The sequence below is a fragment of the Diachasmimorpha longicaudata genome, chromosome 15 (assembly GCF_034640455.1).
Source record: "Diachasmimorpha longicaudata isolate KC_UGA_2023 chromosome 15, iyDiaLong2, whole genome shotgun sequence".
NCBI lineage: Eukaryota > Metazoa > Arthropoda > Insecta > Hymenoptera > Braconidae > Diachasmimorpha > Diachasmimorpha longicaudata.
The window spans coordinates 976,392-1,264,749 of record NC_087239.1 but is presented as its reverse complement, the minus strand read 5'-3'; the positions used below and the strand labels follow the sequence as shown (position 1 = coordinate 1,264,749).

Below are 288,358 nucleotides of genomic sequence, written 5' to 3'. Positions count from 1 at the left end.
GTGGTCATTCCGTTTTAATGACCTGGCGCCTAACGGATTTTTCTGATTTGGTTGAGGGGTGTTCCGGTGCCAGAGGGCGGGCGGATGGACGAAGGGTTCCGCGAGCCTTCGAAAATACGTCACAATACATATGCGTTTTTACGACATCGTGGGAATCACTTTTTTTTGGCTGCACCTAGACAAAATCTGGCATCAGATTCGGTTTCAGCACGTTTAATAACCAAGGAAACTGATGCAACATCGTTTTCTTTGCGACCACAGCTCACGAAAAACTCAATCATAGAAGTTGATATTCGTGTTCGATATGATGGCATATAACTTGAGTACACATTGTCGTAGGCCGATGAAACCGCGTGCAATAGCTTCGTCTCGTCGAACTACACGAGTGCAATGCGCGAAGTTTGCGTGTGAACAATTTGTCTTCGAGAAAAAGTCGATTATACATTAGCGTTTTTACGACATCGTGGGAATCACTTTTTTTTGGCTGCACCTAGACAAAATCTGGCATCATATTCGGTTTCAGCACGTCGAATAACCAAGGAAACTGATGCGACATCGTTTCCTTTGCGACCACAGCTCACGAAAAACTCAATCAGAGAAGTTGATATTCGTGTTCGATATGATGGCATATAACTTGAGTACACATTGTCGTAGGCCGATAAAACCGCGTGCAATAGTTTCGTCTCGTCGAACTACACGAGTGCAATTCGCGAAGTTTGCGTGTGAACAATTTGTCTTCAAGAAAAATCCGATTATACATATGCGTTTTTACGACATCGTTGGAATCACTTTTTTTTGGCTGCACCTAGACAAAATCTGGCATCAGATTCGGTTTCAGCACGTCGAATAACCAAGGAAACAGATGCAACATCTTTTCTTCGTGTCCACAGCTCGCGAAAAACTCAATCAAAGAAGTTGATATTCGTGTTCGATATGATGGCATAAAACTTGAGTACACATTGTCGTAGGCCGATGAAACCGCGTGCAATAGTTTTGTCTTGTCGAACTACACGAGTGCAATGCGCGAAGTTTGCGTGTGAACTATTTGTCTTCGAAAAAAAGTCGATTCTACATATGCGTTTTTACGACATCGTGGGAATCACTTTTTTTGACTGCACCTAGACAAAATCTGACATCAAATTCAGTTTCAGCACGTCGAATAACCAAGGAAACTGATGCAACATCGTTTTCTTTGCGACCACAGCTCACGAAAAACTCAATCATAGAAGTTGATATTCGTGTTCGATATATAGTTTTCGGACTTCCGGGGTCAGCTCGGGGGTCTAGTGACCCGAGGTTTCGCTGCTGACCTTTTGGTTTCGACTGGGGGGCTTAACGACTAATTGGCGCCAAATCTTTACATTTCAAACATCGCGGGGGCAATTTAACCTCAGGAATGTTGAATTATTCTAAGCCAGCTGATCCTCTGGAAGTCGTTGAATGTCGTGCTGGGTGTTGTTGTCTATGCTGTTGGGCTGCTGGTTTCTTGAGGGAGGCGTAAATTCCCTCGAGCTGTGACTTCCTCTTTGTTGATGGTTGTTGGTTGTCTGTAAGGGGAAGGACAGGGTGAGAGACGTATCATTTGTTAAGTAATTTAAATAATTAGGCAACATGATACTTAGCTCTCAGTCCTGTGATTCCTGGAAGTCCCCTTGTTGCTCCTCTGGAGGTTCTTCTGGAGGTTCTGCTGGTGGTGAATCTGATGGTATAAGACAGAGTTTGGCGATTGGTCTGTCATACTCTGCGTAAGTTACCCTCATATTTTGAGGGTCTGGTGATCCGTCTACGTGTCGTGCCACTTGGGATCTTGCTGTTCTAACTGTGACGAACCTGGTGAGTCCATCTGCTCCTGGTCGCGTTGCGATGACTCTGGCGATTGGCCACGTTGCTGGTGGATCTGGTGGCTAGCATCCATCATCACGACCAGGTCGCCGACCTTGATATTCTCGTGTGGATTCTTTCCTTTGTAGATTGCCTGGTATGTTTGTAGGCACTCCTTAGACCATCTGGACCAGAATTGCTGGGTGATCTGGGTGACGAGATTCCATCTCTGTAACTTGCTGCTGGGTTTTTGAAGAAGAGATGGTTCTGATACGCGGTGAAGGGGCTCTCCTACCAGGAAGTGTCCTGGAGTGAGCACTTGTAGATCTTCTGGATCATCTGACATGGGACCGATTGCTCTGGAGTTGAGGCACGTTTCTATTTGGATGATCACGCTGTTGAGTTCTTCGTATGTAAGCGTCGATGGTCCGAGTATCCTCTTCAAGTAATGTTTCACTGATTTGACGGCTACCTCCCATTTACCACCAAAGTGTAGTGCTCTTGGTGGGATGAAGTTCCACTGAGTTCCATGGGTTGCGAGGACAGCCTGGCATTGCTGGTTCTCTCTCGACTCCTGGTGAAAGACCTGTTCTAGGACCTTTGCTGCTCCTGTGAAGGTGGTGGCATTGTCACTATACATGACGGCTGGGATGCCACGTCTTCCTGTGAACCTTTTGTAGGCGCCGATGAAAGCCTCTGTTGTTTGCCTGTTGACGAACTCTAGATGAACTGCTGACGTGGTGAAGCACACAAATACTGCTATATGCACTGTTCCTGGTTGTGCATTTATTGGCCTCCACTTCAGGATGGGGAATGGACCTGCATAACCCACTCCTGTGTGGAGAAATGCCCTTGCTGGTGAAATTCTTGTTGACGGCAGTTGACCCATCTGCTGTTGAGCCTGTCTTCCTCGATGACGGGTGCAGATGGCGCAGCGAAAGATGTACGCTCTTACTGTACCTCTGCCTCCTACGATCCACTATCTTTGTCTCGTGTAGGGTAAGGTAAGTTGAGTACCTCTATGTTGTGTTCTCTGGGGAGCTTCGGCCATGACCAATGTGGTGAACCTGGACTGTCTGGGTAGGATTATAGGATGTATTTCCTCTGGACTGAGTTGAGAGTTCTTCAGACGACTTCCTAGTCTCATGATGACTCGGTCGTCTAGTGTTGGTGTTAGCTTAGCTAGCTGATGACTTCTTGGTAACTGATGGTCTCTCTGCAAAAGTCTCATAGCTGATTCAAAATATTGTGCTTGTGTTACCTTAACCCAGAATACTCTTGCTTCGTTTAGTTCTCTAGTTGTCAGGACAGGTCCCGGGGGTGTTGGGCGACGGCTGAATCTGTCTATCGCTCTGTTGATAGTCGCTGTTACTGCTAACAGTTTGGCCATTGAGCTGTATCTGTTGAGGAGTTCTGCTACTTTGCTGATTTTCATCCTTGCTGGATGAGCTGGTACTGGTTTTGCTTCCTTGGCCACCTCTGGAGTATCCATTTTGGATACGTCTATAGTTGATTGAGGCCAGTCTTCTGGATCCTGATTGATCCAGCTTAGTGCTGACCACCAGAGTGGATGATCTGCTAACTCGTTGGGTGAGATTCCTCTTGAAGCACAGTCAGCTGGGTTTTCCTGACCACTGACGTGTCTCCATATGGCCCTTGGCAGCGTTTCCTGTATTTTGGTGACCCTGTTATGGACGAAATCCTTCCATCTTGAGGCTGGGCTTCTGATCCAGGCTAGTGTGACTGATGAGTCTGACGAGAGATAAGTTTCCATCTGATTCCGGTCTAGTTGAAGCATCTCATATGTTGATTCCACTAGCTGGGTTAAAAGTAGAGCTGCTGTGAGCTCTAGCCTGGGTATGGTCATCCTTTTGATTGGTGCGACCTTGGTTTTCGCACACACTAGGGTTGTTGATGGATTCTCGTTGATGGTTCTCGTTCTAATGTAGACCACTGCACTCATGGCTACCGTTGATGCATCTGCGAATCCATGGATTTGGATGTTAGCAGTGTCTGATGATAACTGTATCCACCTGGGTACAGTAACTCTGTCTAAGTTGGTGAGGTCTCCTCGGAATGTCCTCCAACGATTTTTGTACTCATCTGGAAGAGGATCATCCCAGTTGACCTTGAGCTTCCATAGCTCCTGTAGGAGAACTTTCCCTTGTACTACCACTGAGGCGATGAATCCCAATGGATCGAAGATCTGAGCTATCTCCGATGACACTGTTCTTTTGGTGATGATGGCTGCGGTGAATTTCCTCGATTTGTACCTGAATGTGTCGGTTGACTGGTGCCAACACAAACCAAGTACCTTTGTCACTGATTCCTCGAACTGAATCAGGCTGCTCTCTGTTGTAAGGCCTAGTTGATGAAGAGCTTCTGGGCAATTACTGCTCCACTTTTGTAGATCGAAACCGCCTGCTTTGCATAGTCCTTGAAGCTGCACTGCTATTTCCTTGAAGCCTTCTTCTGAGTCGGACCCTCCGTATATGTCGTCGACGTAACGACCTCTCGTGATCGCTTCGACTGCTGCTGGGAAACGGTGTCCCTCATCTTCTACTAATTGTTGAAGTACTCTGAGCGATAACCAGGGCGAACAATTGAGACCGTGGGTTACTGTGGTTAACTGGAAGGTGAGCTGCTGTTGATTGTCATCGATCCACAAGATCCTCTGAAGGTCCCAGTCGTCCTGATGCACTTCACTTTGTCTGAACATCTTGATGATCTCCGTCCTAAAGACGAGTTTGTGTTTTCTCATCCAGGTTAAGACGTTCATCACGTTGATTTGCAGCTTGACACCAGGATATAGAATGTTGTTGAGTGACATTCCTGATGAACTGGCGCTGGAGCCGTTGAATACAACTCTAAATTTTGTTGTGATGGCGTCCTCTCTTAAAACTCCGTGATGCGGCAGATAGTAGGCTGTTGATGGTTCTGGAATTTCTAACGCCCCTTTCATATGTCCTAATTCTTCATATTCCTTGATGAATTCCTTGTAAAGTTGGGAATATGCTTGATCCTTGTTCAGCCTGCTGATGACTGATCTTAACTGACGTGAGGCCTTGTTTTTTGAATTGCCGAGCGCTGCTGATGACGTCCTCAATGGAAGTCTCACTATGTAGCGTCCGGATTCATCTCTGCGGTGGGTTTCTTGAAAGTGCTTCTCGCACTCGAGTTCCTCTGTTGACAGCTCTGAATGTTGATGTTGAATTGACAATTCTTCCTGAACCCAAAATTTCTGGAGAAGCTCTAGTAGTTGTTCGTTCGAGGATTCCCGTACTGCAGATAAAGAAATCTTCGTTGAACAACTTGTGCATTTGAATGGTCCTGATAATATCCAACCAAATGCTGTGCATTGGCCAACTACTGCTGTTCGTCTAGACTTGATGATCTGATTCTCGATGATCCGCCCAGAATAATTCGCTCCTTTGATGAGGTCGATCGGTCCAGGTCTGAGATATTGGGGATTGGCTAGTTGAAGATTCTTTAGTGAGCCGATGTCTGCTAGTGTACGTGAGAATGATGGCAATGTAGTAGTCAGCTTCGTCAGGACGTGGGCGCTGATGGTGATTTGCTTCTGCCCCTGAATTGATTGAAGACTGACATTTACTATGCCCTGGGTGATGCCTGAATTGATTCCGCTAATTCCTATTAATTCTGTTAATGATGGCCTTGTCTTGAGTTGCAGTTGATGTGCAATTTGATCAGTGATGAAGGATAGCTCTGATCCTTGATCAATTAGCGCTCTTGCTTTCACCATGAAGCCTCTAGTTGAGTGTGCTCTGAGTCTAGCGGTGGCTAGTAATACCGCTTGCTGGTCTTCTTCTGGATGATGTACTGTGTAGATTTCTGTTGACCTCTCATTGATCCTCTGATTGTTGATCTCTGATGATGCTGATGATGTACTAAGTCTTGTGAATGTAGAGGACCAATGAGAGAGTGAATGATTCTGTTTATTATATTAAATCATTCACTCACTGGTTGATGTGCCTGGCTTTGGTCTGTCATCTGCTGTCTCCGTTGCTCTGAATCCAGCTCCAACCGGTGGCGCCGTTGTCCATGAGCTACCATTGTGGATGAGTGTGCGATGGTCTCTGTTACACTCATGACACGTCTTCGTTGATTTGCACTTCGGCTTACGATGAGGACCCTGACACCTGAAGCACAATTCTTTGTTGACTACGAACTCATTCCTTTTTACTGGAATGAGCGTTTTGAAAAGTGGACACAATGTTATAAAGTGCCTGCCCTTGCAGTATGCACAGTTCCTCTTAGGGAGTAATTTCTCCGTTGAGTGGCTCTCTGGTTGTTGGGTAATCGTCTATCCACTCTTTATTTTGGTGATGAGCTTCTTATTTGCTGGAGCGCTCTCCTGATGGTCCTTGAGGCTAGCCCCGGTGTTGAGGGATCTCCCATAAGCCTCGAGGAAGTCTACAAACTCTTGTAGACTAGGAAAGTCCTTGGAAGTTCCCAGTTTAACTTCCCACTGTTTGAGCGTATCCACATCGAGTGATCGTCTCAGGATGTGGGCGAAGAATTGCTCGGTGATCTTCTCTGCGTCTAGTCCTGGCACATCATTTAGTTGGTCGAGGGTCTCGACCACTGTTGAGGCTCTGGATCCGAGGCTTTCGGCAGTGGGCTTGTTGATCTGCTGTAAATCCAGGACTTTTGTTCCGTCGCGGATAGGGTTTATTATTCCTAAAACTAGTCTCATTTTTGGGGACTATAAAATCAGTAATTTGAAAAAACATCTGCCTGTCCGCTAAATTATTTTATTGTACACTCTTCGAAATTTTCCCTCTAATCCCTTCAGCAGACACGGATGGGGAATGAGAAATATTTTTATTGTAACTCCCAAGATTTTAGCCTGCTTTGGGGTCTTGAAGAGTCCCTAATAACTCAGGGTTGTCTTTGAATTTTATTGCCTTTGAGATTCTTGGGAAAAGGTCAGTTAGGGCGACCTTCGTCATGGTCCGTGCTTTCTGCCAAGAGGGCATGGATTTTTCACGACTCTCTCTCTTGTTTTTGGTTTTTTAGTTTTTCTTCCAAGATACGATCCGCAGTTATCACGTCACTGATCAGATATAATTCCTACATTATTTCTATCGGTAACATATTCGATTGTTACAAGTTACACCGCGTTCCGGTTAAACTCCTTTCGAATAAAAAACAGTTTTTCCCTCCTCGCGATGTATTAAATATCAATAGACTTCCCCGTCGATAAACAAATATTTAGTTTTGTATGTTTGATATCCTTAAGCAAATTTTTAATTTTGGAACATTCTTTCTTTTTTTTGTGTAATAAAGTGAAAGTGACATTATAATAATTAAACTCATTTTGTAATTAACAATTCGCAAATATTTAACCTTCCAACAATCACCTCCCCAGTATCAAGACACTGTGCGAGTGAACATATTTTTTGGTCCTTCGAGCCGGATATCAAACGCGTTTAGTCTGTGGTGTGAAAAACTGAAGTGTCGCCAGTTACGTGATCATATCCGCAACGTACAACAATGCCAGACCTTGACAGGAGCCCTACCCGACCAAGAACGGCAGGCGTCAACACTGAAGAAATGTCCAACCTCCGGAGAAGACGAGGCTCTATCTAGGCAGCCATCACAAACGTCGCCGCCATCGTAGAAACATTCTCTACAACGAGCACAGAGGATAGAAAACCCTATCAACTCCGAGCAGCCCTCAATAGACTCAAGGACAGATTCAACGCATTTGCAGACATCCAAGATCGTTTGGAAGAACTGGACGAGGGTGAAATAACAAGGCGATTCACTCTTGAAGAATTCTACGATACGGTAATGGGAAAGGCACTTGATCTACTCGATCAACATGAGCCGCGGAGATCCGGGATATCTTCGCGATCACACTCTCCAACTCCAAACGCCGCGCCAACGATTATCACCAATCTACCTCGACGCCCACGATTACCAGAGATCAAAATTGCCGAATTTGACGGGTCCATTGAGAATTTTCCTCCATTTTGGGACACTTTTAAAACCGTGATCCATGACAACCCTGATTTACAGACCATCCAAAGATTCCAGTATCTACGTGGATTACTGAAAGGTAGCGCCGCTGCTGCAATTAGATCTCTAGCGACAACCGAAGAAAATTATACAGCTGCAGTTGAAATCCTCAAAAGGAAATTCGACTGTAAGAAGAAAATCCTCCGACGGCACTGGTGTATCATGCGAGAATACCCTCCTCTACAACGAGATGATCCAGCAGCATTAGGACAACTGGCAGACATCATGAACCAGAATATCCAGGCATTGGAAACTCTCGGCCAAGATGTCACCAGTTGGGATTTGCCTTGATTGATCTCATCACACAGAAGTTGGCACCAGAAACAGTTTGGCAGTGGGAGCTGAGAACTCAAGGTACAGAATTACCCACATATAAACAATTACTCGAATTTATTGAAGCTAGGGCAACATGTCACGAGGTCAGAACGGCACCCACAAGAAGCTATCCAGCAACTTCCTCAGAAATATCAACCTCTGATAAAAGAAAGGACAGAAGGGTACGAAGACAAGCCTCCGTGACATCATCAGCAGGTCCAACGACATCATCAGCAGGTTCAACAACATCAACAGCATCAGCAACGGTGGGGTCATCCTGTTCTCTTCATTGTGGTACAGTTCACCGTCACATCAGCAAGTGCCCCATATTTAAAGGTTTGACTCCAGAGCAAAGATACTCCAAAGCTAAGACTGCCGGCCTCTGTATCAACTGTCTGAAGCCAGGGCATGAGCGCTCAGTATGTATCTCTTCAGTTGACTGCTCCATTTGCAAGGGGAGACATCACACTTCGCTCCATTTCAACACTGGAGAAAAACCAGTCCCCGCTCAATCCTGACTAGCTCAAACGCAGAATCCTTGGACACGGCGGGCAGCACTAATTGTCAACGCTTCTACATGCGATCTGATGGTCACAGCTAGGATCAACGTGCTCAACCATCATCGAGAACCTGTCAACTGTCGAGTCCTTCTAGACACAGGATCGACTACCAATTTTATGCAGGAAAGTCTGGCCATCGCACTGAATTTGCCGTTGAAACCATTCGCTGTACCCATTGGATCTTTGAACAACGTAAACACCACCACAAGGTATCTAGTAACCGCCACAATTCGTTCCAGAACAGCTGAGTATGAAAGAACACTGGAGTTCTTGACAGTGCCCAATATCACTCAGGATGTTCCTGATCAATCTCTTGATCGCCAAGCCATCAGGATCCCAGACAACATCAAGCTTGCAGATCCTGAATTTCATCGTCCTGCATCCGTGGACATGCTCCTCGGATCGGGTCCAACCCTCTCACTTCTTTGCCAGGGTAAGAAGAAACTCACGCCAGCAGATCAGCCAGAGCTCTACCTGCAACAGACTCTGCTCGGCTGGGTAATCGGAGGGAGCGCACCAGCTATGCAACCAACCCGCCAGCGCACATGCAATATACTTAGCACCTCCAACCTGGATTTTGACATCTCCAAATTTTGGGAGATCGAAGACGCGGACACCTATTCATCTTCAATCAACAAGGATTCGGAATGCGAACGTCACTTCCTACAGAACGTCAAACGTGACAATTGCGGTAGATACATTGTCGCTTTGCCGTTTAATGGGAAGGAATCTCTGATCGGGGAGTCACGATCACGAGCGTTCCGCCGATTAAAATGCTTGGAACGGAGACTGGATGGCGACGCCGAACTCAGCACTCAATATCGTGCTGTTATTCAAGAATACCTTGACCTGGGTCATCTTACGGAAGTGACTGGAGCAGATTTATCTAATTTCGGATACTACCTGCCTCATCACGCGGTGATCAAGGAAAGCAGCTTGACGACCAAGGTCCGTGTTGTCTTTGATGGATCAGCAAAGACCAGCACCGGAATATCGCTCAACGAGACGTTGCATGTCGGACCGACAATCCAGGACGACATATTCTCACTCCTCCTTCGATTCCGTCTTTACCCTTACGTCCTCACTGGAGACATTGAAAAAATGTACAGGCAAGTCCTCGTACGCCCTGAGGATCGACAATATCAGCGAATCCTGTGGCGCGATAGTAAGGAACCAGTGAGAACGTTTGAACTGAACACAGTAACATTCGGATTATCTGCAGCTCCATACTTGGCAATTCGGTGTCTCCATCAGCTTGCAAAGGACGAGGGCCATCGACATCCAGCAGCAGCACGAGTACTCCAGCGTGACCTCTACGTCGATGATTTACTCACCGGGACACAGACCAGAGAAGAGGCCCTTCAGCTACGTAAAGAGTTGGAAGGATTAGTGAAACTCGGTGGCTTCAACCTACGACAATGGGCCTCCAATGATCCCTCAATTTTGAGTGAAGTCATGCCAGACAACATCAATCATCACCTACAAATTGGAGACTCTACAACGCTGAAGACACTGGGCGTTCTTTGGAATTCCACAGCTGATACGATCAACTACACAGCCAAGGTATCTATGCCAGAGACAGCCACCAAGCGCATCATACTGTCTGAAACTGCCAAAATATTTGATCCCCTTGGCCTATTATCACCAATAGTCATCGTCGCAAAAATGGTCATGCAGAAGCTCTGGACCCTAAAGATTGACTGGGACACACCACTGCCTTCTGACATTCAGAAAGAGTGGTCCCAGTTCTATCTAGAGCTTGAACAAATTAATCAGGTAACTTTCCCACGATTCGTGCTCCAGAAGAACGCCAAGAAAATCCAACTCCACGGATTTAGTGATGCTAGCCAACATGCCTACGGAGCTTGCGTGTATCTTCGGTCGGTTGGAGACAATGGACAAGTCAACACTGTACTGCTGTGTGCTAAATCTCGAGTAGCTCCCCTCAAACAAATCACCATTCCAAGACTCGAACTGTGTGGAGCACAGCTACTCGTCAAACTTATTGAAGGCATCAAGAGGGCTACCACCATCAACATTGATAGCACTGTATTCTGGACAGATTCAACCATTGTCCTCCATTGGATCCACACGCCTGCCCATCAGCTGCAAACCTTTGTCTCAAACCGAGTCGCCGATATTCAGTCCAAGACTCAAGCGCACGAGTGGAGACATGTGAGGACACATGATAACCCAGCAGATTTAATATCTCGTGGTCAGCCCCTCAAGGATTTTATCAAATCGAACATCTGGTTTGAAGGCCCTTCATGGCTACGAGCAGAGGAAACCAACTGGCCAGTCCTGGATCTTCAGTTTTCATCACCGCCTTCTGAGATCAAGGGGAAATATTGTCACGTAGCCCATAATAGACGAGAGCAACACCCACTAGAATGGTACTCTTCAATCTCCAAACTAAGGCGAGTTATTGCACTCTGTCTACGTTTCAAGAGTAAGAAACAGGGTCCTCTCATAGCAGTAGAGCTGACTACGGCCCAACACGCTATTATCCATTGGCTACAAGCAGAGACGTTACGCCCTTTGAAACGTGCACTTCAAGACCCCGAGAGCAAGCGAGCTAAAAACCCAGCATTGGCCCAGGTGTCCAAATTGACTCCATTCCTGGATAAGGATGGACTCATCAGAGTAGGAGGCAGACTACGCAACGCGATGATTCCGTTTTCTCAACGTCACCCGATCATCATCCCCAAGTCTCATCCTGTCACCAAGCTCATCATCGAGGAAGCCCACGTGTCCCAGCTACATGCTGGCCCTCAGGCAGTGCTATACCATATCAGGCAACAGTATTGGCCACTGGACGGCCGCAACTCTGTGCGCCGAATCATTCATCAATGCATACGATGCACTAGATTGAAGCCGCCATCGGTCAATTACATAATGGGTAATTTACCATCAGCAAGAGTTACGGAGTCCCGCCCGTTCACGAACGTGGGCATTGATTACTGTGGTCCGTTCTTCGTAAAGGAGAAGAAATTTCGCAATCGCGGACGAGTCAAAGTCTACGTAGCAGTTTTTACGTGCCTAGCGATAAAGGCTGCTCATTTAGAAGTCGTGAGTGATCTGACAACCGAAGCCTTTCTCGCAGCTTTGCGGAGATTCATCGCCAGACGAGGATGCTGCCGAAAAATCTACTCGGACAATGGCACAAACTTTGTTGGAGCCAACAATGAGTTGCGAGCCATTTATGAACATCTCCAATCCGCAGATCTTCAGAACGCAGTGCAATCAATGCTCACCAATCGACAAATTCATTGGCACTTCATCCCTCCTCAATCCCCTCACTTCGGTGGCTTGTGGGAAGCAGCGGTGAAGTCCTTCAAGCATCACTTCTATCGGATAGTCACGGACGAGCTCCTCACCTTCGAACAATTCAATACGTTGACAATCGAGATCGAAGCTGTGTTGAATTCTCGACCCATGATGCCGATGTCTTCTGATCCTAACGATCTGATGGCTCTCACTCCTGGTCACTTTTTGATTGGGGAGTCGCTGACTTGTCCAAGAGATCACGACTTCACTGATACTCCAAGCAGCCGATTATCATCATGGCAACACATTCAGAAGCTAAAGCAGCACTTCTGGACTCGCTGGCATCGCGAGTATATTAGTGAGCTTAGCTTTCGATCCAAGTGGAGCCAGGGACAGCATCAGATTAAGGAAGGCACCGTGGTGCTTTTGAAGGAGGACAACCTGCCTGCACTTCAATGGGCCTTGGGACGTGTCATCAAGGTACGGCCTGGAGCCGATGGTATCATCCGTGTTGTCACGGTCAAAACAGCCAAGGGACTTTTCGATCGCAACGTTAAAAGGCTTGCCCCGTTGCCAATCAATGAGGACGACACAGAAGTTATATAAAATATGTCTATCGTTTATCTTATTAATCCAATGTAATTCGAATCTTATTCGTTGATTAAATAGTTATTCAACGGGGGAGTCTGTTCCGTCGCGGATAGGGTTTATTATTCCTAAAACTAGTCTCATTTTTGGGGACTATAAAATCAGTAATTTGAAAAAAACATCTGCCTGTCCGCTAAATTATTTTAGTGTACACTCTTCGAAATTTTCCCTCTAATCCCTTCAGCAGACACGGATGGGGAATGAGAAATATTTTTATTGTAACTCCCAAGATTTTAGCCTGCTTTGGGGTCTTGAAGAGTCCCTAATAACTCAGGGTTGTCTTTGAATTTTATTGCCTTTGAGATTCTTGGGAAAAGGTCAGTTAGGGCGACCTTCGTCATGGTCCGTGCTTTCTGCCAAGAGGGCATGGATTTTTCACGACTCTCTCTCTTGTTTTTGGTTTTTTAGTTTTTCTTCCAAGATACGATCCGCAGTTATCACGTCACTGATCAGATATAATTCCTACATTATTTCTATCGGTAACATATTCGATTGTTACAAGTTACACCGCGTTCCGGTTAAACTCCTTTCGAATAAAAAACAGTTTTTCCATCCTCGCGATGTATTAAATATCAATAGACTTCCCCGTCGATAAACAAATATTTAGTTTTGTATGTTTGATATCCTTAAGCAAATTTTTAATTTTGGAACATTCTTCCTTTTTTTTGTGTAATAAAGTGAAAGTGACATTATAATAATTAAACTCATTTTGTAATTAACAATTCGCAAATATTTAACCTTCCAACAATCACCTCCCCAGTATCAAGACACTGTGCGAGTGAACAACTTTATTGAATAATGTTTGAGCCACTAACCTTGGGTCCTCGTATCTCCTAACAAGTTTCTGCCACGCCTTTTCGTAACTCGCTGGCTGAGTGTTGAATGTAGCGAGGAGCTCGGCTGGCAGTCCTTTCAGAAATCTTTTCAGCCACATGAGTTTTTTGACTGGGGGAATGCTGTCGTCATTCCCTACCATCGTCAGGAATGACTCGCTGAACTCCCTCCACTCCTCTCTCTTCCCGTCAAAGGGCTTGATTTTTAAAGTCCCTAATTGATGGGCGTATGTGGACTCTTGAACTCGTGCTGCATCCCTGGTGTTGATAATACCGCCTCTGATTTGGCCCATCAGGGTTAAGCAGCCTCTCTTAAGACGAGATGCCTCCTCATATTCTTTGCCCTCATGATGTTCATGATCTCCGGGCAACGAATCGATTAATTGCTCATTGGTTTTGTTGAGTTCTGCCCACTCAGACTCAACAATTTCACGTTGGCTTTCCAACTCTTCGATGGTGTACGGAGCCTGCGCCTCTTGTATTCGGTATAGCTCCTGGTATACCTCTCTGATCATCTGAGCCTTAAACTTCAGCATCCTGAGTTTGCTGCGTTAAGGTGCGGTGGTTTCCTGATCGGAGGCTCCTATTTCCGAATGTCTCACTTTAATTGACCTTGTCGGGGCTGTTTCTACGTTGAGGGACTCATTAATTCCCGTTAATTTGATTTCCTCAGCTGCGTCCGCCCAGGAACACGACTCCTGTTGATTATCCTTAGGTGTGAGGGTTGAGCTGTCAGTGGGTTCGTTGCTATCACTCATGTTGATAACTCTTCTTCGCCGGTCCGTTGGTAAGTCTCGGTGATTACCGACTGTTGAAAATTTGGTGTCGGTTGGTTATCGACAGCGTGGCTACGATCGCCACCTGTTGCTGGACCAGTTCGGCCCACTCGTTGAGTCTCGCGAAGGTACCCGATCACTCCGGAATATTCTCGAACACTTGAGGAATTTATGTGTTGAATTGACTGACCTTGTTCTTTGTTTGTAATGTAAACAAAGTATTCAACTGCTAATCCCTCGTTGATTGTCTTGCGCTAGAGTCCTTGCTGGCACTTGTGTCAACCTCGAACTTTCCAGAACCACGAGGCGTCCAATTTTCCCACACGCGGCACTTCACTTTTATGTCACACTCACTATCCGGCTCGAAGGACCAATGTTTGAGGAGTTTCGGAATTTAGGGTGGATGTGGGAGGAAATTCTGGTGAAGGATCCAATGGTTGAGGATTAACCCGGGTGGAAAAATGTACTTCACTGTTGAATGTCTTATAAAAGTTTATTGGGGCCACGTGCCACCAAAGTCGAGGTTTTTTACACTGTTTTTAAATTTAACCGTTGATGTACACTTGGTTAGGATTTTTAATAATTAACACACTTCTTAACACTGTTGAATCACTATCAGTTTGACTAATTAGACCTGCTATCTCTGAAGGAGATGTACTTGGTGAATTTCTGAATATAAAGGGGAGATTTTATGAATGTTGAAAAACGTTACCGCTCTCGATGAATATCTACGATAGACTGGGGTGAGTTTTCAGACTTCCGGGGTCAGCTCGGGGGTCTCGTGACCCGAGGTGTAGCTGCTGACCTTTTGGTTTCGACTGGGGGGCTTAACGACTAATTGGCGCTCAATCTTGACATTTCAAACAGATCTTTTTTATTGCAAAGTAAATTTACAACAAGAAAGGTCTCTTGACAAAATCTTGTAAAAGAGCCTCTTATCAGGATAATTAATAATAAACAATGCATCTCTACATTCCCAGGGGATGGCTCGCGATTTTCGCGGAATCCGGCGCAATAAACGCGTTTTCTTGATTATCATCTAAACAAATGGATTTATGGCCTTTTGTTACAAGAAATTTGTTGCAGAGAATCAAATCGTCTACAACAAATGTCCTATGGCGGGTCCCGTAAATCCATTTGTTTATTTAATAATTGGATTTGAAATTTAAACAAAAATCCGCGATTAATTAATATACGAAGACGATTTTGCGATTTTTACCTGAGACAATTAATATTTATAATTGAATTCCTGGCAAAAAAAACCGTCTTGACAAAATGTTGTAAACCCATTTGTTTACAAGATAATTGTACAAAAAAGACGTTTTGATAATTATCTTGTAACACTATAGTAAATGTAGTAACACTACAGTAAATATAAAATATAGTAACACTATAGTAAATATAGTAACAGTATAGTAAAGCACTACAACACTGTTTTTATTAATTGTATTAACACTTTAGATTTGTTTTTTTTTTTAACACAATACCATAGCACTCAGCCCCGGACCTCTCTATAAACGAGACGAAGGGGAGGGTTTGAGTCACCTACTGAGCGCGTCTCCAGGTGGCGGATAGGAGGGGACCGGAGTATGAGTGGCACCTTGGGACCGGAGACAGGAGGCTGGAAAGAGCACCTGAATCTGGATTTCCGGGGTACACTTCGGATACCGGTCTGCGATGACTATAACGTCGACCTACGGAAGTAAAAACCCGTTAGGAAGACCCAAAGCATCGCCGCGGACCAGACTCCCCAAGCTAAGGTGGAAGTTATCGTGCCGAGGGCTGAATGACACTGGGGAACAGTGTCTCAAACGATACCCTTGGGGAACCAGGCAGCACCCCATTGTATGCATGCCTTACCTCCGCATCCAGGCTCTGCGGGGGTGGACCTTCTTTTCCTGGTTACTCGTGGGATTAACATGGACCCATCAAATAATAATAAAAATTTTAACGCCGATGACGGTGCCCTCTCTGAGGGAACGGCAGAGGCTTACAGGTCGGAGGAGAGTACGATCTGCGCTAGGGCTCCGGAAGGGGAACAAGCGCAGATACAAATGGGAGTGGAAGGGGAGCCAGCCTCAGAGGGGCCTACCAGTGGTGGGCCCGCTGTCGCTGACCCTACCCTGGTGAAGAGGAGGAAGGGTAGGACGGGTGCGGAGAAGCGCCGGGCCCGCCAGGCTAGGCTGAAAGCCGAGGCCTCGCGGGATCAGCAATCTCCGCAGAAAGGGACCGCGACGGAGGAGAAGGAGGAACAGGGGACAGGGCCCAAGAGGCCCAGGTCCTCAGGATCCACTCCCCCCGACGTGGCCATGCCCAAGAAGAAGGCACGGGCAATGGAAGGACTGGGGGCAACCTCTTTCAGAGAGGCGGCGAAGGGTGGAGGCAGGGTGGCCGTAGTGCCAACTGGCCATCCGGAGCTGTCCCTGACAAGGGAACAGGCCAACCTAGTCCAGGAGGCGCTAGTGGCGGCGTTGTTCGGGACTGACCAAGATGGTCAGCTCCCGAGCTTCGACGGCCACTGGTATGACGATGGCGTGCTGTGGGTGGCATGCGCGGACAGTCGATCGAGAGAGTGGTTGACTACCGTGGTGCCCACCCTGGCACCCTGGGAAGGGGCCTCCCTTATCCTGGTGGATAAGGAAGCGCTCCAGAAGCTGATCAGGGTTACGGCCTTCCTTCCGGGAAAACCCGTGGGAGCGGCTATGGCTCTTGAGAGGCTGAGGATGCAGAACCGGGCCCTCACCACAGGCAAGTGGAGGGTGTGGGACTGCCGGAGCGGGGAGGAGGGGCTCAACATGGTGTTGGGAGTAGACCCCAAGTCCCTAGAGGCCCTGAAGGGTTTGGGGATGGCCCCATTCTACTGCCTCGGCCGGGCTCGTTTTTACGAGACCCAGCGGAGAGCGGCGGGGGGAAAGGCGCCCCAGACGCAGCCAGGCCCAGGGAAAGTGGTCGCTGACCAAGGGGGGTCAGTGACCGCAGGGGAGGGGAGAGGGCAGGAGGGAGCGCCAAAGGGTCCGGGTGGACAGGAGAGTGCCCCAGTAACTGCCAGGGAAGGCGCCCGCGAGGGAGGAGGAAAGGAGTGCGAGGAAGGCTCTCTCTTACAGAGGGACCCCCTTGCCCCTGCAAGGCCTCCGCTGAGCGGACGGACCAAGGGCCGAAGAGGAAGGCCGCCTCTGGTGAGAGGGGGCGCGGCGGGAACTGGGAGAGGGTCTCAAGGGACCCTCAACTGGGCCCTGCCGGGCTCATCCCACTCAGGGCAGGGTAGGGCGCCACCAGGCGACCCTGCCTAATGGCCCACCAATGGCCAGGGGGATAAGGGGGGAAAGAGCAGAGGGCAATAGGCAGGGAGACGGCATAGGCTCTCTGCTAGTCCACTGCTCCCAGATTAACTTGCAGCACTGCAAGGCTGCGACTGCCCTGCTGAGTCGCAGCCTAGCAGTAGAGCATACAGACATATGCCTTATACAAGAGCCCTGGCAACACGGAGGCTCGGTAAAAGGCCTATCTGGAGGCGAGGTGGAGCTATTCTATGCTCAGGGCGACCTGGGCCCCAGGGCCTGCATTGCTGTCAAAAGAGCGTGCGGAGCCAGGGGAATGGCCAACTTCTGCCACAGAGACTTGGTGGCGGTTGTCGTGAGACTTCGGGGGGAGGCCGGTGCGGAGGACATAGTTTTCTGCTCGGCTTACTTCCCACATGACTCGCCGACACCACCACCTACCAATGAGCTGCGTGATCTGGTGAATCACTGCAGAGCTAGAAAGTTGCCACTCATCATAGGTTGTGACGCAAACGCGCAGAACGTGGTGTGGGGCAGTGAAAGATGTAATGACAGGGGCACTGCTCTCCTGGAATTTATGGCAGACGTGGACCTAGAGATCCTAAACAGGGGCTCGAGGCCCACGTTCGTCACTTCTCGCTGTCAATGTATCATTGACGTAACCATGTGCACCCGCCGGCTGGCGAGGCGATGCAGGGACTGGAGGGTGGACCGGGAGGACACACTCTCTGACCATCGACGCATCAGATTTAGCATAGAGGGCTGTGCCCAACCGCAGCAGGACCGCCTGCGCAGAAACCCAAGGGCCACCGACTGGGACTCCTTCGAGAGGAACCTGGAGGAAAGGCTCGGGGTTGGACGCGTTAGGCCCTGCAGGGAGGACCGGTTAGAGGACGAGGTGGAAAGAATCCACGTTGCCCTAACTGAGTCTTTCGAGACGGCATGCCCGGCTAGACGTTGCAGGAAGGGTAATAAAGTGCCTTGGTGGAGCCGTGAGTTGGACAGGCTGAGAAGCCAGTCCAGGAGGCTCGGAAACCGAGCGCACAAATCGAAGAGGGCCGAAGACTGGACTCTGTACAGAAATGTGCAGAGAGAGTACAAGAGGCTCATAAAACGATCAAAGGAGCTCACCTGGAGGACATACTGTGAGGAACTGGAGGCGCTTTCAGGCATCTCCAGGCTTCGCAGGGTCTTCTCGGGGGGCCCTTCACAACGGCTGGGTGGAATCACGCTGGAAAGCGGAGAGACCATCACAGAACCGCGAGAGGTCCTTGAGCATCTGGTTCGCGCGCATTTCCCGGACTCTATTATAGAGCTTCCAGGAGAGTGTCTGGAAGTGGACTGGAGGCGAACAGGAAGCGGCGATCCCGACTGGGAGCTAGCCGCACGAATAGTCACGCTGGACATGCTGCAATGGGCGGTGGACTCCTTCGAAATGTACAAGAGTCCAGGTCCGGATGGGATACATCCGGCCCTCTTGCGAAGAGGGGGGCCATTGCTCCTGCGCAGACTGATACCGGCATTCAGGGCCTGCCTAGCATTGGGCTATGTGCCAGGCAGGTGGCGGGAAGTCAGGGTTGTCTTTATCCCCAAACCGGGTAAATGCAGCTACGACAACGCGAAAGCCTACAGACCGATCAGCCTGAGCTCCTTCTTGCTGAAGACGCTGGAAAGGCTGGTCGATAGGCACATTAAGGAGGGGGCACTGAGGATTAATCAGATATGCCCCTCACAACATGCTTACCAAGCTGGCAGATCGACTGAGACTGCGCTGCACCACTTGGTAGGCACAATAGAAAATGCGAAGGAAAGGGGGGAGGACACCCTTGGCGTCTTTATAGACATCGAAGGGGCCTTCGACAATACCGCCTTTGATACAATGGAGAAAGCTGCGGCAGCGTTTGGGATCGAGAATTCGATCATCAAATGGATAGCCGCCATGTTCCGAACAAGAGTTGTCCACTCCACCCTTGGGGACAGTGAGGTAAGGGCTGCGGCAGGGAGGGGCTGCCCGCAGGGGGGGGTTATCTCTCCTCTGCTATGGCTCCTCGTAGTTGACGGCCTCCTCACTGGACTCGAGGAACTGGGGGTAAGGACAGTCGCATACGCAGATGATGTGGCACTGCTGGTAACTAGCAGGAATACGAGCACGCTACACAGCAAGATTCAAAAGGCGCTGGACTATGTTCAGCAGTGGTGCACATCGAAGGGCCTAAGGGTAAACCCAGGCAAAACGGAGATGGTGCACTTCACACGTAGAAGGAGGGGTGCTGTTAAAGCTCCCTCCATTTATAACACAATGCTGGAATTCTCGAGTGAGGTCAAATACCTAGGTATTTGGCTCGACGAGAAGCTCAGCTGGAAAAAGCACATCGCCATGCAGACTAGCAAGGTCACCATGACATACTGGGCATGCAGGCGAATGTTTGGAAGCACATGGGGTCTAAGGCCGAAGATGGTCAAATGGATCTACACGGCCATTATGACCCCACAGCTAACATACGCAGCCGCAGTGTGGTGGACAGCCTTGAACAAGGCCTGCCACAGGAAAGCGGTGGACAAAATAGGCAGGCTTGCGATGCTGGGCATAACAGGGGCCCTCAGAACGACCCCCAGCTCAGCGTTGGAGGCTCTGCTCTTTATGCAACCTCCACACCTAATTTTAAGGGAAGAGGCAACAAGAGCGGCCGCAAGACTGCGGCTACAGGGAACATGGAAAGGAGCTAGGAATGGGCATGCTAGTGTCCTCCACGCGGACAGAGAGCTGGAAGGGCTACTGTCGCGCGGTGCTGACGCCTGCAGACCCCGATGGCACTTTCGCAGAAAGTTCTCGGTCAATCTTGGATGGGGGGAAACCCCGTCAGGAAAGGATGCGGACTGGGTGCCGCCCCGGGGACTAGTCTGGTGTACGGACGGATCACGGGTGAGCGGACGGGCAGGTGCGGGGGTCTGGTCAGAGGGGCCCGCAATAGCGAGGACCATTGGGCTGGACTCACACGCAACCGTGCTCCAGACTGAGCTAGCTGCCCTAAGAGCCTGCGCCAGGATGATCCTGGAGAGAGGGGACAAGTGCAAAAAGATCTTCATCTACTCAGATAGCAAGCGCGCGCTGAGGGCAATACTCAGGTATGAGTGTTGTTCTAAGCTGGTGAGTGAATGCGTCGAGCTGATGGAGGAAATTGCCGTAAATAATCGGCTCGAGGTGGCCTGGATCCCGGGCCACGCTGGCATCAAAGGCAACGAAAAAGCCGATGAGCTAGCAAAGAACGGTAGTTGCAGGGGCTTTCAGGGGGAGGTGGAGCACGTAGGCGTGCACACCGATTTTGTGAAGGACCTGGTCAAGGAACGTGCGGATAGGAGGATCGTGGAGAGATGGGACTCGGAGACGGGTGCCAAGCACACGAAATCCCTCCTAGGAGAACCCACTAGGAAGTTGGCAGAGACCCTGTTGGGCCTAAACAGGGTTAAGCTCCGTACTATGGTGGGGCTTATCACTGGACACTGGCCCCTGGCTCTGTACTTATCAAGGATAGGCAAGGGGACTGACCCCCTATGCAAAAGATCCGGGCTGACAGAGGAGGATCCTCTTCACCTATGCACAAGATGCAGCGGACTCGATGAAGCCAGATGGCTTGTCTTCGGGTCTACTTGCATAGATATACGTGTCGACAGGGACGGGATCAAGGGGCTCTATGAGTTAGCTCGTAGGGCACAAATACTCGATACCAGCGACTAGACGGCTGCCTGAGGGCAGGGTGTAAAATGGCCGAGAGGCTGATTGCACCTCCGGACAGGACCGTCTAAATATGATAAGTGATAAGTGATAATACCATAGCAGCAACACCAGTCAAATGGAATATTTAAATAAATATAGTTTGCGTTTGATATACATTTATAAAATAAATATAAAAAAAACTCGGAATCTTGTCTGTCACGAGGGCACGAACGAATGCCCATGCAAAGGATGCGTATACAGTGATGTCAGACGGGGGCAAAAATCCCACGCGTGGGCGTTTCATGCGCAACTACTGCTGCGGAGTGGGGCAGCGGGAGACATGTGAGTCCCGCATCTGGCATCACTGTATAATCTCATCTGTCGCGAGTTCACGAAAAAATGCTCACCCACAAAAGTGCCCAACGCGCCAAAAGAAGTTTTCACATCAAAAAGTCTATTAGGCTTAAGATTATTATTTAACATAATGTAGTTTAGTTTCAAGTTTTTTTTTTAAACATTTTTAAAATAATTATTTGTGGTCCTTCTTTTTAAACATTTACTTCTTTTAATTTTAAATTATTATTAAATATGAATTGGGTGGGAAATAAACTTATAGGGAATCTTCAATTTTTATTATTTATTTATTTTCCTTATATTAATTACATTTTTCTTACAGCTAATTTTCGTTTTCGCGGGCCGCGGATTTTTGAAAATTCGTTTTTCAATTCGAAATACGAACGGCGAAAAACCCGCCAGTCAAAGTTGACGGTGGCGCCCCCGAGAATCGGTAACCCCTTCCAGAACCCCCCCCCCCCCGGTAGCGCCGCGCTACATCAACACACGCACACAGCGAGACGACTGGCCATCGGTGACATCACTCACCTGCCCAGTTAATATCGGGACCGAACTGTACCTGTATTAGGGTACCCCCCGAATTCTCACCTATATAAAATATCAAGAGTCAGTCGAGTCTTAACAGCTCACTTAGCAACTCGTGCCTTCGTATGTATTGTTAATGCGATCAGCATTAAGTGCGTATAATTGTTACTTTATTAAATATTAAATATTAGAAGTTAATTATACATTGTGTTGGAATTGTGATTTCCCTAAAAAGTGAACAATAACTACGATTCCCACATTGGTGACCCCGACGTGATCTCATTAGGGAATACCGCGTTTAATAAAAATAAAATACCGCGTTTAATAATAATAAATTTATTTTTTTTTGGTGACACAGAAACCTGAGTGCGAGTGCGAAAAGTAATGCGTTCGGAAATTATTTTCGACGCGCAAATTTTCTTCCATCGAAAATTTTCGAAACTGCGTCTCGAAGCTTCTCGAACGTTCGAAAATATTCAGTGTTTCACAGTGTCCTTGCTAAAACGAAAACATTATGAGTGATTCTCGCACATTCCTGAGCGCCCAAGGACGTCGAGCAGTGCTGTTGACGACGCGTCAATACTTTCCCCCGCGCGGTCAAAACTTTAACGGGAGGACATTATTTATCCGACGCGTTAATACTTCCTCCGCGCGGTCAGTTTTTTTGAATAGTTTAAACGGTTTAGACATTTAAAACTAGAAATTTTCCAAATAATAACTCGTCAAGTGTAAAAAACTGACATTTTTGTTTTATTTTTCGATCCTGAAATAAGTGAATAAGTAGTGAAAAGCCGAAATGCCGGAGACAACGCAGAGCGGAACTCCAACAGTGACCACTTCAGGGACGGCAATTCACCCCGATGTCAGGGCACCACCGTTCAGCGCCGAGAAACCCGCGCTGTGGTTCGCCCAGTTGGAGGCTCAGTTCCGGAATCGGGGGATTGTAACGGAACAGGATAAATATAATAGGACTATCCCGTTAATTGACACCAGGTCAGCTGCCGAAGCGGAGGACATAATTATTAACCCCCCCGCGGACATCCCGTACCAGACCCTCAAGAGAACGCTTATCACGCGTTTCTCTAAGTCCAGAGAGGCGAATCTTCTCCAACTGCTCGATAGGGAGAGCATTGGAGATCGTTCGCCTTCACACTACCTGAGGTATCTAAGGAGTCTGGTTCCAGACATCGACGACGAGGTATTGAAAGCGCGTTGGTTGTCACACCTGCCTGAACAGACAAGGGCATGCCTAGTCATACAAAAGGATGCCACTATCACGCAGTTAGGGGAGCTCGCAGACAAGCTGCATGAGGTTTATCACCCGACAGTCGCTGCCGTATCGACGTCAACCGTGAGCATGGACGTAGCACAGCTGACGAAGCAGGTTGCCGCGCTCACTGCGTCTGTCGCTGCCCTTCACAAGCGAGACTCACGTCCTCGCTCATCTACACGCTCTGGGGATTCGCGAGGCCAACGCAGCAAATCGCGTAGACGCTCGAGCTCCAGGAAAGTACCCAACAAATTTAATACCTGCTGGTACCATTTTAAATTCGGCAGGGACGCACGAACGTGTCAACCTGGTTGTAAGTTTCAGGAAAACGCCGGAGAGAGGCGCTCACTCCAAATGCCGCCGCTTATTCATAACCGACAGGACGACAGGGACCCGACATTTGGTAGACACGGGATCTGATGTCTCTGTCACTCCCCGCAGGCGGCCGGCAACCAAGAGAGACACGAGTGGCTACCACCTCCACGCAGCCAACGGCACCCTGATAAACACCTACGGCTACGTGTCGATTTCGCCAGATTTGGGGCTGCGCAGAGATTTTTCGTGGCGTTTCATCGAGGCGGATGTCAGCAGGCCAATAATCGGAGCTGATTTTCTGCACAGCTTCAACCTGCTACCGGACCTGAGAAACGAGCGCATCATCGACGGCTCAACAGGTTTCAAGTCGACTGGTCAGTTCACGCAGTTTCGTGCGCTGTCGGTAAAACTCCTTGAGATCAGCGATGACTCACCGTTCGCATCGGTATTAAAGGAGTTCCCGGCAATAACGAAACCGGAGGGACTACTCAAAAACTCACGACACTCCACTCGGCACCACATAAGAACTACGCCTGGACCACCTATCTGCTGCCGAGCCCGTCGTCTGGTGCCTGAAAAACTTAAGATCGCCCAGGACGAGTTCTCCAGCATGTTGAAGCTGGGAACTGCGCGGAGATCTGACAGTCCGTGGGCGTCAGCACTCCATCTGGCGACTAAGAAGAACAATGGGTGGAGGCCATGCGGTGATTACCGCGCACTCAACGACAGGACAATACCAGATAAGTATCCTGTTCGTTACTTGGACGATTGTGCTGCCAATCTACACGGTAAAACAGTATTTTCAACAGTAGATTTGGTGAAAGCATTAAACCAGATCCCTGTCGCGCCGGCGGACATCCAAAAGACTGCGATAATAACGCCTTTTGGACTTTTTGAATTCCCGTACATGACTTTCGGACTAAAGAATGCAGCTCAAACGTTCCAACGCCTGATAGACGAAGTCACACGTGATCTACCGTTTTTGTTTCCGTATATAGATCACATCCTGGTAGCATCAGAAGACGAAGGACAGCACCACGAGCACCTGCGAATCCTCTTTCAGCGCCTTCAGGACTACGGACTGATAATCAACGACGCCAAGTCAGTCCTAGGGCAGCCGGAGGTCCTGTTCCTCGGGCACACCATCAACGCCGAGGGCATTAAGCCTCCCACGGATCGGGTGGAGGCGATTCTGGAGTTCACGAGGCCTACAACGGTGAAGGCTCTGCGAAGATACCTCGGAACGCTGAACTTCTATCGCACGTTCATTAAAGGAGCAGCGGAAATCCTTGCCTCGTTGAACGAAGCGACTCACGGTCCGAACGTCAAGGGGAAACATCCAGTTGCCTGGACACCAGCCCTGGAAGAGTCCTTCAAGCGCAGCAAGCGGGCTCTGGCAGAGGCCACTCTACTATCTCACCCAAACATAGAAGCACAGTGGGCCATTTTCACGGACGCGTCAGATCATGCGAACGGAGCAGTCCTACAGCAGAGGCATGGAAATTCCTGGCAGCCGTTGGCATTTTTCAGCAGGAAACTGTCACTTTCCTCGCAGAAACACGCGGCTTACGACAGGGAACTCCAGGCGATCTATGAGGCGGTACTCCACTTCCGACACATTTTTGAAGGACGTCACGTGGTTATTTACACTGATCACAAACCACTGACTCACGCGTTCAAGCAAAGGCCGGAAAGAGCTGCACCCTGGCAATTTTGCAGACTAGAGTATATAGCCCAATTTACAACGGACATACGCTACGTCGCAGGCCCAGATAACGCCGTGGCAGATGCCTTGTCGCGGGTGGAGGCGATCACCACCGCAGTCACTACGCAACAGCTAATAGACGCCCAGCGAGGCGATCAAGAATTGGAACATCTCCTCACACGACCAGATGCGAACCTGCATCTGGAACATCTCCAACTTCCAGGCATGGACGAACGTCTGTACTGTGATGTGACATCAAGTACAGTCCGTCCTTACGTACCTACGCAGCTGAGACGCCAAGTTTTCAACTCGCTGCACTCAATGGCTCACCCCGGATGCAGGACTTCAAGGAAATTGGTCGCGGAGCGCTACGTCTGGCCCAGCATGAACAAAGACTGTTCTGAATGGACCAGACACTGTCTGGAGTGCCAGAAAAATAAAGTGACGCGTCACACGGCCACACCAATTGAACAGATCGAGACACCATCGCGGCGTTTCGAACACATCCACGTCGATCTCATCTCTCTTTCCCCTTCCAAAGGGCACAGTTGGTGTTTGACCATCGTCGATCGTTTTACACGGTACCCAGAAGCCGTTCCACTGGCGGATGCGAAAATGCCTACGGTCATCAACGCGATTCTCTACCACTGGATCGCACGTTTCGGAATTCCTCTGAGAATTACATCCGACCAAGGAGGCCAATTTTTCTCAGATACATTCAAGGAAATCCGGGGGGCTGGCGATATACAAGGACACACCAATTTCCCTGGACAGGCTTAAACCAGCGTACGTTCTGCCGGAGGACATGGACCAAGTTCTTGGTGAACCTCCGCGTCAGGAGGACCCTCAACAGCATCAGGACCAGCCACAGCCCAGCACAAGTACTGCAACTGCTCCTGGGAGACAGAGCAGACACGTGAAGTTCACGGGAAGGACCCAAACTTATGTCTACCACACGTGAATTAATCACCACATAAAATTTTTTCGCACGATGATTTTTGGCCAACAATAATAGTTTTTTGTTACAGCCTCAAGAAAACCCCGTTTTCTTTCTCAAGCAGGGGAGTCATGTAGCGCCTCGCTACATCAACACACGCACACAGCGAGACGACTGGACATCGGTGACATCACTCACCTGCCCAGTTAATATCAGGACCGAACTGTACCTGTATTAGGGCACCCCTCGAATTCTCACCTATATAAAATATCAAGAGTCAGTCGAGTCTTAACTGCTCACTTAGCAACTCGTGCCTTCGTATGTATTGTTAACGCGATCAGCATTAAGTGCGTATAATTGTTACTTTATTAAATATTAAATATTAGAAGTTAATTATACATTGTGTTGGAATTGTGGTTTCCCTAAAAAGTGAACAATAACTACGATTCCCCCCCCCCGAGAAACGTAGATTCCCAGAATTCCACAGTGTCGGCCAAAACCTAGGGGAGCCTCCTGCCACCAGGAGGCTCTGCGTAAATGTAAAGACTGTAGGGCCGATTTTTTTAATAATTAATATCTACTGAACAAATAAACGTAAAATTATCAAACCCGGTTATTAATCATCTACAAACGATTCCCTATCCATGAGTAAAAACTATTCGACTCTACAAATAAGTATTAATCGAGTGTCGGGATAACCCCAACTCACTATATTGTTTAATGAATTATTAAGTAAAAAAGGCCTACAAACGTTTTTCATGCATAACAATATTATACAAAACTACAACAATCGATCTAAATGGTTAAAATACTTAGCTTCCAAATATACAGTGCGCGCCAACTAGCTGCGGTTAAATCGCGGTTTTTTAAAACCATAGGGAAGCGTCGCAAAACCATCAAGCCTCCTTTTTGGGCCTGTCACACGTATAATCTTGCTCTCAGGTTTCGTGATGACGTCATGATACACTGTCCGTAGAATACCCTGATAGTCGATCTCGTAGGGGTCTGCTTTATCGACAACGAGCGCGCAAATCGAATCGTAAGGAATTTGTTTACGCGATTCATAATTCAGTCTAACCCCTTTTATTTTACTAACTTCCGCGATACTGCCGTCCGGTTTTTTTACGCGATAAGTGTAAGATTTAGGGCCCCCAGAGACAAAAGAAGTAATGAAACTTCCTTCTCCGTAGCCCTCTACTTCGTCCATCAAATCCCCTAGAAAATTCCCTAGCGGTAATTCATTTGATCCATCGCTGACGTAAATTACCGAATCTGCATCATAATATAAAACCCGTTCGTGTTGTTGTTCTAGATAAGAATATAACTTTAGACGTGCGTGAGCGGTTTTATAAGCCGCAATAACGACATTAGCCTGAGTGTACATTTCCGCTGCTCCGTTTCAATGTTTCCAGGACATGAAGAGAGTGTTGTTATCGACAGGAACAAGTCCTGTTACTTCAATTTCAGGATTAAACATTATATTTGCAAATTCCTCGTGTGTTCGAATAATAGCTTTTTTTGTCAAGTTTTCTCTCTCCCCAAATTTACCCCAGAGACAGTTTCAACAGAGTTTTGCTACTGCCCTTAATCCGGCATTCTTTTGAATTTTATCCTTGTCAAGTTTTATACCTTCTCGCGCCTCATATTCAGCAATATATCTATCCTTTGATTCATCATCCACACACTCAGCAGGCCAATCCAAAGCCTCTTGTTTTATTTTTTAAAAAAGTGTTAATGTATTCGGCAAATAATCCACCTGCTCGCGTCACAGGATTATAACGCGTAGTTCTCTTATACTCCCAAAGCTCGCTGATCTCTAATATTTTATACCCCATTTGTATGGCTTTACGAAGTTCTGGAGCGACCCAAGTTCCCAAAAATTCGCGATCTGCGGGATCATCATGAGGGAAATTTTCTTGTACAAGATCATCGCAGCATGATCGACAGAGAGGGAACAGTAATTTGCCATGGGCTTTTACTGGTAAAACAGTGTGAAAGAATTGACGAGGAGGTAAAACGCGACATTTCACAAGACCTTCTATCCGCGAAATATTATTAATAGGGCATATAAGATGACAATCACGCCCCACATGGACAGTGGGATGTTCAATCGGGAAAATCCCTGTATTTAAAACGTATGGGTATAAAGAACAAACATCAACATGGCGAATTTTTTCATTATCTTTTACGTCATAATGTGTTACGGTATTTCCTGTTCGTCCCCCGAAAAAAGCATCGCGTGGATTTAGGGCTATAAACATCTGCTGATCAACGTTTTCTGCAAAATTCCCCAACGCACAATCTGTCTTTTTTTGACGAATAAAATCGCATTCCCACATTTCAACGACTTCATAACCCGAGTTTCGCAATTCTCGTGTAATCGCCCCTGTTCTCTCATATCGACTCTCTAGTGTATCCTTGTGTGTGTAACGCTTTATCTCTATTGAATTTGAAACAACGTGGGCATCCGTGCCAATAACATCCGTGGAACTGATATGCAGATTTCTTATTATTATTCGCGGTATCCTCCCAAAAACCATCTAGACGCAGGCCTGATGTTGTTCTGTGCTCACGAGTTCGTCCGGCATGTATTATTCGATGATTCTCGCAATGTTCGCCTCACAAGAGCCATTCAATTGCGATTTTCGACTGCGCTTTCCCTAACCGATATCCTCCCTGAGCTATAATGCCTATCTGCTTGTCCTTTAAGAAATTTGTTTAAAAAATACGCATGCATGTAGACGCAATCGTTACCCACTCTGTAAAAGGACAGACATTTCCAGCATTCATAATCAGTTTTCGAAATTCAACACAGGCTCGTCTCAAAATTGTAACATCAAGTCTGCAATAATGAAGAATTTCTTTACGAAAATCAAATTCATAATTTTCTTCGACGCGGTCGATATACCACGATAAGAATTTTTCACGATCTTGTACACCCATAAACTCAGCACCGTAATATTTTCTATCAGGTATAGGCCCTACGTAGTTTTGATTGTCTTTTGTATTGAAAAAATGTAGAAAATTGCCTTTCACTATATTCCCCAATCCAAAGGAGTTCGGTAAACTTGCAAGAGCCATGTGAAAATATTTTAAACTATCTATAAATTTATTATCCCCAAAATCCATAAAGATAATGTTTGTTCCGTTAGTTATTGCTTTAATTTCACTGTTAATGCGTTTCATGACGTCTCCCAAAACGAATTGTGAATCATAGCCTTTCGCGTTATGTGCAATACAAACTACTTTTTTATACGTCTTACCCATCGACGTGATATAATCAACAAATCTTCGCACAGGACCCTCACCATCGAAAACATTTTCCCGATGTTTCCAAACACCACATGCATTTCCATGATTATCGTTGGCGTTCACAATGTTATCGTCATTCATATCTGTACAGCGGTCACACACAGTTTGTGCAACGCAGAGATTAGGAACGTGTACGTTGACGTCAGTAGTTCCTTGCAGCAGCTCATCCTGTCGGGTTTCAAAGTCGTAGAAAACAAACGCCATGCGTCTCAAAATCAATTTTTTCTTGCTCTTTAAGGTAGGCATGTAGCAGAGATGAGAAATATCTTGGTCCTTTTGACATACGTTGCAATAATATCTATGACACACATGATTCTGAGTTTTGCAATGATCAACTTCCGTATTACATTGTCTACACAGTTTTATGTGGATACAGACGATGGGGTTATTCCCGCTGAATGATCCTGGCTTCTTATGTTGATCGAAGCACAATTGACCGTGAAACTCTCGATTACTATCGTCACACACTATTTCATCAACAATCGTAGAGTCGCACGGAGGACTCTTCCTACACCTATCACAAGTTTTATCACAAACATGTCCTTTCGTAGAGTCAGGTTTGTTACAATGCTCGCAATAATACTTCACGCCAACGAATCCTTATATAAAAAAGACATGAAACACCTGAAATCGATTAATCGAAAATCGCCGACATAATCGAAACATGGCAGCTGACATATTGCAACAAATGTAGCAAAAATAGGCGGCCGCGAATGGAACTTGAAGAAGTTTACCGACAGATGACATTACGTCGGGCTGCCACAATGCGCGGAATTCAAATCACATTTGAATCGAAATAGAATACGGGTGCATTATGCCGCGAATTATGACAGAATGAAAAGGGAATATATAACAAGCGAATGAGATGTGGTGACTACGTCGCCACTACACCCTGGCATTGCAGTGGAAATTCCCCAATCCTGTCTAGACCTCCTAGACAAAAATCCAAGAACCATTAGGTTAATCACCTACCCGACTGACGCCATCCCTACCATAAAAATCTGGAGAATAACCCAGAACTGTCCCAGCAAAGAACCCAGCCTTCCTGTGCACTTGGCCGGCACCACGACATCACGTGTCGAGAATACGCTGCCGAGCCAATCCCAGACGAGATTCCTAGCATCCCTTCTCCTGTTCCCAAAATTCACACGTCTACATTTTTCCGCATTTTTCAAAACTCCTTAGTGGTTTCCCAACCTACCTTGGACACACTTGCTCTCCGATCTACCTTGCATGGACGCCGCCCAAGAGAGGACAAGTCAACTCCCTGTATAGTGTAGAAGCCAATAAATATTCAATACATACACCGGCGTGAATCTTTTTCCACCACTTGCTCAACCCCACAGAGATATTACTGTAAAAGTATTGAATCTTTAATTCGTGAGGGTCCTCCTATATATTTTTTTTTTATAATAAAAGATATGACACTCGATTCGAACATGGCGGCTGAATGATCGATTCACATGAACGACGACAGTCTCCACGAACGACAGCCGATGAATGGAAATGCGTCGGCATTTCATTTTGCTTTTGCGCATGCGTTGAGATCTCAATGGTCTTTCCGGTTGAACGAGGAAACCCATAAAAAATGGTGAAGAATAAAATTCATTTATTCCTATTTGAGATTACACCACTCACTGAAAATTGTGCATTCATTACAAAAATAAAATCAAATATAATGAAATATTTACATTATTTCTATTATTCATTCCTTTCGTCTTTTTAGATTAAGTTAGAAATATAAGAAATGAGTTTGATAAGTACAATGATTCATATAATTATATCTCACTTATGGAAAAACGTTTAGAAACAGAAATTCATTGAATCTCCATTATATATCGTGAAAGGTCTAATATAACCTAGCCACAAAGTGTTTCAGAAGTAATAATTAAGTGAATAGAATATGCTCATTGTCACTCTGAGACAGGAGATATTATTTTCCCTTCGCGCCTGTGAACTTTTCCCTGTTCTCGGGAATCTTATTAAAACTATAAAACATAAAATATGTAGTATCGGAAAATTTTGATAGTTTTATTTTATAGTAGTACTCAGACCAACCAGATTAAGATATTTTAAGTGTAGCCATAATATTATATTGTAGGCATAGTAATAAGTACAATTTACGGGGAAAACCCCATAAATTGTACTAGTTAATAGACAGCTATATTTTTCGAGAGAGTAAATGAGAGAGGCCCACAGACGTGAATGGGGAAAATCCTTTGCCATTAGTGTGGCCTAGAGACGCCTAGACCAGGTAACGCCGCTAGAGCCTGACCAAGAGTGGGGCAGGACCCAGCGTTGGAGGTAAAAGCCTGACTCGAGAGGACAAGGGTCAGAGTAGAGGAAGAATCTCAGAGAGAGAGCTGAGACAAGGGTGGAAAGAGTGCCACCAAGCGATCGGGAAGAGTCTCGCGCTTTAGAGTAAAAGAGTTAAGAAAATCATTGTAAAGTCTGTTTTTATAAATAAACGTGTAGTCTTAATATCGAATTTGTTTCTGTCAATCCTTTGTCCGATATATCCCACAAATATTATAATTTATTAAATTCTAACGGCAATGCGGTCGATATTAATGCGCATGCGCATGCGAAGGGGGGCAACAAGTTGCTTGAGGCCCACCGGACACTCTTCGCCCGACAGCGATAATATTCGCACCCTAATCTGTTGTTGTGTGTTAAATTGCGTTATTTGTAATACTTTGTAACTGTGGAAAGAGTCGATCCCCGAGGACTTTGTTAATAAAACGGACAAGATATTGTCAACATATTTACTGAGTAAAATAATTATTAATATTGTTGCCTTTGGTTTTTTCTTTCTCTCTCTCTCTGTCTATTTTCTTTAATTCAAAGGGTCTACCAACTACCACGCTCTGAGTATTGTCGATCGTTGTTGGTTTCCGTTAAACCAACTGGCGCCCAAATAAACGAATTGTTTAATTGATTTAATTAATAATTCGACAATTAAGTTGTCGAACCCTTGAGCCCTGGCAGCCGCTGACTCAGGCCGCGCCAGGTGAAGGCCTTCAGCCAATTTATAACAATCCCCGAGCATTTATTAATTAATATTTATCGACATTTATAAAAAAGAAAGGCCTTGTCTCAACTCATGCAAAAATTTTTTGATAACGAATACTTGAAATTCATTTAAATAGAGGCGCTAGTGAAGGTAAATTTTAGATTGGCTCATAGTGGTTATCTTCTGGATAATACACAATCGGTAAGGTATATCGGACGGGTATCTTTGTGCTAATCTATTCAGGTGTACCATCGTAGAGTACAGGGCGATCTTTTCCGTTTCTCATAAGGGAATAAACCTTGATAAGGCACCTTCTTCAGCCAAGTATCGCTGATATTGAGCAACTTCCTGTAGACCACAACCCTCATCAGGAGCAATGACTCCTGCCCTTTGAGTTAGTCTTTTGGCCTCCTCACGCTGCATTCTTCCCTTGCATTGTCGTATGGCTTGCCATACCTCCTGGATCTTGTCCTTATCCGCTCTGGTTTTCAATTTTTTGGCATGTGCTTTGGCCACAACAAGTGATCGGGCAAGACACAAGCCATCTTCATTCGAAATATGAAGGATACATTTTCTACTAAGCCCTCTTTTCATGTCGTTTTCAAGAAAACCTTGACCTACCGGGGTTTCAGCCACGTGAAGTTTGATCCAAAACGTATCGGCACATCCGAAACCGTTTGCGCTCTGCGCGATAGAGCTGACAAGATTCCATAGATATTGAAACTCATATCCTTTGATAGCACGTGGACTTATCCAGGCATTGTCTCTTTGCATATTTGCAAAATTGAATGTAACGCACATTCGATTCATCCACGTCCTCCAGCCTCAATAATTTTATTGTAGATATCCCGTAAAGCTTCTTCAACCCAGTCGGCAGGGTCACGACTTTCAGGTAAAGGGTTAATTGCAAACTCCATCACATGTGTGTCGAGTGTGAAACGTGGAAGTCTCTGGCGTGATCGTCGTATTGTCCTTAAGGCCGGCAATAGATTTTCAATCTCTTCTTCGCGGCCATTTTGTTGATCTGAAATTGAGTTTAGTATTTTTCAATAAAAAAAAAATATGCCTAAAATTTTTTTCTCGGTGTTATAAGCGGTATGAAGCTAGATACTTACCATTCTGTTGATCCAGTAAATCTAGATTAAACTCTTCAACAGCTTCCAAAGCCTTAGGGTCACTCACCACATTTTCACCACCACCACATTGAATATCAAAGAGCTCAGAATTGAAATTATCGAATAAATCTCGATCAAAATTATTTTCAATGGCAAAATCACCGAATAACTCAACATCAAAATTATTTATCCAATCAAAATCTCCCTGTGGAGGTGCAGTATTTTCTTCGGAAGGGTCACTGGGCCCCGCTAAATCGTTTGGGTCCGACATTGCGCATGTCCATTAGACGACTGCAGCTAGTTCGAAAAAATTCGGTCTATATTGGTAAAAGTCAGGGATTTTACTATTGGCGTCACAGGGGGGCTACTACACTTCTTCACCTTTTTTACCTGCCCCCGCCTACGCGCATTGTCCTTACCCTAGCCATAGGCAAGCCCACTTGACCCCCAATACAGGTGCATTACGTCACGCCCCCTCTAGCATTTTCAACTCCATATTTTCTGATATCGTAAAATTGTATAAAATGATACGATTTTAGGCATAATTAAACAGAAGGCAATATGGACGCGAGGTGGAAACAACCCTGTACTGCAATGATTTGCGGCCCCACGGGTTGTGGAAAAACATTTTTTGTTAAAAGGTTTTTGAAGGAAATTAAGCAAATGTGTGATACACAAATTGAAAAAGTAATCTTTTATTACGCTGAGTGGCAGAACGGATATTCCGATTATGATAATCCTTTGGTCGAATTTCGTGAAGGCCTACCAAGATCTGGAGATTTTGATGATAATAAGCCAAAATTGGTTGTCGTGGACGATTTGACGCGGGAATCTTCGAATGGTGCAATAGTTGATTTGTTTACAAAAGGAAGCCATCATAAAAATCTCAGTGTAATGTTTCTATCTCAAAATTTATGCCACCAAGGAAAAGGACAGAGAGACATTTCATTGAATACAAATTACATCGTCGTATTTAAAAATCCCAGAGATCGTGCACAAATTGCCCATTTGGCTCATCAAATATATCCAGAAAATCCAAAATTTCTGCAAGAAGCCTATTTTGATGCAACTTCGGCAACTCATGGCTATTTGTTGTTAGATTTGAAACAATCGACTCCTGAAAACTGTAGGTTTCGTACCAATGTATTCCCCAGTGATCCCCATCATTATGTTTATATTCCGCGGAAGGATCGCTATGTTAAACGAGGGGCATCACGGAGTGTACCAGTCGTTCATGTGTGATGGCAACCAGAAGTCGTTCTGAAAGCGGCTCTGTTCGCAAGTCGCTGGGAGAAAAGAATACAGCCTTATTACACGCTCTCATCTACGCACCACCCAGGCTACGACGAGTAATAATACAACACGCTAATAAAGATTTAATTCGCTGCATTTGCGAGTGTGCTTTAAATTTGTTACACGGAAATATTCCTTGGAAAAATTGCGAGGAATCAAAACTGTGCAAACATAAAAAACTATTGAGAAAACTCGCCGATAAAAAACAAAGTTTAAGTAGCAAGAAAAAAATCATTAATCAGAAAAGTGGTTTAATTTTACCGATGCTATTGGGTCCTCTGATAAGCCCACTTATCTCAGCCATTATATAAGGATGGAACATGCACGTAACATGATTCTTGTACCAGAGGACAGTGTGGAGCGTCTAAAAAAAAAATTCTTCACATGTTGATGCTCACCATGTTTTAACTGAATTGGCTAAAGAAATTCAGCCATCATCCCAAACTCCAGGCACTGTTACAAGTAGATTAGATACCCAGCTATTGGAAATTTTAAATTCAAAAAGCTCTAGAGACGATCATGAAAAATGGAAGCTGTATAACGACGTTCAGAGGCGATATTTGTTTTATACAGAACAGAGTAAAACACCGGTGTTAGAAACGGAGACCCCCGTCGAAACTGAAACCACTGAACGATACGATCCAAAAGCTATTTATTGAGGTAGTTTAGCGCGTGTTATCTGAGGTCGGTAAAACAGAGAGTGTACAGCATTGTAGTATTACGTTGAAGACACGGTGCTGTTAGTTAGTTAAGCCTGGACTGTTGATGAGAGCAGTCATCTTTATATTACTTAAAATTAATCACTAATATTTCTCAACTGAGCATTGTTTGCTTTTCCTTCTTCTAAATCTGCAACAATACTATTGTTGCTACTGTACCTAAAGTATATCAGCGAAAAGCTGCTGGTATACTAGAATACATTGACGCCATCAACACTGCTAACAGACTCAAATGGAATTCAAAAGGACAAGTGACTTTGGATGGACAAACATTTCCTGGTGTTAATATTGTGGATCTCATACAAGATGTTGTCAGAGCACGAAAAACATATTCAGTTAAAGGATGGGAATATTTTACCGTTTATCTCCAAAGCCTGTACACCCCTCGGGAGTTTCTGGGTAATCGCAAGTTTCATCAGCCTCCACCAGCATTGCTAGACATTAGGAACCAAAAAGAACCTGAAATTTCAGAGGACGAGAGTTCTGTAGACGAAGGTAGAAGAAGGAAAAGCTATAGGCCACTCACTCCTCCTGTACATCGCCCCCGTAAAAACTCGAAAGAAGCACGGCTAAGTCTTTCCTACACCCCGAAAACCGACAAAGTTACATCATGGCTTTCGTTTTGAAAAATGAAAAACTCTCATATTTTAACCTTCCAGACATATTTTAACCTTCCAGAGCCTGAAGCATACACAGGGGCTCGAAATAGTTTGTCAAAACATAAGAAAGAAATACCTGAAAGTGAAATAAAAAATTGGCTTAATGCTCAGAACACTTATACACTTCATAGGCCCATTACGCGTAAATTCCCGCGTCTTCATTATACAGTAACCAGCATTGATGATGTGTGGGAAGCTGACCTAGTTGCATTGAAATCATTAAAAATATATAATGTTCCGATCTCATATTTAATTGTAGTTATTGACGTCTTGAGTAAGTTTGCCTGGGTAGAGCCATTGAGAGACAAATCAGCATGACAGGTTCTTGAAGCTTTCAAGCATATAATGGATACGAATGGGGGACGCGTTCCTGTTTCTATACAAACGGACATGGGAAAAGAATTTATGGCCAACAGTGTCCAAATTTTTTTTCTGAGAAGAAAATAAAATTTCGTGTTGCACGTAATCCCGACATAAAAGCTGCAGTTGTGGAGCGCTTCAATCGGACATTGAAGGAACGTATGTGGCGTTACTTTACACATAGTCGAACATATAAGTATACAGATGTGTTGAAACAAATTGTCGAGTCATATAACAACGCGCGACATTCTTCAACAAAGATGGCGCCTGCGGGTGCGACTATGGTTAATGCACCATACGTATGGCGTAATAGACAAAGTCGATTTAAGACGGAGAAATCACGTAAAGAATCCTTTAAATATAAAGTTGGCGACTATGTACGCATCAGTCGAATGAAAGGCCTCTTTGAGAAAGGATATGAAACTAATTGGAGTAAAGAAATATTCAAAATAACGAAAGCTGTTTTCAAGCAATCATTGCCGATATACGAGTTGATGGATTTTGCTGACGAACCAATTGAGGGATTTTTCTGAGAAACCAGAATTGGTGCTTGTCCATAAACCAACGGACAAGGACGAGTTCATAGTGGAACGTGTCATACGCTCCAAGGGAAAAGGAAAAAATAAGCAGGTTTTTGTTCATTGAGAAGGATATCCTGATAAGTTTGATTCTTGAATACTTGCTGCAGAACTGTATGCAATTGGGAAAAAATGAAGAGAAACGAATTTTATATGGTGCTCCCCAGCAACAGCAGCATGAGCTATCATCCTGATAATACAGCATCGAAATTGACGACCTTGCTTCAAAAACAAGTTGAACTGGAAGGAGAATGTGTAGTGGGTCTGACTGAAAGACAATTTCCTTGCAATTTTTTACATATACGTGATGGAAACGGTTGTTTAATCAATTTCGTTAGTAATTCAATCGACAAAAAGAGCAAGACAAACTCACTACAAACATTTTTTCTAGCTACTGCAGTTTTCAAAGACATAACAGATTTAGTGGGGTTCATGAATACTTTTCCGCCTTTGAGTACTCATATCCGATTTGAATATTTGTCGCAACTAGGTTTTGTCAAAATTGTAAAACACTGCAACTCCAGGAACTGCACGAGCACAGTTCATGCAATAGACTTTTCCGATACAGTATCCGACATGTTGGGATTTGAGAGACGTGTACACATCTTCACAAACGCTAGGCCCTATTGTCAAGGATCTTTACCAGCAAGTTTGGCCAGAAGTTTACCTGCGAATTTGTTCATCTACAGCGATCTTTGTGTACCCTCCGTAACAGGTAACGTGCTGTCATCTCTGTTACGAGTGGTACCATTCAGCGCTTCTACGTATACCTATGGGACCATGCACTGTACTACGTTTTCCACTCCTCATTATATTCCGTTGATGAGGTATTCATTTCGCACAATTGAAATAGATATAAGATGCAATCAGGGTGATATGATTCCATTCGAGTATGGTCCTTTGAACGTGACACTTCATTTCAAGAGGATTAATTGACTAACAAATGAGGCCTACATTGCATATTACGCAAACCAAGCTGGTGGAGGAACACTGGATAGATATACTGATTTTGGAAGGGTACTCGTTGGAAGTCCATATCAACGAGGTCATGGAATTGGTGCTTTCCTTGGAGGTCTTTTTCGACGGATTCTGCCCTATCTGGGAAGCGCAGCCCGAGCTGTCGGTAAAGAAGCTCTCAATGCGGGTATTAACGTTGGTGGGGATGTAGTGACAAATGGCAAGCCTTTAAAGGTGGCGCTGGAAGACCGTTTAGCCGAGTCTGGATTGAAATTGAAAAGGAGGGCCCAGGACAAAATTGGAACCATGATGCGTGGCTCAGGATATAAGAGGAAGCGTAAACGCCTCGCCTCTCATAAGCTCACTGGCCGTGGATCTGCCAAGACATCCAAACCTCGGAAGTATAAAAAGAAGAGACCCGTTGCAAACAAAAAAAGCAAGAAAGTGGAAAAAGTAACGAGACATAAATCAAAGCGGAAGACTCTTGATTTGTACGATATTTTCAACTAATCATCATGGCGTTTCTACATTCTCACTCTTCTGAGTGTGTGAAGTCGGAGTTGGACCTATTTACCATACCACCTACCCAAACAAGTATTGAAAATTCTCAACTTGTTTATTACAATCCTGTGTCTACGCTGTCGGACGATGCCCCAATTGAATTCATGGTACCAGGCCATGGAGAAGAATAGATTGATTTGGCACATACCATGATCAAGGTTCGCGCCATAATCATGAAATTTTTACATTCAATGTTTAACCAAGTGGATGTATATTGCAATCAAAAAGTTGTTACGCCTTCAAATAATCTGTACGCCTATAGAGCATACATTGAAACATTACTGAACTATGGAACAGATGCAAAGTCCTCACATCTTGGAATGTCTTTTTGGGCTACGGATAGATATGGTGCAATGGATTCTACTGCTGTAGCGGCGGGTGATGCGCGAACCAACAATGGGCTAGCCGCACGTCAGGCCGTGACTAAAGGTGGAAAAGCATTTGATCTACTGGGACATTTACATTGTGACGTGTTCAATCAAGAGTAATTTTTGTGGAATGGCGTAGAGCTACGCGTTGGTCTTATCCGTGCAAAGGATGACTTTTGCCTTATGGACGATAGTGCCCAGAATTATAAGCTGCATATAGTGGAAGCCTCGTTGATTGTTCGTCGTGTGAAACTCAGCCCTGGCATTTTGATAGCTCACGCTAAAACGCTTGCAAAGACAACTGCGAAATATCTTTTGACCCGGGTCGAGGTCAAATGTTTTGTTCTCCATAATGGGATTATGGGAGAGACAATAGACGATGCGATTTTGGGGCAACTGCCTTGAAGAATCATACTGGGATTTGTTGAAAATGACAGTTTCAACGGATCGAGGAAGGAGAATCCCTTCAACTTTCAAAATTTTGGGATAAACTTTTTATGCCGGAATGTCGATGGACGTCAAGTACCTGCAAAACCTCTGCAGCCAAGTTTCACCTCCGGCGTCTGCGTAGATGTGGAAGCATTTAATACCCTATTTGCTGGTACTGGAACACATTTCAGCGACCATGGAAATAGCATCTCTCGTCCGGCCTATTCCGATGGATTTTCCTTGATCGCGTTCGATCGGATCCCTGATTTATCTGCAAGTTCCGCTGGCCATGGAATCTGATGAAAAGTGGAAGTATTCGCATTGAAGTTCGCTTCAATAAAGCAACAGAGCAGAATGTAAATTGTTTGTTGTACGCCGAATATGACAATTTGCTAGAAATTGATTCCACAAGACAGGTTATTTTCGACTACAGCGGGTGAAAATGGAAGACTACTTAATGGACGCGCAGCATAACATTGCATTAGTTGCATCCAGCCTGCTGAACGAGACCCACTGTAATTTTCCGGTTTACCGTCGTTCTATGAATACACTTAAGCTCCTGGAGGTGTTACCGCATGCAGACGCATGCATTGGAGGTGTCTACCCTGCCGACTGTGTCCCCTGGACATGGCCCCGACCCTGTGCTATCATCATCAATACCGACAACCACAATCAGGCAGGAAGTCACTGGGTTGCCGTTTACCTCGCTTTAAATAGACGAAGAATCTATTTCGACAGCTTCGGAATGCCACCCTTGGATACAAGAATCTCTCAGCGCCTCAACCGAAATTGCAATGTTTATGAATGTAGCCAGAAAAGACTCCAAGATATATCGTCTGATGTTTGTGGGCAGTACTGCATTGCTGTGCTTCACTGGTTGTTCAATGATCGGTCTTTACAGTCCTTTCATAAACACTTTACATCAAACACAAAACGTAACGATCGCATTGTTATGAAAATGTTCAACAAAATTATTCAAAAACGTAGTTGTAATCGTAGAAATTTAAGTAAACCTTTTCAGAACTTGTCTGATAAAGGTAGTTTGCATTGTAACCAACGGTCTTTAAAAAATATATCTCGTTTCCATTAATTTAATAATAATACTAATAATTTTGATGGCTACTATTTTTTAAATCCCCAATATTATGTACCACCCCTCATACAAGTATAATTTCTGAATAAATGATTTATATACTCAATAAATAATGTATTATATATTTATTTCATTTTCCACATATATACCCACATTTCCCACGTCACCCACTTCCCCCACCCCCCTTTGAATCACGTGACCCTTACCACCCATTTTCCACCCACCCACTTCCTGTAGAACAAAGACACTCTTTTAGGGACCCTCACCCCAGGGGGCCCACAAAGCGGCGACGTCCGCCTCAAAGGACAATGGGAAAACCTGTTCGGACACGTCTGGAAAAAGGGGTGAAGGGGGACGATTCCTGGAATAAATTCACCAATCTTGCCCACTTACTACTTAAAAATCAATTACCACCGATTTGTATATTGAATCATACTAATGTCGGTGATGTTCCAGATGAAATTTAGAATTTGAATGATTACGAGAGAATACTCATCCTGAGAGCGAAGGTGTTTCAAGTTATACAAAGAGCGGGAACCATTCTAAAAAGAAACACCACATTCCATGCAAGGCCAGAAATTGGTGGATCTAACATTTTACTTACCCTTGCCAATTTCGTTAACTTTGGGAAAAATAGCTTCAATAACTGATCCTATTAATGAAAATCACCAACTACACATTTTCATTCGAGGAATACCTAATAAAGCTAAGGTCATTTGGCAAAACCTAGTCAATCTCGATAAAATATACACATCCCTCGAGTGGCTGCAACGTTATAATCCACTCTATGGAAATATTCAACTGCCTGAATCAGCTCAAAATTTGATGGAATTGTTGATAGCTGATGATATTGAGTATCGAATGAACTTAGGAGAAAGTGATACAAAAGATAATTGTGAAACTCTATCCACCACTGTAAGTAACGAAGGCGAGGCAGAGGGTAATACTAAAAATGAAGGTCTTTTCCCTTCTACCAAGAATAGAGGAAAACCGAAAGAAAATTCATCAGCACTGGACGGAGCAGGTCTTGATGTAATCAATTAGAGAGCATCTCACCCTTTGAGCTATGATGGCGAAAAGAAAGAAGAAAGTTGTGTTCAAACACTATCATCCCTCGATAAAAAGACTGCTGATGTATCTTCCATGGTAACTGAAATTTTGGATCGAAGGTCACGTTTTGACCAATACACAATTTATCCTATGCACGACAAAAGACTAAATGCTACGGCATGTAATTTACATCAAATGAGAAAAGTACGAGACGTACCACTGAATTATAATATGCAACAATGAGCTTTACTATGTTTCCCAGATTAGTGCCCGTATGGGCAAAATGGATAGTGGGAACAACGTAACGCCCCTCTTACGGATCAAGAGTATAAAAAAATGCGTCTTTGCTCGAGGATAGCACATTTCCGTTTGGATCATTTACATTAACAGTATTTATTCTACCTTTTGAATAACACTAACACGAGAACGCCTGCGCGCTACGCGCGCCGTTTCTGCATCCATTCTGATCATGCGACTTTTTTCGAAAACCATCGTCGAAAATTGAAAGTCTCTCTGGTTTCATCAGATGTTGCATTCCGATTTCTGTACGATAACTCTTTTCTTTGGATTATCTACTACATCGATTACAACTTTCGAAGGAATTCGAATTGGCAATCTTTGAGTATTGTCAACGAAACAATTCTGTGTACACATAATTTTTTACTACATTACTCGTACGTTGACTTCCGAGGAAAATTCTTAATGATCCCCATGATCAAACACGTGAAAATGCTACGTATAATTGACCGTGGTTGAACACATCTTTTCTGAGGTCGATATGTATGTTCTTGAAAGTTTGCCCTTGACTTTTGTTAATTGTCATCGCAAAAGCAGGTCTCAATGGGAATTGACGTCTTTTGAAGATGAACGGATAGATATTCTCACAATATAGAGTTACACGATGTATGAAAACGATCTCTCCCGCTTTATCACCTGTTAGAATCTGACAACGTAGGGGATTGTTCGCAAGTTCCAGTACGTGTAATCTTGTTCCATTGCAAAGTCCTTCATTGACACTCATGTTACGTATCAACATTACGACACAATTGATTCTCAATTTCAATTCATATGGTGGAAAATTTGGAGGACTCAGAGTATGGAGATATTCTGGTAAAATATCATGACTGATATCTCCATTATCACAATTCTCTACACTGTCGATACCTGTATATATTTTCTGCGTTTTCCTGTCAAGTAGATCGATAACGCGATCATTAATTTCATCAACGTCTATATCTCGTGCTGACAAAATTGCCACTTTGGCGAAATCTCCATATCTAGGTTCATTAATAATATTCGTGAAAATGTGAATTATATCAGCAGATGTTTGAGCAACACACTGTTCTGGAGCAATTAGATTATTGTTGTCATCATTTAAATTGCCGTCACCGACCGACAAAAGACATTTCGCCAATTCGATCTCGTGGGATAAAGCTCGCATATTTTCTGTTAAAGAAAATATTGTAAATTGTTTCCACAGTAAACTAAATTTAATGGACAAATTCACCAGTTTACTACGAGTTGCATGCGGTTTAACTGGAAGTAACTGGCGGAAATCTCCACCGAGAATCATGATCTTGCCGCCAAAAGGCAAATCATTTTTCATAAAGTCACGTAGAGAACGGTCAACTAATTCCAGAGCATATCTTGGTGCCATTTTAGCTTCATCCCAGATAAAAACATCAACTTCGCGTAAATACTGAGCTTTACTTGATTGACTTCTGAAATTCGACACAGAGTCATTGAAAATGGGAACGGGCATTCCGAATGATTGGTGAACTGTTTTTCCTCGTGGAAGTAAAATTGCGGCAATACCTATAAACGCCATCGTGTGTACTTTTTTTTCTTGAGTTCTTAATAAATGATAAAGAGTAGTATAGGCAAATGGTTTTCCGGATCCCCTAGGTCCATCTATGTAGAAATATTTAGTCGGTGATCCTGTTGTTTCGACAGCATTCAATACATTATCCACCATGTCTTTCTGTTTCGAATTCCATTTTCCAGATCGATTTTGACCAATATCTCTATGCTCTTCAAGTGAAATTTCATTTTCGATGAAAACATCAATATTATTCTCCAAGTCCGTCATTTGTCGCATTGTGGGAAATCGACTGATACCTGATCCTTCGACAGATAAAAGATGATTCACTTCAACGTAAATCCGTCTCTCAGCTTCTGGCACGCTCAATTGCCTTTGAAGATCTTGAGCCATTGCATCCTTAAACTTTTGCCAGAGTTCTCTGGGGTTATTAGGCTGACAATATATCAAAAATCGTACGAATAAATTACGTAGCTGTCTAGGCATCATCCATACCTCTCCTTCTGGCAATGCCCGTTCCCACTCTGCATCATCCTCGATGAGACCCAATGCAAGGCAAGTATCTTGAAACGTAGGATATGTTTGACCATGAACTGTTCTGAGACTTTCATAGCTTGTTGCTCCTTTAACATTTATCTGTAATAAGCGCAGATGAAAAAACTCACTTTGGGTTGGACTTACACTATACATTCGTCCGATGACATTGAAATGCGATTGGCGTTTCATCCATTTCGATACATTGGAATCACTTTGCTTTTTGAACACATAATGTGATGGAATTTCAAAATATGTGAATTGGAGAGCATTGGAATCGTGTTCATTCAAAGCGAAATAATCGAGAAGCATGTTCGTTCGATGTAGTGCTGATCTCATATCATTCTCGTCTGCATCATCATTGATGATCACGTTTTGTTGATTCTGTAAATGAACAGGCAACCTCGTAATTGAATAACTTTTATTCTGCAAGGACCGTCCTAATATTCGGCCGCATGCTTCTGCCGGTCCTACATATCGAGCATCAACGAAATTCTTGATTTCATCGTGCGCAATTAGCTTTTCATTAGTCTCTGGGTCACGTATGGTAATACATGCTGCATCATGCCCTTTGTATATATACTTGTAGAGGTATTTAACCGATTTGATGCTCGTCACTACCTCAACGTTGATATGACAACCAAATAATTTCAATAATTTTGAATTATAAGGTACGACATACTGGTTATTAGTTGAACTACCATTGGCACGATCGTAACTACCGGTATTCCGTCTTTGATAGGCAGGATATCCGTCTTCATCCATTGATGTTTCTTCTTAAAAATTTTTAGGGAATTTCTTAGAACATCTCCCTCTTTCATCTTTACACCAATTTCCACATGGACCATGTATCATCTGCTTCATAACTGCATCATGAAGAATGGTATCTCCCTCAGGATCTGGGATTTCCGCTGAAATGTATTTATCAATAACGTCAGGAGTGGTAATTTTACAATTTTCCTTTAGTGTCAAAAGTAGATGAACATGAGGCAAGCCCCGTTTTTGATATTCAGTGACATTAACATGTGCAATCACATCACCAAATAACTTCTCTTTCAAGATAACTTCCATCAGCTGTTCTTTTTTCAAGTGGAAAACGCGTGAAACTATGTCTGGTCTATCAGACGCAGTTTGACCTGGTAGCAAATTTTCTTGGATTTCCAACCAATTGGGATTGCATGTAGTAGTAATGAACAGGTCAGGTTTTCCATATTGTCGCACAATTGCCATGGCATGTTGATAATGTTGAAGCATGTTTCGCGGAGATCCTGTGAATGATGAGGGAAGAATTATGACTTTACCCAACGTAGTTTGTCTTTCATTTGCTGATCGTTGCAAATGATCGAGCAATCCTTGGTAGGTATCCGCGCGTAAGGTTTTATGATTCGCTCTGCAGAAATTCAGACGGTCTTTTTCAATTGTTTGACATGATTGTCAACAATCCACTGTTGAAACAATCTTCCTCCCATTAGAAAAACATTTTTATCTCGAACTGCCATCCTGTGTTTGACATACTCGGTTCTCGAAACACGTCGAGCTCTCTTCACGCATGGAATATTTGGAGACCATCCTTGAGTTCCGTATGGATAAAGTAGCGGGTAAATCCAAGGTTGCACATTTGGATCAAGAGAATTAATGAATTGTAAAGTTTTGGTATGTCTATTACGGATGGAGACATAAGATTCTGGAATATCTCCATCAGCAGTCGTTTTGAAAACAGCAGCCACCTCGTTAATTCTTTGTGAATTATAACGTCTTGGGTCCATACCATGTTTCAATGAAAACAAAAGTTGCATTTCTGGCTCTCTTTCCATGTGATTATTCTCCATTGCTGATTGTACTTCTTCATGCATCATTCGATAGGAAACTATGTCTGTATCCAATGTGGAGATTTGTTGGCAACGTATATCAGTGGATTCATTTTGATCAACAATGAATAGTTGACCATGAGACGGGCTGTCGTTTTCTGAAGGATATAACGATGTATTCATTTGATAATAAATTTGCCCTTGTATGTTAAAAAAGTACGGTCCAGATCGTCTGTTATTGAAATTTACTAAATTAGCATTGAATGATGCAAAACTGACTGAACTATTATAACAGCGAATACGTTCGAGGAACTGTTTGGATTGTTCGTGATTCCCATTAAATAAGTCCGATAACAGTTCGGGAGGCTCGGGTAAAGGATTGAGAGCGACCTCTCCATGACTACAACAGTCATTGAAAGAGTCGTTTTTCTGTGCTACCCTTTCAACTTCGAAGTGGATCGCATTACAATGTGTACATGAAATGGTCATCTTTCCTATATAGTGTTTCTTAATCCCTTCACACGATATGTCACGAATAGTGGGACGGGTGAATCGACCTGGTCTAATTGGTGTCTGCATTATATTGTTGTGAAATTCATCATTGGTACCAACACGATCCTAGTCATTCAGATCACTTAAAACATTATGCACAATTAATATGGAATTGTTGCCCTGAATGCTTCTCTTTGTATTCATTCTTTCACGATATGCGCGCTGATAAGCGGCATTTTTCTCACGTCTGACTCGTTGCAATTCTTGCTATTCATCGGGTGTACGCCGGATGTTCCGTTTAGGCATTTTTGATGTCCTCCAAATTTATTCAATGGTGAATTTAAAGAGAAGAATTTAAATAGAAAAATTTGAATGAAATAAAGGTTATTACAAGTTGTGATTAGAGCAATAACCACAAATTTCCGAAAAATTTGAAATTTTCAGCTCCAGGAATTTTTTCCTGGAGCTGAAGCGGCTGAAATTGCAACATGTAAAAATATGAATGAGGCAAACGTATATTCACAAAGTATTTGTTTTGAGGACAATTGGGATGTACACATGAACTTTTTTATTTATCAGTAAAGTTTATTTCTTTTGTTGTACAAATTACTCTCATTGTTCTTTACAGTTATATGAGTTAGTAGTTCAAGGTATTCCTTCATTTCGAAGTAAATCACTCTGTTACTATTTGGTATTTGTGTGATGATTTCGATAAATAATATATTGTTTATCGTGTATTTATATATTCTCTACTATATCTATGTTTTATATTATAATTTGGGCTATGTATTTAATAATTTGGTCTACGTATTTATTATAATTCTAGTTTCGTATTTTCTAGTTATATTTTGAGATCAATTTATTATATTTTTTATTTATTTAATTGTTTTTGTGCTGCAGGCCCACTGAAACAAAAATAATAACATGTTTTATTAAGCAATAAAATAATGAGCCATGTTTTTCTGCCAGTAAGGGAGGGCGGGGGGAAAATGAACATGGGATAGATGGAATCAAACAGTGTAAAAGTGGCTAATTTGATCCAAAAATCATGTGACTCATTTCGTTCACGTTCAAATGAAACAAAAAAAAAACAGTTGCTTGAATTGCGTGAAAGAGTCGATTTTTCCTCGGTTTTATTTCTCTCCACTGTTTCATTTTGCCCCCACCCTCCCCCAGTGGGTACAAATTCAGTGATTGTTGACTCAAATATCGGTAAAGCCAATTGTCTTAACTGAATGTGATGACTCATTGAGACAAACATGAATATTTGCCCTGAAATATTATAAATAATACTTACGTGTGAAGCCTGGATTCGCCTCCTCAGTCTGTTTCACATTTTCACCCTCGACTTTGAAGAATGATGTTCCTAGGTATTTTCTCTGACAGACTGATATATTCGATGTACTTCTGAAATGCAAATGCATAATAAGTAGTATTTGTCAAATTTGTGAGCTAATTTTGAACGTGAAAAGATATTAAATTTTAATCGATTCTTCAAGTGCATGGAGAAGAATAGATGTTTTCTAACAGATAAGATGGGGATCTCATAAATAATAACTCAATATCCTCGATTGAAGAAAAATATTTTTTCCTCATAATTATGCATTAACCACAACTTACCGTCAGTGAAATTTCAAAGAATATCAATTCAACCACACTGCTCCTTTCATGTTTATACCGTAAAAACAAAATATGATCTCGTTCAATAATCTCCAGTTTTCAATACAATGACACTCCACGACAGGATGCAGGAGACAGTCGTAAAAATAATTAACTGCCAAAGCTCCTTCATCGAAATGATAAATTATTCCGATAGGTTATAGCAGCGTTAAAATTGTTGCGACGGTCACGCAGCGAGAACCGGAAGTGAGAACTCATAGAAATGAATATCATTTTCATGTAACGGATTGTCACCTGGAATAAAAAAATCGCGTCGATCGGGAGAAGAAAATTAAATATGGATGTTAACTGTATCACAGTACTAATAATTCAGCCCTTCAAAAATAATTTGGCTCATGAAAGGTTTTTTTATTGAACGAACGAATAATTTTATTTTCCAATCGTACATTGTACAGTATTTCATGAGTTTTTCAAACACTTATTACGTTAGATATTCTCAATTAACATACATAATATTTTCTCAATGAATTAAATTGTTCACCTTCAAATGTAAAACATCATCTCAAATCGAATGCGATTAGATCGGTGTCAAACTTCAGTCCTGGAATTCAGACAGAGAAGCAAATAATACTACACCTTTGTCGTCTAAGCCTAAGAACACAATAGTTTTCTGAATTTGAATACTGTCATTTGATGATCTTCTTTTTAATATCGCTTTTCTTAATTCAACGTACAAAACTTTAGACATTAATATAATATGATCATCGATTATCATAAAGTTCACTATTTTATCCTAATAAAAACTAAGTTTGGGTTTTAATCAGTTCTTTACCTTAATACTTTTTTCGGTAATAATAGGAGCAAGACATATAATACTTCTCACTTTCAACAACCAGAGGATTGATTGTCAATTCTCCAAGAAGTTACGTTCAAATGATAGTTTTCTATTTTTCTTCTTATAAAATAAATAAAAATTCCAACACGTTTAAAGCTATAAGTGCGCTAAATTCTGATAGGAATTGAGCTCATAACTAATTATCACTGGGAACAGTTTTGTCGTTTAGAGCAATTTTTTTTTCAAGTCCAGAAAACGACATTGGAAAACCAATACCCAGGTTCAAGAATGAGAACGAATGAGAAAACTATTCCGTTTCAGTCAAGGCATGAAAAAAAAATATTCGAGACTCTCACGAGTAAAAAAGAAATTAAAATGGGAAGAAGTGGCAAAAACTGGAAACGGTGCAAACGATGCAAACAGTTCGGAACCACGCAGAAGTTCTCCGTAACATTCAATCATATTTCAGCTGGAAGGAAACAAAATACAGTTATTCAATAAAATATGGAATTGTGAATTCGAATCTATCTATATAATATTAATAGTGACTGAATAATAACTACTGAGTAAGTACCTACTTTTTTCTTTCCATCATCTCCGCCACGATTATTATTAGAGTGTGGGGTTTGAGCAGGTCATGGAAGAAGATGTACGCCGGTGTGATAGTCAAATATTGTATTAACTCCTACACGATACAGAGAGTTGTCCTTAGGGTTGGCTTGTCCTCTCTTGGGCGGTGTGTGTCCACGGTAGGTTGGAGAGCAAGTGTGTCTAAGGTAGGTTGGAGAATGACTGACCATGATCGGGAAAAGTGTGGGCTTTTAAAGGAAAAGTGTAGGAAAGGGAATGCCTTGGGATCTCTGATCTAGGATTAGGAATGCGCCGGTTCTGGGGTGTTCCCCAGTCTCTAATAATGGTTTTCTGGGTTATTTCCTAGCTGTAAATAACTAGGGTTTGGGGTGTTCCCCCAACTGATGATGGGAATGACGCTGGTCGAGTGGGTAATTAGCCTACGAGGGTCAGATCCACGGCTAGACTTGGTTGGGGGATTTCCCATCGAGTTGATGGGGTGTCCTGGCGACACAGTCACCACAAGAGTTTTCCTTGTCGTCCTCTACAGGACGTTTCGTGTTAGGAGCATTGACGGGGTTTGGAGTGAGTGGCAGATGGAACGACAATCTTAACTTAACGGATGACATTTTTTCAATTGTTTCATCAACAACAACACTGCTCATGCCGTCGACTTCCAGGAACGGTAATCTTGGTTTGGATGAATCAATTTCCCCAAAAAATGTGGCGAAAACTCCTTTTTCCAATGAAGGAGAATCTTGGAACCCACGAATTTGCACACACAGGCGAAAATGCCCGTCTGCGATGTTCCCGTTTGCCAAGGCGACCTGACCAACAGTTTTGAAGACAACGAAATTATTTCGAATGTAACCTGAAACAGCTAGAATGATAAAAAAAAATACTAGAGAAACTGACAGAAAAACGATTTTTTTTTTAAATGCAGAAAAAGATTTCAGCAATTTTTTGCCAAATTTGTTTTATTACCAATTGGTACTTTCATGTAGTAAAGACATTTCTCAATCGTGATTTCCTTGAACCGTGATTTCTGCTGGACTGAGTTGGCAACATCGAATTTTCCCAGGCTAGTGACCGTGCTGAAATCCTGCACGTGCAGTTCCTGAGGAACGATAACCCCTTTCAGGTCACGATCGAATTGGAACTGCACATCTCGAACTGTGCAGCCAGTGATCTCCACGAGCTGAAACGTAGAATGAGTGAGACACAATTCCTTGAGGAGTATTTTATCTACGATCCAACGGCTTAGAAGACATGTTGTCTCCCAGAAGAATTGATTTTCCAAAACAATCATTTTACTCAATTCACAATTAACAATATATTACGTGAAAAAAATATGGCATTTACGGAAAACAATCTTCCAACATGTTTAAACTAGATATAAAAAACGCCCCCCAACTCAACGACAAGTGGTCGATCAATTTCGGACAGTTCCGGAATTCATCGGGTCACCGGTCATCCGCCTCGGTAACGAACTTGGGACCCCCCCCCCAAGTCAGTCTTTCACCGTACATTCAACGTGTCAGTCAACTTATTTTAATCTTTTCGTCTTTTTCAACGACTCTCAACGTTAATTAGCTCAACTCAACTTTCAACGATTCCACACGGGTGAATCACAAAAACTTTGTATATTTTGCATTGTTTTTTAACAACTGGTGACAATAAACGCGAAGATTTTATATATTAGTGTTTTCGTGCCTTTATCTCATCTTCACGACACTATTTCCAGTTTTCCGACGCCCGACCACCCAAAAATCTCGTTCCTCAACAAACACAAAAAAAAAAAACTCTTCCTCGTCTCGTGTTAACTGATGTTTGAGTTTTTTGAGTAAATAGTCCTTGATTGACGATAAATATTATCAGAGAAAAAATTACAAATTACAGAGGCGAACAATTTTCGTTAAAAAAAAATTTCCTCACCTCATATTGCCTCAGTTTGGAACTCCATTCCACTGCTTTATCTTTCTAAAATACGATACGTAGTTTTGCTCCCAGAGTGTTATTATAACCAACAATATCCCTGCAATTTTTACACTGCTTATTTTTGATCAAATTAAAATGTACCTTATGTAAGGGAGATTTTCACAATTCAAAAAACTACAAAAGTCAGTCGACATGGAATGAGACACGTGGCCAGGTACACAGGTTAGATGTTTTATATGATAATTATTCTTTTTGTTCCGGAAATTATACCCTTAATTCTACTCACTCAAATATTTTTTATCATTATTTTATTATTGAAAAAAATTCCTCGAAAACATTCGACAAAAAGTTTAACTCACGCAACTTGATTTGAATGTGTTGAGACACGCGGTAAATTTATAGTTTAGACTCGATTTAGATGTTTTCTACGGCAGTTGTTATAAAAAATATGATAAATACTCACATCATTGTATTACCGGCCTGGTAACTTTCGATTTTCTCGTTCGTGGTCCAAAGAATCTCCTGTGATTCCATTTTTTCAGCTCGATTAGAAATTTTTACGTAGCACAATGCTGTCACTGACGGGCGATCACACCGTAAAAGAACGACTGTGAAAGTCGTTGGTTATGAATATGATGAGAGAGGTGACTCGATTCACAATGGATGATTTTAGGAACACGAACGTTTTCGGCTTTTCGATTATTGCGAAACTTCATTCAGTTAATCGGCCAATGGAAAGTACCTTACGCGATTTCGACACGGACGAACTTAATTGATGTGCTTCTTCTTTTATAAATAGGATAAGGCAAATCAACAGTGGTATCTATCACACGTTGCACGTAACAAATCCACGGCAAAAATATACAGTTGGACGGTATCTTGAAGGAACACAAATTGGAGATGTGGAACGGAACATGAACACAATTCTGAACATTACTGGCGGAAGCCCTGAAATAATTCGAAGTGCATGGATAGACACTGTGGACCTGCTACATGGTTTTTCACAATTAGACCTGCAGAATAGCATGGAAAAGATTTAGCTTTATATCTCTGCAGAATCAATACGCCGTATTTGGACAAATTATCTAATGGTGAAGTCATTGCAGCAGATTCCGTTGGAGTGTCTCGATTCTTTGATGTAAAATTCCACGCTTTCCTCGATTTTCTACAATCAGATAGTCAACCTATCGATGAAATTCAGCAATATTTTTGGCGAAGAGAATATCAAGGCCGAGGCATTGAGCATTTCCATTTATTAGTGTAGGTGAAAAGCGCCCGAATTGTTGGGAGTAATTCAAATGAAGCAGGGACAGAATTTATAATGAAATATGGGATTGGTAAAACGCCAAATCCAAAAATCGCACTGCCTTAAATCGCACGAGTGATCACACATCAAAATCATAAACATAATAGTTATTGCTTATGCACACGAAAGGGGAAGTCTGGGAAAATAACGAAGAAATGTCGATTTGGTTTCCGTGGGCCTGTAACCGACACATTCATCCTCCGGAATCCTGCCATTCCAATTGTTGGAAGAAAAAAACTCAAAACCACATCGAGAATTCATGATCTTCCCCGAACCGAAACAGAAATGAACAGTAACGATTACAACGCTGCTATTCTCACCGCATGGGAAGGAAATATGGATATCCAGTTCATTGGAGAATCATCATCACTCTTGCACGAAACACAATACGGCACGAAATATTTAACGCAGTATGGAGTGTCGAAGTCTTCAACAGTTATAAAGGAAGGAGCGTCAAAGAAAACTGTAAGGTAAAAATGATAGAATATTGAACTGCGTGCTCTCTACAATCGCGAAATCGGAGCTCTTGGAGCGTCCGCTACGCTGTTATCGATTTCTTTATACGGAACAGACTCTAACACAACTATTAAGTGGTTGGATGTGAGGATGGTACGGAATCGAAAAGTAAAGGATCACGGTGATATCGCCAAGCTGGGCAAAGAATCTACAGATATATTTTGTCCGTCATTACTTGATGATTATTATCGCAATCGACCAACGGCGCTCGCATTAGGGGGTCTTAACGAATTTTGCCAGTGGCATCATCTCGTCAGATCAAAATCGAAAGCTAAAGGTGTGGAATATTACACTCTGGCTCCTTCGATATTCTTGAAAAGACATGAACGAGGTTATTTAATCAATCACTGGGGAAACTATATCACTACTGAATCTGGGAAATAGTTCTTCACGCTTTTACTACTGTTCAACCCATGGAGAGATACAGACGTGTTGAGAACAGGTTTTTCGACTTATACTGCTGTGTTTAAAAATGAAGAGGATTCTCTAAGAGAGCCGTATGAATATCCTAAACAAATGGAAGGTTTCCACAGAAGAATAAAATACATTTCCGAGAAAATTCGTACTGAACTGGGAATATCTGATGAAGAGATAATGCAATCACCGAGCGTACAAGCTGGGAATGATCCAAAGGAAGGCAAAATAGATATGAAAGAACTCCATGATATTGATGAAAAAGTAACAAAGAGCGTAGATTTGGGTGCGATTATATCCCAAATGAATGTTGATCAAAAGAGGATATTCAAAAAAGTGTGTGACCTGCATCGAGTAGGTGGAAGCGCGAGAGAGGGAGGGACTTTGAATAAATATCTTGAGGAACGAAATTTCGCAAAGTTCCCGGATCGGCCGAAGGTTACGCCTAGTGTGGAAAGAATTGAGGGAAGGTTAGGGAATGTGTCAGGGTTCATTTAAGTACAGGGGGAAAATCGCGTCGGTCCCCCACTCGCGCCGCGAAGAGGGATATTCAAAATTATCATCCGGCGCGGGCGGGGGGAGACTCCGTTCGCAAAATCTTCTCGGGATGAATAGCCTGGCTGCGAGTGCCAGCATCCCAAAGAGAGGCATCCGTGAGGTATGTTAGGATTCGTTTAAGGATGGAAGGTCAGTAGTGTCACCACCGACACCCCATTGACTTGCCAATTGTGATTGTCGCGGTAAAATTTTGTTGTCAACGGATCCCCGGGGAACCAACCAGGCTAGCCGCGATAATCGCGTTAAGGGTGGAAATTGGAAAATTTGTATTCTCCCATTCAATTTGAATGAGGAGGTTTTGGCGCGCTGAGTGACGCAGGCGCCGCCGCAGCTAATCCACCAGAACTAGCGTTCTGGGGAGGCAGAGTTCCACCATTTTTGTGTTAGTTATCGTCAGGACACGGGAACAAGAGGAGGTTTTTTTCACGAGGGAACTGTTTGAAACTAAGCCTAAATTCCGAGAAGACCAACGGCCGGTAAGGCTAAGTGCCATAAAAATGTCTCACAGAGGTGATTGATTTATCTTTGGGATTAGGTTGGAGAAGATGGCCATTTTAAATGTGGCCCGTCAGGAAATGAGTTGCACAGATGTGCAGAAAATTATAAACGACTACAAGAGGAGATCAAGATAGGACGATGATAATGTTTATGGCTAGACAAATTCAAACTGCTTACAAATTAGAGAGCCGTAATAGACGATAGAACTAATGGATTTTTTTTTCTCGAGTAGTTTGTGATGAGAATAAATATGAGATTTAACAAAAAATTTAAGCTTTGATTTCTCCCGTTAAAATATAAAAAATTTATCGATTCGGAACAATCAGTGTGGACGTAAAATTCAGTAAACTCAGGCTATACCACCTTCACCTTTTGCATCGTTACAAATAAAGAAACTCACGGTGATTAATTCGCGACCAAGATAATTAACCTAAAGTGTTTTAATGTGATTGACTCAGGTGACTAAACAAAAAGAAAATACAATTGCCAACTAATTTTGCCCAGACTAACATTTATTGGCAAAAAAAAACCACCCATCGCAACACTCCTCCTAGTTCACCCTAAAATCCAGTACTCTCTCCAAAAATAAAGTGGTCCGTCAAGCCGGATTGGGAAATTAGTGTAGTGATAACCGGTGAGTTTTTTGAAAATTCAGTTGCCTTTGTAACGGACTTTGGTGGCTACAAAGGCGAATTTATCGGACAGTAGTTCAACCTGCATTTCTCATCGGCTTAGTGCGCGAGTGTTTACATTCCGAGACAATAGATTGTAAACACACAGTGTCCTTCAGAGATTCAACCAACGACAATCTTCGGGGATTTTCGGTGAGCAGTGGAGAATATTCCGTCGCTGGGCCCATTGGCGCAGCAGCAGGTGGGTTCCCTAGCAACAGCGTCGACTCAACTTACCGACGCGTCAACAGTCTCCCCACAGTCGATCACCCACCACAGTTGGTAAAACAGTTTGATATCGAACCCTACCAAAAGACCAGGCAAGTAATCACTTCAGTACTTCAACATGTCAGACTCAAACTGTGGTTGATCCAGAGAATTCAGAAACTCAAAGGGACATGTCAGGCGCAGAGCAGACACTTCAACAGAAGGAAGAGGGGCCTGAAGTACCAAAATTGATCATCACCGATGGAGATGATGACCCTCTCACCACCAGTCTTCAAAGGATCGAGAAGGTCTGCAAGAGACTCACAGTCTCACAAGGTATTCAATTAAGACCACTCACCTTCAGAAAAGAGAGAGAGAGTATCATCGAGGCCTACAAGGAGCTCGGCCACATCATGATGAATGATGTGGACATCACCGTAGAGGAGCTAGACGGTCAGAAAAGTATTATTGAGTCAGACTGGGCGGAGTTTCTAGCCCTCCAGGCAAACCCGATCGAGTGTCTCCCCCACGATCACCCCTACTTGGTGCAAGGTGCCTTTGAGAAAGCAGCCTGCACGAAAAATGAGTGTTTGAAGCTCATTAGCAGGTTCAAGGGCTATCTGGCCCAGAAAAACCGTCAGATCAGCTCATCAACCAGTCACCCCCACCAAGAGCAGCTGAAGAGGCGGTGGAAAGAATTCAATGACCTCTTCACGTCACTGGTGGGCAGCAAATCGACTATTGCACCAGTGAAGAAGATGATCAGACTTAAGAACAGTCTAAACGGATCACCAGCAACTCTCATCTCGACGTTAGAAATGAGTCATCGAGACGGCTTGGAAGAAGCTCACCAACAATTATGACAATCCCAGGTTGCTGGCCCAGTACCTGTTCAATCGAAGGCTGGATCTACCGAAAATCTACAAGGCAACGGAGGAGAACTTCAACAGAAATGCAGCAGCTGTAGTCGAAATGTTGGATCAACTACGAGGAGTAGCGGGTTTATCAGGGCCAACTTGAGGGAACAGCTGTTCGCACATATGCTCAGGAAATCAGGGGATACAGATACTCTAAAGCAGTGGCAATTGAAACTGGGAGACTCAAAGGATTTCCCCAGTCTCAAGGAGTTCGTGGCATTCATTGAGGCCTGCGGAAGAGCCATCAATGCAGGAGCAAAACTTCACGCCACTCAGGAAGTCACCGTAAGCAGCAGGAAACCCTTCAAGAAGGGAAATGTTTACGCAGCAGCAGCTCAACAGATTGATGACAGCACTGCAGAGACTCCACACCCAGGGAAGTGCTGCTCGATGGGCAAGGGGAACCACTTCATCGATAGATGCCAGAGGTTCAAGGATCTGTCGTCAGCAAAGAGAAATGACGTTGTTGTCAGCAACAACCTCTGCTTCAGATGCTTGGGAACCCACAGAAAATCAAAGTGCACTTCAACGGAGCTTTGCCACAAATGCCGAGGTACTCACCACACGCTGATCCATGGAGGAAGCAAATACGCCCTTGGACAGCCTCAGCAGAGCCGTGACTCGGAACAACAACAAATAGCAGGTTCCTCCACCAGATCCACTGAAGAAAGGGCAGAGGAGACTTTGAGTAAGTGAAGGCAAAACAGCAAACAGATTCACTTTCTCATTGGTCTTTCTCAACAGCAAGGCCCAGCATACCACCAGACGCAGTCAACAACGAGCAGACCAATGACAACTCAAAGTCACACCAACCAGAAGCAGTTCAACAGTTCGTGCTGTTAGCAACAGCCCGAGTCACAGCGAAATCACCAAGAGGATTCACCAGCAGAGCCAGAGTCCTCATAGATCAGGGTTCAGAGGTTTCCTTCATTTCTGAAAATCTAGTTAATCCACTTCATCTACACAGAAAGAAAACAACGTTGGAATTAATTGGAATTGGAGGGATCAATTCCGGACACACGAGAGGATTAGTATCAGTCGACCTTCACCCGGTCTCAACTGTTCACCGTTGCTGTCTCTTCGAGTTCTACAACAGTTGGCAGACGATGAAGGTCATCACTTCCCTAAGGCCGTTGAGACAATCACCAAGGGTCGATACGACGACGACATCTACGGCGGCGCAGAATCAGCAGAAGAACGTAAAGAGATAGTCTGGCAGTTACAGGGACTCTGTCAAGCAGGAGGCTTCCCTCTTCAGAAATGGAGTAGCAATTGCCCACAGCTATTGCACGAGCTCGGACTATCAACAGAGAAAGAAGTTATCCAATTCATCCATCCAGTAGGCTTTAGGAGAAAGGTAGCAGTCCACGGGTACTGCGTATACGCTGATATTGCGAGCTCAGGCATGGGATCTAATAACGTCTAGTGAACTGGATCGTCATTAGTGGAGTGCAGAACGGCTGGATCGTCATTAGTGGACATTAGTGACCATTAGTCATTAGTGGACATTAGTGGTCATTAGTGGAGTCGGCCGACCAATGGGCGCCGTTGCCGCGTTTGCACAGTCCAGCGTGGTTACGCTGGGGAAACGAACCTCACTTCCTGTTTGGTGGTTTTGGCGTGAGGCCGTTCTTGTGATTTGTGAAATCCGTTCGGCCGATAGTGTGCGGAAGCGAAGCAGGACGTGTTTGAATTGGAATAACTTGTGGACGGCGTTTACGAGTTCCTGGAGAGTCTAGAGGAACAATCGGAGGGACCGAGGACTGGGAAATCGTGATTGACGCGGAGGAGTTTGGTGAGCGCGGTGGCTTCGACCTCAGAGCTTTGTCATAATAGAGAGGAGAGTCATCACGACTCGTGATTTTGATCAATTTTAGTAGGTCCTTGAGGACTATTAGTTTTGCGAGATCAATGAATCATGAGAGAGTCCTGGCCACTCCGATCAATCAAATTGTTAGAAATCTCTCTCTCGTTATGTTGACGGGTTTTAGGCAGAAATCATTGTGTCTGATCAGCTTGGATTTCTGTGTTACGACTGAATTGATTAGGAGGGAGTGCTAGACCCTCCGAAACTGTGTTCGATCATTTTGAAGTGTCAGTCTCGCGGATGGTTAAAATTGTGTTAGAGCGTTTGGCGTCCAGATGCGGAAGTTTTCTGTGATGAATATTTGGCGTGGAGTTTAGAATTGTTTTAGAATGTCACCTGATCGATGGGTATTAGATGAACGCTCTCGCTGTCGGTTATTGGCGCAGAACCTTGAAAGGTATTATTTAGGGTCTCGTGACCTCGGTCCGTTTTGCTGACTTTTGGCTCAGCTTGTCCGTGTTTTCATGTCACTGAGTCGCCATAGTCACCGGTTACGAAGCCATGTGTTTATTGTTCAATTGTTTCGCGTGATGTTTGATTCACCTGATAACTTTCGACAGTGACATTTTTGATGTATGTGTTTTGACTTGTATTCATTTTAACTTCGTGGATTAGGAATTTCCGTTATTTGTATCTTTATTTTAACTGATGATTGTCAATAGTAGAGTCTGTTTATCTTGTACGGTTAAGGAACAAATGGAAGAATACTGGGGGTAGGCTTTTGAAATCGACCTCAAATTACCATCTAATATCGATCAAATAATAATTGAATGTCCGCCAGTGCCCGCCAGATTGTTTAAATATTCCCGTGTTTATGTCAGAGTGTTTATATATTGTATATTGTTCATTTCTTTTGATGTTACAAACGTTTCGCTTTGTTTTACATCCTCTCCCGCCTCTCCTAGCCTTTCCTCTCCAGCCTCTCTTCTTCTTTTTACATTTTTTGTTCCCTTCCCCTGCGGTGCCATGGGACCGACTTTTTTCCCCAACTGTACTGCATTTGCACAGGAGTAGAGGGAAACCATGGAAAACCTCTACCCTACAGTCGGCCGATAGTGCAGGGTCCCAGTGTACCCTTCCGTCACACTGACTAGAAGGGTACACTGGGTCTCCACACCCGTGCCTTCCGCGTAGTAATATTGGAGCGAGCAAACGGTGTTCCTAAGCGGTCACCCATCCAAGCAGTATCCCAGAGAAACGCTGCTTAGCCTCGATGACCGCCGGAGCAACACCGCACTCGCCCAACCATTACAGTCGGTTCAGAGTGTTTATATTTTCTTCCTTTCGCTGACCTAGTCACTGAGTCCTTTTCTAGTCGGAGCTCATGCAGGGATGTATACGACATTCACCGCTTGAGCTAGGCGGTCAATCATTGGAGTTTCGAGACTAGAGTACGAGACAGTTTGGAATTTCGGTCTTGTTTCATTCCAGGGGTCTTTCTAGTAATACCGACCTGGCGCTTACCAGATTTTCGTTTCAGGGTTGTTGGCGTCGAAGGGCTCCGTAGGGGACTGAGGTTTTCCGTGAACTCTGGCAATTACGTCACAAAGTTTATGGTTGGATGGCGTGAAAGAACCTGTATATCTGAATGATTTAATGGAAAGATCATTGGCTAAATGGTATGACATCCTTGAATATTGTGATAATTATGGGAAAATTACGTAAATTTGGTGAAAAACAAAGACTACTAGTACAAATGGAGTGTTGATTATCAAATTGAATATTTTTTCATTCAATAGTAAGAAGTTCAGACAGAACACTAGCAAATGGAACCTGGAAGCCAATCCAACAACTATACTTAATGGTTGTGGGAAGTCGTGTTGTGTCAATAGTTCTGTTTTACATGGTGAAGTCCAAGAGAATGACTATTATAGTGGTGTTTGGAAAGGTAACAAGAGAGTGAATGAATACATTGTCACGAGGCAGATTTTTTCGCCCTTTCCCCGCCCCCTGAAATTACGCCAATGAGTGGCTAGCTAGTTTCTTTGCAACGCTGCCGTTGGCGCCCATATCCCATTAGCAAATCGTCCCCCTCTCCCTAACCCTTCGCGGCAGCAGTTACAGTGCGATACGGTTGCCCTCCCCCGGATGTTATGCATACGAATACCCACGTGCCATTCGCCCGTCAAAAAGTACTGGATAGTATAAGGAATTCTGAAGGAATCCCTTTGAAATCCGGAAAGCTACTATTTTGTGACTAAAACAGAGAGAGAGAGAATGACCCAGTCAGAGTCTAGGAAAAAATAGAAATAAGGGAGTTAATTAATTATTTTTGGGGGAATCCGATCCCAATAAGTTGCTATATATATTTTCGCGCTATGAGTTTAATTAGGTTTCGAAAGTAGTAGAATCATTAGTTATGTTAAAATTAAGTTGCGTTTTCGAGATTTAGAGAATTCGATAGAATTAGAATTTATGTTTATTAGATTTTGCGGATATTTGACGCGCCTCGCTGTTACAATTTCGACTTAATTAGGTTATTGGGTTCAGGGAAAATTATTGTGTTATGAGGCCAAAATATTATCGAGCAACGTAATTTATTTGATTTGAAACCCTTCTTTTGTTTTCGCGGAAACGTGTAGGTGTAAGTGAAATACTGCCGCTCAGATAAGTGGATTTACGGGGTAGGATGGGTTTGTTTTAGGTTTGAATGGAAGGTCACGTTGTAGCGGCTACATACCGCCTGAGGACTGACCACCTGAAGTCACCCACAGGAGCACAGTGAACACACACACACACACACCCGCACCCAGAGGAATTTGCCCAGCACTATTGAACAATACCCAGTGGAGACAAGATAGTTAGCTATCAGTGTCTCACCTGATAACATCTATCTAATTACTGTACTCCAATATTTAACTCTGTAACCCTGACTAACGCCTCGGCGAATAAATATATTATTTAGTTATTATTCGTCTGTGGTTAGATTCGGATGTTCCCTTAAACTAAGTCTGCCCCGAATCCTACATTGGTGACCCCGACGTGATCAGAAAAGGGAATGCGTTAGTGCAACAGGTGCCGGGTTCAAAAGATTTAATAACGATCGTGTACCAAGTGATAAAAAAGACAAATTGTGGTGTTAATTTTCTTCGGACACCAGCAGACCTCAGCGAGGGTTGGCGGCATTTTTCTTTTTTAAAAAAGGTACAGACGCACTATGTAAAAAACATTCATATTCATTAGTGTTCACACGTGGTCAATTTTCGGTACCAAAAATGGCGTCGTGGGGGGTCGAAAATTTGCATTTTGGCGTCGGTAGTTAATCCACACCGTGGTCTTCTCCATCGCTAAACGCCCCGCCCACGTCGCGCGCGCGCATCCAGCGGAACACTTCCATCGGGTAACCACGCACACTCTCGGCACGTTTCGCACCTCAACCCCCACCGCGCGCAAGTATAGCACCCGGACCCCCACCGAACTCGCACCGCTAGCGACTCTTCAATTCAAATTTGGCGCGTCGCGACCAACCCAAGTGCCGTGTCGAGCATCTCGCACACCCGCTGCCGCGGCTGAATTTTTAGTGCGCTCGAATTCAATACCGATTTCGGTATGCTAACACCAGAGACAACCTTGACGGCGGAGGACACAATTACGACGGGGCTGGCGGCGATGAGGCCAAAGATTATCGCGAGGCCGTTTGACCCAGAGAAACCACAGCTCTGGTTCGCCCAATTGGAGACGCAATTCATGGACCTTGGAATCGTCACAGAAACGGATAAATATAATAAAACGGTCCCCCTCATCGATACGCAATACGCAGCTGAGGTTGAGGACCTAATCGTTGCCAGGCCTGCGGCGATTCCATTCCAGACACTAAAAAAACTAGCTAATTAGATGCTTTAGTAAGTCTCGAACCGCTAACTTGATAAGGCTGCTTGATAATGAAAGCCTAGGGGACCGCAAGCCATCCAAACACCTCAGGCACTTAAAGGCTCTCGTCCCGGGCATTAACGAGGAGGTTTTAAAAACACGTTGGCTATCTCACCTCCCGGAGCAGACCAGAGCAACCCTCGCGGCGCAGGAAGGCGCTCCATTGGACAACCTGGCGAAACTCGCCGACAAGGTCCACGAGGTTTTTCAGCCTCAGCAGGTCGCAGCAATCTCGACTACCACCCATGACTCGGTCAATGCGAAGCTTCTCGCCCAGGTAGAGAAGCTGACGGCAACGGTGGCCGCAATGCAGGCACGCGAATCCCGATCTCGCCCGCACACACGCTCCGGACGGCCACAGGAGGGTCGCGGCAGTTCACGGAGAAGCTCCAAATCGCGGAAAGTATTCAAAAATTTTAACACTTGTTGGTACCATTACAGATTTGGAGATGAGGCACGGAACTGCCTGCCGGGCTGTAAACACCAGGGAAACTTCAGCGGGAATCGTTAGCGACGGAACACGATTCTGCTTTATCATCCCGTCGCCTCTTTGTCACCGATAGTTCCACCAAGGACCAGTACCTAGTGGATACCGGTTCTGACGTCTCCGTGTGTCCACGACGACGCTATTCCGACAACGAGGATGCCACCGGTTATCAGCTGTTTGCAGCTAACAATACGCTGATCAACACATATGGTTACATCCCGGTCTCGCTCAACCTGGGCCTACAGCGGGACATCAAATTTCCCTTCCATCACAAGACCGGAGGGACTCCTAAAGAACACCAAACACTCGACATTACATCACATACGGACCACTCCAGGTCCGCCAGTTTCAGCCAGACCAAGACGTCTCCTAGCAGATAAGCTCAGGATAGCAAAAGCCTAGTTTTCCAACATGCAGAAGCTCGGCATAGCTCGACGTGGACAGGGGCCATGGTCTTCACCTCTGCATTTAGCTCCAAAGAAGAACGAGGACACGAGGCCGTGTGGTGATTATCGAGCTTTGATTGACAGAACAATGCCTGACAAATACCCGGTTCGATACCTCGACGACTTTGCTGCCAACCTCCATGGGACCACAGTCTACTCAACAGTTGACCTCGTAAAACCGTTCCACCAAATACCGGTGGCGACCGAGGACATCCAGAAGACGGCAATAATAACGCCGTTTGGGTTGTTTGAGTTCCCGTTCATGACTTTCGGCCTATGCAACGCTGCTCAGACTTTTCAACGGTTGATCGACGAGGTCACGAGAGACTTGCCGTTCCTGTTCACGTACATCGACGACGTTCTCGTCGCGTCTAAGACACCTGAGCAACACCTAGACCATCTGAGACAGCTGTTTCAACGTCTAAAAGATTTCGTCTTAGTGGTGAATGTCGCAAAGTCCGTCCTGGGCAAACCTGAAGTGGTTTTCCTCGGGCACACTATCAATTCCACGGGGATCAGCCCTCCACGAGACCGGGAAAGCGCAATTCTCGATTACCCGAAACCTCAAACAGTAAAGTCTCTCAGCAGGTTCCTAGGTGCTCTCAATTTTTACAGAAAATTCATTAAGGGCGCCGCAGAAATTCGCGCTCCACTTAATGCAGCACATCAAGGTCCCGCCGTAAAAGGAAGCCATCCCGTCGTCTGGGACCCGGAAATGGACAGTGCCTTCTCCAGGGGCAAGCAAGCCCTGGCAGAGGCAACACACCTGGCTCATCCTAATGTCGAGGCTGAGTGGGCAGTCTTTACCGACGCATCAGACCACGCAGTGGGCGCGGTTCTGCAGCAAAGACACCCCGATGGATGGCAGCCACTCGCTTTCTTCAGCAGGAAGCTGATTCTCACAGATCGTCATCATGCCACTTACGACCGGGAACTCGAGGCGATTTACCAGGCGATTGTACATTTTCGGCACATTTCCGAGGGGAAGAGCCTCACGGTCTATACGGATCACAAGCCCCTAACTCACGCATTCCACCAAAAGCCGGACAAAGCAACACCTTGGCAGTGTCGGAGGTTGGACTTCATCGGCCAGTTCACTTCACACATCAAACATATCGCGGGTGCTGATAACATCGTCGCGGACGCCTTGTCTCGTATCGAGGCCGTGTCCGAAGCCGTCAACAACCAGCAACTAGCTCAATCGCAGCGGGAAGACCAAGAGCTCCAGCAAATGCTTCAGAATGGCAACAATAGCCTCAATCTACAGCTTCTCCGCTTCCCAGGGTCCGACAGTAGAGTGTATTGCGACGTTTCAGCGTCGGGTACGCGGCGCTCGTTTGTACCGCAGCCCCTGAGACGACAAGTTTTCCTCTCCATGCACTCACTCGCACATCCAGGGGGAAAGGCTACCCGTAAGCTTATTGCCGATCGTTTCGTTTGGCCGGGGATGAACAAGGACTGCGTAGAGTGGACTCGCCACTGCCGGCCGTGTCAGAAGAACAAGGTTTCCCGACACGTCGCCGCACCTCTCGCCGAGTTCGCACTCCCTTCCCAACGATTCGAACATATCCACGTAGATTTGGTAACGCTACCGATGTCAAGAGGCTTCAAGGACTGTCTTACGATTATCGACAGATTCACTCGTTACCCAGAAGTCGTACCGCTGCCAGATATAAGGACGGAGACAGTGGTTCGACCACTCTTGTACCATTGGATCGCGAGATTTGGAGTGCCTCTCAGGATCACCTCTGACAGAGGGGGCCAATTTATTGCCGACATTTACCGGCGCGTCACCGAGATGCTCGGAATCCAGTGAAAACTGACCACCCCAATTCATCCTCAAGCCAACGGGCTAGTAGAGAGACTTCATCGCCAGTTAAAGGCCGCACTACGCTGCCACGGGGACAGCTGGTATGATGTCCTACCGCTGGTGCTTCTCGGGCTCCGCACCGCCTGGAAACCGGCCGTCAACAGCACTCCAGCCGAGCTCACTTATGGGGAGAAGATCCGTCTCCCCGGCGAATTATTCACGCCTACCAACGACCGCACGGCTCCTGAAATTCTTCGAGATCTACGCAGACACTTCGCGGCAATAGCTCCCACAGAGATGTCCCGCCACGGCACTAAACCGATCTTCGTATACAAAGATCTCGCCAATTGCACACATGTGTTCGTACGCAATGACATAGGAGGAGCACTTGTCACAGCTCCATACTCTGGACCATATCGCGTCGTCAGTAGGCATGACAAACACTTCGTCATCCACTATCGGTCGCTGGGAAGGGGAAACAACCTTCAGGACGTCCCAATCTCTCTGGACCGCCTGAAACCGGCTTTCATACTCCAAGAGGACTTGAAACAGGTCCAACAACTGCCGGCAGAACCCTGCCCCCGCCAGCAGAAGAGGCATCAACGACAACAACTACAACAACAACAACTACCGGAACCAACAGGCAACTGCTCAGCAACGACCACAGGAGGTCCAGCTCGGACCGGGAGGGTCACGTTCGACGAGAGACCACGAACGCGGACCTATGACTCGGAACAACCGCCGAATGCCAAGCCATCTGCGCACAGTGGACATCGCTGAACACACCCAAGTTCTACTTTCTTACTTTCTTACTTTCTTACATTTATATTTTCTAAAAAAAAACTACGTTTTTATTCCAGCAGGGGAAGCATGTAGCGGCTACATACCGCCAGAGAACTGACCACCTGAAGTCACCCACAGGAGCACAGTCAACACACACACACACACCCGCACCCAGAGGAATTTGCCCAGCACTATTGAACAATACCCAGTGGACACAAGATAGTTAGCTATCAGTGTCTCACCTGATAACATCTATCTAATTACTGTGCTCCAATATTTAACTCTGTAACCCTGACTAACGCCTCGGCGAATAAATATATTATTTAGTTATTATTCGTCTGTGGTTAGATTCGGATGTTCCCTTAAACTAAGTCTACCCCGAATCCTACAACGTGACCAACTACGACCGTTGCTCGCGTCAATTGCCAATTGCCAATGGTCGATTTACGTTTAAGTTATAGCTAATATTAAGGCGATAGAAATATTAATAGAATCGCGAAAATATTATTTTGTTTTTAAATATTCGGTTACGTTTCTCCTAACTCCGGAGATCCCGAGAATACGGTCGCCGAGATAAAAATCAAGTCATGCGAAAATTCAAACGTTCGCGCTGCATTCTGTTATTACCGGCCGTAGGCCAGATCTGCGTTACCATAGCGCTTGGAGCGCTACGCTCCCGTCTGTCGCCATGCGCCGAACCGTCGTCTAGCAACAGTCTCTGTGCAGGCATCGACAGGATAACCACGTGTTGCTGCTGGGTAAAGAGCAATTACGTGTTAGATTAGCTAATAGTGAACAGTGCTTATTAATAAAAGTTGCGATCGAGCCATCATCGAGTGAACATCCGATCCTCAGGACACCCCATTGAGGACCCACCGAGGCCGGCTCAACATTCCTCTCGAAATCATTGAGATTGTTTCAGGGTGCATTTACGCCGTAATTGTAAGTTTCAACTGTTTCATAATGATTATTAGATATTATAGCAATTCGTTGGCGACTCTCGTCTCAGGGTACTATTTAGTGTTTCGTTTAATTTATTGAGGTATTTCTCTGTGCGGTAGAGCTTAAATAACGCCAAAATCATGCGTTTATGCCTTTTGTGTTTTACGCCTCCTTTTTTGTCCGGGAATTATTAACATTTCCCTAGGCCTGCGAGGGTGACGTAATATCCGTGACCTTGGAGATATTTGGTGAATTTGTGTTGAGAATTCACGGAGTAAAAAGAAAATGTTTTGCGCTAGTCGCCTATATATTTGGTTTTGCGTTTATTGCCTTCTCGAAATTGTGAGTTTTTGTACCTTTGTGCCTTTTGGTCTATTTATATTCCAAAAATTAACTTTTATTACGGATTATCCATGTATTCTAAATAAATTGGAATTATCGGCAAAACCGTTACCTTTAACGGTATTTCTATGGGCTATTGAGTTCGCGTTTATCGCCTACTGGTTTATTCTGTTTTTGTGCCTTAAGCCATTGCGATTACACCTCGCTAATAAAAAGTGCCCAACGATTCTTCGTTTGCGTACGAATTTAAGTTCGTCTATGTTATGCGCCTCCGCGAAAATCTCCCGCGTATTTTCTCTCGCCAAGGTCGCACCTCCGTATAGAGTATATCCCGCGTCCGTCGTTCTAGCTGCTATGTGTTATGCTCCCAGAGCCCGTATGTTTTTTATTAATTATATTGCGCTAGGATTTTTCGTTATTAGTTGCGTTTATGACGCCTCGAAATCGGTAATTCGGATTTATTTAATGTATCGATCAGTAATGTATTCGAAATTATAGACTGTTGGTTTATTTTCGGGTAAATTAATAATATTTAGCCCGACATTACGATCGTTATCTTTCTTTTATTCTATTTGGTTTTTCATGCATTAATGTATTAGATTGGATGGATAAAAGTAGTTTGGGTCTCTCTCCGCGTACGATACGCCTACGTTCTTTAGAATTAATAAAATAATGAATAATTGGTAAAATCTCTCTCTCTCACAAAACGTATTGGGATTATATTTGCATTATTATTAAGATTTGAAATATTGTAGAAAATTGTATTTTGAGTTATTATTGTCGGAAACTGAAGAATATAGTTCCGTAACGAAATATTGAGAATGGGTTGAGTTTTGAATTATTGAATTAATAGCCCAGTGACCAGCATACCCCGAACCACCCCTCTCTCGCCAACCTACATCCTGAGCAGCGTGAGCAATTACCACCATTCCCTTGACCCTTTACTTTAAGTTATTACGTTTAAAGTCATTACGTTTAAGTTTTAGTTAGAGTTTTTGTCCGTTGTCGTGAGTTATCCGCTTCGGTTAGGTTTTCGATTTGTTATTTTCCATGGAGATAAAAAATAACTGGCGCCCTTCAGAGCATTTGTTCCGTTTTGAACTGTCAAGGGAAAAGGGCGGGTTAAAGGGTAAGTTTTTAGTTAAGTAAAAATCTACCACGTTACAACAGGGAACCCCCCCCCCTGTAGCGCTAGCTACATTCCAGCACTGTCGGAGTGAGACGAGCCGATACCTTCTGTTTCACTCCTACAGTGTTATTGTAATCCGATGAATTCCTCACCGGATTATCCCTGCTCCCGGCAAATCACTCACCAAACACCAGCGATCGAGTGCTCCAAGAGCAGCAGTGATACACCGGATTCGAGACAAGTAATATATTATATTCGGCACGCGACGCTAGTAGTAAGTGGGCACGATTGGCGAATTTATACCAGGAATCGCCCCCTTCCCCCCCTTTTCCAGACGTGCCCGAACTGGTTTTCCCATTGTCCTTTGAGGAGGACATCGCCACTCTGGGGGCCCCCTGGGGTGAGGATCCCGAAAAGAATGTCTTTGTTCCACAGGCAGTGGGTGGTGGGTGGCTGGTAAGGGTCACGTGGTTCGAAAGGGTGGAAAGGGGGTGGTAAGGGGCACGTGATCCAAAAGGGAGGGTGGGTGGAAAATGGGCGGTGAGGGTCACGTGATTTAAAAGGGGGGGGGGGGGGAAGTGGGTGGCATGGGAAATGTGGGTATATATGTGGAAAATGAAATAAATATATAATACATAATTTATTGAGTATATAAATCATTTATTCAGAAGTTATACTTGTATGGGGGATGGTACATAACATTAGGGATTTAAAAAATAGTAGTAATCAAAATTATTATTATTAGTATTATTATTAAATTAATGCAAACGAAATATATTTTTTAAAGACCGTTGATTACAATGCAAACTACCATTATCAGACAAGTTCTGAAAACGTTTACTTAAATTTCGACGATTACAACTGCGTTTTTGAATAATTTTGTTGAACATTTTCATAACAATGCGATCGTTACGTTTTGTGTTTGATGTAAAGAGTTTATGAAAGGACTGTAAAGACCGATCATTGAACAACCAGTGAAGCACAGCAATGCAGTACTGCCCACAAACATCAGACGATATATCTTGGAGTCTTTTCTGGCTACATTCATAAACATTGCAATTTCGGTCAAGGCGCTGAGAGATTCTTGTATCGAAGGGTGGCATTCTGAAGCTGTCGAAATAGATTCCTCGTCTATTTGAACCGAGGTAAACGGCAACCCAGTGACTTCCTGCCTTATTGTGGTTGTCGGTATTGATGATGATAGCACAGGGTCAGGGCCATGTCCAGGGGACACAGTCGGCAGGGTAGACACCTCCAATGCATGCATCTGCATGCGGTAACACCTCCAGGAGCTCAAGTGTATTCATAGAACGACGGTAACCCGGAAAATTACAGTGGGTCTCGTTCAGCAGGCTGGATGCAACTAATGCAATGTTATGCTGCGCGTCCATTAAGTAGTCTTCCATTTTCACCCGCTGTAGTCGACAATAACCTGCCTTATGGAATCAATTTCTAGCAAATTGTCATATTCGGCGTACAACACGCAATTTACATTCTTCTCTGTTGCTCCATTGAAGCAAACTTCAATGCGAATACTTCCACTTTTCACCAGATTCCAATGGCCAGCGGAACTTGCAGATAAATCAGGAGTCAGATCGAACGCGAACAAGCAAAATCCATCGGAATAGGCCGGACGAGAGATGCTATTTCCATGGTCGCTGAAATGTATTCCAGTACCAGCAAATAGGGTGTTAAATGCTTCCACATCTAGGCAGACGCCGGAGGTGAAACTTGGCTGCAGAGGTTTTGCAGGTACTTGACGTCCATCGACATTCAGGCATAAAAAGTTTATCCCAAAATTTTGAAAGTTGAAGGGATTCTCCTTCCTCGATCCGTTGAAACTGGCATTTTAAACAAATCCCAGTATGATTCTTCTAGGGAGTTGCCCCAAATGGCATTGTCTATCGTCTCCACCATAATTCCCCTATGGAGAACAAAAGATTTGACCTCCACCCGTGTCAAAGGGTATTTCGCAGTTGTCTTTGCAAGCGTTTCAGCGTGAGCTGCCAAAATTCCAGGGCTGAGTTTCATACGGCGAACTATCAAGGAGGCTTCTTCTATATGCACCTGATAATTCAGGGCGCTATCGTCCATAAGAGAATAGTCATCCTTTGCACGGATAAGACGAACGCGTAACTCTACGCCATTCATCAAAAACTTATCTTGATTGAACACGTCACAATGTAAATGTCCCAGTAGATCAAATGTTTTTCCACCTTTAGTAAATGCCTGAAGTGCCGCTAGCCCATTGTTGGTTCTCGCATCGCCCGCCGCTACAACAGTAGAATCCATTGCACCATAGCTATCCGTTGCCCAAAGTGACATTCCAAGATGTGAAGACTTTGCATCTGTTCCATAGTTGAGTAATGTTTCAATGTATGCTCTATAGGCGTCCAGATTATTTGGAGGCGTAACCACTTTTTGGTTGAAATATACATCCACTTGGTTAAACATTGAATTTAAAATATTATTCACAGGACCAACAGAGTCCTCTAGAGCAACAGAGCCACCGGGTTTCATGATTCTGGCGCGAACTTTGATCATGATATGTGCCAAATCAATATATTCTTCTCCATGGCCTGGTACCATGAATTCAATTGGGGCATCGTCCGACAGCGTAGACACAGGATTGTAATAAACAAATTGAGAATTTTCAATACTTGTTTGGGTAGGTGGTATGGTAAATAGGTCCAACTCCGACTTCACACACTCGGAAGAGTGAGAATGTAGAAACGCCATGATGATTAGTTGAAAATATCGTACAAATCAAGAGTCTTCCGCTTTGATTTATGTCTTGTTACTTTTTCCACTTTCTTGCTTTTTTTGTTTGCAACGGGTCTCTTCTTTTTATACTTCCGAGGTTTGGATGTCTTGGCAGATCCACGACCAGTGAGCTTATGAGAGGCGAGGGGTTTACGCTTCCTCTTATATCCTGAGCCACGCATCACGGTTCCAATTTTGTCCTGGGCCCTCCTTTTCAATTTCAATCCAGACTCGGCTAAACGTTCTTACAGCGCCACCTTTAAAGGCTTGCCATTTGTCACTACATCCCCACCAACGTTAATACCCGCATTGAGAGCTTCTTCACCGACAGCTCGGGCTGCGCTTCCCAGATAGGGCAGAATCCGTCGAAAAAGACCTCCAAGGAAAGCACCAATTCCATGACCTCGTTGATATGGACTTCCAACGAATACCCTTCCAAAATCAGTATATCTATCCACTGTTCCTCCACCAGCTTGGTTTGCGTAATATGCAATGTAGGGACTCATTTGTTAGTCAATTAATCCTCTTGAAATGAAGTGTCACGTTCAAAGGACCATACTCGAATGAAATCATATCACCCTGATTGCATCTTATATCTATTTCAATTGTGCCAAATGAATACCTCATCAACGGAATATAATGAGGAGTGGAAAACGTAGTACAGTGCATGGTCCCATAGGTATACGTAGAAGCGCTGAATGGTACCACTCGTAACAGAGATGACTGCACGTCACCTGTTACGGAGGGTACACAAAGATCGCTATAGATGAACAAATTCGCAGGTAAACCTCTGGCCAAACTTGCTGGTAAAGATCCTTCACAATAGGGCCTAGCGTTTGTGAAGATGTGTACACGTCTCTCAAATCCCAACACGTCGGATACTTTATCGGAATAGTCTATTGCATGAACTGTGCTAGTGCAGTTCCTGGAGTTGTAGTGTTTTACAATTTTGACAAAACCTAGTTGCGACAAATATTAAAATCGGATATGAGTACTCAAAGGCGGAAAAGTATTCATGAACCCCACTAAATCTGTTATGTCTTTGAAAACTGCAGTAGGTAGAAAAAATGTTTGTAGTGAGTTTGTCTTGCTCTTTTTGTCGATTGAATTACTAACGAAATTGATTAAAGAACCGTTTCCATCACGTATATGTAAAAAATTGCAAGGAAATTGTATTTCAGTCAGACCCACTACCCATTCTCCTTCCAGTTCAACTTGTTTTGGAAGCAAGGTCGTGAATTTCGATGCTGTATTATCAGGATGATAGCTCATGCTGCTGTTGCTGGGGAGCACCATATAAAATTCGTTTCTCTTCATTTTTTCCCAATTGCATGCAGTTCTGCAGCAAGTATTCAAAAATCAAACTTATCAGGATATCCTTCCCAATGAACAAAAACCTGCTTATTTTTTCCTTTTCCCTTGGAGCGTATGACACGTTCCACTATGAACTCGTCCTTGTCCGTTGGTTTATGGACACGCACCAATTCTGGTTCGTAGAAAAATCCCTCAATTGGTTCGTCAGCAAAATCCATCAACTCGTATATCGGCAATGATTGCTTGAAAACAGCTTTCGTTATTTTGAATATTTCTTTACTCCAATTAGTTTCATATCCTTTCTCAAAGAGGCCTTTCATTCGACTGATGCGTACATAGTCGCCAACTTTATATTTAAAGGATTCTTTACGTGATTTCTCCGTCTTAAATCGACTTTGTATATTACGCCTTACATATGGTGCATTAATCATAGTCGCAGCCGCAGGCGCCATCTATGTTGAAGAATGTCGCGCGTTGTTATAAGACGCGACAATTTGTTTCAAAACATCTGTATACTTATATGTTCGACTATGTGTAAAGTAACGCCACATACGTTCCTTCAATGTCCGATTGAAGCGCTCCACAACTGCAGCTTTTATGTCGGGATTACGTGCAACACGAAATTTTATTTTCTTCGCAGAAAAAAAATTTGGACACTGTTGGCCATAAATTCTTTTCCCATGTCCGTTTGTATAGAAACAGAAACGCGTCCCCCATTCGTATCCATTATATGCTTGAAAGCTTCAAGAACCTGTGATGCTGATTTGTCTCTCAATGGCTCTACCCAGGCAAACTTACTCAAGTCGTCAATAACTACAAGGAAATATGAGATCGGATCATTATATATTTTTAATGATTTCAATGCAACTAGGTCAGCTTCCCACACATCCTCAATGCTGGTTACTGTATAATGAAGACGCGGAAATTTACGCTTAATGGGCCTATGAAGTGTATAAGTGTTCTGAGCATTAAGCCAATTTTTTATTTCACTTTCAGGTATTTTTTTCTTATGTTTTGACAAAATATTTCGAGCCCCTGTGTATATCTCAGGCTCTGTAAGGTTAAAATATGTTCTCGAGAGTTTTTCATTGTTCAAAGAGGAAGCCATGATGTACCTTTGTCGGTTTTCGGGGTGTAGGAAGGACTTAGCCGTGTTTTTTTCGAGTTTTTACGGGGGCGATGTACAGGAGGAGTGCGTGGTGTATAGCTTTTCCTTCTTCTACCTTCGTCTACAGAACGCTCGTCCTCTGAATTTTCAGGTTCTTTCCGATTCCCATTGTCTGGCAATGCTGGTGCAGACTGATGAAACTTGGGATTACCCAGAAACTCCCGAGGGGTGTTCAAACTTCGGAGATAAACGGCAAAATGTTCCCATCCTTTAGCTGAATATGTTTTCCGTGCTCTGACAACATCTTGTTTGAGATCTACAATATTAACACCAGGAAATGTTTGTCCCTCCAAAGTCACTAGTCCTTTTGAATTCCATTTGAGTCTGTTAGCTGTGTCAATGGCGTCAATGTATTCTAGCATACCAGCAGCTTTTCGCTGATATACTTTAGGTACAGTAGCAACAATAGCTTTTGGGTCGTATCGTTCAGTGGTTTCTGTTTCGACGGGGGTCTCCGTTTCTAACACCGGCGTTTTACTTTGTTCTGTATAAAACAAATATCGCCTCAGAACGTCATTCTCATTTTTCATGATCGTCTCTAGGATTTTTCGAATTTAAGATTTCCAATAGTTGAGTATCTAATCTACTTCTAACAGTACCTGGAGTTTGAGCTGATAGGTGTATTTCTCTAGCCAATTCCGTTAAAACATGGCGAGCATCAGCATGTGAAGAATTTTTTTAGGCGTTCGACACTGTCCTGTGGTACAAGAATCATTTTACATCCATGTTCCATCCTTAACAATAGCTGAAATAAGTGCGCTCATGAGAGGACCCAATAGCATCGGTAAAATCGAGCCACCTTTCTGATTAATGATTTTTTTCTTGTTATTTAAACTTCGTTTTTTATCGGCATGCTTTCTCAAAAGTTTTTTTGTTTGCACAATTTTGATTTCTCGCAAAGTTTCACAGGAATATTCCAGTATAGCAACTTTGAAGCGCACTCGCAAATGCAGTGAATTAAATCTTTATTAGAGTATTGTATTATAACTCGTCATAGCCTGAGTGGTGCGTGAATGAGAGCGTGTGATAAGGCTGTATTCTTTTCTCCAAGCGACTTGCCAACAGGGCCGCTTTCAGAACGACTGCTCGTTGCCATCACACATGAATGAATGGTACACTTCGTGATGCTCCTCCTCCTTTTATGTTGTAATCCAAATCTAGCGACAAATGGCCATGAACTGCCGAAGTTGCATGAAAATCGGCTTCTGCTGACATTTCGGATCTTCTGGATATATTTGGCGAGCTAAAGGAGCAAGTTGTGCACGATCCCTGGGATATTTAAATACGACGATATAATTCGTTTTCAGTGAAATGTCTCTCTGCCCTTTTCCTTAGTGGAATAAATTTTGAAATATTAACATTACGCTAAGATTTTTATGATGGCTTCCTGCTGTGAATAAATCAACTATTGCACCATTCGAGGATTCCAGCATCAAATCGTGCACAACCAATTTTGGTTAATGATCATCAAATTCTCCAGATTGTGGTCGGCCTTCACGAAATTCGATAAAAGTGTTATCATAATCCGCATATCCATTCTGCCACTCAGAGTAATGAAATATCACTTTTTCAATTTGTGTATAGCACATTTCTTAATTTCCTTCAAAACCTTTCAACAAAAAATGTTTTTCCACAACTCGCGGGGCCGCAATTCATTGCAGTGAAAGGATGTTTCCACCGCGTGTCCATATTGCCTTCTGATTAATTATGTTCAAAACCTCATCATTTTATACAATTTTATGATATCAAAAAATATCATGGATTTGGAAATGTTAGAGGGGTAGTGGCGTAATGCACCTGTATTGCGGGTTCAAGGGGGCCTGTCTATGGCTAGGGCAAGAACAATGCGCGCAGGCGGGGGCCGGAAAAAAGGTGAAGATCTGTAGCAGTCGCCCTGTCGCGCCAATAGTGAAACCCCTGGCCTTTCCCAGTATAGCCGGAATTTTTTCGCCTAGCTGCAGTCGCCTAATAACCATTCGGAATTTCGGACACCAACGATTTAGCGGGACCCAGTGGTCCTTCCGAAGGATATATCGCACCTCCAGAGGGTGATTTCGATTGGATAGATAATTTCGATCTTGAGTTATTCAGTGATTTTTCCATAGAAAATAATTTTGATAGAGATTTATTTGAAAATTTCTGTTCCTCCTTGATATTCAATGTGGTGGTGGCGAAAATGTGATGATCCTAAGGCTTTGAAAGCTGTTGACGAGTTCAATCTAGATTTACTAGATTAACACAATGACGAGTTTCTATTTTTACACCATTTATAATAATGAGAAAAAAATTTTAGACATATTTTTTTCATTGAAAAACAATAAACTCAATTTCAGATGAACAAAATGGCCACGAGGAAGAGATTAAAGATCGATCGGCGGCCTTAAGGACAATATGACGATTACGCCAGAGACTTCCATGTTCCAAACTCGACACACATGTGATTGAGTTTGCAATCAACCCTTTACCTGAAGGACGTAACCCGGCCGACTGGTTTGAAGAAGCTTTTCGCGTCGTCTATAATTAAATTATTGAGGCTGCAGGACGTGGGATGAATCGAATGAGCCTTGCATTCAATTTTGCAAATATGCAAAGAGACAATGCCGGGATAAGCCCACGTGAATCTCGTGAGCTCTATCGCGCAGAGTGCAAACGGTTTCGGATGTGCCGATACGTTTTGGATCAACCTTCATGTAGCTGAAGCCCTGGTAGGTCTAGGTTTTCTTGAAGACGATATGAAAAGAGGGCTTAGTTAAAAATATATTTTTCACATTTCGAATGTAGATGGCTTGTGCCTAGCCCGATCATTTGGTGTGACCGAAGCACATCCCAAAAAATTGAAAACCAGAGCAGATAAGGGCAAGATACACGAGGTATGGCAAGCCATACGGCAATGGAAGGGAAGAATGCAACGTGAAGAGGCCAAAAGTCTAACTCGAATGGCAAGAGTCATTGCTCCCGACGAGGGCGGTGGACTCCCGGAAGTTGCTCAATATCAACGATACTTAGCTAAAAGACGATGTCTTATCAAGGTTTATTCCTTCAAGAGAAATGGAAAAGATCACCCTGTACTCTACGATGGTACACCTGAACTGATTAGCAAAAAGATGCTCGCCCGATATACTTTACCGATTGTGTATTATCCAGAAGATAAACACTATGAGCCAATCCAAAATTTACCCTCTTTCTTTGGCGTGAAATATTATTACGAGCATTGTAATAAACCTTCCACTACGCAAGAACATGTTTGTGATAAGACTTGTGATAGGGGCTTGAAGAATCCTCCGTGTGACTCTACGATTGTTGAAACAATCGTGTCTGACGATTGTAATCGAGGGTTTCACAACCAAACGTGTTTCGAACGTCATAGGACAGCAGAGTCTTTCAGTAGGAATAGTCCGACCGTCTGTGGGCACATACAATTGTGTAAACAGTGTAATACGAAAATTCATCATCGCAAAACTTAGAATCATGTGTACTATACATATCATTGCAACGTATGTCAAAGGGAGGAAGATGTTTCTCATCTGTTATATGCCTACCTTTAAGAGTAAGAAAGAATTGACTTTGAAACGGGTGACGTTTTTTTTCTATGACTTTGAAACCAGACAGGATAAGCTAGTGCAAAGAACTGCTTACGTCAACGTGCACGTTCCAAATCTTTACGTAGCACAACTTGTGTGTGACCGCCGTGCAGACATAAACGACGATGGTATTGTGCATGCTAACGATAATCACGGAAATCCATGTAGTGTTTGTAAACATCGAGTAAATGTTTTCGACAGTGACGATCCCGTGCGCGGATTTGTTGATTACATCACGTCGATGGGTAAGACTTGAGAAAGTAGTTTGTATTGCTCATAACGCCAAAGGCTATGATTCGCAATTCATTTTGAGAGATGTCATGCGGCGCATGAACAGCGAAATTAAGGCAATAATTAACGGAACAACCATTATCTTGATGGATTTTGGGGATAATAAATTTATAGATAATTTAAATTATTTTCACATTTCTCTCGCAATTTTGCTGAAAGCATTTGCATTGGGGAATATGGCGAAAGGCTACTTTCCTAATTTTTTCAATATGAAAGACAATCAAAATTACGTAGGCCCTATACCTGATTTAAAATATTACGGCGCGGATGCAATGCGTGTACGAGATCGTGAAAAATTCTTATGGTTGTATAATGAACGCATAGAAGAAAATTATGAATTTAATTGTCGTAAACAATTCCTTCATTATTGTAGATATTACAATTTTGAGACGAGCCTGTGTTGAATTTTGAAAATTGATTATAAATGCTGGAAATGTGTGTCCTTTTACAGAGTCTGGAACGATTGCATCTACCTGCGTGCATTTTTTCCAAAAAAATTTCTTGAAAGACAAGCAGATAGGCATTATATCTCAGGGAGGATATGGGTCAGGGAAAACGCAGTGGACAATCGCAATCGAATGGCTCCTGTGGCACGAACATTGCGAGAATCATCGAATAATGCATGCCGGACGAACTCGTGAACACAGAAAGAAATCAGGCCACCGTCTAGATGGTTTTTGGGAGAATACTGCGAATAATAATACGAAATATGCATATCGTTTCCACGGATGTTATTGGCACGGATGCCCACTGTGTTGCAAATATAATAGAGATAAAGAGTTTCCTCTTTTGTATATATGCTCGCCCGATACCTTCTGTCTCAGAGCGAGTCTTTAGTTATTAACAATCGTTGCAAATAATAAACCAAAGGGGTTAATTCATTGAACATATTTGTTTCTACCCTTTGTCCGCGTGTGATAATCCCGAAACTCGAACCCAACCGCTCGGGTCCATTACATATCAATGCTCCGCATCGGGGGAGCACGAAAATCGTGTATGATCTGTAACGGTTTTTCGTTGGCCTCAGCGAAAACTCAATACCCTAACATCCAAATAACTCGATTCTCCATAAACCTGGCCAAACCATTACCTTTGTTCTCGTAATCCGACAAATCCGTAACGCCAAAAACTCAACACATAAACGGGACCTCGGGGAAAATTAGCCGCTCAATAGTCCTCTCTTAAATAATTTAGGGCGCCAGCCGAATTTTGACTACGCGGAATCGACGAACCGCAGATAAACCAGACTTTAATCCAAACGATTCCTAATTATTCCCCAAGATCCACTAACGCCAAAACGGGAATCGAAAACCATACTCGGAAATGTGGAATACGTGGGTACTGGACTGCGCGGTTGCTCAGTGTGTGGGTCGTGGAGAGAGGGGTGGATTCGTGGACAAAGAAAACAAGAACAATGAAAACCCATGATCGGAATCGAAATCCATAATCTCATCTTTAATTATAGATAAGGAACAGGCGTAGGCTAATAATGGATGATAGATGGTCAATTCAAACTTGATTAATCACCAGTAATTGATTTTTAAATCTCATAATTTAATATATACAATGACAATAATCCAGTCCAGGAGATCCGGGCTTCTCAGAATTAAATAATCAAAGGGATCTCTTGCAGATTTATTCAACTACGGAATTTACTCAAAATATTCCCCTTTAGTCAGGTCGCGTGGGTGACGAGTCTGGGATTAGACACGAATCTGAGAGAGAGAGGAAGTATAGGTAGCATGAAACCGAGATAGAGCGAGATAGGTAGCTAACCGGAATTTTAAGAGTGAGGGCGGTTATCAAAGCGTTTTAACAATAGGTAGCTCATGCCGTTAATAAATAACTCCCGATCCTCGTCGGCCTTAATTCTAATGAACGAGAATTATCCGACCCCTTTAATGGATTTATTTAGTTCTCGCCCGAATAATTAGCGGAACGACTCCCGACTCTCAGAGAGCTTGATTTCGATTATGTACGAGGTTCGACACCTCTCATCTATTTTATTCAGTTAGTGGGAATTCCAACCATAAATTTTAATCATCGTAGCAAAAAGATAGCGTCCCCATGCCCAACCGGAATTCCACACTTTTAACAGTTATCAGAGAGCTCAATAGTAACAAAAAGATTTTCGCGCGATTTTCTCCTCAAACCCCCGGGGTTCGGAGAAATATCAGGTAGCATAGATAACACGCAGAAATAGGTAGTTCGATAACGATGAGGTAGCAGAAAAAGGTAGCTGCGTCAATCGCATTGGTGAGACGTCTTATTTATCCTCCTTGAACCAAATCCTTTTTTATTTTTCAAAGACTTAAAGTAACATATTGGTTCTTAGGAACTAAGGGAGCGTTTTCAGGCGTTTGGAAGGTTCTCGATCCTCCAAATCGCTGGTCCTGTCGTTGGCGTCCCTGGTGTGAGGTAGCGACGCAATTTCGAGCCACGCAGGTGAACTCGACGATTCAGCACTCATTTCCCGCGGTAACACCACTGTAATATATGCACTGGTACTTACCATCTCTGGAGAGTCGCGTTGAGCCGATTTGTCCACTGATTGGGGTGATGCTGGATTCTTCAGGGCAATTCTCACTGGGAGTTTCTCCGGAGACGATGTTGTACGTGTCACGATGAAACAGGGACTCTGATGGCGGAACCTCGTGTCCCCGCTCGTACCTGTTGCGTGTGATGTCCTGGGGTTGAATATTATAGATGGCACTATTTATCGGCCATTTTGATCCGCGAATTTTGAAAATGTTATAAAGAGCAAAATGATAAATCAACGCCATATGGAATTTTAGAAAGTTAGAAGGAATGCCAAAAACAGCGGGACAATGAACAAGGGAGAAATAATTTTACTGGCGTGAGGAAAACCATCGCACAAAAAAAACATAGAATCAAGTGTCAAGTATTCGAGTTCTAATCCAAATTTATTACTCTCCCAAAACGCGCTGCAGAAAGGCAGTTCCTCGAAAACATAAAATATAAAGACAAAGTGACCGACTGTAATGGTTGGGCGAGTGCGGTGTTGCTCCGGCGATCTTCGATGCTAAGCAGCGTTTCGCTGGGACACTGCTTGGATGGGTGACCGCTTAGGAACACCGTTCGCTCGCTCAAAAATTACGGCACGGAAGGCAGTCAGTGTGACGGAAGGGTACACTGGGACCCTGCACTATCGGCCGACTGTACGGTAGAGGTTTTCCATGGTTTCCCTCTACTCCTGTGCAAATGCAGTACAGTTGGGGAAAAAAGTCGGTCCCATGGCACCGCAGGGGAAGGGAACAAAATGTAAAAACCCGAGAGGGTATACATGTGAAAATAAAAAAAAAAATATAAAGACAAAGTAAATTGAAAATTCACGGTCTGAAGTCATAAAACTCGAGTACTGTTTACTTCAAACATTTCTCTGTCTCATGTGTTTAACACATGTGAGCTTTCCTTTGTGCATTGTCCTGCTGAACAGAGAATCCTGGAATTCTCTGAGGAAAACTGTGACATCACGCGCTCTCCTTGTTTCCCTCTTTCTCATAGGATTTAACATGCCCCTTTCCCTTGGGCCAGGGTTGCGTGCGCCACTTTTGGACTAGTGGGGGTTACTGGACCCACCCTTAGAATTTCAGACTAAGATAAGTTAGTTCTTTTTCAAGTCTTCTGCTAGAAGCTTCTCTCCATTAGTTTAATTAAAATCTACGGATTATATGTTCCAGTGTGAAATTCTTTTCTTCAAATTTGATCTTAATAAATAAACGTGTTAATGTGCTCCCTTAAGCACTTGTGTCATTATTTATTATTGAATAACTCATTAATTCAATTGATCTCGACCTGAACCAATCAACTTCGGTAGAGTCCTCATCAGAGGTTTAGCGGCTCACGGATCCCGTTTTCAAAATCTGGCGCTCAATAATCCAAACAGCGCTAGTGTCCTGCTAGTAACTTGGGTAGGACACGTAACATGCGTCGCGGTGAGGAATTTTGCGGGTTCGCCCATGCGGCGCTGGCGTGGTGGTGGCAACGCGTACTATCTTTCGCGGGACTAGGGCGCGACATATTCGAAACTCTTAAATATTACAGGTTTCTTTCTTTATTATTATTTTTCTTAAATTATTGCCTGTAATCCATATCTTATAGTAGTTAGCTAATTACCTGGGGTTTTCGAGGGGTTTTTGATTCTATTCGCGACTCGAATCGGGGAGTTCTCTGCCAAAGGTACTCTGCGTTAGGATTTTCGCAACGCAAACCGTAACTAAACTAAAACCGTAAATTTTTACCCAAATGGCGATACGCTTCAACAATTGGATGATTGTCTCCACGGCCTTCCAACTGAAAGCCTTAACACTCTCGCGCGAGGGAGCGCAAGTATTTCAACTCGACCTTTGTACTCACATGACCGATAAACTCAAAGAAGGGTTGCAGGTAACACCGGGTAGCACATTATCCTGTCCATGAGTATTCCACGGTATTATCCCGACCCTCAACCGAATTTATCGTGAGGAGACCTCCAGGTACTAGCTTAGTAATACTGACTCTAACTCAAAACTTTATACTTATTATCTCAAACGTTAAACCAATTCGTGATCTTAATTTTTATCCTCTTATTTTACAGCATTTTATTTGTCGTGAAATGGCCTTTCTTGCTGCCCAAAATTCCCTAAAACATAATACTCATTAGGTAGCAACCGTTAGATCTAATTGCGGTTTTCCGCGAGGTTTATTCCGCCGGATTTAGGTAGCAGGTAACTCTAATCCATTTCTATTGCGAAAAGGTAGCTTTCATTGATTTTTATCGCGAAATACTAAAGTAGCTTGGATTAAGATTTTTCCCGGATTTGGAAGGTAGCTCGGGGGTCTCTATTAGTTTCTCTCTCTCCCTCTTTGTCTAATAAATACCCTTTTGTTATTCAGAGTCGGAGGTGGCGGGATGGCTCAAAATTCCGTCACAGATCTCATACAGTCCGCCCAGAAGTCGAACACACCCCGAAATGGCTCATATAGAGAATATGAAGTGCGCCCGCACGACTTTCAAATCACAACTGACAAGATGTAAAACGTTTTTGGATGGACATACACGAGATACAATAGTCGAGCTCATAGAGGGAAAATTGAAAACTCTAACGGAGAAATTCGCTGAATGGGAGCGAAGCAGCAAGACACCCCTCGAGCTCGACATCGAGAACGCAGAAATCAACACCAGAGAAGGTGACACCATCGAAGAGAATTACGAATTAGTGGCAGTTAGGATGAGACGCCTCATAAAAGAAAAAAATACACCCACAATGTCATCACCATCAACACAGCCGACATCACCTCATAATGTATATTCTACAAATTTCAATATGACATTGCCTGAAATTACATTACCAACCTTTGATGGACGATTCGAAACATACAGGCCCTTCAGAGATCAGTTCAACGCTCGGTTGCCCAGTCACGCTGATAAAGTCATTAGGCTCCAATATCTACAAACATGCTGCAAAGGAGAAACTTTTCAAGCCATTGAAGCCCTGGACATCACGGACATGAAATACGACGCAGCTTGGGCCCTCCTCGACAAAAATCTTGATATTCCCAGGCAAGCTCTCCGACGGCATTGCTCTCACCTTTTGAAGATTGGGAAAAAGAATAGAGAAAATAAATCGCTCATCGACCTTGTCAACGCAGTGGGCCAACAATTACGCTCCATCAGTGGTTTTGGTACAGCAAAGGAACAATTGAATGGCATCATATGTACAAGCATTCTTGACCAACAGGATGAAGACCTCGTATTTCAATGGGAAACCCTCATAGAAGGGAAGGAGATGCCAGAACACGAGCAACTCCTGGATTTCCTTTTAAAGCGTGGCATTTGTGCAAAAAATGCAGACGCACCAAAAAATACCAGGCACAAGAACGAGTCATCGCATAACAAAGACTTTGCTCGAAAAAATCCATACATCAAGCGCCAATACTATGCCAGATCCAGCCCTTCAGAAACAATAAGAGCTCAAGCCTTCCTCACCAATTCTCCAATGAGATCTCCAGTCTGTTCAGAAGAACACAGAATTTACGAGTGTTCTAAATTCACAGATATGGATGTTGAAACTCGCAAGAAACTTATCTTCAGTCATATCCATTGTCTCAATTACCTAGTCAAAGCACATGGGATAAAGGAATGTAAGTCAAACATCTATTGCAAGAGGGGTAATAAACCAGAAGCAAGGCATCATTCTCTTCCATACTATGACAAGCAATCTCCAACAGCATCAGCTAGTACCAGTGCCTGACTAGCCTCTCCAGTCCCACTGTCCCCAATCAAATCAGCCATCTCTCGACCACTGGATTCATCAAGACAAGACATGTTCCCCACCGCCATTATGAATTTGCTAAATAAAAATCATCAACCTATTCACTGTCTTGCTCTAATTGACACCGCCTCGACAAAGAATTTCATCATTCATGGAATGGATGCTGAACTGGGCAACAAAAAGCTAACCTGCTCTATTCCCGTTGGAGCTCTGAATGAACTCTCTACAACTGTTCATCATAGGATCTAGACACCGATCTCTTCTCAACAGAACAACGTCAAAAAGGTATTGAGTATTCTAATAGTTCCCAGAATCTCATCTCTCGTACCTAGTGATCAGATTGATCGTGAATCAGTGAACATTCCAAGGAATTTACCCCTAGCAGACTCGAATTTCCACATACCTGCACCAATCCGGATCTTGTTGGGTTCCAGTACCTCCATCTCTATTCTTAGTATAGGACAAGTTAAACTCCCCAACGCAGGAGACATTTATCTTCAAAATACATTATTTGGTTGGATTGTCTCTGGTAGTATGAATGACGAATCCGATGACTATCAAGCAAAATGTCATTTCACCGAAATTATTAATGAGTTTAAGAAATTTTGAGAAATTGGAGACATGGGACTCAGTGAGAGCCGACAATCAGAGGTTGAAGTAGCCAGTCAAGCCTATTTTCAAAAACACGTATCACGCAATCCAGAAGGCCGGTATGTGGTGGCACTTCCGTTCAATGAAAAAAAGGATCAGCTTGGCACCTCATTCCTCCAAGCAAAACGTCGATTCCTCTCATTAGAAAAAAAAATGCCAATGGAACCCAAAACTCGCCGAGGACTACACCAAGGTCATCACGGAATACCAGCAGCTGGGCCACATGAAGAAACCCGAAGCAGAGGTAGAAGATGGCTTCTACCTTCCCTATCATGCAGTCTTCAAGGAGACCAGTTTCACCACCAAGACCAGAGTGGTATTCGACCGTTCAGCACGTTCTAGTGCGGGTGTCTCACTCAATGACGCCCTGATGGTCGGCCCAATCATTCAGGACGACATCCTAACATTGGTACTGCGATTTAGACTCCGCAACTATATACTCACTGGTGACATCGAGATGTATCCCCAAGTGCTTATCAGACCTGAAGACACCAAGTATCGACGGATCCTCTGGCGCGAACAGGGGACAGGGAACAATCACCACATACAAATTACAGACAGTTACGTTTGGACTGTCCTCCGCTCCATTTCTCGGAGTCAGATGCCTTCACCAGTTGGCAGACGACGAACACAGCAAATTTCCGTTTGCAGCACCACGATTGAAGCGAAATCTCGTTGTTGACGATCTTCTTACTGGAACCTCTACACTTGAAGAGGCCCTGATCCTCAGAGACGAGATGATCAGTTTGCTAAAAGCAGGTGGTTTCAACCTACGGCAGTGTGCCTCCAACTCTCACCAAGTTCTCCAAGGGCACTCAGAGTCAACAGTCAATCTCCAGTTACTTGGAGGTGACAATCCCACATTGAAGACTTTCGGAATCCATTGGGATTCACAACCGGACAGTATTGTGTATACCGTCAATCCCATTGCCACCAGGAACACCATCACGATGAGAACCATTGCATCGGATTTAGCACGCATTTTTGATCCACTTGGACTCCTAAATCCAGTGGTCACACATGCTAAAATCATTCAGCAAGAACTCTGAAGGCTGAAGCGCAATTGGGATGACTCCACACCATCAGAAACTCATACCAGATGGAATGAATTTGCATCACAGCTTCCCCTACTGAATAAGATGCAATTCAAGCGCCAAGCCGCGAAGAATCTTCAATGTCTAGAATTGGATGGCTTCTGTGATGCCACCCAAGCTGCCTGTGGCGCCTGCATCTACTTTAAATCAATTGAAGACAATGGAAAGGTCCAGGTCAATCTCTACTGCGCAAAATCTCGGATAACACCTCTCAAGGGCACACACACGATTCCTCCATTAGAACCCTGTGCCAGGGAATTGCTCTCCAAGCTGTATGATACCGTAACATCAACGAAACTCATACTTCAACGAGAAATTTTTTGGTCCGATTCGACTGTTGGTCTCCACTGGATCAAGACTCATTCTCATCTGCTCCAACGATTTGTAGCCAACAGAGTGGCTCAAATTCAAGAAATCACCAAGGACATCGAATGGAGACATGTACGCACGCACGACAATCCCGCAGACGCAGTATCCAGAGGTCAACTGGCTTTTGATTGCTTGAAAAACCACCGCTGGCTACATGGACTCTAATGGCTTTAATTATCTGAAGAGCACTGGCCCCATCTACATATCGCACGACCCACAGAATTACCGGAACTGAAGAAGGCAACCTGTCTCTACATAACTCACACTCTCAAAAATGCATTTCTCTATCAATATTCATCCTTTGAGAAAGTGAAACGGATCACAGCACGATGTTTCAGGTGGCATTAGAGGCTCTCACACAAACATCTCACTCTCCAAGAACTCCAAGCAGCAGAAACTAGAATCATACAATTAGTTCATCAAGAAGCCTTCTCCACCCAACTACCTCTACTGCAATACGGACGACGTCTCCCCCTGTTTAGTTCCAATGCCGTTCATTGGAAACTACCTAGCCTTTCTTTACATGAGGGGTATTGCGACGGAAGTCGGAATATCCCTCTCTGTTTTCACGAACGGAGGTTCGGCCCTCTCCGCTCCGGCCAGGCGCACACGATTGTCTCCGGCGCGCGCGGCGACTATTTGGGACTCAAATAGTTCGTTGCGCGTGCGCGTTGGCGCTTCGAGTGTTTTCGGTTTTGGGGATGGTTGGGTCTTCATCCGGATATATGTTTTGCTCTCTCTTCTCGAGGAAAGTGAAAAGTGAAAGTCATGCTGTTTCGCGGATCTCCATATTCAATAATTATCATTTGATATTTGTGCAATCGAGAACCAAAGCTAGTAAATAATTAGATTGTAAGGAATTCTCAAGAATTCCTTCAAACATCCCGGATCTGAAGGGGATATCCAGAAAGGGGTGAGTGCGCCAAGAGAGAGAGAGAGAGAGAGAGCGAGAGAGGCTTAGGTATAAGTGAGGATAAAGAAAATAGGGAAATTAGAGTAATCGGGAGAATAACTCCCCAGCTCATGTGGGTAAAAACCCGAGAATTATAGAGAAAGGCGTAATAGGAGTTAGTAGGATCGGGAACGTTAGGGATGCGGAGACCGAAGGGAATTCCCGGTTATGAGCCAAATTTACCGAGCTACGTGGAATTCCCTGAGGATCACTCCCCCCGTTTAGATTTTTTTGGATACGTGTAGGAGTACGAAAAATACCGCTCGATTTAGGGATCAAGAGGGAGGGGGAGATACGTTTTGGGTTTAGGGTGGCAGACCTAGGGGCCTAGAGCAGCCCTAGTAACCCCTAGGATAGCCAAAAGGCTGAATTTTAAATAAATCATAAGGAGTTAGAATTTAGAATAAAGATTAGGGTTCCTACTTTTCTCTGATCCTCGAGAAAACAACCAGAAGGATCTAATCGCGTTCCACGGATAATACGTTTAGGGATAAAAAGAAAATTTAACAATGAAAAATCATCTCCCGATCCACAGATGATAGGAGGGTAGAATAACCCCATTTGAATTTTTGAATGCGGTTGGCGCACTCGCCTATTGTGATTATTACGTTGCGGAAAAACACGTGTGGCGGACGCCAAAGATTGAGGTGCGAATAACAGTAAAATTCAAGTGTAATTACGTGATGAATACTCTCGTCGACACGACATCAATTTAAGGAGACACCCTGGAGACTACCGGTAACGAATTGGGTTCGAGGAATAGGCTGAGAGAGGCTATCCGGTGGATATTTGACGGTCGTCGCCGGTCGACAATAGAACACGTGGGTAACGAGCCACAGGTGAGATTGTACCATTCAATAGCTAGGGTAGAAGTAAGGGGAATACTGTGATTTTATTTTAGTTAATTCCTCATCTCGGTGCCGCTAAAATTAATTTATGTTATTTTTAGAGAATAAGATCTGTGTTTATACAAATATGCCACTTCCCTGGGCGAGGGGAAGTGGAGAGAGTTTCTTGCCGTCTCCCTTGAGCGAGGGGAGGCGGAGAGGGAATCGCCCAAAAACAATGGTGCCGGACGGCACAGATTTTAGAAATAATGACAGTTCGATTTTGGACTCCGAAACTTGCGGTAGGGTTTTGGATAGAGAAGAGTCGGTTTGACTATCGAAGGGTACGTATCGTGTGGAAGTGATCGGTGTTGATCGAGTGCGGGGCGATTAGCTAGGAAGGTAATCGCGATGCGTGAGTGATACCCATAAGGAATCACCACCAGAATTTTTAATCCTCTGAGATAATTTAGAGGGATTTAGGGAATTATGTTACCTCCCCATGGGTGGAGGAGATTTCCGCGAGATCCGTTTCGTTTATAGGGATTTGTCAATTATTTAATTGGAAGTAGGGATTTGCTCTGAGTGATTCAGAGAGAAAACAATTCAAAGGGTTAATTACGTTAAAAATTATAAATTTCGAGCCTCGTCTTTTGCGTTATCCCTCTCGGCGGACTCGTATGTATTTAAAAGAGATTGGGATGTATCACTTATGGTTATTTAAGATTCTTTACAAGATAATAGTTTTTTTTTGTTTCTGGTCATGATGATCTATTAAAATAATGTATTAGAATTAATTGAAATATTATCAAAAGCAATAATTAAATTTATTTATTCAAAGTTTTAGTGGTTTCGTTATTTTCTTTTGCGGATAAAAGTCCGACGAACCACCTCCATCCGGACTACGCCCTCTCTCCACAACCTACCCCCTGAGCAGCGCGGGTATTCAAGGTCTTCCCATGGATTCGTAGGCAAAGCTATGTGTTTTTAGTTTTGCGAATTTTGGTTTATGTTAAGAATTAGTTTATTGAGACTCCGGTTTGTCGTCCCCCGGTAAAAAGGACGGTTGGCGCCCAACAAATGTTGCTTGCGAATCCAGGGGAAAGGGCAGCGAACGGGTTTTTCTCAACCCCGAGGAAAAATCTCGTTACAAGATATAATTAAAGACGAAACGGTCTTCGTCACTGATCTATATATATTTTTTTAATATTCTATAAATTTATCTAACAAAATATAACAAAAACTAACCTCCTGGGTAACCCCCCGGATATCATCACGTGAGAGTTCTCACAATTATCAAGTGGTACCACACATCGAAGTTGGATACCAAATTTAAGATTTGATCCAACAAAACCGATCTGTTTTATCGTAATTATAATTTAAAGTTAAAAGGGTATATGTGCCAATTTTGTGTGGGCTGCAGCCAAATTAGTATTTAAACAATTAGTGATAAATTGATTGCTCTCGGTTATTGTATTAACTATTTAAATACATCTTGGATTTTTTGTGTCGTAACGGCTTTTTCCCAAACCAAAAAACTGTGTTGATTGATCATTCCTACACAAATCTTCAAGACAACCTAACCCTAAAAATCTTATTGCAACTGTCATACCACCTAGGGTATGACAGTATAGTTCAAAACGTTTCATGGTGCCTCCTGTGAGGTTAGAACTCACAAATCTTTAAATAACAATTAACCGAGGGTAATCAGCATCAAAACAAGTGAAATTAACATCGCATTGCGGAACATCACTCCCAACCTGCGGGATCTTCAGCCTGGCGGATCATTACCAGCGGCTAACCTCAAAAAGATAAGTCAAATAAGTTTATAAATTCAGCATTAGGATAAATTGACTTCCTTGTTTATCAACTGATTTTTTAATAGATAAACAATTTTATAAAATCAACCCGTTAAGATGCTCACCGCAGAGCAAATGCAACGTGTAGAACTATTGCAGCAAAAAATAAGCTCCTTCAGAGCACAATTAGAAAAGCTAGAACGCTATTTAGAAAACGTTCAAATCGACGCCATCAACGCTAAGTTGAAGCTCGACAATTTAACCTCGTTGTATAACGGAATGCAAAAGTACAACGAGGAATTAGAGATGCTACAGCCGGACCACCTCAGCTAATCGCGTTTCTCGGATTTGAAGCGCGGTATTTCGAGGTTGCCACCGCGGTAACTAAAATCCAAAGTCGGGATCAGACCGCGCTTAATAGCACGCTGAACACCAGCAACGTGCTCATAACTGAACGCCAAGAGTTGCCCAGGCTTCCCAAAATCCGTATTCCGGTTTTTGACGGAAAGAGGGAAAATTGGGCATCTTATAAAAATCAATTTCTCGCGTTAGTCCATTCGGGGTCCGACATTTCAGACGCGGTAAAGTGCAGTCAACTTTTTGACTCACTCTTAGGCCAAGCGTTAGCCAAAGTTAGTCAGTTTGACCCCAGCGAACAGGACTATCCCATCGCGTGGCAAACGTTAGTGGATTTTTACGATCCTAAATAGATCGTAGCCGTGGAGCATTTAAACGCGATTTTGGATCTCCCGAAGGTTACGATGAGTCGTCGTCCGCGGATGAGTTGTCAACTTTGTTAGATACGGCTCGCCAACACGTCCACATCCTAGACGGTCTAGGCGTCAATTCAAGTCAGGATTTTATCGTGAGGATAATCGAGCGTTGTCTTCCTCCAGTAGTGCGCAGTAAATGGCAGGACCAGCTAGGGATGGATGAGCTCCCAAAGCTGGACGATCTGTTCAAATTTATTCAATCTACCATTTTTAAGCATCAAGCCTTTGATTCTTCCAATCATTTCAAGACTGAGACTCATCCAGTCAGTCAGAAGAGAAGATCAGGAGAACCTCGCCATCAACCGGCGAAAAGATCGGCAAAGGGCGACGCGCACACTTTCGTGACTTCCCCGAAATCCGAATCGACGTCGTCAAAGAATCCGGTCGTTTGCTTGATGTGTCACGAAGCTCATCGGCTTTTCAAATGCCACAAATTCATCGCGTTATTGGTCAAAGAACGCGGAAATATCATCAAAAACCTCCAAGTCTGCCGCAATTGCCTGTGGAAGCACCCTCTCCCGTGTACAAAGCGCACAAAATTGCAGAGTGTGTCAACAAAAGCATCACACTCTGCTTCACGCGGATCAGTCTCAGCGGCCACCTTCCGGCCCTTCACCGTCAGGACCTTCCGGTGTACATCCCTTATGACTGAAATTAAAGAATCGAACTATACTCCCGTCTCCGATAGAATCGCAGCTTATGACGACGGCGGTGGTCGAGCTGTTCGATCGACAGAATCGTCGGGTTACAGCACCGGCACTTTTGGATTCCTGTTCTACGGTGAACTTGATAACGGAGCGATTTGCTCATCTATTAAATTTGCGTACCTATCCGTGTTCAATTAACATAGGAGCGGTGGACGGTCTGTGCACTATCTCAACTCGTTGCGCGAGGGTCGTGCTAAATTCTCGTTATAACAGCTTCGCGCAACCATTGAGCTGTTTGTTGGTGCCGCAGATCGCCAGTGCAGTACCTCGGGCCGCGTTCGCGCGAGACCAATTCGATATTCCGAAAAACATTCAGTTAGCTGATCCACAATTTCATTTGCCAAAGCCTATAGATCAAGATCGAACATGACGAGTCGTCGCTGATTTTGCAAAAAACTCGATTAGGTTGGATTGCCGCCGGAGGCTCGAGAAATTTGAACCCAAACACCACTGTATCGTGTAACGTCGTGAAGTTGGATAAACTCATCGAGAGATTCTGGCTGATCGAAGATTTCGATCACGAGCCATTAAAATCACGTGACGAAGTCTCATGCGAACAACACTTCGTCGCCAACACTCAACGCGATAATACTGGTCGATACGTTGTACGTCTCCCATTCAGAGATTCTAAATTTCAATTAGGCGAATCTCGTACCCAAGCCCTCAAGCGTTTTCAGTCTTTAACGAGAAAACTTGCTACCAATCCTTCGTTGAGGCTTGAATCCGGTAGGGTGATGGATGAGTACATCGCTCTGGGTCATATGACTCAGTGTGACGATGCTGAGGGCGGATGTTACTTGCTTCACCATGCTGTGATCAAAGAATCCAGCGAAACGACCAAGGTAAGAGTGGTTTTCGATGCTTCGGCGAAAACGTCCACGGGCATCTCACTCAATGACGCGATGTTGGTCGGGCCCACCATTCAGAACAATATTTTCGAACAAGTCGTCCTGTTTCGTACACATCGGTATGTGATTACTGCGGACATCGAAAAAATGTATCGGCAAATTCTTGTTCATCCGGATGATCGACAATTTCAGAAGATTTTCTGGCACCATAAGGGTGAAATCAAAACATTCCAGCTAAATACAGTAACTTTCGGCACAGCAGCGGCTCCCTTCTTGGCTATTCGCACTATTCAACAGCTTGCTCGCGACGATGCTCACGCCTTTCCCCGGGCAAGCAAACTCCTTCCTCGAGATTTTTACGTAGACGATTTTATCTCGGGTGCCGATCATCCTGACGAACTTATCCACATTCGCGATGAAATGATTGCTCTGTTAGCTCGGGGAGGGTTTTCTATCCGTAAATGGGCTTCAAATCATAACGCGTCTTTAGATTTTATCATGAAACACAAATTCGATCTGGACTGTTTGATAAGAAATGATCCGATCCAGAAGACTCTGGGTATCATTTGGGATGCTCAGGGCGATTTGTTGCGGTACACGATTCACCAAATAGATCCCAAAGCAGTCGCCACCAAACGTAAGCTCCTGTCCGAATTATCTAAGATTTTTGATCCACTAGGGTTATTAGGTCCAGTAACGCTATACGCGAAAGTGTTAATTCAGGACTGTTGGAGGGCTAAGGTCACTTGGGATGAATCACTACCTCAGGAGATTCATACCAGGTGGAGTGAACTAGCTCTTCAGCTTCCGGTGTTGCACGAAATAACCTTTCCTCGGCAAATTCGATTACCGGATTCATCATCGAATCAAATTCACGGTTTTTGTGACGCTTCCAAACACGGATACGGAGCGTGTTTATATCTTCGATCGCGCGATTCACATGGAGAAATTAATGTAAATTTAGTTTGTAGCAAATCGCGTGTCGCACCTACGAGTGGAGTAACCATCCCTCGATTAGAGCTTTGCGCAGCTAGCCTTCTTAAAAAATTATACACCGAAACCAAAACCCAATTCGAATTCGCGATCGATCAAACGTATCTGTGGTCAGATTCCACAATCGTGCTATGCTGGCTAACGAAAGCCCCGCATCTTTTGCGACCTTTCGAGTCCAACCGAGTAGCGGATATTCAGTCCTTAGGGGATCAGGTCCAATGGCGACACGTTCGCTCCGAAGACAACCCAGCAGATGCTCTTTCTCGCGGACAACTTCCTTCGGAATTTCTTCATAATTCTCGTTGGACGTCAGGGCCCGATTGGCTTACCTTCAATCAATCGCATTGGCCGAACTCAGTTCTCCCTGCGAATGCTCAGATTCCCGGTCTTAAAATCGGAATATGCCTTGTCTCTCAAGCGTCACCGGAATCTGTTTACTCACGTTTTTCAGACTTTAATCGTCTGCTCCGAGTAATATCGTATATCTTACGATGGAAAAATCATCGCACTTCCAGTCGTGGGCCAATTTCCGTGCGAGAAATTGATGAAGCTGAATTTCGTGTTCTGTTAATGGTCCAACGCGAGCGATTTCCCGTGGAACTTCGAAACTTATCGGTCGAAGAAACCTCAACCAAGACAAACATGTCAATGGTTAAGGGTATGCCCTTCCATCAACTCAACCCCTTTATTGACGCGCGTGTACTCCTTCGCGTAGGAGGACGTTTGCGAAAAGCGGAATTATCTTTTGATCATAAGCATCCCATTGTGTTGCCCAGCAAACACCCACGGACGTGATTATCAAAAAAATCCACCAGGAAAACCTTCATCTTGGCATTCAGGGCACTCTGCATGTCAGCCGCTCCAGATTTTGGATTCTGAACGGAAAGAATCAAGTACGCAAAATCGTCCATCATTGCATCGAATGCTTTCGGCAGAAACGGCGCTTAGAGCACGCGAAGATGGCAGATCTCCAGCTTTTGCACGAACCGGGATAGATTATTTCGGTCCAATCTTGATAAAAGAAAAAAGAGCTCAGAATCGATCTTTCCTCAAGTCATACGTATGTGTCTTCGTGTGCATGGTTTCTAAGGCTGTTCATATCGAACTTGTCACAGACCTGTCGAGTGAGGCATTTTTAACAGTGTTCCGTAGATTTGTCAGTCGGAGGGGCGTGCCGGAACACGTCTACTCTGACAACGGTACCAATTTTGTAGGAGCAGCCAAGGAAATCCGGGAATTATATGATTTCGTAAATTCGTCTAACTTCACGGAAGCTTTCGGATCTTACTCGTTATCTAAACGAATCGAATGGCATTTTAATCCGCCATTATCTCCACACTTTGGTGGCATTTGGGAAGCAGCTGTGAAGAGTTTTAAACATCATTTAAGAAAAGTTCTTAAAGATCATAAGCTCACATATGAGCAACTTAATACTTTATTGATAGAAATAGAAGCTATTTTGAATTCAAGACCATTATACACTCTTTCAGCTGATCCCAATGATCCACTTGCCATAACTCCGGCCCATGTCTTAATCGGTCGATCGTTTAATGCATTTCCTGAACGTTCTTTTTTGCCAGTTCCAGATAATCGCCTGTCGGTTTATAATTTTATCATGAAGGCCAAACAGGACTTCTGAAGCAAATGGTACAAGGAGTGCCTTCACGAGATGCAGGTCCGTCAAAAATGGCATGAGTCTACTGCACAGCTGAGCGTTGGATCGGTCGTTCTTCTCATCGAAGATACGGTGGCGTGTTGTCGATGGCCGCTGGGTGTGATCCTCGAGGTGTTCCCTGGGAGTGATGGCATCGCGAGAGTAGCATCAGTGAGGACGGCCAAAGGAGTCTACAAGCGAAACATTACACGACTCTGTCTGCTACCAAATGTTTAGATTTAATTTTTTTTCTCTTTTTTCGCACGGTTTTTAATCCAGCTCATATTGCTCCATAAGTAATCATCAAGTCATATCGCAACTTCCGCCTGGAGAATGTTTAGTTCCAATGCCGTTCATTGGAAACTACCTAGCCTTTCTTTACATGAGGGGTGTTGCGACGGAAGTCGGAATATCCCTCTCTGTTTTCACGAACGGAGGTTCGGCCCTCTCCGCTCCGGCTGGGCGCACACGATTGTCTCCGGCGCGCGCGCAGCGACTATTTGGGACTCAAATAGTTTGTTGCGCGTGCGCTTTGGCGCTTCGAGTGTTTTCGGTTTTGGGGATGGTTGGGTCTTCATCCGGATGTATGTTTTGCTCTCTCTTCTCGAGGAAAAGTGAAAAGTGAAAGTCGTGCTTTTTCGCGGATCTTCATATTCAATAATTATCATTTGATATTTGTGCAATCGAGAACCAATGCTAGTAAATAATTAGATATAATTGAAGACGAAACGGTCGTCGTCACTGATCTATATATATATATTTTTAATATTCTATAAATTTATCTAACAAAATATAACTAAAACTAACCTCCTGGGTAACCCCCCGGATATCATCACGTGAGAGTTCTCACAATTATCAAGTGGTACCACACATCGAAGTTGGATACCAAATTTAAGATTTGATCCAACAAAACCGATCTGTTTTACCGTAATTATAATTTAAAGTTAAAAGTGTATATGTGCCAATTTTGTGTGGGCTGCAGCCAAATTAGTATTTAAACAATTAGTGATAAGTTGATTGCTCTCGGTTATTGTATTAACTATTTAAATACATCTTGGGTTTTTTGTGCCGTAACGGCTTTTTCCCAAACCAAAAAACTGTGTTGATTCATCATTCCTACACAAATCTTCAAGACAACCTAACCCTAAAAATCCTATTGCAACTGTCATACCACCTAGGGTATGACAGTATAGTTCAAAACGTTTCACCCCCCCCCCCCCGGGATCGACTCAATAACCTTAGCCTGAAGCTCGATGAGAACGGCCTCATACGAGTTGCTGGACGACTGAGAAAATCTCGCAACTTCCCTCTAGGTGGAAAACATCCTATACTTCTACCCAAAGGACATCACATCACCCATCTTCTCATCAAAAAAATCAAGTGTGCTAGAGTGAATCCACCTATGGTAAATTATCCAATGGCAGATCTTCCGAGTACATGCATCACGCAGACAAAACCCTTCACCCACACGGGAGTCGACTATTGTGGGCCATTTCTCATCAAAGAGAGAAGACACCGCAACCTGAAAAAACTCGTTGCACTCCCGGAGTGCAGGCAGAAGTGAAAACTTGAACTTATGACGCGTTGGGCTCTTTTTTGGGTGAGCATTTTTAGGTGCGCTCGCGACATGAGAAATTGTACATAAAAAATCAAGTTTATCAAAGCAATGTGGGCACTTTTGGAATGGACATGAAGTATAATATAATGGAAACTATATTCGAAGGAAGTGGTTTTATTTAAATGAGTAAATATTAGTAAATTGTAAATACAAAACTTATGAATTCTCATCCATAATTTCAACAACTCTTACATCATCATTATCAGCATTTTCATCATTATCATCAGGATTTTCATCATATTCTAAAACTGAAACAATAGGTCTATGGTAACTAAAGTCTGAGATAAACAATTTTGATTTAAATCTATTTATATATCTTGTGAATACTGCATCAATAGTAGTTTTGTATTTTGTTGTGCTAAGATTGCGATCATTGGACATCGTTAAATCAAATTCTTCATATAAAAATTCATTCTTTTCCATAATTTTTAACGATTTTCCGACCGTCGATTCACGTCCCAAGTGAAATTCTCTACTAAATTGAGTATATTTGGGATTTTTTGGGTTTTCCTACTTTTCCGGTTTTCCCATAATTTTTAGCGATTTTCCGAACGTCGATTCACGTCCCTACTGAAATTCTCTACTGAATTGAGTATATTTTCGATTTTTCAGGTTTTCCTACTCTTCCGGCTTTCCGATAATTTTTAATTCTTAGCTGAAATGAGAATACTAATAATTTTCCTAATTCCCCAAAATTTCGAGATTTTCTTTAATTTTGTAGAAATTTATCAACTTCAAACTTTAAATGCAGCGCCTTTTTAAACGCTAGCGCCAAACTTGTATTCTTTTAATGTAACTGTTGCATACTAATAGTATACTAATACTGTACTGCTCCACTGCTGCTGCTGTGCTGCTGTGCTGCTATTGGTACACTGTTGTATACTAATAGTATTGTACACTATGGTAAACATATATGTACCCCACGTGTTTCTCATTTGTTAGATCATTTTATTTAATAACGTGTTGCATTTGTTTATGTACGTATCATGTACGTAATAAAATTTACCAAATAAAAAATAAAATAATAATTCACTTACGTGATGACGAGCAGCAGTTGTAATAATGTATAGAAAATATAGTAACACTATAATATAGTAAAGCACTACAACAATAATTTTATTAATTGGATTAACACTTTAGATTTGTTTTTTTTAACACAATACCATAGCCGCAACATCAGTCAAATGGAATATTTTAATAAATAAAGTTTGCGTTTAATATACATTTATAAAATAAATATAAAAAAAACTCTCAATCTCGTCTGTCACGAGGGCACGAACGAATGCCCATGCAAAGAATGCGTATACAGTGATGCCAGACGGGGGCGAAAATCCCACGCGTGGGGGTTTCATGCGCAGCTCACTCGCGCAACTACTGCTGCGGAGTGGGGCAGTGGGAGACGTGTGGGTCCCGCATCTGGCATCACTGTAAAATCTCATCTGTCGCGAGTTCACGAGAAAATGCTCAACCCACAAAAGTGCCCAACGCGCCATAAGAAGTTTTCACTTCAAAAATCTTTAAACTATAAATGCCTTTTTGGGAGTGGAAGCCACCACGCTCACCCGATGTCCAGGGGATTCCAGCACTTTTGACGCAACACTATGGAATTTCCCCATGTGTCCACTCACAGGCCCACCAAACGGGAAGTGCCCGTTCAGCCCACGTGCTGGACTCAACAGGTCTCTCATATTTTCGACGATGGGAGGGTAGGGGTTGGTGGCATCACAATCCACGAATCCCAATTAATCATTTATGCCCGACAGGTGCCTTGCGTCGCACCGCATGCGCCCTCGACGCGTAACGCATGCGCCCTGATCTCGGGACGCATGCGCCCTGCCCTTCCGCGCAGGCGCCCTTCCTCCTGTGGATTACCCAGTGAGCTAGTTCCGGCTGGTCTTCCTTTAGACTCCCCGCGGAGAATCATTTCCTCTCCTCCCCCAGGAGCCCATCACTTCCGATGAGCCTACGGACATCTGTCGGGTATCGCCACTGGAGGTGACTTCCCATCTGGTGGAAGTCTCCAAAAACCCGCGAAACGGTCGAGGATCCGTGACGGGTAAAATACCCCGTCACAGGACACAGCTTCACAAACACCAGGCCGTATTGTGAAGGATCTTTACCAGCAAGTTTGGCCAGAGGTTGAACTAAGAATTTGTTCATCTACAGTGATCTTTGTGTAGCCTACGTAACATGTCAGGTGCAGTCATCCCTGTTACGTGGTACTATTCCACGCTGCTGCGTATACTTACGGAGCTATATACTGTACTAGGTTTTCCACATTATATTCCGCGGATGAGGTATTCATTTCGCACAATTCAAATAGATCGAATACGGATAGACAATTTCTATGAGGTTATCGCTCCTGATTTCACTATCCGTGGCAGAAACCCAAAGGACATATCCTGGGAGAATCATATCCAACCTAGACTAAACCTGATATTGAATAATGCCGCTATTTCGCAATTGCAACACCAGGACAATAACGCGAGCAACAGTCGACTGTCAAACGTCATCCGGAACATGAAGGAATTGGAATGCCTTCATGTACAACTAGAGACCAAGAAGGAAGATCGCGGAAAGCTTCAAAAGAAATTCTGAATTAAATTGTGTTAACACTGCGTTCGTTTTTGAACACTCTGGAGTTGTAAATTCCAGAACTCTGACCTCCACAGAACAGTATTTACAATTTATGCTACACGCCGAATTGATCTTTGTGTAGCTGATTATTTATTTGGGAAGATATTAGGGTGAAGACACGTGAATTGAGTACTCCCAATTTCAAAAAGAGAGATATTTGTTTATTATAACAAAAAATACTTTGGGGACCTCCGATGAGGTGTTACTTATGCGCAGGGTGGTTTGAGACTAAATTTACAATTAGAGGCATTTCGCCTTGGACATGCGATGGAAGGGAGGAATATTAAGGGAAGGGACAATATTAATGGGCCCACTCCCCAATAAAAGAAGTTTGGAGAGGAAAATGTGAGGGATTTTGGATGGGTATTGTAATAAAAGAGGGAAAGGTGATGGTAGAGTGTGCAGAGGGTAGGTCATAAAGTAATGTTGGGCCGCCAGGGATATTTTGGCAATTAGGAAAGGGTCTGAGGAATGTCCATCATAACTAATGAGAAAATGAATACTGTTATTAAGGGTTGGGACTAAAAACTAATATAATTAAGAGTTTTTTCCTTAGTGCTATTTTTTTGGGTTTTTTGATAATTTGATACGCAACAAATTCGACTACCAAGAATTTCTACTACACCCATCATCAATATTTTCAGTGGTTATGGTGGTTCTTGCCCTTGTACTAGGAGTACCTCTGTACTGCTGGTGCCGAAAACCCTAGCCTACGTCTGTTAGAGAAGCAATGGACGTACCAGAACCATAATTCCCATAAGGAAGTTGAAAGATATACTTGTAAATACTTATTGACATTATTGTAAAAAAAAGAGAATGTTTTCATATAATTATTAGTGAGATAGGGTTAGAGAAAAAAAATTATCATCAGTAATAATTTTTTTCTTCGGCGGAGAGGGATGTTATGCCCCGAAATTCCATAACATTTCAGTTTTGTAATCCGGAGAATACGAGGACACGAAAGTGGCACGTATTATTCAGAATTAAAAACATATGATGAAAGAAAAATTAAACACGATGAATATATGTGGATAAATCCACGGATATTCAACTTATGTAGATAACTAGGGCGCAGCATCAGCGCTTTACGCCCCGAAACTGGACTTCAGCACGTCACCGTACACGTTGCATGTACAGTGGGGTCGAATGACCAGTTGTAATACGAATCCACGAGACAATAAATACTCGTAAATTCGTATTCTCTGGGCCAGTGATCCGAATTCTTTCCTTTAAGAGTTACCTCTTTTGTATTTATGCTCGCCTGATACCTTCTGTCTCACAGCGAGTCTTTAATTATTAATAATCTTGGGAAATAATGAATAAATGTAGTTAATCAATTGAAGATATTTGTTTCTACCCTTCATCCGCGTGTGATAATCCCGAAACTCGAACCCAACCGCTCGGGTCCATTACAGTACGAAGAAGTATACTTGGACCTTAAAATCCAAGGAAGGGTCAACTGTGAAATTATTCGACTATCGCATCAATGACCCCGTACAACTTTTTTCTATCTAAATTTCGATGGACGGCAAGTACCTATAAACCCCTGCAGTCAAGCTCTACCTCTAACGGGTGCCTAGATATGGAACTGGAACACATTTTGGCGACCATGGAAATAACATTTTTCGTCTGACCTATTTCGCTGGATTTTGCTTATTCGCGCACGATCTGACCCCTGATTCATCTGCCAGTTCCGCTGGCCATTGGAATCTGGTAAAAAGTGGACGTGGTCGTATTGAAGTTCGCTCCAATAAAGCAACAGAACATAATGGAAATTGTCTGTGGCACGCCGAATATGACAATTTGTAGAAATTGATTCCCTAAGGTAGGTTATTGTCGACTACAGTGGATGAAAATAGAAGACTACTTAAAAGAGGCCCAGTATAAGATTGCATTAGTAGCATTTAACCTGCTAAACGAGTTCCACTCTAATTTTCCGGCTTATCATCGTTCTATGAATACACTTGAGCTCCTGGAGGTGTCACCGCATACAGATGCATCCATTGGAGGTGTCTACACTGCCGAGCGTATCCCCTGGACATGGTCCCAACCCTGTGCAATCATCATCAACACCGACAACCACAATCAAGCAAGAAGTCACTGGGTTGCCCTTTACCTCGCTTCAGATAGGCGAAGAATCTATTTCGACAGCTTCGGAATGGCGCCCGTCGATACAAGAATCTCTCACTGCCTCAAGCGAAATGGCAATGTATATGAATGGAGCCGGATAGTCGGAAAACGAGAGGGGAGGGGGAAATTGGCAGAATAACTTCGCCAATTAAGCCCTTATACTACTGAACTCTTATTCGATTGTGGGCGAGTCGTGCATTGGCTAGATTTTCTATACGGGCTGCATTTCGTGTACGGACTGGAATTCACTGTGGCGGTGAAGAGTTTGCGGCGCCCTCCGGCAGTTGACTGTTGAGTCTTCTGGTACGAGGGGCCCCTTCAGGTTTTTGACGACGTTGTAGTTTTGTATTGCGACGTTTTGACCTTCAGCTTCACAAGTTGGGATTCTTTACCGAGTGCGTCGGCTCCTTTCAGCGTGTCGGCGAGTTTATCTCCAAACAAGGATTTTCCAGGCTCGGCAGCAGTGAGAGGTTCTGCCATTTCCCGATTCAGTAGAGGCAAAGGGATAGTGCGCCTTATAAGCGTTTCGTCCCGTTGCACGTCCAATAATATTCTAATAATATTACTGAGCGGAGGGATTATTTCCAGGTCTGGATATTCTTTTTTCAAAAATTTATCCAAGGATATATCGCTAGATGTATGACTCATAGCCCTCATTTTTCCTCAAGTTCGAATCACTTGCCCTCAGCCTCCAACACTGCCGCCTTCAACTTCGCGTCCACTGAATGTGTGGATCTGCTGCCCCCCCCCCTTCTTTCGATCATTCGATTATTTTTTGCGACTGAGTACCGGGAGAATGATTGTCTTTATTTGATTGTATGCAAGAGGAGGTCAAGGGTTCTAATATTGATGGCTCTGTTCTTTCTGATGTTGATCTGGCGTCTGGCTTAAGTGATTCCGGTTCTGCTGCGAGAATTGGAGTAACTGGAATGGTGGTACGAGCTCTCTGTGATGCCGATGACGAGGAAGATCTGAAGCGAGTTCTATAGCCTGAAACAACATTGACGACGAAGTAACCGATGATACGGAGACTGAGAACACAGGAGCTACTATAGTGCTTGACTACCCCAGAGATCTCGAATTTTTGGAACTTAGAGGATCGCGTTGGTAATAACGCATGTGACTTCCACCGATCGTTTTTAGGTGGGACTAGGGTAATAAAAAACGTTGTTTTTCAAGTGGAACTTGCCCGGAATTAGAGAACTTGTCCAGCATACCTTAGTCCACCGCAAAAATACTCCCATGTTGTCCCTCGAGCGATGAGTTGGTTTTTTTCCTCTGGCAGACCAAGGTTATACTTACATAGTTGAAGATGACGACGAAGTCCATCTCTCTCTTCTCCTAAATGTTTTAGTTCTTTCTCGTTGTTGAAATCACGGTTTTTTATGTTTTAGTTTGTATTAATTTCAGGAACGTATGAACTTCATTGAACAGAACAAAGCTTCGCGACATTCCTTGCGCACAAGGAAAGGGAATGATGGAATTGACACTGCAGCTGCAATCCGTGATATACTAAGTAACCAGAAGCAAAAGAATTTTATTATTTACTGTCAACCTTGTGGCACCATCGGCAAGAAAGAGGGAAACAACACATGGGGATCTGAGGGGCAGCCGCGAAATACAATTTTCAGATTACGTAAGAAAAAACATCAGATTCAAAAGTAGAAGTTTCCGCTGCAAAACCCATCCTTATACCATGACATGTAAAGATTGGTCATGTGATGCTCTGAATAAATTAATATCAGTAAAATGTGAGAAACTGGTAAAGAGATTATCATGAAGGCACCCTCGTAGAGACGTGTAAGTCAAAGGCCAAGCGGTCTATATATCGGGCAGGACAATAAAAAAAATAAATTTCTGGTTTCTATTATTTATTCTTACATTATAAAGAATGTTTCCTTATTTTCCATCTCCTCTCTATAATAATGAGTCTCGTCAGTATTTCTTTTGCATCAATTATCGAAAGACTAACGAAAGAGCCAACAAACAAACAAGCAAACAAATTGTTGTACGTATTTTTACAAGGTGACTCGTACAAAGAGCACTTTCACTCCATTTCTCGAATCCCCAAATAAATATATTTAGCAGAAAAATAATCGTAAGACATAAGAAAATGAAAACAATGAATTGGATTGAAGGTCTTCCAAATCATGACAAGCTGAAAAGGCTTTTGCTTCTTTAACATATTTCCTTGAAATACGTCACGCATTCTTTACATCAATATATGCAGTGTAATCCACGATTATTCTAAATTATAAACAAATAGTAGAAATATTAATTCTTAAATGTCAATTAACGCTTCTACGTAATAATGATGTAATATTTTACGTTAATATAAATGAATTAGAGTTTTTGATGTTTTATAAAATCTCTTTGAGTATCAGATTCTTAGAACGAAAATGTTGAAGAAAATTACCATCAATTTCTGCAGTTAACTCAATGTGATTCAAAAATGTGTAAATGTGTAACAACACAAACAATAATTGAAAATATGTAAAACAATGTGAGCCGACCAGATTCAAATTTCATTACTTGATTTAATTACATGATACGAACACTGTTCAACTTGGTAGTATTTGATTTGAATAATTCAAATGCACTTCTACAGTATTCTATTTCTATTCTCCGGAATGACATTGAAAATAGCAAAAAAGATGTGGATTTTAGTCAATGTATTACTGAAATCTTTTATCCAATTTACGATATGTTCAGCCGCAGATATTCTTCAGAGAAGCGCAGCAGCGCCTTTTCACAGATTGTAGATGGCACAGCCACATTCTCAGCCTGTCAATCTGCTCTGCGCAGTCTGACGCCACGTCGATGCACTCACCGTCCCCTGTTCCTGCAAGAATATTGAATTTTTGAATCAATAGTTCATTTGATAATTATCAAATATTGTTCACTGCCATAGAAAGAGAAATGTAGTGGCATATCAAAATTGCGTAAATCGATTGGAGCATTGTTTAATATAGAGGCTGTTCCAAAACCCAACGTCCAAACTAACGTCGAAAACCAAGGGAGTAATTCCAAGGTGGAAAGATGTCAGAAATTTTCTGATCGGAAGCACCGTTTTCAAACTATTCAATGTTGAAATTGCGTCAGTCACGAGTGCGAGATGGACGGGCGCTCATCCGTGGTTGGAATGCAAAAATATTGGCATTAACCCAACTGTAGGCCTCTACTCTCATCCGGCGAGGAACCCTATATAAAAAACGACTCGGCTCGAACGAATCGAACATGACGGATTACATGGAGATCGCCGATTATATCATCATATCATATATTATTATTTTGCGGAAAGGCAAAATTGATATAAACGCCGCGGCCGCTTTCAACTGGAGTAGCGCTACTGTCACTTACTTTTCCCGCCTCTATGACTAGAACAACACAAAACTTTTGCATTCTCCACACTGATTGGCGCCCAGTCATTCCACGCTCCTGAATAACGTAAGGGAACCAAAATACGATCCTACAGTTCCAAAGGCCTTTTCAATTGCGAATTAACCCTCTAACTTTAAACTGTTGTGTCGACGTTGAGTTTTGGGACACCCTGCATACACCGATGAATATCGATAAGCAACAGGCGTTGACAGATTAAGTATCAATTTTTTCCATACAAATAAATTATTTGAAAAACGAAATAAGTAATTTTCAGTTGCTCTTGAGTGACCTTCGATCGTTTGTAGACCTTTCAAGGGTTTCGTGTTACGATTATGAAGCGTATATTATTCTCTGCTCGCAACTCATTATAAAGTCAGCGTTATGTTCAGATGAAAAGTTCTAGTGTGAAGTGCGGAAGCACAATGAGCCAATTAAATTCAACTTTTGGAAAATGTCTTAATATATGGAGAGAACAATTCAATGGAAATTAGGTTTCTTTTCCGTGCAGAGGTAGCTGCGATGATGAAAATTTTTAAGAGAGTAATTTTTATCGAAAATCACGCGATTGTTCCAGGTCTTTCGATAATGTTTACTTTAATCGTCTGCGAACGGTCATGATACCATCCGTTAAATATTTCAAGATGACTCCGAAATTGGTAAACGAACTGCGAATCCCGTAATTTTTCTTGAATTTTTCTCCCTGTATATGAGGCTCTGAAAACCTCTTCGTAATCCAAGGAGTACTACATAAAGTAATACTGATAAAGACTTCAATATTCCAAATGGCTAATTTACATATATTGAGAACAAGTATTCAGATATGTTGATTCGGAATTCGCAAAAATTCACGTTACTCTTCTCCATTTTTAATCGTTTAAACATCCAATTAAATACTAAGCTGTATAATAATAAAATTCCCATGGAAAAGAGTAGGATTCGGTAGAAATTAATTTATTTTGAGCTCTAATCTTGTTTCACTTCACAGTCAAATTATTATGGATAAATATACCATATGGTCATATGGTATTTTTGTGGTGAATTCTGTCCAGGCACGCAATAGAGTCAGATTATAGCCAGAAGATCCCAGGAAATTCAGTAGAATTTTTATAGAGAAAAGGGTAGAGGACAGATATGTACGTATTTCAGAACAGTTTTGTCAATTTTATTGATTTTTCTCTCATAATTATTGTCTTACCACGACCTGCAGTTGATTGTGACACCGAGCTCAAAAAACTGTACGGTGTATTTCTACTAAATGTACTGTAATGTGGACTCGGTATGATTGGGCTCGAGGTCGTAGATTTCACGCTCGACAAATGATTAAAATAGTTTCCTCTTTTGGTCGTTGAAATATCGTGCCTATTATAGTATTTGTCATAATTTTTTATTTTATTGTATCCAGTTGGGCGCTGTGGAATGGGTGTCGTTCGTGTAATCATACTGAATGGTTTAGGGCGTTGGGTCGAGGAAGAGGGTGGATGACTGTATGTCGTATCATCGGGGAACACTGGTGTATGATCACTACCCTTGTACTGTGTCGTTGATTGGGGTGTAGGTTGGGTTGATGTCTCCGACTGGTACCTGTATGGCATATCATTCTTCATGTTTTAACATAAACATATCATACACTTCTCAATTGTGAGTTTATATTGTAATTATTGACTGGGTTCTCTGGTTCCCTCTATGAGGAATTCCACGCGAACTCTATACAATGAAAATCTTTACCATAATAAAGGGTGTCTCCCAATGTTTTTCATTTTTAGATGTTAAATCAATTTCAAAAACGAAAATCATTCTGAGACACCCTTTACACAAAAAAGAAGATGACTTCTCATTTTTTTCTTCAGTTTTTTTATCCGTCTTCAAATGCCCGTAGCTTGCGGAAAAATAGACCGATTCAATTTTTTTTCAATATGCATCCCATGACTTAGATTTCATATGAAAATAGACACAATTTATTTGTTTTTTTTTTCATTTCTCGATTGGTTTGAACAACGACTAAAAAATGAATAAGGATTGGTTTTCAAGGTTAAATGTTTTTTTATTCTGTTCAAGAAAATTCAGTGACTATTGTGGACCAAAACAAATTTTTCCATCAGAGAAAAGTGGACGAAGCGGAAATTCCATTGTCTAAATGTTAGATCCTAATTTGAATTTCTAAAGTTATATTGAACAACAAAAACAAAGTATTTTTTGTCACTGCTGCTACGTTCGGCTCATCCGAAAAGTGCCTTTTGGTTTACTTGTAAACAACACGTTGAAATTGGTCAATGATGGATGGTCTTTTCTTTTACTAGTAAACGAAAAATGGTACAGTCCGGCATTCGCTGAACGTAAGATCACTAACAAAACATATAGTTCGGATATATACGTGTGACGGGTTTTTTTAACTCGTCGTACTCGTACAAAAATATGCTTTTTTTCTAATTGCAAGGTTGATTCATTAAATAAAATTTCCGTCGGAAAAATAATCAAAATATATGGAGATTTGCCTCAATTAAATAGTTTTTTTCAACGATCCTTTTCAACTAAACCTCTTGGAAGATATGTAGAAATGACAATCGCCAGTTACTGTAAACACCTACGTTGAAATGAAAGAAGCTTGAATCAGTTAATTTTTAGTGAAGATATGGGCATTTGCCAACGACATGTACACAAACACATGTTTACGGACAGCTGGTGCAAACGATGTTCAAAAATTCGAAGAGTTAGCTCATGTGCATTTACAGAAAAAATCGGGTTTATTCAAAGGCAGTGCACATGGCCCGTATGTATGCTAGAGGAATTCATGTAAATCCTGAACAATTAAACAATCATATTCGAAACCCTAATAATTTCTTATTAATTAGAGTAATCAGTGACATCATATTGCTTGGAATGAAAAAAACCATCTTCATTATTTGAACGGTCTTGTCAGTTTTTATCAGTTTTGAGACATTATATTGCTCGAGTTGTTGTGACTCAACAAATGTCGGATTATATTTCATCGAAATGGTTTCCAAGTTATTGAATGTAACATCACTAGAAATGATTGTTAAGATCAACGTCAAAATATAACAGAAGATTCTATGCTGGTTCTACTATTTTTTGCAATAAATGGTGACTATTTATTCGAGACATTATGTACTGAGGCCTGACTTTTCAACTGAGACTAATTTAACTACGATATTTAACCGGTTCTGACATAGACACATGTCCATTGGGCAATATAGAAGAAAATATCAGCATTAAAACTAGTACTACATTATTTATTTTTGAAAATTGTTGCTAGGTAAGTCATTGAAATTTGCATATGATTTTTAATTATTAATGAGATACTAATTCAGTGATTAAATCCTATTGAAATAGAATTTCTGTCGTAAAACAACCAATAAAAGAAGGAAAATCAAAAAAAATTTCAGTAAAATTAAAAAATTTTAATAATGTCAGAAAAATTAGTTGATATGTCGTAGTTAATATTGACCAGTTGAAATATATTGCAATAAAAATGTTGCTGATGTATTCATTAAGAGTAGGAATGTCACTTAATTGAAAAGAAGTACCACCTGCATGAAAAGAAGAATGTTCGTAATAATGAGGAAGAAATTAAGTAAAAAAATTCATGAAGGGTGCGGATTTATTCAGTCTCACTGTTCTACAACCACTCAAACAAATTTTACTGTGCTTTTCTGAGGAGTGACGCCATAAAAGTAAAAACTTCTGCTTTACCGAACAGTTGTAATATCGTTTCAATAGAGAATATTCAGAATCAATGTGTTTTAGTGGTGTAACATTCAAATGAAAATTTATAAATATTAAAAATAAAAAATTACTCCTTCAAGGGCTTCTATAGTCTATAAACGAAGCCATGTGACCATTCAAGAGAATGTCGTAAATGATAATAAAAACAGCTCATCTTTGATGAGTTGAAAATCAAACTGACAAAGATAATTATATATTTTTTTCTGATGATAAGAAATAAAAATATAACTATCTTTTTATGGAAGAAAGCAGCTTGATTGCACACTCCATACACGGGGAAAATACAACATTGAAAATAACAATATGAACATAATAGTCGTGGTTCACAACGCAACAAGTTTAACGTTTGATTTATCTGAATGCAATTTGTATATGTGCGAAACTAAATTGTGATTTCATTCAATCATTTAGTACTAGACTGATGATAAATTTTTACCATATTTAACAATAAATTCAGGGTTCGGTAGGCGCACTGAGAGAAAAAAATTGGTACTGTTAGAAATGATATCCTATTCTCCTGGACTAAAGCTTTTGTTGAATCGCATAACTGGACTTATAGACAAAAAGGGAAATTTGAAGCTCTATTTATAAACTATGAAGAAATGAAAAAACAATCATTACTCTGTTTATTTGCAAATTTATTGACTATTGAGTATATTCATTTTGCTCTACGTCCCTCTATGCTGTAGCATTTGTAGTGCTAAAAATTTACATTTAAATATTTCTTATCAACTTGCGAAAACTTTAATTTCCACTGGCACTCTAAAAAAACGTTGCGATTAAAGAATGAAACATTCAAATCATTTCCTGTCCGAATGCTCTATATTCAATGAACGCTTTGTATTTAATAAAACCCTTGATTTTTCAGTAGAATTGATACTTAAAAATCTAGAAAATTGGAAAAGTCCAGAAAACAATAGGAAATTGATGTAATTTAGCATCAAAATATTTCTGTAAAATTGGAAATTTAAGCAAATAGAAAAATCCACATTTCATTAAGATTAAAGAAATCATAAATTTCCTTGCATTTTCCCCAGTCTTCGTTATATGGGATTTTGCAGAATGACTAGCAGAGGAGAAAATGCGCTTTGGTGATGGAGAATGGAATATATTTCTTTCTCACGTTCATCGAATTTTCCGTAGTACATCGACTTCACTCTACCAAATATATTCACGTGGAGTTTTTTAAGAGCGCCGATTTTTGTTCTCATTGTACGACCACGATTACTATGTTCTAACGATAAAAAATAATGTTTTTTTGTTTCCTAAAACCTAAAATTTGTACATAACTGAATTAAAAACATTCATTGAAAATACCTGTAATCTGTGCTATTGTACTGCGCATACGTCGGCCGACTTTGCGAAGCACTATTATATATGCTGTCACGCCTGACATAGGTAGGAATATTTTGTGTATAATCCGGAATAATGTTTTCATGCTCGGCGACACATTTTCCGTTCAAACAATACTGAAATTAGAAATTATTGATGGTCACGAATAAGCTGTTGTACTCCATCGATCTATAATATTATAATCATGAGCAGTTATTACCTGTCCATCGCCACAGGGAGAGCCCTCGGCTGCGGGTCTGTAGGCAACACAATATCCGGAGCCCGCATCGAAGCAGAATAATTGTGCGCATACCCTGTCATCTTTCTGTTAGTAATAAATTAATAAATTGCAAGTATCGACTGAACGACTGGCGGTAGTTGATGATTGCCGAGCTTCAATGCTACTTACGAAACAGGCGCTCGTACCACGATCCTTACGACACTGAGCATCCAATGATAATAATTTTCCAGGCAAGACCCTGGGTAGTGCCTCGTCCTCGTGGGGTGCGTTGTATAAACAAGTAGCAGTGTCTCCGCTGTAGGTCATGCAAGTTATAATCTAGTAGTTATCGCTTCATTCATACAGCAAAAATAGTTTCTCGTTTTCATGATAAAAAAGTGGTTTGTAAATTCTGTCGCGATAAGGTTCAGGGAGAATAATTTGAAGCTATTCCAAATATTGATGCATAAACCCTTAAAAAACTGTAATTCACGAGCCAACTTTACGTTAGTTTACCTTGAACCTCTTGATTTAAAATTCCTTGAAAATTGATTCAGATCATGGTCGAAGTTTGGAATCATCCTTATTGAACGAAATTATGGATTCGGTCGGAATCTATAGAACTGCAAAAATACCGCTTCTTCCAGAATCTAATATTTGGTGGAATGGGCCAATAGGACTTTAGTTGAGCATTTAGACCAGCATGTCAATTTTGATCAAAGAATTTGAGATAATTGAATTTCACATTTTCCATTCGGTTATCATTCTTCCCAATTCCCCATTCTTTCCAACACCCAATCTTCACCAAGCCATTGAATTTGGTTCTATGAATTTCGACTCAAACTGGTTTCAATAATCTATCCGATTATGTCATTAATTCATAGCGAAACTCTTCAAGACTATCTTCTGTATCAGACTGCATTGACACAAATCTTATCGAAACGTCCTTCACGGAACAGTATACAGGGTGCCTCATTTGAAACAATCCACCTAAATATCTCATGAGGGAGGCAAGTAATAGGAAATGTTTTTAGACATTAGTTATAGGGTATCGAGGAGAATAGTTGGTGTCCGTTTTTTTTTAACCTTTCAAGGGTATGCTTACAAGCTGTGAGCGTAGGGTTTTTTTATGATAATCATATTTTTCACCTCAATGAAACTTGTTCACCTTGATGAGTTGTGTTCAGATACCTCATCATGCATATCAATTGCTGCGTTTTAAGCAAGGTAAAGTTTGCTCGCGTCCCTTGCACTAAAAAACAGCAGAAAAAATAGCTCAACTATGTATGGAGGTTCATGCGCATGTTACAAGTCAACGGGGGCTGCATTGAACAACTCATGAACTCATGAGGGTATGATCCTCCGCATATGTTTGCGCAATTTATTCTCCTTTTTCTTTAGCGTAAGGATGACATAAATAATGAGGTATCTGAACACAACTCATTAAGGCGAATAAGTTTCATTGGGATAAAAAATGCAAATGTTCCCGCCGAAAACCTCCAACTAATGTTCCAAAAAATATCCTGTCAGTTGCCCCTTCTTGAGATATTTCGGTCCATCGTTTCAAATGGGACACCCTATGCATGCAAAGGTTATATGTGTGCATGTACCTCGAAATATATCTCCATATATATTATATATAAATATATAAAAATATAGATATCTTCTAAATTATTGGTTCTATCTCATTTTCACTATCACTAATATCGGCAATAAATTGGCATTTGAATGGTCAAATTACTTGAGAAAATGATGAAAGGACGAAACACTGCAGTAGGACCATTTGAAGCCCTTCTCGGTGTGTCTAAGATCACTCATAATGTAGCCATCCTCCCATCGACATTTTTCGGCTCCTGGACCACCAAGATAACTCGGCGGTGGTGATCCATCGTGTACAGCACCCAATCTGTTCACAAAACATTAATGAGTCGTGGTTCAAAATGATTAGTGTCCCATCATGATGGATCAGCAACTTACAAATGACCGACTTCGTGGGCGGCGACGATGATGCCGCTGAAGCCACCCGTGTCTTCGATTATTGCGACTGAATTGACCTTCTCTAATCGCTTATTAACAACACAGGCACCGCCTACGTATGCGAAACCTGCATGGGGAAAGTCAATTAACATATTTTTCTATAATTCATTGCTATTATCTGTCAAGTTTCAATAGAATCTACTGGAGTTATTCGATATAACCGATCAAACATGTACTAGGGAAAGTATTAAATAACGATTCAATCTATCGATTCAAAAATATCCAAGAACAACATTTGCATGAAAATTTAGGAGTTAGTCCTTAGTAACGAAGCGGTGAAGTTGTTGGAGATAATGTAGGTCATAGCCGAGGTTTCGAGAAATATCTTTGAACCTTAGGAAGATAATAAAATTTTCGGAATGATGCATTTTGTAGAAAGGGTTCAATACTACAGTACAGCAAGTTTATAACTTTGGAACTTTGGAACAATCTCACATCTGCGAAATGCTTTCACTGAAAGACGGAGTGACTGCGCGAGAAAACTGTCAAATTTCCATTGGTCTTCTTAGATTTTCATCACTTGCATGAAGCACGTGCAGCCTGTGTTTTCTTTTTTGGCACTCGTTATGCAAAATTCACCTTTTTTATACCGTAACTGCTGACTCCAATAGTGGACTACTATGTTTTCAGTCATAATCAGATACCATTTTAATCAATTTCATTAAAAAGAATAGAATTTTATCAGTCCATTTTCTTTTTACTCGACGCTTTAAATAGAAAATGCTCTACAGAAACAAGCAATGGAATCCTATTCATCTATGTAATTGATTTTATTGAAATAATTTCTATGGGATATCCGCAAATTCATTTTTATAGTTTTTTAATTTTCAAATTTTTAGGTTGCTTCGTTTGTTTTTTATCAGAAAAAAACAATACTTTAGGATGCAGTAGGCAATAATTAGAGCATTCACAATGATAAATATTATTGCCAACTAAAGAACAATAAGGAGGGCTGTGAAAATAGATTAAATACTTCTTATTCTCTGTGAAATTGTTTCTCTTGCGGCACTATTAAATGGTGTAGACCAAGGGCTAATAACTTTCCCAAGAAAAGTTCAGTGAATATTCAATAGCAATCTTCTTCTGATGTGTTAGATCAGTCTAGAATTTTTTTAGTGCAGTTGAATGTTCATCAATGTAACTTAAAATACGACGAAACCCACATTGAATTTTCAGTCATGATCGCTATTGTGAATATTCAATATTTATTCAATCATTTCTTTTCAAACTGTGCTACATTTAATTTACTTTCACTACTCCCAGCAATAGCAAGTGCAGTCTGATTTTAATATAATCCAACGAATATAATTCAGTAGCCACTGAAATATGGGAACGTTTCACAAGTAAACGTCGCGTTCGCGAACATTACATCCATTTCAAATAGGATAAATATTTGACTAAACAAGGCCAAAGGATTTCATTGACAGTAAATATAAAAAGCGGTTAGCGACGGCAGTGACCGTGTGGTTAGAGTGCTACGGATCTGGGTTCGATTCCCCCCGACAGCTGTCAAACCTTGTAGCCCTCTAATCTCACAGATTCACTGCCGCGTAGTAGTTTCATCAAAGAGACGATTGTGTCTCGACAGTTTTTTCCCTGATTCTTCGATCAATGCGGTACAGAGGGTTGGGGGTGAAAAGGGAACAAATCGCAAAGACCCGAAAGGGTATACGAACAGAAAGCATTTATAAAAATCGGTTCAATTCATGGACATGTATAAATAGTGGGTGATTCACCCCACGTGAACATTTATTCCATTGCAGAGGTTGTTCCACTTGGATATCTTTTGAATCTGAGGATTAATATTTCCTTTTTTATTAATTTTGAGGCATTAGAGAATAGCGTATTAAATGAGTAAAGTACAAAGTCAAAACAGATACAGAAATAAATGAAGAAACTGTCGCATTCGCTGGAAAATTCTCTAGAAAAGTTTTTGTCCACTATTGGGTGAAAATAATTGTCGCGCAATGTTTGATAGATAATTTGATGTAAACAATTCTCAACAAATGTTCATATTCTAATAAAAACTCCTTTGCAATTTTTTTTCTAATGAGAATTATTTTGCATAAAGTTGCAAGTTTTGGAAAATGTTGTAATATAGGATACAACAAAATGCTACGAATAAACTATGGAAAATTTATGCTCAACAATATTGCTACTTTTAGTTTATAACTAATTTCAAGATGTATCGCTTTTATAAGGTATTTTAATTTTTAACGGAATATTTGAAATCAAGATAAAATACATATTTGAAAAGAGGCGGAAACCGATAAAATCTATCGGTTTTACGTCTATCAACCGATGAAAAATGAATAGAATTTGTTAGCGACGACAGTAGATTTTCTAATATTGTTTTTCATATGTGTAATTAGTTGATATGTTAGCAAAAGCACTAGTACTTTCAACTTGTTCATTAACTTTCATAAAATATACGTTAAGTCACACTAGTGGCCATCATAAACAATCATGCATTTCGGGTTAACTTGTCACTGATGACTTTCCATGAAAAATCTTGTGATCGAATGAAAACACAAAATTCCATGGAACCCTCATCTAGTCGAAACTTACCACTTCGCGACTTTTTTTGTCAAGTCTTAATGGGAAATTAAAGGGCATTCCATATATATGAACAGTGTAAAACATAAAATAACGAATCAGGACAGGTCAGAGTGAAGACAGAAGTATCGTAGGAAGTGCAGTGGTAAACGTGGACAACAACATTATAATCGATGGAAACAACAAAGTTCCATTGATAATCTTGGGAATAGTTCTGAAGCCAGTGCCCGAAGAGTGCTTGAATTTGAGAAGAGAAAATAATTATCAAATTCGTGTGAAAAATAAACAGTGATAATGTTGGGCGGTGGTAATACCAGCGTTTGCGATATGAAACCGCGACTCTTTTCGAGTGAATAAAAAATCAAATAATAAAAAATCAGTGCAGAGTGCGTAGGAACAGAACGGTAAAAAAAAGGCTCGAAAAATAGTACAAAAGATAAAGAACCTACACGAAAAAATGTACATGAGGACAAATATGGTGTACACTGTTGAAAAAAGTGAAATTTCATGGATATCAAACTTATTATTCACAGACGAATGATATTGTATTTAAAATAAACGAAAAAAATGATTAAATTTTGTATTCACATGGAAAATCTAATGAAATAACAGTAGAAGATGAAGAATTACTCAACTCACTTCAATTTACAATAAAAAAATGAATAATTACTGCCCTATGGCAAAATGGCCAACCTGCTTAAGTTGCCGTTATTTTTTGTTCAGTTTTTTAAGTATATTTCAGACTTGCCGGGAAATAACAGAATATTATGAGACTCTGCTGTAGATCTCTTTTGGTCTGGAAATATTGATTTCAGTAAAAATTCACTACCTTCCTTCAATTCAGGTTGAAATATACTCGAATGACTAAACAAAAAGTTAAATAGACTTAATCTGGTTGATCGCGACCTTATGACAAAAATTTTGCTTAATATACAAATTTCCTGATTCCTAGTAATTTTCAGGGAATAATAGGGAACATACAGCTTTGTAATGCGTTATATTTTCTGCTTAATCCATTCTCTGGGTCATCAACATAATATACTACAAAAAAAGATCAGTTGTATTGGGCAGTTTATTAACGTTAACCTTAAATTGGTCATCCTATGAGGGAAACGTCGCAGGGGTTCGTTTTTTATGACTTGCAGTGACTCGGCTGATCGCAAAGATTTGAAACGAATTGACTTTTCTAATTCAAGTATCTAAGGAACTACAATACTAGCATCAGGATGCACCACAACAGTTTTTAAAACTACTCAACAAGAATCATGTCCGAGAGGGGAACTATTTTTTCCATACTAAATGGATGTGAACAAAATGCGACGTTGCCCGAAACTGGCTAAACGCGCTCGACGCCTATAGAGTACATTCGGCAACATTTTTCGGAAAAACACACCGGCGTCCTCTCCCCGTAGCGAGTACCAATCGTTGGATCGCAGAAAGCGACCTATGTAGAGGTCATAATGAATTCAACGTTCGCGCTTAAACCTAAGGTGGCCAGATTACTTTATCACCTGACTGCACTCATTCTAATACATTAAACCATCTGGAATTACTCTATTCGCGAGCGTTTTAGATAATGTTTTTGCGTAACTGGGATGCATTATTTTTCTGCAAGATATGTTGTTCAATAAGTTACCCCCCCCCCCTCCCCGAATAAAACAAAAATTGTTAATTTATATTTTTAACAACAGTGAATGTGGTGAATAATTGAATGAAAATAAATTGTTTTTTTCCTCGGAAATTTTCATTTGAAATCAAAATATGTTTGAAATAAATTAAAAAATAAAAAATAAAGATTCATCTTGGGAATATTTTTTCAGGGCATATTTTTTCCGAGATTCAAAATTTCTCGGTATAAAGTGGGTTTTCATTAGTGTGAGATATTATGTAGTTAGTTGTTCTCAAGCCATGAGCTTTTCGATACGCTTCTCAAAAAGGGTCTCGTCTTCTCAGTTTCTGTAACGGGACAATCACTCGAAGTGACCAAGCAGTACCACTTAGGTTGAGTATATCTTCTTGCAAAATATAACTGATAAATTACAAAAATAATTATCTATCAGGGGATAAAGAATCCAAAACTGTGTATGTTCCCTATTATACTAGAACTGTGTTTGGATAAATTTTATCAAAATATTGATCATTTAATGATCAAAGACCGAATTTCCCTTGAAATTTCACTTGAAAATTCTCACAGTGCACGTGAATAAATATGTGAACAACATATATAATGACATATGAGTGACTTCACTAATTTCTGATGGAATTTTATACATCAAACTTTTAACCATTGTTTTCATGCATGGTTAATATCAATATGAAGTAAAAGCCACATCCAAATTTTTTTCAGCAAATATGATGCGAATTCTCATAGTTTTTTTGCGCTTTGCTTATTTTTAAGATAAGTCCCAAAGGAGTCACTTCAATAAAAAATATTTCAATACATTTTAATGGAATAATTTTCACGAGTCTGAGATTATCCGAATTTATAAATATCAATGATCTAACCATTTATCGCAACTCTAATTTCGATTATTTTTTCCACCATTTTTCATTCGGACTAACTTTCTCGATGTCTCAACTGTGCAGATCGAAGTTGTTCACAACAAAATAATTAACAGAAAAAAATGTATTCACTCTATGGTCTATTGGATGGAGTAGAAACGAGGAGTGGGGATTCTGAGCCAAGTGACAATGCAAAATTGACCACTCAAAAAAATTGATAACTTAAGTGAAAGGATGAAAACGATAACCAAAAAGGAGTTTTTACAGGGGACAGTAGATTTAATTAGTCATGCACGAACTGCTCCCAATACATCGATAGAAGATCGACAACTTTGATTGTGGTTCTCCGGAGAATTGATCATTTGAAAATATCCAAAGGGAGAAAATTTTTCAATTTTTGATTTCTATTTTCATTTTATTCCATCTTTTGTTCCAAAAATATTTTTCTGCATAGAATGAGTATACAATATCACGCTGTAAAAATTCTAGATTTGGTTAGCAAATTCAACTCTACTGGCACAGTAATAAGGATAAAATTAATGAACTGAACCTAGACTTTATCTTGAACCTCAGATAAAAATGGTTATCCTCGAACGGTAAAATTGACCTGAAGTGAGACATGTTTGAGACAAGTGAAAATTCTACCATTCACAAGAGTGGATCAATACGAGTCGAAAAACTTATTGGTAGATTCAGTTATCAAGTCGATTCCACCTCGACTTATCATCAAAGAACGCGAAAACATAAAACATTCAAATTTCGCATGTGATTTCATAAAAAACTAAAATCTAAATGTGGGTTTCCCTCCATTTTCAAAAAAATTAACCATCCTTGAAGAAAAAGGGCAATGTTGAAAGTTTTGAGTTACAAAGTTGCACTAGTAATTTCGGAATTCCGTCATCTATGGCATATTAAATAAAATTTTGTAGCCGTTTATGAACATGTAATATATGTTACACACATTTGAAGTATATTTATACACGTAATTCCAACATATATAGTTCTCCGTGCAGGAAGTATTGAGCAAATGCGAAATGCTCTTCATGCGATTTCTCACTCGAGAAAACGTACCTGCTGTTCCTCTATTGCACACGTCATTCGTGTATTGCCTCCTGCACATATCTAATCTGCAACGCAACAATAAATTTTTTGGGTATCATAAATTAATTAAAGTGATACAAATCCACGTCACGAGACAATCAAGCATCACACAAAAAATAACTAAAACAGAATTTAAAAAAAAAAACAAATTGAGGAGACGTTGCAGGGAGTAGAAGCTGTGGCGAGAAATCCTGTCGAGTTTTTTTTTCATTTTCGCGAAATCGTCGGGGACGAGAATAACAGATTGGGCGATGTTTTTCACTCCTTATGATTGAATTGACATTACAGTGTCAGTTCGTAGTCCGTGTACATTCTAGGAATTTCAATGCGTCGTTGTGTGTCCTTGAGGGCCACTAGATTGCATAATTTTTTATCATCACCAATCTAATCCATTACCCAAATAATTTACTCAAGCTGTTTTGATAATCAGTGTTGCATAATAATATCAACCCATGCATGTACTAATGCAGACGATATAGTGAGAGAAAAAACGATATGATATAAAAAATATAGTAAAATCCGTGACTATTGCATTCCTGTAATAGGAAACCAGCAGCGAAGGGGTAAAATGAGATAACTCGACTTCCGTATGAGTCGATTTGTTGAGCAATGTCTACAAATGGAAGGGAGATCGCGGAATTGTTATAATAACATTTGTTATAGTAATCTATTCCCTGCACAAAAAAAGCTCTAATAAAAGTTCTCTTATTTCTAAAAACTGACCAATATTCAGGAGTGAATTATCTCATTTTACCGTTTTGCTATTGCAATATTCTGATTGCTGATTCACTGGCCAAACTTGGAAGTGTTTTCAGTCTTTTCCTCATCTTCCGATTCAAACAGAAAAGTTATGAAAGCAAAAACACTTAGATTAATTCTTGTCTTAAGAAATGTTCCATTAGGTAATCTATCTGACTACAGAACTACGTTTTGTAATATCATTTTTTCTCTCAATGCGTATCCATCACATTGGGATGCATATTGATGAATATCGTGATCGTAAGCATCTGAAACCTTTTTTATATTTTAGATGATGTTGATGGCGCATGTTCAGATTCCTTCATAGGACTAAAAGAACTCTCAAATTAGAAAAAAAAATCAACTTTTATTTGTTTGTTAAAAATGTAAAATTCTACTTTGCCGCAACAGTTTTTCAGTCTTTCTCCTATATATTGAGTTGAATTGTTGAAGGCTGAAATACCTATGTCACTTTAAATAGCAATACATATCGGATTGTTTCATTATGTTCGATCAACGGAATAAAGGATTTCCGTAGATGTGCAGAATTTGTCCCGTATTTTCTTTAAGAAATCGTTTGATTTGATAAATAAATTGACTTTGTGATCAATAAAAGTTTCCATCGAAAATAGTATATTATAATACCAGTGAAAAAAATAGTTCTTGACAAGGTCTGTAAGCAACGTCCTCTGGAAGTATTTTTTTGTCTGTGTATCTTCCCTGCTCTAGAGCTGAAGCATGCAAGAGGTCTGATTTTTATCGGTTGTATCATAAAAGTTACGTTCCCATATATTGCAATGAAAAGTACTTTTCCCTACTCGTGACAAAAATCGTTTACGGCTCGTAAATTGATATTAGTCGCTTTCGGCTTGTGCTATAATCCTCCGCAAGTAAAAAAGGGCTTTCTGCAGCCATTACGTAATATACTATTTTCGTGAACTAGATAAAATATTTCGAATTTGAGAGTACTTTCTGTGGTTCATGTAACTGCAGCCGTCTGATTAATCTGGCAATTAATTTACTCCAACTACGTCTATGATCATCCCGATAATGATGACTAGCATGTGATATTTGCAAATGAGACTCAATATGATCTGACTATTGATCAAAAATATGGACATGTCGCAGTCATTTGTCTCTATGTAATAAACCATACCGGCAGTTCCCTTTGTGCATCGGCCGCCTTTCCTACGACGGCACATATCATACCTGTTGTGGAGAAAAAAGTGAGAAGAAAATGGCAATAGAGTGAGAGTGATCACAACTGCATATTCAAATATTGTAATAACACTAGTATTGTACAGTCATTATATCGATCCTAGAAAAATTCAGGGGTCTAGTGGAAAATGCAAATGAAAAATTGCTCCGTACGATTAGAAAAATCAAAATTTTATAATCACTTTAGTTCTAATTTTTATAAAATTAGTATTGTAGTGTATATGAATACAAGTAGTTTTTTATTTAATTGAACTGATTGAAATTGTTGGAAAAATATTGATCGCAAAACAACTTTTGTAGAAATTTTAATCGAAATCACAATATTTCTGTGCAACTTCTGCCAGACTTATTGCAATTTCGACTACAAGTTTATAGAAAATGTCAAAAACTGATTTCCAAAGGTGAGATGATATCGTTATTGCAATTTTTCATAATCATTCTACACAACAATATCGTAAATTTCCACATAACAATGAGTATCAAAGGCGATAATATGCTTTGACACAAGTATAACGGGCTTTTGCACCCAAAAAATGGGTAATTTATTCAAGGCCACGAAATAGAACATTTAATGGAAATAAAGTTTATTTAATGCGAAGTCAATGGCAGCTAACCGCACGCTCTAAACAATTCCCGTTGCACCTGCGTCAAACCATAGTCTCCGTCAGTGCTTTTTGTTATTTACAACTAAGAAATATTGTAGCTGAGTTCACCGTTCGTAGTGATAGTGAAATGGGGCGGTTGTTTTTATTGCAGACGTGCTTGACGTTCAACGCCGTGGGTGAATGAATTTTGAGAGTGTAAAACCAAGTCGAAATTTGAAATTTATCCGTGTCTTAAAAATGGATAAAATCCACAGATCGAGGCAGTAATTCAAAAGTTATCTTGTGCTATCTAATGGGTTCCATCCAGACATTCACATACATCCAAAAAAAAATTCATAATTCACGTGAAGGCTGACTGTTCTGGTGGATGTTCTACTCGTTTGAGGTAGTATAACTACGGCATTTTGTGAAACAAGATCTCAAATCACCATTTACTCGAAACGAAACAAATGGATTAATTCACGTCGACGTAAATCAAGTCGCAATACAACTTAAAGTAAATTTTTCCTACTTCAATGACGTCAATCATTGACTCCATTCAAATCCCTTTAATACTTGATGTATGATAATTATAATTCTTACATATTTTATGAACTGACGAACTCCACGCCAACTCCGCAGTCAAGTGAATACATTAGTCCAAGCAAGTGAAAAACAAGTTTAAGTCATGCTGAGTATAACTTGGATCAGACCTCGAAATCGACTTGAATGACAAATATAAAACCTTTTGGATCAAGTAGTTTGCGACTTGAGTGAAGCCGTCAAATCGACTTGATCCTCGTCATCGACGTGAATCAAGTCGTTATGGTATTTTACACTCTTCGAAGGAAAAATATATTGGAATCCTTGACCTACGATGCAAAATTAGTCGATTTCATGCTTTATCTTATCGGATCCATCTCCAGTCTTGATCGTCGACTTGAATCATGAATATTTTTATTGGATGTCGTTATGTCTCCTTTCAGTGAAGTTGAAATGGAAATCACTCCCTTGCTTTTTACCCAAGGAACATTTTATGCATGACCTTGAACCAGAGGTACGCTGTGCGCACACAGAGAAAAAATCGATTAGCTTCAGAATTTACTCACTAAGTTTTATATACTTCTGTTCCTACTTTATCCTTATTCTTGGTGTTATCGTTGTAATCGTCAAAGTGCCCAAATATAAAGCTTTTCAGATGTTGAGAGTGTGCATTTTACTGAGATCTTCTCAAAATTTATTTTTCTATAAAGACAATAGTTAACTAGTTTCAGAGATATTGTCGAAAAACTCACGCCCTCAATTTGATTTCGTTGTGAATTCTTTATTTAGAAACCCATCTTGCGAACTTTCGTTTTTGAAATTTAAGAGAATTTTATACATTTTTGAGAATCTTATGTCCAAAAGCAAATACAATACTAGTTTAAAATTGATCATCAATTTAATTCTTAATTTCAAAAGATTTCTTTCTGGATTTTGGGGTTTTGGAAAATTGAAAATTAAAAAGCGCAGGTTTTACCATTTACAGTCTTTTCCTCAACTAATTCACTTTTTCTCTGTGTGTATAACCAGCATTTTGTGCATACCCCACCATATAAAAGTATGGGCGTTTGAGGCAGGTATTACGAAAAATGTAAAAACTCTATTGTAGCTGTCATTCTATTTGAAACAGTGCTACAAAACATTCATATTGGCGGTAACTAACAATGAATCAAGAAGATTCCACAATAAAGATAACGCAGACTTGACCCAACGTTGAAAAAAATATCAACATAACAATTGCACGTTTAGTTTAATCTTACGTTGCGCTCCATTGTAGAATCTGTATAGAAAACAGAGGACAATTCCCGAGGAAAATAAATAACTATGAAAGTACCCATCTCTTTAAATATAATTTCAAAACAATTGCCTTGGAATTACGGTTATTCTTACTTTGTCACGGCAACAGCAATGTCGTAAACCGGAAGTCTCCTCTCCCGGAAAAGATATTTGCCCATGTCGGTCAGTGCAGCCGCGGAGTCAATCGCATCACGTCCCACGCGATTTCTTTCCAAGTAAGGTGTTGCGTCCCTTCCCTATTTTCCATTGAAAAAAATCACAGATGGGAATTACGAAGTATTAAACATTACTTTCGATTCAATTGTTCTCTATTTGCGATAATAATAATTGAAGAAAGTGGAATAGTTCTTTTTACCCGTGATATAATAATTCCAGCGATGCTGATACGAATCTTGGGTCCTTTTAGGAGTTTGTACCTCATGTCGACACCATTCCAGAACGACACGAAGTACCTTTTTATTTGAACATTGTCTCCACCATGCAATCTGAAATAATAACGCTAATAATTCACTTTTCTCCTCTATTTTTACGAGGTTTTTACATACATTCTGCTCTTCGTGAACGCGGAGGTCCTTCCTTTGAGCAAGGAGACAAAAAAGTCAATGGAATATCAGTTTAGAGGAGATTTCAGGTCATTAAGGATTTCTCTGAATTATCTCATTCCAATTTGCACTTTCATGCTGTGTAAACACTTAAGTTGTATCGTCAGTTATGTCAAGCATATCGCTTTTTCGGCATAACAGAAAATTATGTGACGTTGTAAGGCCGGAGAAATTAAAATTCATTAGGACGTCGAACATTTGTAAACCCTTGCTTATGGTTGCAAGGACAGCAAATACAGACATCATTTATAAACTCATATGTATCAGAACAGTATTTGCCACTTAATGATGACAACTACTGTGTTCTTTTACTCTAACTTTGATGGATGATTCAATTAATCAAACTCTTTCAATTTTAAAAATCCGCTGAACCAAATCAGTTGCCCAATTTATCTAATCAGCGTTTAAAATTACTCGTAAATAAGAAATAAATTGATTTCTCAATTTTGTTCCTCACGACGTAGAATTAGTTTAGTATGCGTCAATCAATCATCAGGTTCGATGGAGACCTCGGCCCTCTTAAAGTAGCATGGTCCTCTATAGGCTCCACGCTCTACACGTTTCAACACTTTATGTTTTGAAAAACGAATCTGAGTTCAAATTAATTTATCTGCTTTCGCAACCTAATTATGATTAGATGGATTGAAGTAATTCAGGAAGATATTCGTCACTGTTAATTATGATTAGTTAGACAAATGAAAACTTTTCATCGAGGGTTTCTCCAACTCTTACCTGTAACCATCGTAGTCAACGATGCAGAGGATTTCCGGATAAATTACGTAAGGTGCATCGCGCTTTGACCTCCCTGGTGTAATTGATCTCTTCGACCTGAACCGTTTGGCCAGGTGATCTGGTTCCATAAACGCTGAAAGAAAGTCACCGTTGTCAAAGTTAATTGAAACATTGTAAATTGATGAGAAAATAGAATTGTTAAACAGCATTATTATTGATCAACACTAATTTTTAATTGCTGAAAACTTCTGCGCACAGCGATAACGGCCAAGAAAAAATTATCAAGACCATCTCGGCACTTTCCTGTTTGAAAAACAATCACAGCAGAGCATTCCATTCGAGTAGTGTGCACGTAACTTGACGTTTAGACATGAAAATCTGAAATGAATTCTCTGAGAAATGTTAATATGAAAAAAAATGCTGCTTCAGCATGGATTCCTGGACGCGTGGTATTGTTATCGAAGCCAAAGGCGAAAATTGATGTGCGACACGAGGAAAAATCCCTGTCAATTGTCATGAACTATATTTTTCCGTAAAGATTTTCACTTTTTCGAGTTCGAGGAGGGGTCAATGCCAATCCTCGGAGGAGGAAAAGTAAGTGACTACGAGAAAATAATCTTCTGTTCAATTGTTCACCGAAGTTTGGTCCACACTCATGCCCTCAGGTAAGCAGGTAAAAAGGAACAAATCGGCCGGAGTGTAACCAGACCTAGCCGAAGATCTGTAAGCCTCAGATGGATATTAATTTTGAATTCGGGACCTGAACTGGCGCAGTCTGGGTTTCTCACACTGGGCCAAGCTTGGTGTTGAAGACTTGCTCAAGACATGATAATTTCCGCTAGGACTGAGACTTAATTATGAAATATATTTATATAGCATTCTATAATATTTATCAATAATTATAGTGTACAGTGGATTATAGTTGATTAACCATGGACCCCGCAAAAAATTAATGGTGATATATGCATGAGCAATCATTGTCGGTTGATTTCCCAAAAATTAGTGTTGAAATTGATGAAAAAAGGATATTCTTTTAAATGATTTTCGTCGTTGATTAACTACAGAATATTTCTCCAAGAATTCCTTTTTAATATTTCTTTGTAAGCCCTCACTAGTTACAGAAGGGCAGGCTGTAGCCAGTTTAGGTCGGTGAACCTGTTTTTTTCTTGTCCATTGCATTCAGAAAAATATTGACCATATCATCAAGTAAAAGCGGCACTCTTTCGTCGCAGTTTTCTCCGGCTTATTTTATAGTATTTTACTGGGTGGCTCTATGTTCCTCACCCCAATTTACAACTTGAACGATATCCTCCACTGGCATCTCATCATGTAAAAGCAGAAGGACTCAAGATTTTTTATTTTGCATTGATCATTTATATTGTTCTATGATGCCTTAAAGGCTTGACCGCGTGGCGGATTCTACCTTGTGCTATTTGCGTGACGTGTTTCTTCTCTCCTAGAGAGACATCATTGAAAGGGAATAATTTTCAATTATCTGACCGCGCTGCATCATTTTTTTGGATGTTTGGTGTTTGGTACTATCTGTTGAACTATCATCTTTGAGGTTATCCCCCTCATTGACTGGAATATTTCTATCAACGTGCATTAGTCTTTTCAGATTCTTCAGTTTTTTCAAGTATTTTTGATGCATCTTTTGAGACGCAGGAGATAATGCTCTCTTTTTATCCACTTCCATGGAATTTAATAACTGACAACAAGTGCCACAACTTGAAACACAAAAGATATTGGTCAGCACCCTCACGACGCCGTTGAAAATTTTGCTAACCAATCTACTGATATGGAGGCAGTTGCCAGCAATAGGTTGGCGTCATTTCAAACATCATATTGAGCAGTTGAATGGCTTTTAGCACGTCCAGTTCAGATCTATGGACCATTTGACTGTGTAAGTCTTCCGTCAATGACGATATAAGACAATATTAGGACAGAAAATCGTGAAACTCCGGAGCTCAGCGAATTACGTCTTCTATGAGCTTTGTAGCCTCTTCAACTATCAAAGTGCGGCCAGGAGCAAAGCAGAGATCTTTGAAGATCGCTGAGCTCCACCGACCGAGCCAAAAATAATAAGGCGTTATACTGTCCCACACTCACACAAGGAGTCTGTTTAAAGAGTCATCTCAATTATCCAATTTCATAACAATCCGGGAGTGTTTACTAGACTTTCCCACCCGTCACGTGAGACCTCTTCACCGAGTGTGAACCCGTGGTGATCATAAAAGCAAAGGATACAATGTCTAATGAACTATCGAAAAAGAAGGATAAACTTTATTTATCCTTTGTGAATCGTCCGGTACTATTTACAAATTGGGTAAAGCATCCAGGATTAATTGCAGTGGATGATCTAACCCCAAACCTCACCACAACATATGTTCGATATTGATATATATTGAAATGGAATATGTAATATTATAATCTACATATTCATAGAGTTCTATTTCATATTTGTAGGCTTGTAATCTTGGAGTAATTTTTTTTTCGTTTCAAGATGATATTGGAAAAGAGGGAGAGAGATGTTTTTATTTCATATCTAGTAGAATTCATATTAAAAAGTTTTTTCATCAAATCGAAGAATGACTCACGCCCTAATTCTATATATATGCATACAGAGCGTACATTGTGTTCTAATATTAGAAAAATTCAAAAATCTCAATGTTGATAAAAGAACGACTTCTATGATATTTAGAAATCGTGGGCTATTGAAGTAAGAGTTTCAATACGATCTTTCGTAATTTAAAAAAACTAATAATTAAAACGAAAGAATTGTTGAATTTTTAATTACTCTAAAAACGTTTAAAATGTTAATAATAATAGTCCATGGCCTGTTATGTTTGAATTAGAGAAGTTTTTCTTGAAAAAATGTGTGCAATAACAATTACAGCTTTCTTTACCATAGTTATATAATAATATTGTTTCATTCAATATCAACGTTGACGTTATTTGAATAGGATGGGCAGCTAAATTATTCGTGAAAAATTAAAAATTAATTCTAAATTCTTTCAAGAAGATTTTTTGAGCTATAGCACATGAAAGAGCTGTTTCACAAGAAAAGCTCGGAATGAGATGTGTATGAGTAGAATTTAAAGAAAAAATATTTTTATTATTATTTTTCAAAAACTTTGCAATCCAGAAATCTCTGTAGCTCCAAAAATCAGAAAGCGCCGAACAGTTTTGACCTTTTTGAACACCCGCAGAGTGAACAAATCAGGATGACTTTGTTTTTGGCATTAATTATTTGTTTTTAGCTTTGTATAAATGATTTTAAATGCATCAGAAAGCTCATTGGAATAGTTGGCCATTCAAAGCTCGTAGCAGCCTGTTGTGAATTCAATACAAAGTGTGAGCGACATTTATGTTTATAAAAAATAATATTTCTCACCAAAATCGCTATATTCATCCGCCAAGGGCCTTTCAACCCGCTTGAAAACCACATGATGATGCGTCTGACTCAAATCTCTTTTGCTCCTCGTCACATTTGGCAATAAATTTTCATCATGAAGTGCTGCAATACTAGGAACTACCTCGTTGAGGATGCGTTCAGGAAGCGGTCGAATAACGAGCTCCGAACCAATATTCCCCTCCTGACAAAAATCAACAAAAAAAAAACAAATGAAAATTGTAAACGGTCTGTTAATGTCATCGAGCCCATACGTAGGTATATAACCTAAGAAAGAGTGAAAGCGAAAGGTCAGGACACGCGGGTCGTTACTGAACAACGCTTGTACATTGTAAAATTATATAATGGGTCAGTGTAGGATAATTAGCATACACCATTGAATCACTGAATCAACTCCGGACTTCACAACATTGATGTTGGGACGTAACTACTGGAGCGGGTTGGGATTTGTGAAGTTCTGCGGGATCATATGCAGCGAAAATTAATGGTTTTGTAATTATATCGGTAGGAAATGTCAAGCAGTATAAATGTCAGAAGCTTCATTATTTGGGAACTGTTTCACATGTGCTCATCTTCATAATAATAAGTTAATTTCATAATTCATGTTGAGGTATTTAATTTGGAGAACGATTTACTGCAGATATACTCCGAAGTAATGGAGTAAGTTACTTTCAATTCAACGGACAACTTGTATTTGGCGCCTCTTTCTTAAGATCATCGAGTAGTGCCACTTTTCATACAAAATTCAAGTGAACTCTGTTGGCTACGCAACTATTGATTCGGGCGTCTCTGGCCAGCCATTTATTATTTTTTTTGTGCGGATGAAATTAAAAGTCCAAGTCATCAGTGTATAAAAATCCACAAAAGAAAATATCATTTTTCTTCAGAAAGTGAGGGGAAAGAAAACCCTCTAGGCGCTCCTTTAGACAGACAGAGAAGAGTTATTACAGAAACGGCGTAACAGGTCTGAGTGTATATTTCAGCTTAATACGAGGTTTGGAAATGCTTCTCTAATTTACTGACTAAATGAAAAATACGTAAGGAAGATAAGTTGTAAAGTGAACAGCTCAAAATCGCTTTTTGCATTAAAAAAACCCTAGAGTCTGATGAGAGAGCATCTGTTTAACAAAACAGGAGATTCCTTTGCCCTTATTTCTTTAATGAAATGATGAAATGAAATACAGGTTACCACCATTAGGTTCCCTCACGATATGAGTAGGTTGACCTTAACATTTTTCTGATAATTTTTCTAGTCCTGTCATTTTAACATCAATTTAGAAGCCCACATTAAAAGTGCTGTTCAGACCTGGGATGATTTATTGTTGGGGATCTTGAATCTCAACTCTTAAAAATACCTATTCGATGTAAGGACATATTCAGATGATAGTCGACATGTTAGTCCTATTAATCCGATTACGAGTTTCATAAAGTCATATACATGTTGTTTTTAGTCAATCGAAAAATAAATCTGACTTTTACTTTTATACAAGAACTAAGAAATCCACTTTTTACTCATTAAGTTCGGGCCACGGAAAAAATGTGATCGCAAACTGCCCTGTTTAAGCGGTCGACAGTCCGACTGGGCCAAAACAGAACACCATTACCAAACGATTAGATAATTTGTGATGAATTTTCTGTGTCATGGGATAATTAAATTCGATGAAACTATTTTGAATAATAATAAGTCCCAAATAAATATTCTAAGAATAACACTGAAAAACGCGTTTGCGTCTGGAGATTTAAAAATAAAAATGTACTTTTCATAAATTCTGTTTTTATGCCGCGGACTTGAAAAAAATCATATATGTAATTAATTGAGTTTTGAAAAATTTCGGAACAGCTAGAGATCCATTTTGGACGACTTTTGATATATCCATTGCTAGTCGATGCATGGGTAGAATTGTTTGAGTATCGATCGACCAATGATCGTCGAGCAATCGGCGAACAATTGACTATCGACCGCTAATCGACTAATCACCGGCTAGCAAACGACCAGCAGTGAACCAATGATCGACTGTCAACCAACGAACTATCTAGCCAGTGCTCAACCGACGATTGACCGGCCATCGAATTAGTGCACTACTCAATTTCCTATCAAGTTCCCAGCGAATGGTTATCGATCGATCCACCAGAGTACTAGTGAACGAAAAATGACAGATCTCGGAACTGGCTGATCGTAACACCACTAAAAATATAGTTCGCATATACGTGCAACGAAATGTTTTACCTTCTGTGAGCGATAGCCCTCGATTTCCCCAGTCCGCGGCACTTGTGCCGACGTACAGTTTTTCGTGGATCTATGAGTTAACGTGAAAGGTATAATTTCTCAGGATAGTCCTTTTCAATTTTCGTTCTTAAAAAATAACATTTTTTTCTATGATGAAGCGCCTCTTAATGAGAATCGAAAAATAAGAGATTTACTTGCAGTTAAGTCAAGTATGTCACACCAATGATAATAGAATGTCTATTGCCAACGACTTGAGGACATCAAGTGAAGGTGTGCAGCCACGATGATGAGCGGTGCGTGACCGTCGTACATCATTATTACCCAGAAGGCTTCTGCGGTACGCGATAGGCGTGGATCTATCGCAATGAAATTAAAGAGAGGATTGAAAAAAGATGAAGTAGCCATGCGAGGACACCAGCACTTCGTCACCCTCTAATTGTCTTTTACCTTGATAACCCGCGCAAATAACAATTTGTAATAATCACAATTTCCAATGGTAATGGATGTAGTGATTTTATCGAACCATTGTTATTGAATTCCTCATTTACCGGAGAGAAAATTGATTGTAACTGTGCAAATAACTGTTCACGGGGAAAATTATACTTGCATCAAGTATATTGTATCTACTTGATTTAAGTATATGTTGGCAACTTCATTCAATTAGATTCAAATTTTAATGACAATACTAAGAAAAAACTCATTTTTCAGCGGATCTATTATCTACTGCATCTTGAATGTGTTTTCAATGTTCTACAAACGACCGCAAGATGGCTATACCTTGTTTGACTAACAGTCATACGCCCCTGATATTGTTTTGAATGCTCCATTCCACAATAACATCGTTCCTCTTTAGTATGTTTGACGAATCAATGAATTTGGTGGAATAGTTCGTGAAAGTTAGTAATTGAATGAGTAATTGACGGAGCAGAGTTATTTTGGAGAAGCCAAAAGTTAAGGGAATGGACAATGAGAGAACAAATAAAAAATACCATAAGTCTACTGAACTGTTGACATTATCGCATATGGGTAAACTCTTTTAATAATATTTTATTCGAAATGTTTCCCGATTCAGTCACATTCTTATTAAATTATATTAATGTGTGATCGAAAGCCCAGTAACCACAAGCATTTCAAAGAATTTCATATCTGAAAACTAAACATTTCGTACAAAATCTAATGAAAAATTATATGTTAATTCAGTCCTTCCCAGAAAATTCAGAAAAATCGAAGAAATTTAGATAAATATATCCTTAAATGTTTTATTAATGGAAAATTTAAAGAGGTGGTAAAATTCCGATTGGTTTACTACTCAGAAATTGCCGATTCCATAATATTTCTAATGAAAGTTTAGAATACTATTCATAATTTAAAGAAAATTGTTATGACATATCCCTGACATGTAAGGTTTTCGTGGGCAGTAATACTTTTAAATTATATATAATAATTCAAACAATAACTAACACCCCCTTGCCTGCACCCCCAAATTGTGGAATCTATCATTCATTTCAAAGTGAAATCAGTTAAACTCTTCATCAATAACACCAATTCCTTTGGCAATTGGGTTACGACAGTCCAACGAAAAACAAAACAAACCAAATCCCTGGAAGTATTGCATTACAATTTCTGGTCATCTCGCAATACAACACCAGCCATGCGACTGGCCACGATTGTTCTCCACCCTCTAATTGCATTCGTCAGACACAACCGCGCTCGGAGCCTCAGTGTTATCGCTATAATTATAAGAAAGGCTTCCAGCCGTATTGTTGACTGGCTTGGTGCACCTCAATTCATCATGGGCTCAGTTCCGAGTTTTGATGAAACATCCGAGACAGTATAATAACAGTGGATCACAATATGATGTAAGGAGATAAAGGTAAAAATAAGGAGGAAATTATACCGAGGAACACGTGAAAATAACTTACCACGAGGACTTTCCCATTTGCATCTTGGTGCAACAATATGGACGCCATGTTATCCGAGTCCTGGTAGATGTCACCGATGTCAGCACTCCCCTAGAAATTTTTCATGATTTTAATTAATATTTAGCATTGTCGATCAACTGTATCTCCCTCTCACACCCTGAGCAATGTTAAATGTTCTAAACTATACCCAAAGAAAAATTGGTTCTGGTGGATTTGCTACTAGTTTGGCTCGTATGACTGTGATTTCATTGGACTGGGGCTTCATTTGGATGTCAGACTTTGTGAGAGTCAACAAAGAGATCGTTTTCCAATAATAGGTCTCGAGTCATCTTCTACTCGATTGTTTCATATTAATTGCTCGCTTCATACAAGTAACTTTGATATATGGTGTATGAAAATTATAAATCCGTCATATGTTATGAAATAGTAAATTCAACGCAGATTCCGCTGTCCATTTCCAATTTCTTCGCTTAAGTGAAAAAATGTTGCAATTCTGCCGAGTGTGACTTGATTCAAAATCATGTGAAGTCTTTCTGAATAACGAATTCATCAGTTGTATAAATTTGTAAGTTTTGTGCTAAATACTAAAACAATAATAACGAATGTCATAAGATTTGTATCAAGTAGATCGAGCCTTCGTACAGTCGCCAAATTTCCTTGACCCGGGTCGCACTCGATATGAATCGAGTCGTTGTATCGATTGCTCACTTTGAAGTGGGAATACATTCCTAGCTTTGACAGTGGTGCAAAATCAATCGATTTCGTACCTTATCCATTCCAACTCTTATCAAGTCGGGGTCGTAGACGTGAATCATCAATCTTTTGTTTGGTGCAGGAAAGTGAAGGGTTAGACGCGATAGGTCGAAATATCATAGTTCAAATGGCACTTTACCACTAATTTGATCAAAATCAGTTGGTCTATCGATTAGTCTAAAAAATGTCCAATAAATAAATAATTGGTTGAAAAACGAATGATTTTCCAAACCATGAATGTATCAACTGTACATGTATAAAAATTGAATAATATGTATATTTTATATGAAATATAATCAACTAACAATGACAATGACAATGAGACAAGAAGAAATACTTTAATGGAACTGGTATTAGGCGGTCCAATTACATTCATGGCATTCATACATGGCCATATGCACATAACGAAAAAACACTGAAATTGAGAATGAGCACAAAAAACCAAAAGACAAAGGAGCTGTTGACCACATCTATTCAGCAGAAGAAATTTGTCATGTGTTAGTTGTCTTCTTTGAATCTAAAGGTTTTTTTTTTCATCTTTCCTTCCTACCATAGCAATTAGTAACAAATCTTCTGATAAATACAAGACTATTGAATAGAAAACAAATGGACAAGTGGGAATATCTCGACATGAGTATTTAAAAAATGGAATACAAGGACAAATATGAAATATTCATATATCGTAACATTCTAACTAATTGTGATAAAAAACTGAAATAACCAAGCCAGACAAGCGATTTCGCAAAAAAATAGAAAAATTTCTATGAAATCTAATCTAATGAACCTAATTGTCCATAGCAGGATTATTAAATTCCGACGCGATAAGATTGATGCTAGCGTGATAATTTTTTCTTAATTCGGAATCGGATCATCCAATCGTGCGATATTTGCAAAAAACTCTTTGGTAATTATTACTTTAGAGTTATTGACCCAGTTCCGAATGAATGCACACGCGTGCACACATAGGCACACATCTACATGCGGACATCAGCCTACGTGTGGTCCTATTCAAGCAAAGCTAAAGTTAAATTCAAAAATAAAACGTTTAAAAAGAGTTGCGTTTTCAATGTTCCCACTGCGGAATGAAAAATTGTATTGACCAACAAATAAATTTCGAGATAGTGAGATGAAGTTTCAACCCCATTACATTAAGAAAACATAATAACTCTGCCAATCAAATGTTTTTATGTATGTGTTAAATGTTTATGTCATGTTAAATTTTAAGTGAATTTCTGAATGAGAATTTTGGGTATTTGGTTGGCCGAAATAAAAATAATTGAGGAAATTACATTTTCATTTCGGTGCACTGTACGTCTCAGCAAAGCAACTACATCAAAACAAAAATAACAGCAATGCTCTAAGAACTCAATGCAAGGGTACTCATATTGTTATTTCATCAGAAAACCAGTATCATATCGAATATTTTGAAAATATGGAATATGAAAGCCGATTGTTTCCGGAACCATCAGCCTGATTTCACCAAGTAAAAATATCGAAAATCATTTGTATAAAACTTAAAATCATTATGAGCTCCTGCTCCACGCTACTGCAAAAGTTCTTCAGACATTTCCATTATAATCGAAAGGGTCAATTAAAAAAATTCAAGTTTTTGAAATATTCCAAAATCTTTTTATTATAAGCTTCAAGGAATCAGCAAAAAATTGGTATGGGCAGTAATAAGCGGAAAAGTTTATATTTTAATGAATACAAATTGGATAATCAACCTCGAGTTATTTGGGAAAAAAACAATGAATCAAAAAAAACCGGTTTTCAGCTGAGTTGTCTGAAGAAATTGGGAAAAAATTGAAAAATAGCATTTCAATTGCTCCGTTCGTTGACAAACGTAGCCATTAATTTTAAAGCGGGTGGAAATAAGCAACTGATTACTTTGACGCAACATCTCATACTACTTTACACATAAACACTGTTGACGATTATCGATTCACCTTGGAAATAAATAATTTCTTGGGAAGATGCCAAAATAGTAATGAACTTAAAAAAGTGGCAAAGTAAAATTTAGCGAGTTCATGAAACGATTCGATCTACAAAAGAAATTCCTCATTTCAACAAAATACTAGTGTATGCATTATTATTCATTTCAGCAAGAATCAACCACAAATAGGGACAATAAGTCCATGGACAGAACTACTTGATTTAAGCTTTTTCCCGTGTCTCAAATGTCATCGACGGATAGGTTTTAAAACAGAGATTAGATCACGAACATTTGAACTTTTACGCTAAATAATATTTTTCAGACCTTCATTTCGTTAAAATTGATGTCTGAAACTAATTTCCACAATTTGATTATCACGTTCATTATGGGTTTCACGTCAACTTTGAGGTAATTAATTAAACTTATGGTAATTATCCATTAACTCATACATTAATTCATGTCTGTCCCAGAACTCATCCCTCTATGATATCTACTTGAAGCAGTGAATTATCGATTTACAAGGAAACTATTATAATTGAACCCTCAGTAAAGACATGTAATTCTCCTGACAGCATTGGCAGTAATTCTAGATGTATCCCGATAAATTTTCATAATTAATCTCTATCACTATTGATGCCTTTTGAATTAATGCGATGCATAGAATTATGTTGTTATGTTTCACTATTTTTCCATTTAGTTCCTCCATTCGTTTAGAATATTATAGCCATTATTATGTGCATGAAATGAAGTTTCGAGTCAATTAGCTTCTCCGTTGTATAATTCAAAGACAAATAGATTGTTCCTGCGAATAAATTTGTACTATGTACACGTGAACGGTTTCATGAATTTAGGAATGTTTGTCTTTCTTATTGCGCATTTGCTTTGATTCACAATTACCTCTGGTACTTCTTCATATTCGAGGCCATCGGGACTGGATGCATTTCTGGATACTGTCCACATGGATACATGCTTTCCAGGCTTGAGAAGACCTTTCGTTGACTTCAGTGATAAATTATAATTCTCTCCAAACGCCCTGAGGTGAACTTCCGGGCTAGCTTCCGGGCTTCGCTTGTGTGGCGTGTGGAGAACTGAAACCACCTCATATGCAGGCACTGAATAACAAATAAAGATTATTTTATAAACAGTTGCACTATCATGTCAATCATATGTATCAATTTGTGAGAAATTGCATTTCGCATTTTGTTTTCGCGTGGTAGCTTTGTAATCATTGAAAATTAAATTTCCGAATTATTGAGTCAGAGTTTTTAAATTTATTCCGCAAATTGTGTATAACGACATTTCCTATATTTTATATAGATACAGATGTTGATGATGGGCTCTATTCATCATGGCCGCTATTAATGTGGAAGTTTTCATGGAGTTCGTTAGTATTAGTATTTTCGGAGATATCGTTTTTTGACCTCTCGCAAAAATGCTCTGAAAAAATTCCCTCATACGGAGAAAAACATTCACTAAAAATCAGGTATCTCTCTCGTAATTCAGGAGTCAACTGCGGTTGTTGGAAATTTTGGGGAACCATCACTGAATTTTTCCTGAAAGTTGCGTAATTGCACGAGGCCTTGCCATGGTAGAAGTGGGCCGTGCCTGGGTACGGCAAATGACATGTATACCTCATCAGGTTCAAGGAAGACTGCAGCATGGCATGCCGTATAAGAAATCGCCAGTTATGCCGGATCAGGTCGTGCTCAAGTCGAGCTATGGCCTACCGGAATACGATGGACCTGAGGCATACCTGATCCCGCTCAGCTCGGTAGGATAATAATAATTATTATTGTACAATCACGGCCCTCAGTGCATCTTCTCTTTACAAAATCCACTTGTCTCAACATTCCCCCCTTTCACACTCATATCGTAATATACTGTTTTTCGTCTTTCCCTCACAATTAGTGAACATAATGATCTCTTAGTATAGTGTCAATTAAAGCCTATAATATTAATGAGCGGAAATTTTTTCATGATTTGATTTATTGATATGGACGTTCTGGGAAATGAATTCTGTAAGAAATAAATAATAAATTATAGTTAACTCATGAGCCATGTCCTTCAATTTGCGTCACACTACAATATTTTATCTACCAAAGGTGATTATATTTCGGATGTCGTTGGTACGGACTTGCAGTGTCGAAATGGAATTGCAGAAAAAAAAACTTAAAAAAGTTATCTATCACTCACCGCTCAGTGACCATCCATTTTTTTTCAAACTGATAATTAAAATTCAAAAACGGCATCCGGTCAAAGTCTAAACTAATTACGGTCAAATATATTGTATAACAGATTAACCATAGGAGGTCATGAAATCTCAGTTCCACTTGGTTCATAGTTTAGATTCTAAATTGGGAGTCAAGTTCTTGTGTTATTAAAAGACCATCATGTGTCATTCACGATTTCTTCAGTATTTTAGACATGAACTTGAAACACGTGAAATTTATTATGATTATCATCAGAAAAATAATGAGCAACTTTTGATGAAAGTCATTGATGGAATTTTTCTTCGCCGTTTGCACTATCAAAGCCCTTTGATTGCTAAAGATTTTGAAGATTTCACAACGCCACCATATTTATTTTTCATCAAAAGAATAAATTCTGTAATCAACTACAGAGGTCCAGACACGAATCTGATATTATTTGATTTGTCACTGTGACGTGGGAGAAAATGCCGATAATTCTTAGCTATTTGTCACCGATTGCTACCGTCACCCAGGTAAGAATATCAAAGTTTGACAATGATAACACGAGTCCTAGTTCGATGAGGGTGAATACCTCAAAGCTGCTTTTAACTTGGCTGTATCGATGCGTTAATTTTTTAATCTCTAGATCGCGAATATATAAACGACACAACTACCCCCTTCACTAGTCCGGAACCAGAATACCTTGATAAAATCAACATGCATAAGATTACGGGCAAATCAACCTTAGTAACATCATATAAGTCGCATATACCCTTCCCTTTTCCATTCTTATCCGCGTTTTTCGATTGATATTAGACCGTTAATACGTTCATAACTATCAGCTGTACCTCCTGTTTTGGTGATTGGGGTTATTTTCTCACTTCATAATTATGAAAACAACCCTTTCAGGTTATCCTTTTTGGAATTCCTTTTCCAGGACCACTACAAGGTCGACCCCAGCGCCTCTGTCGACCGCCTCTACCTCAACGGGGAGTGTTTTGAAGCTAATTCTCAGTCATACCACCGATCAGGACAGAGTTCCCGAGATGACCAAGTCCCTGCCCCAAACCCCATCTCCGACAACTGGGGTTGGTTGGTCCAATGGTCCCATTCATACTCTCACTCTTCGATGAGGTCGCCATGCCCTATCACCCCGTAAACAGGTACACCATTCAGCCACATGCACTGTCTACAAAATCCGGCAAACGTGAGATTATTTTCGATGATTTTTTATATTTCATAGCTGACAGGCTTACGTGGCGTCTTTCGTAAATTACACAATAATGTTGCCGATTGGGTGAGAGAACATGCGTGTCTTCTGTCACATTTTGAGGTTGTTTCAAGCGGGAAATGTTTAAAGTTCAAACTTCATCGGGACTTTAATAATCGATTTTTAGAGATGCGTGAGGTGCCTTTTTTCATAGATAATTGGGATATCTGATATTTTTGTAAACATTAAAATTAGAAAATATCGAAAAATTGGTTTGGCTACTTTGAAAAAATACGCAAAATCAAAAAAAAAACTTACGTTTTTATTAAAAAAACTGCGCCAAGTTGATGTTTTCGTTGCTTTGAAAATCAATTATTTAGCTAAAAATGGTTTTTAATAAATCAACATAACGAGATAAATCCCAAGTCTGGAAAGCATAGGGAGACAAAGAAAATCATTAAATGTAGGACCAATTTACTTGGCGCGATTCATGGGAGAAAGGAGGCAAATTTTCGGAGCTATTGAGATGAAACTGTTGAGTTGATATGAGACGCTTATAATAATACGAAGAAACCGCCCGAAGTTTGATGCTCCAAACCACCAATTTTCTTATTTTTTCCTACGCTTGTCAAGACTTGATGTTTGTCCTTCCATTTGTTGATTTTTTAAAAATATATATTAGGGAAATAATTGGTCGTCAGAGCAACAAAAAGGATGACTTGGATATAAAGGATCATAGGTGAAGATTTAGACTGCAGATATAGACGTGTAATTGCTGATATAGTTCAAATGAATAAATATATTCGAAACCTCCTGATAAATAAATATCCTATTCGTAACGATTTAGATCTTACTATGATTTGTACTGAGTGGCTGAATACAAATGGGATAACAATCACTTATGAGACACTATTATTGAACAGTGCGGTAATTTTTAATGATTATTTTTCCCATCCAAATCTTGGCCAATAGGATTGCACCATTCGACGTTATTTTGTATAGTCAACACGGTATTTCAGCGGAAATTCTTGGAAATTTCACTGGAAATTTTGCATGTTGATATATATAAAAAAAAACAAATGTTGAAGTAACCCTCAATTGTATCTGACAGATTAAATGGCAATTCGTTGAAAATTATGTCTCATGGTGCAATTCTATCGGCCAAGATTTGGATGGAAAAAATAATCACATATAATACCACAAGTGCTTCAAAATTATCGAATATTTCCCGATAGATTCGTTGCAAACAAATGAAGGAGTCAAGTTTTTCAGGCTAAAAAATCACGAGTGCGAAGCACGAGTGATTTTTCCTGAAAAACTTGACGACTTCATTTGTATGCAGGGAACCTAGAGGGAAATATTCTATAATTTTGAAGCTCGAGTGGTATTCAGGGGATTATTTTTCCTATCCAAATTTCGGCCAAGAGAATTGTGCCATGACATGAAAAGAGGTTTATTTGGTTAAGTGTCGTTTGTTTACCAAAATATTCAAAAAATTATCGCATGTAATACCACAAGAGCTCCGAAATTATCAGATATTTCCCGATAGGTTCGTTGCAAACAAATGAACGTGTCAAGTTTTCCAGTTTAAAAATCACGAGCGCGAAGCGCGAGTGATTTTTCTGGAAAACTTGACGAGCTTATTTGTTTGCAGGGAACCTTGAGGGAAATATCAGATAATTTCGAAGTTCGAGTGGTATTCGGGGGATTATTTTTTGCATCCAAATCTTGGCCGATAGAATTGCACCATGAGACATAATTTTCAACGAATTGCCATTTAATCTGTCAGATACAATTGAGGGTTACTTCAACATTTGTTTTTTTTTATATATATCAACATGCAAAATTTCCAGTGAAATTTCCAAGAATATCCGCTGAAATACCGTGTTGACTATACAAAATAACGTCGAATGGTGCAATCCTATTGGCCAAGATTTGGATGGGAAAAATAATCGCTGATATTCGAGGTAGGCTATACAAAATATCACCAAATGGTGCAATTCTATTGGCTGAAATTTGGATGGGAAAAATAATCCCCCGAATACCACTCGAACTTCGAAATTATCTGATATTTCCCTCAAGGTTCCCTACAAACAAATAAGCTTGTCAAGTTTTCCAGAAAAATCACTCGCGCTTCGCGCTCGTGATTTTTAGACTGGAAAACTTGACACGTTCATTTGTTTGCAACGAACCTATCGGGAAATATCCGATAATTTCGGAGCTCTTGTGGTATTATATGCGAAAATTTCTCTTCTTGTAACGAAGGTGTCGTATAGTCTACTAATCAAATTTGTGCCAAAAGCATTGAATTTCACGATCCATTAACCTCATACTATTAAACCAATAAACTCATAACAGTCAGTGACATATTCTTGGATATTACAACCATTTTACTATGTCCTTTCGAAATTTGCTCTTTCTATAATAAAATATTCACATAAAACTGCATACTGATTCCTGTCTTAAGTAAAAAATATTTTCATTCCTCAAAAAATGAAAGATATTGCAGACTACCATCGTGGATTATCGCTTTCAACAGCCTTGATATGCTCTTAATAAATCGAATATTCATCTTCGAAACCTTTAGAAAACAGTATTTGCACAATTTTTCCATTATTGACAGAAGGAAGTACTCCAAGGGTCATACAACTCGAGTGAGTGGCAATACTAATAAATAATTCATAAACCACCGGTTATTCATGTCAGCATGAATTTATAGATTCCTGAATGCTCTTTTCGTGAGAAATACTCAAAAATGAACATGAAATGATGGAAATGAGAATCAATGTTATAAATAAATCGATGTAATAATTAATTCGTATCGATGCGGTCATCGAAACCGCCTCGAACTTCGAAAAATTACCTGCATAATTTATATCAATATAATTCTATTCATTTTTTATGAAAATTTAATGGTAACGGAGAAGAGCACTATAACTATCGGCAGTTCTCCCACGAGTGAGATGTTTTTTTAAACTAAAAAAAAGCTATATTTTTAGATAATCTGTTTGCCTGACTGGAATACAAAAGACCATTCTCATTGATCATCATTGATATTCGCGGTGCGAAAAGCGGAAAAAATTTGTCGGTCAGACTAGTATGCATATGTGATGGGTTAATTGAGGTGTTTATCCGGAGGGGATTATCCTGTCCGAAACTGAGAAGTGGAAGAATCTGATGAATAATCATTCCCAATCCTTTGAAATATATCCACTGAAAGGATTGTTTTGTAAACTATCGGCGGTGGATCAATTGAGATATCTTGACCATAATCATATGAATGATTTGGCGGGATTTACTGAAATGATATGATAGCCCCGTTATTTAGTAATGAAGATGATTAGATGCGCACTGATAGCAATTTTTTTATGGAATAAATGGAGAAAATTTTTCGTAAAAAGTTCCAGTGTGGATAGGCGTAAAAATAACAATTCGCGATTTTTAAGTCACATTTTTTTTAATCTGAAAGATTGTAAATCAATAGAAATAAGGATTTCATCATTTGTTCCTGATGTCAATGTCTTTTACATTTTTTGAGTGTAATATCGCTGCATTATACTGAAAAATGATAGATCCAGTATTGAGAGAAGTTGATTATTAAATATGATAAGTTAAGAAAAATATCTTGCTCATAAACACCAGGAATCTATAAACTTTAGCTCTCAATGCTTCAATTTAAGATATCAAAACAGATTTTAATTGCTGTTGGAACGTTTCAAAATTGGGAATAAATACTATGAAAAAATATTCGAGTATTTTGGCCAATTTTTGCTCCACTTCGATTTGCTACTTCTTTAGTTTTTAATTAACTTCCATTTGATAGCAAGTTTTGTCGCATTTTACAGCGTTTTCTTTTATCAAATTTTTGATTCAGTTACAGGTTTTAAAGTGAATCGGAATATTGAGTCATTAAAATTGTAAAAAAATTGCGAAAAAAGAACGGTTTATCATTGAACAAACCTTGACAAAATCAGTAGCAGATTGCAATGTTTGCAAATGATAAGCATTCTCTATAACTAATACATTAACAATCAATTCCTTACCATAACAATTATTCGTTGAGGGAGTTACTACATCTTTTGCTGCTCAGAATCTTAGTAAAAATCCATTTTATGACAAGAAATCAAGAGTCCAAAATTTGAAACTATTTTAATTATTCATGTTCATATAGTGGCAGTATGGTTGGTGCTTGACTAGTATGCTACTTGCGGGTTCATTGCCTTCGACAAAAAGACGACTGTACCTGGGTTGGTTTTCCCCTAAGGAGGAGTTTTCCTTAGTCCTTCGGTGGTACCAAGGATTGGAGGGCGGAATGGAAATAAATCGTAAAATTACAAAGGGGTATACAAGAAAAAGGAGCATATTTTGATAGAACTTGACACTCGTGACTACCCCCCGTCACACCTGTATCCAAACTATCCTGTTTGTCAGTGTTGTTACGATCAGCGGGGGCCAAACTGTGCCATTTTTCGTTTACTGATAAACAAAAGTCTTTTCGTTTGCAATTTATTGGAGTTAATATTTCAAATTGTTCATCAAAAATTAATTTCTGGTTGGATTGAATAGGCCTTTAAACGATTTATATTTCTTTTATTCTCGAATTTCCACTTGAAATCAAAAAATCCTTTCATGAGTGGAAATTCTCAAAAGTTGGCATTGTGTGTAGGTTCTGTTTTCTTGAGGATAGACTGTGACACAAATACATTGTTAATTTTTATAAATAATGAATATTGAAAAAACATCTGTCTAAAACATAGTTTGAAGGATAAATATTTGAATATTCTGGATTTGCAGAAATTGTTCTTACACTATTTAATTAACAAACGTGATAAGTGATTTTTTAATCCATAACGTGACGATAACGTTGTGCTCGCCCTTGAATCGTCAATATTCATCCCTTCATTAATTTTACGTCAATATGTGGCTGTTTTTCTATAAACAAAGGCCATGAGTGACTCTCGCCTCAATTATATATTTTTCTGATTGATTATCGACTAACAAATCCATCAAGGCCCAAGAGATCTGTGCATTTATTTTTTACGTCTTATCTTTATAATTTTGATTTCAGTGCATAAAAAAGGTTTTCACCGCTCAAGTATCAAAAAGAATCTCATTATTGGCCTTATTTCAGGGCTAATAAAGGGACGAGGCTAGATAAATATCGGATATACTTTCCCCGAATTCCTTTCCATTCTCGTATATATGATTGAGAACGTCATCATTGCTTTCAATCAGTCAATAATGAATGAACGAAATGATGCTAATCATACATTTATTTTATATCCACTCTCTACCTTCCTTTCATCACAAGTAATAATTTCTTTCTCAACTCACCGTCATGATGAGACGACGTCTGGAACACCGATAGCACCTCTTGCGGTGTCATGTGTTCGTGGATCTGAAAGAAAAAAAATATTCACTCCTCTTTTCCAAAACCTTCGATAATGATTAATTTAAAGTCGACCCTCAATGAGAAGAGAAAATGTCTCCGTCGAAGATTGATACTCTCGACAGAAGAAATTTTATTTTGGAATTTAGAATTTTTCCAGTGGAGGCAGTTTCAGGTCTGCAGAGTTCAGTTGCAACTAATACAATTAAACTAAAAGATCTAATTATTGTACTGAGCAGGACCTCCATAAAGATCATTACCGTTGATTATTTTCCAAATTGTCCGAAATTGAGATTCTCTTAGGTGAGATAATTTAGATGAATTCCAAATGTTAACAACCGTTATTGAATTATTATTCAAGATAATTTGTTAAATAATAATCTTTTAGTTCAACACAATTCTCATGTCCGGAATTGCACTTAATTCACCTGGGGATAACTGGTCTAAAGATAAACGTTTCAAAAGACCTATTTCACTAAGAAAAAAAATTGTCTTTGTCAGATTTCCATCGACTTCAGAGAAATATTTATTTTTCCATATATCTCCAGTCAAATCATCACTTGGCGATTCTGAGTAAGTTTCAATTATATTAATTAAATTGTTCTAGAACATGATCATGTAAGTTATAACCTTTACTGAACTCTTTAAATAATGATGAACATGAGAACATTCATCGAAATTCGTTCCTCTCGAAAATCGAAAATTTAGAAAAATGAAAAATCATTGACGGATTTCATTTAAGGTTTCGTCCAATATAGTCATCCTCAAGAGCAATAAGATTGTCATCAGTGAAACTCAATTGAGCTTCTCTGGAACTAAATCCATGCAATAAATATAATTTTGAAAAAATGACCATTTGAAGTAAATCAATATTTGGCAAAAATATGTTTCTCAGCGCTTCTCCTGCTAATGTATATTCACCACGTGATATCAGAAATTATATGTTCATAACAATTTTTTCCTCTGTACCTCTAAATTTTGCAACCACATCTCTTGGAAATTGTTTTCAAGCCCCAAAAAATTTTTGAATAAAATAAAATTTTGTCTGAATGCCAAACGAGAATTGAGATGTTTAAACCCCCTTTTCTCTGAATCAAGCAAATTGTTATGTTATTCATATTTTTTAGATGCTTGAAAAATTGTCAATAACAGCTGTGTGAAATTCAGACATTTGAATTGGCTGTGTCACGCGCGATACAACGAGCCGTTTGAGATATTGAAAAGATCTATCCCCGATGGAGCTAACACGCTTTCACCGTGAGTTTGACTCTCGCATCTTCTTTGCATCGGCTGGAGGAAAAGGTCGACGAGACAGAATCACGCGCTTAATGTATTTAGGCTTGTTTGTGTCTGTAGGAGACGTTTTAACCGAGAGTGAAAGGATGCGCTCCGGACATGTACGATCGACACTACCGCGCATATCGCCCCGATACAAAGGCTGAAGAGCAATCCAGTAGAAAAACTGGACGAGTTCTACGACGATTTTATCGCTTTCAGTGGAACCAGTGCTGCTTCTTTTTTTTAAACTATGAGTTTATCCACGCTGATGGGTTTTTCCGCCACCATTATGCTTGTTAATGAGTTTTTTTGGTAGCGACTTCTGGTAACGTAATTTTATTTATTTATCAGACTGGCTAATGCATTAACGCACCCGTAAAAAAATCAGCTGAAATTTGTTGTACGTTTCTTCGAATCTCTTTTTTTTCTAAACAAATTTCAAGGATTTTCTTCAGGAGAATAGCAGAAATCTATAAAAACATCAATCACAGCTATAACTTTGAAATCTGTGGAAACAGTGAATATTTATTGAATTATTTGGACAAAATTATTGAAGGCGCCAAAAATTTGAGATATATTTTTTTGAATTCAAAATCCCTTTAAAGTGTTAGAAAACTTCAAATCCCCAACTTAACAGTAAATGTTGACTTTCACAGGATAATTTATGATGATTCACGTGGTAGTTCTTTATGTTATATCTATTTATGAGAACCAAAACATTCTGTGGTCGAGAGAATCCCTCATTGAAACTAAGAGATGAATAAATCTCTTACAGCGAACTTTTCGTGGCCATAACTTGGCTAATACCAATTTGCCACAAATACCACTTCAGTTCTGAAAAGTTCATATTCTAAAAAAAATAGCTACATAACATGCAGAAACTCTCGGGTCGAAATCTAAAAAAATCGTCCCAATCTCGTTGGTCACTTCAATTTTAAACTAAAAAATCGTTACGATTTACCAAGTGGTCACAAAAATTGTGATTGATGGTGTTGGGTTTATAATTAACGGTTGTGTATTGAACAGCCTTGTTTGACTCAAGTTGACTCGCCATTCATTAACTATTAAAGAACATTTATCTGGTCTTGGTCCATGTCACCATCCATTAACAGTTAACGATTCAGCTCTGGCATAAAGGAATTATTATATCAATAAATGGAATATAAAGGAGATTATTATGATATGAGCGCGAATAGAAGATGTAAGTCTACAAAAATTTTTAACCCAAACCAAAAGTTGAAATTCGGCAACATTCGCCCAGAAACAATTTATTGTTCAGGTGGAGCTGGAATCGATTTGGGTGGATTTTTTATTCGTGTTAGATAGTCCAAGGGTGCCTCCATTAATTTGAATTTCAGACTTGGTGAGAGTCAGGAATGGGATCGTTGCGCGAAAATACGTCTCAAATCGTCATCTATGCGATTCAAGTCGGATTAAACGGATTAATTCACGTGGGAAACTCGTTCTGGTTTAGCCAGTATGTCGCCTTAAATCAACTCGCACTACAACTTAATCACGTTTTTCTCGACTTGATGCATATCAATAATAGGCCCCCGTCAATTGACATCATACTTGATGTTATAATAATTGTAATTCTTTCCTATTACGTCAGCTAATGAACTCAAGCCAGAACTTGCAGTCAAGTCGCAAAATTAAGTCACATATGTAACTAACTTTATATTAAATAGTGTGAATCAAGTCGCAAAATCTACTTGAAACATGTCACACTCAACGTGAATCCAGTCACTGTCATTGACTGCGGTGTAGGATCAATCGACTCCATAGATCAACGAAGAGGAATATTCATGAAAAATCACTCACCAACTGGAAAATTTTAGGTGACAAAATGGTAATTATGCACAAATGATTGAGGTAAAAGGGCCCGAATTTTTGGGGAAAATTCCGTAAAGTTTCCTACGACCACATTTTGCTCCGGAATTATGGATAACACGTAATTGTTATTGAATACTTGTCTCCATGTATCCAGCCTATACCAAATCGCCTCGGGATCATTCACTGGAATCATCAATTCTTTTATTGTGCCATTTTTTTAGTGTAAAATCCATAGAAACTACACACCATAAAAGCCAGGTAGAAGAAGTACTTCTAATTACAATATGTTACCTTCAAAGTTTGCGGTTAAGAAATAGATTCATTATGATTTTATAGAATACGCTATTTTTTTAATCGAAGTTATCTTGAGGTATCCGATAGTATTGACCTTCTTGGACTATCGGAAGTCAAGCACTACGTCATAGGTGCCAAGTTTCCAGATAATGGTTAGTGATCCCAAACTTTCCTTTCCGCTATATTTTGCAACGAATAAGTGCTGTAACTGTCTGGAAGAGAAGAAGAGGCTGACCTCTATCCTACATTGAGAGTGAAAGGACTCTAATTCATTATGGGACAGCAGTCTGATCCCTTCATTTTCGGATATTCGGGAATCATTAAATTGGCGTGTTCGGGTGCTATTGATTGGTCGAATTACAGAGTACCATACATCGAAGATACTGTATCCATCCACATTTATCAATCCACTAGAGTGGCAGGAGTGAAAAAATTTTGCAAATTAGACAATCAATTTCGCCATATTTTCACTGAACTTTACATTTGATTCAGTTCATTCTATTGGAATACTCAGTCGAAAATGTTTTAGGTAAAGAATGAAGAGAATTTTGTTTTTCTATATGACTTATTCTGTTTATTATTTACCTATAGTTTGTTCTTTAATTCTTACGAAGTACAAAACATACTTTTATATTTAATTCATGAAAAGGATAAAATAGATTTTTGAACCATTTTCCTTTTACTGATGGCAAATACCTTTCAAAATTCTTGAACAGTCGTAAACTCTACACTTTTCAAAAGTATTTTCTTCACTTACCAGAAGTAATCTTTTTTTGGATTAATATAGCATTAAAGTCCCAAACATAAACGTCAGAAATTGTCATGAAACCTAGTTTTATACTATAGAATTTGATGATTATTTTGAAAAAACATTTGAATTTGGATGTACATTGTAGTACAAGCATAAAAAATTTTCAAATTTCGAATGGATTCTCCACTACACAAGACTAAGAAGTACACCAAGTTGAGAATTGATATTCTTTGAACTTACACATATAAAAACAAGTAATTTGATAGTTAAATTAATGATTTCACACTGGCCTGATCACTTTCCACAATTTCAACATTAATTTAATTTTCTCGATTGACCTAAATTTTTCATGAGTATCTCTGACTGCCATCAAAATGATGAAATTTTCAATGACAATATTTTAAAAATACTTGTCAGACAATTTAATTGTCTAACCCCAGTCTGATACATATTTGTTACTGTCAGAAAGTCTTTATATGTCCACGTGACTTTTTTTATAATTTGGTACTTAATCAAGTCTCTCTGATCGAATTCTATTCTTGATAAATATCTTAGGATAAGGTAGAGATGGCGTAATTTGAAACCATAATGCTCCGAATGATTTAGCGATATCCGTGTCCCTTTCACACCTTGACGCAGACCATTCCACAAATTTAAAGATTTTCAAGTCCTCAAGGTGTTTTTTTTATTATTCAGCTCAGATCATAAATTTATACGAAAGTTAATACAATCAATTTCGAATAGTTCTTGATTAAAGAACTACAGTGGGCACAAGTCTTTCTGAAAAACCCCATATTCTTCATTAAATACTATGTTCTCGAACGAACCTTCAGCTGACAACATACATAACGTGATAAATATTAGTATGTTATGCAGGGCCTCTACTATGGCAGATAGTAAACTCAACTATGATAACATAGTAATTATTACTACGTTCATGGAATCTTTTACCATTGAAGAACTTACCACGCACCATTGTAATGTTTCATGATAACTATTTTGAACATAGTACCACTATGGCCAAATTGCAACATAGTGATATTTACTATTTTATTTTCCCCGTGTACACTGATAAAAGGGACCAGTGGCACCAAACGTGCCCATTTAACTATCACTTCGATTCGTTAATAGTTAACTGATCACTGTAGCAATTAAGAAAACTCCTTTGATGGAACTGAATTTTTCCACCTTTTCTATTAATGTACAGTTATAGAAACTTTGGCACAAAGGTTGATGGGTCAGTGAGTACTGAATAAAAACTCATGTTTACTTATGCCTGCGTTTTATAAACGGACAATTTATGCCAAAGAGTTCGGCGAAACCATTGGCAATGATCAACAAAATACCAAGTATAGTGCTAATATAAAACGAGTCTTTCTGGTCTTTTACCAATGGTAATACATTGTCGGAAGTATCAAACTGCTTGTCGTGAATGTGATAGTGCAACTTTCGAGCGTACCCAATACCTTTGAGGTAATTTTCTACCGTACAGTGATTTCAATCCAAATCGCATTGTTCCATCGTCACTTTAATCTAAGATCAACAATCGGGTGAAATGTGCAAAGTTTTTAAGGAACTACGAATGCCCCTCGTGATGAAATAGATTATGTAATAGTACTGTGCGGTTTAAATGTCCAGAAAAAATTCCACACTCAATAATTTCAGGAGAAGGCAGGACATAATGTCGAGCAGTTATGTTTTTTGTTCGAATGGCGAAGTATAAGAGCCGCTACCAATGAATATTCAAGTTTTCCTAGCAGATTCAGTAAATCATTAATGAAAAACAACAAAAGTGGCGTTGTATTTTTTCTCATGTCTGCGTTTTTATCTTATGACCACTAAATTCACTGGTTGTTACACGCGATTTGAGGGCACAGTTGAAATCCTTGTAACCGGTAGGGTATTCGTTGATGGAGATTTCCACTCTCTTTCGATTCATTAACGAATGCGATTGAGGAAGACATTTATAAAAGCATGGAGTTATACTTATCAATTTATTCAATCGAGAAGATTGATTTTTTCAATATCGTATTTTTTAGAGTCTACGTTTCAAACTTTTTATTAAAAATTAATTTGCAGTTAAACTGAATAGGTCTTTGTATGATTTGTATTTCTTTTATTCTCGTGTTTCCACTTAAGATTGGAAAACATTTTTATAGGTGAAAATTCAAAGATGTTTGGGGTATGATGTGTATGCTCTTTTTTCATAGGTCTAAACACAGGGACATGCATGAGTGGGACCATTGCTAATGTGAGTCATCAGGTCCAGGGTGTTGTGGCCCTTTAGTGTTTTTAGTTGGTTCGTCTAAGGAAATGAACCAGACCGGTTGTGCCTTTCGAGCATATAAAATAAAGGGAATAACTAAGATTCACACGTTTACATTCATTATGACTATCCCATTTCCAATAGTATTTTTCTCCTTGAGTATTTGCCACGCGATTCTCATTATAGATTTTATTTAGGAGGACATAAGGTCTGACGCGGTATTAAAGAAAGTGTTATGTTAGTTCATTTTTCATCATTAAATATTTGTTTTTAATCGATGTTTGACATACACACGGTCAATTTGTGCAACTGATATCTAAAATTTGGAAATACAATGAGAGAATAAATTAAAATTCGAAAAATTCTAACAACAATTATCTCTCCAGTTTCAGGGTTAAATATTTGAGATATCACAAAATAAACTTTTCAAATCAATGGGAAGGTGGAAGCATTTTTATGTTCCAACATGGGGCTCGGTGAAGTTACAGATAAAAAAATGATATATTTTTGTCGTCTTCTGGATAGTAAACTATTGTGCAGCACAATAAAATCGACGGAACAGTGCATTTTTATGAGAAATACACGAGAAATAATGACGCTTGTTGATAAATGTTTCCGGTGTGCGGTAGAATGCGACATTCCGACAACGCTTTCGTGAGACTTCGGTACTCTTCGCCTCCCCTCCACAACGGCAAACTTCGGCTCACCGTGACCCGATGATTAATTCCGTTGCGTGAAATTGAGATTTGTATCCAATCACCCATTTAGGCCATCTTTCGTATTATGTAATTTTAGACATAATCTCAAGATAATCCATTTTGATTTTAAACAAACCATTTACGTTATTTACAATCTAGAAGATATTTTCTTGATCATTGAAAGTCTAAATTTGTGCAATAATTCATCACCAGTTGTGGCTGTTTGCGGTGAAATTTTCGCATCATTTGTTTGTGTCGCATGTGTATTGGGCTGGTTGGTTTCGATGACCACAACTTAAAGGTAAAAAATACAACTACATTTATATGCAAAATGCTAAAATACTAGAACGTGTTTCATTGCCACATAAAAATGCCTATTAGTACCATAAATGTTGTAACTAATGATATTTGGTTTCATAAAATTGAAGAAACAGTACTATAAAATTGTGAAGATCTTTAACAATTCCTAACTAGATCAGTTATTTCATTGGTGCCTTCCTCCATTTTTTACTGAGCTTTGCTGTAATTTTTCGTTAACTCATTGTGATTGGTTGACGATGAACGCCGAATATATCCGAATATTTCCGACATTGGACCTTGTCATAGGATCTGTTGCTTCAGCCGTTTGACGTCGATTTACGATACCGATATAGAAGTTTTCCTGAGCCGATAAAGAAAGTTGACTCGACCGCATAGTAATATTTCTCAGCCCTGCAGTTTGCACCGAGAGTGTAAGGCACCGAAGTAATTTTCATTTGAAATCGCACTATAAAAATTCACAAATTGTCCCTGTGGGATAATTCCAGAGACCTGTCATCTAAGATGGCAGACGTTATGAGCGATCACGTTTCTTTCAGATGTATGATTATTATGTCTTTAACCTTCTGATAAGAATTATTCCAATTATTAATGTTAATTTATTTCATTTCCTAGCTTGGACATCAACAAATCGAAATCCCAGCCCAGTGGGACAACAAGGTTCTTGCAAATTTTCGAAGTTGGCTTAGGAGAATATAACCCAGGCTTCCTGACTCACATCATCGTCCAGACACATCTTCGATTGACTGAATCTTTCATCAATCAAGGACCAATTAAGAAATTCGGAGAAGCCGAGTCGACGTGGATTCCTACGCTATCATCGAATAAAATGTTCTCCACTTTTCAAAAACTCACGTTTCTAATGGTTTTCTAGTCGCTTCTCCTTTTATCAAACTTGCATTCATTGAGAACGTGCAAGCCACTCAATGTGTCACTGTAATTACTGAAGTACTGAATAATCCGCTAGCACTAAAGTCAGTGATGAATGCGTTCAGCCGTGGAGGAATAACTATTAGAGTATCACTCTAACAGACTATGGGACAAGTGAGTGAACCTTCGCATACACGGACAAAAATTTTGTATAGAAAAATTCTAGTGTTAGTATGAAAAGAGAGGAGCGGACTTTGATTGTCCGAATCATAATTATTCATTTGTATTTCTATGAAAATCTCACAGAGGCTCCCAACAGTTTTACTAGGAATTCCGAAAAATTCCGGACTCCTTGTAAAACTCATTCACAATGCTTTAAACATTTGGAGACATTAACATCAATGAAGCAAGGTTGGATAGATCTGTAGTATTGGCAATTTATTCTTAGAGCTTAATGATTGTATTTTAGAGTAGGATTAAGAATCGCGGGATGAAGTTCTCCCTAGTGTAGCTATAAGATTTTATTGTAGACGTAGAAATAGGTGCTATTTGCATAGATGGTACAGGGATTCGAGCACGTACGATAAGAGTACCTTGACAGCCATATTTTGTGGGTTTATGAGCAGCCCTCAGATGTAACAGGGGAACGTCGTTTCCAGCCAGCGAGGTCCAGAGCCGCTTGGACCACGTGACTCTAGAGTTCAGTAGAAGGTAGTTAGAGGTCAGAGTAGAAGGTAGTCAGCGTGAAGATCTGATAGTTAGAGCGTAGACGAGGTGTGGAACGAGTGCCACCCTAAGTGTTTTGTAAGTGTTGGAAATCCGCCTAAATTCTGGACCCTTCCTTCCCCCGCGGCGACTCGCCGATCGTATGGCCCCTGGATCATAACAATCCAGTGTTACCAGGTGCCTAACTCAAATATTTGACGGTTGAGGCGCCACTTCCTGGACGTCTCAATCCCGGAAATACGTGCTAAACGTTGTGGAATAGATCACGTGGTGAGAATTAGGCCAATTGTCGCTCGTGACCTCACTCATCGATCTCTCTCCATGTGGATCTCTCAAAGTGAACATCGCTGTGCGTGATCTCGCAGTGTTCTTTTTATTCAGTATATTCTCAGGGTTTTTCTCATACACATATTAACTCATCGTGACCGCTCAATAAACTTAATGTCAGTATTGTTCTCATCAACCCCTTCACATAAAGTGATCAATGTTAAATCTCAAAACGGTAAATTGTGTGTGCTGTGAAATCTCCCGGTCCCGCTCATTTTTCACCACCCCCCTTATCCCGGTCTCCCTACTCGTCCTCCTCGCTCTCCCCAAAGCAAGTCGTTTTCCAAACAGTAAGAGTAGCGTATTGTTTAACGTAGTTTCAAGTCGTATATTTATAATAATAACTTAAACATAATATTTAGAAATGTTTAATAGTGTATAGTGGTATAAATAAAAATATATATAAATCTGTTAAACGTTTGTGTCTTTACAACAAACTTGCGTTGGCCCACATATCCCACAGATCTACTTACTAATAATTATTATGTGTGAAATATCTTACCTTCTGACATCGTGCGATTGATACAATGGCCATGCACAGAAGAACGAAGATACGGTTCATTTTGTGTTGATATACTCCTGACGATAGATCTTGCCACATCGCTGTAAACAAAAAACAAAGAAATTCATTATTTTGACGTCATTGTAATTTCCAATGAGTAATTTAATTGAGTAAAAGATATTGATAATCGACATATCCCACTTGATGATACCTCAACTTCTTTAGTTCTGGAGTTAATATAGGATGGTAATCTCGAAAAATAACAAGTCGACTGTTGCTTTTGCTTATATCAATTATTGCACGTCATTTTGTCGATTAATTAGCAATATGCGACCGGAGATTGCTGTTCATCTAGACAGGGCACATATACCTTCATTAATTCATAGCAACGCCTCCATGACATCCCCATAAAAGTCTGCTATGTACGCACTCTATTTTAGAAGATTTATTCTTTATTTTCTGTACGAACTAGAAACCTATAAATTACTTATGATCGATAGCCTTCAAGCTGTTCTCTCATTTTCACAGTTAAGCCAATAGATGAATATATTTAACGTAGTACGTAAGTCTAATACTTAGAAAAATATTTATAATCTCCAGAAACACCAAAACGTTATAAATATACAGTCCAAGTAAATGGCGCTAATTGTTCCCTGAGCCTTCGCGTCTCTATCTCTTCAATGCTCCCAGTTCTTAATTTTCCAAAAACCTGTTACTCATTACATGAGTAATACCTCACCTGTCTGAAAAATATCTTGCCCCTTCATACCAATCTTTAATTGCAACGATTCACGTGGATTATACTAGCAAACAATTGTTGAATTTTTCCGATACTGAAGTCATTGATATACAACTCATAAAATCTCGAAAAGATCCCTGCAAAGTCCTCATACGGCTTTAAGAATCCCCATAAGACCTTCTTACTAGATACTATATGGCTCCAAGGGACCCCCATATAACCCTCTCGAACTCCCAATAAAACGTCATAACCCAGAACAGTCATAGAATCACATGAGGTTTCATTAATACTCCATTAATATCCCATAAGAACTCCCTACGCCGGGTTACGAACCCTGACAACGCCCATAAAACCTTCATAATGCCCCCAAAAGATTCCATAAGATCAATTTCAAAAAATCGTTCAAAAACTTAAGCTGCCATCGATACCATTTTCAAACTCAATAGGTGCATCATCAGCACGATTCTACTCAGTCTCGCTTCGATCATGTCGGGGACATATTTGTCTTCATCATGACAAAACAGGGTTGGCCTCAGATTCATATGCATATATGGAGATGGGCTGAAAAAATCGGATTCCTGACGCACCAACTAGTCATCCTGACAGAAAAAACTGGAATCCTAAAATTTAACTGTTACAATGCTTTCCCTCAAAAGCAAAACTCAAATAAACTTTATATTGAACACTAATTGGTATGAAAGTCCTCATGGAATAGATCATGTCCTTGGAGGCGATGTTAGGAACGCATTCTGCAATCCCAGAATCAAAATAGAAGAACATTAAATATTCCTCATATTCTTTTTTCTCTCGAGTGGAAGCGTTGAAATTCAAGTTTTACGTTCCAATTTCCCGGCTGTTTTACTCAAATTTACCGTAACAACTGCACTGCCATTATTTTTTCTCGTCAAAATAAATTGAAAATAACCAAATATAACTTACTACTCAGTAAATACGAAAATATCCATCGAGTAGTTACTAAACTTGCAGGCAAATGGAGTTTTAGAAAGGATTTCAGCGAAGTAAACATGGCCGAAGTAGTTGGATATTCTTAATTGAGAATTTCCATGGCACAGAGCAACTAGAATGAACTTGTTTCACAGAATGTTGCCAGACAAAAGAAATGACAGGGAAACGAATAAAAAGTAACTCAGTGGGGATAACCAACATTCGTGTTGTCTCTAGTTTCATGCGTGCCGAGCAATCAGGGGTCCGTTGCGTTACCTCATTTCGACCCGTACAAACTACATTACTTACTGCTCTTGATCCCGGAAGGAAAGTACCCACTGCGTTGGATTGCAAAGAAACGACACACGTGAATGTACAAGACTGAGTAAATCGCTACTTTCCGAGATTTTCAAGAACATAGACAAAAGGGGCGGTAATCATTTCGCTCGGTCAACTCCACATTAGTCACAGAATCTTTATGGTTTTGTGTTTACATAATTTAGTCATGGGAACGAAACGATGTGCATACTCATTACTCAGTGCCCTGAAAAATGGACAAATTACAATTTTTGGGTTCTTTAATTGTACACAAAAAGAATTTTTGAATAAAAATTATACTCCTAGAGGGGGAAACGTGGGACGAAATAACAATCAACCACTTTTTAGGTCATGTTTGTTGGAAGAGTTAGACTTGGGAGGCTAATTTTTGTGATAAAACTAACCTCCTTCCCTTGCTTGGCACCCTGGAGGTCTAATTTTTATCTAAAATTTCTTTTCGTGTAGGCGGTAATCGTGTGGATTCGTCTGAAAGGGGAAAATACGAAGTTTGATAACCTTTGCAGACGGAAGAAATATAAAATTAAAAGTGACTACGTGAGCGCAGTAATGGAGGAACGTACCGGAAGCACTTTCAAATGTTATTCTTCTTAAGCGACCATTTGCGATGCAAAATTCTCTTTTTACGATTTAACATAGTACTTTTAAATGGATGAAACAGCATAAAATACGTAAATGAAAAAAATAGGTAAAGTTCTGATAATTTTTCAAAGCATTTTTCCAATTTAACGAGGAGAGATTCAGATTCAGATCGGACAAATATCATTTTACAATGATAATGGGTTGTATTTTCTTGACTTAATACTTTGGTTCCTACTCTCCCGACTCTAAAATTGTCTTTTAGAAAATCATGTAAATTATTATAATGATTGAGATGAAGTACGCGGAGAAATTTTCTGTATAACTTGTAGGGTAATTTCTGGAAAAATCACAATCTCTCAGTTGTCAAAATGTTAATACTTTTCTGGTTAAATTTCTAGTGATTTCTGATAAATTTTCACGGAAGTTCAAAGAAACCTGTAAGTCAGACCGAATAAAATTTCTAGAGCGAGCACTGGAATATTTACCTGATGACCACTTTCCTCCTTTTTCCCCCCCGTTAGCACAAGAATCATTTCCAGAATTTTTTGAGTTTCTCTTCGAATTATCTTTTCGAGAAACCCCCCGAAATTTTACTGTAAATGTCAAAAAATTTTATTTTAACATCAAAAGTAGATATTTTCATAACTCAAAGATTGTCATTTTTTCAGTACTCGCACTAAAATTTTTGCACAAAATTGCTCTCCGTGTGTGGAATTTCTTCGTATCTGTTCCGTCCGAAATTCAATCCCAAATTTTTAGCAGAATATTTCTTTCATATTTTCTTATGTTTAAAGAATTCACTTTATTTGCATACAAACTTGTTATTTCTGTCAGTTTATTTGTATTTTTAAAAATATATGGAATGCTTTGAGTATTGGTTGGAATTATTGATGGAGGATTATGGATATCATCGGAGATGTTGCGGTAGGCAAAGGGCAACGGGTTTCCGCCGAGTTGTGCCAAGGAGATCTTCCCGAGCGTTAGGATGTCTCTATAGTATTTTTATATTTTAATATGTCGGGGTTTAGTTTTCTCAAAGCTGCTTCAATCGTTAATTCACGATTAGAGAGCGTTCTTATTTTCGTGTTGATTAAGTAGAAATTAATTGGAGACGTTTGGCATATAAATTACGGTCATCGCAGGAATTGGTAAAGAAATCATGATCTATTGAATGGTTATTCTAATTGTCGTTGTTGCAATAGGTCATTATTTCATTGATCAAGTTTTCGGACGTTTTCTCAACACCGCGAATATTAACTACTTGCAATAACTCTGAGCAGTTAATGTTCAGGACGAAATTAAGAGCGAAAGAGATAGTTGAACCATGAACATGTATTTATGGTCTCTATAAATACAGTATAAGTGAGAAAACAACCGGGATGAAATATTACGCAGTGAGGATTTCGTTTTCAATTAGAAATTAATGTGATGAAAGTGATGATTTAATTGGTGATTAATTAAGTGGCAGGAATTAATGAGTCGTAATCGTGGTACGGTTTACAATATGCAATTTGTAATATTACTGAGGAAATGAAAAAATCGTATGAAAAAGACAAGTGAAAAAAAAAATGTGTATAAAATTTATGCACGACAGAAGTGAAACTTCTTAGCCATTAATTGTTAAAAAATTTTGTCTGAATTTTTTGTGATTATTTTTTTCATCCCAATTTCAACCAATCAAATGGTGGCATTTCCCGTCACGTGGTACAAGTAAGAGGGTTTTACTTCGGATATTTTTCGGATATTTCCCTGTTTGTTGCTAAGCAATGAAAATATCCGATAAACAATTTGTACGCGTTTCAAACCCCAAAACTGGCATTAGAAAAAATCAAGTTCAAAGACTTTACCTCGACATGAGCAGATTTGGAGGAGAATCCTTGGAGATTATTGATCAAAAAATTAATAATAATGTTCCTAATAATACAGTGAAGACAAAAGCCACAATTTGGAAACAATTCTCTGCATTTTCTGCAGACAGAAAATATACGCCGGAGAAGCCACAACTACGAGTGAAAAACCATACTATATGACGTGAAATGCCACACATTTAATTGTTTGAAATTGGAATGAAAAAAATTATCCAGCCAAATACCCCTCGACCTTCAAAATTAACCGGATATTGCCCTCCAGTTTCCCTGCGTAGCACCGATCGGGATAAGTGTCGCAGAAAAACGCTCGGGATTTTTAACCTGCAAAACTTATCCCTCTCGTTGCTGCGCGAAACGAAACTCTTGGGAAATATCCGATAATTTTGAAGATCTTAGAGTATTACTACTGATAATTTTCGGAAATGTTTATTGAGCCACACAGGAAGATTTTAGAACATTTTGTCATTGAAAATTCGGGATCTGGTGGAGAAACCAAATAGAATAGTCAATTTCTGTTCCATATTTCCCTGAAAATGAACAGAAAACAAGGAAATTGCTGTCAATGCATTTTGGAATTCGGGGAACAGTGACACCGAAGCCCATTTAGGACAAAAAATCAGGAAATTTACGATTTCACTGAAGAATCAAGGAAATTGATCTCCAATATTCATATTAAAGTATATATTTAAATAAATTACAAAATTCTCATTTTGGAACCACTCAAAATTCGGGAATTTTACTGAAGGATAAGTTAGACCGGAGATTTCCTGATTTTTAAATGTGTAAAAAGCATTTGATCCCACTGGATTGGTAATTCCCAGTGAACTATCCCGATATTAATAAAAAGATTTTATTAGTATTGTTCATCATATTAACAAAATGAGTCCTTTTCTTACTCCGAATCTATCGCGTTTTCGTTTCTCTCCCATGTCCCTTTCCGTCCGACTGCCCCATCACGCGCGCCATCCCCTCCCTTTTCCTGTCGCTTTTTCGTTACATACGATATTGGAATTAGAGCCCAACGAGGGCATATAAGTTTCACTTCAAAATTACTAAAAACAGAAATAACATATTTGCAATACAAAGTGGTATCTGTTGCAAATTGGAAATGAAGCGTTCCAGACATTAGATGTAAATTTACCGCGATGAAAACCAGTCACATGTTTTGTGTGATTGTGCTTCATGAGGTATACGCGGATATGATTACTTTACAAAATTTTTCAGCTTTCAATGTATTTTTACCAACCGATGAGGTGCTATTAGTTTTGCAAATGTCATCTTGAAATGCCCATCATTTGGGCACTTTGGTGTATATTATTTCGTCGTTTGTTCGCCAATTCCTTCAGGAAAACTCAAAGGATTTAAAAATAAGAACCAGTTTTTAAAGTTGGACGTTGTTTCATTCATTTTCAAATATTTCAGTGGATAAATTGGACCGGAACATAAATTTTTACGGCAGATCAATCTGGAAATTTTATTTTTTGAAGAAAGATGTAGTACGAACGATTTTATAAAAATCTATTAAAACGCATTTGCGGTAACTTCACCATTTTGTAAAGAAAGTTTTGAAGTTAAGGCGAAAATGTTGGAGGATATAAATCACACAATAACGACCTTCAATCAACTGAAACAATAAAATGGCCAAAGAAAGAGAAGTGGACCAGACATACCAATTTTTTCAAAAACTACATTTTCAGGCAATTTGTGTTTCATAAAAATAGATTTCATAAAAAATTAGTCAACTCAGATGATACCATACAACATCACTTTACAAATTCGAATCCGAAATATAATCTAGGCGATGGGATTGGTGGAAAGTTTTGCTTTGACTGAACACCGTCACGGACCATTTTTGAACAACATTAAACGATCCAAACTTCAAAACACGTCTTTTAGTTTTTTATGGTTATTTCAAGGAAATTGACCAAAAAAAGAGAAAACGTTAGCATTTAAGTATGATTATAAAAGAAAAAAAGGGCTGCATAAATAAATAGGAAAAATAAGTGCTTCTCATTGTGTATAACTATTAAAAGAATGGGCAATATGATCAATGATTGTGAATCCGTGAATCAAATAATGTGGATGAGCGAATCAAAAAATTTTTTTTGGGATAGTGACAAAGAAGTATTTTCTAGGAAGAAATTAACTTTGATGGTATTTATGGTATGTTAAGGCAATCAATGATCGAAATGACTGGCAATGAATCGAAGCGAATGAATTTATATCAATTCAGGAAAATATTGTTTTGCTATACTTGGAAAAAGTATTTCTTTCATTTTCGCTCGTAATTTCTCTCAGTACATGAAATCGCCCTTTGTTCCATGAAAATAGGCATTGGCTTCCACGTCCGTGATTTTAATTTACCACCGAGTAAATTAAACCCCCCACACTCACCATCACATATTAGGAACAACCGTCGACATGGGACACCCACTTGTTTCACTTATCTATAATAGTCACACCTCAACATCCCTCTCTCATCTCGCTTGTGTATGCTTATCTAGAGATATATGTGTGTACTTCCTTGGTATACATATTTCAATGTCAATTCAAGGAAGGGAAGAATGAAAGATACACGGATCGATCCTCTTATTTTATTTCCCCACAGCAAATTTGTCCTCTCACTTATAGTCTTAACACCAGTGTTAAATAAATTTGCACATACTGATGGACACGTCAACACCCAGGCGTTTTCTTCGAATCACTCTTTTGGAAGAGATCGATAATTGCATGCGCTAGTGCAGCAATATTTTAGCATTTTTTCTCGGCAACAACCTCCGAAGATAGGGACCCGAGGGCCAGTCGTCTATTGAATCATGAATACATTTGAATTTAAATGCAAATTATACGAATGCATGGCAAATTTTAATTACCGGTAATAAAAATAAACTCTCAATTTTTTACTCAACACACACTCATAATTTTGTATTGAATATTTTCTTCAATACCCAGGGAACAGAAGTTGCTGATTTTATTGACAATTTCGTAATGTTCGACACTTCAGTGGTAGCATTCAGGATGGAAGAGTTTTTAACCTCTGGAATTTCATCTTTATCGGTTTTAATCTTTCGCAGCTAGTGCAATGAATTAAGCGAAAGTAATGCTTCACCAGTGAGGAAAGTTACATAAACGTTAACCACGAATCGTTCATGGAATTTAACAATAATTTATTATGAGAATTTTTCTCTTTACATTCTTCGTATATTAATTATGCCATAAATTAATGATTGAGCAATATAGGTGTTGTCGGACAGAATGAAAAAAAAATTCTAAACAAAGAATAAAACAACGGACACGCGCCAGATCGAAGAATTGCTTCATCGAGAGTTGTTTTATGATTGGATGGATGTTTTTGGACAATCTCCCTTCGAGGAAGTTCTCTCACTCCGGAAGTGTAGTATGAGGATGATGTTCATGTGCGATCGCTGTTGGATACGTAATGAGTTTCTCGCTTTTAAAAAACGTCGAATCATCGCGTGCGCTGACATCTCGAGCTAATCCACTCTTAACTTCACGTGAGTTTTTGTGGAGATCGTTTGGGAATTAGTGGAGTAATTAAATTCTTACATGTGGCTTTGAATTTTTTTTTCGCTGTTGACATGTTAATTGATCATTAGGAAGGGAAAAATGGCTATCTTTGATTCGATTTTTCCTAGTTATGAGTTGTTTTGTAATTAAGCTGTCAATTTATCGGACTGATATTGAAATGAAAAGAGTTTATTCGTCTGAGTACTTCCTCATATCGTGGGGATTAAAGTATTATAATTGCATGATTGAATTAATTATAATTCCACGACTCAGAAGCATGGAATTTTTCTTACTGCGGAATTTAATTGAAAACTTAGGTAATGACTCCAAATTTCCAATAAACAATCTTAGGATTTTCAACAATCACACAGTCACAAGACCTTTTCGCCTATCTGATTACTGAAAAATCAAGTAGTTTTCAGAATATTCAATAAAATTAAAATTTTCGGAGGTATAGAATTACAAAAATGATTTAACAATTTGAAAACTTGAGCTACAAGTTACTTGAATTTGTAATAGCACTGAAATATCCATCGTAATTTAATCTGGAAACCTCAATTACACCTGAAGTTTCCCGCCTGAATGAAAGAATTTATAGCTGATTTGATCTTCAATTCAATTCAAATTATATATAGGATAGAGAATTAAAAGGCAGTGGTTGTCTAAATTTTCCAAAGTTTTTAATGCAATTTGTAATGTTACTAGGGAAATGAAAAAATCGTAAAATGAAAAAAGAATAAAAAAAATGATTAGTGAGAACATGAAAAAGTTTCTAATTCTGTGCAAAAGAAATAACCGTTTTGGTTTTCGGATACTTACCAATGATGTTATGGACTCTACTAACAATCATTGATGATAATAGCATTGCTTAAAGTAATCCACCATCAAAATTCATTTTTCAATCGCTTCTAGTATAATGCAAATTCAGTCGGCCCCTCCAGGTTTTTAGTGGAAAATTCATAACAATCAACAGCATCGAAAGTTATTGGGTAATACTTTGACTTCTTATTATGTCTTATTTTTCATCGCGGGGGCTAATTTATTTTATTAATTTAAATTATTATCTTTTTCTGTTGAAATTTCTATTTTCGGGGTTAAATCAATGATCCTCTAATGAGAAGTGGATATGCTACTAAAAACGGTAAAAATGATCGAGAAATTTCCAATTTTTGATGTTATTTACTAATGAAAGAAGTAAAACTACTGTGACCCAGAAAATGGCCTCTGCAGAAGTTGATCGAATTTAATTAATTAAAATCTGATCATAAAGACTTTTTCTGTGAATTTTTGAATTGTGAGGTATTCCCTGAAGGATTTGTTTATTGCAAACAATCCCAGGAGCCCGGAAAATTTGGTTTAATTTGCCAAAAAGGGTTTGGCTCGATTTGAAATGAAAGAGTTGATAGAATTTCAAGTTTCCATAAAAATTCAAGTAAAATTTCAGTTCTTAATGGGAGACATAGAGGAATTTCAGGATTTGCATGAATTTTTGAATGAACACTAGTTTGCGTGCTATTTCCTAGAAATTCTCAAGTAGAAATTAGTATTGTATGATTGCCCAACTCGCAAACCTGAAAATGACTACGGAAAATACAATGCCGGATGGTCCTTATGGGGTTGTTAATGCGTGTCGTTGGTCGTTTCGCATTCGGCACAACTCCACAAACTACAAAAAGTAAAAAAATCTCCGCCGCTGATCCCGCAATATACTATTGTATCGTGTCCTCGATTTTTCAACGAATGCTTTCAAATTTAAAGAAGCCTGCCATTCACGGAATTGTCAGAGGGCATGTACACATAACAATATATATCAGTAATTTTTCAAAAAAACAATCGTCCCACGGATTCTCTTCTGTTTTTCAATAACACTAGTCATTAGTCATTTACTCAACGTCATGCGACAGAATTACCTGAAACCTTCGCAATATTTTTCTCGTTTTGCAAGCAAAACAACTGTCGCTCCGAATCAACGACTTCACGGTCTCCTAGAGTCAACATTTATTCCTTGAATTTTCGAGGAAGTCGTGCAAAATCGAGGAGACTGAAATTCACGGGAATTATAAAAGAAATGTACACACATCAAGCTATATTGCTTTCAAGCAAACAATTATCAAAGAGCATCTCTCCTCCTTTTTTCACTAGTTCAATATAGAATGATCAATCATTGGTCGTTCATTCAATGTCATGTGACAGGATTACCTCAAAGCTGTGCAATATTATTTCCATTTTGCAAGAAAACCACTGTCACTCTGAATCAATGACACCACCGTCCCCTAAGTCAACATTTGCCCCAGTGAGAACAGTTCTCCAACAACCGGATATATCGATCTTTCACTCGAGAAAAACGCGAGACACGGCTCAAGGTTAGTTTTGTCTGCCAAGACGTGGCGAAGGTCCGACCACACGTACTCCACCCATTAACCATTTTTTTTTCCTGTCTACCTTTTCAATGGAACACATTGAAATCTCAACAACGTTCTCATTTTCAGATAATTGACAAATACTTTTACGTCGGTATTATTTTTTCTGAATGATCTATTGATTTTGTGGCTGTATCAAAGATCGGGTCGGGTGACATAAGTGAAGGTCACGGTGGACTGGCTTTGTTTTGGTATTTTCAACTTTCTAATAAGAAAATTAAGTTGTGTTGAACCACTCAATTTTCATATCGTTGAAGTACCTGAGAATTCTGTTTCCTCGATAAGACCATCAGCAGATTGCTTTGGTTTTCACGAGGAGAACGAGTCGAGTTGAAAGACGCTATCAGAATACGTCTGTTATTTTAGGATCCAAATGTTTTCATACAACGACGGAAATTTCATTTGCATAGTAATATAATACATCGTAAGGGGATTAATGAGTAATATATGAATCCGTTCCGATGTTGAACCGATTAACATATTTTGTTGCAGGTTAAAGATTGACCAAGAAAGTGCAAATTTTTTCTAGCACCAAATACCAAGACGGTGGCACTCTCACGTATTATCAGCAACGTGCAAAATTACTGGTAAACTTTATGAAATTTTATTGCTTGAAATATGAACAACGAAAAAATTTGCAGATGCTGTTAATCGCCAATATATCGAGAAAGATATCTAAATATTTGAAAACCGGTCATTTACATTCTCAAAATACCTAATATTTGAAGGATAAATTATGCATATACACTATCACCTAACGATAGAGTAAATAACCTAACATTTGGGCTTTAGCACTTTAATAAAATGAAATTGTAAAATTAGCACTATAATGTTGGGTTCAAGAACCTTACGAAATTCAACTAATTTAATTATTTCTGTTCATTCTAATGCTGTTCAATATCGTTAGATTAAGGGAGTAGTGCTTTTTTCAGAGTCCATTAAATTTTCAGCAAAAAAAAAATGTATACATTTTTTTGATGGTCTGAGCTACCGATAAAATTTAATTTATACACATGACATCGTATCTCAATCATATTTGATAATCGCGTCGTTTCGAGCCTTCAAAGAAGATTTTTGATCTTACAATTGAAGGTCACGCGATGACTTGTGTTTATATTTTGGTATTCGACCTTTCTACCGAGAAATTATGGTCTCCATTGACTTCAACGCTATATTCTCCCAAGGTTGGCACAGCCTACAGAAAAGTATTATCAATGAAAAGAAATTGTGATTGGTTCCACCACATAAAAAATATTGTATGCGTTTAAAGTATAGTCTGACAATTATTCCACGTATTCAAAACTGAATTGAGTTTTCAATAACACATGATTATTTAAAGTAAAATATATGAATGTACAACTGTCATAAATTTTCTTAAGTGTTGCACTTTTTTAAAGAAAATTTACACTAAAAAATTTAGTATGTTATTGATTTCCAAGTCACTTCAATAAATCAATCAATTTATGGAAAGAAAAATTCAATAAAAACTACCCAAAAAGTTGGATGAAGATAATTTCAGAGCGAAGTGTTATTTAGGAAAAAATAACCAAACGCGCTTAAATTTCTACACGTCAAACCAAAATTATACCACAGCTTCTGGATTTTTCCAAGGTAAACCGTAATTTTTCTCTAGGATCATAAACATATTCAAATTCATCTTCTAATTTTCGTGTGAATAAGACTTCATCGCAGAAGTACTAAGCGTTTTCAGTATTTTTTATTCAGCTTTCCTCTATTTGTAAGATATTTAATTCCATAAGACTCCCTCAAATTTTACTGTAAATTACAAACGATTTTATTTATTTATCGCTGGCTGCACCTTATAACCACGTTCATTCGCTCCTGCAGCTTTTTCTCTCATATATTTTTCATTGTCCCACGCATCTCATATCGTCACGGTCAAACGGACATTCACGCGGATTGTAATTCCGCGCGTATCCTGTGTTTATCAGCGTGTGTGGTATTGGAAAAATTTGTCACCTTGATGCGTTTTTCTGGTAAAGCCACGGCGAGCAAACACGGTTCAAGGATCAGACCGGAAGACGGTCGTCGATGATGGGTTGTGCCGGCTACTGATCCTCTGAGTGTTTTTGCGAATGGTCAACGATCAAATGTTGTATCCGGACAGTGGATAAAAGCCTGAACAACCTCTCGTGTTTTTGGGAGTTTTTGGGGCTCTCAGGGTATTCCAGGGTTCGGAAAAAACGATAATTTATGTTAGAATTTGAATAATAAAATAAATGTTACACGGAGAAAACATGTTTTTGTGAAGTTTATGTTATTTCTACCAATTATTCCTGAATAAATTAAATGCTATTTCAGGTATTGTGTTGAACGAGAAGATTATTATTTGATACGTCACTTCGGATAACGATTTATTAACAATTTGTTGGAAAATTAGAACACAGTTCTTCTGTTCTGCTTCAAAAATCACTCGACAGGGTTTTTCATATGTTTGAAATAGTTTCGAGAGAAGGGACTGATTTATGATCTGTTATGCTCTGGACTTGAGAGCATTGTGATCCTTACCACAAGTGGTATTCAAAGGAGACTCTGTCCTCTGGAAACATAAAGGTTCCATTGTTTTTCTCCTAGTAAAGATTTTTATATTATAAGAAGTTAGTTAGTCTCTGGACAACGGTTCACTAGTAAAGACGTGTCTTCCTCGTGTGAATAAAGTATATTACAAAACTATTTCCACTGTGTCTCAAATAATTTAACCATTTGCACCCATAACCTAATACAATTGATAACATTTGAAATTGCTCGTAATGATTTCCCCTAAGAAAATCTCAAATCCGGAAAATTTAGAATAAAAAGGTTTTTCAATCAACTTTTGGTGATTTTCGAGGTCAATGCCACATCGAATCTAAGAACTAGATCATTCAACAACCTCTAGGGTTAAAACTCAATTTGGGCTACTTGAAAATTCCTGCCATTGAGAAATGCTTTCCAAAAAGATCATTTTTTCTGTCAAGAATATCAAACCTGGCTTGGGAATTTTTTTCCCAGTGTCTCTCCATAATTATGTTTTTCAATCACCTGTTTATAATTAAATCATTGGAATTGCTTAAACTGTCTTAAGCCTTGGTGTTCTAATGCATTAAATCGAGTTACGATAAAATTCAGATGTATATGAATGTTTCAAAAAAAAAAGTACTTAAATATTCTGAAGGAACAAAAGGTCTTTGATTCCCCAAAAATTTCAAAATAATTTAATTTAAAAATTTATCAATATTCTACCAAATCAAAGTACATTAACTGTTCTATCACCTTCTAAAGATCAATATACACAATTTACGTTCTAAAGAATGAAGATAAAATTTGGCAGGAATTTTGTTTAAATATTTCCAACTCAAGTGATTTTTCATTACCCGAGTGGCATGCATTATAGACAATTGAAATATGTTATTCTCGAATTTTTTGTCTGAAACACATAATTTATCATCACCCAGCCTCCCTATGATTTTAATTCTTAGTAACCAGCGTTGATCGAATATCGATAAATAAATAAGAATCCCATTACCAACAAAATTCCGCAGTGATTGATCGTAATTAATGATGACCATAGACAGCGATTAACGTTGTTGACGAAGTTCCAAACGGATACAAAGGTATTAGCATGAAGAGAAGAATGCTAATAATGCATCAATAAGTGTAATTATTTTTTGATCATCATTGCGTAAAACCTCAATAAGGATGTTAGTAACATTGAGCGTAATGAAATAATTGTGGCAGTCATTATCGATACCCCTAGGAAATGATTAATGATTGTCTCATTCGTTGATGAAAGACAATAGGAGCGGGACTCCTTTAAAAAACCGCTTTGTTTCATGCACGTGACGAATTTATTAAATGTACAGACATTTCCGCGATGGATACAAATCAGTTTGAATATTATTCTGCATCGGGCTTATTACGAAGGGACCACGGAGATAACTCCTCTCACGAATTGATTGTTATCTGAAAGTACTTTGCCTCACGCTAATATCGATTGTAATACCTGATTCTGTGGCAAGGTAAACGAGTTTGCGTTTCAACTTTTATGAGGCATTTGTTTCACACTTGCTTTAACAAATTCATTGGAATAATCGTCAGAGGTTGTATTATGAGCTTCTCACGGCAATGGAAATGTATTTGGAATGAGATTGATTGTTCTCGGCTGATGTAACATCTTCCCACTGACAATGAGAAAATAAAGGCTTTCGAGACATGGGGAAGCTGAAGTAAAATGTTCAGCTGTGGTACGATTATAACTAGAAAATCGTCTAGAACTTTAACAACGAATTTTATTTTGCACTCATTCCAGAAGACAGTACTTCGAGACACTCAAATTCAAGGTTTCAACATATCTACTGGACTGGGATAAGCGGAAAAGTTCATGAAAAATATGAAAAATAAAACAGAAAAACGTTTTTTTCGGTTGTTGAAAATGTTTGATCTCTATGATATAAAGCCCCTTTACATTTTGTAATTATTCATATTTTAATATATTTATGATATCAGTTAGAGACTGACGTTTAAAACAACTGTAATGAAGTCCAAGCTTAATTCAGACCTCTTTGAGTACTGGAATGATGACCTTCTTATAGGGCTAAACGTGAAAGCTTGAATAAACCTTGAAGAAAAAGGCTGATGAAAGGTTCAAATACTAAGAATAATTTTAATTTAATAAATTGTCTCATTACTTATGATTTTTCTGATCTGCAACCCCGCATGTTTCCACTTAGCCATTCCGGAATTTATGAAATTTTAGAGTTTGTTAAAGTATAAGACACAATAAGTCTATTATATTTGCATTTACTTGAATCTTAAGTGATAAATTATTTTATTTCTTAACGAAAATTTGTCAATTTCTCCTGACAAAGGCTGTCGTAAATCTGACAAACACCTAATTTGTTTTGTTCCTAGAGACGTCACGAAATTTCTATTGATGGAAACGGTTTTATTTCCTTCACTGATATGATATGATTTTTAATCATGGGCATAGGAATCGTATCATCCTTCTGCACATGATCTGATTCTGAAGAATCACATGGAAAAGATGTGAAAGTGAATGGTCCCTTCTTAGATGTTCCATCATATCCCAACTTCTCTTATGTCTCTTATGTCTTTATATCGCAACAACAAGACATTAACAACTTTTGAATGGGCATTTGTCTGTTTTTCCTAGACGTATGAACATGTGCTTAGAAACCTAGTCCTTTGAAATTTTTCAAACAATTTAAATTCACAAAAATTTGATTTTATTCAAAGATTTTTAAATGTTTAAAAGATCCATATAACAAGTGTACGAAACTCAGAGACTCAACATTATTGTATTCTTTTATCAGGAGACTGATAAGGCAAGGCGACATTCATGAAGAGATTTTTGGTGCCTTTGAACGATTAGGAACAATTTCTTCGTAATGAAAGGGTGACTGTTCGGATGAAACCAAATAGATTTGATCAAATTATTAATCAAGACTGATATCAGACAAGACTGAATTGAAAACCTTCCGCATCAAAATACTGCGGTTACGTGAAATTATTATTAATTTATGGGAGTCTAAAGTTGATAACTGAACAGAAGAGTTCGGACTGGTATAGATCTCACTGGAACCTAATACATCGAGTGCGCAGTTTTTTATTCTGTATATTACGCATGGTAGGACCATAATCCTACTAATGTTACTCAATAACATTATTTTAAAAACTACGAACTTATTTTTTGACTTATCTTCCCTTTGTTAGTTAGGATGGTGATGTCAGTTATTTTAAATGACCACGAGTGAATTGAGAAAGACTATTATCAATGTAATTTAAATTGTAAAAGAGCCGAAAAGAAACACAGAACTCAAAATTAAGAATCGGCTTGAGATTGTTATGACTGTGTTCAAGGAAAATATAATTCATTTGAGAATCTTATTCAATTATGCGATATTTTTCGAATGCATATATTATTCAGTTTTAATATTCGAACTACTGATTTCGAGAGGTGTCTTTCCTGACGACAATTGATGGCAATGATTCTTCTGCGTAATCGATGAATATCGGAGACTAAAATAGCCATTTCAGTAGTTTTTCACGGCTGAATAAGAGAGATGTTCAACAGAGACATTCATCATTTGATAATGTGTTTTGCAACGGAATGAATTTGTTTATTCGACCAGAGCGAGTGACCTCTGCTGCGGCCACAGATCAAACTCAATAGTTTCCACGAGATAACTCCCCTCCATTCCATCTCTATGGGAAAAACATAGGGATTACGGCGCTTATGGTAATAAAAATGGCTGTTTATGGAGTTAGACAGTAATTTATACGATCGAGAGCGTGATTCTCAAAAATGTTGATTTATTTCATCTTTGGGAAATACAAATCAGTCAGCTGTAAATTTTTAACGACCAACTTTAATTCCCAGGTGAACGACAGATTTATCACCCATTTTGTAAATTATTTTCAATGACTCATTCACTGGGTGTGACAAAATGGTCGAGTCATTGAAATCGCGAGGTTTTTTTTCAATTTTCCAATACGATATTGAGGATGATTGAAGGCTTAGGGCATTGAACGTTCGGAGATTGCTCAGTCACGCGATCATTGAGAGTCATTGAGAGAGGATTTTATATTCATACAAATGGGATATGTGACGCAAATTGACTTGACTATTTCCTTCGTAATCCCCGTTAGCATTTGGATTAACTACATCAACATGAAATATTGTCTTAAATAAAAATTTGTCTGAATTCCCGAAGATCCAATGGAAGAAACTAGAAAAAACTTACTGATTTTTGATAATCAATGATTTTTGTTGTGGGTGATAAACGGGAACGATATTAAATATTACTATTGACAATTGTGATCCCCTGACATTGAAGCGGCTTACTCAAATAGAATATTAGTATAAGGAAATATTTGGTCTGAGATTGGTTTCATAATTGTCAACATTGGCCGAAGATTGACCAGTGTAATGGTCGATGATCGGCCCAATATTTGGATGATAACAACGAGACCGACATGGCAACGAAAAATAGGTTCATCAAAAAGGCCCATGAAGAGGGTAGTCTACCGGAAAATATTCGTCGGCCTGAATTTTGGTCCCAATTATTTCGCAATGGTCATTTTATTTTTTTAAATGATGTCATAACAAAAAATGTTAAACAAACCCTCGTCGATGGATTTAAACCCCTTAATTAAGGATTTTGCAACAGTCAATTATTAATGAAACTCAGTTTAAGCTAGATAATTAATCAGCTATGTCGAGACTCACGTCACAGATTCATTTGCTGACTATTCGAGTTGAGAGGTCTGATAGACAGAGGTTGAAATGAGATATATAACTTAGTTATCTTCAACTTTAGCCGATCACTAGCTCGGTATTGGAGTATCAGTGCTGACTGATTATACGTTTGGCCGAGTAGTATCCGGCCTTGAACCACAACACTTAACTGTACGACACATGGGCCAGTCACCCAGGTAGGAAATGCCAATGTCCACGAAACGGGCCAGGTCTGGCACGAGACTGGCTTGCCAGATCTGGGCCACCAAGCTTGGCCCGAGGCATGGCCAGACCGGCAAAGAGCATGGCTTGCCAGGCTTGGGTCACTAAGCTTGGCCCGTGGTATGGCCAGACTGGCAAAGAGCACGGTTTGCCGGGCTTGGGCAACCACGCTTGACCCGAGGTATGGCCAGACTGGTAAAGAGCATGGCTTGCCAGGCTTGGGTCACCAAGCTTGCCCCGAGACATGGCCAGGCAGACAAGGGGCATGGTTTGCCAGGCTTGGGTCCCATATGGAACAGCATTCCAAAAATTGAATTCTCATGGGGAATGTTCCTTCACTAAATTTTTCGTCCTTTGATTCTCCTTCTTCCGAAGGTACCATTATTTCTTCTGAACATACTATTTCAGGGGAAAATATGCGTGGATATCACCGTATACCACACATTCTATGACAACAGCCCGTAAGATGGCGTGTTGAGTAGTCTGATTGTGGCAGTAGACATGAGTGTCGTGTGCGGCAATTTATTATTTTAATATTACTCTTTTACTATTGTAATATGTCTCAGAGTTCATATTCACGGGTTAAAAAATACAGACATTTTCATCAACTGAAGAAAAAAGAATCTGTAAACGTAGAAGGCGCTAAAGAAAAAACTCCGGATTACAGTGAACGCAATAATGCCGATGAGGAAGAGGTTAGTTTGCCAACAGCCAATGAAATAACTATCCGTAGTGGATCTATTGTGGATCAAATTAGTGGAGATGTCGATGTTCGACATCTCGATGATAATGCTAGTGCTTGTGGTGATAGTTGGTCGGGTGGTGATGGTGATTGTGGCTCGTATAAGCATCTTAATGATTGCATCAGTGAATCCAATAGCAGCGTTGGAGACAGGGATGAACCAATTCTTGGGGGCTCAGGTTGTGATGGTGATTCAGATGACATTGACAATGATTTCAACAAAGTATTCACTGACAGCATTGGAGACAAGAATACACAAACTCTGGACAAATTGGAACCGCGGGGAATGGAGCAAAAAATTAATCAATGGGCAGTGAAATTCAGAAGAGCTACAACAGCAGAAGCAATCGATGAATTGTTAGCCATTTTAAGAAGTGAAGGTTACACATCAATACCCAAGACTACACGGCAGCTTTTGCAAACTCCCCATTGCAGACACCTAACAACCATGAGAGGAGTATATTAATATATGAATATTGTTTAGTATTCGGCTGTCATTGAAGTATTAATTATATTTATTATATTTCTCCTGGCGAGGTCGGAAATCCAGAAGATGGAAATAACAATTGGAAAATGTGATGTATCTTAGCATAATAAAGTATTTTCTATGTCATTTCCTCATAAGTTAGATCACGGGAATAAATATCCGTTGTTGGTTCAGGGATTAAATATTATGTCCAAAAGTTTAAAGGGAAAAATAATAAGTGGATTTTTAATTTTTAAGAAAAATTCTAATGAAAGTAATTTCAGCCATTGAGAGCTGTTTTCAGTATTTGGTGATTCAAGTCAAATAATATTTATAAGGTTGAAGTTTCACAATCGGACTGCGTCCATATTCCCCAAAGATTTCAAATTTAAGGGTTGAAATTAATTAGTTATATGTAATCCTATCCAAGACTTTTTTATATTTCTAAGTTTGTTTGAAAGAGTGAATATAATAAGCAATATTATATAGAACTAGCACACAATCAATGCAACTAAATATCATTCTGTGTTCCGGAGTTGCAGATGGAGAAGACATTATTGTAAAAAAAGGACGTCTTTCCGAGATGAAAAAATAATTCTTATCAGGATAATTCGTATCAGCAATTGTCTATGGATATAAGAATTAATTCTTATCATCCATAGCGGAATAAATTATCCATAATATTGCTATTATAATGACTGTTTTCATGCTTGAATTGAAGCACGATAATTTATCAATTCTAAACTACTAATTTAAAAAATAACATTGGTGCGTTATTTTGTTGGATATTTTGTTAATACAATCTTCGAATTCTGAAGACTGACTGCTAATATTATTAGATTGTAAGAGAGAGTTTATTAAGACTTAATATGGTATGTCGTATTAAATTTCGGATTCAAATGATCTACGTAGATTATTTATTTTAAAAGCGGATGAAAATAATCCACAAAAGATTTTTCTACAATTTATACCTGCAATCATTTTTTTGAGTTTTCATATTCTGTTCGCGGAAAAATCTCATAGTTGTGATTATCTTTCATGAAAATTGGAGATACAAACACTGCATATCTTTAACTGTTCAACCAAAATCGGATGAAAACATGTACTATGTCGATAGGAGGAAAAAAGTTTTTGATTGGCTGAGTTTTTTTGTCAATAGATTTAATAAATTTAAATATAAGTTTTGTCACATAATAAAACTGTTTTCTGTATAATGTTGAAGGTAATAAATACATGTCTGCTTATCAGATATACCGTTCATATATTTATTGGTGATTCTGAACCCAATACAGGCAACGGTTGGAGCCTGGCCACAGCTCTGGTCGTAAATCTGGGCCAATTTCGGGCCGAATGGTCAGCCCAGAATGCGGCCAAAGTTCGGCAATAGGTCTGGGCCAATTTCGGGCCGAATGGTAAGCCCAGAGTGCGGCCAAAGTTCGGCAACAGGCCTGGGCCAATTTCGGGCCGAATGGTAAGCCCAGAGTGCGGCCAAAGTACGGCGACCGAAGTCTGGCCAAAGTTCGGTCCCAGGCCTGGCCCCGTGTTATCATCCCAGGGTCTAGCCAAGTTCGGCGCGAGTTTGGCTGGAGCCCGGGTGCCGAGCTACGGCAGCTCGGCGGCCGTGCTTGTACCAAGGTTGGCCCATTCGTTTTTTCCTACCTGGGCATGGGCCTAGCATGGATCCACTACTGTTTGGTGCAAACACCATTGGTCTAGAGTTGGCAGTACAATTATTAGTGTTAGAATTTTGATCCTTGCATTGGTGAAGGATTGGCAATCAAGCGTCGGGTAGCCTGTGTTGGGCCAGCTTTTAGTCGCAATTAACACAATTAGATTTACACCAAATCGTAATCAAATATTGACACAGTTTTTGATAACTGAGAATTACTGAAGTCAGTGCCCTGAGCTGGTCGCCGTGGCTGAGTTGCTTAAATTCAACTTTTGTAAACAGGACCGTTCGCCGTATCGAGGAGTCGAATTCCAGTTATTTGTCATTTTTCTACGAAGTTGGCACGAAGTCAGCCATTATGGGCCCAAGAGATCCATTAGTATTTGTGATTCGCTATGGCGCTGCTACTCCCACGACCACCGAACGTCATGAATGAATAAAGGACTGATTTCACATTTGTGATTGGATTTTCGCGTCTCATAATTTTTTATCTATCAAAAAAAAATGCGAAAAGAAATGAGAACAAATTGTCGGATTACACATCTTCATTTGAAGGATATTTTCTAGAAACATTTACTTGCAAAAAACTGTAAATATTACAGTTTTAAAAATATCACATTATCAGATGATATTACCGGATGCGCAAAGTTTGGATTAACTTTTCAGAACCAATAAAAATAATGATTCCAATCCTCCGATCGCTTGCTACTTTCATTATTACGGCAAGATTTCAGTATTCCATTGAACATTCAGGTGAAAATCTTATGAGATTCTACATTCGGCCGACGGGAAAACAGGGATGTCATAAGGCTGATCAATTCATGGACATATTTATTGTCCTCCATCTTTATGGTTTTGCCCATCAACTGCAATCTCAATTTATGGAAAGGCCTCAAGCTCATGAAAAAAAAATCCATAAAATATAGCACGCCGTCTGGATTCGATTCGTTTGAGAAGTTTCTGAATATTTGATTTTTAAACGTCTTTCCTTATGCTTGTAAAATCGATAACGATATGAAACCCTTGCCGAAATTGATTTACAACTATGGAAATGGAATGAGAATCACACAGCTGGTGTCATTTGAATGGCGAGCAGGGAATCTGAGACCAGTAAAAACGGAAAACCAGTCTGTGGTAGCGAGTCAAGTAGTCAAACACTTATTTAAGTCAGACCTCCATAATTACGCTCATAAAAAACAAAGCGGTTATGGAAGATACGCGCTACCAAAGAATTCGAAAATGACTGAGAGTGTTTATATGAAAAAAGAGATTTGACAGCCTGGAAAAATAATCGATATTTTTTGGTATTTTATTTCGGCCAATACATCGATTATAAGAACTTGAATTTTGAATTTGGATTTTTCATCGCGTTGTTTACTTCTGGAAATTATTGTTTATATACTCTCCGAAATTTATCGAGATTTCATGGAAAATATAGTAGCAATTGTAAAGGGGGTAATGTTTAATGCGATTTATGTAATAGATGTGTACAAAAATTCAAGTTTAAGATATAATTCAAGAAAATTCATGAGGTTCTAGTTCGTTGGAACATGGAGATTTAAAAAAATTATAGAATGTTCAATGGAAAATAAATATTCAGCAATAAAGTAACGAGACTCGTTATTCTCTTCCTGAATATTTTATGATTTTCCTCAACCTTGTTGGAATAATTAGTGAAATCATGTATATGATTGATCGTCAGATTATGCGAGAAGAGAATGAACGAAATATATGATTCTTTGAAGGTAGCACTTCATAAAACTTCTGGAATATCGGACGGAAAATGAAAAGCCAAATTTTTTATTGTGTACTCATGTACAAAACCAAAATTGATTCCAATCATTCTAATATATTATTAATAAAAAATTAGTCAATATTAATTAGGTTTAGTCCGCAGTTTCGACGCATTTAAATGAAACTGTTCCAAGTAGCTTGAAAATTAATTCATCAATTAAGTCCACAATAAGTTGATTTGGAATTGAAATGAAGTATTCAAAGATGGTTGCCCGTCGATTAGGTTTTTCTGAAAATAATCGATAATGTTCCTAAGAATGAGTGACGAAATCATTGAATTCCAAGATTTCGCAATCTCATAAGACAAGTCCCATATGTGTTCCATTAATTGCTTTATGCTTGGAGGAAAATCGTGAAGCACGTTGGAGAAGTTTTAACCGCTCAGTAAAGAATTTCTAAACATTTATTTCTAAAACTTTAAGGTAGATACTGCAGTTTTTGTAATTGAATGTTTTCCAGAAGTCAATTCGCTCAACAGAAGAGGTTGTAATGAAAATTTAGATTTTGAGACATTCATTGAAAAATCTTCTATTTTTATCAACTAAAATCAATAATTTAACGTAACAATAGCCCTAGATGAAATTTAATCCGTATTAGAGAATTGCCAAATTGATTAAAAACCAACTCTGCATGCGGATTTAAAAATCATAACAGTTCAGATCTCATGGAAAATTGAAAGAAAATTAAATTTTTTCGACAGCAATGTGCTGAAAATTCTTAAGTCGATAGATAGATTCCTAAAAATTAATAATAGATTTCCAAAAATCATTCTCAAAAATCATGTTATCGACAACCACCACTAGCAATTCCTCCGCAATAATAAATAATTAGTAATCGCGAATTCCCTCATCACACGATCCCTTGAGTTATCAGAACTTGCGAATCGCTACTATTTGGCTTCTTTACTTAAGCGTGAAAAATTTATCAAAACCGTCACTTGCTTATGTAAGAATCCGAAGAAATGTCTTTCGTTGCATCGCAGAAACTATAATTTTAATGTATCGAAAACAAAAACTTGTTCTAAACATATTCGATTTTCGATTAGATTCGATTATTTATAAACCTCAGGTCCGAGTGAGCTTAATTGTTTTAATTAATCGAACGGGCCCCGTTATTGAAACTTACCCCTACAACACTCTCCAGATGTCGCTATAATTGAATGGAGAATCCCTAATTTCCAAATTGTCTTCGACGTCCACTCGAAGTTACATATCGCGTTGTAATTCACACGCGACTAAAACGCATATATTTCCCAAAGTTTCCTTCAATGATCGCTTATGAATACGTTCCAGAAGGTTTGTCCTCGCGATTTCACTTCCTGATGTTATGTCTCTAGATGCTAATTCGAAACTGCCTAGAGTCGCCCAGCTTCTCCGCTTATATAGAAAAATTCAAATCCAGAAGGCGCCCAAACGATAAATTTTCCATAGGGTCATTCCCCTTGTGACTCATATCGCTAGTCCCTCCTATTCTCAAAGGACTAAAGCCAACCAATAGCTTCGTAGTATTGTCGTATCGTATTTCTGTGTTCAATGCTTCCTAATGAATTCGTTATTACTTCAAAATATTGCATCAGACTATTTCATTCATGACAGGTCGCACGTGTTCAACTGTCCAATGAACTCGTAAGAATCTGGTGAAAATTGTCCCGAAACTTTCAGACGGCCCTTGATATCAGAAGCATTCATTTCTCCTTGTTATTTTGCTCATAGAATTCTTCAAGTTTGAAATCTATGAATAATAGCTATCAAAATATGAAGAGTAGGGATAATCCTCAGGGGCTACACGAAATTTATTGTGATGTTTGAGGCAGTCGTTCACGTGCTGTGAGAACAACAGTTCAAGTCAATTTATACAAAGTAAATGGCGTGAATAAACTCGTTAGTTGAAATGTTTGAATAACTGTGATCATTTAGTGGAACCCTGTAGAACACTATTTTTCGAAGAACGATTACAAAAGTTTGGAACTTTTAGCAAAATTCTAGGAGAAAATGCAACTCCAATAAAAATTACTGGATCGGCAGGTGAAATAAAATTTTAACTATCATAAATATGGCATTGATCCGCTATTCTATGGAATCGACTTTTTCCGAGGATCAAAATCTACTACAAATAATTCTTCTTGACCTTCTGATCCTTATAAAAATTTATCTCAACCTGTTTTGACACTGTGGCACTGCCTAAATTTCCAAATCCAGAGAAACACCTTGTTAACTAGACTAAGGAGACTAATTTGCAAACGGAACAGACTTGAACTATAAAAATAATTTGTCAAGATTTAAAGGCGTTTAACTTACGAGTCTAGTATTAGATCTATAGTCTAAATAAATCGTAGTGACAGATTTCCACACTTTGAATGATAAAAAAAACCTCTTTTGATCGAAGAAAGTCGTGAAGATTATGACGAACATGTAAAGGCAGTAATTTAGGATGATAATCCGGATGATAAGAATGATAGTACGATAAGGATGATATAATAAAACAATGGATGTAGAACACCTGTGAGACATTGATAGGAACGCTCACTTGAAAGTGGTTGCAATATTGAATTACTGTCATTCCAAAAATATTAACATAATAATAATAACGTATTGAAGAAATATATTCTCAATTATTATTTATTCCTTTGGTGATTTTAGATTTTCTTGTGTAACTGTGTGTGATAGTCTCTTTTGGAGTATATTCACATTTGATTTATTTTCTGGAAAAAGTTTCCGGGAAGACTTTTTCACAAATTTCTTTCCAAGAAAATTTTTACGGTGTCCGAAATTCCGATAATTAGCTATGATTGTTGATGCTGAATACTGACTAAAATCCCCTGGATCTTTTAATCTCATGACGCTATTTGTAGATATAACCCTGGTCATTGTCTTTTATCACTAAAATTGGTCTTTTGTCTCCAAAACTTCATTGATGACTTCCAATGCATTGATAACATTTCCGCAAATTAATAATAAAAGTCCGGTTGCCTGGCGCAGTGGGTAAGGCTGTTGCCTGACAGGAGATAGGTTCCAGGTTCGGTTCCTGGCCAGATAGAATGGTGAGATCTAACTATTTTAAAAAGTCTTGATCAATTGCCACATAGGCATAATCACGTGAAGTGATGTCAAATGAATATTTAAAAAATAATCAATGATGGTCTTCCTGGTCGTTTACCATCACTAAACGAATAAAAAATTATTCTTGCACGCCATTTGCATTCCAACAAATCAGCAAAAAAACTTTTTTTTCATGCATTTAAACCTATTTGTTTGCTTTGCTACAAAAAAGTTTTTTTTAAGTATACATTAATATCCTTCTTACTTCCTCAACATTCAGTAATCTTCAATAATCTTAACCACCTAATTTACATGAAGGGAAAGACGAGTCAATTAACAAAATAATCTTCATCTTCAAAGTCTACAGAAAATAGTGAATTTCATAGAATGGAAAATAGCTTTCACTTTAGCCAACAAAATTACAAATGGTTATTTCGCAGTGATTTCTTTCTATTATGGATAATTCACAAAAATATATTGTTACCAAAAATCTATTTACTTCAAAAAAGCATGTATTTTTTATCAATTGTATATCTTCATTCGAGTCATTTTCCGTGAAATCTGATGAAATTTCAATTATGGCAGTCACATTGTTCTAAAGGATGGTTACATTACTTACACCTTTGCATCAACTTCGTTAATGATTATGGACTTTTCCTAAATTTCTTATTCATTATATTGACCAATTTTGATTATTTTCAATGTTAATAACAATAGAAGAGAATCCCCCCAGGCTGTAGTTATTCTGATCCTTCTTGATAATGATATAACTGATCTACTTCAAGAACTGTTTCAACATTACACAACTCAAAAGATACGACAATGAAAGACTGAATATTTTTCTCACGTAAATGAATATTTCTCTCAGAGTAAAAAAACTGACAGAAGTATCAATGAAGGATCAATACCTTATCTGCTCTAATTCGCCAGATTTATCTATTAGTACTCGTCGGTAAAGTTATAAAAATTGTTGAAATTTTACCGAAATGCCAACAATTTGAAATTTATTGCATTTCTTCAGAAGAGATGGAAAGAATATTTCCCACAGAAATACTGAAGCTGATCAATGAATGAATCCCTTCTCAGCATAAATTATTAAAATGACCAGGTGGTGGATGGATCACCGAAAAATTGAATAATTCAATCGGTTCCATCAAGCCAGTCAATTAGCAGCATCAGCTCAAAGTTAGGACCCCTATAATCACACCCACGGTGGTCTATATATCACCATAACTCTTTTCCTTCTCGTGATGATCATGACCTTCATTTTACAATCCAATTTATTGCCCTGTCCCATGACTCACTGGTGATGAAGAAAAAACACACAAAGCCGGTGACATTTTTTGGGACAACAGGTGAAGAAAAAATTCCATCTGCGGAGGGGTCTATAAAAAAGAAAAAAGAAGAAATATACGTAGCAAAAAACGTGGGGGCCTAAAGTCCGATGTGAGGCGTGGTTCCTCGAACATTGACCTCACTCGAATCTCCTTTCAATATCTCCTTAATTCTTCCCAAATTTTTCAGCCAGTCTTGAATTCACGTGGCCAGAGAGGGTCTCGTGGGTGACAATTGCCGTTCAAGGTGACTGCCATAAGATTCAGAAAAAAAAGTAATGGGTGCGGAACACAAAAATGTGGAGATTTTTTCGTCCCTTCTGTCGACGGTTGTGTTTATTTTCCGATCCGAGAGATGATTTTCATTCTTGGATGTAATACGCGGTGTGAGAAGGAGCTCTATCTACCACTTCTGAACTCACAGCTTTTGCTTCCGAATGAAAGCTCTTAGTCATCCGATTTTCGGATTTTCTCATTTTACTTGGAAATTATATAAAAAGGTCTGAAGCGGAAAAATAATTAACGAAATGTCAGCACCATGTGTGTTTGTGTGGAGGGTGAACTTCGCCCACTCTTATAGAAAATTACAGGAATAAATGGTGAAAATGATTCAGAGGAAAGACAAGTGTATTGCTAAGGACTAAGTCTATGCCGAATTTCGACGAAAGTACAGTCTCCAAGGCTACCCATGACAATTATACTTCGGTTATTGCTTCAAGCCACTCAGCGCCTCTCGGTCATTCACACGTTCCTCGTTAGACATCTCATCTTCACGAAAAGACGGATTCACGTAGAGAACGGAGAGTAAAATGCAACGGTGGGGTAAAATGAAATGGTAGAAAAAAAACCTGAGCTCTAAATTGAGAATTTGGGCTTAAGTCAGTGATATCAACTTTCTCATCAGCGCACGTTATCTTGTAATCTAAGAAAGCCAAAAGGGCTGCGAGAAGAACTTTTTTGTAAAAAAAAATCGGATTAAGTCCAAGGACAATCCTCTTTGTAATTTTTGGTTAATATCTTGTAATTTAACGCAGGTAAAAAAGTTTTGATAAAAACCTTGTTTAGTGAGTTCCTACGTTAAGGGTGAATTGTAGAGGCTGTATAGAGGGAAATGCTAAAGAGACCTTTGAATCACTAATTTGTAAAAATTCACTGTTTTATATGGCGTTGAACTACTGGTCATTTACGCAACCGGTCAAATCCTCTTTGATATTGGTAATTGTCTTGATAATCTTCATTTTTTTGTTTTATTCACTGAATTGCATTTAACTGAGAAACTGAGGTGATAAACTGACCGAACAATAGTCAATAATTGAATTTTAAAAGCAGTTGAGTGTGATTGTCTCGCGCTCATATAACTCGATGTCAACAACTAAAACGATTCTTCACAGGTGAATTGCTAATCGTAGACTGATTGGCGGTTGTCTCGGTGGTTTCTGACTCTTAACCCGAAGGGTCACGGCCGAGAAGTACCGAAGTATCCCGAGCTAGTCTACTAGTATTTTCCGGAAATTTAACTGTGTTTTACGTAAAAGTTTCAAAAAAGTTGGTGTAAAATTTCCGCCATCATCATTGGATTTTACGATATGCGACCGAAAAAGTTTAATGACTTACTCAGGTTGTGATCATGTACTGTGTCATCGATGGTATATCCTGCTCCACTATTCCATTTCACACTAACCTGTGCTATAAAATATTATGTGCACTGAGAGAAATATTCAAGAAAAATAACAGACCGATCCTCGACGTAATTTCCAAAAGAACAATAGGGCTCGTCAAGCCCTGAACAAGGCTTGGAAATCATTTGTTCAATGAGGGCTAGGGTCAGCCACAACTTAGGCCTCTCTTTGACTCTCCAAGTGATAAGTTAGTTTCATACTTGTGTGCCGGGGGTTGCACAATCCTTGGAAAAAGGGCTGATGGAAGCTTGCAATGATAAAATAATATTTCTTCAATAAATTGTCCCGTCACTTCTTTTGCAAAATGTTTTTGAACTATTATCAGCTACTGTACAACAAAATACAACAGATGTGAAAGTGCAACATTTTTCCACAAAATTGTACTAGTAACAACAAGTAACCCAGCCCGAATTCATCTTCGTCAATAGTCTTATGATCCACATTGTTAGTCTAACTTCAATATTATTCTCAATTCTAAAAGTGGTTTACATTTAAACCAAGCCCTGACATTTTTGCGGATTTTTGAATATTCATAATGCTTTTACAGCATAATTTTTAGAAAAATTGAAGAACTTCTGAAATATTATTTAAAAAGTTGCAGGTATCAGAAAAAAAATCCAATGCTGCCACTGGAACTTTTATGGGCTTAACGATTATTTTTTCCCGAACTGTAAAAATTGTTCAGAAATGCCGAGAAATGTTACCTTAACAGCATCAGATTTTTTCACATCTCAGTGATTGTCATTCTTTCTAGTGCTCGTGCTAAAAGTTTTATGGAAAATTTTTCTCTGTCTAGCCATTCCCACCCAAAAATTAGGAAATAAAAAAAAGACGATTACATAGTTTCCACTAAGTAGCAAAAACAGGAGTCATGATTTTTTTCAAATAAAATTGCAACAACAATCTGAAATTCCACTGAAGTAAAACCTTCTATCGCAATACTCGTGACCAATCTATTGTTGACCCAACCATCAACACCTCGAAGTGTGAAATTTTTTTTACCCCCGATATTCTCAATTCTATCACAGAATCTGCCGGAAACCGGCCTTTGTCAATGTCTTACTCCACTCGACGTGCAAATGGAAACCGAGAGGAAACGAGCAAAAAAACCAAAACAGGTGAGAATTGAAGTGGCTCTGAGTTTCTGCCTAAGAACAAACGTGGCAAAATATGATGTTAGTGTCACAATGAACCTCCTCCAGTATAATCGGCAGGTTTTTTGATCCTAAGGTCCGCCAGTAGTTGAACTATACACACGCTCCCTAACCAACAAGTGAGAGTATGCGAATTGTTCTCACGCTCGTTCATTATGCCGCTAAAAAGTGAACGGGGACCTCGGTTTTATATATGGAATTGTATCATACCTGCCAAGTCGTGCACCGACCTCTCCCCTACTGCCGACGTTCATTCAGCTGTCTATTATCTTTTTTAGAAACATCATAGATTTTCAGACAAATAGATTGTGCGCAGAGGAGCAATCTCTCCAGGAGATTGATGATATTACGTTGTGCAAACAAAATTGGATAAAATTGTCGAATATGTCAACTAATTGTGGAGGGAACTCTATTAACGCAACTTTATTATCCACATCGGGGAGAAAGTGCAGCACAAGTAGTGACTTTTCGGCTGCTGAATCAGGAGATTTACTGAGTTTAAGGGTAACTTATGATGAAATTGCACAAGAGAACAGTTTACTCGCCGATTGTTGTTACTGCTGCTACGTTGTGCCGATGTCAAAAAGCGCCTTTTTGTTTACTTGTAAGCGAATTGTTAAAACTCGTAAAACGAAAAGACTTTTCATTTACTAGGTTTGCCAATTTCCACAAATAACGAAACATTCATGGACTGCTTTTAAATATTAATATTCCGTTAACTTTTTCATCTCATTCCAACTGAAAACTCATGAATTTCCATGAATTTCTTTGAGTGATTTCCATGATCATGTTCTTCAAGTCGCAATCAATTTCTATCATATGAAAATTATGCCTCATTCTCTATAAAATTCGGAAATTCTTAATAATTTTTATCCAACTAGTCAAATTAAGGTCACGGCCAGCGAATATTTTCTTCTTCATACCCTTCTGAAGGTTATGAGCACAAATGATCACGAATTGTCACTAAACTGCTCCTGTTATTGTACTACACAGTTATGCCCCGTTATACAAAAAGTATACAAAGAACCGTAGTAATTCATCACATTTCTCCCACGGAGAAATAATCCCTAAAAGTTACGTAACTATCACGTAATCGGTCAGCGATTGGTATTTCTTATTGGTTTTTGTAAGAATAGAAAATAGTAATTCTGAATCTATTGCTAAATGTTCTGGTTTACCACGAAAAAAGTAAGAATGATACACGTAATTTGTCTGAACTTGTCTGAACTCAGCCAAATTTAACTGGAAGTTCCAGAATTAATACCGTACCGAATTAAAAAATTGTTTGACGCTGAATACTTTTTACGAAAATGACGCGTAATTTTTTGGACGGGCAATCCCTTCTTCGTGACTCCCAGACATTTTTAGGCTGTCAAGGTGGAAGGGAAAAAGCTTTGTTGGAGTCAAACGATATGCCAACATCGCACAACATCGATTATTAGATATGTTAGTTATTGGAACAAGGACATGTTTCTAGATTTATTTATGGTTTTTCCCTATATTGTTACCGTATTCGAGTACAAATTCTTCCCTGTTGTATCAAAACCACTGAACAATCTATGACGGAGGGGCGGAAATATGTTTCGGAAAGGACTCTCTTATGATGGGTTGTACTGCGAACTCAAGACCGGTTTAATCCGAACTATGAGCTGAAATTCGAAGAAAGTCTCTGCTCTTTAGAGTCATTTCCCTTATTTACCTCATAAGGATTTATCAGACTTCATAGTTTAGCCTTTAAACAACTCTCCCTCCCCGGTAGCAATTGCCAAGCATTGACAACAAGCTTGGCTTCAAACTTTGTAGAGTGAATCTGGCTTAAGTCAATAGCCATACCAATGGAGTCGATTATTTTCTATTTTTATTTAAAAAATCAACAATTCTCGTATGTTAATGGTTGATCAATATCAAGTTGATTAATTGAATAGACATCACTTGCACGACTTAATGTATACAATACAAAGTTCTTGATAGATTACATTGAAATGTTTGATAGCAGATTTTTATAAAAAGAACATGTTATGAATGTAAAATAAAATAAATATGTATTAATTTTTATTTCCAGTCTATTTAATTCCACGACCTATGTTGGGTCTCACCATTGGCGCAACTGAACTTTCCAAGCTTGGCCCAATGTTTCACGCCCAACATATGTCACGTCAGGCCCAAGCTATGACGCAAGTCTAGCAACAGGGTTTAGCTTGGCTTCGTCCAAGCCTGGTTCACGCTTGGTCTAATTGTTAATTTCTTCCTGGATTTGGTTAAGTCTAACCTTCTTTGTACTCACGAAGAATATTTTATCGAGTATTTCACTACTCTTTGAGATTTATTTAATCATTTACACACATATTTCATCATGTATGATACTTTTTGCCCACTCCTTATTCATTTTCTTTTAATAAGAAAAAATATGATTCATTCCCCCAGTGGGACTCATCGGAGGGATGACTCAATGCGTTATTTTGAAAACAACTTTGCGAGGTTATGGTTTTCGGAAAGCTCACATGGCCTACTAATGTATTCTACTTGCATGTTTTCAAACTCTTAGGCCATTACCTACTGGCACAGGAGAGGGGGGGGGGGGCGAAGAATCTATATTGTCGTCTAGTTTAGATCGCCGAAGGACACTTTGCAGTCATGGCCGGGTCGAGGCACAAGTGGCTGACGCAGACATGGCTCCTTCGAGGAACCTCAGGATGACTCATTTTTGTGGGATTCTCTGCAAAAATTTACGTCCGGAAAACCACCAATTTCGTATGCAATAGTATGTTGCGCATTACGTGTCTTAAAGTAAAGGCGCATCAGCACTCGTAATTCGCCCTTTACCGGTCGAATCATCTAAACGTAATTTTTACGCCCCTTTTCTGGCACATCCCATTAAATATTTTTCTCCATATGGGATAAAATTAAATAAAAATAAATATAGGATTTAGGGTAAAGTTAATATTTACTCACATTGACTAAATTTTTTGGAGTCAAGAAAGTAAACTTCACTGCGCATCTCGCCATTTTTTTTCAGAAAAAGTGAGACTGCGGTACAATGACTTATTTCATTTGGTAACTTCTCTCCGCTTTTTCCGGGCCGTAATGAAAACTGTGGGAAGTGAATCATCTCCACTCCCCGCAACTTAAAAATACATGAGGAACATTCATGTTGCCTTATAAATGCAAAAGATCTTAAACGACATAAAATTTGAATTGACAAATTTTTGAGGTGACGCTTGGTAGGAACTATTCGTAAGAGTCATACGGAAGAGGAACAGACGTTTACGAAAACACACGTGTAGGTCGATAAACAATAAACGGTCGATAAAAACCTTATTCATATTATTAATCGTCAAACTTTACCTTCGAAAATCCAAATTTGGATGCTCGGACAGGAGTCATCCAGTAATTATGACAGTGAAAAAAGAGGAAGTAGCAATTCATTTCAAATAAAATACTCAATTTACGACATAGGGCGCTAATTGTCCTTAACTTCTGAGTAAACACGAAAAAGAACGTGGGTAGGACCCCCGTGACAGGTTTACGAACAAATGAAAACCCGATAAAAATGTTACTGACAGTTGTGAAATTGAAATATTTATTAGTCCGAAAACATTTTATAGACTAATAAATAAATAATTATAATGTTGATAACCCAGAGCCAAACAAATTTTCAAGCTAATTGGATGGAATGCCCAGTGATGACTGTATGACAAAGATACGCGAAGAAAAAAGTTGAAGAAAAAATGGATAGAAAATAGTGGCAATAACTTACTATAGGATAGTAAATGCATTGAATAGTAGAGAACTGTAACTTAATGTAAAAACATCTTTTTGTAGAGGATATTTTGCGATTCGTTTCCTCAAAAAATGAAAAATTGTAGAATTCATTTAGTTCAAGGCGTAATATCGAAATAAGCAAAATTTTAATTTTTAAATAACAACAGAATCTTTGGAATTAAATGAAATAAAATTATTTTCAGTGTTTGTTTTCTTGTAGCTTAGTTTTTAATTATTCTGTAGTTTTTTTATTTGGCAATAAACAACAACCGTTAATGGTATCGCCATTATTAAATTCATTCGTTGGTAAATTTAGTCGAATATGTACAAAAAATTGTGTAATGTTATTATTAAGATAACTTATTGCTGTCCTTTGGAATCAATAACACATTTATGAATGCAGCTATTCAATTGTTGTGTTAACAATTTGTGATTTTGAGTTTCGGCTCAAATTGCTCTCATGTTTGGTAGTTTTTTTCGTGTTAAGATACAATCCCTTCCGCACCTCTTTAAAAATCTCTGTCGAAATTATTGCTAATGATCATTAATAATTATGAGTTTCGATCAATTCATTTTTTTAGCAAATTCTATTGTTTTATCACTACATCTAAGTATAGTTTTATTTAAAATGAATCGCCAATTTATTCCCCCTTACTTTTATATACAGAAACTTATCTCAAAGTTAGAAAAACTCAACATTAGTTTAAAATCATTGTTTCAAAATTTTCGTTACCATTTTTTTTACTTAATTGCGAAGATTCGTTTTGACTTATGAACAAAATAATCGATATTCCCCATATTTATACATAGATACACATTAAAATTCGTGTGCATAAAAAAATGGTGAATTGCGAATTAAAAATATTGAACTTTAAAGTTCAAAAAATCGATTTAAAAAACAGCCTAATCTCTCTGAATATCATTCTTCATAATCAGATATTGTCGCCGGCAATATAAAAGGAAATTTACGATTGGAGATCTCACATGATCGGTGAACATAATGGAAATAAATAATTCTAGTTTATGAATGGAGACTGAAAGTCCGGTGGAGTCGAGAGGCAATAGTATCTATGAACTGGAATGTCCATTGGACCACCACATAGCTGCAGGCCAAATGTCCAAAGCATATGGGAGGCGGGCAGATGCAAGGATAACAACTTTTCTCTCTTTACGGGTGAGATAAACATAAATCCTGAAAGAGAGAATCCTTTCCCGTGTGAGACACCTTAACAGCTATATTTTGCGTATGTAATGCGGGGTAATGAATCCTGCATTATATTACAAAGAAAATATTTCTCCTTGTGAATGAGCAGGGAGAAATCGGCGGAAGTGCAGTGCGAAAATGCAAGTGGAATTAATGTTTTGTGAATTGAAATAATAATAGTGAGGTAAAACGACCTGGTGAATTCTTTATAACTCCAACAGTAAAGAGTTACTGCAAAAATATAAGAGAGAAAAGACACGAAAAATCACTCCACAATGTGGATAATACCAGGAACTGCAATTTTATTTTATCAATTTTTGGTTGGCATAAGAGAAAAAATAAGAATTAGCAATTTGCTTTCGAGTAGAATTGACATTGACCGTCATGTGTCGTTGAATTGAATAATATTTTAATGTTCACGACGAAAATTTCCCCCATGTTAGTAGCCAAATTACCGCAATGTTGATATTTTTTACTGTTCTCTGAATATTGATGTGAAAAGACTTTTTTCACATCAATATTTCTACAGATTTGTACAGTTTCCTACAGATGTAATATCCAACTGCTTAATTTTTTTAGCATTACGTTTACAATTCTGCCTTGAAAAACCATATGATTTACACTTTTAGTGAATTTTTACTTAAAAATTCTATTTTTGCTTCGTTTAAGACACTGGACCGGATAAATTTTCGGTCAACGTCTATTTTTCGATATAAATTTATTCAACCCAGAGGTGATTCTAGATTGCAGTGAGAGAAAAATATAATTTTGCCAATTAAATATTCTTCTGAAAATAATTTAAAGCGGATTTTCGAATGGAAATTTCGGGCATTTGTTTGTCCAGAACAAATATGATCAGCAAAATTATATTTTTCTCTTAGTGCAATTGATTCCATTCAAGAAATTTGTGCAAATCAAGAAACTCCAAGCGTTTTTGATTCAATTCTTTCTTGGCTCAGGGGGTATGGGGTACACGCAGAGAAATTTCCTATAAAAATTCTAGTACGGATACTGGAAAATATTACAAAACCTCCTACATGAATAATTCTAATATTGTTAAGGTAAAATTTCTGGCAAATTTTCACAGAAGTTCGGGAAAAACTCACGTTTAGGTTAATAAAATTTGCTGGATAAGCACTGGATTTTTTCCCTGGCCAGCACATTGCGCCTCATTTCCTGTGCTAGCACCATAATTTGTCTCACAAATTTCTCTTCTTGGTGGATCCGAGGTGAAATGTGAACAAATCGGAAAGGTCCCAAATATTACCCGGCTATTCGTTTGAAAGGAAATTTAATTATAGCATACGAAAATGAGTCCACAGAAAAATAATCTTCACTGATTGTAATTGGGAATAAATATCTCTAGTGAAGTGATTTTTCTCTTCATTAAGCTGTAAATTCTTTTGTTTTAGTGGTTTGGTTTTAGCTGATTGAATGCACTGTATTCACCCAGGAAGAACATGGTCGTTGGGCATTAATGAAGTGAGGAGGTTGAATAAATTTAGAAAGTCCGAGAGTTGCGCTAAGTTCAAGATTTCCTTCAGGATTGATGATGAAAGCATAATACAGTCTCGTTGCTGTCTGGATTATTTTTAACCTAGGCTTGTATTGACTTCGATATCTTGATCGTGGATCATAAACGCCATGTTATCGAGACTCCTCTTCCATGTAGACTCAGTTTCCTTCCGGAATATTTTTTAACTGTTTCTTTAGCGCAGACGTGGATGACTTTCACTATAGAAATGTCACAAAAAATTGCTCATTGTTGTCATTAATTTCAAAGAACATCAGGTGAAATCACAACTACTTGTATTGTCATGTTTGCCATTACTTATTTTACCCGAGAATCACACCTGCTTTTGCGTATGATAAGTCTTTTTGAATTGAAGAAACGAATCCTTTCTTCGCCCTAACTTTTGCATTCGTTTTATTTTGTAATTTTAATATTTACGTCCATGTTGAAGGGTAATGATGATAACTGTATTTTTAAATTTTATTTTTATGCTTCGCATAAAACACACATTCCCAATAATATTATCCCTCATACAACATTTCAGTTTAACTGAGATTGTTTTATTTCATCTTATTCAAAAACCTATAATTAATTAGATATAACTCTGGCAGGTACTTTCCCCAATTTTTTCAGTTATAATTTTCCAAACGTTTATTACTTACCTAAACATAAAAAGTAAACAATCTAATAAGTCGTCTTCCAGGTTTTTTATAATACCTAGTTGGTTCTTTCTCAGCTCTTCTCTCAGGACTGAATTCCGAATACTTCGTATAACCCTTAGGCCTCTTTTCGTTCTTAATGGGAACTTAAGTTAAGACATTATCACACAGGTATTCACACAGTCAAACCTTTGTCTCCTCGTCCCCCCCAATGTCACCGCATATGTAACGGTCATACTGCATTCCTCCAAAACCAAAATCACCCGAACATAAACTGTCTGACACTTGGCCACAACACTCGTCTTTTCACGCTCTAAACCTAAAAACCTTATATGTCTCTATTTAGCCTCTAGGTAATAAACTGGGAGACAAAAGTTGATGTTTTAAAAACTACGCTGATTTTACTCACACTAAAATATGTCTTAGGCTTTCACTGACTTTACTATTTTTACGCGAAACATAAACACTGCATATGTACTAAAAGGGCATTGACGAGACTTCGTAAAAATGGAAAAGATGATTAGGATCGTTTTAGTTATGACCGAAAAAGAAGTACTTACTTACAATTATTGGAATTATTTTGAAGCTACAAAGAAATTTTAGATGAAATTTAGACCTCCAGGGGGTGAAACGACGGACGAAGGTGAATTTTATTGTACAAATGAACCTCCCCAGTCTAATTTTTCTAACAGAACTTGACCTAAAAAGTGGTCGATTGTCATTTGGTCACACATTTCGCCCTTTAGAAATTTAATTTTTTCCCAAAATTTTATTCCGTGGGAATCTTTCTTATGGTTATTTTATATTACGAATTTTCTACATGGTATGTCTTTACATCGGTTGTATATTGGCTCTGAGTTTTCGCAATTTTTCAAGCGATCAGTAAGTCAACAGTATATTCGGTACCGCCAGTTTCATTTGACATTTTTTTTCTCTCGGGACAACGGCACAGGCAAAGCCCTCCAAACTTTCTAAAATATCCAAAAATTTACAACTTAATATGTTGCGTCGTTTCCTAAGGGTTTTCAAGGGAAAGCGAAATCACATATCGTCCATCTACTCTAACGGCAGTGACTTCACCTTTCCAGACGACCCCAATGCCGCATTAGACTACGTACCCTTTGGACCCCAAAAAAGCCTTGTCACTCCCCTTGGACTGCCCCCCTCCCCATTTTCCTCTTACGGCCAAACCAATTCTGACTGACCAATTACTTCATTGACATTTCTTCCCCAGCTAATCAGAAAATTCTATTCCTTTTCTCATTAGATTTTCAGAACGAATTTCAAAAAATTTCCAGGACTAAACGAAACGCATTTTCCCAATCACTTCTTCCCCTCCAACTTTCGAGAGGTTTTTTTAATAGTTGGGCACATTGTCCATTGGTACTTTCAATTGACACGAAGTTCCGTGCATCTACATCAATTGGCCACTTAAACATAACCAAACATTCATGAATGAAAGAGTGGTGTTGTGGAAGGGGAAAACAAATGTGAAAACTGTTAATAAAATAAAGATAAAAAAGTTAAAATTAAAGTCGTAATGAATTTGTGTAAATTTAATGATTAGCTTAACCGTTGCGCTGAATTGAAAGAGTCGAAAGAATGAGCTTGTCGCACACTGGTAGAACGATTCATTCATTCCAATCGAGATTCCCTAACTATTAATGAATGATAGAGTTAAATGTATACCAATGGATATTTGTCCATAGTTAATGAATGTTGACTCAAAGAGGTTTACCCAGTAGACCTTCGTTAACTATCAACAAAGAACCGTTTGGGGGAACCAAATAAACCTCGATCTACAACCAAAACCCATGCTGGGCCAAAAAGCTCTTAATTCCATTCAAATTATTGGAAATGAGGTCATTTTAATCATTGAAAATTGTAATTTCTTTTTATTTGCGCAATCGGAAAGGCACATTCGCTCCTGTTCATTTCCTTAAAGGAACTAACTAAAATGATAAAAGGGAGACAAGATGTTGGACCTGATCACTTACACTAATAAAGGTCCCACTCATGTAACTCATTTTTGATCCAAGAAAACTGAGCATACACACAATATCCCAAAATTTTCAGAATTTCCACTCATAAAAAAGTTTTTTGAACTGACGTGGAAAGACGAGAATAAAAGAAATACAAACCGTACAAAGACTTATTCAATCACAATAAAAATTAGTTTTTGATAAACAGTTGAAAATCTAAACTTCAATATAAATAAGAAATAATACGTAATCGACTCAGCAAATTTTACTAACAGCACAATAATTTTTACGAGCAATTCAGGTAATAATGACGAAACTCTCGGGAGAAAATCCCGAAAATCGTACTCTGTCTGTATGTAATATTCCTCTTGGTAGATAATAATTGAAAATTACATTTTGTTGGTCTATCTCATGAAAATGTCACCAAAATGCAGTATTTTTTAGCTGAGAACATTATAAAGACTTTTAAACCTGGGCGCAATACCAATATATTTTCGTCTAACCTTTAGAAATTTCTACAAACTACGAAATAAAATACAACGCCCCCGTTGCATAACAGTTTTGAGGTGGTAACGTGTGTCGCGTTGTGCCATGCGCCTGTGGCGGTAGGTTAGGCACGATTACGTCGTCAGTAATATTTCACCTGGAGAATCTCTCCTCAACGAGGTCATCGTTAACGCCTTTGCCTACGCCACAACAAAACAAAACTGAAAATTCCCATCTCATCCGGACAACAAAATCAAAGATGTAAGAATGATGTGATAATGTGTCATTTTAAAATCTTATTTATTACGAAGTATTTTTCCCCACCAGAATCTCAACCGCAGGTGCGATTCATCATCGGTTCAAAAACCACAGGACTATCAGCAATCATTAGTGGGAATCACATAAAAATTAATAGCACCCATCCCTCTTGAGACTATTAAAAAATCTTTCTTTGAAATCCTCGGGGACTCTTGTTCTATCCCATCGGGCAATTAATCTTTCCCAGAAAATTCAGCTGATCACCTTGAACTCGGACGTTCGATTATGGGTGGAGCGACGGGAAAAACGAGCCGTAAAGTGGCTTGTCTGCGGAAACCATATTTTGCTAATAGACATATTTTTTTCCATTTGGGGTGAATGATTGCGTGATTTTTTTCTTCATGAGAATTTGGAATTGAGGGAAATGAATGAATAATTACGTCTTTACTTTAATGACATCGAGAGCCCAAATGACAATTTACGACTTGAGTCGACGACCACCAATTGATATGGATCGACTTAGATAAAGTACGGAATCGACTCGATTTGAATTTGTATATTTTCACATCAAAAAGTGCAAACCGACTAGTGACTTGATTTATTTTGAGTGTCATATGGCTCACGTAGATTTTGGGGCTTAATTCAAGTCTCAATATACTTTATAGAAATCTTGTTATAATCATTATTCAAAACAATTTTGTGACTTGATTCAAATCATAATCGGTATAACTCAAATTTCTTTTTCATTTTGGTGAACTAATTTTTGCTGCTAGCTACAGAGTTTACGTGAAGTTAATGATTTCAGAAAATACGAAAGAATTAGCAGTATCAAACATGAAGTAGCAAAACAACTTAAATTAGTTCAATTATTGACGTCAATCAAGTATAAATCTTCATCGCTCAAAATTATGCGAAAAACGTCCACAAATTTTATTTCAATACATCCCTCAATTTTTTTGTACCTCACACGAAAAAAAAATGTAGCATCAAAGTACAGGGGACAGCAATAATTTCAATTGAACTTAAAATATTTATTAATAATAAAAATTACATGGGGTATAAGATCCACGATCTTAGCTGTTCAACTTTCATCCTCAGACTGACTCATACCTCATCCTCTCGCACCATCCATACTTATTTGTTTATAATAGTTTTCTTTCTCACTCTGTCACACTATTTCTCTTTCAAACTCATTCCACTCATACGACACACATAAATACACAAAGACATCCCACACACGTCGCACTCATTCCCAAAAATCATTTCCCTTGTCCGCTTACCCTAACAATGGCTCTTTCTTCTATCACCCAACAGGCATTCGATACATTAATATAAACATTCAAATCTTTGTAAATCGTCGAAATATTACAGTCTAGATTTATACAGTCTGGCGACATACTTTCATCTCACTCATACCCACATTTGCCCTTCTTTCATTCCACACAAAAAATCAGTCATCCTACAAATATTTGGGAAAAGTTACCCTTAAGTTTAAAAAACGTTTATCTTCAGCACTTTATGATAAATCAGAATCAAAACTTATTTTTCGTTTGACAAATATTGTTCTGGCGAGAACAGATAATGTTTTATTTCTGTCCAATTTTACCCATTCCGACTAGTAATTTTTACACAAATTTCAGAAAAAAAACTAGGTTTGGTGATTTAATTGTACCCTTTCAGAACAATCAAAATCATCACACCACTGGTAAGATAAAACTTACTTGGCAGTGTAAAATTTGCTAACTCAACCTAAAATCCAGATAGAAATCTCTATACTGAACTTCTAAAATTTACCGAAGGTCAAATGGTATTTACTCTCGTCAAAACAAGACTTCTCACCGGGAAAAGAACATTAGAGCAGCCCATAATAATATGATCCATTTCCGTAAATTTGGAAAAAAAAATTTGAAGAGCATTGGAATTGAAGAGAATGAAATTCCGTTTCAACCTAGCCGGGAATCGAACCCTAGTCTTTCACTTTTACCGACTAAGCTACCGATCACCACTGAAATTCACTTCCAAATCCCTCAGAAATTGGCAAAATATTAGGAAGGAAAGTCAATACTCCAGCTGAAATGTGTTAAAGATTCACTCTCATTGTATACACAACGTCCGTTGTGGTAGGTTAGTCACCCGTCGATTTCAGAATATTTATTCCTCCTCCTGCCATTTCCACCATCGCCACCAGTACAAGAGCAGTGGTGTGTTCACAAGTACTTGCGAAATGTAACGAAGCCACCGGTGTGTCTGTGCGCGCATTGTACACGGCAATACCACCGAGTGGGGATACCCTCCTTGGGCACAAAAAACTTTCGCAATAGCAGGCACTTGTAAAACAACCATTGTCTTTTATACCACTACGGTAATATCCGTTGAAATTTATCGAGAGGCTAAAGTCACTCGAGCGTAATCCATCTTGGTGTGTTAAACTTTCAAACTAACTTGGAATACTTCAACCTCCGGGACATTGCAATTTTGCCCATTGGTATTTTCATTGATAATTTGTTTCCAATCGCGCAATGATCACTATATCGCTGGGCAAATTGTAGGTGATCGATTGTAATCGATAATTGGTACTTTGTGAATTAGCCCTCCGGAGGATTGCGGAATTCCCTACCGTTATGGTCAGCCTATTCATTGACTTGAGTTTTTTTGAGTAATTTTCTGATGGGAAATTCCACTGAGAGAAATTTACTGTGAAAATTCTAAAATCGAAAAAATCGAATGCTATTAAGAGGAGATTTCTGATAAATATTCACAGTAGTTCATAAAAATTTACTTTTCCGCAAATAAAATTTTGGGTGTGAGCACTGGACCTTTATGCTCCCGTACTAGCGAGTAAAAGCTCCTTTTTGGACCCTATATTTCCAGATATGGTATACTTAAACCTAAATTAAACCGTGTTTTCTGGGAGAAGGATTAAAATAATTAAAAATTGCACTTTTTAACAATTATAAACTAGACGGGAAGAAATTTTAGGTAGAAATTAGATCTCCAGGGGGCGAAACGAGGAACGAAGCTTCGTTTTATCACAAAAATTAGCCTTCCAAGTTTAATTTTTCCACCAAAACTCTGGATGTCTAATTATTATCCAAAATTTCTGTACGTGTGTTTATTAATAATTCATAATTTTTCACCAAAATGCTCATTAATTCAGACTCATAAGAAACTCCATCACAAATCGATTTCATGTCTGCAAAAATAATAATTAAAACAAGTTGAATGTTCCTTATTTTTTCCAATTTTTCTCCCGCAGTTTAATTAATAAATTCGATTATTCAAAATGGTTAGCTGTACATATACGATATCCTATATGATCTACGCTAAGCAATAAAGGATAATTGAATATTATGAATTTCAAGAACTAGTTTTTTTGACTGGGGAAATCAACTGTAGTAACCATGAAAGAATAATGCAATAAAAAACATTTCTCCAAGAATAAGTCGATAGGGGGTACAACTCAGAAAAAATGAGTAATGAGGCTGTGGATGAGCGACTCCATAGGCAGCCGGAAGTCCCATGAGCATCTCCCATACATTAGACTCCAGCAGCCTTCAAGTTTGACTAAAAAATATGATTGTATCGTTATGCGGGCGTTACCCGGTACAGCGTAAAAACGCTTATCCACTTTTATTCCTTCGCAATTTCAACCGAGCTCGATATGCCCTTGACCCGTATCAAGACACCGCCGGTTCTCTCCATCACTTGCGGATCTCCGTCAGACAACAGGTGGGTAACCCTGTCTTGTACGCTCGGTTTTACCTTTCGACATTTCCGACATGTCACTGCAGGCAGTCGTCATTATTTTAACTCTTCGTTCGTCATGAATTGATTTTTTCTGTCAATGATCAGCGGTACGTGCCACCAGAAGACCTCATTGCTTTAAATACTTGTGAAGGTAATTATATATGATCACGATGATTATGGGGATTAGCGGTAATTAGTTGAGTGTGTTACTATGATTGGTGGGAAAAGGGTTAATCGGCTCAATGTCAGAGTGAGTTATGAATAAATAGACTCTCCGAAATTTTTGATTGATATGTCCGGTACATTTTTGAGTGGCAGTTTTACGGGGATTTCCAGTGATATGGAATTTTCATAGAATTAAATGAACATGAAATTTATAGTTTTGCAAGTGCAGTGGAGAAATATAAAGATTAAAAATTTAGAAAAAAATATTCACCTAAAAATGAATTGTTAATATATTTTGATGAGTATTACCGTGATGAGAGAACAAGAATGTTGACACTATTAGTTTCCAAAACAATAGTTCGATTTACTAAGGCATATCATAGGGAGATCTACATGTCCATTTTTTTATACTGGCGATAATTTTTATTAGGTTTCGTTCATTAAATTTGCATTCTTGCGTCAAGTGGTGAATTTTGTTTTATTTTCACGTTTTCGTATTAATGTTTTTTAATCTTCTCGCAAACTTCCTAATTTGGATTTTTTTTTTTAATTTTCGAAATTTTGAAAATTTTTTTCAAGACTCGTGAATAATCAATAAACAATCAAGTTAAATATGACCCTACAAATATTTGTTAAAAATTAACGATCAATGCATTTAAAGAGTAAAAATCAAATAAAACTAAACTCTTCAGATGTGCATTCGTCAACTGCAAATTAAATGAAAATCGGGGTAGACCAGATGAACACGTCTGTTGAAGGAAATCCATTAATTACCAGTGCTTACTCCGTTCTATCAATGCAGTATCCTCCCCAAAATTTAAAAAAATGATGACAAAACATTTAAAAAACGGTTCGAGTCCTCATTCTATTCTATTCTATTCCATTCACATCGAAAAACCGTGAACAGGCATGTTCAGGCTTTTGAATGAAAAAAAAAATAGATACTTCCTCACGTATAATTCCCCATGACTATTCACAACTCCCCAGATAATTCCCACATGTTGTCATTACCCGTCCCATCTGATTATTTCGTTCGCCCCCAGGGATTAGCATAAATCATTAAAATTCCCAAAACCCCGATGCTCAAAGCGAACTCGCGGCATCCATAATATTGATTAGCTTCTTGGGCCGAAGCACCCGTCAAAACCTCAAGCATCACGATAAGATCATTCATAAGTGGAAGACATAAGCGTAAACTTCACTTAAATCACAATTTTCCCATGACTACGATCCTGCAACCTTGAAAAGCCCGCGCAAGCCTTGATCCACGGTGTGTGAGAATTCCCCGATGAATGATTTATTCTCGTCTCCACCAGACGAGATTATTTTTTATTTATGCATTTTAAACCAAAGGTGTACTCTGCTATATGACATTTTTACAGTATATGTACAAGTGTGTTATTTACAGGTTTTCCTTAATAAAGTTAAATTATATAGTTCGCCATAATTGCTTTCATGTTGAGTGAACTGAGGAAGGATTTGATATCAGATGGTGGGAATATTTTTTCTACTAATAATTTATTATAAACCGCTAAGCGTTCATTTGAATATAGTGTGCACTGCCACAGCGCTTGATTGAAGTCCTCCTCAGGACATCCGCATTTACATTGAGGAACTAATAATTCCTGTTCTGGCTGGGAGTTGGCCAAAAAAAAATAAAAATTCGAAGAGAGCTAGAATTAGAGAGAAATAAATTCCGCTTCAGCCCGGCCGGGAATCGAATCCGGGTCCCCCAGTATCGCGCCGGGTATTCTTACCAACTGAGCGAACGAATGCCATAAAAATTCGCTCTGAAATTCATCAGAAAAACTGCTTAATCTTCTATTGGCCGGGAATCGAACCCGACACATCGACATTCAGGCCGGGTCTCCCCTTTTTTTGTTTAATATTGTTTTTATTAAATAAAAGCGATGTACACATATATACAAAGATGAAAACTAGCTTTAAAAAAGAAATATGGTAGGTTATATCTATGGTGATCACTTAATGGTTACACATAAGTCTGTGTGGGAGTGCGTATAGGAAGGGATTTCTTTCATACGGTGTGACATCGATATCTTCATGGTGGTGACAAAAAGGTGAAAAAACATTGTATCATACATCTTCTAAAGATGTTATGGGCTAAAAAAAAGGATAATATGAGCGCATCTGTGTTAAAAAACAGGCTATGCAGTACGTGCTATACATATATTTTTGGGAAAAATGCTAATAATTAATTTTGTTGTTTGAAATTAAAAATTTAATAATCATTCCGGCGTATAATGCATGCTGAGGTGTTAATTATATTTTGTCTTCTTAAAGACTTCATGGGGTAAATGTCTAATGATATTTTTTAATTTTTTTGGTTCATGGCATTCGTGGCATATACGCTAATAACGAATAGATTTTTACTGCTATTTGTGTTAATCTTGAGAATCGGGTCCTCAACATTAAGCTGATTTTATGGTGAGAATTCAATCTGATTTATCTATATTATTAGATTCTAGATAACATGATAAAAAATATCTTCTATGTTGCCTAACAATCGAATTGACGTTGATACCGGAAATTTTTCGATTATTCGTTGGTAGAAAAACCATATGATTATTATTTTGTTTGTTTATTTTGTTAAATTTTATTTGATTCTATTTGAACCAATGCGGGTTGGAAATTTCTGCTTACTGCAGCAATTACATCAATTGTCATCTGGTTAATCCACAGAGGGGGGGTCTGATTCATTGTTAACGGAAGTTGTCTAATAAATGGTTTAATTAATATGCTGTGTCGAATTGCTAGGTAGTAGAGATGTTAAAGAGATGAGTAATTTTTTTGTTTAACTTTTCATACGTCTGAGTACGTTATACTGCTATTAATTATAGAACGAACTTTATTGATTTCCTCATTAGTTTATTTTCCGTTTGACTGTGAAGCTGCTCTAGCAATTTCAAGGGCTTTTTTATAATGCGAATGACCTTTGTAACATGCAGGATACCCTGACAAGCCGCAGTTTGCGCATCTCAACAAAGATTTATCAAAGGCTCTCTTGAGTGCGCAATCTCCTGGGGCATGTGCTAGACTGCAGTTTACGTATCGGAAACTTAATGCACAATTAGCACTGGGGTGATTTAGTTTCTTACATTTTTGACATTGGAATATGCTGTTTTCCCTTGGAACCCGGCTCACCCCCAACTGAAGTGATTGGCTCTTTCACGGTTCATCCAGAATATAATTCTAGCTGGTGTTTCATACCCATGGAAACCCGGCGTGTCATCAGACGAGATTGATTTAACGATTTCTGACAAGTCTCGAGGTCTTCGCAAAAATCACTCCGTTGCGGTTAATGTTACCCAGTCATGCAGAGCTATGGTAACCTTGACCCGTATCAAAGTAGAACGCATCTGGGTACATCGTGGACTTTGTGAGCAAGTAGTGTACTTCAAATGCTCCCACGAAATATAAACTACTCTTTCGCAATGCAGTTGACAGCGACAATTTCACTTCGACCGTGACTCGCTTCCAAATTAATCTTCACGTAGTTGAGGTTTTTTCACGTGTGGGCGTCATTGGAATGAACTCAATTGGCGAATATGATTCGTTATTGATGTATGTGGGAATCAATTGGTTGTTTATTGATGAGATCCATTTTTTTCTTTCGGTGGTGGTGACCGAGATATTTGCAGTTGAACACTTTTTTTTCTTATTTCATGGACAATTTTTTCTTGGGAATCATCGATTGTCAAGAATCGATTGTTTTTTTTTATCGATTCAGGGAAATAATCGATGTTTATGCACGTAAAAACCGACCTAATGTTCAGAGCATGCAACGCACCTTTTTATCCTTGGCTCACATTAATCCTGCATTAAAAAGTACAAACATGCTCGTTCGAATCGAATCAAAAATATCAAAATTACTTAAAAATTAGAATTCTTTCAAATTATGGGCGTTTTTTTATGAATGACCATTCTAAATTGCGATGAGGGAGACACGGGAAATATGTCAACTTGACCCTTCGCAAAGTTTCCAAAAAAGATTTCTGCATTTAAAAAATTTAGTGTGATTTATGTTCCAGCCATTTTTATAGATCTTTATCCCCTCTGCAAAAAGGTCTTATCGAAATGTCTCCATCTCGCTCAGATCCACTGATATTTCCTGGAATCTCAGGTAGCAACTAAGTCGACTCATCTCCTTTTACTACTTCCGATAAACGTAATCGTAATTAGATTGTTAATATTCTTAATTTTACCAAAAATTTAGTTCCTATCTACAGAAATAATGTGTACGAAAATTCAAACGATTCCAATTATTTATGTATAAACAACGACTGTGTTTAAGAATTAGTACGGCATTTTTAGTCTTGCCCTCTTCAAAAACATTTTCAAAATTGTATAAAATATACGAAACCATATCTTTTATCAAAATTTAACTCCCTATCTAAGAGAGATGAAGGAATTGTCGTCATGACATTTGATGTAGTACTCGATTTAATCCACCAATAATGTTTCCATTCCCAAACTAAAAAAGCTCATGATCAAAATTTTGTCACTTCCCCCCGAATCCGAAATATTCGCTGAAATTCGAGGTAGGCTATACAAAATATCAACAAATGGTGCAATTCTATTGGCTGAAATTTGGGTGCGAAAAATAATCATCAAAAAACAGTCATTAGTCAAAAGTTCCTTATCTCGGTTCATGAACCAAGCAAGTGGTTTACCACTTCCCTGTGCAATTTATTCATCAAATTCTCGAAAAAACTTTACTACATCTTGTTTAAAAATTCCGATATTCTGGAACAGAATACCTCAAAAATCATCCGCAGTTGATTTAAATAAAGGGTCGCGGGTTGTTCGAGGTCAAACACTGCGGAAAAAATACAATTTTGCCAACATAATTTATTTCGAACACCCACATGCCCAAAAATCCCATTCAAACGTTCAATTAAAATTCTGATCAAAAGAATACTCGATTGCCAAAATTATATTTGTTCCTCAGGGCTCTGTTTGACACGCAAACATACATATTATGATCTTAAATTTGGATACTGGTGTAAAAAAAATAAATGCCGCCTCAGAATCATCAATATGATACCTTAGACCATGCTGTACCTCGCAATTGCATACCAGCATTTGTTTAGTCTCATTCATCAACTTGCTCTTCTTGACTAAATTATTTTTCTACCTAACTACTATTATTGTGGCTAAAGTGTTTATTTATCCTCACATTCTCAGCTGATAACACGAGTGGATCTACTTTTTTGAGTGGGTTCCGAACCACTGGGTTGGATACCGGTGGTACTCAAGAATCGTCTCCTCTGCGAAATGGCATTTCAATATCACGTCCGTCTCATTTACTGCCCGGAAAATAATTATTTGATTCACCAATTGACAAAGTGATTTTGTTAAGACAATTTCATAATTCTTCCTTCCAACGTCGAGAAATCAACTTTACGCTCTACTTGCTGCTGATTTCAATTCCCCCGTTGCAACATCAGACATCACTCGAGGCTCCAAATTGGAAAAGATAACAATCGGAAGTGATGAAGAAAATTCTATTGAGTGGATTTGGTTGCTTTCGTTTTTCTTCATCTTTTCTTCATTCAGTAGATGCCGTAGAGGCTGCGGAGAGAGCTGTGGTGAGCTGTGGTCGGAGATTTCAATGCCACCTTCTCATCACAAGCGAGAGAACACTCACTTGTCAGAAAAATCATGCGTTTAAATCTAAGTAGATAGGAGACGCGGCGATCCATCACCGTATGTACTGGTATGAGCTTCCCTTTTTCGTTTGAATTTTGAATATATTAAATTTCATAGGCTTAAATAGGTTCAAAACAATATTTAAGTATTATTAAAATTATATTTTACGTAGCTTTTTTCTTAAACACTTGTTACCGTTCACATAAATGATTTTTTAAATAATCAAAAATAGTTAATTCCTTCCAATTGTTTTTTGTCTATAACTGTAAATCATAATCTCCGCTAATGATTTCGTATAAACAAATCAAATATTGAAAAATAAAATTCTAATAAACCTATCGGAAGAAACGGCTGATAAGTTGATCAATTTCTAATAAAAATTAAACTTACACGATAAGAAGTTGAATCAATAATAGTCAAGTTTTATAGTCCTTTTAGTCCTTACCTTTGGCGAGAATTATAAGGGAGTATAATCCTAGCCGCAGGCTAAAATAAGAAGTTAAATAGTATTTTCTATATATTACAAATATTCATTAGTCCCACAATAATTGTCAAGCAATATATTATTACAAGGGATTATAATCACATCCCTCAACTGATACTTTTATCCCACTGAAAGTTTATACTTTGCTGCCGATGAGCGGGAAGAAAGGGGTTATTCCTCATCCTTGCGGGAAAAGTACTCACTTTCCTCCCGCTCTGTAAACCGCAGAATGCAGAGTTTTCTTTGAAGGCGCCTTGGAAAATAGCATTCGCGTCTCGAGCAGGAAAATATCATTTCCCTTAATGCATAATCTGCTATTCTGTGCCATCTAAAACTCAACATCTAAAAAGTACGATAATGTCATTTTTAACGGTGTTGTGGTGTAAGATTCGATTGTGGTGGATTTATTCGACAGTTTTCGTTCAATTTTTATGTCGAATAGTTTAAAAAAGTAGATGCAATGTTGGAATATAGCCTCAGTTTTCTGAGGATTGATTTTATGAGTTTATGGTTTTAAAAATAAATCAATTAGAGAGAGATCTTGGGACTTGACGTAAACATAAGCCATGGGGTCATGTGGCAAAGGAACTGGGGATCCTTTGTCACATTATGACGATTTTTCTTTTGGTCTTGTTGAACACTTTCAGTCTGCTGTGGCATGTCGTAGAGCACAGACATTTCTTCCTCGTGTCATTTTCAATAAACGTAAATTAAAAATCCACAATTTCTCTGTCCCCCATATTCAATTATGCAAAGTGATCACTTTTTTTTTGCAATTGTTTATTTTGAGATTGAGATTTGAAAGTTTTTCAATCTGGGTAACTTTTCACATGTTTCAATGGAACAGATAAGATTAGAATTTTTCAAAAATTAACGGTGGGTCAGTTTTTCAAATGAAAGTAGTTTGAGGTAAAAGCTGCATCATCGAATGCAGCCAAGAAAAATTAAATCGATTGACCGTTTTATTTTGGTGGGATAATTAAAGAGATTTTCAGAAACTAACAGAATTAAGAATAGTCACAATTGAGACCATCTAATTCTATTTTAACTGTCCATGTAGGATACAACCAATCACGTGAGAGTTTACACTATGAAATGATTGTAGCTCAACTTGAACCGTTGTTTTACAGCCCATAAACTGTTTACATAAACCCTCACACAACCACCTTGAGCCCTATCCCGATGGGCTGTCTATTCCCTATAAATGTTGCTACTGCTCCTAATAAAGTAGTAGAATTGAGTGATTTTTTTCTCATAAATCTAGATATTGTTAACCGTTATCAATCCACATTCAACTAAATTCATCTGTTATCATTAGTTTTAATTATTGATTTTTTTAAATCGATTGTTCTGCAATATCTGAAAGTTATCAACTGACCGAATAACTCTAAAAACTAATGAACCCACTAAATAAAATCAAATATCCTACTTGCAAACAACAAAAGGTATAGTCATGTTCCACCTCCTAGACAGACGGAAAATTGAAAGAAACTATTTTTTCTAGTTTGTACCCCCAATCAATGCATTTTTCATATTAATAATAAGTCTATAAATTATTCTCAAGTACAAAAATAGGGAAAATTGGTGAGGAATTGACGTCATCGAAATGCAAATGAGTCTCCAATCGTTGTGATAAGTCAAAGAATTTTTTATATTTCTGATAAATAATCATGAAATGTCGTAAAAATCACCGGTGAAGACCATCACTAAATTATTGATATCACTGTTATAGGGCCACGTGTCTATCGTACCATCAAAATGTCCACGTGGTTGACCAGGGATGAGGCTAACGTCTTCACCATACAGTCGTGTGATCATCGCGGCGTTTGAATGATGTAATTAATTAATGGATCATCGTCATCTATATTTCACCGTGAGAAAAAAATATCCATCATAAATAAAAGAAAAATACTGTACCCAAAATTTTCAGGTTCTTCTAACGATCCTGGCCACTAAAAGGCAAATTGTAATTTTATTCGTTATTTGATTTATGCGGGCTTCGAAATCCCCAGAAATTCGAGAAAAATTATCACCCGAGAAAAATGGATGGCTGACCGAAAATTACGTATCTGTGCCCTCGTAGATTTATACATATATTTCCTAAATCATCGATGTCCACGTGCATGGAAGGAACATCAATGCATCAAAACTACAGGACGCTATTTGTGTTCATTAATTAACAGTTTACATCTCAATAGAATTTCCATCTGCCCAGAAAAAGAATTTACGTAAATCTAAAAAGTAGGAAACATTATGTGTCTGTGTCATTTTATGGGGGAGAATAATTCAAAAAGTGGGAAATAATCATTTTTTAGATAAACAAAATTACTCAATATGAATAGTAGTAGTAATTCTATTGTTATTTATTAATTTCACCCAAATTTATTTATTTGTTTAAATAGATCCCTTTCCTTGAAGTACGTAAATAGTTTCAGTACTTTCTCAAAAACTACTTTTTTTTATAAGAAAAGAACTTCAAATAAGGTTTTTAGTAAATTTAAAGAAACAATATTTTTGGGAGCCTGTAGTTTTTAATTAAATTCAATAATTAATTGAAATTCTTAATAAACTTCACCAATCTTGATACTCTTATTGTAGTAGTTATTTTCGTTTTGAATTTTTCAGTTACTTCGGATAAATATTAAGAACAAAATCGATTGCAGAGTAAAATGTCAACATTATAGATGAAACCAAATTATTTTAGGGAGTCTTTTGCATCATAAAATCTTGACTAATACAATTCCGAATTACAAATTATGATTGCGGGCGGGAAGTAGATTATTTTCTTCCTGTTGATTTTGTCCTAACACCTTTGATTTTCAATGGTACCTCAACATTTGAAGGAAATTAAATTCAGTAGTAAGTGGAGTTTCCATACCAATTTTGTTGGATAAAAGTACTGGAAAAACTACAATTCTTCAGTTGTTTAAAAAAATCTAATGAGCGTTAAGGTGAAATTTCGCGAAATTGCTGGTAAAATGTCTGGAAATATTTCCAGCGGCTGAGGAATCTTTCTTTCACTTCCAACGGTTAGAAGTATACTATTACACAAATAACTACGTCAGAATAATAGTAAAATATTTGTTGATTTACGTATTGTTCTTTTTGTTTATGAGTGCACTAATAGAATGAATTACTAATTACGAGCGAATAGATTTTGGTAGTAGATTAGGATCAATTTGGTTCTACCAAACGTTCATTCCGTAATAGTTAGTGAATGTATATTTTATAAACATTGTTTGAATTGACATTCGCCACCTAAGTGAGCGATTTGTTAACTATTAACGAATATTCATGTAGTGACTAAGAATTTCTTTCTTTTTATTTATGTTCTGGTATTTTTTATAAGAGAGTTTTTGTACCCATTGTGTTTTGGTTCTGGGTAGAATAGCGATAAGGTTTGAGAGAGTCTGGTTTAGTTTTTTGTAAAAGTGTGTATTTAGAAATTTAAATGTCAAATATCGACGAATGTTTGGGTCACCCAATGTCGAACGCATTAAAGCGTGAACAGGGTCAGGAGTGCAGGAGTGTGGTCCTGGGTGTGAATGCACTCATTGTTTAGGACAAAGATTGCCTTAGTTTTATGAGTGAGACCTTTGTGTAATTAGTTTGGAGAGAGGGACATAAAGGACAGAAACAACTGGGTTTTTTGGAAGAAAGATCGGTGGAGGAGTTAGTTTGTCTTTGTCGCGAGATTTCGAAGGAGTGACACCGAGCACATCACAAACTCATTTTTACGTTTTTTCAATATTTTTTGTGTATAAGTTTTTAATAAAGATAATTGTTATTTTATAATTCATAAAATACTCTAACCTTTGATTCTACATTCACTTGTTCATATTCAACCCTACCATTCGCTAATAGTAACGAATTTCGTTGTTGACATAAATAAATCGCTCTATCAATATGTGCAAATAGTATTTTTCACGCCTAGGTTGGAAAAAGTGATTTTGATGAATGCGGCTTCATAATCCGAGCTGCAGGTCAAGATTATTAATCGCATGAGTCAGAATCATTTTTTTAGCCGTCGAAATCATGTTGAAAATTGAGGCTCAATGAGATAAATTAATTTTGGCCCAATAAAATTCACAGACAACATTTTTTTTCATGTGAAAATATACTAGGTGGATGACACTGTTTCCAAAATAATAAAAAAGTACAACAATAACTTTCACTCATTAATAATTGTAATCTTAACTCTTTCCTGACGCAATGATCTTAACAAACCACTTCCACTCTACCCCCACTCTTTGTTAACATTTTGGATGCGTGAACTAATTTGAATTCCAATTCGTGTCTTCGGAGATGATTGTTTGCGATGAATGAATTGCTGTAGTTATTTCTTTCCTTCGGCTTTCGCCCAATCAGAATGCTATCCTTAAGGTCAAGTGACACATCACGTCAAGTCACAGGACACCTCAATGTCTTTTCAATAATCTCCGTGGCTACAACCGAAGTATCAAACCGATAATTTCACAATAACTCATCACTTATTTTTTATGAACTTTACTGATTTCGTGATAGAGTCATTACACACATTGTGTTGATCTTGACTGAATAAACATGAATTGATTTGGTTGCGTGGGACAAATTTCGAAGGAAAAAAATCATCCTGCGAAAAGTCGTCGACCTTCAAAATTAATTGCATAATTTTCCTAGTTTCCCTCGGCAGCAACGAAAGAGATAAATTTGGTCCTAAAAATGATCCCTTTCGTTGAAATTATCCAATAATTTTAAAGATCTTGGGGTATCATAATGGATAATCTTTCAATGCATTTCTGTAGTTAACTATATAGTTCCTGTGGGGTAATATATGGTGAGGAAGAAATCATAACTTATGTTTAAAATTGTGGTTTATTTCAATTTTTCGCCGCTGGTTATTTGTATTGTAATTCGAATTACTTATTTAGTTTTCGATATTTAAATTGCTTCGACCAGTTTTTTCCATCGAAAAATGTTTTTTCGATGTAATTTAAACAATTTTACCTCGAATATTATATAATGAATACTATATTTATCGCATTTTTCTTGAAAGTGACAATGAAAGGTAAAGAAATGCCAAATTAATAGGGATTTCTCCACCAATTTTCCTCTCAGGGAGATTCACTTCTGCTTCAATTTCACCCTTTGAGCAAAAAACCATCAACAATGCTTTTATGCAATTTGATTAGACTGCAACAATGCCGAGACTATCCGTAGGGTTTCTAAATTATGTGTTTACCGTTCGTCACGAAGTCACAAGTAGCCGCGGCCTGATGCAATTAGTTTATGCAATCGGTGGGACACTTGGTGACGAGCGTGTAACAGTAGCTGTTATTAAAATCCTAGTTACCGGTACTCCACGGGGATACAACGTACTGGGGCATTACGAATGAGTGTTCCGCCGTTGGCCAAACGTCGAGGTACACGATCGCGTTCTATATTATTTTCGTAACGGCTCCCTGTCCATCACGTTTTTATGCATTCGCTCTAGCTCCAAGTTTCTTCTTCTCGTTCTCATATTTTGAATAAGTCAAAACGTGTTTCTCTGTTTTCATATCTCCGTGGAGGCGATTCAGATTATTCGCCTGAATGATGGACAGAGATTGAATTCTTGGAGAAAAATTATTGCAAAATGTTTGTTTTTTTGCAACGGCAACTTTAATAGCGATTCTGGTATTCAAGTGACAGCTGCACTAGTTTGAGAAATTCCGTACATGAGAGTGAAATTAAAATAACAATTTTGAAATTCTATAAATTCAATAAATTGCATAAACTTACGAAGACACGAATTTGTCAACGTGTTGAATTTAATAAAGGCTAGAATTAAAATAAATAATTGAATAAAGAATTTGATAACCGTATTATATCTATATATATATATATATATATATATATGCTCTCATTTTATTATATTTGTCATTATCATGAATAACAATGCACATGTTTAGTTGTCATTTAAGAGTTCAGAGTTCTAGGCAATTGCTCCCCAGATTCCAGAGATTAACTGAATCGTCATTATCATTATAGATGAAAATCTTATATAAGCGAGTTATTATTAAGAATATGAAATTTTTTTTATTACAATTCCGGAGAAACTTGGTAATAATAAGATGTCGCGAAGGATTAAAAAAAAATGAAGGACTTGAACGTATGCAAATACACTCCTATAGTTGGCAATGGAATATGATTAATATTCAAGGAAATCCTTTCTATGAATTCCAATGTGGAATTTTTTTTTTAATTTACACAGTAGTTGGGATTTCAATTCTCAATGCTCGGCGTTGAAATTCAATTTGACATTAAATCATCGCTGCAATCTCTCAGTCGGCCTAAAGATCAAAAAAGGGTTTCTCGTGTCAGGCCGTTATGGATATTCCAATGAGAATTCAATTTGAAAGCCCATTGAGAATATTATTGATGGTATTCGATTCAACGTGCGAAAGATCAAATAAATGTCACTATATGGTGCCATAGATTCAATCAATATTCGATGTCTTTTCCATAATCCTGCAGTGAAATCTAATCGTAGGAAATTTGACGAATGGAATTGTTGCAGAGCCCAAAATTACAACACCGTCACATCAATTTTTCAAATTGACTCGGTGGTAAACGATCCGCGAGTTCCTTTTTGCAGCATATTTAGTCTAAGGTAACCAGAGCAGCCCGCAAGTTTCACGATCACGATCGTATCGTTTTCCACGGGTACCACAATGTGAGACCTTAGGACTTCACACTCTCATTCATTTTTATTTGAATAACAATGTAGAAACAATGAATGATTTCCATGAGGTTTTTCCTTATGAAAAGTAACATATTGAATTTTCAGATTGTAAGGCTTTTTTTTTAATTAAAAACATTTTTTTAAATTTCTTTTATATATTCTATATGATATAGATTAAGTGAATTAATTCACAATAAGTTTCATTCTAATGACGACATTAGAAAGACCGTTTTATTGAATAGTTAATAATTGATTTATTTTTTGCGACAAATAGCTTCCCTCTTTCGATAATTAATACGTATTAAAATTGACATCTGTCCATCGAAATGTATCCCTTTACGGAGTTGATAATTTTTCTTGATGAAACAGTCAAAATTAGGGTATTCTAATGATTCGCTTGATGGATTAAATGCAGTAAACCTGAATATTGGAAAAAAACCAACACGGTGTCGCATACCGTGACTAGAACATTCAATTAGTTTCGCAGCATAAATCTCCTGTGGAGTGAAGCGATCTGTACATCTCTTCCGTTATTTTGCAGAATCGCCATCCGGAGAAATGTCTCGTTCTATTGGAATGGAATCTCTTTACTTCTGTCATCAATACCATTTACTTTTTCGAATTGATTGGTTTGTCAGGGGAATTTTCTTCCTCATCGCAGAGAAAGTGCGATGGAATTTTCAATTCAGGCTTTCACCGGTGATAAATCGATTATTCCAATAAGTAGATTATCGATCAGACATATCTCATATACACATGTTACGCGGATACGTGAATGACTCATGGTATAGCTAAATAGGCGTGTAACATTCCAAACATTTTGACGTGAACGAAAAAAAAATTTTTACTATTCATTTGCAAATGGTTTCAAACAATTCACTCAAATTTCAAGGAATTTCATCATTGCAAATTCCTAATTTTATGGAAAAATTGTGAGCCGTCTAAATTGGAGATCAATTATTCCGCAACAATTAATAAAGAATCAGAAAATCTCAGAAGAAGCTGTCCTGCAATTTTACAGTTCTGTCAATTTTTAAGGAATATTTTCGGAAATTCTTGGAATTTCACAAATTTTTTGAGCGGCTTTTTGTTTAAACCATCGTAGTTTCTTTCACTGTGGCATCCTACACGTCCAGAGTATTCAAAAACATAAGTTATTTTCCCACAAAAATTTAGTACTGGATTGAACTCTTCATTTCAGGTATAAAATTTCAAGATTTTAAGATTTTTTTCGTCGAGGGATTCATTATTTCGTAATCCTCTCTATTATTTTACAACCTCTAAATCGAGTACTACCAATAATGAGACCACTGCCAATCGAAAACAAAGCCAATCTGAGTATTTTTATTTCGAACCCCAAGTTATTCAAGAGTTGGATCTTCAAAATTTCAGTCATGTATTTAAACTTTAGTAAATGATTCACTGTATTTAAGAGATTCTGTAAGCATCCTTATGATAAGGACTCATTTTGCTAAACGAATTGTTAGAATGGGGATATAATTTTTACTTGAAATTCCACGATTGTTGTGAGTAGCCCGTATTTTTTACCTGAATTGCCTGTGAAAAATTCTGATACTTTCATTTAACTTTTTCAATCTCATTACGTAATCGCTAAACAAATTGTGAGTTTTCCCGTTAGTTAATCGTAATGTTTACGAACTATTCTTCTCCTTCCTCGAATTAATTCGTATTACAATGAGAGAAGGTAAAAAACATATTTTAATAAACGACATTAAAGGACTTCATCGAATTTTCCCTTAAAATAACGTAAACATTAATTATGTAAGTATTGAAAAGTACTAAGTAGCAATTATGCAAATTAGATGAAAGTATTAAAATCCTGTAAATAATTATTAAGAATTGTGTATAAAATAATAATAAATACTGAGTGCACTGGGTAATTCATTTCATCACTTATTTCACAAATGTATGCATTAACCCTTTAGCAAAGCGTAAAAGATCAATGGTGTCGAGGCCTGGACCATTGACTGTACTCAGGAACCACTTTCCAACATTTGAATATTCTCGTGGAAAAAATCAATATTCCAGTGGCTGCGTAATTTGGTAGCTTCAATTACGAATCGCAAACAAGTGCATTTTTCTTTTTCCTTGATTACGTGAAGAGTACTTTTTATCAAGATAATTAAATGTTAATAGAATTATTTAACGCAGAAGTCAACCATTTAATCGCAAATCATCAGATTAGCATATAATTTTTTAATATTTCATTGAAACTCTCATTGTAAATTGTCCAACGGTGCCAGTAATTTTATAAAAATGGATTTTTATTGGACGAAATTTAGGCGACAAAGAGATACAAAAAAATACCTTAAGGTGGGCTATTTATAAGGGGGAAAGGAGGAATGTGAATCTAGACGGTAATACAGAGAACAAAATGTCAAAAAGTTCATGAAACGATTGAAGAATATATGTATGCATATACACATAAGTGACGCGTATACTGATTGGGAAAGAGGATAAAAGAAAAAGGGAAAGGAAGAGACCAGATCGTTCATGAAGGTGATTGTGACAGAAAACGAGCAAATGTGAGCACAGCGAGAATGGATTAGTTATTACAAACGAAGGGATTTTGGTTGTCAATTAGAGTCCATTTAGTTCCATCAAATGTTCATTCGTTAATAGTTAAAGTTAACGAATGTCTATTTGATGAATCTCCACAGAGAGAAAAATCTGTGAATTTCTATAGAGTGATTCCGATGAAAATTACTGTGGTGTCTTACAATCTCGAAGCAAACTACAGGTCTGAAAAAAATTACTATGCTGCCTAGGAAAGCTTTTATATCGGCCTCGTAAAAATTCAAAGTCTAATGAGCGACGAGGAGACGGACGCTAAATGGCTCGTGCAACAGGCTCCATGATGGAGTCTGTTGGAAAATTATAACACAGCTCTTCTGCTTCAAAAATTACTCGACAAGGTTTATCATATGTTTGAAATAGTTTTCAGAAAAGGGACTGATCTATGATCTGTTGTGCTCTGGATTTGAGAGCATTGTGATCCTTACCACAAGTGGTATTCAAAGGAGACTCTGTCCTCTGGAAACATAAAGGTTCTATTGTTTATCTCCTAGTAAAGATTTTTCATATTATAAGAAGTAAGTCAGTCTCTGGACAACGGTCCACTAGTAAAGACGTGTCTTCCTCGTGTCAATAAAGAATATGACAAAACTAATTCCACTGTGTCTCAAATAATTTAATCATTTGCATCCATAATCTAATAGAGTCCAACGTCGGCAATAATCGGATATATGCTTCTCGTTGACCAATCACAATGGATTAACAAAAAATTGCTACGCGGCACGATAAAAATGAAGAGAAGCACAATAAAATTGTTTGAAACGTAGATGAATAGCGTCAGTCGATAACCGAAGACATGCGGTCAAAACCAAAAAGTTCCCAGCGACACCTCGGGTCAGTAGATCAACGAGCTGACCCCGGAAGCTCAAATCTCAAATCAGTCGGTCTTTGTCAGTCACAGGACGCGGTAACGTCTATTTAATTGTCAGAAATTCTCTATCAGTAGAACCTCACCGAATACATCACCAAGTACATCTCCGCTGAGTATAAGAACGATTTATCCTTATATTCTATAATAATTTACTGTCAATCAGTACATCACCGGGCAGTCAGCGATATTAATTTAATACACCTCGGGAAATAGTGTAAGTAAGCCCGGTGTTAATTCTCAGGACTTTGGTAGCACGTGGCCCCAATAAAGTTTTATATAAAAGAAATTCAACCAGTGAGTTTAACTTTTTACACCGGCTGGTCCTAAACCATCCTTCCTTAAATTTTTCCATCCCACGTCCACCCTAGATCTAGGCAATCCACAAACAAAAATAAACTGATCTAGGTGAAAATTTATCACAGATTTCTATCAATTTTCCTTTTAAACTCAAACAAAAATAAACTTTCCGAATCATTAATTCCACACATCATTAATTACGAAATGTATTATAAAATTTGCGGTCCTGATAAGAATTTTCATGTGTGAATAACACACATTCCAATTCGTTAACTATTAACGAATATTCATTTCTTCACGTTCCACTCTACCATTTACTGATAGTTAAAGAATTTCGTTTAAAATAGATAAATCGTTCCATCAATGTAACAATATTCCGAATTTTGAAAGCAGAAGCCGAATATGTCAGCAATTGAATGGCGAACGTAGTCTCTTTTCATGCAGGCACCCACATAAAGAAACTTGGAAATTCTATACCGCAGAAATTGCGCACAAAAACAGTGGAATGCCACAAATTAATGTCGCCGGTAGCAGCCGAATTAACTCATGGCCTAAAACCCATTCCTCAAGAGAACGCCGGAAGAAAATAGTTGAAAAATTAAGAACACCAAGTATTCGCTCCACGGAAGCCGAACCCAAATTTGCATGACTCTGCGCTATCCACATACGCCCATTTCATTCCTCATTCTCATCTTCGAATCACTCGAAGCTACACATAAAACCATTGACCGTTTTCTTCCCAGCGTTCTACTGTCCCACAAAACAAACCCCGAGACAAAATGCCTCACTGATCTTGCAAAATACTTCCCTCAAATTGTGCTCTCACAAATGAATCATAACAGCTCTGACCATAAACATCAACATGCACTTCAACGAACACCGAAACGTTTCCCGCAAAATAAAACAATGCTCCTCGGCTTGTGGAAAATTTTCCTACATTTACTACACCATCAGTTTTGATGTGCAGCAAGGCCAATAGGTTGAGAGCTGTTGTAAATTGTCAACCTAGAAGAATTATGTCGTGTTGAGTGCGGGCAGATATAATTGATACTTGTACCTTTATTCCTGAATACCTGTATTTTGTGGGAGCACTACATCATCCACCGGCAGTTTGGTATATTACGTGCGACAAGCCAAACCATTTGTAGGATCAAGATCATATAGAGATAGGATTAATTTATTTTAAAAGAATAACTAAAATTATTTCAAATAAAATACAGATTGACTTATTGGGTAAGCGAAGAGGTTCATCCTCGTTCGCAACCACTCAAGTCCGAACTGAACTCATTCCGATTTCCCAGACTTGGAACGCACTCATTTTCCTTCTGTACTTTAAATGAGGTCTTCTCACTCATTTTCACTCTTCTTCAATACAATCTTTGTCACAGAAATTACGTCTGTTGCATTCCCTCCTAAAATTCGCATTTCCTATTTACAAAAATCCTCTAAATTCTCAAATGTATTTCCCATCCTAACCAAATAAGTAATTTCCCATACTCAAGATATTTGCCGTCCCCAAAGCTCCCACTCCTAAATTTTCCGACTCATGTTACATAGAGGAACTTTCCCTTAACCTCAGTTCCAAATCACCCTTCTACCGTTCAAAACCTCTCAAAAAAAACACTGAAAAGTCATTTTTGGCGCGCACAGCCTGGAGTCATGGCTACGTTCCCCTTAGCAATTGGGTGGGGGTGAGTGCGGTGAAATGAAACGCGTATAAGATATTGTAAAATGGGATATGGTTTTATAATAGAACAAGATTATTAAAAATGGTGCGAAAAGGAATTGAACATTTCGACAGCATTTTCTTGACGCGGTAAGAGAGTTTGATATTTCGCAGGTGCTACGCGCTTCCCTTTCCAAAAGAGCCTCGTTCCAGAAGTGACCTCGCTTTGAGGTTAAGTCAAACACAGACAGCTTTTGTCACTATTACATTATTTGTGAGAATCTTGCGTGGAACCATACGAAATTCCTCACATTATTAAAATGAATGACGAATAACCAATCAAAAGAGATGTGATTTTTTGATTTTACGAAAAAGAGTGCAGATCTAGGCACGTCAGACCAACCTTGCCATGTTTTTCTCACAAATTAATTATTTTCCATCAATTATTAGAATAGATTGTTATAATTTTCTGATTCATGCCAGATGTAGAGAGAAAATTATAATGATAAATATAGTTAGGTGATTAGAGAAGAGATCAAATATGATCTAAATATTTAATTGAAGTGTGAATAATTTTTTGATTCAGAGATTGATTTTCTGCAGAAAACCAAGGCATTCCCTTCCACCTCACCTCCTACATGCACTTGCAGGTCCTCATGTAAAATTTCCGTTCCATTCGCAACACGTGTATTTTCAAGAAAATCCCATTGAATTCCCATTGAATTCTGATTCTATTTGGATCAACTCAAGAGGGAACACGGTTGACCTAATAATTAAACTCATTCAACTTATGCACGACTTTTTCATGCTAATAGTATAAGTATTCAGATAATAATCGTTCCGGATGATGCATTGAGTCATAGTGTGAATTCTTTCTATCAATATAAGAATAGCTTGTACAGGAATATCAATTTTTACCATACCGTTGTTTTACACATTCAAAAATCAATTGAATTTTTCCAAAAAATTGTATCATTATTATTGGAACGTTGAATGTCTCACGATTAGTATTCAGAAGTGTTTCGTGTTGAGTGTTCAATCAGAGCAGTTGAAAAAATGAGTTGTTTTACTGGAATAACTATTAAGCGTGTCCCTAAACATTGAGTTGGAGGAGATAGAATTTTCTGATTAATGCAAAGACGAATTCCAGGATTTTTATGGATCGGCTTAAAGATGCCGACTTACAATGTCCAGAAGTGTAAGTGCAATGTCAGATTTTGAACGTCTTAAAATCGTGCAAAGTTCAGATGCAGATTTTTGCAGCTGAAAGTGCCCGCGGAAGGGATTAAGTTGTCAAGCTTTCGGGAAATATGGAATTAATGGCGTCCAACGACATAAAGGAAGGTTAGAAAACGAATTGGTGTATGAGTCTACGGTAAATTTTCTTTTAAAGACTGAATGACGGAAAGATCTGGATAACCGGATTAAATGGAAAATAGTTTCGAGAGGTTTCACTCAAATGAAAGATTTTTATGACTCTAAACAAGGTTTATGCGGTGAAATATCCTACATTTACATTGAAATTTACGATCGATAACGATTTGTAATTCTGTCCCTTGGGAAGAGGAAAGGTGGTATAAAATTATAAATGCTGCCACTGAAATAATAATCTTGTAAATGGGGAAATTGTCGGAGGTACTCTCACAGGGGCTTATTATTTGAAAAACTTTTAAATGACGGAAAAAACCCAGTCACGAACGTGTGAAATTCTCAACGTTCAACACTTCATTTTTGTCTGATGAGACATTATTTTTCATTTGAAAAATACGGTCGTGTAAAAATATATGTCTCAGCGATGTCAAATTTTACTCTTTCGATAGAATACTTTTTGTTCAAATTTAAATCAGAATTCACCGTTTGATTAGGAAATTTCACCCAACCGGTACGGTAATTTCTATCAACCGTTGGTTCCCTAATGTTTATTTCATCCGCACTATGATGAGTTTTACCATTCGGACAAAGTAACATTTACTACCCAAACCCGAAACGTTCTTTGAAAGATCGATGAAAATTACTGTACTAAAGGGGTAATTTTTACCATAAATTTCTTCCGTGTTTAGCCGCTTTTCAATTTGATTCCATTTTTTTTATATTCAAAATTACCTTTTCAGTTTTGAATGCAAAACCTTAATTTTTACCATTTGATGGACTCCACAAATCAGGTGCCAAATATGCGATGACACCTCTGAACCATCAATTAAGTGAATAGTTACAGGTGTTGAAATGGCGATGGCGGGATATCCCTTGAGCCGGAAGTAGTCGAGATAATCGTTAATGGCGGTGAACAAAATGAAAAGTTACCCTCGGGCTCATATCACGATTGGATACTCACGGCCAGTTTTTCATTCTTAATATGGTATTACTCGATTGGTGAATGCTCAACATGATTCAGGTTAATAAGGAGGAATAGATAGATCGATAATCGAATGCGCACACGGAAGCCAGCGGCCGGTTATTCTACTTGGGGAAAAATCGACTGGCTGTGTGGGTTCGATTTACACATCGAAATTCACTCGTGTACCTAGTTATGTTAAAAAAAATGAAAAAAAAATATGCCGCCTTTAATAGCTGGCGTTTGACATTTATGATGGAGGATTATTCTTTACATTCGTCATATTCACTTGGCAACTTTTCTCCAAGCGATACAGCAACAGCGCTCGAAATTTCTCTCAGTTGAAATACATTACTGGATAGACAAATGGGCAAAATCATAACATGAGATTAAAATTATTCCCTTAGATAGATCATTAAACAATTGTTATGCATGCTTTGCTAATGATATTAGTGTTATTATAATAATAATCTGTCAACATTTTTAATGTGTTAATTTTGAATTAATTAAAAATCAAAGAAAGTTCAATTTGCGAATACGAAATAAATTATGAATAAAAATTCATGTGTTTCAAATATTTTATAAATCAGAAAACGATTTATTTCATTATTATTTATGATTTAGTGATAGGAGGATGATGATTACGTGATTCAATGAAAGATCAATTTTCGAAATGCTACAATTGATGGTTTAATTATAAGCAAGGGCGAAAACCTATTTTCATAGGTAAATAATAAGACTGTACAACTTTGAATAATTCATAGTAACTTTAGCCTAAAATTTTTTAACAAAAATTATTATCGATCCTCACATTTGGCTATTTCCAAAAAAATCGCAGTATCGCTGACAGGTTTCTGCTCTTTTAGAACTGTCTAAAGATTGGAATATGGAGATTTTACAGTGTCATTCTGCCAGTGAAATTAACTCTAAAGATTTCCAAAAAAAAAATTATAAGTGGGGAATATCATAATTATATTTTTCAGCATTTTGGATCGTTTTCCTTCATTTTGAATTTTTCCATTTAGATTTGAAGAGTGAAAAACCATGAAATTTCCTAGTTCCTTGATAATTAAACGGAATTCTCCAAAATTTTAACAGAAATTTACTGTTTATATTGATTTATTCATAAGAAACTGCGAATATTCAGAAATAAAATGGCTGACCAATTCAATAAAACTGTCCGTTCATGACAATTTTCAAAAAATGTACGAAAAATTTCTGCTAAAAGTATTTCTCTAACAATATAGTCTTCAAACGAAAGTGATCCATCTCAAGTTCTGGCCACGAACTTATGGAGTCCTCAACATCATTTCAACAATTCAATTCACGAGACATCTCTCGAAAGCCCAAAAATATGTAAATAAGCTCTTGATCCTCGTCGAAAGTGCAATGTAAATAGTCCCTCCGTGATTTAAATATTCAATTGCGGAAAATACAGGTGACCTTGACACGCAGTGTCTCGTGCTAGGGGCATTCCGGTCTTGCAGTGCGGTTTATGTTTTAGTGTCTGGGCCACGCGCTCCCCTTATTTCGCACTCTAACCGCGTTGAGCAGAATACATAATGCGAGTGGTAAAGTATTTCAACGAAAAGAGAATACGAATACTATTTCAGCGACCCTCATGTTCAACGGCTCCGACTGACAGATTCCCATCAGGAATTTTTGAGCATTTTTCTGTCACAAAAAGCAATTATTAAGAATGCATTTTACCACAAACCTCTTATTCAAAAGGCAAGTATTAAATTTTAATTGGAAACCAGGTTAATAAATTAATAAACGTTTAAGTAAGTGCAATTGAATTATATTTTACTAAGATGTGTTCACACTTCGAGAGCAGTCGCCGAACTGACAAACGATCTCGAAGTCTCAAAAACCAAAGCATCGGCATCATAATTTCTTTCTTTCTATAAACAGAGATTTGTTTATATTATTTAATAAACATTCATTAGAGTTTTCGTCGTAAGACCACACAGACGGCCTCTCCACGAAATAATAACCCCATAGTATAATAAATGTAAACTTATATAGATCTGTAATATGATCGTATTGTTTTGCTCTGTTCAATACAAAGGACTTGGAATTGCTTGCACTAATAATATAGTATCCGGATTTTTCATATAAATGCTATTTCTGGGGAAGTGCGTTCCTTAGAACTTAATGGTTTTATTTTAGACTAGGATGGAGATGAGGGAGATTAGGTTCTCTTAAGAGTTGCTATAATATTATATTGTAGGCGTAGTAATAGGTGCTATTCGCGGTGAAACCCCGACGATTAGGCTGGATGGTAAAGAAGTAGAGCCCGTAAAATATAAGTTGATAGACGGTCATATTTCCGGGGGCATATGAGAGTCCCACAGATGTGAGGGAGAAAATCGTTTCCCGCCAGCGAAGTGCAGAGACGCTAGGACCACGTGACGCCGTTAGGGGAAACCTAAGAGTGGGTCGGACTTGGCATAAAAACCACCCTTCAGGGAGAACTAGAGATTAGAGTATAGACGAGATGTGGAAAGAGTGCCACCCTAAGGGGGTGGGAAGAGCCTCGCGTTTAATTTAGAGTCGAGTAGTGATTTGACAACATCTTAATTGTTGTAATAGTCTTCCGTAGTGTATATTAATAAAATAATAAACTATATATGTGTATAGTATTTGTGTTGAGAACATAACATTTCTTTAACCAATATATCCCACAATAATATGCAACAAATATTCTCTAAAAATGAATTAATTTTCACAAGTTTTGAATGGAACTTTTGGTAATTATGAATAAATACCACTTGTTCAAGTGATTGAAATTTTTAAAAAGTATACAAATATTGACGATAACAATAAACACAACAGTCCCATTTCCTTTTTCCGGATTCCTGCCCATGGAAAATCGAAGGAAATGAAGAAACAAATCGACTGGCGAAGAATGTCCACATGGGCCTTAGAGCCAAATATAAATATGAAGAAAAACCAAATGCAATTAAGGAAATCAGGCAATTTGCGAATGTACGAGGAAAAGGTGTTCTTCTTTTGAGAATATTTTAGGGAGTTCTACAAACTAAGGTATAAGGTATCAAACATGCAGCAACTCTCATCACGTGGATCAATATAACTAGAGCCAATTACTACCACATAAATGTTCCTCTTGAATAAATTGACATTGTAGATAACGCGAGCTGCGGCTATGAGTTTGAAGACATAGACCATATAATATGGTTCTGTCCCAAATATACCCAGGAAAAGGCACTGCTGAAGAGATATCTTGATAAAATACAAGTTTCAGTCCCAAACTCGATTTCCTCCATTTTAAAGGTTGTAAAATCCAGAACCCTTTGAATACTACAGCAATTAATATTTAAAAAAGGAAAAAGCTAACCATGTAAACAATGCAAATATGATACACAAAGGAAATAACTAATAGTGTAAATAAATCCTGTAGATTTGCGCACTCTAAATACATTTTTAAAAATTGTTCAAGTAATTAATAATTCAAATTAATCTGAAGGGCTCCATCTCCTCCAAATGGTGCGTCAAAAGGTTTTCGATGACTGTAACAGATCGCATTCTATACGGACCCCATACGTGAGAAGTGAATAATAAGGAATGTTGCAAAGCCGAAAAAACAGTGGCAGAAATACTTTTTATATCGATGGTAGGTAATCGATACATATATCGACTCCCCTAATTAAATATGTTTATTCAAAGTGTTATCATTTGTGTAAACTTATCCAAAAGTGCTGTTTTACTTCAGAATGTACCATAAAGTTTAAATGCTCACGATAAAAAGACAATGTGCAAACACTGAGCAAGAAAATTACGTCTGTCCGATTGACTCTCAAGACTTGGGGGCCAAATTAGCTCTGCAAAAAAACTATATGTTCCATATGAGAATATTTGATGGAGCGGAACGAACTTACTTCAAGAAATTTGATGAACATGAAAAAAACTTATATCTTTTATGAAAAATAAATTTTTATGCTGATTACTTAACTAGCCTTCGACTGTTTCAACCGAAAAAATGTTCCATTGAAATTATAAGCGCTTATTGGACAAAGATATTCACCATTCAATAACATTCTTGTTCTTGTGATAAAATCGACGACTCCTACAATTCTCTATGGAACTAATGTATTTCCCTGAGGGCATATAAAGATCTTACGAGCACAATTACTGGTAAGAGAATTGTCCTTTTTATGCGAAAACTTTTTTTTATTCACAAGAAAATTAATGCAATCCACTGAAAGACCTCCTCAGGGTTTTTTGTTTGAATGCACGTTGAAGATTTTTTTAGATTGTTGAATCAATGCGCTTCACAAAAAGAAGGGAATTTCTACAGAACCTCCATAACTTGCACGAAAATTATATTTTATATTCTACAACAATCAATCTGCATGAGATTTCACCATATTTTGTCCCTGAAAAATCCATTCACTTCCGTAAACTCAAGTCAATCCTGACTTTCACCTTCAAAGATGAATTATTTCAATTTCTTCGAATTTCGAACACGAATAAAAAATTTAATTAACATTTTGATCTGAAGCCGATGCGAAGCAATAAATTTTAAAATTGATATGTTACTTTCATATAAATATCAACAAAATTCTATGAACGTGTACGAGCCATTGTAGATCTCATATTGGTCTATCAAGTATTGTAAGTAACTTTCTCACCATAATTTTATCATTTTGAGACGAAAGACTATTTTGAAATTTCAATCACGTCATAAATTCAAATTTGGTTAAAACTGCATTAATATTGTGGGACTATTGTATATTTGAAGATCATTTTAGTGGACCAAAATTGTTTTTCGTTCTCAATTTCTTGTTACTGATACGTCGCAAATTGCGGCGAAATTATTTGGGCGTTATTTAATTTTTTTAATACGAATTTGTTGTACGCTAAATCAAAATGAATGAATACTATGCGCTCCCTGAATGATTGTTGGGCAAGTTGCTTTGCATTTACATTTGATTAACTTTGAAATAGGAGGTGATAACAATAATCCTTTCTATTTATTTACTGGATTACATAATCTGCAAAAATCCTATATTTCCTGCAAAACAAAATTCCTGGGAGATTTTCGAGCGTCTACAACTAATATTCGCAAAACAAAATCAACACAAATCAAACCAAAAGACCCCAGGTACTTTGGAGGTCAACAGAAACAAACACATCGAAAAGTGTCAATATTATGGATCCACAAAAACACAAGAGCCCCATCTATGATCATATCATCCAATCGATATACAAATATATATACAGGAACAAATAGAAATAATACAAACTAAACCAACCAAGATGAAACGATCAAATCATCAAATATTTATAAGACGAAAAAAAATTGTTTAACTGACCGCCGAAAGAGTTAGTTTTAACAACCGAAAATTTGACTCAATTATGTCAACTTTCGTCGAAGTACTTTTGTTCAGGGTAAAAGTGGGGAACACAAAGAAAATCTGCTTGAGATTTTTTTCTTTTCGTTGAACTGTCACTGGCTAAAAATTCCCAAAAGCCGACACAAATGTTGTTATTGCTGAAGATAATAATCCACGCAGCTTACATTCTATTATTTACAAAAATATTCAAAGCAAATTATTCGGAGCCTAATCCAGGATTCTGGAATCCGGGTTCGATTCCTGAATGGATTAAAGCGTGTATTTGTTGTCTCTGATGATAATTCTCAAGTTTTTGCTTCCCACATGTAAGATGGGAATTTTGTGTAGTGGTCCACATGTTTTGACGTCACAGGAACCGTTGGATAGAATTTTGGATGAGGTAGAAAGGGAACCTATTTTATTCTCAATATAATTTTACAAGAAAATTTTACTGAAAAACTGGATAGTCCAGACCGGGATTTTAACCCGACGGCTGGAAGAGAATTTAGAATTAGCAAAAGTGAAATCGTCCAAATACGCGGCCGCGTACAGTTGTTAGTCTGCTCATCTTACAATTTCTCTCTCCAATTACTTAGAATGTACCCTAATTCTTTGCGCCTAGACATTGAACGAGAGCAAATCTTGACCAATTATGAAATCCACTTATTATTTCCGAATTTCGTTGTTTACTACTGGCAAAAAATCACTCCTTTGTGATTGCTCATTTAATGCCCTGCTCGTACCACTCGTACCTGTTTTTAATTAATAGACGCACATAAATAAAAATTTCCAAGAAAGAACATTGCTGAGACCGCCGCAAGCTATATAATAGTGAAGTACACGGTATCTGACACCAATAAAACCCCATAAATTCTAGTTTCCTACAGCACTCTCGAGCATCTTGAGTCTGTAATTACTCTGATCCGCATTACAAATCAAAAACTCGTGTATCTCCACACACCCCCCCCCCCCGCCTCAGTTTCAAAGTAGTTGAAAAGATGTTCGAGTTTTATCAAGTGAAGCAGAGAGAAAAGTGAAACGAAATGCAATGCAAGTGGAGAAGATTCAAATGGTGTCATGAGTTATTTATGATAGTGACAGGAAGGAATTTCACCACGCCTTACATTATATATGTATTAATATTTAATCCACCTAGTTGAGCGAATAATCTTTTATTGATATGAATGATACGTACGAAAAAAGTCGAATAAGAAATCAGTGCAAAATTACTAAGTAACTCTTGATCTCCTATTGAATTTTAGTCGAGGCTGATGACAGTTTTGCTGGAAAATGTGTGACAGCGAAATTCGATCAAGTTGTATTTTTATCGAGGATTTGTTCTATTGCAATGTTCATTAGGTTTAAATATCTATTAGGTTGACTGTAATGATTGGTCGAGTGGGGTGTCGCTCTGGCGGACATCGAGGCTAAGCAGCGATTCCGCTGGGTTAGTACTTGGATGGGTGACCACTTAGGAACACCGCCACGTGTTGGCTCAAAAAGTACTGCGCAGAAGGCACGAGTTTAGAGACCCACTGTACCCGGCTAGTCAGTGTGACAGAAGGGTACACTTGGGACCCTGTACTACCGGCCGACTGGACGGTAGGGGTTTCTCGTGGTTTTCGTTGTGTAAATACAGTACAGTTGAGGAAAATGTCGGTCGCATGGCACCGAAGGGGAAGGGGAGGCAAGAAGGCAAAAGGCATTGACAGAGAGACAGCGAATGAAAAAAAAAAATAGGTTGATGAAGAAATCTTTACCGGTTTTCATACATTATTTTAAATATAGAAAATGAAAAATGATGATCTTCAATGACAAAAAGAGGAAAATCACATAAAATGTGGTGCTACATCATGATACACTGATCGTAAATGGTCTGAAATTACCGTGAACATCATTTTTGAGTCAATAGTTAATTAATAACACAGCAATACACAGCAAAATTAATTAATAGTGAGTGTTTCATAATGTTGGTATTTGTGAACAACCGCCCGTAAAAACCTTTTGCAGAGAAAATTTAATGAAAAATATCATAATAAAATAGCTTGTATGAAAAATCAAATTTTCTCGACTTTTTCAATAGCATATTTTCTCCTAAAAATTTTAATAGAATCGAGAAAAACAAACAAAATGCTGAACAGAAATCTAATAAAATTATGCAGCGAAGTTCGCTAAGTTTTTTTCTAAAATTTTTTGGTACGTGTTGAAATGGACGGCAACACAATAGGCCAAATAGGCTATAAAAATAGTATTGTGCGTTCACCCTAACGACTCAACTAACCCCAAACGAATTTCTTAATGACAATTTTAACGGTCATATCCGAGTAATTCCCCGGGCGGTGTTGCGCCTTGCATTATTCCACCTCAACAACCATAAAACTGGAACATCTAAATTCCCATCAAAATAAAGCGTGACAGCTGCGAGGCAATAAGAATCCAGGGTGCGCCCCACCTGAGTATACCATCCGCAAGCAATAGCATACATTGTAGGGAATGAGTGAAAAAATGAATTGGTTTGAAGGATAAAAAATGTCGGGGACGAGACACATAGTGGTCTCCCGATAGCGGTGGGCCAGCAACTGCGGAATGGAATGGAACGGAATGGCAGCGGGACTATTACAAAATATCAGCTTTCACCGTATCAGCCGGTACGAATACAACAGGCTCTCTGTTGTGTATGTGCATTGGTAGGTACTGTTTCGAGGGGATTAACGAAGGAAACCAGCCGAGAGTATCCGAGATGCAATACCTAGACTATGTGCGAACGCTAGTTGGACACCGGCTCAAGGTATATGAAGAGTTATATTGTATCGAGTATTTAGCCTCCGGATATTTTCATTCTACCACTTCAGATGATCATTCGGTGGGGAAATATTCGACGAATACTAGTGTCACAGAACTCCGACCCTTGTCATTTTTTAAGAGAAACTTCTTAGGTGACATTGGAAAAGGTTGCGTTGAGCGTTTAATGATTTGGTGGAGGGCGGTAGCGTTGAAGTTTAACGCCACTCGGAGAAGAGCAAAAGTGAAGGAGAGTAAAATATAGGCGCCTGAGATTTGACATCGTATTTTAGTTGTCGCAATCCAATTGTAAATATTATAGATATTAATCCGTTAGAACCCAACGGTGATAATTAATTGGGACTTTGCGTAATACTAAATTTAGAAAATGTGAATTTAAAAAACTGTTTGTCACTCCATCTTATTCTTGTCCTTTCCCTCTCGCCATTTTTCTCGCGTACGAAATGATATGCATTTCTTGGAATATCACAGATATAAGAAGTTTCACTTCTGCGCGTAGGGACTCCACACACCCAATTTTTTATTGACAATGTCGAGGTACTTGGGTTATTTATTGCTTCCGAGTGAAGGTCTTATAATCTGCCTAAATTGATTTTCCATATTTTTTAAGTAAAAGCGGTCTAACAAATGTTAATTATGCGGTTGTCAGATCGTGTTTCGATATATGTATGAGTGTCGGCCTTTATTCAATTGATTTTTTCTTCAAAATTTCCTGACAAATCTTTCACAAACATGTTAAAGTGAAAAAACTTACAGTAGTTAAGTGATGATACGAAATAAGTTGTCTTACCCATGAGTCAAGTTGTTGAAAAACATCTCATATTTCAAGAGAGCAATTTTTTTGTTAGAACATTTTGTGTAGAACTCAACTCACTCTACCAATAATTCTAATTAAATTTAGCTATGGTCTCTAAATCCCGAAATATTCATCAAAATCTGGTCAATAGTGAAAGATGACTTAACTTGTTTTACCACTTTGCTACTGATTTGACACTTTCAAAAATCCCCACTCCATTAGGTAACACAAACAATTCTGTTGTTTATTCCTCTACTGGATGACAAATTTCTAGGTTTTTCTCTTAAAATATTTATGGATATAAACACTTGAGCCGATGTCGCATCTTTAACCGCAATAACAAGAACTAGGAACTCTCTCACAACAACAGCTACAAACGCCAAAGGCTGGAGGCATAGGATTAATGCTATGTTCCTCAAAAGGTCAGTCTAGCATTACGGGCAGAACCGTAAAGAAATTTTAATAAAAATCAATTTTTTCCTTGAAATTCTTTTTCATTTATTTTAGGTTCCTCCCCATGTTCCAATAGTATTTAATTCTTACAAGAATGCCTTCTAGTGATCGTGTCAAATCTGCTCTCTAGCAATCAATACTTCCCATCTTCGACCAAAAAAGATTCTTCTAGATCTTTTGGAACCTACTCTTGTTCAGACTTATCTTCGTGAGAACCTTCTTCGGGTACATTTTACAAAGTAAAATTCAGAAGATTTTCGGAAAAAAACACTAACATCCGAGGATGTTCCAAAGATTCTTTTTGAATCTCTACAGAGATCTGTGAAGATCTTGCAATGATTCGTCTAAAGATTATTCTGAGATCTTGTAACAGATCTGTAAAAGAGCATTTCAATTGATTGTCCTTCTCAGTTCAAGAAAATTAACAGTCCTATCGGTAGGATTATGGCTGAAACATTATTTTTGTTGACTTAACTGTGAAGAGGATGAAATTAACATAATTATTACAATTATATGGAAGTGATGGGAAGTTATGAGTCACATGTCACACGAATAGAAATTCTTATTGAAAATACTAGTACATGGACTGGAAAAAAGTACAATCTTTTGGTTGTAGAAAAGAAATAATGTTATTAAGATAACGTTGCTGGGAATTTCTGGGAAATCTTGACAGAAGTTCGGTGAAAAATTGACGCTTAACCCAGTAAAAGTTCTAGTATAAACTCTAAAAAATGTTTTCCTTACTCGCACTAGAATTTTTCCCAGAAATTTCTCTCCGTGCAATTTGCCTTGAAGTATATAGACTCAAGTATATAGACGTTAAAAAAAGATCATCGACAGGTTCTGTGCTATATCAACCCAGTATCGTTCGAAAAATTGAAAAATCAATTCTTAGATCGTACATAGGTGTCTTGTACATGTGTATCTTGGGTGGTTTACCTCCAATTTTTTACTAAAATTTCCATGAGTTTATATAAGTCCGTTAGCGCGAATTCTTCTCTCTTTATTGAATCCATGGAAATTTCGTTCATTGATTGCTTCACTTTCAATTTTTTTTAAATTGGTTGTATCATTCTGCATTTGCTAAATAATGGTTTAAAAAATTTGTTTACATGTTGCTCTGATCCTGTCTGAAGATGAAAGAAATGGAGATTATTATTGTTTTAATTTATTAAAAAATTCCAAAAAAGAATTTGAACCGAAAGAATAAACGATTGACCAAATGTTAAAACAATCACAATTCTTTTTAATGAAGAGCACGTGTTGTAAATAATTTATTAAGTATTTGTTTTCCGTTGAAAAAATCGTTTCTTAGCACTTAATTTTATTCATGTGGAATAGTTTCTCAGAAATCCGAGCACGATTAACAAATTAACACAGGTTTAAGTAATTTCAATTGTTTTTATAAAGAATGAAGGTTCAAAAAATGAATCCTGAAGTATAGAAAATATGATTTTGAAAACGTTGAATATTCATGACTCTTTCCAAATTTTTCTTACAGTTTAATTAACAAGGATGCTGATGGGAAACCAGTGAACCGATACTATAGCCTCCACCAACCAGTAAATGTTTGTTCCATATCGTTAAATCAAACTCTGAATTAATTTCACTGTCATAACATGAATAATTCAATAAACAGTCCCACAATATCGGTAAGTACCCAATAAAATTAATTTAATTGACCATTCCATTGTTTGAGATTTTACGATCACAATCATCTTGTGCAACAATGTATCCATCATCTGTTCACTCAGTCCAGTGCAGTCCGAATTGATCAGTGGTAAAAATTGAATTTTCTATGAATGAATTATTTCAAACGGCATTCGTGAGTTTATGAGTAAGCCAGTGATAATAGAATTTCTAATATCAAAAACAGGACCAGATTGTACCCTTTCAAAAGGCCTCCCACGACATCACGCGGAGCTCCACGTGAGCGTTTAGAAACCACTCAATGCTAAACTTAACTCTATGGAAAGTGCATTTAATACATTTAACTTCCTTTTTTCATTTTTTCCTTCAGTCACCATCTGCATCGCGCTAACGGCCATTCGTGTGGCTTGATCCTGCTCGAGGAGCTATTATTATTTCTCTATGTCTGTCTCACTAAATCGTTTGGTCTAGTTTGAACTGCCAGGATGTGAACTGGTTGGAAGGTTATTTTATCAGGTATAGAGGTGATTCAAGTGGACATGAAAAATACTTTATAAGTGCATGAGGTGGTGAGAAATTGTCCATTGATTTTTTTATTTTGCTTGTAAAATTGTCGACTTATTTTAAATCATGTTTTCAGATAAATAAAGATTAATTATACTGAGAAAAAAAGTCGCTCTGTGGGAAAAGTGAACGCTCAGGTGTACAAAAATTTCTTGTCTCAAAATTATTATTCGCCTGGAGAAATTATTCGACAGCGACAAATTGATACTTTCCACTAAAAAATTAAGAATATTTATTCATGTACATGGATACATATTCTTTCGAGTATACAGCTACGATTAAAATATTACCAGTAATAATGTATTTGATTGCAAATAAAAAAAAAATCTTACGAAACAAAACTTTGAATTCACTATTTTTTGCTTTGAAATTGTCGAGATCTTATAGTACTCTACGCGATCATTTCGATATTTTTGAGTACACTAAATATATTTTCTTAATGAATGAAACAAAAATGCTTGGAAACTGGCTAAACTGTCCTGGAGAATTATTCACAGATAATCTTAAGTTAATTTTCATTGAGTCACTGAAAATTCAGTATTTCGCAAATCTTATGACGTCCACTCGTCCACTGCAGGTCATTCAATTTTATCGGTAACAATTCAATTGAAATAATTCGTGTAATGAATTGTGTATATTGAATGCTTCGATGAACGAAACAAGAATGAAAAATAAATTCCATTCTGTTACCGCACACAATATTCGTCATAATACAGTTTGAGAACACATAGTTTGAAATGCGGTCATCTTGTGCAATGGAAATGGCATTATTTAAGACGACAAAATAACTGCTCACGAAAAACAATCCACAAGTGCAAGCAGGAGTTGAATATACGACATTTTTTAGTCTTCGAAGTTTACTGCATCCCTTTGCATAATTGTTTGAAGACAACAATAATCAATTGCCATAAAGCTGTTAAAAATTCTGTGATTGACCATTTTTATCTTTATTATACGTCATCATTTTCTTTTATGTGTCAGATACATCTACGACCTCTTAACGAAAACGATTTCTGTAATGACATTTGTGCATAAAACGTTTCGATGAATAAACAAAGAAGTAGAAGTTCGGAGTTATGACCACATGAAATATTCGTGATATTGGAATTTAAAAACGCATAGCCCGAAATCCGCAAATTTTATACCATAAAAATTTCATAATTCAACACACCCAAAAAAACTACTCAGTTTTTGAAGGATTACTAAATATTTCTTAATAATTATTCAGCTCTGATGGTAATTTATTATGATATATAATATATTATAAGATAATAGAGTAGACGATGTGTATAATGAGAGTTAATCATCAGGTTCTTTCAACTCTCAATTTTATCAACAAAAATTAATTGTGTAATAAAATTTGTCAATAATTTATCCATAAAATGTTTCAATGGATAAACAAAGAATGAAGTGTAAATTCTGAGTCATTACCACATGAAATATCCCTCATAATGCAATTTGAAAACGCATAGTTTGAAATGCGGCGATCTTGTGCAATGAGAATGTCACAACTCGAACGTCGAATATTCCCCCTCGATCGGCTCTATACATTGACCTTGAAAACACATTAAAGTTGTTGTGTACAGCACATACGTGTCTTATTTATTTTTTAAATTGGTTTAGAGCTCGTTTTTGTCTCATTTATCGTTGGGTTATTCCATCTCACTATTGATTTCGTCCCTGGGAGATGTCGAATTCGCTCGAGGGAATTTAAGATCCAATTTTAGATCTTCGATCCCCCGGTTATGTTGTACTTGAACGGAGTAGCTTCGTTAGAATTCAATTAATTGGCAGATAGGAACAGTACAGCAGTTTCAGGACATTGGATTTTGCAATAACCCTGGAATGTTCGTAAATCAATCAAGAGCTGATGACCCAATCCCCTCAATTTTTACCTCTCGACATCTCAGTTCGTGGATTAATTCGAAACAATTGTCCAGTCATTTGGGAATGCAAATTTTATTTTGTGGGATATTGCGAATAATTCGCTATTGCAATATCTTGGAATCGTAACTGATGGCAGATCACCAACTGATCCGTATCAAGTACGTGGCTGATGCTGCATGGGAATTTTCTACTGAAGGAGATTGAGATGCATTTAATGGCTTCGTTAGCTCATCAGCAAGTAGGGGATGTTAAAGGTCAGTTGCGTGAGGAGATTCCTCGACTCAATCGACATATTTCCAGGGTAATTGTTTTTTACACCGAGAAAATGTCAAAATCATTTTTTTTATCGTTCCTTTGATCGTTAATGTTTTATTGTTCTTTTGGTAATTTTTGGACAGTTCATTGACTTCAAAGAATTTAATTATAATATTAGTTTTTATTATGATTATGGTGGAATCATATTAATGGTTAAAGGAAGAAATAGATTTGCGATTAATAGTTATTAAAAATTAGTAAAGTTAGTTATGATTATATCACAGTTATTTATTGTTGTAAATCATTATTTAGTCAATAACAGAACAAAATGGGTTCTTTATTGTGAGACTAATGAAAGTTCATTTTGGTTCGATAAATTTTATTCAATAATTTATACCTGTAATGGTTTATTGATTGAATGACACAAATGTTTCATTGCTCATTATCGTCATAGGCGCCAGTATTGCAATAATCGTTGTTAATAGTTAAAACCATAGATACATTAACGGTTAAGATTACACACTAACAGAAGGATTGAGTTTAACAAATTTAGCCAGTAGCAGTAAACTTCTTCATTTACCTTTAGATATTTTGATTATGTTTATCGGATCTCGCGTATATAAATGAATATAAAATGCAATGGATTTAACTTTAACTTTATTCGAAAGGGCACGAGAAAGAAACGTCTGTTCTGTACGGATCTCTAGACGAGGCTAAAAACTAATCGCAAAGCCTAAAAGAATATTCATCACCATAATGAAAGAACTCTCTGTCCTTTCTCCCTATGAAATTATTGTTTATATTTGTATAAACACTCGGGCGACACTTCGGCGTCGTCCAAGTTGATTCGTTATTGTAACCGTCATTTCTCTGATAATTATTTCAATGAACTTAACTTAATAACCCAATAATTTTCTACACAGAGGGAAATGTTTGGCAAAAATTACCCTTTCCTTTGATAAAAGTGTATTTTCATCATAACTCTGATTGGATAAAAATGACAGAACTAGGGGTTGCTAGAAATTACTACACCAGTGGAGTGAAATTGGACAAAAGTGAGACTATTAATTCTCACCACAAGAATATTTCTCAAAAGAAAAGTATAAGTGAATATTTATATGTAATGAATTTATGACAATGCATGTTTACCCAACGGAATGGTAATCTTTACCAAAAATGTCTCTCTGTGTAGCAATTGTGAAATATAGGAAAACAGAGTCAGACAGAGGTCATACAAAAGCTTTCAACTCCTGATTGAGAAGTCAAAGAGCATTTAATTATAGAACAATTAGCCAATGCCCTTGGATACCCTTGAAGATTAGCTCGGTGTGGTCTATGCGGTACAATCAACCATTTCTAAATATCCAATTTGTCAATTAAGTGAGGAAAGCATTTTTTTTTCAATCCAGTTATGTAATATCTAAATATCTAAATAGATTAATATTCTGCTTCTAACATTTTTTCCAAGTTAGAGAATTTTTAATCCATTAAATATCGATATTTCCAATCCAATGTAACTATAGATACTTTTAATATTGGATGAAAAAAATTGATTATTACTCGCTAAAAGACTATTATTTTTATGCGAGGAAAGAAGAGATTGGACAGTATTTTTTAATCCAAATGCAACAATAGAATGCAGAAATGGAGAACTATCCAGTAAAAATTTCGTAGAAGTTCAATAATTCTCGAGTGAGAAGAAAAGTACAATAAAAATTTGGAAGATTTCAATAACACGTACGATGCGCACTATTGACAATATATTTCGTACCTCTTTATTGGACTTTTCTTTTCATTTAAAAATTACGGAGATATCTCATAATTTTTACATTCAAACATATCTTATAATTTATACATTCAAACATATCCGGCGAGGATTATTTGGATCAGTACCAGTCAACCTAACAAAATATCCCTGAACTTTAAAATAGACTGTCTACAATTTTTCCATAAGGAAGGAAAAAACATTTGCAAAATAGCCAACTGCAGACGACCCAAGTGAATTATGCACGATGAATCGAAGAAACTCTTAGTTGAGGTTTAACGGGATGTTTCGTAATAGTGAAATCATGATCGACACCTGAGGCGTTAATTGAAATAATTCGATGAAATTGGTTTCCAATCAAGTTGATTTGCTTTTTTGTGGATGGTTATTTGCTGATGGAAACCGTGGGTTTCAATGGATCATGTCGATGATGGGATTTTTTTTTCATTCAGTCTTAGTGGTCGTCAAATTATAATAATACAACTCATTATAATAATTACCTCGTTCACTTTGAATATTTGAGGGGGACAGAGAAGGAAACAAATAAATATCTCTTGGACGATGTGAGTCATGAAGGAGTCGCAGAACCGAAATCAATGCCGAATTTGACGAAACATCAGGGTGATGAGTCTAGATAGAAGTGGGTGGAGCGAAATTCCCAGTATTGCATCATCTGTACGTCCTGGAGGATCAATCCATTGCTGCAGGAACTTGGAAATTATTTAATTAAACGGTTATAATGTGAACTATTAGATTTGAATTCTCGAATGATGACTTTTTCAACATTTTAGGAAAATTCATGAAAACTCGAAATTTCAGTTCAGTGATATTTCGTGAAGATTAACAGACATTACAAACATAAATATATTTTATTGTTATTTATTTATGCCGGAAGGATGCATACAGGAAAAAATATAATTTTGCCCTAATATCTAAAGACTCTCATTCGAAGACTTTAAATTCATTTGTGAAGTCACTAGATCACTTCAGACTCATCAGAATTTCATCGATTTTGGGCGATTTAGATTTCGACCACTTGCAATTGGAAACTAACGAATCCCATTCAAATATTATACCAAAAAGGAAGTTATCTTATTCCTTTAAGGACTGAAAAGTGCGATCTAATCGAGCGATGCGATGTTTGAATCGCACTTTTCACTCGCATGTATCAAAAAATATTTTTTCACTAGGATCACAATATACTCTTTTAAACTCATTTGTGGTTTGGCATCCAATAAAAATTGCAAGAGATTTCTTAATTAATTCCTTCCCTTTCATGGTATAGGTGCAATCACAAATTCGAAATCAGTTGAAATCGCGAAACCAGTGAAAAACTTCCGTGAAATCGCATGAAATCGGCAATCGCTGTGTCACCAAATTTCCAAACGACTGGCCCCTCACTTTAAATTCTTCTGAGAAGACTCGTTAATTGATAAAATTATATTTTTCTCTAAGCGCATATCCGTATCACAGAGGAACATGCTATATACAAAATGTATGTAAACAAACCGTATACAGGCATAAAAAAGAAATAGGTAATGTTTCACACTTGGAGGTGCAACATAACTTTAAACCGGTTGCAAAGGCTTAGCAAAACAAACTGAGTGGACTGTCCAACGAAGATCAGCTGATTTAAAAACAGTAAATTTGGGACAACGATGTTATATGGTATCAATCATGCGGAAAAGCTCATAAATCTTGGAACCAAGCAAATTATTTCATTATATACATCAACGAGTCTTGAAATAGTTGAACAATTTCAGGTATATAAAACTATAGATAGTGTTGCGTTTTCTTCGCCGATAGAGACAGGATACAATAAATAAATGGTGAGGACGATTTATTAATTGTCAGGAGGGAGTAAAGGACGATGAAGATTCGCGGAGCTACATAGAAAGAAATATTCTTAGAAATTTCGCCCCGTATTTTCAAACAGCAAAATACAAATTTTTCGTCGCACGTGTCATGAATAATAGCATATGAACCTCGGGCGGGAAAACAACTTTTCGTCCTTGATATATAATATAGTATTGTCCGTAACGTAGAAAACTCTGTGTAACTCTTCATTTCCTCCTTTTCTGATCTTACAGCAACTAAATCATAAACTATGTTTCTAGAGAGAGAAACATAAAAAGTAGGAAATAGTGAATTTTGTGCTTGGAGAATCCTCAAAAACTAATAACATTCAAGTGATTAAGTAACAAATTGAGTAGTGAAGTGGTGAAACGGAATAAATTGACGTATCTCTAGATCTAGTATTTGGACAATATCCCCGAATCTAATAGAGTTAGAGAAAATTTGTAAAAACATTTATTGTAGTACTCAATTTTCTCGACAAAAGAGATTTTGATAAAAATTGTCTCATCTCCCCTAGATTGCGAGATATTCACCAAAAACTGATCACCTATCAGAAGTGACTTATCTCGTTTTACAGCTTTGTGATTGAATGATGTGTCCTTGTGTTTGAAAAAGGAAAATGCTAGTGAACTTCACGACTATTTACAACCCCACATTTACTTTCTTAATTTCGCCAAAGAAAATACCAAAATCGTACCAAGACAGCCAATCCAAAGGTCAAAATATGTTCATCTCAGGATAAACCCTAAAATATTCTTCTCATTACTCACACATTCGTGAGAATGAAATAGCCAACATGAGGTACGTCAGGCCCTGTCCACGTGGTTAAACTCTGAATTGCAAATTCCTTCATCCACGAAATACGTATACACCGTTATGAATTGAAATTCAACTTTTGGGAACACATGTGAGGTCTTTCACTCAGTCAATTCCCCACCTGAGAATCAACGGGTCGTGAGTATAGTCACGAATTCCCTGAAAGATCAAACAACACCTGCAGGAAAAAAATTACCAAATTGGAAATATTCTTCGTCCATTCAGCCAACTGTTGTCAATGGAAGAATCCTTTCTGCTGACCAGATACGACTTAGTGTTTCAATGGTTCGTGCAGCAAGGTTACCAGCCTCCATATATCATATGCTTCGGAAGTATGCTAATACCGCCCTTGATGTTCCCACTGATGAATCAGTGTCATTTTTTTTAACACTTCACTTCATGGCAAAAATCTTAGCACAATCTCGACATGATATTAGGCGATGGTGCGAATAAAAAACAAGGTTAATTATAGTTATAGTTTATAAGTGTGAGCTGTCAGAGTTATGAAGAATGGCAATTGAACTTTCAATGATCTAGTTATTTTTTAGTCTTATTTCATCTGTAATCCAGTCGTAGAACAATTAATTAATTTGAATTACTCTCGCTCGAATGTCTGCAAATGGACGGAAATTTCAACATTGCAGAGACTTTTAATTACCGCGCTAATGAGTTCAGTATTTCAGCTTTGGTGCAGAGAATTTTTTTTGTTCCTTCGTGGAATCCCCAGAACAACTTCTCTCAATTAATTATCCGGAATTTTGGTTCATACATGAGGTATTCCACACGAGATGAATTGACTAGTGATGCTTAACCTCTTAATAATTGTTGGTGTTCCGGAATAATGAATTGAACAATAAGTGTTATCTCTTCAATTTTTTTTATTGAGCAACCAAATTTTAATATTTTATTATGAGCACGATAGGCGCGCCATCGCATGCCGTTAGCTTCAAGTAACTTCAAATTACGCGCTGTAAATCGTGGACCAATGAGAAATAGGTTTCCCGGAAATTCGATATTTTCGATTCGAGATTTAAGGCGTATGCACTTGTTAATGTAGAATGAAGCTCGCGACAAATGAATGACTTTTGTTATTATTTCGTGAATTGTATCAAATTTTTCTTGTTTGAAATTGCCGCTTTGAGTCGGATCGTGAGAACACCTTTGCAAGAATTCGATTCGATTGGAGACTTCCGATACAGTATTCAACCCTTCTATCTACAATATGGTCTATAAAACTTGGTTAATGATTTTTTGTTGAATTTCTGGATGCTCATATGTTTGATCTTTAATAACGAATTTTAAAAAAACGCGAACAACAAGAATATTGCAAATTACGTGAGGATTAATTTGTTAAAATTTTTTCCATGATTATACAATTATAATAAATTTTGTAAATTATCATACAAGTTAGAAATTCTGCCGGATCTAGTTTATTTTCAACTGTTTGCTTACAATCCTTTTTCTTCTGATCAAAATACTCCTAAATAAATAATTTTGGAATGGTAATATCGAAAATGTATTAGTTATTTTATTCCTACGAAATGTAATATCTAGAATCGGTTGTCACTTTATTAAAAAATCCAAATGTCATTGAATTTGTATTTCTTTTACATTAAAACTGAAGTAGTAAACTATTAGTCCTTTAGATGAGAGAAAAAAGAGAACTTCTCTACAAAGAAGAAAGATATTTAGGACGATTTATATTATTTATTTGATTATCCAAAATATTCTCACGAAATCGATGGTTTTTCCATATTCAATTTGACCATCGTGTTTATATGCTTAGAGACATTAGCCAAAAAATATTAAAAGATTATAATGTTCTTTACTAGATTTACTCCACTTCACAAACAAGACTTCCTAAAAATTTTATTTACCTTCCTAGATGTTTGAACATTTTGTAATAAATAAACTGTGCACAAAATTCCCCTTTGCTATTTCACGGCTCGATTATTTAACAGTAAAAGTCAATTTCAAAAATTTTAACGAATGTGTCGAAACACTAGTGTTCCATTCATGAAATAATAATAACACTCTTAACGATAATAAGACAAAATTACTCCATGTTTTTTCACCAACGGAGTTACCTTTTCACTGCCCACATTAAAAATTATTGAATGACCGTTTTGAACCATCTAATTAGCTACAATATGCCAAATTAATAGACACGTACTCATCGTAAGAGCACAAAGAGACAGCCGTAGTAAAAATCAATAACTCAAAACTCTTTGAATCGAGGATCAACTTTTTATTTCCGGTACCAAAATTTTTATTATACAACACAGTAATTTTTATGTTGCTCAACGCAAAAGTTAATGGCGTTCTGTTGACTACCCTAAATCCCCTGCTAGTTTTTCCTGACATCATCGATGAGAGCTGAAAACGAAAACCCACGATCGAGACGTCCTACTTTGCTGATTTCAAGTTGACCGGCGTTGAATACGTTATCAGTGGCATAGTAACCGTAGTTTTCACTTCATCGAGAAAGTAAAGTTACAAAAAAACAAATCGAATCCGAAACATGCGTTCAAAAAAGTGGTGCACTAAAAAACAAGTGGGTTATGGCATTTGTTTAGTTATTGTATATTTTCTCTGGCAATAAATTAGCAAACTACCTCTGAATGTGCATTTCCACATTTCCCTCCATTGTTGGAACTTCAATTTGACCGATAGAAAAAAAACAAACTACACTAAGAAAAAAATATAATTTTGCCAATCACGTTCATTTCGAACAATTAATTGCCAAAAATTTTTTAATTCTTGTCACACGAATATTTTATTGCCAAAGTAATATTTTTGTCGCAGTGTAGGAGTGTTTTGCTTCCATTGAGAAATAAAAAAATCGTAATACCAAGAAATAAATACCACGTGAGCAAATAACTATTGTGTAAAGGAGGGAATACTCTTACAGAATGCTCCGAAGAGGCTAGTCTAGAGTCAAGGAAGTAGAGAGTTCTAAAAGCGGAAGGAAATCTACCTGTATATCTAAATAATAATTAGCCCGTGGATTGTGCTACGCGTGAAAGCCTCTGAGAGATAAGATCAGTTATTAGTATCCAACAAAATAAAACAAAATAATCATAACAATATCGAATTGTATTATTAGCTTGGGAATTGCCCTCGATCTATTCAAGTGTAACTTTTTTGTCTCTCGAAATTGTTCACTAGTGCTAGCCTTGAAATGAAAGTAAATTTCACAGTCAAGTCATTTGCCTTTATTTTAATATCTCTAGGATGACTTATTGTTTCGTTATGAAGTCAGTCGTGACGAAATTCGAAGGAAAAACTACTACTGTATATCGTTATTTGCAAAAAATTCTGAATGTGATTGAGAAAGCAGCAAAATAAATAAAAATTCGGTTACAAACATTAACTAAAATCGTTGACTTCAACATTTTACGTTTTTAAAATTATGTGTCCAAAGTTAAGTTGTATCAGCAGTTTTTTAACACTTTGTGAATAGATTTTTCGATAAAGAAGAAATATTTACTGAAATTTAATAAGAATTTAAAGCTTCATTGAAAATTCAGAGCATTCAAATCATTCTTCTCTAAAACCAGTCGGTAAAAAATCCTCAGAATTATTATATACAATTCATAATTATCAAACCAGTATATAACATGTGCCTCAGTATCTGCTAACTTATATTACCATTTTAAAAAATACAGAATGGAATTTTTAATTTGGCTGAGAGAAAATCAAATAAAATCTGAAGCATTTCACAAATAATTTATGCTGCTCACTGCATTAAAACAATTAATTTTTTTCTTATTAAATTTAATCAGCCATTGCTCCCTCATTTTTTACATAATTTAGAAAAAGAGATATTTCTTTGCAACATGCAACACTTCTCATACATCTCAATAAAAACTGGTTTATTAAAAGTTCACGAAATTGTGACTGGAGTCATGAATATTTTGTCGTATCACATGAAATTGTCCAGACTTAAGAAGAAAAAAAATAGTTGTGCACTTGTCTAACCCATGTAAATGATTATGAATGAGTAAAATGAGTATTCATTCGGAGAAACAAATGTTTTCAGCGTTAGACACCACCCTTTAGTTCAAACTATCATAAACACTATTTTATGTACATTTATCATTTTTAGGGTATTATATTCGACAAACTTTTTAATCACCAAATCCTACATTCCCACAATATTTACCTAAATAAGTAGAAAATAATGCCTCTTCCGGTGATGTAAAACGACCAGTGTTATGTCAATAAATACTTAAAGCTAGATATACTATTATTTACACTATTTATAAGGTGTAAGTCAATACTTCAGAATTCCTCTACTCTGAGCCTTATACATGAACCGTAGCCGGAGAGATGCGTCACAGCACCATACGTCATAGGTAAATGTACCAGTACTCGGACAGTAGTCAATCAAAACACATAAATCACCATTCAATCATACTTGAAGTATGTTTGGGATGTATTCGTAGACGAAAATTATTTTTCTATCTAGAATTAATGAAAAAACAAATATCACTTCAGCTTTTCAAAAAAATCTCGGAATTAATATGCTAAAGATAATGAAATTTCTGCAGTTATTGAATTACGAACTGGCTGATATTAGCGTTAACATATTGGTGGAAATTAATAATTATATGGATTAGTAACACGCTAGAATTTGCGAGGGTATTTATTTAATCATTTATTTTTGGATTTATGGATTTGTTTTTTTATTTATTTGGCGAATATCTCGATCTATATTCAATAACTGTCGTCACACTGCATAACATAATCACTGAACTATATAATTTCTCATCTAGACTTCCTAATCAATCAAAAATTAACTGAAAAGCACTCGATATCAATTAATAAGTAATTTAGTCAAATCGCAGCCTCTAATCATGGGACTAATTTGCAATCATGAGATGATGAAACTCTTCTAGATCAGCTAAATAACCTAAACATGACTGAAATCAGTCATTCACAGCCCGAAAGGTAAGCTTCACCCACGATTGGATATCAAGCTCTACTTGAACTTGGACTTCAAGCCCAATCCAAACGTAGACCTCGAGTTCAATCCAAGGCTGAAACACACGCTTGATGTCAACTTCGAGTCAAGCTTCATTCAGGTTTGACCTCATAATTCAATACAAGTTAATTTTTTGATATTATCGATTCATTTGGTTTCTTTATGTATCAGCGGTTCATACAAAAAAATTGCGAGAAAATCGCAAAGTTCTTTGTTTGAACTACTTGGATATCCTCAAGCTACCAAGTTTGGATTTTTGATCACCCGAATCTCGATTGTAAAGTTTGAATTTTGAATCCGAAATTGTAAACTGTACCTTAGGGAATACTTCCAAACGCCGCGGTAGGTGTTGCATACAAACATTTATAAAGTTCTTGTATTGGTTACAAGGCAATAGAATTTCAATAAACTGCTGAACGATGGAAAATAAAGTCACCTTTCCGCCTTGAAAGTAAAACAGACTTTGGCTGGGGGCATAAAGAACAATAAATCATCATAGGGAATTCCTCATTGAAAAAAGGGTTAATCTCGGAAGCCTCGAAAACAACACGTAGAAAAGAGAATTTTGGACAGTAGCCATTTTTCATCATAGAACTCAAATCTCTTGGAAAGGAAATTTCCTATTTTTTTGCACTCTCCGGTTCTCTTCCCCCCTTTTTTATAGGCATATTTTCCTTTATCCCTTTTCGTCACCAATTCCATTTTCGAAAATCCTTGCCACTATTCCCAATCAAGGTAGAGCAACTCCTTACAAATTTTCACATAGTCAAACTATTCCGGACAATTCACTTCGCAGTAGAAATCTACTTTTAAATCGGCCTAACCAAGTCTTATCTATTAAAAGTCTTATCTTTATACGCAATTGATAATTAGAATTCTAGTAGAAGTGCAAGCATTTGTAAGACTAGTCTAATTAAAGGTGTGTTCAAACAATTTCTTGTGCAATTATAATGACAGTTGTTGAGTGACTCATTGAATTATACTCATTTATTAAACCTAAATCCAATAACTGTTCAAGTCAAATGACCGTAGCTTAGACGTCTTAACTGTCCCAAATTTTAGTGAAAATTCTAGCGTGAGAGGAAACAGTATGCTCTGTTCGGATGCTCAACGGATCCAACACATAATATGTTTTGAAACCCAATGTATTTATAATATAATATAATATCTACCAGACTATCCGGTTAACACAAATGTTCATTACTGCTCATATTAAGTTGTAGAATTTCTTTAGAAGTTACCGATGGCGCAGTTCTCAATTTCACCAAAATTATCACTCCATAAGATACAAATTCTTTGTCAATATCCTTAAAGATTCATCACATTTGGATTAGTGGACGGTCCTATTATAAAAAGAACAAACATCGCCATTATCGATATCTAGAAAGTCTGTCACACTCATTCTTTATTGGTTCACAACTACCAAAGGCGACTTTATAACACACGGTACCGTGTATTCGGTCGAGTGTAGAAATAAAACTCGGAACTTCGACGCAGAAAGTAAATTTGCATCCTTTGGAATTGGTTAAAAATGAAATTCCTAAAGTTCGAATACACAAAACGAACGATGGAGAAAGGCCTCATGGGTAATGAAGAGAGTGAAAATCGAAAAATGCCTGTAGGAGGAATGCAGATTGTTATCCCCTTCCATCGAAAAGTGAAATGGGTAGTTGGTTAAGGCTGCCTAAGGTTGATTCGGAAAATGAACTTGTTATCCGAGACAATAAGAGGACTCAAACTTAGATTACTATTAATTAGCCTAGTTCTACTGAGGTATTTCCCAGAATCGAACTTCCTCGGAGCTAAAACTTCCACGTTTTGGTAACTGTGATCGAACCAATCTTCAACCTGTCATTCAAGCTCGGCCTTTGCACCTAATTTTAACTAACGAAATGTGCTTATGGACTAGATAGAGTGGTTAACATAGAAGTATTTAGGTAGATTCGTAGAATTATTTACAGAAAGAATAACTGGAATAAAAATGAATTCACGGAAAAGGCTCTCAAGAGTTTTTTTATTAAGTGACGAATATTATTTTGGTCTTTGTGATCAGTCATTAGTCTCTTAAAGAGATCCTTCGTTCCTTGTAGCAATTATAAAATAAAGAAATTATAATAGTAAATCCACTGCATTTGATATTTTATTAAACCCCATTTCCAATAGTTGAAATGATTTTCTTCGATAGATATGTCGCTGATTAAGAGATGAACTCTCTTTGATGGATAAATTGATACTGAATTCATATTGAGCAATTTATTCCCTCAGCCGACCCTGAATTAAAGCTGAATCAGAAGATTCCGGATTCGACTCCCGGTCGGGACTATCCATTTTGCTCAGTGAAATTGTCTTGTAAAATGATATCGACAATAATCCTGGTTCCCTTCCTACCTCATGTAAAATCCTATCCAACAATTTCCTGTGACGTAGCACCATGAGAAACGTTTAGAAATTTCTCGTCTTACAAGTGATGTCACTAAGGTTTTCACGAGGAGAGCGATAACATACAATGATGAATTATGAGCTGAACTATTGAGAGTGCTTGATACGTGTCGACAAAAATGAATCGTCGGTCTATAGCTGTTTGCAGTCCATCTCAGTATGCTATAGTTTTTCTAGTTTTTCTCCAAACAGTACCGAAATGTTTAGAATGATTTTAATAAATAGAACCAGAGAAGAAACTGAAAGGAATTAATGAACAAGGGCCTTTTGTCAAATGGGTCTAGAGTGTGAAATCTTTGATCACTAAGAGTCAGTAGATCTGGCGACATCATACGAGAAAGATATACCTTCTGCGTGCGATAATAAAGAATTAAAGTTGATAGTTAAATAGTTTTTATATCATTGAAACAATCCCTATCCATAATCCAATATGGACATTTAAAAAATCGTCGTTATAAAGCAAATCGAGGATGACCACGAAAATCATCACAACAATTGTACTAACCCGGTAGACGATTCATTACCGCCGATTACCGAAAACATTTTGAAACAGAGGAATGCTCCAGTACAAGAAAAATAATTGTGGCATAAGCAACGCATATAAATTACCCAGAGAAGTTATTGTCAGTCAAATTATGTATCAAAAACTTATTAAGAATAAAATGTTTCCGTCATACCAAATGCGGAAGTTTCTAATCAGACTAGATGAAACCCTTTTATTTATAATCAATGAATTTGTGCACAAATGTCCATTAAAGATGTGAAACAGATGCAATGTTATGATGGTAAACAACTCACATAAATGTATACTAGCTATGGAGGATGAAATATGTATGGAAATTGAACTTTATTCGTTCAGAAATAAAAAATCTATTGTCAGTGTCAATGGTATTAGAATAAACCACTACCATCTAGGAGCATCACTGCATCAGGCTGAGCCGAGCTGCTCATGCGGAGCAGAGTCTCAAGACTTTGACCACATGCTGTGGCATTGCCCAAATTTCCAAATCCAAAGAAACACATTGTTAACTAGATTTAGGGGGTGCCTGCACTCCTTCTTATATAACGAACAAATGTGCATATTTGTCAATATTTAAAGAAATGTAAGTTTTTGCAGTGTAAATAAATCTCATGTTCAAACTTCAACACTTTAAATAATAAAAACAAATTGTACTTTGAATCAATCACCATTAATTACCAATTGTTCACAAATAAAGGAAGATCAATTCAGCAGGAAACATCATATTTTCTTGTTAATAACTCAATTCTCAAAAACATGCATTAATAATAGATTAGTGTATTATGGTTAAATTTATCTGAACCATCTTTAATGGTACGTTCAGCGATTGAAAATAGTTTTCATTAGTTTTTGACTTCTCCGAATGATTAAATCAATGAACACAATGCTTGGTCATTGTCCGGTTAAAAAAATATGTGAACGAAAATAGTTCCTTTCCCTTGCCACAACTATTTCCTCATCCATCAAATATGAAACCATTCGAAAAGCGAATGCCCGTTCAACTTTCTTTAATTTTCATTTCTCGATGCAAAAGGCGGAAATGTAACAATATGAAATGTAAAAAAAATTGGATAAACCCGCGGTCACGAACGCTACGATTACGCATGCATTCCTGTATAAATCCCGAGGCAAGGGAGATACATCGAAAACGAGAGTACTACCTTTCTTTATCTCCAGTGTGTTGCTGGCGGCGAAGGCACCGCATGCCGTTTTAGGAGACACCGAGGAAAGTGTAACAGAACTGAAGGCACACGGAGCTGGATATGCCGAGGCAAAACCACCGGGGGGATTGTGTCAGAGAACAGAGAGAAATGAAAGTGCTCTGGAATTGATCCAGGCGCACGATTATATCCGTGTATATGAGGCCCAGGTTGATATTAACCTACCGAGACCTCGCGACCGGATTGTTACACTTCTTCAAGGGGATTGTTATTATGCTCGGCACATCGGCGACTGCACTCCCACCGTTCATTATTCCACCTTCAACATAATTCTTGACTTTTTGAATTCTCATGGAGAGAAAGAAAAGAAATTCAAACCGCTCAATTATCTCAGACAAATTCGTGCCCAATAGACGCCAGCTTTGGGACTTATTTTGAAATTTGAGATATGCACTGGGAAAGGAAAATTGTTTTGGTCAAGAAGAAGAAGAAAAATCTTCGTTAACGATTATTGACATTAGAAGTTCTGAATTTGCCCATCTGAGGAAATTTCAACTTTAGAGCACAAATTTGGAATTCAAATCTGAATATCTGGAACTCCTTACCAGAAGGCAATATTCTCTAAAAGAATTAGTTTTCTGCCAAAAATATCAATCTTTAGTGGATTTATATTTTGTCCTCAGTGTGACAAATTTGTTTTTGACACTTTTGAGTTTTTCGTGATCATTTAATATGAATTCGCTGTTTTCGCTTCGCAAATCTTCGATTTTTCGCAAATATCGACAATTATTTCTAAGAGTTTTCATTTGTAAAACCGAGAATAATTGATAAATCTGGTTAACAAAAGTTTTACTGCTCTCCTTATAGTAGATGATTTTTTCGCAAAGTATTACCGAAAAGTATTTCTCCAATTAGAAAGACAATACAAGAACTTGAGGAGCTCTTGGAAATTCGTTTATCTGAAATAAATCCTGTTTGCAGAGCAGTTTTTTCCTCAGTGTTTTTTGTTTAGATACTGGAAAAGTATAACATTTCCTTGACGATGATATCCGTATGGATAAGGTTGATGTATTAAACTGTCGAGACCTCGAAACTGGATTGTTACATTTTTTTTTCATGGAGATTGTTATTATGCTCGGCACATCGGCGAGTGCATTCCCACCACCATTCATTATACCACCTTCGACTCAGTCCTTGTCTTTTGAATTCTCATGAAAAGAAAGGAATTTAAACGGGTCAATTATCTCAGACCACTTCGTGCATAATTAGTGTCGGTTTTGTGGGCTATTTTGAAATTTAACAGATGACACTTTAAGTACGAATATTCTTGGAGAATGATGAATGAATAAAACATGTAATTATGTCAATCAAATAGGTATCAGATAGGAATTCATAGACAGACTTTGTACGGAAATTTTGGACATTTGTTCGTGGAGGCGGAAAGAAATTTCATTTGTAGAATTGCTTTTTTTTCAATGTTTTCTGTTTAGTCACTGGGCAAGAAGTAGATAATTACGGCCCCCTTCAAATTACGATTTAATTTTTAACGATCAAACGGAGGCTTTGAGTGATTGTCTTTTGAGACCATTATCCAGTTATGCTAAGAGAAATGTCTAAGACAAAATTTGGTGTTAACATGGGAAATTTTATTGACATAAAAGTGAATTTTTCCAAATTTTTTGTGAAAATTCACCAGAAATTTTCATAAATTTTACCAGAAATCCTAACAAATGTTTGGTTAAAAGTGTTAATTTTTTTCATAACCAAGGGATTGTTACTTTTTTTATTGACAATTCTACTTGTCTCGAAACATCGTCATACCCTCCTCTTGAATTTAATAAACCGCCCCGACTATTTAATTGACCTGTCTCCTTCATTCTTCGCTGGATACAACAATATTTCCTTAAGATTATATCTATAGGGATAACGCTCAGGTTGATATTAACCTGTCGAGACCTCGAGACTGGATTGTTACACTTTGTCATGCAGATTGTTATTATCCCCGGCATATTAGGGATTCCACTCCCACCATTCATTATTCCACCTTCAGCTGATTCCTTGGCCTTTTGAAACTCTCACAGAGAGAGAAAAAAAAAGTTCCAATGGTATATTAAATTAAAGCTAATTCGCGCCTATTTTGGCGACTTTTGAAGGGGGGGGGGATTTTTATAATTCACGCGGGTGATAGTTTTGCAAAGCGGCAGAATATTGGGAAAAATGTACTCCATCAGGGGTTTATTGTCCTTCACTTTTGATTGTTCAGCACTATCATCTAGGAGCATCGCAGCACCAGGTAGACCTGGGCTACTCATGCGGAGCAGAATCTCAACATTTTCACCACATCATGTGGTACTCCCCAAATTTCCAAATCCAAAAAAACAAATTGTTAACTAAATTAAAGAGGTCCGCTTGCACTCCTCTTTATATAATAAACAAATTTACAAATAGAACCGACTTTAAGTGTATAAACACAATTTTTCAATATTTAAAGGAATGTAAGATAAGAATTATCAATAGTGTAAATAAATATTATGTACAAATTTCGACACTTTAAATAAAAAAAATAAGTTAACGAATTCTCTGAGTTAAACTCTTGCTTAGAATTATAATGATTTGGTTTTAGGATTATGCCCGTTTATGCAAACCAGGTTGGTGTTTAGCTAGTAAGACTTAGAGACAGGATTTTTCCACTTCTATATGGAGATTGTTATTATCTTCGCAGACGACGGCACTTGCATCGTTTATTATTTCACCTTAACTGATTCCTTGTTCTGTCTGAATTCTCATGGATCGTAAATAAATTCATTCAAACAGGAAAATAATGCGAATTTTTAGTGACATTTTAGCAAATCCAAAGGTTGGGCTGCCTTTTTGGAAAATGTTTTTCTTAGAAAAAATATATACATTTGTACAAAGGTATTTTTTTTAATTATGGCCTTCGTTGAATTACGAATATTTTTTCAAAAAACATTTCACAACAAATTTACAATTTTATTTACAAAATCATAGGTAGAAAGCTTAGGTCGGGATTAAGCTCCGGAGATATTGAAACCTAATAGTTATAGTATTGCATGGGAATTGTAATTATGCTTGGCAGATTAACTGCGCTTTCCTCTTTTATTGATAAAAACATTTCATTCGAAGCTGCCACGACAAAATTTTACTCTGAAAATTATATTCTTTATACACTGAATTAACTTGACCTGTATATAAAAATTAGATTATATATAAATCTATATATTGATTGATTATTTATAAATAAGGAATACTTGGAAAGTCATATTTTTATGTGCCAAAGATTATGTGAATGTCGCTGATTATTGATGATTTCTCTGAAATTTTTTTCACAAAATTTTACTGATAGATTTGGTCATTAAAAATTTCCAAATTTTGAAACCCTTAATCCTGTGGCAAAATCTTAGATGAAAAATTGTCATCAAACATTCTCTTTTCGCTTTTCAGATTATTTCATGAGATTTTGAGTAAAAATTATAAAATGTCAATTGAACATAAATATAAAAATCATTGAAAAAATTATATTCATAACAAATCAGTGAAAAACATCTAGACTTGGCAAATTCCCAGCAAATGGAACGATTTCATTGATCGAATTTTTTACATGTGCTTTATTACTTCCCCAAAATTTTGCAGAAAAGCCCTCATTTTTTTTGCATGTCAATTGCGCCAACATTAATTAATCACCAAATGTTTTTTTTCCTACTTTTTTCCAAGAAATCTAAGATTTTTCACTTTCAATAAATTCCCCAATAAATTCATAAAAACTCCAAAAATTCTTAGTTGAATCATCTCAAGGATAATAGAACAATAATTTTTACTTTCATACTTTCAGCACAATTTTTTAAATTATTTTCTCCATACTTTTTTGAACTTTCCAGTTCTGAGAATTTAAAATTGAATATGATATTCCAACGAATATAAAACCTTTTTCTTTAGAAGGCAGAACTCCACGAAAATGTATATTCTCGAAGAACTGACCACAGCATTACGTTTCAATGCTTCCTATGTTAAAATAAGATGCTTCACTAGTCTCAATTTAACGAGCGATATTCAACTCGAAATTGATTTTTTATCCTGCGCAACCATTCGGCCAATAAATATAATACATATAATAGTCGTTGTGGAGAGACGGGCGTCACGTGTCGTGAGAAATAGATCGGTTCTTGTGCTTTCACTCTGGCTAACTGCCATTCGCACTGAATATTTGTTTATTTAACATTCTCCCACGATCTCTTTTCAATTCTACTTTTTTCAACCACTTTTGTTTTATCATTCTTATTTTATGAATTCTTAATGATCATTATCCTGAGTGATTTATTACACGCGAGTTGTCGTGTATTTGTTTTATCGGATATTTTCTTTTTTCCCTAGGTTCGATAATTTGTCTCCCTACACCGGGTGTTAAATCTTGGCCGAATTGAATGGACCTTTGTCTGTGGGATTGCTTTGAATAATGATGCGGTTAATTCGGGGTTCGAAGAGGCCGGAACAAGATACGAGGGGTCCAGTAGAGAAGACAGGCTACAAATTACATTATTGAGAAAAAAAATGATAAAATCACGTCTGGATCGCTACAAGTGAATTTGAACATCTTCGAATCAAGTGATATTACAATATGGACGTTCGTGCAGTTTTACTTGAATTGTGATTAATTACTGTAACATCTAATAAGTCAATAACTTTTACGAGAACTCGATATTTTTGTAACACCTCCAAGAATATTCCTTAAAAAAAAAACACGAAATTAATTTTTTTCAAAAAATAATCCAAGTTTTTAAACTTTAATTTTGCAAATGATATCAATGCCATAATATTTAGTTGTTTTAAATGAATGAATTTCCGATAAATGTTTGAGTGAATTTTACTTTTCATTCAATTACCAATTTTTTTAGATTACTACCCCTCGAATTTTTATAAATTGACATTATTTGATTAAAAAATGTTTTTTTTTAAATTATTTTCACTGAAAATACTTCAGAGATGTTTTTTTTCATGACATTATTCTAAAAGAATCATTAGTTTGAAATAGTAAGTCTAATTTTGCGATTACAATTGCATTTTTTTGCTCTGAAAAATAATTAAAGATTGAAAATTGTGATATTGTGACTCGAAGGTTCAATATTCCTTCGAAAAAGTAATATATCTGGTATAAGATACCAATAAAATGAACTTCATCAAAAGAAATATCAAACGATTTGTTTTTCGACCAACAAAATGTTCCCACAAGCAGGAATTTCTCTGAAAGTGTTCAAACGTCATGCAATTATATTCAATTGAAAATCGAGAAGTTTTCATCAATGAAACACACGTCGGCACTGTCATCCCATTATGCATTGCGATAACCCAAAATAGGCATTGAAAATTCCTTGCACCCAATCAAATAATTATTATTGATCAGTCCAATCATATCAAATGCGAAACGCTAATTAAAAAATCGACAAATTCCAAAAATGAGCTTCTCCACTTTCCCGAGCCGAACATTATGTAAAAAATTCTAAAACCCAATAAATATCACAAAAAAGAAATGTCAAACGATTTGTCAGACCAATAGAATATGCCACAAGCGGGAATTTCTCTGAAATTGTCTAGGCCTCTCCAAAATAATCTCTCAGTCCAGTCAATCCCAGACTCATCTGCGTCTGGCACTTGACTACCGAAAGTTTTTTTTTTCTTGCAGACCAAAAGTGATATTATCTGAGTGGAATAAAATACCTGTAACCGCTAACAAATTTATTCTAAAAAACAGTAGATCAAAAGATTGTACGTAAAAATATTCCGGTTTCCCGTTGAGCGATACCGCATTTTAATTGCCTGAAGTATGTTTTTCTTCCCCCTATTTTAATCACAACATTTCAACAGTTTAGCATTAATTTTGAGCCAAATGAGACTGATGTTATGAGATAGAATTAAATCCCGCAAAATCTCCGAGACGACGATCCAAATTGACGATCGTTTGTTACATCACACACATCTCACTCTCGACCTGCATTCACAGAGGCGCACACATACAGGTTACCACTACTTTCGTTTTTTCATTCCGAATGTCAAAAGGTACTTACGTCATTTATGGATGTTGAATGTAGAGTTCAGATGATTGGATGAAAGATTTTCAATGGTCTTCATGTTTCCATTGCTGCTATTGCCTTTTGTTTTATTCCGCCACAACGATATTTTCCGTTATTTACTTTTCCAACACTCACGATTATTTATCCACCCGTTGTGACAATTCTTCCTTGTCAATTTTGGTTAGCAGGAATCTGTCGTCACTTCACCAGAGTACTGAAGTCAATTAAAAAGACGATCTTGGTTATCTCGGAGTGTTTAACAAGTTTAAATAATGATGAATGGAACACAAATAATTGTTTCCAAATTTGAATTATTTCTTTTCGTTGAAATTCTTTTTGATTTTTACAGTTGAACACCTGAGTTTTACTTTCCCGATTTAGAGAATCGTAGATTATTCAACATTAAACAATAATAATAATTTAAACTTTACATATTGTTTGATTGGCTATTTGCAACCGTTAGAAAATATTTTGGCAATTTCAAAAGATTAAAGAAACGTTTTTTTAGCAGGAAATTTGAAAAAATTATTAACAAATTGTAATGCTCCACAAAAAGGAAATTTTATCAATCAGTAATTCAGCAATAATTTTTCAAGTTTTTCTAAACATGATTGATAGAACAAAAAAATTAAGGTTTCTGGAAAACCAAACAGTTTACATAATTCATATCAATAAATTGAATTTTGGGAAGAACAATTTGAAGTGAGAAATTTAATGCTTAAAAATATTTTCCTTGACATATTTTAATTTTTTTCTTTCAGAACTAACTTGTGATGGAATTATCGATAAAAATCCATCGTTTATCAGAAACGTGAGTTTCTGTTAATATTATAAATCGTTCTGAATTAAAGAACTCCCCCAACCAATGTCGGACAAAATACTGAATAATTAAGAGACAAAAAGGTTAAATTAATTTTTGCTGACATGAAAATGTGTGGGCTCTTCTAATTTCCAATTAATATACTTTCCCAGTAAGAGGTGTTCAATTATCAATGTTTTTCAAGCCTTATCATGAAGAAGTTTGATGGTTCGCTGAGAAAATCAATCAAAATATCAAATTTAGTAATTGCTGTAAGCTATCCCAGTCATTTTCGTAGCAGATCTCTGGTAAAAGTTTCTATAAGTGTCGATCATAATGAGACGATTCGTTCAGCCTCAGTGATTTTTCCGACAAAAATAGGAAGAAAATGTACATTTGTAGAAAATAATAAATAATAAGAGGACATCAAGTTGTGTTTGTTGCATGTTTTGTATGATTTCCCTCCTCCTTTGATAACACCAATTATATTTGGTCACCTTCTCAAGCAGGAAAAATTAAAGATAAATTTCTTAATAAAGAAAATTATTCCACCTTCGTGGAAACGGTATGTAGACTCGAGAGAGATCGGTTGAAATCGAAAGGAAACGGTTGGATTTCACTGACGAGGAAGCAACAAGAGAATTATGGATAACGAACCAGTTTCGAAACTAAACAGCAACGAATATCGCAATGGGTGGATTGAATTCACTCTATTGATTAAAATCCATTATCTGTAATTTATTCGTGGATTAATTCGTATTCTGCAAATCGACACACCTGACAAACGCACGACAGAACTATCACTTCTAAATTACTTCGAAAATACCAAGTTGTTTATTGAAGTGGGGAAATAAAATGAATATTTACGGGTGTGAAATAAATGTTGAATTAAAAATCATTTCAACAAAATAATGATTTATTGTAATTACAGGTTGGGGTAGATTTTTTAAATGAAAAATGCAATTTCTGCAAAGTACTCTTTGATAGATTTTACTACTTAGCTTCTTGGTGGATTTATTAAAAGCCACAAGATCTTGACATGAAACTAAATCACGCCCTGACAAGTGGTAAAAAATTATATTAAATCCTTCCCACTGACTTTTTCATTAACTTAACGTATTTTACACCCCAACGATTTATTTTCAGCTGAATAAAGACCTCTCGTTGTAGATCGGAGTTGACTTGAAAAAACATTTTCAGGAAAACTTTTCCACGCGCCTCAGACTCTGAAATACCATATTTATAATCAAGTGTGGAACTTTCGATTTTCATTGTGTGACATGTGCTACAGCAAAATGGATATCTCCGGATGCAAATTTTGACTAAAAAAGGGAGGTGGAACGTGTCACTGAACTTCATGAATATTGACTTTCACTTGTTTATTCTAATTTCTGAAATATTGGACTTCTAGGGAGTAAATATTTTCTGGCTCATATGAGTTTATTACCGATTATAATCACATGACTTAATGAAGGGATGGATTACAATTACATGAGTCAAAAAATACATTACTCTCTTGTGACATACGATATCCAAAGCTTCCTCGAAGGTCGTTTCGCTCAGTTAAATCGCACTTTTATCCTTTTGAACAAGTTTTCAATTCCCTTATGATACGTATTTGCAAAAACTAATTTATACATTTCAAAAATTGCACAAAACGGATAAAATACTTCCGACAATTTTTCGACTTTCACAAATAAGGAAATCACTCCACGGAGAGAAATAGCCAGTAAAAATTATGGAACTTAAGTTCGCTGACCGATTACAAAAGTAACTAGAAAAAAGTTGACGTGACGATATCGCTATTTTTCACTGAAAATTTAGATAAAAATTCGGAAACGTTGCAATACAATTCTCTAAAATTACCGTAAAAGTTTCCTCCACTAGATGTCCCTTTAAAATTACGGAAAAAATACGTAATTTTTATTGAATTATTAAATTATTGAATTATTAAATTATTTATTTTGTCCCCTTGGTGTGGGACAAAAGTTTTGTATTTATAGATTTGACAAGTCCTTCTCTGATTGGTCAGAACTAATCCAATTGTAATGTACAAAATAAAAAACTATCCAAAAAATTGAAACAACGTCAAAAATCATCAAAACATCAGGAGAGTCCTTCCCCTCCCACGTGAGCAAATTCTAATCAAAAGTTCATCGACACGAAGACATCAGCGAGACCAATACCTCTGCGGAAATCGAAAATGGATGCACGTATATATAGTCTATCTCCGAGAGAAACCTCAACAAATGGTTGTGTTGGACTCAGGTCATATGGGATTCAGCTCGCGGTGACTGGACGTTTTCACTGTGTATATAAATGGCCAGCAATGGACATTTAAACCGGGAAAATAGTGATGAGAAAAAGGAGAAAAAGATATAACATCCGTTCGACCACATAAAATCACCGGGAGATATAATTAATCCTGAGTGAACCACAAATGAAAATGAAACTCACTCAAATGACCTCGAAGAAAAACTGTTGAACGGCTCAGATCACTTGGCCTAGAAAACTGAAGAATGATTTCTCTATCGTTGGAATCACTCGGACGCTGTGATTTCATCCAATATGAAAACATTATTGACGATACGAGAACAATTGATTCCCCAAGAAATAAACAAAATCAATAAAAAATGAAAAATTTAATCCAAAAATTATAATGAGAATAATATGAGATGTACTTTTTCTTGAATTATTGTAGAGATTTGAAAAATATAGGGGTTTAAAATTCTTCACGTGGAATAATTAAAAATTTTCATAATTTTAGGTAAACGAGTTTTCGAGGGCAACTCGTAACTCTTGATCTAATCAAATTCCGGTGGATAATATTGTTTCCAGCATAACTTTCATTGACCGTGCTTTGTTATGGAAATGAGAAAGCAGATATTATAACACAGAATCCCACTAGAAAACCACAGATTTAATTTTTAAAACGATTAGATATCAAACGAGAAAGGATTTCGCCCAAAACAATGACTAATATGAAATACCATCTGTTTTGTCTAACAGTTGATGAGATCTCTGAAGAAATGATTTACTATTTTCATCATTTTGAATGAAATTATAGTTTGCACGAAAAATGGAATAATTATGATCGACGAAATCACTCGACAAGAAATTCATAAAACCCAATATTCAAAGAGGGATTGTATTTCAAACACTAAAAAATCCGGAAAAATAATCAATAACAGTGTAAAACTATTCGTTTCGCTCTAGCGCTTTTCAAGCGATTTTTGATTGATCTAGAACTACTGGGATAGAACGATTTTCTTAGTTTTTGGTGAAATTTAATTGCTTTTTTGAGGACAAAACCTGCAACTCTTCTTAACTCAAGCGAAAAAAAATCAATAAAAAGAGAAAATTGAGCCCAACTCGAGTGGATATCAATTACAAAATAATATTCTCATGTAATACTTTACTATAAATAAAAATAATAAGATTGTGCTAACCGAAAAAAAAATCAAAAGTGACTTTATGTCAAACGCTAAAAGATTCATTAAAAATAATCCATAAAATTCCACAACTTGTTCGCGGACAACACTCCTAACTCTTAATTAAAATTAACTTTCAAAAAGTGAATCATCTGCCAGTAAATTATCACTTGGACAATAACATTTCAATATATTACTTCATAACAACAATAATAATATTGTATTGCAGACCCTCAAAATTCAAAACTGACTTCTATTGCACCCAAAAAATCCTCAGATAATCACTAACACCAAAAAACCGCTCGTTTTGACTCAAAATATTCGAGACATTTTCATTCTCAACGTCCCAAACGTTTGAGATACGGCAATTTACAATTCCCTCAATGTTAAGTGAAATTTGACAGCCGCTTCAACGTCAATACTCGTAACTCGTGCTCCATAGAACTTCTGCTGGATAATATCACACCCAGAATAACTTTCCAATTTTTTCCTTGATTTTAACTGATGAAGAAATGTTAATAAAGGTCTCCGGTGTATCATCGAATGCTTCTACCACCGTCAACGCATGTCATTACAGTGAAAACACACATTAGAAATTGTATTTGACGCACAACCGGGCTAATGATCTCCAATCGCATGTGAATTAAAGCCGGAGTTGATGTTGTGAATTTTCATTGGATAGTGGCATTAACGGGTGCCAAGGGAAAACAAATATTGACCGATTGCCGGAATAACGCCGCAGCTCGCCTACTGCTGTTTCAAATATCAAGTGAATGTTTGAAACTAGACCGAACGAGCTGGTTATGCAAATGTCAATGAAAAAGCAACTGCATTGGGAATGAAAATTCTTACATTTATATTGGCTTTGTATCACTCAATCGTCCGCAAATCTTCACCACTGGCTATTACTTCACAAATTACTTCTGGATTAACTTCACCGATCTACTCGCGCGCGCAATTTGTCAGTTGAATAATCAAATAATATCTTCACTTCCTCCACTTCCTACTTCACTTTAATCTCTCTTCACGGCGCTCGGTAATATCACTCTCAACATCGCTTTAATTACCGGCACGCGCGAAACTGTGTTTCAAACTGTATTTTTTTCAAAAAGAAAATAATAACAATAATGGGAGAGTGAAAGTGCTGAGGAAAATGTAACAAGTGGGTCAATCCAGGAAAGACAGGCAAATATTTGAGATTTTTTAATTTCAAGGGTTTGGGTAGAATTTGAAAATTGTGATTGAGGAATTGATGGGAGTGAGAACCGCGAAAAAACGAAATTTTTCAAGTGCGAATGCGCGAGCGGACTCGGCCCAACTGAGGACGACTGATACGTACGTCGTCGTCGTTGGTAAGAAAAGTCGGGAAGGTGGGGACTACACTGCCGGTGACTGTGGGGATCTCGCCGAGTGATCGCGATTGTTACATGGTGTACCGCCGCGAGAGAAGGCCCCGTCGCGCCTACCTCACTTTTTTTTTTTCTTTCATCTCCACCACTACCACTTTTCATTCTTTTCATTTAACTCAAAATCCAATACCATGAGCCTCTCCAGCGCCGCGATCCTGCCTTTTCCTCGGGCTTTTACTTTTTCTTTGACAGCGTCGGAAGAACTTTAAGCTTTTTTTGGTTCCGAAGGGCAACTCTGATTGTTCGACCTTCATTTTTGCATTTGTGAAAGGTCGAATATGCAGCTTTTATAGCGTCTCCGGAAGTGTCTGTTTACGTAACGTATTCTATGTGATTTTTTTATTAGTTTAAAGTTATGTAGCCCCTATAATGGGTTATTTACACTGTCATTAATGTTACATTAACTTTTTTACAGCCTTTCAAATATTTACAATTGAATTTGGTATATTTTTTATCAGTTGCATTTGCAAATTTTTTTATCCCAAAAGGTCACGTACTGTTCCATTTAATTAGATTGTCTTTGGTCTACCAAAGGACGTGAACAAATGTTTGATCTGATATTACTATTCTTTGAAGGGACGCTGCTAAGGGATAATAGTCAGCTCTAATACCATTGATAGTAACTATCGTTTCTCTCAGAAGTTTACAGTTTCTGACCCTTTTTTCTTTTTGACATTGGTTGATTGGCCTAGAATCACGTTTCTCAGTGATTTTCACATTTGAATTGAGTTCGAAAATCCGTGAATGGGACTTTATTGATATCATTTGAGAGATTAATTGTCAGTTCCTTCTGTTCCACAATGCGAGGAAATCTAAACAAGGGAAATTTTGGTTAAGGGCTATGTGAATTTAAGTTGATAAAAGTCCTCACCATCGGAGATCTTATACGGAGACGAAACTTTAGGAGAAATTACTGTATTCACTGTTTGGTAACCGTATGGTGTTTGGGCCATTCGGGGAAAATGACCGAACCGGTTAGTAAACTTTGTAGATGGCTTGATATAAGTTACTTGACCGTTCGGAAAAAATTATCTAACAGTTCGTTAAGTTTTGTCCAACGGCCGAATTACTGTTACCAAACAGTTGACAAATTCGATTAGACGATACAGTAATTTTTCCCCAATGACCGAAATATTTCAATAGAAATTTCCCTAGAGCTCCAAAATTATCGGATATTTTTCGATAACTTCTCCGCTTAGGAATGAGTGTGTCAAATTTTTCTACAAATTCTGCTGTTATCATAGTATCGGAATAAATCTACAGATTTATACAGAAGAAGAAAATACTTTAGAAGAATTATTCGACATCGACAAACCAATAAACCTCCGAACGGATTTCTTCACATTCACCCTGTCCTGTAGCACATTGTCACGGATGAATTCATCAATATTGTCAAGAAGGATTCCCCCAGACCGACTTATTTTCACAATACCCTGTAAAAAAAACGGTGTGATGTGTTACGAATGTGTTACACATATACCAGGTAAGAATCGCCAAGCTTCATACCCGGGCCAAACGTGGGTTAGTCCCGGCTGACCAAGCTTTGGTAGCCCTAGACTCCACCAGACTTGGTATCTTAGTCACACCAGAGAACGCCCAAGCTTGGATCCTTCCTCGAGATCAAACATAGGTACCAAGCTTGTGCCAAGCCTGGGAAAAGTCTGGTTCATTCAGCCTTGGTTCATAGCGTCTCGACCAGTTCTGGGCCTAGACTGACGAACTGGTTGAAATTTATTTCTTTTTAACTAGGCGGCATGCTGATGTTACTTACACGTGAAACCAAATGGTGGCAATGTCCTGTGGTATTATGCCTAATTGTTAACCCCATATTGTTACATAAGTGTAAAGTAAGTTTTCGAATGCCACAGGGTATCTGGTTCATTTGTAATTTATCTGGATATGTTCAGTAGTATAAACTGTTTGAATGAAGCCTAGGGATTTTTTAATATATAAGCCTGGAACGGCGCTGGTTCGAAGGCCTGGACCAGCCTTAATAAGTTATCTTGGGCCAACTCTCGTTACCAGGCTTGGTCCCACGTTACATTCCAATGCTCATCCACTATTGATCCAGGCTTGGATGCCAAGCCTGATCCAAGCTTACCTAGTCTTGGGAAAGGTTGGGAGGAGCCTGGGCGATTGGTGATTTCCTACCTGGGATACAGGATTTTTTTTCCTTTTCGTAATTGAAAAGAGTACATTTTGGTAATGTGCAGTTATCAGAATGTGGATCCCAGTAACATGAATCAGAATATGAATTATATTCAGAACTGTATTCCATGTTCGTGATTTTGACATCTTTGAAATATATTCAGAATCTCTATTTGTATCACCGTAACATGAATTGTAACTGCAGGAGTCCCTGTCTTTCAGAGTAAGGAACTTTGATTTCCGTATTCATGTGTTATAACAATTGACTCTATTCGTATTAGGAACGTCATTGACACTGGTAGCACTTCTACATCATCCCTGATAATTTCAGAACATAGTTGCGTGTTGATCTTTCTTCTTGGCTCCATAAACTTAATATTAATGCTGCCACAATTTTCATACACATTCATTTAATTTAAAATCATATTCACCCTGACAATAACCCAAATTCAGACAAGTTGATTTAAATTTCAAGAAATTACTAACTCTCCATGTGGTAAATAACAATAACTCAACATTTTGGCTTCAAATTTGTTTACTTCCATCAATAATTATGTATATCTTTGTCAATTATGTGGACCTTCGTTGAACGACTGCGCAAGGATAGGTCAGAGAACCAAAATCACAACCAATTTCCCACAAATAACTTGTTACGTTTGTTTTTACTTTCCTTGAAAGTATCTCCGATGAAGTTATCGATGAACAATAATCTCTGCTTCTTCGATTGTAGTACTTTCTCAGTGTTCATGATGTTGACGTATTTGACTTCCAGATGAATGTCACGTTTGGATGCAGCGTTGCGCCAAATTGCAGGAACCTTGTGTCTCAATTTTGATGACTACACGTGAGAGACGTCTTCATCCAGTAATATGGAAATCTGATCCAAAAGAATCCAGATATATTTGAATTGAGTAATCTTATCTTTCGAAAAATGCTGGCGTAAGTCCATCTTTCCTTGAGTATTGGATAATGTCATTATCTTGAAATCAACATCGTAGTCGAAGACATTAAATATAATTCAATCAACCGCGTGATGCAACCGTTTGGCCCTTCATCTAAAAAGAAGAGAGTTTCATTCATCAACTTTTTGACGGTTGCATTAACTACTCCACTTAATGCACTATATAATCTTGCTAGATGTCCACGTTATGGTTCCTGATGGACTGACAATCCTCGATCAACTCTTCCACTTACCCAACAATGCCCAAATACTTACTAATCATTGATGACTCGTTGAAGTATTTTAGTGGAATATAATTGGGTGGAACATTTACGTCGGAGTGTGAGTCAGTCTTAGATTCGCCAATGATATCAAGCTTCATTGTATTCTTTGACCTCCAGCCTAGAAGAACAAGACTGTTTCAAGATTGGATTGAGGTTTAAAGGAGGATATAAAGCTCAAGTCGAATTAATATAGGATTCAACGATGGAATCAAGATTTCTTCAACGCTGGACCTCCCAGGCTCGATCTCCAATCCTGGATCTACCTTGTTTCCATCGTTAGAGTGGATATTCTTCACTTAGGTTGGTGCTGTCCTTCTGGTAATCCTGAGTGATGTTCAACACCTCCTTATTCATCTTTCTTGCACGCTTTATGTTTATGCACAATAGGGCTAGATTCATCAGCATCGATATCGTCGCTTACAGGTTCCTGAGCAGCTCTCGTTTTAGGTCTTGTTTTACCGTAACTCATTCCTTCAACTATTTACGCTAATAAGGATTCATACTCACTTCCGGTGGTTTTACCATCGGCACTATTAAAGGAATATTCAGGATATTTATTGAACATCACTGAGACAATTGACACGGTACCATTCAATGACAACCTATTGTCTTTAGAGCCCATTTCGCGACATTTCCGTAGAAAAACAAAATCTATGGAGGCAAAGATTATTCAACTGTCGGTGAAATTGCTCTCGCAAACGGCATATGTTTGCTTCACACCTGTCTGAAGGTCATGGCGTCGAACGGCAGGGAATTTTTAATTAACGGTATCGGTAAAAATCATTCTCCGTTACAGAGAATCTATACGAAAAATCACCACAATTATTCGAAGCTGTTCAGTCTCGATAATAATTATCCTGGCGATTGGTAAATTCTCCTGCGGCTACGGAGCAAAAATCACGACTAATCTACTTATTCTTCAGTTGGAGGTGAAAAAGTTGTGGAAATCGAAGTTACTCCCTCAGTTACAATGGCTTGTCTTGTTTGATGATTTTTTGCTGACTTTTTTCGCCGCATCAGTCCGTTGTATTTCTAAATTGACGAGTAGCTGTAAAAATACCTTTTGTTTCCTTTTTTTTTCTCGTGCTCTCGTGGAATAAAAGGTCGTTGGTTGAAGAGGACGAAGCAAAAAATGAGATTCTTAGGGGCAATTAGTAATCCGTGGAAATTGCAGGGAGTAAGGAAAACGATGAATATGGACAGCCATTAATTTTCTCCAATTGCGGGTATTCCCTGGCCTTGGCTCACATTCGAAAAGTACTCGTTGCTTTTTGTCATTCTAATATTGATGTCAGGGAAATTTCGAAGTGGGAAAGTTTTTTTCACGACGATTGCTGACCCGCATGGATTGTAATAACTTTTTAGCCAATTTCTTTGGCTCGATTGCCGATCAACCTTCAAACTTTTTCCACCTCAAACTCGCTTCTAGTTGAAAAAACCATTTTGGAGGTTTTGTAGAGTGATGACGTCACATAAGCGCAGTTGATCGAATTAGCGTAGCGTTTTCTCCTGGAGACAAAAATGATTTGGTTATTGATCGGTACAACATAAACATTACAGAATTTTGTGGCGTTGATTATATAAATATCATTACAATTAATGAATTTGGTTAATTGCTTTCATTTTTATTATTGTGGTTACCTCAAAAGTTTTAGAAAAGCTGTCCCATATACTTTTCTGAAAATTATTGATTATAGTAAATCCAAATTTTTTATTTTTCTTTTAACGAACGAGTGAATGAATTAAATGGGTTCGGGATATTTAATTTCACATTCCACCAAATTTTCATTTATTAGTTGTCTATTTTTACTATCGTAAAAATTTATTGGGATTTGCGTCCTCCACTGACACAAAGGATTTTTTAATGTCAAGCGTTTTTATTGAAAAATAAAACTATCAATTTATTAATCAATAATTGTATCTTAAAATTAAGTACGAAATAAGTTCAATAATTCTTTATTCGTGAAAGGGACGCAAAGCTGTGCAATTGAAGATTGATATGAAGGAAGGATATTCCCTTTAGATTTTGAAAAAGTGAGTGAACTTATTGGAGAGGTAGACCCCAAAGGTTCAGGAAAAATTTCTGGCCATTTATTTGGAATGGATATTTCCAAGGTTTTTATGATGTAGTGATTAAAAATCTTTTCTTAAGAATTAGTAAATAAAAATAAAGAATAAATATTTTGAAATATAGTGGGTATACAAGACACCTGAAAACTAAAAGAAACACAAATGATTCGACATTTGGCCAAAAGTAAATGATGTAATATTTTCCAGATTTTGGAAATATTTTTTAACAATTTCAAAATTAAAAAAAATTAGTTTGAGTTGTTATTAGTCTTCCGCTTCGGATGTTCCCGTTGCGATGAGGTTGGAATGGATGTGCCCCATTACAGCTCGAACTACCAACTTCCCGACTAATTCCCCTTTTTTCTGCACTTATTCTTTTCTTCGAGCGAAAATATCTCCATAGCCAATCTTCCTCGGCAACACACATGCACACACTTGGGTTCGATTCCCGGCTGAGCCGCAGCGGATTTTTGTTGCCTCGAAGTCTAATTCTCTTAGAATTCTTCAATACCTGCAGGAAGAATAACCATGAATGATTGTTTTCAGAATCATGAACTGACGATTCGTGAGCTCATTTGCGTTTTTTTTTTCAGACGCTCAGGAAACATTCCTTTTGTAAAAAGGACATACACCTCAAATCTCGAATCGAATCGAACATATCGAAATTCCGTAACACTTATTCGTGATTGGTAGATACATTCACAGCGGCAAAATTTGAATTTCACAAGTACACAAGTATCAAGTAAATCAAGTCAAAGGATGAGTTAATTAGTAGAAAATAAAAACTTAGTTAGAAAATGGAAATGAAACAAGTTACTCATCAAATGTAAATATCTATATCTTATCGAAACTCCTGTATTTTCCAAGTCGTCTTACAGCTTCAAGACATTTAAAATTTTGCATGTTGCCTACAAGTGGGAAATAGATCAGCTGTCAATATATCAGCAATTTTTAAAGATCCGTGTTTACGAAATGATGACGTGTTCAACGTCATACGCGATTACTTCAGGATCATTTTGATATAATTATTTTGAATTTAAATATTACATTGACTTTTTATATCCCTATAATTCAACGGCTCTACTCATACAGTAGTTAAAATAAGGTGCGCTCACCGCAAATGTGACTTAAATAAAAAATATCACAACAATTAAGATTAACCAAATCGCGCGCGATGGCGCGCGACTATGTCTCGTCAATACCTAAAGGAGATTAGCCGGTGTCAGTGTTTCTGTAATTCCTGGCAGATGAGTCGGTAAAGCGCCCGTAAGAGGGCGTGAACCTGGGAAATCCGGCTTCGGTTACCGGCTGAGTTAAACCGGAATTAGAATTCCTGTTTAACTCGTAGTTCATAGAATTACAGAATCAGGAATCAGATTGCACACACGCATACACTCACACACACGCGCGCAGCATCTACAGGTCCCAAGACATCTTGATTACATGAAATGATAAATTTTGCTTTTGGGTATGAAAATAGTTCAAAATGGAAATAGGATCAGAAATACCGCCAAAATTAAGGGCTCTCACTAGAAGGCTAGCGCAACTTCCAGTCAGGATATTCGCAATCACAGTTAGGAACAGTCAATTATACATTCGGTTCCAATCACAGTGGGTCAACGGTCAAGGGCAATATCCGGTGGTCGTTATCAAATAATCAGGGGCATATATCAGGTTCGAAAGCTGGACAGCATCGAGAGCTAACTATCATATCTACGATTTACTATATCAACAATCGTATAGTCCACTATTATTAAATTACTGCGAACTCAACTATTGAGTGTCACAACATGCGAAATTACTTTTTATAGAAATCAAACTATTTTCAAATCAAATTATCTCCAATTCCACCGTCGGGAAAAAGTTAGTCCAAATATAATTAGAATTTTAATTGGATGAGATGGCTTAGGATTATCTTCTTATTGTTTAGCAGCATATTATTTAAATAAAAAAAGATTTAATTCAAGAATAGCAACAATTTTAATAAATCGAATTGGAGACATTATAAGTTTAATTTGATTATTTATAAAATTTGGATCTTGAAATTTTTTATTTATAAAAAAAAATTAATTCTACATTTTTTATTTGCTAAGTTGCTTCCAAAAATATCTTCTTCTCGTCAATATCGATATAACCATGATGCTGAAACGCCTCATCGGAGGTCCTCAATTCCTTTTTTCAGATTGCCTAATTCCATTTGAGTTAAATAATCTTTAAGGTTAAGTGATTTCAAGTTTCCAATTATTAAATTCTCCTCATCGCTTTCCGATCTTATTAACTAGCTAGAGAACCAAGAATTCACGCGCAGCAAAAAATTGCAAATATTGCATAAAATCGATATTGCTTTGTATAGGTCAGATCTCTGGAATTATAATTCATCAACATTATATCAAACAGAGTACATTGAAGTTTGTAAAATATATCGCCATTGATTCAGGGCTTAAATCAGGTCAACATTAATTAATCCCCACCCAATCACCAATTTCCAGACCACGTTTTACAATACCTCAAAGAAATCATCCCCATTTCATAGGCACACTCGGGGAAAAATATAAAAATATTTTGCCTTGAAATATTCTTCTGACAACAACCTTCAACAAAATATGATTAGCAAAATTATATTGTTCTCCAAATACAGTAACTTCCTAGTGGGAATTGTAATAAAATAATGGTAAAATTTTAGGGCACGTAGGGTCAAACGGGTCCCAAATGCCAACGACAGTGTTCAAGGACTTGAAAATCCTTAAGACTTCCGGATGCCGTTTCGATATGTCCACGTGTAGTCTTCCAAAAATAGGAATATCCATACGCAATGAATTTTAAAATTCGAATAAATCGATGAATTCTCGCTGCTTCTTATGACTGAAAACACGTTTATGTCGTCGAATTTATAGCTCACCAATGGAACACTGATCAAACACGCGAGAAACGAGATCGTTTTGTATACCGATACAGGCTGTCTCTTTCAGTGGCGTTTTTCTGCACGACTCATTATGTATGCGTTAATACATGTAGCGATAAATCGCACAGGAATAGTGGAAAAAAAAATTAGCCGTTTAAAATCCACAAGTGGGACCTTTCCTCCTTTGTCCTTCTGCGAAACACTCTTAAAACAGAGACACAGAGAACTTGGGTATGAGGTACAAGGTCCGTGGGAGAGGTGGACATTATTATCGCTACGCGGTCTACCACTCCCGCTGCCTATAACTGATATTTCTCTAAAACTGAGGAAAAAACTATAGAATTAGTATCATATCAAGCTGATATATGACTCTGGACATTTTCTAAATACGTTTGCATTCGCATTAAATATCTACAGAAATAATTTTTATTAAAAATCCATTGGCGCTGTTAAACATTCTTGTCCCAACAAATATATTGACTGAATTTAATTGTCGGATCGGTGACACCAATTATTGTTGAAAAATAAATTTACTAATTAATAATTCAGGAAAAAGTAGAAAAGTTATTCCGACGGAATTTGGTTTCAAAAATTGTTGTGCGATTACAATTTTATACCCAATCTGTTTCCAGGTAGATATATTATTTCATCCACTTTTCTAGATCCTTGTATTGTTGTTTGTGACTCAGTAAAGTCTCTGGGTTAATGTTCAATGCTGAGTGATCTAATATTTTTTCGGTTCACTGCATTATTTTTTAGGAATTACGTTAGTTGATTATTGAATCGTGTTGTGCGTGACTATTGAACTAGCCGACAGGAGAGCTACAGACCTTTCGTGCTCTGTTTGAATATAATTATGATAGTCATGAAAGTGGCCCGTATGGTTTTTCAATACTTCCGATTTTTCATCGAAAACTTTAATTTTTCATTGTGTTTATTGATAAAAAACACCGCACTAATATTTCAACAGGACTTGATTTCTTATTGAATAATTAATTAGTTGTAGTGGACAAAGTTGCGTTATTTATTTAATGTTTCTTGAAGATTTTCGATTGCTTGAAATTGTTAACATTACATTTGTTGTAGCCCTTAATGAACCCCATGAAAAAGTAGTAATAAAAAAATTTCGATTTTCCTTAGATTCTGAGATATTCTTAAACAAATGGCTCAACCAACAAAATTAAATCATTTAGGGTTAAAATTTGATTGTATTCTAAATGTATGCAACTGTATGTTAAGAAATTACTTTTGTTTTAACACAGCATTCGCTTTTGCGTTCATTTGTTAGATGAATTTGTCGTGTGCACAGGAGAATTTTCTGCTAAAATTCTCGTATTAGCAAGGGAAAAGAGGTGTAAGGGGGTGGCCAGAAAAAATTCCACTGATTATTTTTCCCACCCAAATTTCAGCCAATAGAATTGCACCATTTGTTGATATTTTGTATAGCCTACCTCGAATATCAGCGATAATTTTTTGAATATTTTGGTAAACAAACGACACTTAACCAAATAAACCTCTTTTCATGTCATGGCACAATTCTCTTGGCCGAAATTTGGATAGGAAAAATAATCCCCTGAATACCACTCGAGCTTCAAAATTATAGAATATTTCCCTCTAGGTTCCCTGCATACAAATGAAGTCGTCAAGTTTTTCAGGAAAAATCACTCGTGCTTCGCACTCGTGATTTTTTAGCCTGAAAAACTTGACTCCTTCATTTGTTTGCAACGAATCTATCGGGAAATATTCGATAATTTTGAACCACTTGTGGTATTATATGTGACAATTTCATTGTGTTAAACCCGAATTTTGCACCGAATATCTCTGAAAATGTTAAAAAATCCCCAGAAATTTAACCAGAAATTCTGAAAAATCTTATCTTACATTAAATTTTTTTACAACCAGAAATGGAAGTTCTCTTCAATAGTCGTACTATAATTTGTATGGAAAATTCTATCCGTGTACCACAAAAATAGTAAATATTACTATATCAGAATTCCAATATCCTGAAAACATTAGTGTGTCCTTGGTTACTATGGGAAATGGTAAATTCCTCAAAGGGAAAAGGTGAGGCAAACATAGTAACAATTACTATGTAACATAATAGATCTTCCTATGTCAAAAAAAAATTCCATATCATATTTCTTAAAATAATAAAAAAACGTTGAAAATTCAGATATTTACCTACAAATTTTACTGTAAATTTTTTTACAACTTTCTCCAAATTAATCTTCCAAATTACGAATTTTCCATTTCACATACCCAAATATGGCATAAAAATATGTTTTTTCGCGTTTTACAACATTTTACATAATTTGCCATTGAAATTAGGGAACCGAAAAATCGGTCGAAACTATATACATTTAGCGCATATGTACCAAAAATATATACATTTGGCATGAACAATATACACAACAAATTCAAATGTGAACTTGATTTTGTGTGAAAAAAAAAATTGATCGACAGATTGTCGGGCCGGAGGAGAGAGGCCGGGGGAGGGGTTGTGGCAGAACTCGCCTAATTTCGTAGTAACAAGATATTGACTATATTGTGATGGAAACAATTGCCCTTTGGTGTTTCCACACTTAATGAAAATTGTAAATGATGTAACACATAGTTGATGACACCTGTCGTCCAAACTCCCAACCACCAATTTTTTCACAACAACAGCCTAAGCGTTTCACTAATAGACTTAAGATACGATGATTAATATGTTGTCCGTGTCGCGATCTATACAACATCGATTAACTGAAAAGGTTTTTCTCCGAATTTTGAAATAATTAGTATTCTAATGTCGTTTATCAGACGTATTTCAGTGGAATTCAGGCAAAAAACGATAGAATTAATAAGACATGAATGTGAAGATTTACTTTTAACATTTCCTAATGTTTTTTTAATACCTTTTAGGGAAATTACGGGTGATGTAACGTATTACTGATGATACCTGTCTTATAATCTGGCTACCACTATTTTTTAGAATGAATTTTGAATGTTTTACTTTTAGTGTGAGGCTGCGGTGATTAATATGACGTCTCGGTCGCGAGCTATCAATATCAGTTATAAGGGATTTTCTCTGAATAGGAAAATGAAGAATATTGTAATGACATTTGTTGGATATTTTCTATTTTTTTTTCAGAAACTTGTTGCTGCGAGTCAATGACCTTATTGACAATATTGATTCCGCGGTCACATGTTCCATTCGATTTAATAGAAATACTTTTATTTTCGAAGCAATAATTCGTGGAATGCTCATAAATCTCGAATCAGCTTGGACTCCCAGTTATTTAGTAGATTAAATTGACTTTATTTAGTGAATTAGGATAATGATCTTTTATATATCACATCGACAGAAAAATGTGGAAAATTTTTTTCGATATGAACTATTCACACCTGGACGAAGGGAATTTTAATCTGATTAATGTAACTCTTTGGTTAATTTTTTAGTTAAAAAAAGACATTCTACAGAAATTTACTTAGCATATGTTTTGTAGGATCAAAGGTTAGAGTATTTTATGAATTATTAAATAACAATTATCTTTATTAAAAACTTATACAGAAAAAATGTAAAAGAACACGTAAAAATGAGCTTGTGATGTGCTCGGTGTCACTCCTTCGAAATCTCGCGACAAAGACAAATTAACTCCTCCACCGATCTCTCTTCCAAAAAGTCTAGTTGTTTCTTTACTTTATTTCCATCTCTTAAAACTAATCATACAAAGGTCTCACTCGTAAAACTAAGGCAATCTTTGTCCTAAACAATGAGTGCATTCACACTCAGGACCACACTCCTGCACTCCTGACCCTGTTCACGCTTTAATGCGTTCGACATTGGGTGACCCAAACATTCGTCGATATTTGACACTTAAATTTCTAAATACACACTCTTACAAAAAACTAGACTAGACTCTCTCAAAACTTATCGCCAATTTACCTAGAACTAAAACACAATGGGTACAAAAACTCTCTTATAAAAAATATCAGAACATAAATAAAAAGAAAGAAATTCTTAGTCACTACAGTTTATTCTCAGGAAAATTATTAAATGGCACGTGATTACATCTTCCATCTGTGGAAAAATGAACAATAGCAGCTATTCAAAAATAATTTTTTCCAAGTTTTTTTAAACTGAAAAGGATTTTCGTGAATTTTATTTGACATGTCACATTTTTATCTGAATTTTTTTGTTCCTTCTGAAGTCATTAACGACAAATTTTTTCGACAAGAAATATTCCATACAATGTAATGAGAATATGATCCCGCTCGAAAAAATAAGAGAATGCTTACAATTTTCGTCTTATTGCGGAATCTCAGTTAATCAATTTAACTTATTTATTGAAAAGGACCACCATTTTTTGAATATTACATTAACAGAAAGAATAGATAAAGTTGTACAGATAAGTGTTTTAATCTTGTAAGTTCTATAAAGAGAACTACAAATCATAGCACACATGTCAAAGGTTATAGCAAAAAATGCACCAGTCAAGATCTAATTAGATTGATTATAACTCTAAATACACGAAGATATTAGAAAAGATATTTCCACAAACAAATTAATTTTTGTTCTTTTAGTGCAAGCGTTGAAATAATTGCTTCATATGGAAGCAGAATTTCTAAAGCAGCCACCGAAATCAATAATTAATACCGAACCCCCAAGAACAGCCACGCGGCACACTGCGGCTTTATTATTATAATTATTTTTTTGTTACAAAAAATATTTGATTATGTCTCTGTTTTGTTTCAGAAAGAACTGTTGGATGGAAATTTTATTAATTATTTTCCGTTGGTATATTCTGTCAGATTTTTTTCTCATGTCACCCTTCAACCCCCTCTACCACATTCACTGAAGGGGGAGGGAAAACCTCACCCTGAAGGAAAAACCTACTGAAGTTCAGTCGCGTCTCTTTGACAAGAGTTCCACTCAGCAGTGAAACTGTGAGATTAGAGCGCTACAAATTTTTCATTGCCGTCGCCGGGAATCGAACCCGGATCCGTGGCATACTAGTCCAGCACTTTTCTTCTTTAACCAAGCCTTATTATAAAAAAAAACAGTCAATATGTACAATATTTACCACCTTAAAAACTAGTCTGAAAAACAATGATTGTGAAATATTTAAATTTCATTTAACAACTTTTGGCCTTTAAAGACTCTCAAGTTTTTACATTAAGTGCCAAAAAATAACTGTAATTAAATTCAAATATTGTCTTATTTAAGACTGGGGCAGGTTTTTTTTACTAACAATAACTAAAATTATTTTTCTTTGTGCTAAAAAAAAGGTTTCATGTCCGCTGCATGTAGCAAAAGTACACCCATATTTGCGAGAAGGAAGAGAAAAAGAAAGGGAAAACAGATAAGACGGAGAAAGAAATGAGTTAAATAAGGTATTATGAAACACCTCATTATTAAAAACTCTCCTGTTTTTAAATTGTATCTAAAAAATTATAATTATTTGCCAATTGTTAATATAATGAATTGGGTACTCCTTCAGATATCAGGAAATGAAATATAAGCAGAATTTATTCCTGAAATTGTATATTTGGCAGCATTATTTTCCCATCTAATACAGGGATGACTATTGTTTTTTCTCGATCGTTCGAAAATGTCATTTCTAGCCGTTAGTCTTTTCATATATTTATCATTAAGGTTCAACGACCAAAAATCTTTCTTAACACAAGTGTAATCCTCGTAATCGCATTTTCAGATTTTTCGGTAGTATAGGAGACGAGAAAATTCAACGTGATCAATGGGATTTGGTATAAAATCGGTTTCGAGCCATCTTGAATGAGCCAAATCCTATCGTAATAAGTGAAATTGTGGTTCAATATAATATCCTGGACTGAGAACGTTGCCAATTTCTTAATAGTATCGTTATTTATTTTTTTATATTATTAAAATAATTTATTACTAGTAGTCTAGTACGCTGACCGGACACCACTACCGTCGGTTATGTAAATATTATTTAATGCAAATAAAATAAAAACATCATGGGTTCGATTCCCACGCGAATACCGTCAAATGTACACTCGCAATTTGATTCCTTCGAATATTCATAATAATTTCAAGGTGAAGAAGTCGATATTTACGTTTACCAATTGATTACCCCTCAATCGATTAACGAATGATTTCAAAAACCCCGTAATGAGCATTAATACGCACTCATAGATTTCTAATTCGACGTGGATTGTAAGCAGAGACATAATTTATTGTCTTCAGAACAATTTTATAGAATTAACACATATTAAGTGGCTAAATACTTCCTGTGTCTTTTCAAATTAATTCTCAAGCATGCCATTTCTCACTTCAAAGTTTATCAACTGAAATAGTCTCCAAGGCTCTGAGTCTGGTTTCAGTGATGTGCTATCGCTCAACAACATATTACCTTAATTAGGGTCTTCTGGAGAATTTTGGCTTGATGAATATGTATAATTTTCAATCAAGGTAAGAAAATTGCAGGTGGCCCTAAGAACGAATAACACGTGTGAGAAAAGAATTTGTCACTGTATATGGAGGGAAAAATTCATTAAAAATTACAAAAAAAAAATCTAAAAATTCCATTTCGAAATGTAATCAGCAAGCGAAGTAAAATTCAATAAACAGGATGAGTGGAATTTATCGTTCCGTAAAGTGGATACAAACAGAGTTCAAGGAAATTCATACATGGGAACGAGATGAGAATTTCACATTTTAATGGAAATTTTAATGAAACATGAATATTCAGAAGCAAAAAGAAATAAATTTCCATTATTCCCTGAATTTTCCGGCTTTGGTATAATTTTTACGAAAGAAGTCATAAAGCAAAATAAGCATTTCATTGACTTTCAAATCACTTTAGTGGAGAAATAATAACACATTTGATTTTTTAATCACAAGATTTTCTAAAATGTTACGAAAATTGTACGGAATAGTCCGGAAAAGTTTACGGCAGCGTATGTTTAATTTGCAACTCAAAACATGAAAATATATCATTCCAAAAATCGAATAATTTATTTGAAATATAATTTTAGATCTCTAATCATTAATTTCGTTTTCATGCAAATCAGCACATTTATGATGTAATTAGTTCAGTGGATCAAACTTATATAATTTTTTACACATCGAAAAGCAATCGTCATCGTAACTAACACAAGTGAATTTAAACCCTAAAAAGTTTATTTTTGATAATTGGTTCTCAACCATGATATCTCATCGAATGGTATAAAAAATAAATAACTTCAATTAAAATAATAAATAGAACATCTATCCAAGAAAAAACTCATTTTACAACTTCCGAGATCTAAAAATAGCTATATTGACAGGCTTAATTTGGGTTGTTCAACGACTTAATTGAAGACTGAGAAGTCTCAAATGAAGACGTCGAAAGTCTGAACTTGAGACATTCGAAAGTCTTGACTTAAGACATACAAGAGTTTCAACTTGAAACTATAAAAATTTCAACAAGAAGTTCGATTTCCAAACGATACGTAATTCATAATATATAAATTATACTCCCAAATTATAGGATTCTGAGGGCCCAGGTGTTTCCGGTTATTGCCGTTGTCTCGTCTTACACCGGGTGTTGAGACACGTGGAAAACTTGGGATATGAAGATTTAGTAGTGAGAAGTTTAGGTAAATTACTCTAACCCAAAGGAGACTTGAGTGGTGCAACGACGAGAAACACTTGATAAATATTACGTACGTGCATTTAAAATTAAAAAGAAAGGAACCCATTCGTTGTTTTCTAATTTTGAAAAACTTTAACATTATTAAAGTCAAGGAAAGTCGAATTCCGAAAAACATTGTTGAGACTCGAGTATATCAAGTTCAAATTTCCATTTCTTCCATTTGAGAATTCCAAATATTCAATTCAAGATTTTTCAAATCTCAAGTTAAAATATTTAAAGCCGTACGTTAAAAATCCACAAGTCTTGGTTGGAGACTTTCGCAAGTTTGAAGTTGAGACTTGGAATGCTTGACTTAAGACTTGAACATCTAAATTTAAGAGTTTCATAAGTCTTAAGTTGGGACTATCAAAAGTCCTAATAGATTATAAGTCTCAAGTTGACATTGATTTTTGAAAAATTATCAATAAAAGCAAATGGAGACGAGAGGGTTAAGATTGTGTTTACGGAATTGAGGTGGAGAACGAGATGTGTTCGGATGGAGTGACAGTTTGAGCAATCGGGATCTTTAAACTATAGTGAAGTCAACATAACTATAACTATAAAAATTGTGTTGTCATCTCCCCTCAATAACTATCCCATTGTCACCGACACTCTCAGTGCTCTGGACTCCCTCTCTCGACCATCAAAGCACATTAAAGTAAGTCGTTTTATTCTAGAAATTACAAAAACTATTAACTATTAAACACTGCTGAAATGACTAACTACTTCAAAGATATTTAATTTCGATGGCTTCCAACACATAGGGGAGTCGAGGGCAAGAAGAAGCCAACCGATCGTCCGAGAAAACTACGAGATTACCAGCGGATGAGTCTACTCGTATCCTATTGACAGACTTTCGGGAAGAATTAAAAAAAAAGTCATTGAACCAGTCTATGGGATTATGGATAGGGATTGTCGCAATAATATAAAAACGATTTAACTATTAACTTACTTCTTTATTATCGCACGCAGAAGGTATATTTTTGTCGTATGATGTCTCCAGATCCACTGACTCTTAGTGACCAAAGATTCCACACTCTAGACCCATTTGACAAAAGGCTTTTATGCATTCATCTCTTTCTGTTTCTTCTCTGGTTCTATTTATTAAAATCATTCTAAACCTTTCGGTACTGTTTGGAGAAAAACTATAAAAACTATAACATATTGAGATGGACTGAAAACAGCTGTAGACAGAAGATTCATTTTTGCACACACATATCAAGCACTCTCAAAACCGTCATTTGATATATGCGCTAAAGAAGCCCCTAACAGGGGTAAAATCTCCTTTTTCGTTGCCGCCACCACATTCAGCCCGCGTCGAAAAGCGCATATTTCTGTACTTGTAAACGAAAAGTGAAAATTTGTAAAGGACAAGATTTTTTGTTTACTAGTAAACGAAAAATATCACAGCTGGCCACTCGCTGAACGTAACATCACTAACAACGAGTATAGTTCGGATACACACGCGAGGGGGTGGTAACGAATGTGAAGTTGGCAGTGCGAGGCAAAGCCTAGTGCTGCCAAACTCTGAACTTAAAGGTGTAAACACCAAAATCCCAGTGTATCCGGAAGTAAAATAAATTGTAACGTATTAAATATTAATTCCTGTGTGTCAATAATTATTAACAATTTCGGTAGTGAGCGATACTTCCTCCCCTCGTTAATCCCTCCCACCAGTATCGTCAATTCATAAGTGATATAAAGAGCTCATTCGATCTCTCACGTTTTCTCAAGAATAATTTTGAATCATCAAACTAGCCAAATTTACAACTTGGCTAGAATCAAATTAAGATTGTTATTTTATGGCGAAACAGCACGGAGGGAAAAATCTGAGAATTTTTATAATGTAACTCCAATACAAATTACTGTGCTGCCTTACAATTTCCTAGTGAAATTTCTTTATCGACTTAGGAAAATTACTATATCGACCTCGTAAAAATTCAAAGCCTCGTGCAACATTTCCCATGACGAAGTCCAACGTCGGCAATGATCGGCTATCTTCGGCGCTCATCATTAATCAATCACAATGAGGTATCAAAAAATTGCTGTTTGGCACAGTAAAAAACGAACGAAGGCCCAATAAAATACACTGACCTAAATAGAAATTTTTAAAAGAGATCCATCAATTTTGCAACCAGCCTCCAATAAAAAATGATAGACCCTCAAATTTTGTAGTGGTGTATAATAAATTTTACGAAGCCACATATCGTTAATTGCCTCATTTAATATAAAATTTACAGTATTGATAGGAATTTTTATGTGTGAGTAAAATATATTCCAGTATTCTCGCATGTTGCACCTCGATTCTAGTGCCCGGCACAGTAATTTTTCACAGACTTTGCTCTTCGTGTACTAAAGCATTTAAATATAAATGGAAAAGCACAACCGATTAAAATATTTTATTGAACACCCTCACCGATAAGAGTTGTGCATCTTACAAGAGGAGCTACGAAAATGAACAGAGAAATGAAAGGATGGTACAATAAAAATGTCTAGGAATGAGTCTGTACTCGATGAAGAGAGCTGTAGGGCAGTTTAACTGGAATCGTGTTTAGATGTCTGCACAACGTTTATCCTTTCGATTTCATGCTCCTTATTTTGCTATATTATAATGAGTTCCTACCATATTCGTTTGCTTGCAGATGCGGTGATGAGCCACCTGAAGATTTAGATCATGTGCTCTGACACTGTCAACTTTATGAGCAGTATCGTAACATCTTATCAATAGGCTGCAAAGTGAAACCTATTTTCCACCTTATGAAATTCGCTATTTTTCGAAAAGTTTAAAGATAAAGATTATGTGGAATGTGTGAGATTAATGAACAATGAATGAGTGAACTTTTTGTTATTTTGAATATTTGTGCACGTGTGAAAGAATATAACTCTAGTGGACGTTAAGATTTGTTTAGACGCTAAGACTTTAATGTATTCTATTTGTTTGTTCAAAATAAGGAATGCAAGGAAAAGGAGATGTGTGTGTCGGGTATGGCAGATTTATGTTAGTTGTGTTTTAAGTTTTGAGGATTTCTTCTAGAATAATGGTGAGTGTTGTCCGGCCATGTGGGATCACTCATGGGACAGACCCTGTATTGTTTAAGGACTCAGAGAAGAAAACGCGCAATAGAAGAAAAGGACAGAAGACAGGGCATTTTCGGGTGTGAGCTGCGGTATGAGTTTAGTGTGTTTAGTTTAAGTTGTGACCTGACCGCGGACGCGTGAGGATATTCGTCTCATCCTCCTAAGATAATTTTTACTGTGTTTGATTTTATATTATTCTGTAACCTTTGTAAAATAAATTAATCACTTATCCTTTAACTTGATATTGATCCTACAATTATTTTGTTAATTGCCTCGTTTCTTACCTCATGTAAACTAGATATTTAAGGATATTGAAGACTACTGAATGATGAGGAAGTAAGAAGACACTTTATGTATATTTTTGTTATAAATCACGAAGTATTTTTTTGTGACAGAATAAATGAAGAGGTTTGAATGCATAACTTTTAAAAAATCATATTCATTTGCAATTGTGACCCTTGATCATGATCCTAGATCTATTACACTAACATGATGTAATAAACAAATATCTCTTTCCAGTTAACTACACGTCTCGATCTTTATTTAGTTTTCAACTATTGGAAATGAGGTTTAATGAAATATAAGATGCACTGGATTTCTTTTTTCATAATTAGCACAAGGAAGAAATGTCTGTAGTCCAAGGGACTAAAAACTAATTGCAAAGACAAAAAGAATACTCGTTACTTAATGCAAGAATTCTCTTCTTTCTTTCGATGGAATTATTGTTTATGTTTATGTGAACTGCGTGGAGACTCTGCATGTCGACTCGTTTTTGTAAAAGTTATTCTTTCGGTAAATAATTCTACGAATATACTTAAATACTCCAATAGTAACATTTTATTCTAGTTAAAAATACGATATAACACTACACGGAAAGAAATTTTGGATGAAAATTAAACCTCCAGAGGGCGAAACGTGGGACGAAATGACAATCAACCAATTGTTATAATAAAATTGACCTTCGTTTCGCCCTTTGGAGGTCGCATTTTTACCTAAAATTTATTTCCGTGTAGCAAGGTTATTAATCGAAAGTGGTTTATTCGAGAGACCATTCAAAGATGAATCTAGCCCTTATTTCGTCCAGGATCCCTTCAATCGATGGACCGATCCAAGGCCCTTTTGTCTATTGGATTATTTAGATAGCAAACAGCTCAAGTGTTTTTGTGATTCCCTGAGACGTTTACAACCGGTCGCTTCTTCGAGTTAATGTCAAAAATATTTCCACCAACAGAATCATTGACCTTCATTGAAAAAAATTGCCACACAATGAAAAACTTAAAAACCACGGAGATGTCACAACCCCACGCAAAATGAAAATTCTGCCTTGAAGAAAAAGTTGCAAATTGGATGGAATTACAGGGATATTCGTGAACGTACCTCATAAATCATATCGAACTGTTATCTCATACCTCAATATCATTGGTAACATATTTCTCATGTACAAGTCACACACATCCCTCCGGTATTTTTCTTCCGTTAACCAAAAAAACGCCAACTGGTTTTCTCAGTCAAAAACCGGCAGCAAGTCACCATAACCCGTGGCTCCTGCTTCATGCGACAGAAATTTCATCACACATTCTCCTGAAAATTCAAGTTCTCTTTTTATCGCTGTCTCCTCATGTCTCTCTTCACAATAAAAATTACAAACTCATTGGCGTGATCGAATTGTGCGCATTACATACGAGCCAATGAAGAATCTCCTGAAGATGCACGTGAATCCGTGAATTACATAACCGAATTTCAATAAAGAAAAGGCCGATTAATATCAAGAGCATTCGGTGAAAGAATTAGCTTCATGCTTTTCCGCGTTTCATTCGGCATTACGGAATCACCTGTGCATGTCAGTTATTCAGAAGGTTTCGTTGGAATTTATTAGATTTTTATTCCCAGATAATGTGATTCTGACGGCACATCCGGAAATCGTCCGAATCCACCTGACCTATTGAAATCAATCTGGGGGTGCCATAAAATTTGAATTTTATCGCTTCTCGAAAAAAAAATCAGCGGATATATATGATCAAGTTTTCGATGGCTACTTAATCGAATGACTAAAAAATTATTGAAAAAATATTATACGCTCGGATTTATTAATTTTGCGTGGTTAAGAGGACACTTAACTCGTTTAAGTCCTCTTAAGATGTGGTAATGAATGTTGCCAAGGAGATAAAGAAAATATCAATGCACTCAGTTGAGGAAAATCATTAGCATTTAAATATTCAATTGTCGACGATAAATCCATCCTGTTTATAGATTCCATTTGTTTCGGGTTGTCATGACTGGAAGGAAATTATATTTTTCAAACATCAATAGCCATTGTCATAAATCATTTCAACTCAGAGAAAATGCAGTCAAGTAATCACAGAGTAATTTACTGGTAAAGTGATTCAGTGACATTAGTTTTTTTTTGTTGAGTTCCTGAACCCCTCTCGGGCTTATTCAGCTACAAAAAAATTGATTACAATTCAAAATTAAATATTTGTTAAATATATGAATTGTTATCTTTCGAAGCACAAATTTATACACACAGTTTTATATCGAAAAAAAACTGATATTTATTATTAAAAATCGTATTGAACTTGTAAATACCATGACACTTATTTAGAGATTTTCGGAAGAAAGTGAGTGTTTTACTATCTATTTTTAAGTAACTAAATTTGGCATGTCCTCCATTTTATCTACCAGAGGGTGCAAGGAAAAGTGGAGGGGCTGAAGGAAGCATGAAAGTTATGTCTTCATATCACGGGGAAATTCCTGGGGATTTCCCGAGAGTTTATAAGGGTTTTGCCAAACCGAGGAATTTCTCTTAATGGCAGGAATTATCCCTAAAAACCAAATTTCATGGACATGATGGGAGAGGAAAAAAAGGATCTGGATGTTTTGAACGACCGAAGGAACCAAAGGCTCGTTTATGATCGGATAGATTGTCCCAAGTGTCCGACAGATGTTGGAAAATAATAATTAAATGATTTGAGTGAAGCCCATGGGATGATTTGGGGAAACCCCTAGCAGATTCTATAGAAAAAGAATAATCAAATATAGTTAAAATAAAGGGGTATGCAACAGAATGGCAATATAGTGGCTTTCTTTTACCCCGTTAGGAACAGAAAATGACAAGAGGGCTCGTCAGGCCCTGAACCACGACTCGGAGATATTCAGTTTAGGCTGAAATTCAAACCTGAGTCAGGTCGTTTTGCGCCCTGTCATGTAACCTCGTTTCAGGGTAGGCGCACCAACACTTGAGCGAGGGTTAGAGAAAAGGGTTTACTGTAGCCTCTACTTCTAAAAATAATTTCTCTTCAATCAATTCTCTCATCATTGATGTTGCAAAATATTCTTGAACTACTACTGACATTAGAAAATCCTATTATCAAATATTGTGGAGCAAAAAAAATTGAAAATGGCGGTGCCATGGTTGGACTTTTCCATTGTGTTATTCTCGTTTCAGTAGAGTATGCTAGAGTTGATTGACATGACCTTAAACTTCTAGTTTACATTAATCTCACCACATTTATTATTATTATTTAATTCACAATAAACTCGATATGACAAAATATCACTGTATTCCACTCACGTGACTCGACTTTACTAATCCATAGTATTCGACGAATGAGCAAATTTAATCGGAGTCGAATTGATTAATCGATTTTACTTCTGAACGTCTCGCAAAAGATTCCGAGTGATTCGTGCACAGGCGCAGTTTTTACTGCTGTGAGGTCCTACATATCGGGGCCTATGCCATGGGTGACCTCTCAAAGGTTCCCCATCGGTGCGATGTCGGCATTTTGGAAAAGGTGATGCCATCGTAGCAAAGTGTCCTCCAGATTTGGCTGGCGAATCCGAGTTTTTCCCAGACCGAAGAGGCCCTTCAGGGGGTTCGTTAATTTGTCCGAGAACTATGACTCGAAAGGTTGTATTCATATGCAATTGTGCTGTTGTATCCACATGTGCTGTCATGACGCCAAAAATATCGCCACATCCACGTCGTTGACTCCGGGGAAGGCAGAGAGCGTGAATTTAGGGTTTTCATATCTGGTCCCTTTAATCTTGACACGATAAGACCTCACGCAAAGATAATATCAATATCACTGATCGACTTCCGTGGAAATTCTTCCCTGATAAGGGTCCAACAGAACAGTGCGAATTTAATATATAATTACTGTTAGTTTCATTGCCCATTGAGAAAATAAGTTTTAAAAAATTAATTTGAAGATGGGAAAATTAGCCATCGATGTGGACGAAAAGAATGTATTTATCACGTTGTTTCGACTTATTTAATGAATCGAGGTACCAGATTTTTAAATTTTTTGCTACATTTCACCTCGAAACCTCGGACTGGATAATTCTAAGCATCATGATACTTTCCACTAAGGAGTTTCTTAGGAAAATGTTCCGTTTCTCTGTATACACTTTAGAAGAGGAACCGTTTGTGCATCAACCATATGCGGAACTGAAAGAAATTCTTTCGTCAACTGGCTTGTTAGTCAAGCTCATTTTTGTTGCTCTAAATCTTCAAAGAACCGGCGTTCGGCCTGTTATTCTGAGTACAACCACGTCCAAGTACAACCTACACTTACACGGAAAAAAATTTTGAATCAAAATTACACCTCAAGAGAGCGAAACGTGGAACAAAATGACAATCACTTTTTAGGTCAAGGTTTGTTGGAAAAATTAGACTTGGGAGGGTAACTTTTAGAATAAAACTAACCTTCGTCCCTCATCTCGGCCCCTGGAGGTCTGATTTTTGTGGTTTGCTCAAGTGACCGTTGAAGGAGGAGTCTAGCCCCTAATTCGTCCAGAATCCCTTCAATCGATGGACCAACCCAAGGCCCTTTTATCTATTGGGTTGGTCAACCGATTGAATTATTTAAATCATAAACAACTCAAGTGTTTTCGATATTCGCTGAGATGTTTACAACTGGTCGATTGTTCGAGTTAATGTCAAAATTATTTATATGGAGGTTTAATTTTTGCATGAAATTTCTTTCCGTGTAATCGATATACACCCGAGTATCGCAATAGATAACAAATGTAAGTCAATGAAAAGGGCGGATAGAGGGAAATGCATCCGTTCAAATTGGCGATGCATCGGGAATCGTTTTCTTTTTTTGGTTATTGACATCGACATTCCTAGATAATTTGTAATGAATCTATCTACCTAATCTATCTTGACATAATTGATTCTAATGAATCTTCATAGTGATGAAATGTTCTGTCATGAAGGCATATTGTGGTAAAATTAACGACGATGAATTGTACAGTAATACATTGAAATGATGAATCGTCCTACGATATGGAGAGGTGTGATGTATCCGGGAACAGGTGACGTAAGGAATAATAAGGTTTATTCCGCTACATAATTCAAAAAATTTATTTAACGCAACAGTACTTTACACCGAAATCTTTGAGTTAACTCAATTCAATTTCGGTTCATTTGATCTATTTGATGTTACAAATATTTTCTTTGTTTTACATCGACTTCTGCTCATTTGAATTCTTTACCCTATTAGGAATTATCCCGCCAGTGTCATTAATTGCTCAGTATTATTTAATTAGTGATATTATACGGAAGCAAATTATACATTTGGTAGATTTGCACAACTGTATGTTGAATTTCTATGGAATTTAGTTAAGAGAACCTAAACTTTTCTATAATTTTCTGTGCAACAACTGTACAACTGTACAGAACAACTGTATTTGATGGAAGGACTTCTAATTGTTTTCCGAAAATACTAACTTTGATGAAAACTCGCCGGTTCTGGTCGCAACTTTACATTGTTCATCCACACTAAAGCGAAATATTTTCTGAAAGTTGTAATGCAGAATCGTTTACAGGAATTTTTCATGAATTCGAATGTAGCATTTAAAAGGTTCAGTAAATTCATAAGTTCATTGCCGAACAAAGTACGAAACTGTTACGGAATTTTTCTCGAAAAAGTAAAATGTGACGAAAAATTCTGCAACTTTCGGATCAATTTTCATTCCGAGTCATCCTGAGATATTCTAACTATACGTGGACATCTTACAATTAGGTTAAATTTTGAGGTAATGATTGTGCATGTTATCTTCAACGAAAACATGTCCAACTCCCAGTTCACACTTGTTCTATATTGCAACCATTGAAATTACCTACCATCAAAGCCATTGACAAATTTCTGAAAAAACTAATTGATAGATATTTCCTAAGCCGTGAACGGATTTCTAAACTATTAATAGAGAAACAAAAATCTTCAATGAACTTTGCTGATAGTTATTAACAATTGTAAAGATTCCTAATTATTTTGTAGACGAGTATTTCCAATCGGGATATTAGAAATGGGATAGTTGTAATGGTTCAAACGTGTGAATGTTATTTTATTCTCTTTTATTTTATACGCTGGAAAGGCACAACTGCCCTGGTTCGTTTCCTTAGAGGAACTAACTAAAAAGACCAAAGGGCCACAACACCCTGGACGGCCTGGACCTGATGACGCACATTAACAATGTTCCACTCATGCACCTCTCTTTAGACCCAAGAAAACAGAGCATAGACATCATACCCCAAACTTCTCAGAATTTTCACCCATAAAAATGTTTTCCAATCTTAAGTGGAAACACGAGAATAAAAGGAATACAAATCGTACAAAGACCTATTCAACAATCCAACTGTAAATTAATTTTTGATAAACATTTCGAAATGTAAACTCCAATACTGAAGAAGTTAAAAATTAGGACAGAGTATTAATTCAAATTCACATGGAGTATAATCATCTTGTCATTCATGATGATGATGATATTTAAAAATAAAAAGTGTTAGAGGGAAGTGTATGAATATTCACGCCTAGTAAGACAGACTATAATTTAGTGAGCATTAGTATATTATAGTAATGATTACTATATGCTGCAGTAACGGTTACCGTAGGGTACGGTAAGACTCTCGATGATAATGGACTCGATAGATATAGTAAAAAATACAATCTCGTATAGTGACATTTACTACAAGTGGATGGGGGAAATTATTAGAATAACATAGTAATAGAGTTTAACACAATAATAGTAATTTTTAGATTAGTGTGTGACATTAACGTGAGTATAGTAAACTAGATAATCTTATTAAGATTTACATTTAGCAGATTGAATCCTTGAGAGATGAAGAAAAAGTCCCATGTAAATGACATTTTAAGGAAAAAATCTATTTAATTTCCAACTAACAGTTCACACCCCACATTTCAAAACATATTTCTTTCGATTTCCGGAAGGAGCTAAATATGATAATGAACAATATTTAATTTCTTGGAGTGTGAGTTTCGATCACTTCTGCTCATCATTATATATCAATTAACTATGATTGATAATGTCCGTCAAAGAAATATTCTTATAGTCGTTGGTCAATAAGGATGACCTCATTTCTAGATTCTAATGAAACGATCTTTACTAAAACCGATTGAGGCCCAGCATCAGCCGATATAATCAGAATGACATTCTCCTTTGAATTGTCCCACATATTTATGATATTTGGAAATTGCAAATATTTCCATGGGTTCCTGTAGCTAATAATAATGTTTACTGTAGTCGCACACTGAGAGAGAAAAATAATTTTGCCAATCATATTTGTTTTGGACAAAAAATTACCGAAATTTCCATTGGCAAATACGCTCTAAATTATTGTCAGAAGAGTATGTAATTGGCAAAGTTATATTTTTCTCTCAGGACATAAAATTGATTATCATAGTATTAGACGCCCTAATATTTTCATTCACGTTTTCACGTTATCCTAATCTTCCTCAACGTTCCCCCAATTCAAAGCCCTTCATGTATATTGTTTAATTGAAATTATCTCCAGCAGAACTTTCCTTTGTTTAATTTATGCATTTTAAACCAATAGGTCCACTCTGCTAAATAAGGTTCTCACAGTATATGTACAAGTGTGTTATTTACAAAATTTCCTCAATTAAGTCGATTTATATATGTATTCATTTTGATTTTTTTCAGGAATAGGTCAATCGCCATAATTGTTTTCATATTGACTGTGCTGAGGAACGATTTTATATCGAATGGTGGAAATATTTTTTCCACTAATACTTTATTATACCGCGCTAAGCGTTTATTTGAATATAATATGCACTGCCACAGCACAGGATTTAAGTCCTCCTCAGGATACCCACATTTACATTGTGGGGAACTGATAATTCCTATTCTGCTGAGGGAACTGGCTAAACTGTAGTGATTGGGTCTGGCAAGGTTCACCCAAACAATAATCCTACGTGGTATTTCATTCCCATGGAACGATGGATTTCTGAATTTTTGAAAATACAATCGAAAGTATTCTACCCTTTTATCAGTTGTCAATTCTATAGTGAAGTGGTAAATTAGGATAAGTGCAGAAATCCAAATCTTTCAGGAGAGCTGAAAAACGATTTGCAGCATTATAAGGAGGATTTTCACGCATCCAATGATGGATATTTATTAATTGCTCCATTATTTGTTAATAACGATGGCACCAAGACTTTGAACTAGATTTGACACCTAATTCAAGCACTTATCCGCACTGTCATGATTGCCAACAAAAGTTAAGTCAACTTATCTTCCTCGCCAATAAAAATGGAAAGAGATATGTTGACTTATCCTCTAGTTGTTATCAGGGCAATAATCAATTACTAAATTCCGTCGAATTGTGTACGAAAAATTTTATTCATATTTTTATTACAGTGCAATTTCCATTGTATTACATTGATCATATCTACCCCTTTTTAATCATTGTCTTCACTTGATGAGATAATGTGTGGATCCGTTAGGGGGTTATCGTCGGTATCAACAATAAGATCCCTGTAAAAACACTGCTGCAGGTCAAACGTCGTGACAATTATTCTACCGTCACTGCTTTTGGCGATTTGCTTGTCAGTGGCTTTCATGTTGTATGGTGCATTGGCCATATTTAAATGAGATTCCAGTTGTTCCTTGGCATAAGTCTTCTCTAACTCGGTAGTAGCTGATTTCAGTTGAATCTGCAATTGATCGCAGGTTCTGCACGTGTCAGTTTTCGGTTCCTTGAATGATAAGCCAAGCGCCTTGATCTCTTGTTGATATGACCATCTCGAAACGGCTTGATCAGGATATGCTCCCTCATACAGTTTAAACATCTGAGTCCGGGTCAAGCGAGAAGGTAGAAATTTCTTGGAGGTTCTGCTGCGAGAATAGTGCGACTCATAAGCCAGGAAACTCAGTATATGATTTCTAACTACTGTCCCGGAATCCCCAACGGATTATTGTTCATTTGTTTGAATAAATTGTCAAGTGCTGGATTTGAACCAGGTCTGTTTCGAGCGGCTTGTTTTCAGAGGCAAGCACGCAACAAACTACGCCAAGGATCGCTTTAAGTTGATTTCAAACAATGAAGCAAGTCGTGTAAAAATACTAAGATAAGTCAACTTATCCTTTCCCAGCAACTCAACCTCCGAGGATATGTCAACTTATCTTCATTTGTGCTGTCATAATTTCACTTATCCTCCTCATTTTTGTTCGACACTAGCACCAAAAATTAATTTTCAGCTAAATCCTTTTGTGAAGACCTCCGGAACAATGTTATGCTTCAATTTAAACAAAAAACCCATTTTCAAAAAAAATGCACTTATCCTAGTTTACCACTACGGTACAGAATTGTAGGATCAAGATTATAAAGGGATAGGATTTACTTATTTTAAAAACGTAACTAAATTTATTTCAAACAGTATACAGTTTAATTTATAAAAACGTAAAAGAGGAGGAGCAACTGCCCTCATACCACTTTTCCAGACCCGAAAACGCACTCATTTTCCTTCTTTTTTTAACACTAATTTCCTCACTCAATCTTCATCAATGCGAGCTCTGTCCTAAGGATGACCCCCTATAGCCGGACAAAGGCCACCGTTATGGGGCACAGAAAATCCTCAAAAACCCTAAACATGAGCGTAATAAAACTGTCACATCCCGCTCACACGTGCGCGATTATACGAAAGAGCGAAATACTCCCTGTTCACTTATTTCACCCATCCCATACAATATTCTATTCTTATTTCTGTGATTTTAAATGATTCATTCCTAAAGTCCTCCTTATAATGAGTTTTGAATGAATTTTATAGTCTTGATTTGCTTCAATCCAATAGAACTTAATCCACCTTTTTCCTGGGAATTCCCAACCATCTTAGACCTTACGACTCTAAGGACTCCTTTAATTACAACTTTAATTCTCATTTGGCCCTTCAGTAAGATACTCATGGGAGCTACGAAATTCTCTCCTGATTCGGTTGTCAAAAAACTACTTTCTCAAATAAACAATCAGTTTAATTTTAAGAATAAACTTGTGTTTATAATTTTATTTATTGACAATCCAACAAGAGAGCAAAATGATTTCTACTATTTTACATCGTAAAAATCACAACGAAGGTCAAGGGGAAAAATCATGCTCAATCATATTCTGATGGTAAAATCTCTTATATCATGGTAATCCCTACCATTTACTTTCGTCCCTGAACTTTGCACGTACATTTTGCATTAAGTTTCCCGTCGTTTTTATAGATCATATAGCTTCATACACATATACATATGTGAAACTTATTCGGGTATAACTTGGTTTCCCTGCGCACTTTGATGGAATAAAAACATAATGTCTGTGAAACGAGCGTTGCAATTTAATATGTTCGTATTTCACGCGTAAAGTGTTGAGTTTCGACGAAATGGAGAGTAAGGGTCAACAGGATCGCCTCAGCGTCGTTGACTGACCTATACTACTGCCGACAATCTAAAAATCTCTCGAAAAGTACCAGCAATTCAGTCGCGATAGGCACAGAGAGGTGTGGCATATCTACACTCTGCAATGTTTTCCGGTTTTCCGTTTCTACGGGCCCCTGTTTAGAAACGGGTACGAAAATCCAATGGTAAAGCCCCGGTGCAGAGTGAGCAATATACAGTGTTGGCCCTATCGTGTTGGCGTGCGAGAGCGAAAGTATTTTATGGCACGCTCGGCTTGGTAAGAGAAAGGGGACACGCTTTGCTCCTAATTTTCTGTTTCGAACTTATACCTACAGTGAATTTACTGGACTGTCTATATCAGCGGGATTGGCCTCCTGTCTGGCAATTGAAATCACCGGTGATGTCTGGAGTTGAGGTGAACAGTTTTGAGCCAATTTTCACGCTTCAAATTTTTGTGGCAATATTTCTCCGATTTCTTACTGTTTTTCATACTGACTAGAGCGTATGGGACTAGAGTGTGAAAAAAAAAACTCATAAAAAATATATTGGTAATTATTGTGAGAGTAATAAATATTTGTGATACATAAGAAGTACTATTTAACCCAATTTTTTTCTTGTATATATTAAAATATATATTAAATATATGATATTCTATATAATATCTACTAAATTCTCATCAGGAAATACGGTAATATAAAAAAATAATTCATATAAATTTTTTTTCTTTGGATCTAAGATGAAAATCATATTTATTTGTGATATTTCATTCGATAATCATTGATAGTATATTTAATGTTTCATTTGATTCGTTTTAATAAACCTTAGTGGTTCAGTGAGGCATTCAAGAAGCAATTGTTATTTCGAGAAAAAAAATTTCCAAAAAATGTCAGACTTTCTTCTTTGTCCTCCTTCAGAGGTGGCTCACTATCACAAGCAATTCATCTCCTTGTTATTTGTTGAATGCGTTTGCAAAATGCTAAATGTTTATATTTTAAAATAGTCCACTTTGCCCCTACCCTCCCCATTCGTAAATAAATGGCAAAAGGCAGAATAATCATTAATAATTACCATCAATTACTGACCATACATGCGCGCGCGAAGCGCGCCTTCTTTCCTAGTCTCGTAAATTGCATAATTGTGAAACCAATTTTTTTTCAACGTTCTCGTATTGTGAATGTATAATAATAAAGCTTGTTTACACCTTTGAGAGTTAAAAAGGTGGTAATGTTCAAACCTGCAACTGTTTAATTATGTTATGAATTCCTGGCAAATAGTGACACTTAAATTTCTCATTTTTTCTCAGATCAGTAAAATGTTTTCTAACGATTTCAGATGAAGAATCCAATCCGAATCGTGAAAATTATTTTTGCCATTGGGTGGATGGAAATTAAGTCATGTTACCTCTAGAGGTTAATGAAATTTCACCTGAAGTCAGTGATATGTTGAATAATGTTGATAATCTAAAGTTGTTTTATACTGCTGATGTTTTTGTAGTCAATATTTTACAAGTGTATGGGCGTGTTGAAATAAATTCATTCAAATAATTCTTCGATTCGGAATAATGCTCGCGTATTATAGAGTTTATTAACAGAATACTAGTCAAGATGAACGCAAACAGAATTTTATTGATTTTAATAAATAATCGATGGAAGATACACATCCTCTTTGTCCCAAGCCCGAAAATGTATCCTATTACGTTTCAAAAAATCCCGCCACATTTATAAAATAATTGCAATTTTTCTTATTTTTTCTGATTTCATGTGAAATAAATCGACTGGGGTTATTTTCTGTAATTAAAGATTTGTTATTATTTCGCCAATATTTATTGCTTGATTATCACTATTAAATCTCTTTCTATTAGGGATGGAATAGCCAGGTGAAGGTTTAATGCAGTGGATTAAATTTGAACTTTTTTTATTATTAAAAAATGGTGCAAGAAAGAAATGTCTGTATTCTATGAATCTCTTCGGGAGACTGAAAACTAGTTACAAAGACCAAAAGAAAATTTGTCACTCAATAAAAGAACCTGCTGTTCTTTCCTCTTCAGAATTCATTTAATGGAAACGGGTTAACAAAATAAGTTTAAGACACAGGGGATCAATTTTTCTTTAAAATGTTTATTTAAAGTGGCACAAGGAAGAAACGTCTGACCCTTGTGAAAGACAGAGAACCCCAGTTCTTTCTGGCTATGGCGTCATTGTTTATGTTTACATTAGCTCTCTGGCATTCTCTACGTCGATTCGTTATTGGACGTATAACCTTATTAAATGGTTGTAGACACTGAAGTGATGTAATTCAACATTATTGTTTATATTTATGTAGAGTCTCGGGTGACCCTCTGGTCCCGATTCGGATTATTAAGTTAAACTCAAAAATGCTGTACTGTTCTGTAAAAAACTTTAGGGATTTTATAATGAGCAGAAAGCTAAACACGTCCTATGGAAGTGTTCAGGGTATAATGGGGCTCGACAGATAATGATTAAAAAATTATGTGACCAAAAGTTCTCTCCACCCTACTATTCTGAGAAATTTTTGGCCAGACTAGAGAACAAATACATTGTGTACATTAGTGAATTTCTAGAAAAATGTTCGATAAGAATTTAAGATCAATGTAACAGCCTTGTATCATACCTTTTGTATGCAAATTAAACCCACTAGGTTTAAAAATGCTTAGAAAAAAAAACAAAAAAAAACAGAAAACTAAAGTACAATAATGCAGATTTGCAAAACTGTTACGAACGAAAGATTTAAAATTTAATCAAGTATATTAATTAGTTTTATTAAGACAGAGGGCTCATTACACTTACATATATTATTTATTGCTGTTCATGATTACCAGAATACCAAATTCTTATTATTTTTCACTTTCATTAATTTTTACCCCAATACTCCAAATACTATGAGAGAATCAAGGGAAATAAATGAAAGGAATTTAATTAGTTTTTTATTAGTTTAAAGTGATGTAGCCCGTATAATGAGTTATTTACACTGTGATTAACGTTACATTTTACTAGTTTACTTTATTCTCTTCTGACCTAGATCAATATACATTTGTAAATTAGAGTCTTTCAGATATTTACCTATAATTATGTTATATGTAATGTTATGTTTTTTATTAGATCCATCTGCAAAGTTTTTACAGGTAAAAGGTCGTGTACAGTTCGATAGAAATTTAATTGTCAGACAATTTCCTCTGGATCTACAGAATCTTCTGCTTTT

At 37.9% G+C, this 288,358-nt stretch overlaps 8 protein-coding genes and 2 long non-coding RNA genes across 14 annotated transcripts; 4 read left to right on the top strand and 6 right to left on the bottom strand.

Moving 5' to 3' along the window:
• Positions 1-1,783: 1,783 nt before the first annotated feature.
• On the bottom strand, positions 1,784-6,538 carry LOC135169790 (uncharacterized). Its single transcript, XM_064135088.1, has 4 exons — positions 6,154-6,538; positions 5,803-6,024; positions 2,839-5,718; positions 1,784-2,790 (listed from the first exon to the last, which is right to left on the bottom strand). Exons 1-4 carry the CDS (start codon positions 6,536-6,538, stop codon positions 1,784-1,786), a joined length of 4,494 nt encoding a protein of 1,497 aa, XP_063991158.1.
• A 254-nt stretch (positions 6,539-6,792) lies between these two features.
• LOC135169789 (uncharacterized) lies at positions 6,793-12,614 on the top strand. Its single transcript, XM_064135087.1, has 6 exons — positions 6,793-6,817; positions 6,888-6,970; positions 7,214-7,330; positions 7,435-8,109; positions 8,175-8,600; positions 8,715-12,614. The coding sequence occupies exons 1-6, from the start codon at positions 6,793-6,795 to the stop codon at positions 12,612-12,614; spliced, it is 5,226 nt and encodes a 1,741-aa protein (XP_063991157.1).
• Positions 12,615-22,252: 9,638 nt separating this feature from the next.
• On the top strand, positions 22,253-23,866 carry LOC135169590 (uncharacterized). 2 transcript variants are annotated; one of them, XM_064134717.1, is made up of 2 exons: positions 22,253-22,289; positions 22,911-23,866. In XM_064134717.1, the coding sequence occupies exon 2, from the start codon at positions 22,934-22,936 to the stop codon at positions 23,825-23,827; it is 894 nt and encodes a 297-aa protein (XP_063990787.1). In that variant the 5' UTR covers positions 22,253-22,289; positions 22,911-22,933; the 3' UTR covers positions 23,828-23,866. The 2 variants fall into 2 exon arrangements, with proteins under 2 accessions (XP_063990787.1, XP_063990786.1); XM_064134716.1 differs by having other exon boundaries at positions 22,276-22,289; positions 22,496-23,866.
• An 18,720-nt stretch (positions 23,867-42,586) lies between these two features.
• LOC135169788 (uncharacterized) lies at positions 42,587-47,186 on the bottom strand. The gene is made up of 9 exons (XM_064135086.1): positions 47,135-47,186; positions 46,770-46,840; positions 46,335-46,650; positions 46,253-46,264; positions 45,740-46,190; positions 45,052-45,614; positions 44,699-44,979; positions 44,372-44,608; positions 42,587-44,326 (listed from the first exon to the last, which is right to left on the bottom strand). The coding sequence occupies exons 1-9, from the start codon at positions 47,184-47,186 to the stop codon at positions 42,587-42,589; spliced, it is 3,723 nt and encodes a 1,240-aa protein (XP_063991156.1).
• Positions 47,187-47,299: 113 nt separating this feature from the next.
• On the bottom strand, positions 47,300-48,368 carry LOC135169739 (uncharacterized). The gene is made up of 3 exons (XR_010300249.1): positions 48,145-48,368; positions 47,822-47,931; positions 47,300-47,429 (listed from the first exon to the last, which is right to left on the bottom strand). It is a non-coding gene; the product is annotated as an uncharacterized LOC135169739 (long non-coding RNA).
• A 1,228-nt stretch (positions 48,369-49,596) lies between these two features.
• On the bottom strand, positions 49,597-50,858 carry LOC135169787 (uncharacterized). The gene is made up of 2 exons (XM_064135084.1): positions 50,534-50,858; positions 49,597-50,429 (listed from the first exon to the last, which is right to left on the bottom strand). Exons 1-2 carry the CDS (start codon positions 50,856-50,858, stop codon positions 50,011-50,013), a joined length of 744 nt encoding a protein of 247 aa, XP_063991154.1. The 3' UTR covers positions 49,597-50,010.
• A 19,180-nt stretch (positions 50,859-70,038) lies between these two features.
• Positions 70,039-70,989, bottom strand: LOC135169786 (uncharacterized protein F54H12.2-like). The gene is made up of 2 exons (XM_064135083.1): positions 70,911-70,989; positions 70,039-70,829 (listed from the first exon to the last, which is right to left on the bottom strand). The coding sequence occupies exons 1-2, from the start codon at positions 70,987-70,989 to the stop codon at positions 70,039-70,041; spliced, it is 870 nt and encodes a 289-aa protein (XP_063991153.1).
• Positions 70,990-82,340: 11,351 nt separating this feature from the next.
• On the top strand, positions 82,341-83,891 carry LOC135169785 (uncharacterized). Its single transcript, XM_064135082.1, has 2 exons — positions 82,341-83,613; positions 83,659-83,891. The coding sequence occupies exons 1-2, from the start codon at positions 82,341-82,343 to the stop codon at positions 83,889-83,891; spliced, it is 1,506 nt and encodes a 501-aa protein (XP_063991152.1).
• Positions 83,892-102,548: 18,657 nt separating this feature from the next.
• LOC135169770 (A disintegrin and metalloproteinase with thrombospondin motifs like) lies at positions 102,549-255,335 on the bottom strand. 4 transcript variants are annotated; one of them, XM_064135065.1, is made up of 18 exons: positions 254,820-255,335; positions 249,732-249,951; positions 152,176-152,276; positions 142,258-142,321; positions 134,422-134,636; positions 130,839-130,928; positions 126,672-126,873; positions 123,278-123,410; positions 122,299-122,428; positions 122,037-122,179; positions 119,459-119,511; positions 111,346-111,472; positions 111,110-111,274; positions 109,558-109,684; positions 109,369-109,473; positions 109,134-109,285; positions 105,271-105,656; positions 102,549-103,536 (listed from the first exon to the last, which is right to left on the bottom strand). In XM_064135065.1, exons 3-18 carry the CDS (start codon positions 152,272-152,274, stop codon positions 103,403-103,405), a joined length of 2,325 nt encoding a protein of 774 aa, XP_063991135.1. In that variant the 5' UTR covers positions 152,275-152,276; positions 249,732-249,951; positions 254,820-255,335; the 3' UTR covers positions 102,549-103,402. The 4 variants fall into 4 exon arrangements, with proteins under 4 accessions (XP_063991135.1, XP_063991133.1, XP_063991136.1 ...); XM_064135063.1 differs by lacking the exon at positions 119,459-119,511 and adding an exon at positions 117,535-117,590; XM_064135066.1 differs by lacking the exons at positions 105,271-105,656; positions 119,459-119,511 and adding an exon at positions 117,535-117,590 and having other exon boundaries at positions 254,820-255,325.
• Positions 149,108-152,162, top strand: LOC135169771 (uncharacterized). Its single transcript, XR_010300252.1, has 3 exons — positions 149,108-149,733; positions 150,039-150,291; positions 150,366-152,162. It is a non-coding gene; the product is annotated as an uncharacterized LOC135169771 (long non-coding RNA).
• Positions 255,336-288,358: the final 33,023 nt, after the last annotated feature.

Excerpts from the sequence above, each read along its gene's own strand:
- LOC135169790 (XM_064135088.1), bottom strand. The coding sequence starts at position 6,538 with ATGAGACTAGTTTTAGGAATAATAAACCCTATCCGCGACGGAACAAAA. Across the intron at positions 6,025-6,153 it reads GCTCATCACCAAAATAAAGA|TAAAAAGGAATGAGTTCGTA; the intron begins GTGGATAGACGA and ends CGCTCATTCCAG. Across the intron at positions 2,791-2,838 it reads CCAGAGAACACAACATAGAG|GAGGCAGAGGTACAGTAAGA; the intron begins GTACTCAACTTA and ends AGTGGATCGTAG.
- LOC135169789 (XM_064135087.1), top strand. The coding sequence starts at position 6,793 with ATGGTCCGTGCTTTCTGCCAAGAGG. Across the intron at positions 8,110-8,174 it reads TCATGAACCAGAATATCCAG|AAGTTGGCACCAGAAACAGT; the intron begins GCATTGGAAACT and ends CTCATCACACAG. Across the intron at positions 8,601-8,714 it reads AGCCAGGGCATGAGCGCTCA|AATCCTTGGACACGGCGGGC; the intron begins GTATGTATCTCT and ends GCTCAAACGCAG.
- LOC135169590 (XM_064134717.1), top strand. The coding sequence starts at position 22,934 with ATGCCGGAGACAACGCAGAGCGGAACTCCAACAGTGACCACTTCAGGG.
- LOC135169788 (XM_064135086.1), bottom strand. The coding sequence starts at position 47,186 with ATGAAGGAATACCTTGAACTACTAACTCATATAACTGTAAAGAACAAT. Across the intron at positions 45,615-45,739 it reads CGACGTGTTTCGAGAACCGA|AGCGAATCATAAAACCTTAC; the intron begins GTATGTCAAACA and ends GAATTTCTGCAG. Across the intron at positions 44,609-44,698 it reads ATTTCGTTGATGCTCGATAT|AATCAACAAAACGTGATCAT; the intron begins GTAGGACCGGCA and ends GTTCATTTACAG.
- LOC135169787 (XM_064135084.1), bottom strand. The coding sequence starts at position 50,858 with ATGATTGTTTTGGAAAATCAATTCTTCTGGGAGACAACATGTCTTCTA. Across the intron at positions 50,430-50,533 it reads CTACATGAAAGTACCAATTG|CTGTTTCAGGTTACATTCGA; the intron begins GTAATAAAACAA and ends TTATCATTCTAG.
- LOC135169786 (XM_064135083.1), bottom strand. The coding sequence starts at position 70,989 with ATGGCGTTTCTACATTCTCACTCTTCCGAGTGTGTGAAGTCGGAGTTG. Across the intron at positions 70,830-70,910 it reads CATACCACCTACCCAAACAA|GCCATGGAGAAGAATATATT; the intron begins GTATTGAAAATT and ends TCATGGTACCAG.
- LOC135169785 (XM_064135082.1), top strand. The coding sequence starts at position 82,341 with ATGGCTCATATAGAGAATATGAAGTGCGCCCGCACGACTTTCAAATCA. Across the intron at positions 83,614-83,658 it reads AACAGCATCAGCTAGTACCA|CCATCTCTCGACCACTGGAT; the intron begins GTGCCTGACTAG and ends CAATCAAATCAG.
- LOC135169770 (XM_064135063.1), bottom strand. The coding sequence starts at position 152,274 with ATGTGGCAAGATCTATCGTCAGGAGTATATCAACACAAAATGAACCGT. Across the intron at positions 122,180-122,298 it reads CTGGAATTATTATATCACGG|GGAAGGGACGCAACACCTTA; the intron begins GTAAAAAGAACT and ends AATGGAAAATAG. Across the intron at positions 109,474-109,557 it reads GTGGTACGAGCGCCTGTTTC|AAAGATGACAGGGTATGCGC; the intron begins GTAAGTAGCATT and ends TATTACTAACAG.